Raw genomic sequence first — 288,358 nt, 5'->3', positions numbered from 1 at the left:
CCTGGATTCAAACTTGCGACTCCAGGGGTGGTAGTCAGCATCAATACTCGCTGAGCTACACAGGCCCCCCACATTTTAACACTTGTATTACAGACCCACCTACATTTACACACTTATTTCAATGTGATTAATTTCCATGGTAGCCCGAGTCCAGCCAAGGATGCTCGAAATTAAAGTGAAGCGAAAGTGTCATAGAAGTGACACAACAGGAATTAGTTGCTTCAGTAAATGTTCTTTTCATGTCGAATTTGCTTTTAAAACATTATCGGTTAGGTTTAGGCTTAGGTTAAGGGTAAGGATGTCTGTTTTGTTCACCTCTCAGTTATCTTTTAGGACACTATTAGTTAGGTTTAGGTTAAAGTTTTAGGTTAGAGAGGTACGTTTTACTTATTAAAACATCCATCTAATATTCACCTTAAAAACCTCATCTGATTACAACATCGTTTCACTCCATTTTGGCGCCCACCGCTGGACATTTCACTGGGAAACTGAAGCAAACCATGTAATGAAGCATGTTATTTTGGTGTGCAAACATGATGTCATTGTCACATAAATTGCACGAGATCATGCTATTTTTGAGCTATTTTATTTGTAGTAGAAGCATAATAACAACAGCATTTACCATAGTTTTACTACAGTAACCATATACTTAACTCTAAAACCAATAATACAGGACAACCAAAACTATGGTAATGAAAATCATAATCATGCCAAGAAAAAAATGGTTAGTTTTACTATAGGAACACCATTGGCCCTAATATCATGGTTTTTACCACACACACACACAAAATAGTTTCATGTTTACTGCAGGTTTACTATAGTGAGGCCATGGTTAATTTTTGTAAGGGAAGGATAAAGCTATAGTGAGAGAACCCAAAACAAATGTGAGGGAATGCAACATGTATTGTGATGGAAAGCAAAACGTATTGAAAGGGAGAGCAAAACTTTTTGTAAGGGAACGCAGAACTGCTGTGAAGGAATGCAAAACAATTTCAGAAAATAAATTCCCTCCCTGTTCTCTAAAGGGCTCTGTAGAATATCATTATTGTATCAGTCATTTGAGATTTCTTGTGAAGTATGTTTGTCCCCGTAAGTTCCTTGGCGAATTCCTGAACAGTAGTAATACATTTTTTGCTATGCATAAAAAAACAAAAAAAAATCCTACTTTTGTGAATTGATGCTTAATGTCACATAACTGCACCAATCACAGTAATCGTGCTATTTAAAAGGGCAGCTTTAAACTACAGTTAATAAAAGACAACATAATTTATCAACTTAATGTCTGATTGTATTCAAGTCTCATTACACAATTGTTTGGAATTGTTTTAACTGTATGGTTATTGTGGTCAGGCAGCTGCTGCTCCTAAACACAGACAACTTAGTTTACACCTGAAGTTTTTATATTTTTACTAAAGAGAGAGAAGTTTCGAAAAAAACTTCCTTTTGCAAGTCTAAGTTTCAGTTAAAAAGAAAATCCTGCATTATAAAGGTTACTTTGTGGATACTGAGCATTTGTGAGGTGAATACAAATGTCCTTCACTTTGAAACGAAGATTTGAAACTCTATTCCTGGTAGGCATCATCCATCATTCTGTATTTTTTTATGTTTTATAAATACTGCTCATCTTTTTTAATGATGCAATAACTATTAATTCACTTGTTCTCATTTTTACATATGGAATCTTTCTTGGAAATGAAAGCTTTGGCGCCTGTATCTCAAGCCGGTATTTCCTGGAGCAAAATATTTCATTTTGACACGGTTGTTAAGGGCAATTTCCATCCAAGTCTGTATAGGCAATTAATTAATTGTAATCATTAAATGGAACCATATTAGCTGGATTAAAACTGAAGAAAGCCATCTCTGAAGGGCTGTTTCTGGCATCAGCATTGACCTGCTGTCAGAGCTGATAGACTGAAGATATGTCTGCTATGAGGCTCAGACAGGCTTTTTTTTCTCGCCCGAGAGTCTCTGTACATCATTACACTCCAGCAGTTTTCTCACCATACTACGTAAACAAGAATCTAATTTTTGGCTGAGGCTTAACTTATTCCAGGCTCCTAATGGCTGCAATGTTCTCTTCAATAACTGGATTGCCTCCCATAGCATTAAATAATGGATTTATATGCAATTAAATGCACCTCAAAACATCATCGATTTGATTCTGAAGGGGCGGCACTCGAGGTTTCACTCACTGTGCTGTTGTATATGACAAATAAAGTACCTGTGTGGTATATAAAGAGTCACTCACAGCCCACTCCGGGTAAAGTGGGAAGACCGTTAGGGTGATTTGTTAGCTTTATTGAAGTTGGTAATTATTTGCTTCCATCTTGCCCTGCCAGTGAAATAAAATGCTATTAGAATGAATCTCCAGTCACTAGACCCTACACAGGGAATATTCAACCTGTGGTGTGCGAGATTATGGTGGTTTAGTGGTGGGGATTTTGATTCACCATAAAGATTCGTCCAGTCATCATTTCTACATCTTTACACCAGTGGGTGGCGATGAGTGTATTTTATGTGTTTTGAGTGAATCATTGACTCAATGATTCAACTGATTCATTTAAAAACAGATTCATTTGTGACAGAAACAATTAAAGGGATTTTGAAAATTTTGTTCATTGTGTGTGCTCATATAATCAGTGGTGAGCACAGAAGGGTGGCAGCAGGGGCACGAGCCTTACTGTATTAATCTACCATTTGCTAACAAACTTATGGAAGGGCCCTTTGAGGAAGTCGACTCTATGTACAGTATTATAGTGTAAATTCTCCAAAAAAAAAATAGTACTGGATTGCTACCACAATTCCGACATTGCACACTTGCAGTGTAGACAGCTTTATAAATTCAGAGTTACTATTTGCACTAGGTGTAAATAGCACTTGCAACACAGCATGGTTATTTGCACTCCAATATTATGGTGGAAATACACTAATTAAAGACACTGTGCCCCTAGTGTCAATGCAGTGGTGTGGGGTGTAACAATGGTGTGGATGTGCCTTTTTGTCCCACTTTTTCTGTAAAGTATAAAGGTTGATTTCCTCGCAATTATATGGTCACGGTGAAGGTCAGGGTGTTGAAAGGTTTTATCAGGGTAAAATTAACCATGGTTTTACGATAGTAATATTGTAGTAACTTATGTTTTTTGGTGGAAGCCATAGTTTTAATGCATTAAACCATTGTGTTACTATAGTAATATCGTGTTAATATAGTAACCATGATTAATTTTGAGGTTACTATTATTTTACTACAAAATACTATGGTTACTGTAGTAAAACCATGGTTAATTTTTGTAAGGTTAGCGTTAGATTTAGGGATTGGGGTTGGTGTACGGTGTCTGTGGGACTCTAAACAAACACAATAAACATGCTGCAGTGATGCCACTATACTGTAAGTTAGTATTTAATTAGGGGTGCAAATATCATCTAACACTATTTGCACTTATATGCTTTTTGTTGCTATTTACACTTAGTGCACATAGCCTCTGTCAGCTATCATATATTGTGTATATATACTAAATAATATCTTATTTAAATTGAAAAGTATTACTACATCTTAATTTCATATTTCGCTTAATTTTGGCTGATTTCAATGTAAAAAATTTTACAAAAGCATCTTTTTTATTGTAATACAGTATGTATTGATTATATATATATATATATATTGATTTGGGGTTAAAAATGTTCTTGACAAATTTTGTGAGAATTGCCCACTACGTTGGCATGACAACAATTAAAGTATGGCACCAGAAATATAGATTAAACTGCCAAAAATAATTTGGGGTTGGGTTATGAATGACGTAATATGGTCTGTTCTGGAGCTTTATGTTCCTTCTCTTTCCACCACAGTGGAAACCCAACTAGAATGAAAGGCGCCGCATGGTGACTCGTTAATCCAATCTGGACCCAATTCAGCATGTAAAATTAAAAATCCTGAAGCATGTGTTGAAAGCTTTTGATTCTCTTGATGTGGTTATTCAGTGGAGGGTTGTTGCGCTTTTCAAAGTTGTGGTCTGAACCTCTTGTGCTGCTTTGCTGAATTTCCCACAAGGGAAATAGAATCTCAGCCAGTCGTGATATCTCCTGAAATATTATGAAATAAAAGGTTAATTTTGGAAGTGCATAACATATTCTGAATGGAAAAGAAAATACATGAAAAACTTTATCCTCAAAGACATCATTTTATGTTGTGTAGGTGCTGTTACTACAAAAATGAAAGACTTCAATGTGGTAATTGAGACTATTCTTCTCTCTCTGCCTCAGTCTAAAAGTTGAAGAGTGAATTGTGATGCACAGATAAGGTCATTTCTGAATGCGCTTCTTTTATGGACCCAAATAAAATGTTAGTCCTTGACAGTGTTGGGGAGTAATGGAATACATGTAATTTAAATCAGTGGTAATCAGAATACAGTTACATTCAAAAAGTATTTTGATTACTGAAGAGATTACTTTGCATTTTATTGTCATTTGTTTCATTTAATATTTAGTCTATTCAGTTGTAGAGTAGTTGTAGTTATAATCATCATTCTTTCTGATGATTTGTTTCATTCATGTTCAAACTGTTGTGAGTGAAACATGACGTCATTGAGGAACTTTCCCTTGATAGTTTAATAGTGGAGCTACACAATGTTTCTACAGCTGAAAGAAAAACAGTTAGAAATGCTTTGACAGATGACACATAAATCCAATAAATACACGATTACATGCCTTGTCCACATTTTTTATGCAGTTAGGGTATTTTTACAGGAAATGCTAACTAATGTAGCCTTATCACATAGAAAGCTACAAATAATATACTGTATTTTCTGCCTCATTCTAGGAACAGAATCCACATACACTATATTGCCAAAAGTATTCGCTCACCCATCCAAATAATTGAATTCAGGTGTTCCAATCACTTCCATGGCCACAGGTGTATAAAATGAAGCACCTAGGCATGCAGACTGCTTCTACAAACATTTGTGAAAGAATGGGCCGCTCTCAGGAGCTCAGTGAATTCCAGCGTGGTACTGTGATAGGATGCCACCTGTGCAACAAGTCCAGTCGTGAAATTTCCTCGCTACTAAATATTCCACAGTCAACTGTCAGTGGTATTATAACAAAGTGGAAGCGATTGGGAATGACAGCAACTCAGCCACGAAGTGGTAGGCCACGTAAAATGACAGAGCGGGGTCAGCGGATGCTGAGGCGCATAGTGCGCAGAGGTTGCCAACTTTCTGCAGAGTCAATCGCTACAGACCTCCAAAGTTCATGTGGCCTTCAGATTAGCTCAAGAACAGTGCATAGAGAGCTTCATGGAATGGGTTTCCATGGCCGAGCAGCTGCATCCAAGCCATACATCACCAAGTGCAATGCAAAGTGTTGGATGCAGTGGTGTAAAGCACGCCGCCACTGGACTCTAGAGCAGTGGAGACGCGTTCTCTGGAGTGACAAATCACGCTTCTCCATCTGGCAATCTGATGGACGAGTCTGGGTTTGGCGGTTGCCAGGAGAACGGTACTTGTCTGACTGCATTGTGCTAACTGTGAAGTTTGGTGGAGGGGGGATTATGGTGTGGGGTTGTTTTTCAGGAGCTGGGCTTGGCCCCTTAGTTCCAGTGAAAGGAAATCTGAATGCTTCAGCATACCAAGAGATTTTGGACAATTCCATGCTCCCAACTTTGTGGGAACAGTTTGGGGATGGCCCCTTCCTGTTCCAACATGACTGCACCAGTGCACAAAGCAAGGTCCATAAAGACATGGATGAGCGAGTTTGGTGTGGAAGAACTTGACTGGCCAGCACAGAGACCTGACCTCAACCCAATAGAGCACCTTTGGGATGAATTAGAGCGAAGACTGCGAGCCAGGCCTTCTCGTCCAACATCAGTGTCTGACCTCACAAATGCGCTTCTGGAAGAATGGTCAAAAAATTCCCATAAACACACTCCTAAACCTTGTGGAAAGCCTTCCCAGAAGAGTTGAAGCTGTTATAGCTGCAAAGGGTGGGCCGACGTCATATTAAACCCTATGGATTAAGAATGGGATGTCACTTAAGTTCATATGCGTCTAAAGGCAGTTGAGCGAATACTTTTGGCAATATAGTGTATGATCAGAAAAAGGATGTCGTTGTGTATACTCTGTGGGGCTTTGAAGTTTGAAGCAGCAAAAATAGTTAACCTTATGTAAATTGTCATGTGAACATTTAACTTTATGCTTGGATAAAATGCTATTTCTTGCCTTTACATGCATCTCTTACCATACTCGATTATATTTTATAATATATTCTGTGACGTAAATTCAAGTTGGAGCAAAATAAAAATTTCTCTAGTAAGACTTTTGATATTAGGGCAAAGATGTACTGCAAAAATTGTATTCTTGATGAGAATTTAAATATTCTTTGGCTGTAAAAATATATCTAAAAATCCTTAAAACATTATATATTTACTTGAGTAGTAAAACTGCATAAGATATTTTGGCTTTTTTTCAGAGAATGTATTTTTACAGTGAAGTGAATTTTCTTTATTGTTTATAAGTAAAAAATATAAAAAATATTTTTTCAAAATAGTGAAAAAACCTGCCAGTGCTGAAGAAGTAATCCAAAGTATTTAGATTACATTACTTACATTGAGTAATCTAACGGAATACATTACAAATTACATTTTACAGCATGTAAATTCTGTAATCTGTAGTGGAATGCTTTTTAAAAGTAACCCTCCCAATCCTGATTGTATGTATAAGTTGAGTGGTCTTTGAAAGTTATCTGAATTAATTTGTTCTGTGTTCAAGTAATCCACTGCCACTTTTAGTCCTCGTCATCTCTATCTACTGCTTGTAGTTATTTTCAAGGTGGCCTGATGCAGACAGTCTACAGACATTAAGTCTACTTGTCCAAGTATAAACGTACCTGCCACAGCCTTACGGAAATAGGTTGCATTATCTCTCCTGTGGCAATACCATGTGATCACTCTTGCTTGGCTGTCTGTAGCTTTATCCTGCAAATGTGAAAGATTTGTGAGGTGATATCACAGGCCTCCAGTGTAAGGTTACAGTTTAATTTAAGTTTTTGATTTTGTATGGGGGCTGGCTCTGTAAGCTTCAGTACAGCTGATCTAATTTTTCACTGGTATGTAGCTCATTAAAATTGAATGTTGAATTATTAAAAGCTGAATATGCCCATCGTTGCCTTTCTACATATGTTGAGAATTTTCTTAAAACCTCAGATATATTGCATGCTGTTAATAATGTCCCCTGAGATGCTGTTCACTGAATTTAAATCTGTAGCATTCAACTTTTCTTGTGCTTTAATATCTCCTCCATTTTTCTACCAGTCCTTTCTTGAGGCCATCTCCTTAAACTGTTTCATGCCAGCTTACCTTTTGTGGTATGGAGACAGTGGGATAGAGACAGAAGGGGAATAAAGAGAGAATATTTTATCAAAGTCATTGGCTGGCATGTTTCAACAGACATTTGCAAGTCAAATATTCTGTGGGACTAAGGGGCCTGAATAGAGCAAGCAACTAGGGAGATGTTTAAAGACTTTATTCAAAGCCCTCCACCGTACTTCATCGTTCGGATGATGTTTTCATGTTGGTATGTGATGCCCTTTTTACGGCACACGTATGGTCACGTGTTCTTCCCAAACAATTCAACCTTAGTTTCATCAGTCCACAAAACATTTTTAAAGTAGTGTTGTAGAGTGTCATGGTGGTCTTTGGCAAACTTCAGGCATGTAGCAATGTTTTTGTTGGAAAGCAGCAGCTTCTTTCTTAGTGTCCTGCTATTGACACCATGGCTGTTTAATGTTTTCTGTATAGTACCCATGAACAAGATGTTAACCAGTTCCAATGATTTCTTCAAGTCTTTAGCTGTCACATTAGGGTTCTTTTTTACCTCATTGAGCATTCTGCGGTGTGCGCTTTGAGTCATCTTCGCTGGACGGCCACTTCTAGGGCGAGTAGCCACAGTACTAAATCGTATCCATTTATATAAAATGTGCCTAACTGTGGACAGATGAATCTCTAAGCTCTTCAAGATAACTTTGTAACCCTTTCCAGCTTAATCCAAGGTAACAATTCTTGATCGTAGGTCTTCTGAAATATATTTTTTGCGAGTTATGGTCCATGTCAGCAGATGCTTCTTTTGAATATCAAACTCAAAATGTTTGAGTGCTTTATATACATCAAAGTAGCTTTAACCCACACCTTTAATCTAATTTCATTAATTGGATGCAAGGCTTGCCAACCCCTGACTGTTATTAGCTATTTTTGTCATCTTTAGCCTAGGGATTCACTTACATTCTCCACAGCACTGTTAATGTTTAATAGGCTGTGTTCAATAAAGACATGAAAAATTATACTTGTTTGCATGTTGTTAGCTTAAGCACATTGTGCTTTGTCTATACTTGTGACTTTAATGAAGACAAGATCACATTTTATGATCAATTAATGCAGAAAAACCAACTAATTCCAAAGGGTTCACATACTTTTTCTAGCCACTTTATATAATGTTCCAAAGCAGCTTTACAAACCCCCTAGTGAGCAAGTCAAAGGCTAAGATGTAGATTAAGAAGAAGCCTTAATTCAGTTGGGGGAAGCCCCAGCACAGTCTCATGACAACTTGTAATTCATATGAGATAACATGAAATATTGCATGACTTGGCTTGTACGAAAAGATATTTTATTCCCATAGAGACCAACCAAACAACAAACAGAATTTCAAATCGATACGATACAGGCATCAAATTTAAGTTAGCCTCCTATCTAACTTTTTTTTTTTTTAAAGAAAGGAAATGTCTGTAAACAAATTTGGTTACTCATTCCATATTTATTTATACAATACAAATGACTGATGTATGTCAGTAACTTGTAATATGCTGCCTTTGTCTCATTCCAAACCCAGATGTTTTCTTGGTTTGTACTTCTCTATGCACTGAAACAAAAAATGATTTTGTGGTTAAGTAAATACAACAAAAAAGTGAGTACTTTCTTCATTGAATAAGTTAGTATAAGCATGCAATTATTAAGAAAATTCTACATTCAGGGGGGCCTGGGTAGCTTAGCGAGAAAAGATGCTGACTACCACCCCTGGAGTCGCGAGTTCGAAACCAGGGCGTGCTGAGTGACTCCAGCCAGGTCTCCTAAGCAACCAAATTGGCCCGGTCGCTACGGAGGGTAACCTCCTCGTGGTCGCTATAATGTGGTTCTCGCTCTCGGTGGGGTGTGTCGTGAGTTGTGCGTGGATGCTGCGGAGAATAGCGTGAAGCCTCCACATGCGCTACGTCTCTGCGGCAATGTGCTCAATAAGCCACGTGATAAGATGCACAGATTGACGGTCTCAGACACGGAGGCAAGTGAGATTCGTCCTCCGCTCCCTGGATTGATGCGAGTCACTACGCCACCATGAGGACTTAGAGCGTATTGGGAATTGGGCATTCCAAATTGGGGAGAAAAAGGGAGGAAAAAAATAAACAATTCCAAACAGCTTCAAACTAATGCTCTAGCTTATAAGTAAATATTATTTATGATTGTTTGTTATTTTTACAATGTGTACAAAAACCTTGTCATAAGTAAATTTCACTGGTAAATAAAATAAATGATTTCCCAACATGCACTGGGCTTGAATAATTAATGAGCTTGCGTGGTTTTACTGTTTGCAAGTTTATTTTCACAGTTTGTATTGATAATTTTGTTATGTTTGGTAACTTTTTGTTTTGTGCAGTCTTAAGTTAATTTTCTACTAACAATTACCCATTCATTATCCAAAAAAAAAAAAAAATGATCTCTTGATCATCACCATCATTATGTTTTGTGCATCAAGTGTTGAGGTCTGTGTGCGTAGCTTTACATTATAACTTGTGATTATTGCCAGTAATGCAAGGAAATGTTATTTCATAGATAACATGCCATGTATTAAGTTTCACGGTGAATAGCTTCCATATGTCATATAGTACGATTAAACATATGTTTGTAAGGAAAATGAAAAACATGACATTCTAATATGATGTTTATTTAAATTTGACTAAGTTTATTTAAGTGCTGTGTATATCATATTAGTAAGTAAAAGTTACTGAATTTAAAAAAATGTTTAAAGCTGAAGTATAGAACTTTTTTGATGTTAAAATACTTTCTCCTGCCCCAGCTTAATATGCAGAGACAACTATAAGTAAGCAAGTCATTCATGGGTTAATTTTCTTGAAAACTGTAAACACTGTGGGGCAGATTCACTGTGGGGCAGTTGCGCCACTTTTGCGCATGTTATTTCAGTGCAAATACCTGCGTCTTATTCACTAACCACCCACAATCACGTTTAGCGGGAACAATCAATGCTGAAATTGCACTGCATCTTCAATATTTAAAGGTGCACTCAGTCATTTTTTCCTCATTAAAAAGTTTAACTCCTGAAGACATTAATTTTAATTTTGCAATATATGTAGGAAATCATGACCACTCACATTAAAATGAAGACTCCAGTCATATCAGTAACCTTATAAAAGTGGTTTTATTCTACATGGAGAGGGTCCGCACATGGGGGCTGCAATGTTTATGATTATGATGATGACAATGATTATGCTGTTCAGAGCTGGCAGGGTGGGTCAAATACAGTGGTCTGCAGCAAGATCAGAACTGCACGTGCAAATTGAGTTCAGCAGCGATTTTGTGGGCGCGTTTGCGCCGTTGCCTGATCTGCATAATTCCTTAAGTCATCGGGCGCTAAACAAGAGTAGTTAGTGCAGTGGTTCTCAAAGTGTGGGGTGTGCCCCGTAGGTGGGGCCTGGAGGTATTGCAAGGGGGGTGCGGAAGACTAACCCGTCCTTAAGTCTCGTTCACTTTCACACATTCAGCAAAAATAGTGAAAATACACATAAGAACCAATGTGCACAATTTATTTTCCTCTGCCTTTTCTCTTGCCTTGTTTAAACTTTCACCTGGCACCGCAGCGTATCCTGCATGCGCAGCTCTAGACAGCCCAAAGCATTGATGTCAGGTGTGTTCATGTAAACAAGGTCATTCTTGTGTGTGCGCCAGTTTCAAATGAGTGACCAGGTGAAGTAACACTTAAATTTTGGTCTGTTTCTCACACAACACTATCATATTGGTGCGTGAAAGTTTTTCTTGTTTCAAAGGGGTGGGGGCGTGACCTGAAAAAATTGAGAACCACTGAGTTAGTGCATGCAAAAAAAACAATACAAAAACGGCGCTTTTAACGGGCGCAATTCATTCTTAGTGAATCTGCCCATCTGTCTCTGTGGCGCTATGAACATTTCTCTGTTTGTTTTCAGCAACCCATCTCGGCCAATGGCGTAATTTGGGGGCACCTAGTAAGTTTAGTCAATCTGTTGGTCTGACTAATGTCAAACGGAACTGAATTTTTTATTCATTTTTGCAATTCCATTTTGTGGCACTAGTGGTGCAGAAAATACGTACTTCAGCTTAAAGTTAAATTTAATCACACACTTTAATCACTATTATATCATAAAGTTTAGTAGATTTTACTTAGTTTTACTTAGGTTTTATACCATTAAGATTTACTTAGAAAACCTGTGTGCAAAAACTTGCAAAATAAAAATTAAAGGAGCAATATGTAACATTGACATCAAGCGTTTAAAATGGGTACTGCAGTCCAAATTCAAAATATTGGAGAGAGTTGTCTCCCCCGCCCCCTCCTTCCCGCTCACGTGGGTTGCCAAGCTGAGGACACGCAACAGGAACGAGCAAACTGACAGTGGCAAGCGATGAGCCTTACACTGCAAGTTGCTCAGCTAATGTATATGTTTACAATGTTTTTATTGTTTGCAAATTAGAAACTAGCTCATGTGGATTTTGTCAATGTTAGCTAGATGTATTGCTGGCTTCCATGGCTGCAGCGTGCTGTGTTTGCCCACTAACTTGTTTCAAATCTAGCAACCCGGGGTGTCTAAATACTATTGGGAAATGGGCAGTGGGCAGGATCACACAGGCTAAAACACAAATAGAAATTCCAGCCCGGAACGGACATTTCAGAGTAGAATATACTGGCTGTAGCATTGTTTTCTGAGAAGCCAGTATTTCAAATTAGCATGCTTCCTAAAAATTCCTAAAATTATGATAATTTTATGCTTAAAGGAGCAATATGTAATATATTTACTGTACTTAAGTAAACCTATTTTTTTTCAGTGTGGGGATAAAAGTCATATGTTTTTGTAGGAGACAAATCATACGATTTCACCATCTCATATTATTATTACATGTCATGGGACTGGGTTGGGAAGCCCATCTCCTCAGAATGACACTATTTATTGATGGTGGTCTGGGGTGAAAATAAACACCTGAAGATGCATGGTCTTTGTGTGATGAGTTGTTTGTGGAAGTTTGTCCCCAAGGTCTGTCACCTCATGAAGGGTTGATTCAAGTGGGGAGGCTTCATAACTCCTTGCAAATCCGTTACTGGCACAGGGACTATTCTCCTGTTTTTTTTAAGACCTGAAAGGTTTTAATTTCAGCCGGTGGATGAAGTATCTCTTCTCTAAGTGCTCTATTTTAATCATTCTTTACCCTCCTCCCCTTTTTTGTTTACAGCAGGACAATTAGTCTGGGCTAGGACATGTTCTGTATTCCCTATCCAAAAAGCATCTCATTTGTCCAAATCTTGAATATGAAGATGTTGAGGAATGATGGAATTCAGTGTTAGTCTTATGTTACAGCTCAAGGACTCTGGCTGTACAATGTCACTAGACGTGCCAGTAAGCTCAAACAATCACCTCACATCCCTACACAAGTAGCTAGCCAGAACCTGCCTCATTTTGGAGCTACTGCCCTCAGTTGCCGGCTGCATTGGGAACGGCTGTAATGGTGAAGGTTAATGATGGCTGCTGGCACTGCCCACATCATTTGGTTGAGGACTCAATCAAATGCTACCCACCCTCGTGAATTCATACTCATAAATCCTCCTACCCGGTTTGCCCAGTGTGCTCCTAAATATTGTATTGACTTATGACCTTGCAGTGGAGGACCGTGTAATATGAGAGGAGAGGAACATGGGGCTCTAGACATCTGTGGAACAAGCCGTCTGGTCGGCCTAAAAAAATTACAATCAAAACAAATCAGTTTCAGTTTGCGCTTGTCTAATTATCCTCTTATGAATATGAAAAACCACTTTGCCGCCACGGTGTGTGCGAAATCGAAGCAAGTTGGAATATCCACTAGTTTTTGTTGTTATTGTTTCGTTTCTGTCATTAACATCCCACTGAGTCCTAAGAGGATGTTTTCAATCTTTTAGTCTTTGTGTTTCTTACGTAATACTAGAAAAGAGCACTTAACTGCATTTGATCACATTCTTAACCTCTGGGTGCTTTTCGGATTTCGTTCCCTCTTCAGAGCAGCGTGTTCAGACTGATAAAACTTGAAGAGAGCGAACAAGTGCCAAAAGCTTTGGTGCACCTCTTTTTAAAGCCCTACAGGCAGGTAGTAACGTGAAAAAAGCAAGCCTCGGGACTTTTTATAAGCTCTTTCCATTCTCACCCAAACTCAGAGTAATGGAGTATACTAGATCAAGAGTAGTTTTGAAAAATAATACCACTCTCCATTTCTCACTAGTCTCCAATTTTGGGCAATGCAATCCAACTGAAGTATGGATAAATGGAGAAAAGTGTGCATTTTGTGCAGTCTTCACAATCTTAGTGCATAACTTGACTGGCAGATCAGGATGTATATAGAACTTATCAGTGACTGCAGTCATTTTGTACACTCAGCTACTTGTACTGGTACTTACTATTGATTTTAATTTGGTAATAAAGTGTCTACTGAGAATGTAAATGTAGTATAAGGGAAGAGAGAATGATCTTAATGCATAGTGATAGTTTAAAAAAAAAAGTAAATTCTGTAATCATTTAATCACCCTCATGTTGTTCCAAACCCATATGACTTAATTTCTTCCGTGGAACACAAAAGGAGATGTTGAATCACCATTCACTTTCATTGCATCTTTTTTCCATACAATGAAAGTGGTGACTGAAGCAATGATGACTGAGGACACATCCACACTAAGTTTGATACCTTCGTTTTCAGTTTCATAACATCATCGTTATCCCATGTATGCGGTTATGAAGAGTTTATTAAAAATGCTCCAGTCTGGTTGGAGGAAAACGCCACCATTGTGTGAATAAGAGACGTAAATGTAGTGTAATTAGGCCATGTTTAAAAACACATTTATTTCACTAAGGCTAAGTCCACACTAATATGTTTTCATTTGAAAACGCATTGATTTTGGTACGTTTACCCCTCTCATTTACACTAGAAGGGCATTTTCCTCCACCAAAAATTAAGACTTTGGAAAATGCTCTCCATTACAGCATACTTTGGAAAACAATGACGTTAGGAAACTGAAAGCGAAGGTTTCAGATTTAAACATTAGTGTGGATTTGGCCTATGTTTATGCCTCTCATCCACACTAAAACTGTGTATTCCTTCATCGAAAATGGAGCATTTTGAAAATGCACTACATTACCATATACTTTGGAAAACAATGATGTTAGGAAACTGAAAACAGAGTTTTCAAAATAAAATTAATTAAAGTGGATGTGGTCTGATTCTTAGCCTTGGGAACCGCATGATTTTCATGACTTGCTGTTTGTTAATGCTACTGAATCTACAGTGCGACAAGGATAGTTAAATTTCTGAATGACTCAAACTAGTTATTTTAAATGTATTGCGCAAAACATACAGCGTGACCTGGGACATAGTGCGGTTCTGGGATAAATAACTATTATGAGCCAGTTCTTTTGAATCTAAAGTGCGAAACATACAGTGTGACCAGTTAATGTGGTTCCTGAATGATTAACTTTTATGAGCTGCTTTTCTTTAATGAATCAAAAACACTTCAGTCGTAGTGGTTGCTGAATTAATCTCACTGACCTGGAAGTTTTAACTTCTGTCATATCTAGTCTCGCATAGCAAGACCTTTGGCTAAAATGGCAATGTTCTGGGATCTATTGCAGCTTCAGTTGGCCAAGAACCAGCCATTTAGGCAGGAAAAGCCCTTTAAATTACATGTAAAGCGATCGACCACAATTGGTTTAGTCACCATGTGCCGTTTAGGGGTGAGGTTATTGGAAATGTTTATCATACCATAATACAAGACCAATATATGGAAAGAAATAATTAATATAATTTCGTGTGTCTCCACCAGCGATTGCACAGAAAACACAAAAATAGTGGAAAATGTGAACTAGTCAAAGTAAAGCACAGAAAACCTCATCACAGAGTATTTCACAGACATAACTGAGTAAACAAAGCAGAATATGCAGCTCTGCTCATGGATATCTGCTTTCTGCAACGTGCCTCAAACGAAACTCTGAATATCTTTAAAATATTTGATGTCACTAACCTGGCAAACTTGGGAAATTTTGTGATTATTTTGCCTCAAAAGCGCTCATTCTATCAATGCGGAACCCGGCTTCCACGTGATAAACCACTAATAAAATGTCTTGTGTGCGTCTACTCATGGAAGTTTCATCGAACCAGCCAATTTTGCACCGAGTATTTCGAGAAAGCGTTTTCCAATTTTGTGTGCCATATGCATCAGATGGATAGAGAACGTACTGAGGCTCTACAAACTTAGAGAATCATTTGGCAACAGACTGCTGAGTGCAGTAAATGCATTAAAAATATAATTCCTTTCATTTTAAATTTTTGTTCTTTAAAAAGTAAGAGTCGCTAACTGTTAAGGAATCAGAATCGTTAAAAGGAATCGGAATGGAAATTCCTTATGATACCCATCCGTACTGAGGCTGTCATTCCCCCTTAGATCTCCTTTTGCGTTCCACAGTAGGAAGAAAGCCATATGGGTTTGGAACCACATGGGGGTGAGTAAATGATGACAAAATTTTAATTTTTGGGTGAAATATCCCTTTTGTAGGGCAGCTGTGAAATATATATCATTGCTCAACTCTCAGACTCAAGCTCCTCAGCAAATCGGTCAAAAAGCACAATACAGTTGTAAGATGCAAATGCTCTTGTTCTATTTCCCTGGGCAATAAGGCGATTGCATTTTTATTTGAGCTTCGGTTGTCTGGGACTTTGGTGTTAAGTAAGAATGAGCTAAGAGAGACCTTGTTTTTCCTGGAGACACGACTGGCAAACCCTTGACTTTTTTTAACCTCAGCTGTGTCTGGTTCTGATTTGTATTTAAAGTGAAGGTTTGCCCGCAGCCGCCCTCTGTTTTCACAGTCTGGTCCTAAACTGATAAAGTTTCACCCTGTCTGGCCCAGAGAACCAGACTGTCTCAAAACAGTCCCCTCTCCTCACACCTCATCAAAAACCCACCCTGCCACATGAATGCCACAGGTGAGGGACGACATCTTACAAAACCTGCTCATAATATGAAGAAAAAGCAAGAAAGAGACAGTAAACTAGTTGTTCCCAAGAGAGATTTGCCATGCCACTTGGAAACCCCAATCTCAAGACAGACGTGATTGCAGCATGATTACAATGAGGCGAGAGACATAATTTACCTGCAGAGTGTGCCATTGTGTTTGTCCTGTGGCATAACCCCCTCCTTTATCAGGGAGAATAATAGTTTCATTAGCTCCTGTCTTTTCTGCCTGTGTACAAGCGTGACCGTACCTCTTATTCTAGCTGGGCCTTTAGCAGCAGCAGGGATGATGCAGTATAATTTTAGCTAGAGATAGGCGTTTTGTCAGGGCATGTCATAAAGCATGTTCAAAGTCTTGAAATCATGTATCTCTCCCCTGAAATTGCATGGCATTGAGCTTACCTTCAGGCACTGCCACTATCAAATATTGTTTTCCTTTATCTTTGTAACATAGGGAATCTAATATATCTGTGTTCTAAAGCCTTGTAACAGAATACAGCATCTCAGTGCTCCACCTAATTGGCTCCCACATTTACGCTGAAGGGCACTATAATCATTTTCAGTGCAAGTAATGTTGCCAGTTATGTGCAGACTTTCATTTTCTCTTTCTGTCTCTCTTTCCTTCATGTCTGTCTTTCTCTTATACCATGTCATTTATTCACCTAATATCTCCCTTTCCCTCTCTGTATTTTTTCTCTTCCCTAAACCAGGTTAAAATGTCGCTACTTTTTATTTAGTTTAGAATTTCAGTTTCAATTTAAATGTAGTCTGTTTTATGGTGCATAAATATTTCATTAGAATTTTTTGAAAATTACTTTTTAGTTTAAGTTTTAATTTAGTTTCAGTATAGTTTATTATCTCTTATAACATACCACAGATTGTTCAGCATCTCTAAGCTACACTACCAGAAACTGCACCAAAATCAAAATAATACTATTACAGTTAAATGCAAAGTTTATTTGTCAAATTCATAAAGCATTACTGCAGATTTGCTGACAATTTAGCAGTACACTGTAAAATATTTTTTTAGTAATTCTAACAGTAAAAGAATGTAAAAATGCTATAGTGAATAAGGCATTTATTGGTTAACAGGAAGTTACCTTAACATATATGGTAAAAATAAAACAAAATTCCAGGTTCAAGACAAGTTAACCTCAATCGACAGCATTTATGCCATAATGTCGATTACCACAAAAAATATGTTTGCCTCATCCCTCATTAATAATAATAAAAAAAAAAAAGAAGCAAAAATCTCGGTTATAGTCAACCACTTACAGTACAATGGAATTCAGTGGGGCCAGTCTATAAATGTTAAAATACATTGTTTCAAAAGTATAGCCACAAGATGTGAACAATATACATGTTAACATGATTTTAGTGTGATACAATCACTTACAGTATCTGTGGAAAGTTATATCCAATATTGTAGCTTCATTGTTGTGACGATGTAACACTGGTAAATCCTGTAATCAGGTAAAACACTCTAACTCCGGTAAATCCCTAATTTATCACACTAATTCATCGTTAACATGTTTTTTTTAAAACAGTGTGTATTTTAATGTTTATGGACTGGCCCCTCTTCCATTGCTGTAACCACAATTTTTGTTTTTATTTTTTTAAATAAACGAGGAACGAGTCTAAATAATAGTGCACATTTCTAGTTTTATTTTATTTTTATTTATTTTTTTGCATCCCATTTGTATTTTTATTTTAGTTAACTTACATATTTTTTCACTGCTAGTGTTTGTCTTTATAATAGCTTTTGTTATCAATAATAATCTTCCCTCATATTCAGACAAACACATTTGTAAGGTTGGTTTTCAGCTGTTCTCAGATTCCCCAAGTATGTCCCTCGTGAACATTGGTGTCTATATGGCTGATCCACCTCTGTCTCGTCTCCGTAGAGCTCTGAGATCGAGGGAACTAGAGTGGAGTAATCCACTACATTTAATTGGTCATTGCAAATGTGCAACTGTTTATTTGAATGCATATCCCCCAAAGGTCACAGCTGGATCTGTGGCTTTATGTTTTCTTTTAATATGAAATGTTTAATTTTATTTTATGGCGTTAAAAGAGGGGACCATAGGGGCTTAGCCTGATTACGCCTTAGGGGCCATATTTGACTATGCCTAGCTCTGCAGCTGTTTGTTAGCTATGTGTTAAGAAAAGTGGCTACAAAAGATTACCTTTTCGTAGGGGAATCACAAAATTTGTCCTCCTGTGGCTCTACAAAAAGACACAGTTAAGTGCTTTGATTCTTTATACTCCTCTTTGTTAGCTTAAGACCAAGACATGCACCACCATATACATGTTAGCCCTCATGTACATAAATATAGCTTTCTTATTTGAGTGTGCTGCTGTGTAGTGGACTGAGGGGTTGGAACTGAAGGGATTAGTGGGAAAAGATCTACCTGCCCTCTAAAAGCAGATTAAAAGTATCCAGCCACACTTAAGTGGATTACAGCAAGTTTAATTTAATTTTGACATTAGTAAAGAAAGGCCAGTAATGGATTATTTCATGGTCTATCTGAAGCTATATGGTCTAATTTTGTCTAATTACATTATAGCTCTGACCTTATGGGTGTCTGGGGGTCTGGGACATGCCTATATTAATGGATGGGGCTTTCTGGCAACCTTTGACCTTAAATCGGCACTAAAGTTTCCATGGACATTCATATTATGACAGTGAGTCTCTTCCAAAGCCTAGCGAGCTGTCTTGCTGCCTGCTGCCAACTGCCTACACAAGCATGCAGCTGCCTTCTCAGGCAGCTTACTAACATCCTGGAACCTCATAAGTAGCTGATTTGGAACACACTGCATTGGCGGCAGCTCTGCATGCTACCCAAATAGCACACAGGAGACTTGACTAACATTTGATTTATATTATATATATATATATATATATATATATATAATATATGTATGTGTGTGTGTGTGTGTGTGTGTGTGTGTGTGTGTGTATATATATATATATATATATATGTGTGTGTGTGTGTGTGTGTGTATATATATATATATATATATATATATATATATATATATATATATACATATATATATATATATATATATATATATATATATATATAATTATTGTTATTTGAGGGCCTTTCTCTGCAAATATTTATACATGCGATTAAACTGAGATTAATTTGATGTCGTAATCGACATATCATTTAATTAATTCAATTAATTTGTAATTAATTTGATTACAAATTTAATGTGAAAAAATTATTCAAAAGTTAACTTCGAAACACATCCTAGGGTAGCTTTGTTAATGATGACAGCAAAATATTTAATCACTACATTAATTCACCTAAACATGTTCTTGCAAAATGTTTAAGAATAAAGGAAGTACTCCTTGTAACATTGGCTATAATAAAATGGCATATGTAAGAGTAAACTGTTATACTTCTGTTTGCTGTTGAGGCCGCTGCCATATTGGTTCTTTTTACATGACTCCACGACTGTCAAGGCAGAGCTTTCAAAAAATGTAGAGTTTACAATCTGTATTTATAGAACTCGTATCTACAAGTCGGAATCTCGTAATTTCGGTAATGAACGCACCATTAGGCCACTTTCAAACTAATGTTTTCATTTGAAAACACATTGATTTCGCTAAGTTTATGCCTCTCATCCACATTGAAATAACGTTTTCCTCCACTGAAAATTGAGTGTTTCGAAAACGCTCTCCATTACTACTTTCTTTGGAAAATAATGACATTAGGAAACTGTATGATTAGTGTGGATGTAGCCTTAGCATTCAGTGTAACTGGTCCTACTCAACCCGCTCTGAGCGGGATTTGAACCGGGGTTATCGGCATGGGAGGTGGGCATGCTAACAAGGAGGCTAATGGCCCTTAGCATCAGTTGCTAGTGTATCTCTTGAGGCCAGGGGAATGAGGTTTACACACTGCACAGCTACATACCATCTGGCTACCATTACACTCATTCCCCTAAACCACACTCCTATCTGGGTCAAGGCACCACTGTAACCAGTACTACTCGACCCACTCAAGAGCGGGATTCGAACTGGCATCTCCGGCATGGGAGGTGGGTGCCCTAACGAGGAGGCTAAAGGCTACAGCCCCTAGTGTCAGTAGCTAGTGTGCCTCTTGAGGCCAGGGGAGTGAGGTTTACACACTGCACAGCTACATACCAGCTGGCTACTGTTACAGCAGCATAAATAAGTTGTCTAACTTTTGAAACAGCCTTCGTGTCAGAAGAGTGCATATGATGCCTTAAAATGCTGTCTCCGTAGGCAGCCCACTAGGTGCTGAACGGACAGACGGTTGCTCTGCAAGACTCCGTCTTTACTGTCAGGAGACTGCTCCAGCATACCAAAGCAAACCTTGCCAGAACACGCTAGCTTCATAGACATTTAGTTCTTATATTTCCATTTGAGGTCTTGTCTTGAATTAAATAAATAAATTATTAGCAAGGGTCAGAAGTTTTCCGCTGACTGGCAGGGGTAATCAGCCACGCTGCCTCTCTGCCAGTCAACCCTGTGTCAGAAACACAAGGAGAGTTTGTAATAGCATAATCCTTTTTATGCTAATGCAAAGGATAATGGTAAAAATAGCAACGCAGTGACACTGAAGCCAGGCAGGCTTGTGTTTTTACAGTATTACTGACATAGAGTTGAGGCTCCCTTCATAATGCTTCATTGTGTGATGGCAGTGTTGAAATGTGTCCTCCTGGTGACAGTTTAAACGGATAGGCAGAGGAGAGACATTTCGGGAGCTGTTCATAAGCAACAAAGGGCAGAAAAGTGAAGCCGTGAAGCAAAGATTAATGGTTCCTTAAAGAGAGGCCGGCAAAGCCATATCATCGTGAGGATGATTTGTCGTTTAACAGGCCCGTCATTTTTAATTAGAAGCTGTCTCTCAAAATCAGCTTGCGTTTCTAGCTAAACATACAAGTGGCTTTATGAGATTTTGTCTAGCCCAGACTTTCCTGTGAGAGATTTCTCTGGCATGTCTTGTAGGTGTTTTTGGAGGCATGTGGAGTGGTGCATGTGTGGTATTGGGGGGTTGGAGGGGCATGAACCTTGGGCACACCTGTTTCATGGTCAGGACAATTAGGGCCTTTGATCGAAATATGGTGGCTACATCGATAATATCAAACCTCATTGGTTCTTGTGCATCTTGTGACCAAACATCATGGTGTCATGTTGCAAGAACCAATGAGGCTTGATGTTACCAATGTAGCCATCATATTGGATTTTAGAGCTGTTTGTTGACTTGAATACTTATGGCTTCAGAAGACTTGGCATATGCGCACAAGTCACATGGACTACATTTATGAGTCCTTCCAGGTACTGCCATTGTATTATACATTCATTAAATTATTATTTTTTGTGTTCTGCAGAAGACAAAGACATATGGGGTTAGAATGACATTAGGGTGAGTAAATAATGACAGAATTTTCATTTTTGAGTGAACTCTCCCTTTAAAGAGTGGCAAGGAGAACATAATTTTTGGGCATTTCTTTCCGTGTTACAGTTATCTACATGCCTAAGATTATGTCATCATATTTTTGTAAATTGGACACTCTAATTTAATATGCACATCTTTGACAAGTAGAGAACTTTTGCAGCTCAGCCACTTTTGGTTCTTTCACGTTTAAAAAGTTTGGCACATCTGGGCAACACAGTCTCTAATAGGCTGAAAAATGTATCTACTTTTCTTTCCTTACAAAAGCAAGAGCTTTGAGATGCATTGGGACTCTGGGACTGACCATTGTCTAACGCCTTTTTGCAAATAGCTTGAGAATGGCTTTCAGGGTGTGCATCCCATTTAGGAAAGGAAGCCTTATTGCAGCCGTCTTGCTGCGTCTGGCAGCCCACAAAACAGCCGCATTGTTCATAATATTCTAAACCTGTCCGTATCCCTCAAACAGAAAAGTGCATTTGGCACTGGTGCTCAGGATGAAGCACGTGTAGCCACTTGTGACTTTTAGACCAGGCTTAAATGGATCAGCTCCCTCTATAAAAAGACCAGCTAACAGCATACTCCACTCCAACACACGCGCACAAAGACTCATTCTATGATTGAATGGAAGAGTTTAAAATGATGGCATGATCACACAAGCTTTGGGAAATGTGCTTCAGTGAAAAAATGCAATTTGCCCAGTTTTATTTAGCTTGCAACTCAGAAAACAAAGTCTCCATCTTTTCATAGCATCATGCTGTACAATTATTTTGTTGCGTGGCTTGTCTTATTAACAGAATAAGAGGGATACGCGTGTTGTTTTGAGAATTATCTTCGGCTTTGAAAGTTATCAAACCCTTCATTTCTTGTGATATTAGGTAAAAGCCTCAGCATAAAAATGTTGTTTTGTTGCAGAAAGCTTGAAGTTAAAGTGTGCAATTTCTGTGCCACTAGCATCACCAAATAGATTACTAGATTTTTAGATTTGCAAAAATATTGATTTGTTTTCAAACAGGTTTCCTGAAGACTTCCCCTATCTGCCCTCTGTCAACCAAACAAATAAGACACACCCCAAACTCACGCCATTGATTGAGTCAGTGCTGCTGTGTCAGACTAGTCAGGACACTTAAACAAACAGAAATGCTGTGATAGCGGCACAGAGCCACAATGTTAACTTTTCTGGGAATTTAACCTTACGAATGCCTTACTTACAGTTGTCTTTGTATATTAAGCTGGGATAGAAGAAAACATGTCAACAAACATTGAAAAATTACACATTTCAGCTTTAAATTGGGCCAGTTTTCCAGCTTTGAGACCACCATTCCCAGAAACCAAGAAAATCTCTTTGGACCTGTCAGACAGCCGCCTTCAGTCTCCTGTCTTACATGCCACACTTGAATGCATTTTTAGATCTTGCTCCCTTAAGAGGAAAAGAGCAAGGCAAGGCGTGATTGAGCATAAAGACACTTCCTCAGTCCTCAAAAATATGGCCCAATTACTGCTCTCCCATGGGACAGATGCCTTGTGTTCTGCTTCCCCAATGATTCAGGTACCTAAAGGCATGATCAAAAATTAAGTCCTGAATTTCAAAACTGAGGCAACATGTGGTGAGTTTGCGGCAAGATACACAGTTGTTCTATTCAGTTTTCACAGGGAAAAAATGTCATCACACAAACAATGTTGCAATTGTTACATGACATGGGGCCTAATGGAAATAGTTTAAAATCAGATTAAAATAATTTAAAGGGATAGTTCACCCAAAAATGAAAATTCTGTCACTGTCATTATTTACTCTCCCTTATGTTGTTCCAAACTTGTTGGACTTTTTTCTTCTTCAGTGAAACACAAAAGAAAATGTTAGGCAGCTTCAGTCACCATTCACTTTCATTGCATTTTCTTTTTCTTTTTCATTTTTTTTTTTTTGTTTCACTTTAATACAATAAAAATGAATGGTGACAGACTGACATTCTCTGTAACTTCTCCTTTTGTGCACCATGGAAAAAAGAAAATCATAGGAGTTTGGAACAATATGAGGGTATGTAAATGTTGACAGAATTTATATTTTTGGGTGAACTATTCCTATTTACTTTTTACATATTGCAGGAAAATGCAGAAAAACTAAATGTGGACAGTAAATAAACCATTGTAAAACAATGTAGGATATACTGTATCCTCCTGAGAACCCTGCATGACTGCTGTGTGCATTTTCCATTTCCCTTTTTGATGTATAATTAGTAGCACCTAATAAACAAGCAAAAAAAAAAAAAAAGAATGGAGAGCTAATAGTTGTCCTAAAACCTGATGTCCACATAGGTATTTTCTGTAAAGCTGATTAAATAATTCTTATTCAAAGTAATGTCCAGCATCATCCAATCACTGCCAGTCATGATAAAATAAAATGTAGCATTATAAAATTCCGAATCTGTGTACTGATTACCATTGTCCCATGTCTGGCAAACATGTTGAGTGGTCCAAACATCATCTGCAGCCTGAAACTGAACTTTTGGTCAGATTTTAGGATTGAATGCACTTAGCTGCATAGAAAGTTATAGGATGCTCCCTATTTAGTGAATGACTTAACCTCCAGTGTGCTGTCTGTCTTCGCTGGTCTCAGAACAGTTTGAAACACACATTATTTTTATCCTAACTCCATATAAAGCCTCTGAAAGTACACTTTTTCAGCGTTTGGATTAATTTAAATTACGCGTTGCTTATAGTGAAGCCATAATACAAAGTCCACACATGTGGACGCGGGGTTGCATGAGGGTATGAACAATAGCAGAACAATAGTTGAAATATGTGTGTGTGTGTGTGTGTGTGTGTGTGTGTACACATACACGCACACATACAAAACTAGTCTATACAAAACTAAAAGCCTAATAGTGAAGAAAATATTGCAATATTGACAGCATGGCTGTAATTCGGAGTCGAAAGAGCTAATATAAAACAAAACTGCCTGAGATCTGGCTTTGGTGCTGTGCCATTGTTCAATGCTTCATTTGATTTTATGCGTGTGTTATTTCACTGAAAACATTACCGTGTGATGCGAGGAGAGAGATATCAAAGTAAATGAAATCCTGTACCCATCTCCAAGGACATGTTCTCTGTATTATCCTCCTCTTCCTTCTACAGCAGTCTGATAGTACACGTCTTGAAGAGCCAAATGACACAAAGGACATTTAATTTCATGTGAATATTACTAAGGACTTCCTTTGACACTCATACCACTGCTCTTAGAATTATGTGTTTGACGCAAAGTCATTTTCTGGCACAAGGTAATGGGCTTGAGTTTTTTGTTGAGTTTTTTTTCTATTTTATTTGCTAATGCAATCAAAACATAAGCAGAATGTGAGTATTGGCATGATCTTATTGCCTTTTTCATTCCTGAGAGAACAGAAGCTATTAAAACTAGCCCTGAAAGAGAAATGATGTGCCAGTAAGCATCAGTTTTGATAACCTAGTGTATATGGATATTGGCCACAGGGGGAGGGAGTTGTAGTGATTATTTGTGGTAGCATTTTTTTTTTCTGACACCAGAGGGATAGTCTCATGTCACTAGATATGCATTTTAAATTTTAAATGATAGCTCAAGATTCAAATGGCAGCCAGAGGAATGCTGCAGGAATGAGATTAACTATTTTCGTCTTTTGTACCCTTATTTTTAGTCTCAGAACAATGTTACCATACTTATACAAAGTTGTGAACAGACGGCAAATTCATTAGAAAATAATCCCATCTCATCTCTGATTTGAAGCAAGGGACTGTGTTAGCAGCTTTTACAAATCCTTGGGAGAAATAATGACAGTGGCAAGTTATCAATCCCCTTCTTTCACTTTCTCATAATAAGAACTTTTGGTAGGATAGGGTTTCTGCCATTTTCTCTGCTGTGATGCTATTGATTTGGCAGCTTTACTTTAATTGAGGAGGTACTTTTAAAGTCAGAGAGCAAATGTTCACACATTTTCTTCTCTTATGGCCCTAAACAATAATGTGCAATTGTGTTATGTGGATCTGTTTTTTTTAATGGATCAGTAACAGTTTTTAACTTATTTTCTTTTTATGTTTAAGTAAACGTGATGGACATGTTGATGGCAGAACTTTTGCCTGTGCAATGTCTTTTTCCTTTTATTTTATTTTCCACAAGCATGAAAGGCTCTAAGATGCATAGACAAATTAAAGTTCACTTCATATGGCATTGTCAACCCATTTTACTTCCATAATTTAACATATTACCAAGTGAAACAGAATATTAACCCTTTAAGATCTGAAGTTGTTTTAAAAGATTTCCTTATCAGTGGCATGCCCAAAATTAAAGGCTTAAAACTCTACAAACAGGGTCAATTGTTTGCTGTCATTTTAAAGAAAACATTTAATAGAATTGTAATGATATATTATGATACATTTTGAGACTTTCAGCCTAAGATACTGCTAAACAATCACAGAACAACATTTTCCTTATTTTTCCGATTTGACATTATATATCTCAGGGTGCAAATAAGGTAACTCCAAAAAACTGCTTTTGTTTTGTTCCAATCATGTCACCTAACTGAGTAAAATTTTGCGTAGATACGACAAAGCAAACAAAGGTTATAGCATTACAAATATAATTGATCCTAGAGTCTCAATACGTCTCCAAGTGTCTAAAAGCCTCTCCAAACAAATAAAACATCATAATTGTAGATAAGAACTAATTACACATGCAAATACAACAATGACTAAAGGTATGCTTTCTCTTCAAAGCATGCATGCATGAGTAATGAGATCTTATTCAGTTCCATTCTGTGTCATTTGAGCCATCATTCAGTCTGTGTCATATACTTGGCACCATCTCCTGGTGCCCATATGTAATTACAGTAAACGATCATCTCTACCCATATTTGAATGACTTCCTCCTCTGGTTGCAGCAATGTGAATCGTAATACGATTGGTTTAGCATTCCATGATGCTTTACAACATATTACATTATTTCCAATGATGTCATCTAATCCAGGAAACCTAATGTGTTTTTACCCAGATTGCACAATATTTTTAACAGTAATACCCTCCTCTAAGTAATGGTATGTGATATTTTATGTTCTGTTTATTTTTTGTAAAGTTATAAGCAAAAAGGCAATTTCTGATTTGTCTGCAAAAGTTTATTTAAAAATAAATGTTTTGTGGTGCATCACTTTCAACTTATGTCACTCGCCTGCTCTTCAGGACTCGGATCCTGGTCCTTTGCATCACAAGTGCAAAGCTCTATCAGTTGCGCTTCTGTGCAACTGGATCACACTTGAAGTGTTTTGATCAAAACAAGTATTTTAATGTCATAAAAAAGTATTGTGTGAGGAACGGGGCAAGAAGTGTTTATAAATCTGAAAGGTTTTAGGAAAGGAAAGGGAATTATCTGCTAATTCGCCCGCGTCAGTAACAGATTTGGAATCCATTTTGGAAAAATTGGAAGATCTCGAAAATAGGAATCGAAGGAACAATATATGAATTGTTGGAATTCCTGAGCATGAAGAGGGCAGAGATATGGTGAAATTCCTGGACGATCGCTTCCCGAGTCTGCTCGACATAACAGGCCATAAACTGGAAATCGAGCGGGCTCACAGAGTCCTGACTCGCAGATCTGCTGAGGGAGACGGGCCCCGATCAATCCTAGCCAAATTTCTGAGATCATCCGATAAAGATTTGCAAGGAGCAAAGGAAAGCTTTCTTGGAAGAATCACAATATTTTCTTGTTCCCGGACTTTGCAAATTCGACAAGGGAGTAACACGATCGGTTCAAGGAATGTAACTCTTACATCAACGCAAGATCACTTTTGCACAGATGTTTCCGGCCAGACTGAGAATAGAAACAAAGGATGATCGCAGGGGAATTTACGTGTCCAAAGCAAGCAATGTCTTTTATAAAAACAATGGGTGTGTAAGCCATTTGGGGTTTTTCATGTAGCTCCAGAGTGGATTAACTTGCTGTACTTTCTGGCCGTCCGAGGAAGCTGGGTGCCATTTTTGTTTCTTTTTGCGCTGGCTCCATCTAGCGGATGGAGTTTGTTTTGTGGAATGACTCCTTCAAGAAACTTTTGCATGGATGGAAGATCGCTTTTACACTGAAGTTCCCAGCCAGATTGAGAATAGATACTAAGAACAACTGCAAAATATCTTCATGCCTACACAAGGATGTCTTTTATAAAGTTGACTGACTAAGTCATGGTATTTTTTTTTTATGCAGACTCCAAGTGAATTTGACTAGCTCAATACACACTTGACCATTCGAGAAACCGGGGCGCCTGTTCTGTTTTTTTTTTTTTGGTTTTTTTTTTGTTTTTTGTGCTGGTTCCACCTAGCAGCTGGAGCTTGTTTTGTTGAATAACACTCCTTCGGGACAGTTGTGGTTAAATCTGTTCATTCTTTGTGCTTATGCCTTCTGTTGGCTGGAGTTTGTTTTTGTGGAATAGTTTTAAGGGACATTAGAATGATTACGTCATCTGCCGAGCTCATATCACTGAACACTTGTCTGTCTGTCTGAGGAAACTGAATGGTTTTATATCAGATGGAATTTGTTTTGTGGAGGAACACACCTTCGAGACAGTTCTGTTAATGAATCTACATGTTCTTTGTGTTTATTCTGCCTATTGGCTGGGGTCTGTTTTACAAAGTATTTTCTGTTATATAATTTTGCCTCAAAAAATTTGTGCAGAAGCACCGGACTTGAGCAATCCGATGGCAAAGTTGTCGTGGGGGTTCTCACATACGTACATGGCCCTTTTGAGTTTAGTGGGATTGACGCCGGTTGGCACTGTCGTGCGCGGGGTTAATGCGCATGTTTTTCTTTTTTCTGTTTGTTTTGTTCGGGGGGGGGGGTTCGGGGTTTGATTGTTGCAGTAATGGGGAATATGGTCTGTATAATCTTGTTTTTGACACACGATTTATTTTTTCTATTATACCAATATGTCAGATGTTAATATGAGTGGATTGTCTCTCTCCACATGGAATGTGAATGGGTTGGGGAACTCCATAAAAAGAAGGAAAGTTATTTCTTTTCTTAAGCGTAAGAAATATGATGCAAATCTTGAATGTATTTCTTCAAGAAATGCATCTTTCCCAGCAGGAAGCTGAAAAATTTGGGAAGATATGGGGTGGACATGTTTTCTTTAGTTCTGGCTCAAGTAAGAGTAGGGGAGTCATTATACTGATAAATAAACATCTACAATTCTAATGTCTCAAACAAATTAAAGATAAATTAGGAAGAGTCATTATTGTTTTGCAGAAATTCAGGGGCAACGGTTGATTTTGGCTAATATTTACGCACCTAACGCTGATAATCAGGGCTTTTTTTATAATCTTGAAGGGGTGTTGCAAGCTGCTGGCACCCCTCATGATATAATATTGGGAGGAGACTTTAATCTTTTTATGGACTCAGTTCTTGATCGTAGTGAAGCTAAAGTGTGTAAGCCCCCTAGAGCAACATTGACGCTTCACAGGATGTGTAAAAATCTTGGTCTTGCAGATATTTGCTGACTTTTGAACCCATCTGGTAAAGACTATACATTTTTTTCATCAGTCCATAAGATTTATTCTAGAATAGATTTTTTTTTCATATCTAAGTCCCTCATTTCATCTATTGTTGATTGCTCAATTGGAAACATCTTAGTTATAGTAAGTAATATATATATGTATAAATGTTAAAGACTGAAATCAGTATTTATATGGAGACCAACTGGTTCTCAGTATCCTCTGTGGGCGTGGCTTGGGAGGCACTTAAGGCAGTTCTTAGGGGCCGGATCATACAGTATGCCTCATTCACCAAAAAATCCAAAGCACGTGAACTTGTGGAGTTGGAAGGGAATATTAAAAGTGCCGAGGCAGAGCTGAAGCGCCGAATGTCGTCTGATGGCCTCAGAGAATTGACTCGTTTGAAATACAGATATAATACTATTTTATCACGGAAGGTGGAGTTTTGGTTATTCAGGGCAAGACAGTCATACTTTGAGTCAGGTGACAAAGCAGGGAAGCTTTTGGCTAGATATATAAAGCAGAGAGAGTCTTTTTATACCATTCCCTCAGTGATATCTGCTGGTGGTGAAATTTTTACCTCGGTCATTGATATTAATAATGATTTTAAAGAGTCTATCTTGATCTCTATAGTTCCACGTCTTCGTCTACTGATGAAGATATTAGACATTTTGTGGAACCATTAGAACTCCCTAACTTGACGACTGAGCAAAAAAATTCTCTTGATTCTGAGATAACCTTGGAGGAGCTTGACGAGGTAATTAAGGCCTTACCTACAGGCAAGGCTCCGGGGCCAGATGGCTTTGCTGCTGAATTTTTTAGATCTTATGCTACAGAATTGGCTCCACTTTTACTAGAAGTTTATATGGAATCATTAAAGAATGGAAAGCTCCCACCAACCATGACACAAGCCCGGATCAGTCTGATTCTTAAAAAAGACAAAGATCCAAGCGAGTGTAAGAGTTACCGTCCAATTTCCCTGATCCAGCTAGATGTAAAAATTTTGGCTAACCGATTAAGTAAAGTTATGACATCTCTTATACATATAGATCAAGTGGGGTTTATTTGGGGCCGTAGCTCTTCTGACAACATTAGGCGTTTTATCAATATCATGTGGTCAGTAGCGAATGATCAGACTCCGGTCGCTGCCATCTCACTTGACGCAGAAAAGGTGTTTGACATGGTAGAATGGGATTATCTTTTTAAGATTTTGGAAATGTATGGGTTCGAGAGTACATTTATTGGTTGGATTAAGTTACTTTATAGACACCTTATAGCGGCGGTACAAACGAATGGATTAATTTCAGATTATTTTACTCTGGATAGGGGCACCCGGCAGGGTTGCCCTCTTTCCCCATTATTGTTCTGTCTTGCTCTGGAACCAGTAGCAGCCGCGATAAGAAAGGAGGATGATTTTCCAGGGGTGATGGTGGGAGGTGTGGCACATAAGCTTTTGCTTTACGCAGATGATATTTTATTATTCGTCTCCGACCCCACTAGATCTATGCCTTGCCTCAACAGAATGATCAATTCCTTCTGCCCGGTAACGGCTTTTCAGCCGGGCACCTTTCAGTGGCCCCAACAAGGCATTAAGTATTTGGGTATTTTATTCCCAGCAAATGAATGTGATTTAGTCAGAGTTAATTTTGACCCTTTAATAATAAAAATTTCGAGTGATGTGGAAAGGTGGGCTTCATTACATTTATCTATGATTGGGAAGGTTAATGTTATAAAAATTATTTGTATTCCAAAATTTAACTACCTGTTACAGTCTCTCCCCATTGAGGTTCCCCTCTTTTATTTTAAACAATTTGATAGTATTGCTAAGTTTTTTATCTGGAATGGTAAGCACCCTCGAATGCATTCTAACAAGTTACACAGGCCAGCTGGGTTATGTTTCCCCAAAATATTGTTTTACTATTATGCTTTTGGTCTCAGACATTTGACACGTTGGTCACTTCTGCCTGAAAGAGCTCCTCCCTGGCTTTTTATTGAACAGGAGGTCCTTGCCCCTATCTTGCCATTGCAATGTCTTTCTACCAAGCTGCCTGGAGAAGTAAAGACACATCCTGTTATCTCACACATGCAGTTAGTGTGGACAAAGGTTTCCCGCATGCTCAACTCGGACATTTACCTGAACGCTGCCGCAAGTATTTGGTTAAACCCTAAATTGTGTATTAACAAGTCCCCTTTTTGCTGGACAGAATGGATTGAGAAGAGAGTTGCTACGCTGGGTGACATGTATGAAAATGGAGCATTGAGATCCTTTGAAAATATTACACAGCGGTTTGGGATTCCCAGATCTCAATTCTTCAGGTACTTACAGCTGCGCCATCTACTCTGTACCATGTTTGGATGTAGCATGCAGCCCTCTAAAGCTGCAGACACTCTTGAAATGGTACTAGCGGCTTTTGGAAAGGGTACTATTTCAGCGTACTATTCCTGGCTAATTCAGAGTATAGGGGATGGGGTTTTGACATCTCTCAAGAAGTTATGGGAGAGGGACTTGAATTTGGTACTGGGGGATGAAGAATGGGGTAGGATTTTAAAAAATGTCAAGTCTATGTCTAGGGATGCACGGATGCGCCTCAATTCAATTTAAGATTCTGCATCATTTTTATTGGACTCCCTCTAGATTGCATAGGCTTGGTCTTAGAGATACACCAACCTGTTGGCATGCCAATCAGAGGACGGGGACATAGCCCACATTTTTTGGTATTGTATTCAGGAGTTTTGGTCGAGGGTTCAGAGTTATGTCTGTGAGATTCTGGGCACTCAGATTTCATTCTGCCCCAGACTTTGTATTTTGGGTGATGGGGCAGGGGTTAATTTAGGGAGTACACATATTAAAAACTGGGTCCTTACCAGTGTGATGATTGGCAAGAAAGTGATCCTTGGGGGATGGAAGTCGGCTGGTGCACCCTCATTTCATGAGTGGTGCACCGAATTGGGCACAGTGGCGGCCTTTGAAAAGATGTCGCATAGACGGCTGGGCAGTTTAGGTGCCTTTGAGAAGTAGTGGGGCACTTATTTGGCCTTCTTGGAGGGTTGCCAGGGAGGAACAGTGGAAAGGGACAGTTTAAATGGTGTGTAGGTAATTCATTGATGTGTGGAACCCTTTTTCTTTTTCTTTTCTTTTTTTTTTTGATTTTTGTTTTTTTTGTGTGTCTGAGTATTTTCTTTGGACTGTCTGCTTGTATGTGTGTCTGTTATTATTTGTGTCTGACCACTGGGATGTGTGTTGGGTGGGGAGGGAGGGACGGAGGGGGGTATTTTTAGTTGAAAGTTGATTCCGTGTTTTCACGCTGTCTATGTTGATTTGAGTGTGTAATCAATAAAAATTGTTAATGACAAAAAAAAGAAAAAAAGTCCTCTCTGTTTAGAGTGCTTGCTATTTTATTTGCAAAACATATAAATATGCCCCTCCCTTTAAGTACGGGCTCCCCATCATTTTACACAACCGCCTGCATTCAGACCGTTGTAATTTACCATAAAGTTATAAGCACTTTCATTATAAATATACTCCCTTTCCAACTGGGTTCGTGAAGGGGTTAATTCATACTATATGACTATAGTTCATATATTCATTCTGATTGCTCCCCTCCTGGCTCAAAATGAAGGTCACTCAATTGTGGCATACTCATGTCGGTTGCCGTCCCGTGGGACTGTGGCGTCATGTTTCTTCTCTGGAAGGTTATGTCATGTAGCATGGTGTGATGGGATTCTGTTCCCCATATGCATTAGTCAAATGTACTGAGTTGTAAAGGAACGTCTCGGTTACGTATGTAACCTCGGTTCCCTGAGACGAAGGGAACGAGTCATTGTGAATGCTTGCCGCACTACAAGACTCAGAGTTATTTTGAGGTGCGGTGATGTGCTCCTTGTGCCTCAGTCAGAAAATTCCGAGGAATGGTGTTTGCGCGCCTGCTTTTTTAGTGGACAGCTTTGCGCCTAAAATGGCGGGGCTCAAACACCATAGCCAATATTAGAATACTGACGTTATTGTAGTGAGGTTTCAACTAGGTCGTGTGGAAGGACACTCCCCATATGCGATAGCAAACGCAATGTCTCATTCCCTTTGTCTCAGGGAACTGCCGTTACAAGTGTTTATTATATTATCAATTATTACTTGTCGTGCATCTCTCTCAAGCTGATGGATGTGAAGAGCAGTGGGGCTTTTCAATTTCGAATGAAGAGCACTCCATGCTACAACCAGGGGTGTAAAGTAATTAAATAAAAATACTTAAGTATTATACTTAAGTATTATTTTGGGGGATTTGTACTTTACTCGAGTGCAGTTTAAGCACAATACTTGTACTTTTACTTAATTACAATTCCAATTTTTTTTATTTATTATAATTTTTTCTTTACTCCTTACAATTTTATTTAAACTTGAAAAGTACTCATTACATTTTTGGAGATAATTTTCTATCATCTTGGTGGGCTGAAGTCGCCTTGTCACTGCATCTGACAAATGACAGATGACGGACCAGAGGTCAGTCATTTCAAATGGAGTAGTGAGGCTGTGTGTAATTCCGACCATCTGCACAGCCGGAATTACGGATCTGATTTGAGCTTCGGATGTTGAAATATCTGTGTGACTTGATCGTATGTGACAGCCTGACTGAATGTGATGTATTCATTCAAAACTATGAACAAAGCCGACCTCCCTAGCCTAAACCTTAAACCTAAACCTAACTGATAGTGTCATGAAAAACACAATTTCTGAAGCAACCACATCATTTTGTGGTGATTCTATGACATTTTGGGCTCACGTGTCAACTCGTGTGCTCTTTAGGACTTGTACCCCAGTCCTTTGTATTGCACATGCAACACTCAGTCAATCAGTTGAGCTACCACGCAATTTGATTACACTCGAACAAGTTTGTAAATGTAGTTGGTTATGTAATGCAAATGCAATTTCCTTTCTCCCATGTCATCAATCTCGAAAACGACAGTGCCTCAGTAATCAAATAATCAAGTAATCAACCATTCCCGCAAAGATCCAGTGGCTAATTAATGTATTACTTTCTAAGAGTAACCCATCCAGGCCATTGGAATCCATAAATCAGAATTGCCTATCCCCTTAATTTAGTTGGTTATGTAATGCAAACGTTAAAATGAGTCATATGCTATCGTAAAAGTGTTTATATGTCATAAGATAGCATTGTGTGAAGAACAGAGCGAAAGGTGTTTATGAACTGATAATCTGCCATTTTACTCATGATTTGAGTGAAAGCGGATAAAAGTCATTGTTATTTTAGCACCTCTTGTGTTCATTTCACCAGGAAACTGCCATGTTACATACCACATAAAAATAATTTTGCAATGTAGTTATTGTAACATGTTTCTATGACCAGGTTGCGAATGCCACTGGGGTATATGACAGTCGTTGGAGACAGTAAAAAGGCAATTTAACAAACTAATCGAATTTAACAACATCCTCTCTCAAACAATCTCCTCTCTTAATTTCATTCTAGCTAGAACAAAAGTTACTTTTTACTTTTTTATACTTAAGTACAATTTAATGTGAATACTTTTTTACTTTCACTCATGGATGTTTTTGTCTAGACTCTCAGTACAATTTTCACTCAGTGTCCATACTTTCACTCAAGTATATTTCTGAGTACTTTTTACACCCCTGGCAACAACTACAGTTAAAGGACAACTGAGCAGCAGCATTAAAAATGTGCAGTCAGAGAAAAACAAACAACAAAAACAATTAGTTTAAAAAAAACATGTTTAACATTGTCCATTTTTCGCCAGTGATCCAAAATTTAGAAAGTTCTACTGCCCTGAAAAGGCAAAAAGCACTTAACTACACATTTGGTCAAAATATGTTTTTATGTCTTAGACTATCTGTCCCGCGGCTCAACTATGCTCAGATTCAGAGAAAACAGAGTGAGACTTTTATTATAATCCACACTTTGATACGTTTTTCCTGTGCATTATGTTTAATATTCATAGTCTTGATTTTTAATCACATGTGTTAAATAGGTGATATGTCACAGTGATTTAGTAGTGGCTTCATCACTTATTTTGATGTATAGTCGCTCTTGACAAAGCTGCCTTTTCACAGACCACAGGGTTTATTCTCCATTATACCTCATTAATATGTTGGATATGGCTCGATGGCCCTTGCCTTTGGGTGCAGATTAAAAGATGTCCGTCCAAGAAAATGTCACAAGATTCCCATTTGATGAAGGTGATAGGTTTTAATTCGCTTCAAAAGTTCTTCTTTGCCTTTGTGTGTGATATTAATGGGTCAATTTTGGACCCCCGGGCTTTTATTATGCTACTGAAATGTGAATATTTTTGTTATCTTTCCCTTTTTCTTGTTGTTGTTTTTCTCAAGTTTATTAAGATTTCTTGGTGTATCAGCTTTTTTAAAATGTTTTTTGTAATTATATATTGCTCTTGTACTCTGTTTTTTCCATCTCATTTTCAGTATAATGATGTTTTAATCGGTCTACTGCTCAAGAAGGCAGAATTTGTGAAACCCCCATTAAATTTGCCACCAAAGCCATCTGCTTGCATCCCATGGCACACTGGTGAAAATGACCAAATTAGAGTTCAGCAAATAACAATACTGGCAAGAGTGACTCAATCCTGTGTCTGTGCCAGTGCATCCTCTTCTGTAAGAGTGTCAAGGAAGCCCGTTGCAAGGGAGAGAATGATTACAGAAATACACCAACATAGGCAATAAGCCAAATGCTGCTGTCATGTTAGATGTCTGGCACCAGCAAACTCACTGGGCAGTGTGGAGAGACGTGATGCCACAATTAGGGGTGGGAAGAGAAACCGTACGACTGCTGCAAATTAGTGTTTACCATTGTGATGCAAGCTACATCGGCTAATACAAAATGACAATACATTTACTGAGCCTAGCTTCCATCATATTGGTTGAGTAATGCTAAACAGTCCCAGTGAAGCATTCCACCATTGTGATAGTCTGCTGCATGCTCCACAACCTAGTACTCTGAAATGACCCACAACATCTGGAATTCACCTCGCAAATTCAGTTCAGCACTAATTTTGTGGCCATATTTGCGCAGTTATCAGATTTGCAAAAAATATTTGTGAATCAGACTCTAAAACAACGCAAACAGGACGTGCAAATAAACATTTCTTTCAGTGGGCGCAAATCAAACTTACTGAATTCCCTTTACCGTGTTAACACTAGTTTCAGCAAACTGGGCCAATGACTCAAACTAATGTTTTGAGCTTTGTCAGACAGATTCTTCCTTGCTCTGTAGTCATATGATACAACTTGGGATGGGATTACTATATATCCCATCTTTGTACTCTTCAAAATAACTTATGGATAGAACAGCTCATCTAAAACCAGGCACCTGGCAAGGGAATATCCATATCTGCTCTCTCTTTTCATGTGGAAAATTACATGGCATCTCCAATGGTACAATCTGAGTTTGAGGAACATGCTTGCCAAGTGCTGACAGATCCTCCGCTCCTCTTCATTTTACATTGGTGTTATCTCACTGCACCCTAAATCTGGGGAGGAACCAGGCACCATATGTGCATGTTTTATTCAGGACACCATGTGCCTGCATTTGTGCTAGATCATTAACATACTGCAACAGTGTCTCCAACAAGTGCACATCGACAAGCCAAAGCCAGGAAATGACTGACAAGCAGCATACCCCATCAGACATTTTTGCATCAGTTCAACCATTGTCCTTTTTCCCTCTAGCGCTACTAGCAACCTCCAAAACGCAGGTTCTGGTCCCATGGGAACTAGGAAGTAAACTAGAGGTCTGAAACTTTGCTTGGTGCAAAGCAATCTGGAATCTTGTGTAACAATGTAACAGTCATATGAAGTCCTCTTTGCAGCCTGAACTTCTTCAGAACAGTGAATCTTTGTGACACCCACGCTAAAAACAAGCTAGATGCACCAAATTAAACAGAATGGAGGTGTCTCAACAAGAGTTATGGAAACTTAGTTATTTTTAACTTAACACGGTGTCAAAAAATGTGGTGGCCCTGCGCGAGACTCGGTGCAAAATTCAAAGATGTTGGAAAAGCAAAAAACATAGGAAAACAATGGAAAAACAGAGCAGACGCATACAAAAACATGTTAGTTGCAAACAGCCCATAACTCGTTCATTTGTGCGTGTCTTTGAGTGAGAGTGCGTGCGCGAAACAAGTTATGTAGGCCTGTTTATTTTTTCATTATGTACAAACCTTAACCCAAAGAAATACTTACAGACATAGAGGTTACAGATCTCTAAAGGTAACGCATTCACATAAACAATGATGAGCATGATTCAGAGGACGCATTTCCACTCTGACGGTTAGGTTTAGGGTTGGTGTTTGGGTAAGGGGGTAGGGTTATGCATACCTGTTCACTGTATTACATTATTTACAACTAAAAATACAATTCGTTTTTTTCGCCACTCTGTGATCATTTCACCTGGAAACTGAAACTTAAACACAAGCCAATACATTCAACAACACTTCCAGCTCCAGCCACTTGGGGGCAGTGATTTAAATTTCAGTAAGTACAGGTCGATTTTAGCAGAACAACTTTCGACCTACTGTTGCCGAATTCACAGTGTGATCATCAGTCTGGTATTGACTAACTAAATTGTGTTATTGTGACAATATAAGGCACTACTGAATTCATCATTCCCAAGTTTCTATAATATTCTTGTCCCTAGATATGGTTTGGGTCACCCCTTCAATGTCAGTCTATGAAATCTCCATCAGGTGCAAACCAATCTGATTTCTTAAAAATTGTAATAGCACTCCTTTCCTCAATGTGTACATAAGGAAGACCCAAGACCCTTTCCCTTCCCCCATGTCTTCATCTTGAAAACGACAGTGCCCCAGTAATCAAGGGAAAAGCAGCAAGCCCCCATTCCCGCAAAGATCCAGTGGCTAATTAATGGAGTACTTTCTAAGGGTAACCCATTCAGACCACTGGGATCCATAAATCAGAACTGCCTATCTCCTCACTTTTACTTACAGATCCAGCGTCAGTAGGACCGCAAAGATGCCGGCACATTCTAAACTTGTCACTCATTGAAATGGGAGGACTCTGAGCCCAAACCTATTAGTGAAATGGATTTAGGAGTAAAAGAAGGACGATAGGACACCAGGAGTAGGAAACTCAAGGGACTGGACAATAAGCCATAGAGGACAGTAATATTCCTGCATGGTTCCATTACTCAGCGAAGGTCAGCAAAGTGTTTTAGACACCTAGGAGACAAAAAATAATCTAAATTCAAATGTACTGTACAGAGCCACAGTGGTGGCTCCAGCAAGTCATTGAAGCAAGAAAGATAATCCAGTTAAAATGAGCAATGTGAATGTCAATGCCTCCCCGTTTGTCTACATTAATCCATCAGTAGATGTATGTGCACTAATGGTTAAAGTGATTAGGATTGATATTTTAAGCTTCAGTAAAGCCTGCAGATGCACTTGAGATATTGACAGAATGTTTTGTCGCTTTGCCTAAACCCGTCACCCTTTTGAAACCCTTCAAAAATAGAAAGGGTCATGAGCTTGTCGCTGGCTAAGTATAGACACATTTTTCAGACCTCAGAGCGATGCCCTCTGGGTGTTGAATGAGAAAGCTCACTGATCTGGCATGGTGACTGGCCTTTTCAAGTTTCACACATACTGGGGTATGGCACGTTGAGCTTCCCACAGAGAGGGCTCCTTCAACCTTTCAACTTACGATACCATCCACACTGAGACAGACAACCTCAAAAAGGGGAAACATACCACAGCATACTGGATTATAGACCCTTTTCACAAACCGATGACACGTTTCCATCCTTTTTTAGCAGCATAAATCTTGCAAAGGCATAATTAATAAAAAAAACAAAAATAACTACTGCTGCAAAAAAAAAGTTTTTTTCCTCCTGTTCTATTGACCGATTGACCATAAATTTTACATCTTTCTCTCTTTTGACTGCCGTAATCCACCACTGTCTGTTTTTTGTTTTTTTCCCTCTAATGGAAATACCCCACAATAATTTACTTCTGAGTTCCAAATATGGAAATATGAAAAAGGTCCATAATTATGCTATGGTGGAAGATGTTGACTTTTTCAGCATTTTCCGCATTTTGGATAAAAATCTGCAGAATTCTGTATAATTTATTTATATGTGGTAAAATGTGTTTTTTTTTTTTTTTGTTTTGTTTTTTGGAAATGGTAGTACCATGGTATTCTCGGAAGTACCTTAGAGCATCATGTAAATACCATGATACATGAATTGCAGAACCATGGTATACAATATCCATCACTGTACCGTTATATCACCACAGCACTTTTTTAAGGTTATGCAAAGCTGAGAGTACTACACTTTTATTAGTAGCTGAAAGCATAATCATATTAGCCAAACATTCAAAGTTGCATTTCCCAACTTTTGGGCTCTCTATTGACATCTGGTTGAAACCTAAAATTGCAAGTAATTTCGGAGGAACATTGTTTTGTTTTCAGTTGTGTTTCGAAATTAATCTCATAGTTTGAGGTTGCCTGTGTTCACCATAAAATCTCAGAGATATATGTTCACCTGCAGAGCTGGAGTCCTGACATGTAAATTTCACATTGATATTTTGTTATTTGATAAAACATTTTTATCAGAGATATTACTTGCTTTGATTAAGATAAACAACACTCTTATTTACGAATTTTAATGTGATTATTCAAGTGTTTTTACCATATATTTTCCTCCCTGACCAATAGATGGCGATATGCATGAAGAATGCAAATCGGCATAAACAAAAGAAGAAGAATGTGAAAGTGAAAGGGGTGAATTTATAGTAAAAAAGGACTTAATATTGATCTTTTTCTCACCCACACCTATTATATCGCTTCTAACGATATGGATTTAACCACTGGAGTCTTATATATTACCCTTATGCTGCCTTTATGTCCATTTTGGAGCTTCAACATTTTGAGGACCTATAGAGCGGAAATATTCTTCTAAGAATCTTTGTTTGTGTTCAGCAGAAGAAAGAAAGTCACACATCTGGAATGGCATTAGGGTAAGTACATTTTCATTTTTGAACTCATTAAGAGGTGAAACCCATGATATGGCTTATATATAATATATATATATATTATTATATATCATATATACTCGTATATGAGTCCAATGGAAGACTGGAAGTAACGGAAGCAATATAATCATTTTTACATTACAATTTACAATCTCAGTGGATGATGCATGTAAACTGAGTAAACCGAAACACAATATCCCCCCAGTAATGTCGATTCAATAAAGCATTTATATACAACCAATATACGCTTCAACAACCTACTAGAAAACTTATCTAAGCATTATAACAAGTAAACATCTTCACAAAGCACATCCGGAGACTGCTGAAACTGCAAATGTACAGCCGCAGCTTCTCCTGCTGCCACACACACGCCATTGTAGGCACTTCTTTTCTGTGCTTACAGACGTGATTTAAACACTCAAGGACAAATTAAATAACCCTGCAATTTCCTGCCAAATCCGGCCCGACAGCTGGGATCATTAATTCATTACTGTAGGCTTACTGCAGTGAATCGTGGTAAGGCAAGAACATGGCTTTGAACACATATTTGTTATGTATTTACCTAATAATATCATTTTTTTCTATTAAAAAAAAATCTTCCTTTAATAAACTGTCAAGGGGCAGGGAATGTGAAGAACTTTGGCCACATTTACACTTACGTTTCTTCTACCGAGACTTTCAAAACAATCTTTATAGTCACATACTTTGGAAAATGATGATGTATGTTTTTTGTTTAGGTTTTCATATTAAAATGATTTAGTGTGGATGTGGCATTTGTGAATAATAGGTGTTACAATTATCTGAGTTCGTCCATGTGGGCCTGATTATAGGGCATCCACAACCTGTTCTGTGGCCTCTACTGTAACAATAAACCTCACTGACTGAAAAATAGATACAGTATCGACACTTTTGCTGTAGAAGTTCAAAACTTCAACTCCAATGTTAGGAGGAGTCTCTAAAATGTAGGTGTCACTCTTGACAGGGTGTGTGATTCGAAATAGAAGATGATTTGTAGGGGTATTTGTCTCCTCTTGTACTGGTTGTGGTATTGCAGATGCAATGAAAGGGCAGGATCGAACGTGCTGTAAATCTGCCCCTCTCAGTTACATCTCAGCCCTGCCTGGGACATAATCTCCTCTAGAGACCTGCACTGCACCATGCTCACCTTACAAGGAAATGGGCAGCAGTTGAAACAACATCAAATTCTGATAAATGTCTCTAGCAGATATGCAACTCATGGAGGGTGCTTGGGTTGAACTTAAAACATTGTGTTTAAAAAGTAATTGTTTCCATTTTAACTGTTTTGCAGAAACATCTCTATTTCAGCCTTAGTATCTCTCTCTCTCTTTCTCTACCTATCTTCATTTGTCTTTTGCCTTTTTATCTTTTATTTTCTGTATTTTTTCAGCTGTGAGAAATCAATGACTAGAGGAGATTTTGGCTGGAGAAATATGTCCCTTTTATCTATTTTTGTTGAAACTTCAGTTTGGATTGTGAGGTTTGTAAAAAAAAAAAAAAAAAAAAAAAAAAAAGTTAACCAAGAAAGCATTATCACCTTCCATCTGCACTATTTTTAAATTGATGGACAATGCACATATGTGTCAACTGGATATCTTTGAAGTAAGACTTTTAAAAACACGTTTGAGACCCCTGCATTCCATTCCATTCTTTTGTGTTCATTTTAGCTGTTTTTGAATGCTATATTGGATCCTGTGTGATCAGCCCCATAATGTGTTTATTATTGTTATTATTATTATTATTGAAAAATTTGGTGCTTTTTAGTTTTAGTTTTTATGTCTTTAAATATTTGTGTTACACAGATTGAAACATCAATTTTGTCCTTTGGCGATGTTTAATAATGGTTTACAATAGAATGAAAAAGTAATGTTCCCAGTGTGTGATGCTTGAAAGGAGTTTGTGATTCCTAAATAATGATCACATTCCTGTGTACCTCCTCTCTGTGTCTGAGCTAAGGAAAGAAAATGGCATAAAAATCCATTTTTCAGCCACCTATTGGGTTGCCTTTGACATTTGAGCCCAGATAGTGGCTTGAGGACTTCTGTTGACTTCAAATATTGTGGTCTCACTTGCTTTTGCACTCTTTCTATAGGACCATTCTCTTATGGTGCCTTTTCTTAAGGGGCAAATGATGGGAGGGAGGGAGGAAGGAAGGAAGGGAGAGATCGGGCACAAAGCAATAGCTTGTGGTTGTTTAAAGAAATTGTGTCAAAATGTCCAAAAGTTCAATTCCCAACCCAGTTGGACACCACAATATTTCATGTCTTGTGAGTAAGTGGTATGGTCTCTGCTGGATGTGGAGCTGTAGAAAGACATACTAAACTAGATTTTAACATTTCCTGATGAAAATGTAAGTGGTGCTTGCCCATGCAAAATTCGCCGCCACAATGCCATATGTTGTGGGTGCCAGGTTGTTGCCATGCTGTTGCTAAGGAGTTCTGAGGGGCTTATAGCATGTTACTATGTGGTTGCGACATTTTATTTTTTTACAAAATTTTGAGTCAGGCCTGAATCAATTTTAGAGTTTTTAGTGAAAATAGATTTTTAAAACCTTATTTAGGTTTTAAATCACTATTCACCTTATTCACATTTTTGTACATCTTTACAACATGAAAATGCTCGTGAGATGTTTTACATGACACACTTTACTTTTTCATGATACAAGCGTTTAATTGTTATTCGTGTAATTCTGCTTAATTTTGAGGTTTCATCTTGTTAATATTTTGTGTTAAAATGTGTAGCTGACATGAAATTTCAAACAGTGACAGCTTGTATTATTTCACATGCAAGTTCATAACATTAAAAGAAATTGCATTTGTACTTTTTTAATTAATTTGTCACCCCAAATTTTTAAAAGGCTTAATTGTGATCAAAATAGTTGTAAACGGAATATGAAATTAAACATACACTTTCACGTGAATACAGTATGTGTGTGTGTATAAATATAGTAGCACCCCTCCCCCATCCTAGTTTAACACTCAAAAAATCTACTCACATTAACTATAACACGAGGGGTGAATGACACAAGAAGATGGTCAGAGGTGTCTTACAGAGATATTTTTAATGACTTTGTGTTGTCTCTTGGAGTTTCATGAGCAGGGAGGCATATCAGTACGTCCACAGCATAAAGGTAGGATTTTGTGGATTTATGAATGAAAAAAAATCTCCCCCCTCTGCTTCCAGTTGTTATGACATCCCCTGAACACTTTTAAAAACTCATGATAATGTTTGACAACTCTATAACCTGTAAATCCACTTCGCTAGCTAATTACACTTCGACATCAACACCATAGATATCTATATAGTAACCGCTAGCCTGGAAGTTCCAAGACAACATTTTCAAGATGGCTGCACGCTAGATTTTTTCTGGCACAAATGGTAACTTTTATATTATTTAAAAAATGTTTGTCAGCTTGACAATAGCCACAGAAGCTGGCATGGAAATCACTAACAAACAAACAAACAGTGTATTTGCTAGGGTCTTCTGAGTGGTTTTTAGAATGTTGCTATTCAGTTGTTAGTGTGTTCTGAGTGGTTTTGCATGTTACTAATTAGTTGCTAGGGTGTTCTGAGTGTTTTTTTTAGAATGTTGTCATTTGGTTGCTAGGTTTTTAAAATATTGCTATGTGCTTGTTAGGGTGTTCTTTGTGTTTTTAACTCGATATGTGTTGGTCAGCTTGTTGCTATGCGGTTGCTAGAGTGTTTTGTTTGGTTCCAAGGTGGGTGTACTGGCCCATGTTGAAAAAGCCCTCCTCAAAGTCTCTATGGTCCCTAGATATGGCCATTTTCACCCATTCGGAAGGCGAAAATTGAAAGTCTGATCACTTAGGAAAGTAATATCACACCTCTTAATTAACCACATGATTTGAAATATGATTCGACGTGTGTAGCGCAAACAGTGTGGGATGAGTTGCATGCCAAAGTTTACAAAACAAACCCTTGCCATAAGAACATTGTTCAACGCTGGCTTCCATATTGGTGCAATTCATTTCAAAGCAATTTTCCAGATGCACAGTTGGACGCAATGAGGACACTCTTGTATACTCAGCCTGTCTCTCTGAGTGGAGCTTAAAAAGACCCTAGTGGCCTTTGTTTGTTAATACACATTCACCATCAATAGGACAACTTTGCCAGAAATATGACATCATGATAAACACAGATGATTCCAAGCCCAGCTGAGTGACCCACATTTCAAGCAGACAAATTTCACCCCATTACATGAGCCAGAATTCTGTATTTATTAAATTTTTTATGTGAATCAATCTCTCACACTCTTTGCAGTGCCTCTAAGGTCCTCGCTCAGTGCCATTGTAATTGTTTAGTTAAACTGCAACTGGAGACTGGCACAAGTCTCCCTTAGAAAGCCGTAAAATTCAGTGTCTGTGACTAGGGGGCTTTGATCAGGCTGCTGTACTGTACTATGTCTTCAAAGCCTTCGATCTCTGCAGGAGAGTTTCTCTTATTACAAGCTCATCAGAATATGTAGCCTGGACCAAGAAATCTCTTAATTTACACCCATTTGGGATTCCACCACCACAGATAACTGCGGTGCTTCACTGCCTCTAATGTTTCCCGACTTTGATTTGAGGCTCTTTGGTCCTCGGCAAACATTTGTGACTAAAGTCTGTTTTGTAGTTCAGACCAACAGGGAATGAATTCAGCCGGTTTACACACAAATTGAGTGAGCTGAATGAATCAACAGGGACATGGATTTGACATCTATAGATTTGTTTGTTCCTCTGTATGAACAATAATTTGAAAAGTATTTATCCAGGAATCATAGTGATTTATTTAAAATAAATAAAATATGTAAGGGATAATGCACTCAGCCGGTTATCACAAAATAAACCCCAACAGGGTGATAAGGACATTGATGAGAAGCACTGATTCAGCTAACCAATTTTCTACATAGCTGTGCTAGTTTCATGTCTCTTGTATAAATCAAATCAACATTTAGGTCCATTGATTTATTAAGTAGTTATGTATTAAATGGGATAATGTACAGTAAACTAAACATTATCGCAAAATAAACCCTTTCTAGGTTATACAACACCTGATCAGGGTTTATTTTGCAATAATATCCAGCTGATTTTACATTATGCCTTACATAGTCATGGGCTAGAACTTCGTTAAGAAAGCTGAATGTGGTTCAAACTGATCTCAGGCATTGCACAGTGTGATACAGTGCAAGGTTAATACAGTTTGATAAACTTTGGCTGTAATATTAAGGCTTTTTTAATTGATACTCCTGGCATTAGTGATAATTACTGTTTCTGCTCAATGGCAAAAAAAAACTTATGCTCTGCACTTTATATTCACTACTTTCAAAAGAATTGACAGGCAACAATGGTCAGGCGTCTTCATTTGTGCACTCTTCTTGATAAGTTTGACCGGGAAACTTATTCATTAAAACCATCATATGCTCGTGTTTTAATTAGGTGGCTGAACGTGGCAGTGATGTTAAACTACAGCTCCAGCTATTCCTTTATTATTGAAAATAATTGTGCTGCCTCCAGAGCACTGCATCCAAAGCTAGCCTGAATTCCTTAAAGGGATTATTTAAAGGGGGCATATTATGCAAAATCCACTTTAAAAAAAAATCTTTTCACATAATTATGTGTCCCCAGTGTGTGTAGACAACCACAAAATATGGTAAAAGACCATCCCATCATTTCTTTCCTTTCCCCATCAATAAAAAACAGTGTCTCCGAACGAGCCGTTCAGATTTGCAGCCCCTTATGACGTCAAAAGGGGAAAGGTACCGGCCACGGCTGGCGAAGAGATCTGCCCGAGTAGCTTAGATCTGCCCTTATTAAAACCTGAGCGAGCAGCGCACAGTCCGACATATTTATCTCCTCGCTAGAGCCGCTTGTGCTAACTCGGACTGCTTCATCAACGATGGTCAACACAAGGCTGGATTTGCTTCAAAGCTAAGGATCAAGGATGGAATGATACAAACTCTCCATTACCCAACTTCAGATTTGCAATCGTAAGTTTCGCACTTTATACTTTTTTATGTTTGCAATTTGGCTTTCTGAATTTGCTTGTTTGCACGTTGCACAAAAAACGCTTGTTGTGAAAACATTGTGCTTTGTGTAATGTAGCAAGTAGTCCCTAACTACATTATTCCATAACAATGAAGTTGTAGCTCTGTTTCAGTTACGATATAAACTGATTGATATCCTCCACAGTCCCACTTGAGTGGTCATGTAATGAAGATTTTCTGTGTAATAAAACTGGTCATTATTTCAAAAACGATTATGAAACGATAGTGGTATTTTTGACAATTATAGCTGTTTTTCATTTTTCATAACTCAAACATTGTTATGCACAATACAGTAAGATGTTATTTATAATTTTTTAACTGTTTAAGTTCTCCTGCATTGTTGTCGCTGGGATATCCATGGCACCAGCAGGAAAGGCACAGCCCACTTCCAGCTCCTTTGCATTTAAAGCTACAGACACTAAAACAGCCCGTTCGGAACAGGGCTACAAAACAGGGATATAATGGCATGGTAAAATAACCAATCTGTGTGGTATTTTGAGCTGAAACTTGACAGACACATTCTAGGGACATATATTATGTTACAGACTTATATTACATTGAATAAAAAAAATTATAATGTTATTAAAGTTTGTTTGTGCCAAAAACAGCATAATTTTAGCCTGATCTCATGAACAATACGTGACCGTGGCAAAATGTTTGCAAAACGATATTATGTGCTTCATTACACATTTCGTTGCAGTTTCCTAGTGAAATGTCCAGCAGGGCTGCCAAAAGCGAGTGCAATAATGTCATAATCAGGTGAGGTTTTTAAGGTGAGTATTAGATTGAGGTTTTAATGAGTAAAATGTATCTCCCTAACCTAAAACTTTAACCTAAACCTATCCAATATTGTTCTAGATGCAAATGAGAGGTGAAGAAAACAGACATCCTCACCTTTTACCAACACTTAAACCTAACCGATAGTGTCATAAACGCAAATGAGAGGTAAGCAAAACAGACATCCTTATCCTAAACCAATACCTAAACCTAACCGATAGTGTGGAAAAAGCAAATGCGACATGAAAGCAACCATGTCATTTCTATAACACTTTCATCTCATGTCTGTGCTTGCATGTTTGGCTGGGCTCGAGCCTTGATCCTCTGAGTCCAAAGTTCAACACTCTATCAGGTGAGCTAAGTGTGTAAATGTAGGTGGATCTGTAATACAAGCGTTAAAATGTATCGTTTTTCAAACGATGCATTAGAGTAAAAGTGTTTTGATATCATAAGATAGCAGTATGTGAGTAATAGTATGAAAAGTTGTAGTCTTGATTTGTGTGAAAGTAAATAAAACACAGTTATAGCGCCTCTAGTGTTAATTTCACTAGGAAATTGCAGGGAAACATGGCACGGAAAAGTCAGTTTTCAATGTTCATTCTATGAGACTAGGTTGCATAATTTAGTTTTATAGGACCACTATCCTTCTCTCTCTGACCATTAGTTAAACTGGTCTTTTTTTATGTGTCTTTTAAGACTTAAATGTGAAATGAGATACAGCACTTTGCTGCAAGCTGTGGGTTTGATGCTGGCTCCAATGTAGTTTTTAACTGCCACATCCTTCATCCTTCTGCTTAGTTTCAATAGATGGTCCTTTTGGGCTGCAGATGAAGTTTTGAGTTCTGAAAGTTTTCTTAGTCCATTGCACTCTTTAATCTCAAAAGATCAAGAAAAAATGGACTTCTCATGATATGGCCTGGTTTAGAAGCCCAAGCATAGAAACTCACAGAAAAAAGAGCAAAACTGAAAGTGTGTGTTAGGATGGTAACAAACACAGCCGAGTTCCATGAATGGGTCCCAGGTGCTTTGATGGCTGAGTGGGACGAGCTCCACGCCAACATGGAATGAGACAGGGGAATACAGGGGTCAGCAAACTTGTCGACAAACTTGTCACCCTTACACCCCACTGGGAAAAAGTAATCCGTAAGCAAGTGACAGGATCCTTACTATTTTAATAAGCTTGGAGCATATAAAAGAAAGGTGAGCAGCCAGGAAGAAAAGTGTAATAATGGTTTGAATTACTAGAACCCATCCTCCTCCTAGAGTCTGTCTGTGCCAAAACTGATAGAGTTAACCTCTTTCTCAGCCATGTTCTCCTCCCAGCAACCATCTCCCCTGCTTTTTTCTTTATTTTTAAGCACCTTGGTCTGATTACTGTCACACTTAGGAGGCTGGATAGCAGTAATTAACAGAGCTGCTAAAATGCTTTTTACCCCACAAGCTTTCTCAAAGCATCCGGCCTAATATTAGATTAGGTTAATTGGTACATTGTTTATTATTATTCATTAATGTTGTAAGCACTATGGCCTCATTGTAACCCCTTCTAATCATCAGGGACCTGGTGATATGATAATATTGCAATTATTTTTATGTTTAGAGAAGAATTCATATTTATATATTTGATTTATATTTATATGCAATGAATATATTTACATGAGCTGTCTGCGCTGGTTTAGCGCCCGATTCACAAAAAAATGATGCAGATCAGGCAGCTGCACAAATGTGCCCACAAAATCTGTGCTAAATGCTATTTGAATGCCTCAAAATCGTGCAGGCCGATTCTGAGCACTATGCAGCAGACCACCGCGATCGGGACCGTACGTACGCATTACTCCGTTACTGTGATTATTTGATGAAAAAACACACAGATGCTAAAAGGGCTTTACTCAGTTTTCTATCCAGATAAAAGCTTCATTTAAATGGAAAAACAATATTACAGAAATATTTCATATATGTAACATTCACTGAAATAATGATATTAATTGTAATAATAATAATTACATATCAATAATGTAACATTTTAAGCAATATATCACATCTGTTATGCCCTGTTGTGCAGCACTTTGTTTTACAAAAATAAAAATAATGCAATGTTGCATTGAAAATTAATTAAATAAGTTTGAATGAATTCACTTGTTTAGATACACTTTGACGATAAAAATTTAATTAAACTGTCAACAGTAAAATAAAATGGAGAACACAGAATTTGTGAAATAACAAAACTGATTTCATTGGGCCCTGTTTGGTGTATAATTTAACCATATCTAACGCGAATTATTTTCTGTATTCACATCTCACAGTGTGCTGTTTATGAGTTCTGGTAATGATGCAGACAATAGGGCAGCAGAAATTGTGGCATGTGTTAGTAAGATGCATTAGTTTCCCTCATCCCCTGTGGCGAACCTGTTTGTTATATGTCAAACTTGTACCACCATTCTTGCTGCTGTACAGCCAAAGCAACATTAAAGGCATTATATCAAAGTTCACCCAAGATTTGAATCATTTACATATGATGTTTCAAACCCCCTTTTTTTTTTCTTCTTTGGAACACAATCGAATATTAGGCAAATTGACAGTCACAGTTCTCTTTCACTATGGAAAAAAAGATCAAATGATAGTATCATGACTGAGAAAATATCAGTCTGTGTTCCGCAGAAGAAAGTCATACTGGTTTGAAACAACATGAGGATGAGTAAATAATGATTTATTTTTGGGTTAACTGTCCCTTCAAGCACTACACATTCACTGCACATGCATACAAATCTCACAATACAGACAATAGGTTGTTCTAAGCACATCATCTAGTTCTTTATAAAGGAATCCTAAGAGGAACTTTAGTGTGCATACACGATGAGATTATACCTCAGCCCTTGTAGACACATGATGTCACAGGCGGCCAAAGTGGCAGATGAGAAAAGCTATCAAGTGCATCTGCTTTGATCACTTTCTGTTTTAAATATTCAAAGGTATCACACATGCAAAATATAGGCACGTCTACTGTACAACCATTTTGTATTTCTGCAATCTCAAATCACTGCAGTCAGGCCTGTCAGATATCAATATGCAAGACTGCCTGCATGGTAGCCCTGCAATTTAATCAGACAACCAGTCATCTCACTTCATCTGATGATATGAAGCACACAGCTTGTGTGGTCAGCGTTCCAAGTGCCAAAAGTAACTGCCTTGAACGAACCCTTAGAATAATTTGAAAGTGTATAGATTAATATCAGCCCCAAGTTGTCCTCCAGCATAAGTAGAACTAAATCTGTGGTCACGGCACATTGCCTCTCCATTCATCAAAGTTAATGTGCACAATGCAACAAATATGCCTGCAGTTTAAAATGATTAATTAGATTATTAATCTACTGCACAATCAGTGAGAGCTTTATTTACAGGATTGAATTAATCTTCCAAACAATTAGCTTTTGTATTTTCACACACTCAGTGCATAGCTTGTTTAATGCAGGTAATGCAATTTTTAATCTCCCATTTTCTCACTTAAGTGGCTTTTTCTGAAATAGACTTCACTATGTTCAGGATGGAAACATACACTGTAAAAAATGTCTGTAATTTTAACGGTAAAAGACTGTAAAAATGCTACAGAAATAAAACATTAATTGATTCACGAATATTAACTGTAAAATATACAGTAAAAATTTTAATATATTTTAAAAGACAATACAGTAGTTTTTACAATAAAATGTTGAACAAATTACATTTTTTAGATGTAAAAAGCATGATTTTCCTGTATAATTAATGGTAAAAATTTACATTGTGTTTAACAACAGAGTACATGTACTTTTTACAGTCAATTATTGTTAAAATTACAGTAAAAAAACAATAATCGGGCATTCCCACAATTCCCTGCATGACCCAGTTCATTTCATTATATTTTATGGGAATAGTTATGTTTCTTCTTATTTTTAATATCAGTTATGTACATTGGGGTGTTCTGTGTTATATTTGATGTAGTTTAGTTAATGTTTATTACATTATATTAATTTCACATGTGTTACCCTGATAGTGTTTAGTGTTTGTGTGAGTGACACTGAGCACTGTCTCCACATGTTTATTGGTAATTGCTCCAGGAAGGGCCACTATTGTTGAACTTCATGTCATCATGTGCTCTTCTGTAATTTTTATGGTGATTAACAAATACCTTATAAAGTAAAAAGCTGATTTCTTTTACAGTTTCAGAAGGTTAATATCAAGTTTATGACGTTTTTTTACTGTAAATTTAACAGAATTTTTTTTTACAGTGCCATCGTGGTCATGTAAATTACAACAGTTTTAAACTGTAACATTTACAGTTTGTTCTGTAAAGTTGTTTAAATTTTTACTGTATTTTTTACATAATTATTCTGGCAACCACAGCTGCCAGTTTAATTTTTTTAGTAAAAACAACAGGATTTCTTTTTTTTTTTTTTTTTTTTTTTTACAGTGTAGGCTTACTACTTGTTCCCCTTACTTACTAATGTGAAACAATTTAAACAGTAGTATGCTACATTATCACATGACCTAACTATGGTATGTTTGTCAAAAGACTTTGTGGCATCCAGTTATCTTAGAAATAAAAAACTGTTATTTTGCATGTATAATCTAATTTGGCCATTGATTATGAAGTCTGCTAGAAATTGGATTTGTTATTGTGTGATTCACAGTTTAATTTAGACATTTTAAAATGATATTATGCAGCAGTCTTTTTTCCCATTCTCATATTGAAAAGGCAGCTTACTTTTAAATTATTCACGTGAGTATTGAGAAAATCACTTGTGGCAGGGGAAGTTCTGGGGATCAGACAAGCTACAGTCTTGCTGTTGGCTTTAATGTGACACAGAAAGTGAGTTCAAAAACCAGATCTCATCACATTAAAAATGTATTTTCATGGAAATTTATTTTTGTGTGCCAAGAGTAACTGTTGGACTACCAGTACTCTAAAAACCTCTCTAAAAATATCCAAATCAGAATCAGAATGAGCTTTATTGCCAAGGAATTTGTCTTGGTGACAGAAGCTTCCAGTGCACAAACAATACAACAACAATTGTAATAGAATAAAAAATAGAATAAAAATAAAAAGTGAATAGAAAATATAAGTATAAATAGAAATACACAATTAGACAAAATGTATGTATAAATATATTTGTATGTACAAATACAAATCTGTTATTTACAGATGCAAGGGAATGCATAGCAGAAGAGGTAGGATATGTTGGATAAATATAAATAAACTAAGCTGTGTATTGCACATAATTATTGCTCTATGGGGCAGTTTTAACTGTTCATGAGATGGATGGCCTGAGTGAAAAAACTGCTCCTGTGCTGGACGGTTCTGGTGCTCAGTGCTCTTTAGCACCGTCTAGAAGGCAATTGTTCAAAAAGGTAGTGGGCTGGGTGAGTGGGGTCCAGAGTGATTTTTCCAACCTTTTTGCTCACTCTGGAAGTGTACAGTTCTTGAAGGGAGGGCAGAGGGCAACCAATAATCCTCTCAGCAGTCCGAATTATCAGCAGTATCCTTTCTGCTTTGAACAATGAAATGTACAAACCAGCTTGTTATCAATGGCAAGTTAAGGAGTGACATTGAGAAGAATGGAAGGGTTACTATAAATCAGGGGGCAGTCTGATACAGTTCAACAACCTCCCCCTCCTCCCTATCACCTCCATGCCAGCATCAGACAAACGTGTCTAATCGAATCTACTTTAAGCTAAGATGCTCAAGCCCTTTAATTTCCTTTCTTTGATTGAAATACAAAATCTCATCAAAAAGAAAGGTGCTCATAAATTACAGCAATTATGGTTAAAAGTTCCATGTCTAAAATGGCTTGGCAAACATTGATGTGAGGTCTATCTTGGCATTTGCGTATGCACCTTTTGTTCTTACTCCGCTTTGATTAGATTTATAGTTTATGATTTATTGTATGCAGATACACCAATCACCAAAAGCTGAAAACATCAGAGATAATGTTAACATAAAGTGTATTTTACCATAAAATGCTGCCAATTGCATATTGCCATTTATTATTAGCTTTTTTAACATTTACCATGATTTGATGAATTTTCCCTTTAACTACAAGTCAGCAGTGTGTGCTGGTTTTCAGAATCAGAATCAGAATTAGCTTTATTGCCAAGTATGCTTACAGATACAAGGAATTTGTCTTGGTGACAGAAGCTTCCAGTGCACAAACAATACAGCAACAAGACAGAGATAATCCTTTGGATGAGACGGTAAACTCTCTGTGGTAATTAAAAATCCCAGGACACTTATCGAAAAGAGTAGGGGTGTAACTCCGTTGTCCTGGCCAAATTCCCCCCATCGGCCCTTATCAATCATGGCTTCCTAATAATCCCCAAACATTAATTGGCTCTATCACTCCACTCTCTCCTCTTCACCAGTAGTGTGTGGTGAGCGTACTGGCACACTATGGCTGCCGTTGCATCATCCAAGTGGATGCTGCATACTGGTGGTGGTTGAGGAGAGTCCCCTGTTCACTGTGTAAAGCTCTTTGAGTGTAGTGTCAGAAAAGCGCTATATAAATGTAACGTTCATTCGTTCATTCATTCATTCATTCATAATAATTAAAACATTTAATAAAAATAGAAAGTGAATAGAAAATATAAGTATATATAGAAATACACAATAAGACAAAATATATATATATAATATACAAATACAAATCTACTATATACAGATGCAAGGGAATGTATGGCAGAAGAGGTAGGATATGTTGGATAAATATAAATAGACTAAGCTGTGTATTGCACATAATAATTGCTCAATGGGGCAGTTTTAATTGTTCATGAGATGGATAGCCTGAGGGAAAAAACTGTTCCTGTGCCTGACGGTTCTGGTGCTCAGTGCTCTTTAGCACCGTCCAGAAGGCAACAGTTCAAAAAGGTAGTGGGATGAGTGAGTGTAGAGTTCTTGAAGGGAGGGCAGGGGGCAACCAATAATCCTCTCAGCAGTCCGAACTGTCCTTTGTAGTCTTCTGATGTCCGATTTGTAGCTGCACCAAACCAGACAGTTATTGAAGTGCAGAGGACAGGCTCAGTGACTGCTGAGTAGAACTGTATCAGCAGCACCTGTGGCAGGTTGAACTTCCTCAGCTGGTGAAGGAAGTACAGCCTCTGCCACAATGGAGTCAATGTGGGTCTCCCACTTCAGGTCCTGTGAGATGGTAGTGCCCAGGAACCTGAATGACTCCACTGCTGCCACAGTGCTGTTTAGAATGGTAAGCGAGGTCAATGTCCACAATCATCTCCACTGTTTGAGAGTGTTCAGCTCCAGGTTGTTTTGACTGCACCAGTGAACCAGCCATTCAACCTCTCTTCTGTATTCAGACTCATCGTCATCTTGGATGAGGCCGATGACAGTAGTGTCATCTGCGAACTTCAGGAGCTTGACAGATGGTCCTTGGTGGTGCAGTCATTGGTATACAGGGAGAAGAGTAGTGAGGAGGGCACACATCCCTGGGGTGCACCAGTACTGATTGTACATGTGCTGGAAGTGAATTTCCCCTGTCTCACTAGCTGCTGCTTGTCCGTCTGAAAGCTGGTGATCCACTGACAGATAGACGTGGGAACAGAGAGTTTGTGTAATTTAGTCAGGAGAATAGCTGGGATGATAGTGTTTAAGGCCAAACTGAAGTCCATTTAAAAAAATGTTGTAATTCTGTATTTATTGTATACTGCATATATCTGTAAGTACAGTATGTTGCAGTAACTTAAATTGCCTTTTGAAGGGACAGTAAAGATTTATGGTAACACTTTACAATAAGGTTGTTATCCTTAACATCCTTAACATATCCAGGTGCATCTCAATAAATTAGAATGTCATGGAAAAGTTCATTTATTTCAGTAATTCAACTCAAATTGTGAAACTCATGTATTAAATAAATTCAATGCACACAGACTGAAGTAGTTTAAGTCTTTGGTTCTTTTAATTGTGATGATTTTGGCTCACATTTAACAAAAACCCACCAATTCACTATTTCAAAAAATTAGAATATGGTGACATGCCAATCAGCTAATCAACTCAAAACACCTGCAAAGGTTTCCTGAGCCTTCAAAATGGTCTGTCAGTTTGGTTCACTAGGCTACACAATCATAGGGAAGACTGCTGATCTGACAGTTGTCCAGAAGACAGTCATTGACACCCTTCACAAGGAGGGTAAGCCACAAACATTCATTGCCAAAGAAGCTGGCTGTTCACAGAGTGCTGTATCCAAGCATGTTAACAGAAAGTTGAGTGGAAGGAAAAAGTGTGGAAGAAAAAGATGCACAACCGACCGACAGAACCGCAGCCTTATGAGGATTGTCAAGCAAAATCGATTCAAGAATTTGGGTGAACTTCACAAGGAATGGACTGAGGCTGGGGTCATGGCATCAAGAGCCACCACACACAGACATGTCAAGGAATTTGGCTACAGTTGTCGTATTCCTCTTGTTAAGCCACTCCTGAACCACAGACAACATCAGAGGCGTCTTACCTGGGCTAAGGAGAAGAAGAACTGGACTGTTGCCCAGTGGTCCAAAGTCCTCTTTTCAGATGAGAGCAAGTTTTGTATTTCATTTGGAAACCAAGGTCCTAGAGTCTGGAGGAAGGGTGGAGAAGCTCATAGCACAAGTTGCTTGAAGTCCAGTGTTAAGTTTCCACAGTCTGTGATGATTTGGGGTGCAATGTCATCTGCTGGTGTTGGTCCATTGTGTTTTTTGAAAACCAAAGTCACTGCACCCGTTTACCAAGGAATGTTGGAGCACTTCATGCTTCCTTCTGCTGACCAGCTTTTTAAAGATGCTGATTTCATTTTCCAGCAGGATTTGGCACCTGCCCACACTGCCAAAAGTACCAAAAGTTGGTTAAATGACCATGGTGTTGGTGTGCTTGACTGGCCAGCAAACTCACCAGACCTGAACCCCATAGAGAATCTATGGGGTACTGTCAAGAGGAAAATGAGAAACAAGAGACCAAAAAATGCAGATGAGCTGAAGGCCACTGTCAAAGAAACCTGGGCTTCCATACCACCTCGGCAGTGCCACAAACTGATCACCTCCATGCCACGCCGAATTGAGGCAGTAATTAAAGCAAAAAGGAGCCCCTACCAAGTATTGAGTACATATACAGTAAATGAACATACTTTCCAGAAGGCCAACAATTCACTAAAAATGTTCTTTTTTATTGGTCTTATGATGTATTCCAATTTTTTGAGATAGTGAATTGGTGGGTTTTTGTTAAATGTGAGCCAAAATCATCACAATTAAAAGAACCAAAGACTTAAACTACTTCAGTCTGTGTGCATTGAATTTATTTAATACACGAGTTTCACAATTTGATTTGAATTACTGAAATAAATGAACTTTTCCACGACATTCTAATTTATTGAGAAGCACCTGTAAGTTACTGCATTAGTTAACTTGAACTCACAGTGAGCAATACTTTTACAGCACTTAGTATTTTGGTAAATTTTAATTTCTACATATACATATATTTTTACATTAAAAAAAATTGTACATTAACATTAGTTAATGCAATATCAACTAACATGACCAAACACTGAATTATAGTATAATAGTATAGTACCTATTACATTTTTTAATGTAAACAAATAGAGTCTTATTGTATTAGTCTGACTATTAGACTGTTATCCAAATTGACTTTGGAAAGATTCTGCTCAATTCTGTTGAGCTTATTGATTTTCATTACTAAACCAACACCAAACAGGGAGCGCATAGAGGCCTATGTTGCCAGAACCAGACTGCAGTATTCTCAGTGGCATCCCTTCACATGTTCAAGAACATCTTGACATTCTACAGGTAAGAAGCAAGTCTTTTGTCATGACTCATGAAGTATTTTCTGCCATTATTACCAGTGAATGCTCTTTTTCGTGACATTAGAAGTGTGCCCGTAAACTGAAAAAGGCCTTGACAGGTTGTAAACCATAATTTGTTTTAAACTGCTGTGTTGCATGTCCAAAAAAATCAAAGTGAAAGAATAAGAGCCAAGGGTTTAAGATAAGGTGTTTTTTAAACCACCATACTGGACAGAATGTGAATGGCAGAGGAGACACTGTCCTGTATAAAAGATGACAGAGGAACATTCAGAGATGACAGCAATACAGCAGTGGTCGGCATCCTTTTTGACATGAAGTGCCATTTTTAATTTTCCTTATTAATCCCTATGCCAACGTTCCCCATCCACATGTATGTATGCATGTACACATCTACACTGTAAAAATATGTAATTGTTACCTTAAAACTATGTCTACTTGTTCTCTTTCATCAACTCTTGTTCGAGATCCACCTATGGGAAGGGCATCCGTACCTGACCTCTGCAGAAGCATCCAATTGCACCAAGTCTGGCTAGACAGACAGAAGCGCGTAACCTATACCAGGTAAGGACCCGCCCCCTTACCTGAGAGCATATAAGGACCTGCACGCACTGCTGTTCCTCAGTTGACATTCACTTCTCACGACCTCTGTTTCTCTCAGCTCGGTTGGAATTGGACTTTCACAATTTGTCTACAGGAGGACACATCGTTCAGATCAGCCTCCGCCAGACGTCTTACTTCAGTCAGGTTAGCTGTTTCTATTTGCTGCAAGCTGCCCACATTCGCTTCCCACCATTCAGGCTGCCTTCCTTTCTCTCTCACCCCTTCCCCTATTCTACGGCTGCTCAGTACGGATTTTACTGAGTTTTTCTCTAGTATGGCGCTTTCCAAACCTACGGCTACCCCTGGGGACAACCTATCGCGTGCCTGCCCGGCCACGTGCGGCACCCTCATCGCCACCAGAGACCCTCATCCTATCTGTGTCGTTTGCATGGGACTCAAACACACGGAGGAGGCACTAGAATTCCCGGAAAACTGTAGCCACTGCTTGGCACTGCCCAAAAAAACTTTGGTGCCACTACCCAGTGCACCGACCTCGAACTTTCCAACTCTGACGGGGGAAATGGTGATGACGACACACTCCTGGGAACTCCCGGGGCGCTGTCTCTCTCAGCTGGGCCGATCAAAGCAACCCGCCATTCCCTGTGGACATTTTCTCAGGGGATCCCTCGTTTGCCAATGAGCCGGCTGGTTCTGGTGACGAGGACGATGCGGGCCTTCACAAGGGTTCGGAGGATGAGGAGGCCATCCCGTCTTCCATGACTCCCCAGGCTAACGCCCCCGTGGCCTTACCCCACTCCGTCCACATCGAGTTTTGTGAGTGAGCGGCCGCTCGTCTCAATATCAAATGGCCAGACCTACAAAGTTCCACTGACCAAAAGAGGGACGTGTACAATGGGAAACTCCAGGGACCTCCTCCCGGCCCGAGAAAACAACTTCTCCCTGTCCTCCCTGCATGTGCTAACCATATGAGTTATTGTTGGGGAAACATGCACGACCTCAAACACGGTCTCGTGGGCCTCGATGTCAAGGATATGGCGGCCCTTGGCATGGGTGACCCCCCACCATCGAGCCCTCTATTGCCAGACACCTTAATCCTTCTCAAGGCGGCCTACTTGCCCCCCCAAGCCTGTTCTCCCCAACAAAATGGACTGCTTTTCTGCCTCCATCCATCAGGCCTCTTACAAAGCCTCGGCCTTGACTGTCAGGGCCCTCAACATCTCCTCCCTCCCCTCTGCATACTAGAGGAAGGGACCCCCCCACCTTCTCTGTGGAAGGAGATTGTCCCGGTTAATGACCTTGTCCTCCATAATTGTCATTCCATGGCTCTTTCAGTGGCTTGAGAACATGCACTCTGGCTTAATCTGTCAGGCCTCCTTGACAGTGAGAAGCAGCACCATGCCAGGCACCCCCGTGCAGCCACCCAACCCTCCTGCCATGGGGCATAATTTACAGCACCCTAGTAAGGCAAAGCCATGCAATAAACCACCTCCTCAGCAGAGTAACCCACCCTCCGCTAAGCCCTGGGGGAGAATGTTTTTTGCCGCGGCCACGGCCAAGAAACCCCACAACTCTACCCCCTCTGACTCTAAGCCTAAACGGCCGGCCTGATGCACGGCCTCAGGGGGCTTTGAGTCCATGTTCTTGGGCCGCCAGCCCCCCGGACTCCAATCCTGCCCTCCTAATTCACCCGTTCAAAAAAAGGTTTTCTCTTGGTGGGGTCAGCCCCCACCCCCACCAGTGGGTGCCCGCCCTGTGTGTTCAGTGCATGTGTATTCAGTGCAAAACAATGTGTCTCCCCGTGCTGGAGGGGTTTACAGTGATAAAACTTACACAAGCAGTGTCACCACACCACCCCTATTACATTTCTCTCACCCATCCAATAATGGCTTCAGCCCCAGTGTTTCCCAACACACAAAAAAATGCAAAACAATCAAATGAATCATATGAATTCGTTACAGAGAGAGAATATCTCTCTGCAACCCCACATGTCGCCCCTAAGTTGTCCACTAGATGGCACCATTGCATCACAAATGAGCAAATCGGTCATAAACGCAGCTATAAGCGCTTCGCCAGTTCATGTGGGGACACTTGCGAGTCACACAAGAGCTTGGCAGACTGTGTCGGCTCTCAATTGGGTGATTTGAACCATAATGAATGGGTCCAGACTCGAGTTTGCCAGGAAACCCCCGCATTTCAGCGGCGTTATCTCCTCTCACACAGAGGAGAGCACTGCTCACATTCTGAAAGAGGAAATCTCCTCCCTCCTCGGGAAGGGGGCGATTCATGTAGTACCCCTGGACCAATGCAATCAGGGGTTTTACTCCCGTTATTTCCTAGTTCCAAAGAAAGACGGCTCTCTTCATTCTATTCTGGATCTCAGAGTGTTGAACAAACATTTGAGGAAATACAATTTCAGAATGTTAACACACGGCACACTCGCTCGTTCAATTCATCAGAACGACTGGTTCACTTTAGTCGATCTGAAAGATGCTTTTTTCCACATCAATATTTATCCCCCGCACAGGGCATATGTTATACGAATTCACAGTCCTTCCTTTCGGCCTCTCACTGAGTCCGAGGGTGTTCTGTCTATGTGCGGAGGCGGGCTTAGCACCGCTGAGAATAATGGGTCTATAGCCAATTCCAAAGAGAAAGTGGTGCAAGACACTCACCGTGTGCTCACACACATCACATCGCATCGCTCGGGTTCAGAGTGAATGTGAACAAGAGCAATTTTACACTTGTGTTAAATGTTATATTCCTGGGTTTGGAGCTAAATTCAATCTCCATGCGCACATGCCTCTCACAAGAACGTGTTCTTTCTCTAATGAATTGTCTATCACAATTCAAGGAGGGGGTGAAAGTGCAATATCGCACATGTTTCAGATTGCAGGGTCTTATGGCATCAGCTATTCAGGTTTTGCCTTTGGGCCTTCTGCGAATGAAGGCATTCATGAAGTGGGTTTTATCCCTCCACTTCAGCCCATTAGGTGATCTCTGTCACTCTGTTACAGTGACGCACTTGTGCACAGCAGCCTTGCGCCACTGGAGGAGTGCAGATTTTTATGCACACGGGACCCCTCTTGAGGCTGTTATATTGCAAAAAGTGGTAACGACAGATGCGTCTTTAACAGGGTGTGGAGCCACTCAGGAGGGCAGGACGGTGAATGGTTTGTGGCCGAGCGAACTTCGTTCAGCCCACATAAATTATTTGGAGCTCATGACTGTATGGAAAGCTCTGAATCATTTTCTGCCCCGCTTGCAGGGGCATCATGTGCTTGTTCGCTGTGACAATATCACAGCAGTGGCACATATCAGTCGCCAGGGTGGCATGCGCTCGCCCAAGCTTCATGCTCTAGCTCACAGGCTTTTAGTGTGGAGCAGGCGGCACTTCCTGTCAGTATGCGCGACCCATGTTCCAGGCAATTTCAACAGGGGTGCGGACATTCTGTCGAGGGGGAGCCTGCTCTACAGAGACTGGCGCCTCCACCCTCAGTGGGATAGTGGGCATGTTGTGGGAGAGATTTGGACAGGCAACTGTAGATCTCTTCACCTCTCATGAAAACTCCCATTGTCCTATGTTCTTCTCGCTAAAGGATGAGGATGCGCCCCTCGGCCCAAAGTGCTGCTCTACGCATTCCCTCCCCTGTGCTTGTTAATACCCATCCTGGCCAGGGTGAGAGAGCAGGGCCTGTCCCTCATTTTGATAGCACCCAGGTGGCCCAAAGCACCATGGCTGGCAGAGATAATTCCTCTTTTGCATGCCCAGCCGTGGCCCCTTCCTCTACGCACAGACCTGTTGTCTCAACTGAACAGGGAGATATATCACCTCCACCTGGACAGGGTGGCTCTCTGGGCTTGGCCCATTAGAGGGCAAACTTAAGCTTGATGGGGCTCCCCCCACGTGTGGGTGCCACTATACAGAATGCTAGGGCCTCCTCCACATGGTCCTTATATGACTGTAAGTGGCAAGTGTTTGAAGGATGGTGTGATGGACGCGGTTCCACATCATATCAGTGTTCAGTCTCTGATATTTTGTGTTTTTACAAGACCTTTTCCCAAGGGCATGTCTTTTTCCACTATTAAGGTCTACCTGGCGGCTATTTCTGCTTGTCATGTTGGGTTTGACGGCTCAACGGCAGGGCAGCACCCCCTCATTCATAGATTTATGAAGGGTTCCCGCCGTTCTCTCCCAGTCACTAGGAGAACTGTTCCTGAGTGGGACCTCTCTATGGTGCTGGAGGCTTTATCTCAACAGCCTTTTGAGCCCCTGGGAAGCATTTCTCTAAAACTGCTGTCTTTCAAGACAGCTTTGCTCCTGGCCTTGGCATCAGCTAATCATGTCAGTGACTTGCATGCACTCTCTGTTCATTCCTCATACACTAAATTCTCTCTTAGTGGAGATAAGGTTTTCCTTAGGCCCAACCCGGCCTTTATGCCTAAATGCTTCCCAGCATTCTCATGTGAGGTAATGGAACTTTCTGCTTTTCACCCTCCCCCTTTTTCCTCTGCGGAGGATCAGAGGCTGAATGCTCTGTGTCCTGTCCATGCCCTGCGGGCGTACTTGGATAAGACCAGTGCTTTTCAGAAGAGCGATCAGCTCTTCATCTCTTGGGCCCCCCTCACACGGGGAATCCCATTCCTAGGCAACGCCTCTGACATTGGCTTGTGGAAGCTATCATTTTGGCATATGAATCTAGGGGAGTGCAGCCTCCAGAAGGCCTCAGAGCCCACTCCACGAGGGGCATGGCTGCCTCTTGGGCTCTGTTTAGAGGAGTTTCATTGCAGGACATCTGTTCTGCTGCCAGCTGGGCTTCTCCCCATACTTTTGTACGTTACTACCGGCTGGATGTTACCAGGACCCCGGTAGCTCATTCTGTCCTGGGGGTGGGTTCTTCATAGCCTCTCCCCTGTAAGCTCCTTTTCTTTCTTTTTTATATTTATAATATAAAGAGCAATAAAAAGGTGTTATGGGCCGGTAGGCCGTGCACATTCATGTCACCAAGCATGCATTTACAGTTGCAATCAAAATTATTCAACCCCCCTGACCAGCAATACATTCTGGTGATGTGAATTAAAACACACAAAAAAACCTCAGTAAACAGTCAAAGTAAGTTTTTAATACACATTTGAGTGATTTTGAGAACAAAGAGTTCAGTTTACCCAAATTTTAAAATAAAAAATAACTAATTCTCTCCACAAATGTCATGTCAAAAATATTCAACCCCCAAAGTCAATCATTTGTGGAGCATACTTTATCCTTAATAACAGCAAATAAATGTTTCAGGTAAGTGTTCTCAGGCTTCGGTCATCTCTCTATTAGAATTTTTACACATTTCTCATGAGCAAAAGCTTCCAGCTCACTGCCACTGCTTCTTTGAAATCCCAACAAAGGTTTGCAATGGGATTTTAATGATGGACTGAAAGGGCCATTTAAGGACATTCCACAACCTATCCCTGAATCAGATTTTAGACAACTTGGATGTATCCTTGGTGTTATTGTCTTGCTGGACATAGGTCATGCGCTTCTGTCTGTCTAGCCAGACTTGGTGCAATTGGATGCTTCTGCAGAGGTCAGGTATGGATGCCCTTCCCATTTGTAGATCTCTCCACTCGATGCTTCAGAGAACCGGGGTTACACTAGTAACCTATTGTTCTTACCTTTAAAATTTGTTTTGTTTGTGTAATCTAAAGTATTCAGATTGATTCAGTAATGTTAATATATTTTTAAATATACTGTATTTATTATGTTAAATGTATCATTTATACTTGAATCAAATTAGTTCAATTAGCACATGAAACATATTTGTGTATGTGTTTTAAAATGTATATATGTGTTTCAAAAGTTTGAGTGCTTGTTTTGCATGTTTCTAATTTAGAAGCCTACAGTTTACTTTTTATTACAAACTATTTTATCAGCTTAACAGTTTGAGTGAAAAATGTGTGCAAAACCTAAAGATCCATGTTATCCCGGCATGATTTTTGAATGCTCCATAGAGCATCTTGTGTGCTGCAATGGAAGCAAGAAAACCAGATTTTTTTTACAAGAGGATTTACCACGGTTAATATCACACATTTGCTAATTTGATTATTGACATGGAAATTGTGTGGAATCTTAAATATTTCTTATTCGTTTTAAGTCACAGTTTATTTTTTTTACTTTAATAACATCCAGGTTTAATGTAGATGTTTTTATCAGACTCTTGAACCCCAACAGTATGTGTGTTTGTTTCTTTTTGCAAAATAATGTAGTTTAATTTTGACAGTCACCGTCATTGTGGTTTAAGCAGCGTGTATGCTGGGTTGTAATCTCAAACAGTGATTGTGACTGCCTATCTTCTTAGTTATCACACATGTTGTTCTGAAAGCAAAAAGTAACAAACACAACAAGAAAATGTACTGTATGCTGTCATCCACTCAATCACACAGCACGACCAAAGCAAATGCTCCTCTCTCGCTGACGCTTGCGTTCCAGTGGCACCTGTGCCATAGGTTGCCTAGTCACATGTGCATTCACAAATGTTATGTCCATGTTATCACTTAAGTAGCATTCTTATAGGTTTTTGAAGAATGCACATGTGCTCAAGTGCGTCGGGGGAACCCCAAAGTCTGATGTAAAGGGAAACTCCAGTGTTGCAATGAATCTGTCGTACGACACACTGCATGCCGCTTTCATGTATTCTACACCTTTTTTTTTCATTTACAGGGTTTCTGGTGTACATTTAAATGAGCTATTATGAATAGATATCCATTTGATCTCCGCAGAAGTTATTACTCCACCCCCTGCTTATTGTAATTAATAACTGCTCTACATTGTTGAACCAACATGGTTCGAATGATGGATGTGCGATATAGCACCAACGGTTTCGGAAAACAGTCGTGACTAGCTAGTTAATTTCTCCAGTGATGGTGGTTAAGCAGTGAGTTATGTTGTTGTACGGGAAATGCACCCCTGGACTGCTTGTGCCTTGCACATGAATGATACTTCAGATTATGTGGCTTGTTGATAAGATAGGTGTGTTATTATTTATCTAAGCTATCAGACATGCAATTTATGATAAAACAATTGAAAAAATTCCCTTAGACTTACATTGTAGGAGGAACTCAAGCCATAAATAGGAACTAATCCCTAGAATGAGGCTGCCAGTGAGGGTAAGCATGCAATCAGTCAGAATATCATTACTATATAACAACATGCTAAAAACCATCCAGAACACCTTTTCAGACACCTCAACACCTAGCATTGCGGTGGTGAGTGTTGCACAGGCAAGCCCAACTCTTCAGAAATGTAAAAAAAAAAATAATAATAATTTTAACATCAGGTTCTTTATACATGTATAGTAAACATTACTAAGGTTGACTTCTTGACTTATGCTATTAAGGGTGTGTTCACATTTGGCAGGTTTGGTTCAATTAAAATGAACTCTGGTGCGATTGTTCTGTTAGTGCGGTTCATTTGAACAAGTGTGAACACTGCCATCCGAACCTTGGTGCGCACCAAACAAGCGGACCGAGACCGCCTGAATAGTGGGTCTCGGTCTGCTTCCAAACGAACTCTGGTGCGGTTCGATTGATATATGATATATGAACGCAACATGGACCAAAGACGTCTAAACGGACCAAAAACAGGACATAATTTGCCAAATACTGACCTCAAGCATACCTGGTTCTTCTCATCATAGGAGCTATGTTGCCCATTACAGTTCGGTACAAGTGTCGGAACCGCCGTCAGCTGTCCTTGCAGCATATCTTCGTTTGTGTGTGCAACAGAGGAATTCCTAGTGCTGTTTTGACTCCTCCACACATTTTATTAGCTCTTTGTTTGTTCTCAGCCAGTAAAAATACCACCATACATATATAAATCTAACGAGCGCATTTCACTCAGCAGCCATCATTGTTTTGGATGTTCGGCATGTTCCGTTGCAAAATATACGTCATAAAAGCTGTCCAATCAGGTTGTGACTTTTTCCTGATGCCTTTTGTTTTATATCTTTAGGTTCGGTGTTAAATATGCCAGTGTGAACGCTAAGCGAACCAGGACTAAATGTATAATTTTCTTTTTTGGTCCGGACCAAGAGAACTGAACTACAAGTGTGAACACACCCTTAGAATCTGTGTTTAATAGAAAGTTATTATTTATTTATTTTTTGTATTTTTATTTTTATTTTTTTGTGAGATGGTGAGGTCAACTAAAGCTTAAAACTTGAATTAGTACATTTACCAAGAAGTATTTTGGAAAATTAAACCCCTTTAAAATCACTTCTCTAACCCTTCTGCTTCCTGGGGCACATGATAAAGTGCCTTCCAGTAATATAATAATGAGGCATTTCCTTTTTTATATGTGATGCTTATCTTATGAATTATTATCTAAAGTGATGCTGTTCTCTCATTTGGTGATGCTGTTGGAATAGGCAAAACAGCCATGTTATTGATCAATGGGAGTGTCACTTTGAGTCTGTAAGTCAGAATGTGGTTATTTTTCTACTTTCATTAGGCTGTTTCAATTTAGTTTTCATGCCATTAAATATTTCTTTGTCCTTGAGCTGTTTGCTTTAGAGCTCAGTTTTCTCTCTCCATCATTTCAATGCACATTCAGCCAAAGGAAGAGATTAATTAATGCCCAGCTGACATTTCTGTCTGTTTGTTTGTGTTTTTTAACACCATAATCGTAACCTGTCCAATGGGAATGCCCATTAGGCCTCTACTGGTGCTGCGGATTTGCTCTTCTGTGCTTTAGGATAAAATGCTGTGCATGAAATATTTCTAGTCTCTGAAAATATGTTCTTTCAGATGCACTGATGTATTCAAGACAACTCAAAATTTGAATTTTTTTGTTTTCATCAGTGGAATCTTTTTGTCCCACCAGACAACACAGATTGAAGATGATGCTCTATCTCTCCATTTCTTCTTTGTTAAATTTGCATGACATTAAGAAACTTTCATTTGAGTTTCAGCAAGGTCTCTGACTATGCATTTTAAGCCCTGAGTATTGCTTGCTCAGACAACTTAATACGGTTCTGTCCCTATACAGAATGTAAACAATGTTACTCTTCCCTGTCTCACTTAAATGTCAAATGATTGACAGACTGTGACCAATGCTTACCTGATTGGAATTTAAAATGAGCCACTTTTCCCCTAGTTTCCTGGGTGATTTTGTAGAAATTTTTAGTTGGTTTTTTTGTCCAAGCTATGGTTTACATTGCTATTTTGGTTTAATTATTAGCGAGGATACCCCCCAAGTAGATGGAACAATTGGTAGTCATATGGTGCTATGATATTTCTCTGTCACAAGGCCTGGCTGTGTTCTAAGCATGCAGCGATCCATCTGTAACAGGGGTTATTAAAATGGGAAAGGAGGCGGCGGGAACCGGCTGAACAGTCATATAATGTAAAAATTACAACATAAAGACAGAAACGTAAACACACACACAGTAGCTGCATGTGGCTCTCTCTCTCCCGAACTGCAGCATCCAGCTGCCTTTATCCCTCTCCTCGGCTGATTAGCCTGATTGAGGGCCGGTCATGCGTAGTCACCCAGCCCGGCCCTGCCCTCCTCCTCATCACACCATCATTCTAGGATACCAGGGTGTAGATTCCGGGGGGATGGGAGGAGGTAACATATAATCAAAACAAGCAAGTACAACCCCATTTATACCATGAACAATGGAAACATTGGTAAATGCTTCATGCTGCAACCCCCCAAATGTTCAAGCCAAATCTACACCCTTGTAGGCAACTGTTATAATTGAATTCAAAAAGTCGCTATCATAATGATAAGTGTGTTGACCTAGAAACCTCCTAGATCAGCATAGCAACTGCATAGCAATGCATTAACACCCTAGCATTGTGTTGACAAGTTATGCAAGGGCAAAAACCACTCATAATTTCTTAAAAAAAATAAAATAATCTGGCTTCCTCGCCAGATCTGAATGCTACAACAAAATAATTATTAATTTGCCTATTATTCTGGACCAAATGTACAACAGTTATACAACATTTAAAACATGACATAGACATGTTACACTCTGTTGAACTGCAAGTACCCCCTACTAGTACAATTGTGATGATCATGCCTTTGAAACTGTATTTTGCTTCACTATGGTGTCTTTTGAAGTTCAATTGTAATGAGCTGGGGGAAAACAGCTCTGTATAGAGTGTGTGCAGTCGAAGGAGTTTGCTTCTGGCAAAATTATACTCTATGTATGTTTAATAAGCTGTCAGTAAGCTCCTCTGAATGTGCATTAGTATACAGTCTGATCCTAATACTCTTTAAAGACAAAGCTACTAAGATGTATTCCTGCACTGCTAAGTGCATAAATACTGTTTGATAGATTGAGACTTAGCAGTGCTAAAATTTTTGGATATTAAATAGAAACTGGAATGCCCAAAGGTCGAATGTAGTCTAAATTTTATATTCAACATGTATCCATCCTCCATTACTGTTTAAACATTTATCATGAATGTTGATTAGCTTCCTCTCTCAGCCCAGAAAAGAGGCTCTTTAGGAATTGTAATGGTCCTTAGGTAGTATAGAAATGCATGCGGTCCAAACGTTCCATCTTTTGTCTGTTTTGCCTTGAGAATATAATATGATTCTACACATTATTTTTATTTATCTGCTCTTCACCCTGACTTGTCAGGTTGAAAAGAGTGATAACAGTGAACTGTACAATGTAATTTATTCCAAACGTCAGAATGACACTAAATTATTCTAAAATGTACAAAATTGGATATATATTATGCTGTTTCTGTCTTTATAAAATATATGCAATGCAGTGAGTTGTTTAGACATTCTATTAAAGCTCATGTTAACTGGATTAAGTACAGTAATGCAATGCTGCATCTTTTCAATACATCAACTTTGAAGCCAGTAATCACAGGACGCCTGCGTAAAGAGATGTAATTCAATTGAATTAGGACCCTAGATAATCTTCACACTGATGTTGCTGTATTTTCTTGACAGATGTTTCATTCAAGCTCAGGGTTTGATTATCCACACGCGAGCGAGAGGCTGTCGCGCATTTGATACCAGCACTCCTCAGTCAAGCTGGCCCTCTCAACCCTCATTTTCCCCACATAATCTCCATTAATCTCCTTCCTCCTTCAAACCACCCTCTATTTTTATGCTCCATGTCTCCACACGAAAGTCTCCATTACATGGTGTTGTTCAGTCAACAGATTTGCTTTACCACTCCTGTTCTTCATTACTTGAGGCCAATGCCCAGTATTTCACATCTTTGCATTAAATTGCAGGGTTACGTCCCTTGAAATGTGCATTACGTCTAAAGCCATAACTCGTGATTAAGTGATAAGTGTTCTTTGTTGGTCTGACAGGTGTGCCATTCCCCATGATCCATGTCTTACCCCGAGGTAGTAAGTTTCACTTATGGAGGGAGTTCTAGTAGCACTATTTGTAAGCCTTTTATGCATATTTTGACATTTAGAGTAGTCAAAAAACAATTTAATAACTAAAGAAGTCACATTTTTGAAGACTTTTTAGTCTTCATGTTACTGTGTAAACTACTAAAGAACTGTATGGGGGAGACTGGCAGGGGTGTAAAGTAATTGAGTAAAAATACGTATTATTACTTATAATATACTTATTATATTCATGTGTTTGTGAACTTATACTTAAGTATTATTTTTTGGGATTTGTACTTTACTTGAGTGCAATTTAAATGGAATACTTGTACTTAATTACATTTCCAAAGAAAAAAAAATAGTACTTTTTACTCCTTAAAATTTTATTTAAGCTTGAAAAGTACTCACTAAATTTTTGCGGATCATTTTCGTTTATCTTACTGGACTGATGCCACCTTTTTACTGCATCTGACAAACGACAGATGACAGACCAGAGGTCAGTCAGAGTGTCACACGGTCTGCTGTGTGATGTTCCGACCATCATATAAAACCAGCAATGATAATAAAAATAATGGAATCTGAGCAAATGTTAATTATGAATTTTATTGAATTCATCCATCTGCTCAACAGGTTTGGCAGCAAACCACAGAAAACAATTCACAAAATCAACAACATTACTAACTTTCTTTAAAGCTTTTTTTTTTTTTTTTTGTCTCAGTGGGCTGGGTGCTCTGACATAGCAATTCGTGAGTGCCTCCCATGCAACGAACACTGCGTGACTGTGGAAATGTTGTTGCAAAATAAAATTATGTGGTTCGTTACACTTCTCAGGGCAGTTCCGAAGTGAAATGTTCACTGTGGCACTAAAAGCAAGTGAAATGTTCTCCCAAACAGATGAAGTTTTAAAGGTTAATGTTTTATCGAGATTTAAATCAACAAAACAGACCTCCCTAACCTAAACCTTAAACCTAAACCTAACTGATAGTGTCATAAAAAGCAAATGTGAGTGTGACGAGGAGGAGGGCGGGGCCGGGCTGTGACTACACACACCCTGCCCCCAATTGGGCTAATCAGCCGAGGAGAGGGATAAACGAAGCCGGATGCGGCAGTTCAGGAGAAAGAGAGCCACACACACAGCTGCTGTGTGTGCATTTATGTTTGTGTCTTTGTGTTTCATTAAATATTATTTTGACTGTTCAGCCAGTTCCCACCTCCTCCTTACCCATTTTAAACCTTGTTACATTTGTGCCAAAACCCAGGGAGGAGGAGGGATGCGCTGTCGTGGAGTCCTCACCACTGCTGTCCGCCCAAAGGAGCAGCCGCAACCATCCACCGGGGGACGGAAGAGTCGCTGCCAGCCGCCTGTACATGGAGGAACAGCTGCCATCTGCGAGGGGAGGAGGGGCTCGCTGCCGGCCGCCTGGAGCCCCAGTCGGGCTAATCAGCTGAAGAGAGGGATAAATGCAGCCGGATACGGCAGGTCTGGAGAGAGAGAGCCACACGCAGCTGCCGTATGTGCATTTGTGTCTTTTTGTTTATGTTTTCATTAAAATATTACTTTGATGCTTCGTCCGGTTCCCGCCTCCTCCTTGCCCATCCTTTATCTGTTACAGTGACATGAAAAACACAATTTCTGAAGCAACCACATCATTTTGTGGTGCTTCTATGACACTTTCGGCTCACGTGTCATCTTGCGTGCTCTTCGGGACTCGTACCCCAGTTCTTTGTAGTGCATATACTACACTCCATCAGTTGAACTACCGTGCGTTTTGATCAGACTTAAACAAGCTTGTAAATGTAGTTGGTTATGCAATGTAAATGTTAAAATTAGCCATTAGCGCAAGAAAAATCTAGGGGGGCAATGCAGCCCCTCACCCCCCTTAGAACCGGCCATGAGTCTGTGTCTGTTTCTTGAATTGCATTCTCGTTAGCACCTACAGGTAGCTTACCATGATCAATTGAACTCGGAAGGAAAAAAGGACAAAGAAATCATCTATGCAAGTTTTGGGATATGCTCCGATTTGTAGATTCAACAACCTCATATTTATTTCCTTTTTTTCGTCGGTGGATAATGACGTCAAATGGGTCCAGAAGAACTCAAGAACGCACATTGAGAAACAGCTCATGTTTGAAAGCGCCACAGTGGTGGCACAGTATTTACACTTATCAGGGAAATCCACCTACGAATGGCAAGGTGGGATAGGAGAAATGTTATAACATTGAAAAAATTACACACAAAATGTTACATTTTAAGAACACTGACTATGCGGATGATTAAGAAAATGTGAAACCTTAAAAGAAAGGGTTAAAAGGAATGACAAACCATAAATTAAGCATATAAATAATAAAAAAGTATTATTCAGTGGTGTTAGTTTGATTTAAATAAAACATCTATAAATCAAAATATAGCCTTAACACTGTGCCAACAACCTGTGTTTGGGTGCCACGATCGCACAACATAACTTTAGTCACGAATTAACAACATTTAGGCAATAGTTTGACAATGAATGTTTTTTTGTTGTTGTTGTTGTTTGTTTTTTTTACTCAAGAACATTCATTTGCAAGTAGTTGGGTTATCTTAATGTTTGTTCCACCAGGGATATTCAACAAAGAATTGTAACAACTAATCCTGGTCTCCCCTACTTCATAATTATTTTGTTCTGCTTGTAATTACACTCAATTGTTGTTATTGCTAATTACAATACCATATAATGTTACATGGAAACTGTAATGTGGCATTACCGAATAAACAGTATTATTGAGATAACATATTATATAACAACTTTTATATAACTTAAATAAGATCCATGTGTGGACTTTTGTATTTTATAAGCGGAAAATGCTCGTTATTAATTCTATGGCAGTCAGTGGTGTTTGAATTGGACGACAGTGCCCCCGCAGCCACCCCTCCCATCTGAGAACTATACAAATTCTCCTCGCGCTTGCCGCGCTTCAGTCCGCTGTGTTAGGCGCGAAGCGCGCGGCAGCTCTTCTCTGACAGCAGATACACTGATCTCAAAGGGTTTTGATTCACCACAGTCTGCGATCCTTTTACAACTCAGAACTGAACGCAGACGTTTGAGTTTGGGTCTTTGGAAGTTAATACCACGACTCATCATTCAGAGAGATTTCCATTTGGTAAATCGTGATGACAACAATGAATGATATATCGGATGAAGACGCGTATTTCTGAGGAGATTTTTCGCTCTTTGTTTTGTCATCCTCGACACATGTGGCTCTATATAATGTTTCAACAGTGAGGTAGTTTGACTTTCAAGCTTTCTCGTGGACCGTTATATGCACGGGATCTATACGGTGGATGCGGCGGAAGGAAAGACACGGGAGCGATGAAAATATGAAGTCTCTCAGTTCTCAAAAGTGGAATTCCGCCTGGAGCGTTTGGATTATTTACCCAGAGATGATTCTTGTTCCAATTCTTTGGTTTCTATCCCAAACTCGGGCGGCCCCGTCTATTACAGCCGAGCAGATGGATATGGGGGTGGTAGGTGCTCTTTCAAGCCATCCGACTAATAATGATCGTTTAAGCGACAATTATATATATATATATATATATATATATATATATATATATATATATATATATATATATATATATATATATATATATATGGCGTGAAAGAAAAAAGTGTCCTCTGGGTATGGATAATTATACGTATTAGACACGTCTTCAAATGTGGAAATTCAGTTACTCTTCCAATCCCACACGTTTGAATATATGTCTGTCTAAACAGAAAAAAATTCAACTTTACCCCTGCACCAATTCTGTGAATATCAGTTAAACCAAACCGAAAGTCTTAATTATCGAGTCGCTCAGTTATTTTTACATAGCCTACCTTGCCCAATTATTAAGTAACTTACATTTACATCGTATCTCATTCACACACACGCGCGCTCAGCTCAGTTGTCGTCAAAAAGACCTTCCAGACGGCTCATTTTCCAGACGAGTGGGCTGTACTTCTGCAAAACGTATATTGCATGTTCCGTTTACGCAATTAAAATAGGAGAACGTGGGAACCTCAGGCTCATAGATACAAGGCTACAGAGCGCGTTAGACTATTTTTGTGTTTGTCTGTATATTTAGTAATACTCAACCACATCTCCGATGCTTCGTTTCCTCAGAAATTTACTTTAATGCTGCTCATGCTCTCGGACATAATCGGTTTTATGACATTTTCACGCGCACTGAATTTTGGAGAGAACGTGCACTGTATGGGGAGCAAGTGTAGTGGGAGTAAAGAAAGAGAAAGTGACTACATGAAATTGTTGCTTTATTTCAACAGATTTGTGTGATCAGCTAACCTGTCCAATGCCCTGAAACTATACAGAAATGGCATGTTTTTTTTATTATTTTTTTTTTTATTTATTTTTTTTGCACTAGTAATTCCTCATAGAAATGGTTAAAATAGGGCAGCACTGCGGTAAGGGTACGTATTTAATGCTAAATGATGCTTTAAAATGCATATAATCACTTAACTTCAGTGTTAAGGCTTTTGGGGGACGTTTTGGTTAAATGTCATAAAGAAAAAAAAACTTGGTTTCTAGTTGCTTGTAAACATCCCTTGAGCATTCTTTAAACTCTATTCTTCTATGAAACTCAGATTAGCGTGTGGGTCTTGCTTGGATTTACAACAACTAAAGAAGAAAAATCAGTTTACACAAGAACTCCAGCACTCTCTTGTTGAGTCATTCTATTGTATTTTCTTTTTCTTTTCTCTTCAAAGAAATGAATTGTTTGATCAATCTCCTTTTATCATTTAAATCCAATAGCTTTCTAAGAGGTATTCATAAAGTATGGTATTGATCACTTGTAGTCAGATTTCTCATGTAATTCATCTCTTGTCCAACTTTGCAAAGTTGCACACAAAAACTTCCATTAAGTTTTTGTTTTAGACCTGCAAGCGAATCAGAATGAGACGAAGGGTGCTGTAAGAACCACCTTTGGTAATGACCCTTACCAGGGGTGTAAAGTAACGAATTACAAATACTCACGTTACTGTAATTAAGTCATTTTTCCCAGGAATTGCACTTTTTTAAATAGTTTAAAAATTGTATACTTTTACTTGAGTACATTTTAAGTGCTGTAACTACTTTTAATGCGCTATTTTCCCACCGTCTGTGTTGGCTACTTCCCTGTCCTGATTTTATTTTTATCTATCAACATGATTGGGTAGGGAGAGTCTCATGACTCCTGTCAAATCAGATCACATGTAAAAAAAAACTTGAACAGCAGCTGTAGATCTGGCGCCAACTGTTATGGATGTGGAGAGGATGCCTCAAACACATTTTCAACACCTGAACATCACAGGTTTTTCGCAGTGAATGTATATAATGTAGCCTGTAAATTAGCTATCTATCACTGAGATTTTTGGGTTGATGTGAGAGATTAAGGCAATGTTATCAATAGGGCTGGGCGATAAAACAATCTTGATTTTTATCTGAAAAAAAAAAAGAGAGAGAGAGAGAGATGTCCTCGATATCAATGATAAACTTGAGTAATTTTCTATACTTAGTCTATGTTCTGCATATAGACCAGGGGTGTTCATTACATCAATCGCGATAGCAAGACAAACACTGGTTGGTTGATCTAGATAAAATATAAAAGATTGACTTTTTATAGTAGCTGCGCATTGTTTGATTGACAGGCGGCTAATGTTTGTGCGCTAATGCGGGTACACGCCTAAACGATCAAATACACTTCATAATTCCGCCAATGCCCGTCTTGATGAGGCATTAATGTAAACGCAGTCGGTTTGGTCTAAAGTGCACACAGCGGGACAAAAAGCGTATTTGCATCAAAATGTCGGACTTGAAGTGTACATGTAACCCAGTTGAGCACTGTCTAGTAGGCTATGTCATATAAAGGCTATTAATCAAACAACAATAACAAGGAAACAAGAAAACCACACTACTTTTGGCTGAATAACTTGAGTAGCTTTAAAAGTATTAATGTAATAGAATAAAACAGTGACATTTTTAATACCAATATTTTTTAAATAATATTTTTTAATAATACCGACCCCTGATGTAGAGTGTGTTAATATGTATAATAAATTACCAGGAAAGTAGAGATGATAAAATAATTTATAATTATGCTTAGCCTTTATCATGTTTTTTCTAATGCCTGATAGAAAAGTATCAACCTTTGTAGAGCATTACTTCAGGCAGAACATTCCACCAGTCACAAACTTCAGAAAATTGTGCATCATGCATTAGAATGAGAACAACTATTGCTTAAATGATACAAGATCTAAATCAATGTGGAACACTGTATCTCAAAAGGAGGACAGTGTGTAGCACCCCCCCCCCCCCCCCATGTGCTTCTTAAAGAAATAGTTCAATCAAAAATGAAAATTCTCTCATCATTTACTCACCCTCATGCCATCCCAGATATATGACATTCTTTCTTCAGCAGAACACAATTTAAGATTTTTAGGAGAATATTTCAGCTCTGTAGGTCCATACAATACAAGTGAATGGATGCCAAAATTGTGATGCTCCAAAAAGCACATAAAGGCAGCACAAAAGTAATCCATATGACTCCAGTGGTTAAATCCATTTATTCAGAATATGATAGGTGTGGGTGAGAAAAAGAACAAAAGAAGAAAGTTAAAGTGGAGATTGACTGAGCTGGGAGGGGAATTTATAGTAAAAATGGACTGATCTGTTTCTCACCCAACCTATCATATCTCTTCTGAAGACATGGATTTAACCACTGGAGTCACATGGATTAGGCTATGTTTATGCTGACTTGTGTGATTTTTTTGGAGCTTCAAAATATTGGCACCCATTCACTTGCATTGTATGGACCTAAAGAGCTGAAATATTTTTCTTAAAATCTTAATTTGTGTTCTGCTGAAGAAAGAAAGTCATACACATCCGGGATGGCATAAGGGTGACTAAATGATGAGAGAACTTAAATTTTTGTGTGAATTATTCCTTTGAAGCCCGATGTGGCCCCTGTACCGGATATGATGTGCCAAGTGACCCTGCTTTTTTAGTGTTTTTTTTTTTTTGCATTCCTTGCATTGTTTTGAACATGTTTTATGCGCAACAGTAACTCTCTGTACATTAAACTGATTTTATTGTTATTGTTTCATACATTACGATTTAAAATGGGATCATTGTATTGAAAATAACTTTTTCATCTTTTCATTTCTGTAATCATGTCGCCCTTTTATTTTATCCATTAGATTTATGTAGTGTTTACAGTATCATGGATAAGTGATGTATTTTTAAAGCTGTCAATCACAAACACCTATAAAATACCTATATTTTTATTCTTTCTGGCAAACAGCCACAAAAGGTAATGTAAATTATGGTATTTGTGCTACATTTGTAAACTGCAGCATAGAGTTTTTTTTATTATAAAAGGGGCATAGCTTTCTCAACTCAGTACTCAATACTCACTACTCATGAGTACTTTTAAATGAGCTACTCTTTTACTCTTACTTGAGTAGTTTTTAGGACAGGTGCTTTTACTCTACTCAAACTACATTTTTTAAGAAGTAACAGTACTTTTACTTGAGTATTATTTTTCTGTACTCTTTCCACCCCTGGCCCTTACAAATCTAATCTGACACTACTGAGCAGTTGGCCCACACATATAATGAGGCTGTTGATGTCTACCCAGTATGTGACACTGCATGTCATCAAACTTCTGATTGTTAAATGTTGTTCAGACACTCTGAAAAGGATCTCCACTGTGTAACTTTGATGGTTTACAGCCCTCGGTGAGAGCAGCTAACACGGCACTACCAGCAAGACACTTCTTCCACAATACATATCCGCACTCACCCCACCCTTTCTTACAATGTCCATATGGTAAAATCCCAACCAGAAGCACTTCACTGTTATTAGCTAAGTAGCCTAGACCACTCATGCTTGAATGAAAGCTAGGGGGTCCACATTTAGGGATGCTCTGTGGACTGTTGCCACAGCATCACCTTTCAGGCACAGCTGATGCTTTTAGAAAGTAAAAGCCATGGGTGATGGGACAGATGGCGAGGTATCTTTGGGCTGGGGTGGACGGGTGTTAAATAAGGGGAACGTGATGGAACAGATGGGTGAGTGGCATGCTGATTGGGTTTAAGGCTGTTGCTCTGACTGCACAGAATGGGCCATGTCAGGGCAGTAGTAGGGAGTATAATTTAGGTTTGTTGTTGTGCCCAACCAGCAGGTACAGTATGTCACAATAGAAAGATTTGTTGTCTGTTTGTTGTCTTTGTATTATTTAGCAAAACCCAGTCACTATTATTACATTTAATTCAAACAAACTCACAACTCGCTAAAACATAATTTATTTTGCCATGGCATTGTAGATTCAGTAGTGACAGAAAACATTATCAGAGTATTTTAGAACAGTTTTCCATCTGCACTGTGGAAAGAATACCTAACCCTGGGCAACAGTGCCTGCAAGCCCCTGCAGTGCGGTGGACCTCTCATTGCATACAACGTAGAAAACTCGTAATAATTTGCACGAGATGGTGAAATCGAAAAGGTACAACTTTTATTCCAATAGACACCAACCAATCAACAAATTGAATTTCAAATTGATACAATAAAGGCATAACATTTTAGCTAGCCTCCTGTCCAACACTAGATTTTAAGGGAAACATCTGTGAACAAATTTGGTTCCAAAATTATGTACTATACAAATGACTGATGTACTGTATGTCAATAACCTGTAGTACACTTCTCTCATCTCATTCCAAACCCCAATTTTTAATTTCTTCCATGGTACTTAAAACCATGGTTAAGTTTAGGGTTTAGGTAGACTTTATGGTTAGGTTTAAGTTTAGAGTTTAGGTTAGGGTTTAAACTTTGGAAAAAATTTTAAGAATGCTTGTTAAAAACTCTGATATATCTCATTCTTACGTGGTACACAACTTAAATTTTCCTTTTAGGGTTTTCATAGGGTGATAGACATTATGGTTAGGTTTGTATTAGGGGTTAAATTTAGAAGAAGAAAAAAAATAGTGATAACATTGTTAGTTGGTTCATTTATTTTCCTCTATGGGAATAAATGTTGAACATTTTGTACGAGCCAATTTGAATGATTTCTTTAAATTTTTACCATTGCTTTCTATTATTATAACATTTCATGAGACCAGATTGGTTGCATCCCTCCCCTTGTACCAACATTATTTAGAAAACGTCATGTAGCAAAAAATAAATAAAAAATTAGGCAACTTATTTTTTCAGTAAGATTTTAATTGTGCAAAAAAAAAAAATGGCTTTTTACATAATTTTATAATTTTTTATTTATTTATTTATTTTTGTTAAATGCTGCTTTTGAGTTTTGCCTGTCCTTCTTTATGCCACGGTAATAATGCAGCATTTGATGCTTTATTCCTTGAAATCCTGGGAGTCAAAGTGCTGTAATGTCTTTAACAAGAGCACCAGCTGGACCTGTCAACAGGTGCATGCAACAGCACATGGGCTGCTTCCCCCCAAACAGTATTTCCTGCATTTTTCACTCTGCCTGCCATGCTCATTACGGTACATACCACACATTATCCTATCCTAGAGAGACACATCCTCGCCAGCGCCAAACAGAGTCAGCCTCCTGTGCTGTCATGAGCCTGTCCATCATCCACAGTCAATTTGACCATTGTGCTCACTCACTGGCTCTCACTTCTAATTACTCAGAAAGACTTCAGCATGAGTGGGGCGGGCCAGCGATTGACATCCGAATGGGGGTGGCCAAAAGCCAGCAAGGGTACCTAAGCAGAGTAATCAAGAGAAAGAAAGGAAGATAAATGGATGAGTAAAAGAGCGCCGCAAACAAAAAGTGGGTCGCACAGTTTAGAGAACTGGCAAACATTAAATCAATAGCATTTCTCTTTGGCCGGGATAGACCTGTCTGTCTGGAATAATGTACTGTAGATTGAATGGCAGCTGCAGCTAATAAATTTTTTTTTTTTTTTCTTTTTTAAATATCCCATTAATTGTGCATGATGGATTAGGCTCCCTTTTGCATTTTCTCACTGATAAGAGAAGAATATAACCTTTTGGCAGGATGTGGTAAGTGTTCTGGTGCTGGGCTGGCATATACTTGAGTGTATGTCCTACTTTCTGTTGCCATTCTAGATTTTTTTTCACCTCTAGTCCATTGCCAGTCATCTTGGGTGTGCAGATTTGGGACGAGGAAATTATTTCAGGAACAGGGTCTTTGGAGAGGTGGCAGTGGTGTGAATAAGAATAGATCTGGCACAGTGAGGATTAATGTTCCCTCTGATTTTTTGTTTCGATAAGGCAGACCTTTGGCCACCTGAGCAGAAACATCCAACATACCAGACGTGTGCAGTGTTTGCTCTGCCATTCTTTAAAAATCAAAAGCATTTGATAAAAATTAAAATACATAAAAAATAGTTCATTTCATTAGTAGGGTTTTTATCACATTTTGATATGCTCACTGAGTAATTTATTAGGAACACCTGTACACCTGCTTATTCATTAGGGCTGCAACTAACGATTATTCGGCGTTTACTGCAATGATTAAACATTAGTTCTTAATGATTATTCAGCTTGTGCCCCCACTTAAAAGGTTGTATTAAATGTGCTTACTAACAATAGAGGACAAAATCATCTTTTAAAAATACCTCTAAATGACATTCACTGAATTAAAGGGAAAAAACTTATTATGTTTAATTCAGTAAAGAAATTCACTGCAAAAAATCCTATTGTTATCAAGTGTTTTTGTCTTGTTTTCCATTTAAATTTGTATAAAAATCCTTAAAACTAGATACATTTACTTGAGAAGCAACATAAGATATTTAGACTTGCTTTAAGAGAATGTATCTTAAATATAAGTGTATTTTGTATACAAGTGTATTTTTTCCACTTGGTTATACTTCTGTGAGTGCAGTAATGACAAAATATACTTATATTCAAGATCTATTCCCTAAAAGAAAGTCTAAATATCATATATGCTGCTTCTCAGGTGAATGCTTATTTTTTGAAAGGATTTTTAGATATTTTAAAATATTTGTATTTTTAATATTATATTCAACATTCTCAGACAAAAATTTCTTCTTCTGCAGTATAGCTGCTAAAGTAAATGTACGTTGTTTTAAAGGATTTCAATTTTAGATATTATTTTGGAAAACAAGCCAAAACAAAAACAAATCAAAAACGTATTTTGTTGCAGTGTATAATGGGACGAAGACTATCCTCTTTCACCTTTCTGTTCACTTCAATCCATCTTTAACTCACAGAAAAACAAACTCTCTCTTATTAATAAAGCTGCATATTGCCAATTTTCTTCACGACAAGAAATGCACAGTGACATATATCATGATTCAATAAGTCGAGAGCCATCACGTTATAATCTAGCTGCATTAAGCGTGCATGCTCGAGGGACGAGCGTCCATGCGACAGAGTGTGCCTCTATTTAATGTGATCTCATGTTACGGTAAATGAGATCAAACGACTATTCTACAACTAAATTTTTTGCCGACAATCTTTTATTGTCCACTTTGTCGATAACATCGACTAATCGTTTCAGCCCTATTATTCATGCGATAATCTAATCTAATAATTTTGTGGCAGCAGTGCAATGCATAAAATCATATAGATACGGGTCAGAAGCTTCAGTTAATGTTCACTTCAACCATCAGAATGGGGAAAATGTGATCTTAGTGATTTCGACCATGGCATGATTGTTGATGCCAGACAGGCTGGTTTGATTATTTCTGTAACTGCTGATCTCTTGGGATTTTCACACACAACAGCCTCTAGAGTTTTCTCAGAATGGTGCCAAAAACAAAAAACATCTAGTAAGTGGCAGTTTTGCAGATGGAAATGTCTTGTTGATGAGGGAGGTCAATGGATAATGGCCAGACTGGTTCGACCTGACAGAAAAGCTAAGGTAACTCAGATAACTACTCTGTACAAATGTAGTGAGCAGAATAGCATCTCAGAATGCACAGCACATGGAACATTGAGGCGTATGGGCTTCAAAGGCAGAAGACCACGTTGGGCATTTTATTAGGACCATAGTGTTCCTAATAAAGTGCTCAGTAGGTGTATATGACCAGTTACTTGTAATTTTTGTAAATGCCATGCATTCATGTTCTGTCATGATAACTTGAGAAAAACTCAAGATAACATTATTTGTCCAGATAAGTTTTGTTGAGAAAACAAGGCAGAAAAATAATAATGCATGGCCTTTAAGACAAATCATTCCCCTCTGCTGCCATCTTGGGAACGCTCCCGGGCAGCTATTTTCAGTGGATACAAACGGCATAAAAGTATAGCTTCAAACTACTTAAATGGGGAAAGACTGAAATCTCCACAATGGATGATCAAGTTTAAGCAGTAAAATCTGACATCAATGGTACAGTTTCATAAATTGTGCTTCCTTGGGCCAGGCGATACTTGCTCTACTTGGTGTTCCAATTTCTCCCATTCATTTTAATACCAGGGCATCGTTTCAGGCTAAATGATCTAAGGTTTGGGGCAGGAATGTGTTTGGCTGACTAATGGCAGTTGGGAATATTCAGAAAACCTGTTTTGTCATTAATTTTGCAATTCCATTTGGTTACACACTTCACCTTTAAGTACATGTAACGTAATAGAAGAATGGTATATAGATTACATAATTTACATGTAATAGTAGATGAAACATGCAGTATAGCTAGTTTGCGCCTAGACACTTTACAACACTCGAGCACTTATACTGTATATCCTGTACCTATTTTGAAGAAACACTGTAGCATTTTATTTGACTTAATGTTGGCAAAAGAAACACCTAAAATAGCTAGTTCTTTATGCACAGTAATGATATTTTTGGTATAGGTCCTTCTTGGTCAGAACATTGCAGACCAAAGTAGTGATTATACTGAAAGCCTCAATATATAAACCTCAAGAACAGTGCCCTGTAATAAGTAAAATGCATGAGGGAATGAAAAGAGCGGGACACCATGCCAGCAGCAAGCTTGCCAGTAGTAACAGATCAAACTGTGTGGTAAAGGAAGCAAGAAGGTCGTCATTTTGCATTGAAGCTACATGCAATATTACGTGATTTCCATTGGATCACACTGATTTTAGCACATGAGAACCAATGCTGTTCCTGTCAAATTCCCTCCAAAGAAAACCCCAAATCAAATCCATGTGCACCCTTTGGTCTTATTTTAGCTGACGGGTACCCCTATCCTCCCCAGGCAGCCTGAGATCAAGGGCATTTTACCATGGCTTGTCCAAACGACCAACAGACTCTTATAATTACTGTGGTTTTGGAGTAGAGTTGGCATGTTCCTTTGCAGCTCAAAATAACTCATGAGGAAAAGAGAACATCTAGCAACAGACAACCGTAAAGTACCACCAAAGAAACCAAAAAAGCAACAATAGAGCTTGTCTTAAATTGCTTGCAAAATTGTCAAAACAGCTGTAGTACAGTTCATGAGAGAGCTGATTTTCTTTCCTTTTTTAAGTCAACCACCATCCCTTTTGTTAATATATTGGCAACAGGCCCATTTATTTTGAAAAGTGCCATGTAGATTTTGGTGACAACCCCATTATGGCCTAGTAAGTTAATTTCCCAGGTCTTTCAGAGACACGCAGCAGGTGCTCCTGTAGTTTGTCTCTCATTTGCATTTTTCAATTCCTAACGAGATGACAGAGCGAGGCAAAGAGAGATGGAAGAAAAGCCTTCACAGATGCAAGGAGTGCCAGAGAAATCATTTTGCAGAGTAAAGACTTTTGATGTGCAGAAAAAATATATTCAAGATGGTGTAAAGTTTAAATGTCATGGCTTCTTTTCCACCTGGTCCCTGTGAGAATGGGAGAGGGATGGAAAGGCATGTTTGAGCCAGTAGCAATGTTTTCTGTAAGGCATATTTTTTCAATATATTCATATTTCTAAGTAAAATCTACAGATTAGACAGGAGGTAATCTGTCCATTTGACAATAAAACTGGTTAAATGATTTGCAGACTCTATTATGGATTGATGGCAGACTCTGCGTAGAAAACTACACTGTTGTGTTTATAATTTAAGCAATGTTTTTCACTCTAAGAAATTAAATCAATGTTGATTTTAATAAACCCTCTTTCACTGAAATTATTAGAAAAAATAGTATCTTTTCAGATGTGCCTGAGAAATGCTTTTTAACCCTTGTGTGACCTTCGGGACATTTTTGACTTTTTCATTTTTGTTTTTTCAATCATTTTGGCTGTGTTAATGCCAGCACAAAACTTTGCCAAATGTGTGTATTTTCGGGGGAATTTTGATATTTCAACCTCAGTTCCTATAATAAATCTATAATACACTGTTTACACAAAATAGTTACACTCAGGAACTTCAGGACAAAAATGTCCCCATTGAAACCCATTAAATTCTATGATGTTATGCTTTCATTCCAGAGCCCTGGCTTCAAAATTTTAATATTTTCTACAAGATGGTGCCATTTTAGACTATGGAGCAATTACATGCTTTTTTTTTTCTTTTTTTTCTGTATTATAGAGCACTGCAGGCTAGTTGAATAAATGATGCAGCTAAAATTGTGTGGGTGTGTTTTGTATGTGTATATTGAGAAATTTGTGTGTGTGTTTAAGGCATCTGCTAAATGACTACTTAATTATGTTGTACTTAACCTTTGTTACATGAGCACAACCATAATGAATTAGTTGAACATTTTTGTTGATTAAAAACCCCTTTGGTTAATTTACTTGAATGTGTAAAGTTCATTTTTATTAGTGGTCGACTGATATATCGTCGAGGCCGATATTCTGAATTTTCCCCTTTGGCCGAATTGTTTCTTGAGGGCGCTGAGAATCGCCTGCTTGCATGTGAAGCGACTGAGACATGTAAACGACCAGTCACAGTTTGTTTTATTGTTACATGCCATTGTGTTACTACAATAATAAACCAGTGTGCAACACAGTCTCATTTAAACGGTAAGCATATCAGAGCCGCGGCAGACACGTTTGAGCTCATAATGTTAAAGTGCTCGCCTGTTTCATTCTCCCTCTCTCTCCTCAACAGTTCCCAGTAACTTTTAACTGTCTTGTCTAATGATAAAAAGGCAAATATCAACTGCAAATATGCGTATATCTCACACAACTTCTGCAAATCCTGCATCCTGTGGAACGCTTATAAATCTTCCTCTGAAGCACGTATTCTAACAGTCTTTCCTCAACAGTTCCCTGTAACTTTTCTAATGATAAAAGGCAAATATTAATAAAACTACTATTATATATCATCTGCAAATATGCAGATATCTCATTTAAAAATATGTAATTCACGAACCTCACGAAAATCCAGTGTTTTCTTCCCGTCGAGCGCTCATTTAATATCTACCTCTGAAGCGCGTATTCCATCAGCCAGAATCAAAAACTTCAGGATCGGGATAAAAAATTCCTCTGATTCACCGTTTAAACTGACAGGAGATTGAGGTTGCTCGCGCTGAATCCACACAAGCATGTGAGTGCAACTTCAAAGTAAAAGCGCTTCACATGTGCTATAAGTATATGTGTTATTCACTATGTACTGTGTGCAATTGGTTTGATTCTGTTTTTAAGAAAATCAGATTGCTAACGTGGACATGCCATCCATGGTTGCTGGACTACTGTGTGTACTGTTATTTCCTTCTTCCTAATATATTAACAGTTTCTTCATGTGCAAATAAATTTAACAAATCTGATGACTAAACAGAAATAACTGCTATCTACCATTTCAAATAAAACATTATTTATTTAGATAATTTTTTACAAAGTTAGTTTAGTGTAAAATTGAGTAAATGTGGTGCTCAAAAGTTTATACTGTATCGAAGACGCCGGGGCAGTTGTGTTAAGATCCTTGTGCAGATTAATAAACGTATGAACAGTACAACAAAGTAGCAAATAAAAGGATAAATGACAAAACAGGCAAGGGTCCGGTACACAGGAGACAGTCCAAGAAATGCAAACCAAGTAAATCCGAGAGACAGAGGGGTAATCCAATAAACAGGCAAAAGGTCAAAAAAACTCACAAGCAAGCTGGAAAATATGATGAACAGGCAGGAGTCAAAAACACAGGAAGAATAGGAATAGGAAGAACAGGAATAGGAAGAACACTCAAAATTGCAGACTAGACAGAACAAGACTTTGCGCTGAATGCAGGTATACAGAGAACTTAAATAGTCTGGGATAATATGAAACAGGTGAGTGAGTAATCAGTCTGAGCGGGGGATTATGGGAAATGTAGTTTGTGAATGGAAAGCTAGAATTCCAGAGATGGAGACCTCTGGCAGCGTTCTGGAGAGATAGCAGACGCTGCAGGTGTAACATATACCCTGCTGTCTGGATATCGGTATCAGCATTGGCCATTAAAAAAAATATATCGGTCGATCACTAATTTTAATAAAACTATGGCTAAAACTACTTGACATTGTAGCATAAAAAACACTCAATGTGACATTTTCAAGTAAATCTAACATTTACATTTTTGATTTTATGCAGGATGGAAATTAAATTGCTGTTGTAATTTTAGTCATAATAACATTGTTAAAACTTTTAAATGCTTATTTTATGCCTCCAATTTGGACCCCCTCCTAACTAAATACAACAGTCCTGGCACTGATAGCATCCTGACAGATTTGGCTTCATAACAGGAGTGCAGTCATCTTGATATTTATGGCACAACTTCAGGAGAAGTTGTAAGAACAAAATATGGACCTATTTAAGACCTTTTTTGACCTCTCCAAATCATTTGACTTGTTGAAGTGATAACTACTGTAGGTTGTTCTAGTTAAACTTTATATTTTTGACGTTCTATGTCAGATGCATATTGGCACATTTGCTATTCCTGAGATTGTACTACAGACAGTAGTCAAGTTGTGGACTTCAAACTGGATGGAAACCTCTTCACCATCATGAGGTTTCAGGCCATTGTTTAGGTAAACAATTGCTACAAAAGCTGGAAACATTGCTGAAAGGATAGAACCACAGCAGCAGAAGCTGTGCCTTGATGGTATTCTTCTGCTGTATAAAGAGACAAGATAGAAGAATACGACAAAAATTCAGGTGGCACACTACCATGTCTGACCACACTAACCCAAGCTGCACTTCCATCATACGTAATAACATTTGCATGTCTCAGAAGGAATTCTAAAATTGCCAAAGAGCCCACCAATTAACATAAAAGTAGAAGTCACCAGTGGGCATGCTGCAGTACCATTAGTAGCCAAGGAAGCAAATAATGACATACATTCTTCACTTTATTTATCAGAAGCCTCTTGTGGGGTTTCTGAGTTTTTAGACTACTCATATGTCCTATTAATGCCTTTTATTTACTTAAAAGTGGCCTTTGGGCTATCTTTTCACATTTAAAACACATTTTCTTTTTTAAACTATCTATGATGAATAGTTGGGTCAGTTGCTTGTTCTGAAGAGAAAAGTAGCAGTTGTAAGTTTGATTTTATGCTAAATTATATTCACAGCAGTCGAGTTCTAAGGTGAATATTTTACCTTCCTCCCTTCTCTCTGTTTTTCCTCCCTCTTTGCCTATCTCAAACTTTTACCCTAGCTGAGGCTCAGTCTTGTTAACTTTGATTATGCTTAAATGGGAAATAAGCATGCATTAAATAATGTGGCAAGTCAATACACCTTAAATGTTTGTTTAGCTACTGTGTCATGAGCTGGGTGGTCGGTCCCTTCCATTTTCACAATTTTTATTTTAAATGTCCAGCTTTGATTTGATAGGTAGATTTTGGCACAGTAGCCCAGAGAAATGTACCATCAAAAAAAAAAAAATATATATATATATATATATACATCCATTGATGGCAGGGCCACTTAGAAGTGCACTCAGTAATTAGACCTCTGCACTTTTCAATTTAAATTTCAGTTGACTTGAATGGTGCTTTCCACAATACATATTGTTCCAAAGCAGCTTTTCAAAGAATAGTGCTTTACAAAATCTCATTGAGCACGCCAAAGGTGACATTGGCAAGGGAATCCTCCCCAAACTCAGACACAAGCACCTAATAGGCCAGGAAGTGATTTTTTTTAAATCATACTTTTAACTTTAACTGTAAGGGCACTCAAGTCATTGGGCTGGGATTACAACTTCCCTGGTCAATATTGTTTACTTTGTTTTGTTTGTGTATTTTTACTTAGCAGGTATACAGGCATGTGCAGTTGGTGTAAGGCTTGAGCCATACATTCATCATCTCTGACATATGGTACATATTCTCCATAGGGCTAATGCACTATCCTTAGTGCTTGTCAGACACTGCTGTGGTCTAGGCCTAATCCCAATTTGCTTTGTAACATTAAGATAATAGTCAGGAAGTACCCTGTTCTGATTGCATGTAGATATCAGCTTGCCAGGTTAATATATCCTTTTGATAAACCCATTAATAAACCTGCAGGGCTCACACTGCAGTATATTATTAAGACTGATTTTTGGCTGCAAAAAAAAAAAATGGCTCTGTTTCAGTAAATTACCAACATACAGTGCAATGAATAAAAAAAGGTGGGGGATATCCAGAAGTTTCATTGGACATTTCAGGGAATTAAAATAAGCACTGCATTTTATGTTAATTTTTGTCATTTTCCAGCAATTCCAATCAGTTCTTTTGCATGTTTTTGTTTCATCAGTCATAATTATTTAGATTAAAAGGAATTCATGCAAGGATTTATCATTATTAAATCAACAATACTAATAACTTGTGACTTTAAGAACTTCAGTATTTGTGAACTTAGTGCCAAAATATTACTCATAAGACAGAAGTCAGTTTGTATAATCTTTACGAGTGGGCCATGGTTGTATTGATACCTTGCAAAGGCAATATCAAAGTGTGTCAGAAGGGGTCTAATCAATGCTTCAGCAGATAACATCTCTTCTATTCATCTCTTTTCATCTAGCAGGTCAGAAATTGTCTGCAAGTGTTGTGTGGACAGCATTCATTGACAGTTTTATTGCTTTTTGTGCCCATTCGGCTTCAGAGATAAGCCTTTGCTTTACTGATAATAATCTTTTAAAAAAAGAAAATTGAAGGATTTGTCAATGCCACAATGAGATATAAATTGAACCACAAATTTATAACAGGCCCCAAAACAATAAAATTATTTTTTTTCTCTTTACCTTGTTTTGTAGATGCTAATGTGTTTCTTAACATTTAAATGTTGAATTGTAAAATCACAGGCTCCTTCCTCTGTGGTCTGTTCATTTTTTCATTACCTAACAGGACCTTTGGGGGCTCTTGGCAATGTCACAAAATTATTTTACTGTAGTGTTGACCTTATCTGGTTTAAGCTCATTTGGTTGGCAAAAGCAACATTGGAGAGCCTGTTACTTTCCTGTTCGGTTTTCTCATCTGTCACCTCTGTTCTCCTCATCTGGATATTTATATATTTAATGCTTCAAAGAGAGCATCTGCGGTTATTCTTTCTTGAAGTGCCCTGCAGCAAGACCCAATGCTTACATCATATGACTCTTGAAGCCTTAGAAAAGATGGGTAATGATGAGCTAATTAGCAGTCGTTAGTAGTGCCGGGCCCCGGAATAAATAATTTTAACATCACGAGTGCTGAAACTGAGTGTTGTGGGCTTTATAAAGATATGAAAGACTTTCCCTGATGGCAACAGGCCCATCCAAAGGAGGCGTATATGCATTGTACGGAGGAAATAGACATAAGAATGGTGAGTTTAGAACATGCTGCTATAATTGATCCACTGACAGACAAAGAATACAAAAGCTATTGTTATGCCTTCATAACAGAGTTGCTTCATTTTGTGGTATATATATGTTTTGTTTTTTTAGATGAGCTCAGATACGATTAAAAGAATGGAAAAGCTGTCAAATGTATAGTTTTTTTCCCTTCAATTCCCCAAAGTCTAATTTAATAGTGTGGGAATGTTCTCACCCAAGTTATTCCCTAAAGTAAAGGCTTCCTTGGTTGATGAAGAGTTAAAAAATAGCAAAACACTGATTATGTTATGTTATTACACAATTCTTCATTGTAATCAAAATGTGACTTGTTACAGTCTAATGACAAAGTCGGAACAGCGTGCATAAAGTAATTCTAAAGATGACTGCAACATTTTATTTTTTCTTGGTTGTTTGTTCATGTCTATAAATACACAATTTCTCCTTTCAACACTCAGGGGTTTCAGCCCCAGTTGCCACCATTCCTCAGTTCTGTTTTAGACATAACACTCTCAGGCTATGTATTTGTGTGTGGGAGTAAGTTCATCTCCATGACAATGGTGTAGCTGATTGCAACAGCTGGTCTAGAACCACACTGGTGTCCCCCTACATATAAAACCTAAGCAAGGACAAGGTTTTTCATATGCAGTAATATTTTTACATACACCAGGGAATTTACTCCCAAATATTTGAACCAATATTAAGGCACGAAAACACACTCTATGCAAGTATGTGAACATAAATGTTTCTAGCTGTGAATGCTCGATTTAATGCATTTTGAAATATGTCAGGATTTAGGGTGCACTTCATAATGCAACGCAAGTAGGCGCTGCATTCTTAAAGTTGCCACAAGGGACACTATATAGCATGAATTAGCATAAACTGTCTTCTTATTTGGTCAGATGTCATATAGGAGCAACAGTTTAAAGACAATCTTGCTGAGAAAGTTAGTTAAAGTTAAAGGGATAGTTCACCCAAAAATGAAAATTCTCTTATCATTTACTCACCCTCATGCCATCCCAGATGTGTATTACTTTCTTCTGCTGTACACAAAGATTTTTAGAAGAATATCTCAGCTCTGTAGGTCCATGCACTGCAAGTGAATGGTGAACAGATCTTTGAAGCTCCAAAAAGCACAGAAAGGAAACTCATGAAAAGTAATCCATATGACTCCAGTGGTTAAATCCATGTCTTTAGAAGTGATATGACAGGTGTGGGTGAGGAACAGATTAATTTTAAGTTCTTTTTTTTATAAATTCTCCTCCCTGCCCAGTAGGTGGCGATATGCACGAAGAATGCGAATCACCATAAATAAAAGAAGAACTCTTAGGAGAGAAGAAAGTCGACATTTTTAGTAAAAAAGGACTTAAATATTGATCTGTTTCTCACCCACATCTATCATATGGCTTCTGAAGATATAAAATGAACAGCTGGAGTTGAATGGACCAACAGAGCAGAGATACTTTTCTAAAAATCATTGTTTGTGTTCAGCAAAGAAAGAAAGTCATACACACATGGAATAGCATGAGGGTGAGTAAATGATGAGAGAATTTTCATTTTTGGGTGAACTATCCCTTTAAGCTGTGTCTTAAATCATATACTTCTGCACTATTCTATGCCAAGTAGTGTGAGTAGTGTGTTCACATCATTGAAAATGCAATGAAAGGAAGAGTACAAGGAGTTCCCGGATGATGTGTTTCTTCAGCCAAAATAATGGAGTATGTAATGTTGGACAATTCATGCACTCAGGGCTTGTGGCTTGCCTTATGTAGTGGAAGGGGCGGGGTTACTTAGCCGCGATGCTGGCCTGACAAAACAATTGTAATTAATGGTAAATGTGGCAACTAGGGAAACCTCTGTGAAGACAGCACCTTGCGAATGTGAGTTGAATGCTTTACCATCACCTCATGCTGTGTGATTATGTATGTTATTTAAGATAAGTTTTGAACTAGGGTTAGCTAATGCGCTAAAGCTAGCTGCAACACATCATGTGTTTGAAATGTCACTTTATTCAGCTGAAAAACAACAAATGCTTCCATGTAGTAAAAAAACGTTAGGGTACAATTTGAGATGATGCTACACTATGAAAATTCATACACTAGATGACCAAGTGCATAATGTCTGTGCACAGTGTGTTCTGCATCATTTGAAACACAGCTTTAGTTAAAATGTCAACATTTATGGCAAGCTACCTAAATAACTCATCAGCTTTAATGGCACAGATATTTAAAGGTAACTCTATCGCCCCCTTGAGTATTGAGGTTTGTATATTTTTGTATGTATGTACCGTACCATGAGATGGCCAAGCACTCATGTCTGTGTACTTGTGCAGAGTATGTTTCTAGCCTAAGAGTGACACTTTAATCTATGTTCTCCCATTTCGATTCTCTGGAGCTTTATTAAGAGCATATTGTAGAGTCTGTCAAGAGACGGTGTGTGTCTTTTCGACATTTACAATGTTTCCACCCACTGTGCTTTGGATGTAACATAATAAATATCCCAGTGGGGGCACTGTTCCAGACGTTTGATATTCTATCCCTCTGTGGGGTTTGGCTTACAGCCATGTCAGACCGGTGACCAAAAGGAATGCAACTTCAAGTGATTATGGATATTAGGGCTTTCTGCAGCAGTTAATTTTAACTGTGGTAATACAAAATTGTTCCTGACGTCAGGGTTTGTTTATTTTAAATCCTTTGCCAGCTCTTGTTTACCATTCCAGCTTCCCAAGGGAAAAGCCCAAACGTGAGCGCACATGGAAAGTTACTGCGGGCTGCTTTGATGTGGGATTTTATCATCCCATTTTGACTAAATATTTGATTGCAAATATGTTAGTTTAAAACTCTGTATGCAGAGGATGGCAATACCTTCTTGATAAATGGTACAACTGCCAACCGTAGCACAATAATCAAATGCTGTTAACTTCAGCAGGGATTTTATCCGGGAAGTCTTGAAATATTTGAGTGAATGTGAGAGGTGCCCAGGCCAGAGCAGAATCTCACTCTCACTCTCTCACTCATAAAAAAGGAACATGAATTTGAGGGAACATGTCAAGAGACTGAGGCAGAACGCATGCCACAGAATACCATGGAAAATAGGCCTAACTTATTTAAATCTGGCTAGCTTATTCTGAATGCATCCCGCACTTCACTGAATATGATTTTTTTTATTTTTATTTTTTATCTTTCACCACATGTGACACCATAATGGCATTGTGCTTTGTGCTTTGTTTGAGAAAATGTTAAACCTATTAACACTCATATTTTGTTTGGGGTCAAGGCCATTTTAATTGCTCAAATAAAACACAGATAAAATGAACATTTTTCAGTCTTATAAAAACAGATTGTAAACAAAATTTCAACTTGATAATATGCTTCAGATTTTCTGATTGGTATACACAAGGTAAAAGTCCACTCCTGCCGGTTGTCAGTTTTTTAATTTTATTATATTTTTTACTTTTTATTTTATTTTCAGAGGATTATATTAAACACATTTTTTTTTAAAAAAGTGGTTAAATGGACAGTTCAGCCAAAAAATTAATTAAAATGTTTGGAAGAATCAGTCTTCATCATTCACATTCATATAGTATACACTCACTGTTATGATTGGCTAACATCTTTGAAGCTCTTTTCAGACTGCAGAGGAAGTTTTGAGTTCTGAAATTTAAAAGTATGTTTTTATAGTACAATGACTTCTTATATGTCAAAATATCAAGGAAATTTGTATTCCTCCTGACATGTATTCCTCCCTTTAAAAATTATTTGTCTCCAGGCCCCCAGTGAGCAAGCCAAAGGTACTGTGGCAAGGAAACCAAAACTCCATAAGATGTTAGTTCATGGAGAAAAATAACCTTGGGAGAAACCAGGCTCAGCTGGGGGAGCCAGTTCCCCTCTGACTATACAGCAAGAATATAATGTTAATATTAGTTATCTATGTGTAATACAAGTCATGTATTAATTAAATAGATGTTGGTGGGAAATGTTTAAAACTAAAGGATATTGATTGAACTGTAAGATTAATGATTAAGTATCTTTCAAATACATCCTGAATTGACTGTTAAGTGAACATAGATGCAGTGTCCTTTTATATTTGGCTGAAGAAGGCTATAGTTGTCATTAATTTATTGTTTATGTATTACATTTTAAGAGAGTGTAGTCCATCCTATAACCAAGATGATGCAAGGAGAGGTCAGTGAGGTGTCAAGGCAGTGGCCAGTCAAGTATCCCTTTTTGATTAAGAGATGCAGAAAGGGATCGTCGAAGTGCCCCCTTACTGAGTGGTTGGAGTTAGTAGTCATCGCTCAGCAATGGTTGTTAAATTTCTGTTTAAAATCTTTTGTGCTCCACAGAAGAAAGAAAATCATACTGGTTTGGACTGACATAAGTGTGAGTAAAAAAAATTACAGACTTTTCATTTTTGGGTGAACTATACCTTTAAAATAAATAAAAAATAATATTTTGAATTTACATCTTTGGAGTCTCTGGGAACCCAAATATAAAAACTGTAATGTCAATCTCAACACAACATGAGGGTTTATGTAGTCTAAGGCCAAGGCTCCATAAATACAATCACCTCTGGTGGCCCACAGTTCATTGCTGTTGACAGAAGGTTCTGCTTCATCAGTTGTAGCCCCTCAGCCGGACAGGTCCCATCTCTGACGTCCTCTCTTTTTCCTATGTAGATTGACCCCTATTGAGCCGCAAGCGGATAAAATCATCCCAGGCTGTTAGCCTAACACAGAAGGTGCCTGTTTAAATGATCTGGCATATTGATCCCCTCAATGGGTTTAATGAATTCGCTTGCATGTGTCCATATGTGGTTTCCACACAAATTTTATAGAGTGTGATGCCCATTAGTCTCTGTTCACTGTTTCTGATAAGACAGATTTGACAAATTCTCCATTTCCCTTTCTTTCTCGCTCAATTCTGACTCTTTGTTCTCACCTTGTTTGTTTTTCAACCCTCTAACCCTATATTTTTGTGTTAAGGACATGAAAAATAACTTAAATCATGTTGCTTGTTGAGAAGACGTGTGCTTCTTATGGTTTTCGCCTGGCGGACTTTAAAACAGGTGAAAACAATTTTAAAAACTTTCAATGGAGGGACCTGATCCACATCTAAATATCTGGAGTGTCACAGAGACTTGAGAGTGGGCTCTTTTGACTTGGGCCATTGAGTAAACTCCTAGTAACCACACAGAACACCCTGGTAATGCTCTTGCAACCAGTCAGAACACCCTAGCAACCACATAGCAATTCCCTGGCAACCAGTCACATCACCCTAGCATAGTTTTTCTTCAGAAAATGTACAAATCTAGTATTAATCCTTTTGCAATATTTTATACAGACAGTTTCTTTTTATCTCAGAGGGGAGGTAGATACATAGGCAGCTTTCTACCTAAAGCACAGCTACGACTGAAGCAGGCGTGTTCAGTTGCAGAAAGATAAGCCCCAGATCCCTAGATCTTCAGCATTGCCAATCATAGAGGATTAATATATAGGACCTATAAGACTGGCTTTAAATCATATATACTGTATGTGTTTGTGTGTGGTAGAGAGGCCAATGTCAGTATTCTTCAGTAAGGTTCTTCTTTGTTTTCTAAAATAAATCTACCATACTTTCACTACTCTCTGCTGCACATTAAATAAATACACTGCCTGGCCAAAAAATAGTCACCGTTTGGATTTAAATAAGCAGATACTTAAGAGCCTATGATTGGATAATTATTGCAGTGATTAATATGTTTCAGCTGGCAATAATTCATAAACCCCCATATGTGATTATTAATCCACAAAAGGCTGTGATTTAAAGACAGATAAACATGGTCTGTGTGTGATTCAGAACAAACCAGTGATGGGCTGATCTGTGTGCCCGCGCATGGCTGCGCTCTCAGATCTGTTCACGTGCACTGTGAATTCAAATTAATGCAGGTTCAAGCATTTGCGCAATTCCAAACATTAGTAACAGTTGCAAGTTATTATACAAATCTAAAAACACGGTGGCACAGAATGTGGGCCTGGGTAGCTTAGTGATAAAATACGCTGGCTATCACACCTGGAGTTTGCTAGCTCGCTAGTTCAAATCCCAGGGCGTGCTGAGTGACTCCAGACAGGTCTCCTAAGCAACCCAATTGGCCCGGTTGCTAGGGAGGGTAGAGTCACATGGGGTAAACTCCTCGTGGTCACTATAATGTGGTTCGTTCTTGGTGGGGCGTGTGGTGAGTTGAGCGTGGTTGCCGTGGTGGATGGCGTGAAGCCTCCACACGCGCTATGTCTCCATGGCAACGCGCTCAACAAGCCACGTGATAAGATGCGCGGATTGATGGTCTCAGACGCGGAGGCAACTGGGATTCGTCCTCTGCCACCCGGACTGAGGCGAATCACTATGTGACCACGAGGACTTAAAAAGCACATTGGGATTTGGGCATTCCAAATTGGGAGAAAAAGGAGAAAAGGAGGAGATTACAGCATTTCATGAAATGCAGAACACTGTAAACTGTCAAATACACATAGACCTTTTTTACAGACTGTGATGATGCATTTCCGCCTTATTTAGCAACGTAAATCTAGCAAACTTTTTTATATGAAAATTTGTTTAAATATTGAGTGTAAGTTTATAACATTATGCTTTGTGTTATATTACCCTGGAATTGGTTTAAAAAAATTAATTACCACAACTGCGAGGGGGTTTCGATTATAGCTGCTGAGAGAGTGACAGTAAATTTGGCATCTTCTCCCATCTGACTGTCTTAATCCACCACTCTTTTTTTCTTCATTCAAGTCATTCAAATGTAATAGTGGATTTTTTCTTTTGGTCTTGGAGCAAATGAGTCAGTTTAAATACATTTGCTGTGGACTCCCATTCACCGCTGTCGAAGTTTACCCTGCAATTGTTTACTTCTGCGTTCCAAAACCTGGAGTGTGAAAAGGGTTTATTGACTTTTCTGTGTTGAAGGGTGAATTCCAATCAAAAGTGATCATCCCTATGCCCTATTCACTACAAAGGACAAAGCTCTTGATGTGGGCTCTCTAAAGAGAGCATGGCATTACAGTTTGAATATACCCTTCACTAAAGGTCTTGTAAAATGGCCCTTTGTGAAAAGATAAATATCTTACTTTTGTTTGGAACAACTCTTCAGGTGGCATCCCCTTCCTGAAGTGCACTTCAGGGGTGCAAAAATGCCGTTTGGAAAATGCCAGAAATAAAAGCTCCTTGTGAAATTGAAGTAAATACTGCTGCACTTTTGGTGTCAAAATAAAAGCCCCCACGTGAATAAGTAAATAGGACAGAAATATATTTCTTTTATATAACGCAAATCTAAAAATCAGAATAATAATGATAATTCAGCATTATATCATAATAATAAATCTGACGTGACCCACAGTAATAATTTAGTATTATGCAATGTTCAACTGGGGTTTCAGAAATAAGTCAGTGAAGTAGCTTTGCACAGTAAAAACATCTGAAGGTAAATAATGCTTTTTATTAAGCTACCTTGTATCATTGTGTATGAAATATAAAGTGCATATCAATGAAAATGATTGAATTTCATTCTCCCTTGTGTTTATTTAATGAAAAACAGATTATTAGATTTTTTTTTAATGTCTTTAAAATATTTAGTCTACTTGGCTACAATGGCTGTTTGGATGAAATGATGGTTCCTCTGATGAAAAAAAAAAACCCCACTTTTGAGCCATTTTAGAGCAAATACATAACTGTCGAGATATATATTGAATATCGTCAATATGCTGAAAAATATCAAGATATAATTTAAGACATATCGCCAAGCCCTACTCTCTCGTCATCAATACAACATCTAGGCCAAAAATGTATGCAACTCTGGATGGAAATAAATGTTGTGACATTGCATAAGGTTGCCGAAACAATGCCACGATGAATATGCACTGTAATCAAAGCTAAAGACAGTCCAACTAAATATTAGAGTATGCAGTTGTTGTTTTTTTTTTTTCAGGCAGTGTATGAAGAAGGAAAAAGAACGGCCATACAAAATCACATCCACAACATTTGGACCTGATTTGACCAAACACTGAGAGATACTGTATAAACCAGTAAACACACATGCCTTTGCTTTCTGTGGGAGGCTAAAGCCAATAATATTTGATACGCAGGATTACCACATGCACCCCACTGATCCAACACCTGTGCAATATTGATCAGCCCTCATACTGAGCAGAAAGACTGCACACCTGAGCTTTTATACTGTCAGACAAGCTGTTTAATTCTCTTGGAGTGTCATCCCAGGGTGCTAAAAAAGGCTGACAGCATGTCTAACATATATGTAAATAGATAAATAATGTGTTATCAACTCCCATAATAGAGATGAGATCCATTAAGAATAAAGCAAAATGAGGTTAAGTGCTTTACCCAGTTGTGATAAAACAGGAAAGGGTTACCAGAAACTCTCCGGTCTTTGGATAATCCCTATTTGGGGTTGAACATGTTACCTTTGTGTTAGCAAATCATCTTAAAACTTCCACCACCCCACCAAACCATTATATAAAGAGTACTGTGATACTATGATATAACTTGGTACTGAATTATTACAATATTCACACAGCCTACAATGCTTTAGAAATGGTACTCATACAGTGTGCGTACAAAAAATACCATGGCATTATCATGGTACATGTTAAAAAAAAAATGTTATTTTGGTAACATGGTGATAACATGGTACTTTTTTGTAAGTGAATCTTTTGCAGACCACTCACAATCTTACCAGTCTCAGGTTTTCTTCCTCTTGGCATCTGAAATAATCTGTGTCAACCAGATGGTGGTTGGCACAGTGGCCTTAAAATTTCTGTTTTTTAATGTAACATCTTATTTATTTTGTAAAATTCAATTCTAGGCCTATTAATTATATTAATTATTCAGATGGAGAATGTATTTTAATCAACAGATTAAATTGAAGCATTTTACATAAAATTATAACAGTACAGTGTGTTTTTATATGGAATGCATATATGGCCAATGCATTTCTTCAGATTTCAAGGGAGCAAATTTTGCCCCATAATAAAAAAAGTTAAAGGAATATTCTGGGTTCTAAACAAGTTAAGCTCAATAGACAGCATTTGTGGCGTAATGTTGATTACCACAAAAATTAATGTCCCTCCTTTTCTTAAAAAAAATAAAAAATAAATCAAGATTACAGTTAGACACATACGATCAGGGTTGAGAGAGTTAATTTTAAAATGTATTCCACTACAGATTTCAGAATGCATTCTGTAAAATGCAATTTGTAACATTCTGTTAGATTACTCACTACATCTTTTTTTGATGTTGTGTGGATTCTCTCTATTAAGCTCCCAAAGGGAAAGTTTCTTAATGACGTCATAGTCACCTTTTCACTCATAACAGTGTGAAAGTGCCCTCTGTCAGCTCATATGAGTGTAGCACATCATAAAGTGTTTCACCGCTGTTTAAACGCTCCTCTGATCACATCATTTATATGGATAGATGTTAAAAATACATAGACAATTTTTGGAGGGTTTGTATATTATACTTGTGTTCATTATAAAACTTGTGTATTATTTGGAAAGTTGTTTAAATCGTCGTTTTTTTCAGGGTTACTGCATAATGTCGTCATGGCAACAGTTACAAAATTGGATATAACTTTACACAGAAAAGGTTTTTAAGCAATTTTATCACAATATTATCATGTTAACACACATATTGTTTGCATATTGTGGCTAGACTTTTGAAACAGCAAGTATTTTAACATTTACTGATTAGCCCCTGGGGCGGCACGGTGGCTCAGTGGGTAGCAATGTAGCCTTGCAGCAAGGCTACATTATGAATATTATGAATATTACTTTAATAAAACTGTGCTCAAAATGCCATAAAAAATGTCAAAATGTTGCTTGCCACACACAGTACACGCATTATTTTGACAACCAGCAAATCTGAACCAAGGGGGAAAACACTGAGCCTATTCCAACACTGAGCTCCTGTCATCCAAAAATGCAACACAGATACTTTTTTTTTCTTCTTCTTCAATTTTATGGATACATTGTGCAAGATTATAACACAGGGAGGCAAATAAAGTTTGACTTTGTAAAGAGCGTTAATCCATCATTGCTGTGCTCAAATGAATATAATGGCCTAAGAAACATGGCAGGTTATTGGCACCTGTGTGTTTGTGTCGTAGGTGGGCTTTATTGGAGAGATGATTGATCACCATTCCCTTGATTGTGTATTAAATTAGTTCTGTTCTGAATGCTTTTAGTTGTTACTGTATTGATCTGCCTGGCTTGTTTGTTTGTGCTGCCACTTTGAATATGGATTACTAGGTAAAGTCAGCTTTATCTCCCTGCTTTTTAATGCATGTATCTTTCACTCACTTTCTCTCTCTCTCCTAAACGTTCACCTTCTTCCCAGCTCATGAAATCGAATTCAACAAACAGTTCCACAGCAAAGTATATTTGCTCTGAAAAAAAGTACAATGGCTTGATTAAAATATGAATGGCGCAACACTATACCATTGCAGCTAGAAACTGGTTAAACTGAATTGCTGGTATTTAGTGAATTAGACACTGGTTTTTGCACTAAAATACAGCACGTAAAAGAGGTGCAACTGTTTAGCAAATTCGCCCCACTGAGATTCCATCAGTTACTATGAGAAAATATAATAGATTATGGAGTTTATCTGGATGGAGAACAGCTGCCAAATCTTTTATATGTCATTGTAGATCCAGTTCACTTCCCACATTCCAGAAAATTGCCTCTGAATTGTTCTTACTTGCCATTTAGCAGATGCTTTTTATGCAAAGTAGGACTCAGTACACTAATTGCAGATCCAATCAGTCCGCCTAGAGAAAAGTGAGGTTAAGTGCCTTCAATTGTGATTGAACAGGAAAGTAATACCAGAAACTCTGCAATACTTGTATCAGCTCTACTTGGGGTTTTTAACCTGTAACCTTGATGTTAACAGCCCAAATACCACAATACTGCTACCACAGTTCTAACCCTTACAAAAAAGGGTTTACCAAAGGGTTTACCATTGTACATTGATGGTATCAGATGGTAATACAATGTTACTTTGATATATATATATACCTTTGTGCTGATTGCCATATTCATATACAGTGGCCTAGCATTAGAAATGTTATTACTATTGTACATTTCCAAAAAAACATGCTATTATTGAACAGTAGGGATGCTAGGATTGCTGTGACAAACACCCTACCGCGGTAGTGAATTGGCACCAGCAGTGATGTGCAGGTAAATGTATCAACTTAAAAGACCTTGCGAAAATGTGAAATAAATTAATGAAATAATAGCATATGAGTATAGTGTAGTATTGGATCCATAGTTACTGTGCTCTCAATTTTTATTTCTAGAGACGTATTAATTTTCAGGTTTTTAGAGACTTTAGGATTTTGCATTAATGTACATAGCGCATTGTTACAGCACAGACCTATTCACAATGCGAGTTACGCATCTACTGCATTCTGGAATAGCATTGCTGCTTACATGATACCAATGAATAAGATAGGCTATGCAATAATAGACAGACATTTTAAAGCCAATATAAACTATTTTTTACATTTGTATCATGGTATTTTGTGATATTTTACAAATTGTTTAATTTCTATAACATGTTCAGTGATGCACTTTTTAAAGTTTGATCCACAATAAACAGGCAATTATCGCACACTCCCTCCCCCACCCTCCAACCTCTGTGCAACACTGTTCCCAGACAATGAATGGCCCTTAAACACAGCGGTGGTAAAAAATTTGCCACCGCAACAGTGCTATTGTGCAATGTCGAAAAAAAACATGTTGATAACATGGTGCTATCTTGTAAGTGGATCTTTTGCAGACAGCTCACAATCTTTTCTCTTGCTATTTGAAATAATCTGTGCCAACCAGATGGTGTCAGTTGGATGGCAGTCCTTGGGGAGTTTGTGGAATGAAGGACTTCCTTGAGTAATGTTTGATTTTGATTTTTAATAGAACTACACTTTCGATAAAGTTGTGAGTTTGTTTTAGGAGAGGAATGGAGCTCAAATGTAGATAGCATTGCCACAATGATTAGTTCTCACTTTCTTGTTTTGTAATCCTAAATAAATCTTATACAGGATAACAGTGGGCCCAGAAAAAAGCAACGTGTCGGCACTCTGCCTACTTTGCATCTGAAAAGCAAATTCAGCCCTCTAAAAATCACTGTATTTTCATTTTTTAATAGATACACATCACTTGGACAGATTTTCTTTTTTATTCATTGAACATATACTTTTTTAGGGCTTTGCACATTTCAGAAAGATATCTTTGAGGATTAGATTGAGACTTTTCTGTCTGACCATTTTCAAAGGGAGTTAACTTCAAAGTTTGATGAGAAACCTAATCTTTAAACTATTATAAGTTTTTGAAGCTCTTTAGCCACTGTTTGGAGAAAATACGTTCTATCAGGAAGACTTGCAGACTTGAGTGAAATTTAAAATGACATTTATTTGATGAATATAAAACAGAAATGTAGTGTCTCTCTTTGGCGTAAGCCCGTCTGGGGGTCCGAAGAAGTTGTACTCGGAACTGTCATATCCTGCCGGAGATAGGAGGCAGGGGTGAGGAGCCTACCCCCGTGCAGGACGGGACTCAACTTGTGGTGGTGGGGTGGTGGATTTTGCCATGTTAGCACACTGAAACAGCAATGTGATAGATTGGGAGCAGACTTATAAAGCATTAGCTTACATGTGATTGGCTAGGAGTTACCTAGCTAATGGTGCAATGATGAACAGCTGCTAGTCTTCCTGCTAGAACTACGCTGCGATTACATTTCCCGAATCACTATATTAATGATGAGCTCCACTTTAATGTATAGGCCATATTTGCTTCCTGTGTGTGTGTGTGTGTATATTTATATTTCAGCTATATGTGCAATAATAAAGTTTATAAAAGTAATATAGGGTATAATCCAACCATCTTCTGCTGACATATAGCCCTTTTCCACCGAAATTGCGATGGTTCTCGAGCCGAGGCTGTGCTCCACTGGTTCATGGCCGGGGCAATCTGGAGCCTATCGTAAACCAGCTGCGCTTTTCCACTGACCTGAGAGCCGAACGGTGACATAACGGATTACTGTCTATGTGGTAGTTTCACATGACTACCTCAAACATAAGAAAACATGTCACAGTGTGTTTGTATACAGCTTTTACTCTTGTTTTTGAGGACATATTTAAACATACGGATTAATGCAATCCATCGTTATTACATTGCTCAACAAGATTGTCAGAGACGATATCTACACTAAAGACGACAGGTAATATAATTACATTATACTGTATGAACTATGGCTTAACTTGCTAAGTTCTGTAAACTGTTACACTGGAATCATTATTAACATTGGTGTAGCAGATGGTTGTATTTGGATTTTTGCCATAGCATATAATATTATTGATTTAGAATCCCACCGTTTTACTTAACAGATGGCCGCGATCTTCCAAATTTAGTGAGTAGCTGGTCAAAAATCCCCTTACAGAACAAACAAATGCACAAAATAAGATGACAACAGTGTAAGAAAAACTAACGAAGTTGCCAAACATAACAACTTACTGAGATCAAGTGCAGAGGACACCGGTGATTCACTGTTTATCACGAGTGTTACTGGCTGAATTCAATGCCCCGGTTAGTTAGCAGGCTGGTCGGTGTCCGAGTACAAAACAAAGTTGCTCCGTCCGCTTTTGCTAATGTCCTTCTTATGGTCCCTGTATTCCCTTAAATGTTTTTCAATTTGTTTATGATTTGGTCAATTGTCCGATTAAACGGCGTGCATCATTTCGTGCTGAATCTTCATTCTCATAGAGTACTTTTTTCCTTTGTGTTCTCTCTAGTTTATCTTGGATCTTTGTAAATACAATATCGCAAGTAGGGCACTTATTTCGTCATGTTACCTGAGTGCTTTTGATGTCTGATAATTTTGTGGGGTTTTTATTGTTGTTATAGAGCAAAGAAATACTCCTTGCTGCAGATGGTATAGCTACTGTTGTTGTTTGGGTAAACTTTACCATGGTGAGGAAACATTATCCCGCCCTTCCATCCCCTGATGTAATCGGTTCCTGCGTAGAGACCAGCAAGCTTTTGGGGCCGGTGTCGAACCAGGTTTTCAGCCCAGGAAATGCGCAGGACAATTCAATAATTTGCACCGGCCCAGGAACCTGCACCTGAACCATGTCGGTGGAAAAGGGCTAATAATGGCTACATTGGTAATTGTATACTATCATACTACTCTTACTATTACTGCAGTGCATAGTATAAACCTAGTGAGCTGCTCAAATTGGCAGCATTTAAGTCATTATAGGTGTGCTCCCAGATCAAATGCTGTTCCAAATGGTAGACAGAAGTGAGAAAAATATTGGTTATATACAGTATATACTTACAGTTCTCTCTTATGAGGATCCATTTCAATTTGAATGATGCTTTAGAAGGGGGCACATAAAGTGGGGAGTACAAACATAGCAATTCTAAAATGTCAGTTATAATGGTTGCTACTTTCCTACACTATGTGCACAGCAGAAATTGTGTAGGTGTGTGAGCGTGTAGAACTCACCGCGATGGAAAGTTTCTAGATTGAATATGTTGCTCATCATCCACTTTCCCTGACATTTAGCTCTGTAAACAAGCTTCAGTTCTCTTCAGCCATGAGTGGACACGATGACAAGCCTGACAGGGATCTCAGCGTCTGGGGAGACCCCCATTAATGACTTACTTCCTCTGTGAAAGTGAGATGAAGGGGCTTTGTCAAACGAGACTGTTGACTGGACACATCAGACTGGGGTGGGCTGCTGTTGTTTTGATGCTGCCAATCAGACAGAGACAATCAGACTGTTCTTAGGAGAGACACAGCTGACAGACCGCTCTGACTCTCACCATGGGGGTAACACAGAGGACAAGGGAATTTGACTTTTCTGCTTGACCTTTTGGAGCTCCATATGAAAGCACCCCCTGTGATGACAGCTCTAACAAATGTAATAATAGATGACACATCATGATGTGGTATTTTAATCAGATGCTCTTGAGGAGGTGAGCGATGGAGATGGAGGTCAAAAACAGAGCTTCAGTTTCACTCTTTCTCTTTTAAATTTTTAATTCAAAGTGCACTTCAAAAATTCAGTTTCAATTTTAAAGTGCTTTATTGTGTAGTGTCAATACAAATTACAAGAACAGACACAGAAAAAGTTTCTTGTAGTGGTTAAAAAATTAAATAAAATGTATTTTAATATGTATTTAAATGTATTAAAATAATATATTTTTATTAAAATAAATATAATCTTTTAACAAGACATTAGAGAACAGCAGGAATATTCAACAGCACTCTGTTTTTCTCGGTTTTGCTTCTGTGTACAGGCATACGAATGGTGACATCATGCTGTTTATTAGAGCGTGCTGATTTACATGAAATGTGTGCTCAGAAATGTACAGCTGTGGAAGGTCAAAAGATCATTGTGTTTTGGTTTTAATTAGTGTTGGTTGCAAAAGCAAGCATCACTATTACTATTGAACTATTGTACATTTTAAAACCCCTAACCAATAAAAGTATTGAACTTTTGGCACGTAACTCAACACAAACTGTTTGTGCGATGCATATAAATGATGCCTCAAATCGTGTTGCTTGTTGTACTATAACTTTTAACTTTAAGCAATCAGAACTGCTGGATGACGAAACGGGACAAAACATTCCATAGACTTACAATAAACGAGGGACCGAGCCAAATCTAGGGACTGTTGGAGACTTATTGGTGGGCTCTTAAGAAACACCTCAGAACACCTAAGCAACCTCACTCATCATGGCAGCATGTTTTTCACTGGCAAGAACAACTAGCATTTTTTTATTTTATTTTTTTCTGGTAAAAAATGTAAAATCTTGTTCTTTCTACCTCTTTATTTTTCAACCTCCTTTTCTTTCTCCACTTTGTTATTTTCAGTGTACCATGCTCAGTTGCTGTTTTCTGACTATTCATATTTGAACAGCTGGGATTAGGTTTGTGAAGGAATTAGAGCCAAAGTTTTAGCATCCAAATGAAGAAACGTGCACACTGCAGAGATGAGATTTGGTGAACACTGAGCTCATGTTGACTCATGGGTTTAGGGGTTATATAGAGAACACAAGCTTGGTATGGAGATAAAGGGACTACAGCTCCTTTCAGTTTTTTCTGCCTTCTGATTCTATTCTACTACAAACTCAGTGTAACTTAGGGGTTAAGTCCTATGGCAATCACATATGCCCAGCACTAGATCAGCGCTTGACCTGTGACCTTTGCTTTGAGGTGGTTTTATCTGCAGAGGCACAGTAAGAGGATTCATTATATACTTGTGTGTGTGTTTGTGTGTAACACATTTTTATAGTAAGAATTATACATTTTATAGTAATTATTTTATACAGGATGTAAAGTCTATAAATTAGAGGTGTAACGGTTCATGGTTTGGTTTTAATTTGTAATTTGTTACATCCTTTTGCAGTTTATTTCCCTCTCTAACTGTTCAGTGATTCTGCAATACAGAGAACTTCCGTAAATAATCTTAAAAATGGACACCTCGCAGTTCATACACATTTGATTGGCTAATGATGAATATATTTTTGATGATTAAATCATAACATGGTTGGCAAAAGATGGCTTGAGGGCCGCATGTTGAGTAGCATTGGTTTAGACTCATGTGCCTCTACCCTGTGCTCCATTGTGTGACATGATTCGAGAGCAGGAAGACTTGCCTGCTATACTGGTAAACACAACTCTGTTTGCAGATGATGCTGTCTAAGTACCTTCAGTTTTGGGGTAGGCGGTATGACTAATGGTAATGGTGTGTGTCACAATACAGGAATTTTTTACTGGATATTTTTGCAAAAGAATATATTTATATTTTAATAGCCATGTGATAATACTTTGATATATACACTGCCGTTCAAAAGTTTGGGGTAACTTGACTGAAATGTTTTACATAATCTTAAAAACCTTTTGATCTGAAGACGTATGCTTAAATGTTTTAAATTAGTTTTGTAGACAAAAATATAATTGTGCCAACATATTAATTTATTTCATTACAAAACTAACATTTTATTTAAAGTTTTTGAAATTGATGACTTGGACCAAATAATAAAGAAAAGCAGCCAATAAGTGCCCAGCATAGATGGGAACTCCTTTAATACTGTTTTAAAAGCATCCCTGTGTGATACCTCAAGAAGTTGGTTGAGAAAATGCCAAGAGTACATGTCTGCAAATTTTAAGCAAAGGGTGGCTACTTTGAAGATGCTAAAATATAATGTATTTTTGATTTATTTTAGATTTTTTTTAGTCACAACACAATTCCCGTAATTCCATTTCTGTTATTCCATAGTTTTGATGACTTTATTATTATTCTAAAATGTGAAGAAAAAATAATGATAAAGAATGAGTAAGTGGCCCCAAACTTTTGAACAGCAGTGTATATATATATATACAACCCCAATTCCGAAAAAGTTAGAACAGTATGAAAAATGCTAATAAAAACAAAAAGGAGTGATTTGTAAATTATATTCACCCTTTTTATATGATGTTTTACCTTGTGAATTTCATTGTTTTTTATGTACAGTAATTTCAAATCAGATGATTGTAACACATTCCAAAAAAGTTGGGACAGTCGAGTGTTTACCACTGTGAAACCTCACCATTTCTTCTAATAACACTTATTAAGCATTTAGGCACTGAAGACACAAGTTTGTTAAGTTTAAAAAGTGGAATTTTCCCCCATTCATCCACTATGCAGGTCTTCAGCTGCACAGTTGGGGTCTTTGTTGCCATATTGTGCTCTTCATAATGCGCCCCACATTCTCAATTGGAGATGGTCAGGACTGCAGGCAAGCCAATCTAGCACCCATTCTCTCTGCTTATATGGCCAGTATGTGGTTTGAAGTTGTCCTGCTGAAAATGCTGGGACGTCCCTGGAAAAGACGGTGCTGGATGGCAGTATATGTTGCTCCAAAAATTTGTACATATCTGTTTGCATTAATGGTGCCCTCACAGATGTCCGAGTTACCCATGCCATGGGCACTGACACACCCCTGGCACATACAGACACTGGCCTTTGGACCTGATGCTGATAACAGCTTGGATGGTCCTTTTCCTCTTTGGCCCGGAGAACACGACGGCTGTGTTTATCAAAAACTATTTGAAATGTGGACTCATCAGACCAAAAAACACGGTTCCACTGTTCTACTTTCCATCTAAGATGAAACCGAGCCCGGAGAAGTCGGCAGCGCTTCTGGACAGTGTTGATGTAGGGCTTCTGCTTTGCATAGTAAAGTCTTAACTTGCATCTGTGGATACGGCAGCGAGTGGTGTTGACTAACAAAGGTTTAATAAAGTAATCCCAAACCCATGTTCATGATATCCATTACAGATGAATGACATTTTTAAAGACAGTGATGTCTGAGGGATAAGAGATCATGTACATTCAGAAGTGGTTTTCGTCTTGCCCTTTACGCATTTAGATTTGACCAGATTCCTTGAACCTTTTAAATATATTGTGCATTGTAGAGGGTGAAATGGCCAAAATCCTTCCAATTTGTCTTTGGGGAACATTGTTCTCAAAGTGCTGGATAATTTGCTGAAGCATCTTTTGGCAAATTGACAAGTCTCGAATGATCCTTGCTCTTGAAGGACTAGGCTGTTTTTGGAGGCTCCTTTATATACTATGACACGATTGCCTCACCTGTTTAACATCTCCTGTTTCACATTTCCTTGTTATTTTAACTCATCAAATTGTTATTAGTCTTAAATTGCCCTTCTCAACTTTTTTGGTGTGTGTTGCAATCATCTGATTTGAAATTACTGTACATTTTCAAAAAAAAAAAAACAATGAAATTCACAAGGTAAAACATCATAAAATGTTTAGTTGTAGTGCTTTCAATATAGCAAAGGATGAATATAATTTACAAATCACTCATTTTTGTTTTTATTAGCATTTTTCATACTGTCCCAACTTTTTCGGAATTGGGGTTGTGTGTGTATATATATATATATATATATGTATTTATCAGATATATCTATAATATATAATGTAATCCAGCAAATTAAAAACTTTTTTAATTTAGTTTTATTTTCTCTATTTATTTAACCAAAAGATACAAATATTTATAATTAATGAATGAGGACTCAAATAAGTAAAACTAATATTATAAAATGGATTGTTTTGACTCTAAATTCTGATTGCACCACATTCAAGTCTTTTGTAAAACAGACGATATATGCACACCTTTGACTGCAAATCATTTTAATTTCATATTAATTTTGTAAGTTGTGATGTTGTTCTGCAACCATAAACAACTAAACTTGCTCCTGCTTTTTACCCCTTAATAACAAGTTCTTCCTCATCTTGACTTGGGTCATATCCCACTCTGTATTTTCACATTACTCCCACATGCAAATAATGTAAATTAGTCTTGTTCACTTATAGCCAAACACATACAATATATTGACAATTGTAAAAATCTCCTATCAGTTGACACATTTCTACTGTTGCACGATTTATACACTGCAAAAATAATTTCCTTACTTAGTATTTTTGTATTGTTTTCCAGTTAAAATATCGAAACATCCTTAAACAATATAAATTTACTTAAGATGCAAATTGACATAAGATATTAAGTCTTGTTTTCAGAGACATATAACAACATTTAGTGCGGTTTGTGCTTAAAACAAGAAAAAAATAATTTGCCAATAGGGTAAGAAACTAAAATTGTCTTCCTTCTGAATTAAGTTTATTTTTCTTACCCCATATGTTAAAAAATATATATATTTTAAATGTTAACCTTAGGCCACTAGATTTAGTTAGATTTCTCTGAAAACAAGACTTAATATCCTATGTCATTTTGCTTCTCAAGTAAATGTGTCTTGTTTTAAGCATATTAACCCTCTTGGGTCTGAGGGTGTTTTGGGCCCTGGAGAAGTTTTGACGAGCCTTGACATTTGTGCTTTTTTCAGTTGCTTAAAAACATATTAATGGCTAAAGTCTGATAACACTGTATTCAGCACAAACTAGGCTACAATAATATGTGAGCAACATGTATGTACATGTTTGTATTTTTGAGAAAACAAAAATTGTAAGTCTTGTAGCCTAGAGTTTTTGCTACAAAATGATGTGAAAACCATCCTGATCACTCATTCATACAAAACAATATAGTCATTTAACTTTTGTAAGACACTTTTAGTGTTAGAAAGGCCATATGCTAGGAGGCGTGGATGATCATGAATACTGATGTGATTCACACCTGTGGAGTCAAAGACCCCTCCCCTGAGAGAGAATGAATGTGAGGAGACTTAATGAATGAATGTACTGTTTGTAGCTTATTCACAAAATCAAGTTTAAGTTAAAAGAAGTAATCTGACTATAAATTTTCTTTACATAAAGACTTTACTTTAAAACTTTAGACCTACACTACCATTTAGGTCTAAAGTTGCTCACATATTATTGTAGCCAAGTTTAGGTCTAAAGTTTTACTGTTTAAAACTTTTAGATCAGTAAGATTTTTAAAATGTCTCTTCTGCTCACCAAGGCTGCGTTTATTTGATCCAAAATACAGCAAAAACAGTGATATTGTGAAATATTTTTGCAATTTAAAATAACTGTTTTCTATTTGAATATACTGTAAAATGCAATTTATTCCTGTGATCAAAGCTGAATTTTCAGCATCATTACTGCAGTCTTCAGTGTCACATGATCCTTCAGAAATCATTCTAATATGCTGATTTTCTAATATGGGCACATTTTACACATTTACACCCGAACAGATATTTGCAAGCACAAGCTTCATTGATGATAATGAGGCAGCATAAACACTAGTTAAAATATAATCTAAACATTCATATTATTTTTATATCATATTACATATTATATTTATATCATACAGCATACAATTTAAATACCTGCTTTAGCCGAAACAACATTTAAATGTAACTACAACTTGCCTATTAGGACATATTTCAAATTTCAATACTTAGAATACTGGCTGGCAAGCCTGGAAATAGTCTAAGCAGTAAAATATGTACATGTTTATATAAAATAGCATGTCAACTAATGTAAGTAAAGACTTACTCATCCGAAATTGTATCCTCGGCTGGATGAAGTCGCTCTTCAAAATGCAAACATTCATCAGAGTCCCGCTCTTCTTCTGAGGAAAATGTGAACTCTTCGTCACTATCCAGGAACATCTGTAGAGATTCCTCACCTGTGTAGCGTGCCATCTTCCAAACGTGCAGGAAAGTGAATGAATCTGATGATGAACTTGATGTTTTTTAAGGCATTGTTGGGGGTGTTTACCATTTGCATTGATTGCCTCTGCACATTACCGTATGAATAGCACGCTCTGCTGGTGGGTGTGATCACATTAGCGATAATTAGCTGAGCCAGGAGAAACTGTACATCTCTTTAGTTTCATACAGATTACATTGCAGGAGAATATTTGTGTTAAATTTGAATTGTTTTATTTAAAAGTAGACATTTTAAGCTTTTTTAGACATATGTTTGATGTTTGTCTGATAAGTATTCGTGGAGTTTCAGTTCATTTTTGTGACGTGTTTCAGAAAGATGCTCGCGGAAACAGAGACGGCTGAAAGCGCACCCTGTTTATTTTCTTTATTTTACAAAGGTTTTGTTGTTATTGTGAGTGTACACAAATAAAAGTAGACCTTTTATAGTCTCTAATGATGTCTAACACTTATCTGTATGCCCAAAAATGACAGAGTATTTTAAGTTGTTTCCACTGTTATGAGGAAAAAATCCAGCAGGATGCACCGGTGCATCCATCGACCCTTGAGGATTAAGATATTTTTACTTAAGTGGCATGAGAGGCTGTGCTATATTGTAAATATAGTCATGGCTAAAGGGCGTTGTTAGGCACAACGCGAAGTGGAGTGCCTAAAAAAAACAGTCACCACATATTAAAAATATAAAGGACACAAATGTTTATAAAAATTTCATATTTTGCATGTAAAATCATTAAATACCATCTTTCTGTCAGAAAATGTAGTCCCTGGTAGTACACAGTAAACAGAACATTGCTAGGCAACAAAAATAACTCTCAGTTATGGGTGCTGCAGAGTGAAACAAATAGAAGCTCCATGAAGTGATAAGAGCTGTGATTTATCAGTAATAAAGCACGGCTGTTGACCAATCAGCATCCAGTACTGGAACTATACATTTTATAATAGAAAACGAGACAGTAAGGAATTAGGAGAGTAATTCCTGCAGTGTACCATCATACTGTACTTCCCAACTAGAAATAGACAAAATGAAGGCAGTAGCCCGATATGCACATGCTAAAGATCATATTTATGCATCCCAACAGAAATTAAAGCAAATTAAAAATTCACGCCATTGTTTGAATAACATTGTTGGGGTGGGTCTAACTGGGTCGCTCAAAACAGAGGAATTTTCATAGTGCCACAAAAAGCTTTCGTGAAAATTAACCAACGAATGGTTTATATTTTTCTCTGTATATTAAGCTGGGATAGGAAAAAGTATTTTAACATAAAAAGTTACATACTTCAGCTTTAAGATGAGTTTTTCTATACAGAAACATAAGAACCATCCATCTCAACCCCTTTCCTGCATCTTTCAAAAAGATCCAGCAATGCAGACAGATTTTGGGAGGCTGGTGGATGTCGGACAATAACTGACTGCTCCACCGATAAATACTTAATCATGTCTGAGAAGCAGGAGAAAACGTCATGGTTACTGGTGTAACCTCCGTTCCCTGATGGAGGGAACGAGATGTTGGTGTCGATGTAGTGACACTAGGGGTCACTCTTGGGAGCCCGAGACACCTCTGGTCTTTGATAAAAGGCCAATGAAAATTGGCAAATGGTATTTGCATGCCACTCCCCCGGACATACGGGTATAAAAGGAGCTGGTATGCAACCACTCATTCAGGTTTTACGCTGAGGAGCCGATATAAGGTCCGGCCATTTCAGCGGGTAGTTCAGCGTTGTGGCAGGAGGGACCAACGTCTCGTTCCCTCCATCAGGGAACGGAGGTTACACCAGTAACCATGACGTTCCCTATCTGTCACTCACTCGACGCTGGTGTCGATGTAGTGACACTAGGGGTCCCTATACAAAACGCCACAAGGCTGAACTGTGTTACGTGAACTGGCGGTGTGTGGTGGGCTTGCTGTGTGCCTCATAGCCAGCACACCAGGTCGACATGTAACCTCCCCTAACACAGTTATGAGTGTCGAACGGCCCTTTTTGGGGACAAGTCGACTACCCAAAGATAGAGACAGGCTTAACCCAGTCGTGGCCTCTTTTCCCCTTCTCTTTTTCCACTCCCTAAAAAAGAAGGGGGATTATCTAACTGGGCCACCAGGTCTAGTCGGGGGGTGTCCCTCCCAAGGGGAGGACACTGCGGAGACCACACCTCGCCCCAAGAGAGGGGGGGATATTTAAGTGGAAGAATACATCACATGGTCTTTCCAACCATGTGGAGAGCCTTCAAAGTAGATCCTGCCCAATGGGGGAGGAGTTACTACAAACATGGAGACTGGGGCAGAGGGGCTCTGCCCAAAGAAGACGCAGTTTGCCAGCAGGGAAACGAATAGCGGAAGATATAGATCGCATGGGGTTAGCCTTACAGGGAACCGCCACATGTGGAGCAACTACCCCAGAACCGGGCTCTTAGTTAGCGCGTGTACTGGGCCGGCAGCGAGATTCTCCGAAAACTCGACTGCCACAGGGCTCGGAGGAAGTCAACCAGAGAACAAATTTTGTGAACACTACTGGGAATTAACGGCGCACGTCTTCAGCTCAAAAGGAGATGGAAGGTGCTATGTGCAAGCGATACACCCGGCCGGCTATCCCAGGCTTATCCGCTTGTTGCGTGCCACTACCTGGGACGAAACCGGTTCCACCTGGAGGTTGTAGAACCTTGCAAATGTGTTGGGTGTTGCCCAGTCCGCTGCTCTGCAAATGTCTGTTAGAGAGGTACCTCTGGCCAAGGCCCAAGAAGCTGCTACACCACGGGTAGAATGGGCTCGTAGCCCTACCGGGGGCGGCATGTTTTGGGCGAGATATGCCATAGTTATGGCGTCAACGAGCCAGTGGGTGATCCTCTGCTTGGAGACAGCGCTTCCTTTCTGCTGTGCACCAAAAGCAGACAAAGAGCTGCTCAGAGATTCTAAAGCTCTGCGTGCGATCCAAATAGATGAGTAAAGCACGCACCGGACACAGTGACGACAGGGCTGTGTCTGCCTCCTCCTGGGGCAGCACTTGCAAGTTCACCACCTAGTCCCTAAAGGGGTGGTGGGAACCTTGGGCACATAGCCCGGTCAGGGTCTCAGGATCACGTGAGAGTAACCTGGACCGAACTCCAGGCACGTTTTGCTGACAGAGAACGCTTGCAGGTCACCTACCCTCTTGATGGAAGTGAGCGCAGTCAGGAGGGCAGTCTTCAAGGAGTGCCTTAAGCTCGACTGATTGCAAAGGCTCAGAGGGGGCTCTCTGTAGACCCTGAAGAACTACAGAGGTCCGATGAGGGAACGAGGCGCGGCCTGGAGGGATTCAGCCTCCTGGCGCCTCTTAGGAACCTGATGATCAGGTCGTGCTTCCCTAAGGACTTACCGTCGACTGCATCGTGCTGTGCTGCTATGGCAGCAATGTACACCTTCAAGTTGGAAGGGGACAGCCTCCCTTCCAACCTCTCTTGCAGGAAGAGAAGCACTGATCTGACTGCGCATCTCTGGGGTCTTCCCGATGGGAAGAACACAACTTAGCGAACAGACACCACTTAAAGGCATACAGGTGCCTCGTAGAGGGAGCCCTAGCCTGAGTGATCGTATCTACCATCGCAGGTGGGAGACAGCTTAGGTCTTCCGCGTTCCGTCCAGGGGCCAGACATGGAAATTCCAGAGGTCTGGGCGCGGGTGCCGGATGGTGCCACTTCCCTGAGAAAGAAGGTCCTTCCTCAGGGGAATTTGCCAGGGGGGAGCTGTCGCGAGGAGCGTGAGGTCCGAGCACCACGTCTGAGCGGGCCAGTAGGGTGCTACCAGGACGACCTGCTCCTCATCCTCCCTGACCTTGCACAGGGTCTGTGCAAGCAGGCTCACTGGGGGAAACGCATTTTTGCGAATGCCAGGGGGCCAGCTGTGTGTCAGCGCGTCTATGCCGAGGGAGGCCTCGGTCAGGGCATACCAGAGCGGGCAGTGGGGAGGATTCTTGGGAGGTGAACAGGTGCACCTGTGCCTGTTGAATCGACTCCAAATCAGCTGGACCACCTGAAGGTGGAGTCTCCACTCGATCGTGGCACCATGGCCGTCTCGGGACTCGAGTCTGGAGCCAGTGCTGAAGCGGCCTCATATACATCAACCCGAGTGGGGTGCCCACCGCCGAGGATGCCATATGCCCCAGGAGCCTCTGAAAAAGTTTCAGTGGAACCATTGTTTTCTGTTTGAATGCCTTCAAACAGGCTAGCACCGACTGGGTGTGCTCGTTTGTAAGGCGCGCCATCAAGGAGACTGAGTCCAACTCCAAACCGAGAAAAGAGATGCTCTGAACCGGGAGGAGCTTGCTCTTTTCCCAGTTGACCCGAAGCCCTAGTCGGCTGAGGTGTGAGAGTACCAGGTCCCTGTGTGCGCATAACACGTCTCGAGAGTGAGCTAAGATTAGCCAGTCATCGAGATAGTTGAGAATACGAATGCCCACCTCCCTTAACGGGGCAAGGGCAGCCTCTGCGATCTTCGTAAAGACACGAGGAGACAGGCACAGGCCGAAAGGGAGGACTTTGTACTGATACGCCTGACCCTCGAACACGAACCGCAGGAAGGGTCTGTGTCGAGGAAGGATTGAGACGTGAAAGTACGCATCCTTCAGGTCTACCGCCGCGAACCAATCTTGATGCCAGACGCTTGCCAGAATGCGTTTTCGCGTTAGCATCTTGAACGGGAGTCTGTGTAAAGCCTAGTTCAGAACTCACAGGTCCAAGATTGGCCTGAACCCACCGCCTTTTTTCGGTACAATGAAGTAGGGGCTGAAAAAACCCCTTCTTCATCTTGGCTGGAGGGACAGGTTCTATCGCGCTCTTCCGTACGAGGGTAGCGATCTCCGTGCAAGGTAGCAGCATTTTCGTCTTTCACCAAGGTGAAGTGGACACAGCTGAACCTGGGCGAATGCCCGGAGAAGTGAAGCGCAGCCGAGTCGGACGGTCCGGACCAGCCCTCGTGATGGATTGGAAAGCACAAGCCATGCGTCCAAGTTCCGCGCAAGGGGGACCAAAGGGACAGCGTCATCGGATGTACCGGCAGGTGGGGCCTCGTGGCGGGGCGGAGCTCGAGGTGCCACACCACGTCGTGGCCGTGCTGAGTCTAAGGACATCGAAGCACTTACCTGGCTCCTTGTGACACCCCCGGAACAGCCTGGGACGGGGGAGAAGGAGGCCTGTCCTCGTGACCCATGGAGACTGTCACATCGGGGGTGGATTTGTGCCACAGCTGGGCGCTCAGGGGCGGGAGACCGCCGCTGGAGCGCCAAACCTGCCAAATGGAGTGGTGGACGGTGGTCATGATGACGGCCATACACACCGGATACGTGACCCAGGGAAAAAGGAAACCGCTCTTGCTGAGCTCTTGAGTACTGCAGCCACTTGGGCATGCAGCGCAAAATGCAAAAGGTAACAAAAAGATGAAGATCTGCTTACCAGCTCCAGAGCAGCAGGTTCCGTTGTCCCTGGGTCGCCCGTCTCAAGGGCGCTTTGAAGCCTTTCACGGATTCTGGGCGGCCACGAGACGGGTGGCGTCTGCTTCCTGCTGTGGGCTCCAAGCCGGGGCCAGGCCGAAGGAGCGGGCTGTGGCGGAGCCGGTGCAGTCACCGCAGGGGGACGCCCTTGGCGATGAGTAGACGGGTCTTGAGCCGCGCCGGGGCAGGATATGCCAGCTAGCATCCATCTACTGCTCTACCATCGAGAACTGCTGGGCAAAGTCCTCGACGGTGTCGCCGAATAGGCCCGCCTGGGAAATGGGGGCAGCAAGGAATCGTGTCTTGTCGGTCTCACCATCTCGACCAGGTTGAGCCAAAGTTGGCGCTCCTGGACCACTAGTGTGGCCATCGTCCACCCGAGAGACCGCACCATGACCTCCGTCGCTCAGAGAGCGAGGTCGGTGGCCGAGCGCAGTTCCTGCATCAATCCCGGGCGGAACTACCCTCGTGCAGTTCCTTTAGCGCCTTGGCGGACTTGCAGGAGAGCCATGGCGTGCAGGGCAGAGGCGGCTTGTCCAGCGGCACCATAGGCCTTGGCCGTCAGAGACGATGTAAACCTACAGGCCTTGGACGGGGGCTTTGGGCACCCGCGCCAGGTGGCGGTGCTCTGCGGGCATAGGTGCGCCGCGAGCGCCTTTATCCACCGGGGGATTGCCGAATAGCCCTTGGCCGCCCCACCATCAAGGGTAGTGAGGGCGGGAAAGCTGAAAAGATCGGGGCCGGGCAGTAAAAAGTGCCTCCCGCGACCTTGTCAGCTCTTCATGCACTTCCGGGAAGAAAGGAACGGGGGCGGGGCGTGGCTTTGAGCGGCGCCGCGAGCCCAGGAACCAATCACCGAGCCACGAGGGTTCAGGGAAGAGCGGTGAAATCCACTCTAACCGACGCTCGCGGCTGCCCAGGAAAGCATGTCATCATCTCCGCGTCAGCCTGTGACTGGGCAATCGACCCCGAAGGGAGGAGCCCAGCTGAGGCTTCTGACTGGACGAGCCCGCTCTCCGATGCTGCGCTCGAGAGCTCATCACTTTCGCAGGCTCCAAATAAGAGGTCGAACTCGCCGTGAGACGAGCCGGCGGACTCACCCGGAAGCCCGATCGGGGCAGACGAGCATGCTGGGGAATGGGAGGTCCGTGGGGGGATACCCAGCAGAGGCGTTCCCATTGGGGTTCCCAAATCGCCCCCAGTGCTAGCCGCGCTGGCCTCATACCCGTGGGTAAAAGGACCGAGGCGGGAGCCTCTGGGGTGGCTCACTTTCTTACGAAGGCGAGCCGCAACCGCAACGTTGCCATGGACATATTCTCGCAATGAGAACATGACCATCCACGAACGCTGTCTCCGCAGTGCCCAGATACGAAAGACAGTGATCGTGACCATTAGAAGGCGAGAGATAACGAGCACAACCAGGAATAACACACAATCGGAAAAGCATCTTTAAAAAGACGCATCTTTATAAAGACGCGTCTTTAAAAAGACGTTCCGTGTGTGCTGCTCTTTTAGAGAAATATATACTCTTTTAGAGGGGAAAAATGCTCTTTCAGAAAATATACTCTCTATTTTTTCTGCCAAAGTGCCCAGGGGCGTTCTCTGCAGTGCACCAGTGCAGAGGGGGGAGAAGCCGCTGAAATGCACAGTCAGATCCAGCAGAGGTGAATGAACAGTAGTATTCGGCTCAATGAGCATGACCGTTCAGCTCCGAAGAGAAAATCTGAATGAGTGGTTGCATACCAGCTGCTTTTATACCCGTATGTCCGGGGGAGTGGCATGCAAATACCACTCGCCAATTTTCATTGGCCTTTTATCAAAGACCAGAGGTGTCTCGGGCTCCCAAGAGTGACCCCTAGTGTCACTACATCGACACCAACGTCGAGTGAGTGACAGATAGGGAACGAGAGAGAGAGAGAGAGAGAGAGAGAGAGAGGCATCCTTTTGCATCCTTTGTTTACTTTCTTCTATGTATTGGCTTTATTTTTTCATTACTTATCCCTTCTTTGACAGGTGTCAAAATTTGAAAGAAGACAAATATTTTTCCCCATTTCTTTTTTCAGAAATGTCTCAAAGGTCAGATTTTCTGAGAAAAAAGTTGTCACAAAGGTGCTCTTACTGTTCCAAGCCTTTAACCACTCGATGAAGTCTCGATGCACTTTCATGCATATTGCCATTGATTGATGTCCCAGACAATTAGCCTCTGTGTGGCACATTAGTTTGTTAACCTTTCTCTGTGCGGAATAATGATCCGTGACACCTTATAGGGAATGAGGAAGAACATAGAGTGAGAATCGACTGTAAGAACACTGGGGAGAATTCTCTGAGTTTAACACAGTCAGCTCAGGACTATAAATCTATGTAGTAAACCTCCACTGTGCGATCAAGAGGCTCCAACTGTCTTTTATACACACACAAAGCTGGAACTCACTCATCGCATACACACTGTTCAAAGCATAAACATCTGAGGTGGACTCTGTTTTCCTCTTCAGTACTGTTGGTATTCATATCGCTTAGGTGTAATATCGCTTTGACCATTCTCACCTCCTCCTTATGCTAAAGAATTCATTGAGGCTTTTGGATTTCATGCAAAGTAAAGCCTGCATTAGCTTTTCCACTTTAAACCGCTTCATAGTAAGACAGATAACATGCTTGAGGATTCCAGACACTGCTAAGCACTGACCTTGCCCACCAAATACATTCACACATTATTGCCTTTGGACCGCTAGGGCTGGTTCATCTATTTTCAACCACTTTGGAGAGAGAGAAAGAGAGAGTGATGTACTTGAACAAAAGTCAGTGACCCTGGCTGAGTTGATCTTTTGGAAAATAATAGCCTGAAATTGTACATTTAGTAACATAATTTAAGGTCACTCTCAAGGTTTTGTGATGATTTGAGATGCTCTGTTGGAGACGTGGTCTGACAGATAGGTTCTGTTCCAAAATGTAGTGAGCTGCCTCGCTGACTACTGCCTACATATGCAGCTGTCTTCTATGGCAGCATCTTAACTGAAATGGGGCCTCATAAGAGAGCGATTTGGAATGCTCTTCATAGGTTGCAGCTTCACGCGTCATTCAAATAGTGCTCCGCACGCGCAGTGCACGGGAGACTCAACTCGCAACTGATTTCAGTACAGGTTACGCAAGAGGAATGACACCATACTCTAATGAGCATAAATACGTATAGCACACACACAGTTTTCTATCATATCAAGCTAGTTTTTATCGATTCTTTTCACTATTGAATGGATTATAAGTATATTTACAATCAACATTTTTCTCGCTTCATCTGTCATCTTGGATTAATTTTTCCACCAAGCTCATAAAGGTGCATTCTGGGATCACCTACCCGGGGAAGGATACATGCAATGGTATAGAATTGCCAAAACGAGATATCTTAGGAGGTTATTTTGGAATAGCCTTCGCGATGGTGGCGCGCCTATGATGTCTTAAAGTGCTGCCTCCAGAGGAAGCTCACTAGGTTTTGGAAAAGACACATAGTGTACGTGCTTCGACACCTGCGGGTGACCCAAGTGCGAATTTTGCTTGTGTTATCTCCAGATGACAGTTCCCCCACCTATTCCTATCATCTGGTCAAGGCAGAAATGCTTATAAATAAAATGTCATAATGGTGTTATGGCTAAAGGCGCGGTCACATTTACCTTTGCATGGCGAAATCTTATGGATGAAGAAAGGCGTGGCTGGATGTTGAGGGTGTGTGAAACCAGCAAAAAATGTATTGCCAAGCAGCCTCTTTTTAATGCTGCACTTCTCTAGGGGAGTGAGGTTAAAAAGAAACTCACTGCTAAAATGATATCCTTGTCCATTGTGTACAAAGCCCCACCCACACATAAGTCACTGCCAAACCAATCAACTTCCTATTGGACAACGTGGCGAATTTGTCTGTCAAATTGCATCCAAACTTGAACTCCATATAAAATCCACACAAAATTAATTTCGCCCACAGAATTTTCCAGTGCAAAGGTAAATGTGACCACGCTTCATTAATATCTAATGATTTTGGCAATAAACTGCAATAAACTCGCAACCACAATGCTAGGGTGCTGTAGGTGGTTGCGCTTATGCAGGTTTTCTATGTGGTTGCTTTCTGGGTGGTAGCTTACTGGTCCAAAGATAGGGCTCTGATTACTCCTTCAGTATAAATCCATGGAATTTTTTCATCAGTTTTATCATCCACCAGGCAAAATTAAAGTCTGAAATTAAATACTTAATGTTAGGGGTTTGTTCAAATCCCTAACACTAAGTATGAGCAATTATGAGATATATTTTTCATTGTAAACACCCATAATAGTACTAAGGTCCGATAACATAAATTATGCTTATGTTGTGGGCAGTGCTGGGTGTAATCTGATTACAAAGTAATAAGTTACAGCTATATAAATATTTTATAAGTAGTGTAACACATTTCTAAAATAATGAGAATATTACGAAAAATATAACAATTATAGTAAAAAAAAAAAAAAAGGGGGAAACTTTTTTTTTCTCCCCTTTTTTCCCCAATTTGGAATGCCCAATTCCCAATGCGCTCTAAGACTTCATAGTGGCGTAGTGACTCGCCTCAATCCGGGTGGCGGAGGACGAATCTCAGTTGCCTCCACGTCTGAGACCGTCAATCCGTGTATCTTATCATGTGGCTTGTTGAGCGCATTACCGCAGAGACATAGCGCGTGTGGAGGCTTCATGCTGTTCTCTGCGGCATCCACGCACAACTCACCATGCACCAAACCGAGAGTATAACTACATTATAGCGACCACGAGGAGGTTATCCCATGTGACTCTACCCTCCCTAGCAACCGGGCCAATTTGGTTGCTTAGGAGACCTGGCTGGAGTCACTCAGCATGCCCTGGATTCGAACTCACGACTCCAGGGGTAATACTCACCAGTAAGTGAGAGGGAAACTTGAAAATAAAACCTTTTCTGTAAAGTGTTTTAGAAGTAACTTTAAAGTAATTAGTAATGTTATTACTTTTTCAGATATGATCAGGTAATCAGTGAAGTAATCTGATTACACTTTTAGATAAATAATTAATAATTTGTTGTGGATTACTTTCCTTGAGTAACATACCCAGCACTGGTTGTAGGTTTTTGGATAAAGGGCCAGTTAATATGGGAGTTAGAGCAAGTTATCTGTGTTGGCACTTGTGTGTGTATGCCTGTCTGTGTGTGTGTGCAGATTAGGAGATACAAGATACTGGATACACACAGTCACTCGTCATGCATCAATTTTTCAGACAGCGGGAAGAGAGTACATACAAAGAGAATGAGTCTTTTCTCCACGCTTTTACACAGTTGGACTGTTTGTCAACACACAAATGATTTCAGTTGGAAACTCAAAAGGCCGCAGTCAACACAGCATAGCACCACATAGCCATGGTTTATCCACCCACACAGTCTCAGTCTATATTGTTTTAATATATTGTTTTGTGCAAAATCACATTCTGTAAAAAGTATGTTTTCAAATTAGATACATTTTGCCATAACTTTTTTACTTTTGTGAAGCCTTATTTTAGATATAAATTCCATATAGGGTTTTGTATACTTGGGCTTCACTCAAGTGCTTCCACAGCCTTTGAGTCACTTTGACCTTGAAACAAATTTTGAGTTTAATTTTCTAAAGCAAATAGGCAAGATTCAGCTTTCTAACAGCATAATTGTCATGTTTCTATTCCAAAACCATTGCAAAGATATAATAATTAAAATCTCAATTGCTTTCCTTTTTAGAACTCAAAATGTGTTTCTGGGTCAAAGTGACTTAAAAAGATGGAGCATGTCACATTTGGTCTTGGAAGAATTTGTTTATTTTGAAATCGATGACTTTTGATTGCAGACTTTTCATTGGTGTTTGTATCACAGTTTGTGACATTGTTGAGATCTCTTTTAAAACTCTTAAGGAAACAAATGTGAGATAACTAGGATCTTTTTCTCAGGAGATAATTCTGAGAAGCAGAAGACTTTAGCAGGAGTCTCCATTTGTCCTCTTTTTTTCTGTCTAGATGAAACAAATAAGATACTTAAGAGATTGTGATTTTTCTTGCCTGTGGAAATGTAGCATTAAGTCGGATCTTTTGGGTACTGGTCTATGTTGTTGAGCCACTCATGTCCTGCATGTCCTCTTGTGTCTAAGACACTTAGCTTTCCTTCATCATTCAGCTCAGGGTGTACAGGCCAACACTTGACTCTTCTGCAAAGAATATACCACAAGTGCACTGCATACTACTAAGAAGTGATACTGAAGTGAACTATTTCCTTTACTCTTAACAAATCTCTCTTTTTTTTTTCTTTTTCTTTTTTTTACTTTCGTACTCTAGTGCTGTGAGTGGCAAAGATTACACTCAAGATGTAGACTTTTAAACTCTTTTTTTTGTTTGTTTTTCTGATTCAAAGACAGGTATGAATGCAATATTGATAGTGTAAACACTGTCAAATGTTTCTCCTAAAATACTTAAAAGGAATAAAAATAGAAAAAATTATACAATCATGACATACAGTATAGAGCTCTTCAATTAATGTAGATAAGATAGCCCAGATAATTTGTTCTTGGTCTTGTAGTTCATATTTAAAAATCTGACATTTGATTGATTGCAGACTTACGAATCTTGGCAAATCTGAGCACAGTTTTAGACATTGTTTAGATCTCTTCTGAAACTCTAGAGGAGAAGCTGGAGTCTAAATTTGCACTCCATTTAAACTTGTTGCTGTCCAGGAGGAAAAATTTAAATATTAGAGATCTTATTTGTTAATTTTCTTTAACTCAAGGTGTACACCAACACTTTACTCATCTGCAAGTGTACTGTATATCTCAAGTGCACTGCAGACTAAGAAGCAATTGAGATTGTTCTATATACTTATGTCCTCCACTATTACGAATGTCTCTTTAACCTTGTTTTTTGAAACTTTTCAACTCCTCAGTTTTGTGATATAAAAACAAGTTATGAAAGCAATATTGATGGTTTCTTTTATGTGCAGCAGTAGCTGATGTTCAAGTGTGCTATTCTTTTTGATTTTTCAAGTTGAAGTCTTTTGCTTGTCAGACTTTGCCTTTCTTATACTAAAGTGAAGAGGTTTGCTTGTGCACCCCTGCTTGACAAGACCTTGACGTGCTGCAAGTGGGCATGTCTAAGTCCTGCCGAACAGGGGCAAGACCTTTCTCTTAAATTGCCACTCAAAGGAATGCCAACGTCATCATAATGCCTTAAGTCAGCCAGCTTTGACATTTTAAATCACTCTCTTCTGCACGTCTAATTAATGTAGCTATTGCTGAGGGTTTTTTCTTTTTTCTTTTTTTTTTTTTTTGTATGATGATGGTGGCATAATTAATCAAGCGAGACCCTTTCAAAGATCATACATTTTAATTAAGCAAATTACTGTAACGTTGTGCTTTAGCACAATGGTTTGTGTAGGCTAATTTAATCACGACACAAATAGTTTGCATGCAGGCCTGTGCAGAAGTGGAGCTGGGACGTCTCTGTGCTCTGCAGATTGCTGTGCAAGCGCAAAGCAATTTTACTAATGGAATTGGTGAAATTTCGTGGAGATTGTCCAGGTTATTGATCATCTTATTCATCACGTGCACCATTTAATCAAAACACCATTAAAATTCACCATGGTCTTGCTTAATGCACAACAATGGGGAAAATGCAGTTTTGAGTGTCAGGATCTCCCTGAATTTCCAACTCAAATCAATGGCTTATTAATAGTCATTCAGCGCACTCTGAATAGTCATCGATGTCAAGTGAATGTGCCGCATGTTTGAGTCAGCAAGTGGGTGTTAGTAAGAGCTGCTGATCTTCTCTTTAGAGTCAGTGGTGGTGGTAAGGCTGAGATTTCATGAGGTTTGATACGCTTCAAAAAGGATGAAAGCATCTGGGACTAGTGATAGAGCGATATATATTGGCCAGGCCAATTAATCAGATGATATTTGGCCATTTTGCTAATATCTTCATCGGTTGTTGACTGTGCGAGTTTAGTCGACAGTTCCCCATTATGTCAGTTCCAAAATCAGCTTTGTCAACTGCACATTTTGTTTTCAAATATTAAAAATAGTAATTTATATATATATACAGTTGTGCTCAAAAGTTTGCATACCCTTGGAGAACTGGTAATATATGTACCATTTTTAAAGAAAACATGAGTGGGCAGGCAAAACACACTTCTTTTATTTCTTATGGGATTCATATTCAACTGTTGGTTATAACAGAATGGCACAATCATAAAACAAAATATGGCAACAATGAAAAAAATGAAATGACCCCTGTTCAAAAGTCTGCATACCCTTTGTTCTTAATACTTAATACTTAATATAATATATAGTATATTATATACAGTAGCATATTGTTCATTCACTATCTGAGACAATACTAACTCTTTTGAGAAGGATTTGGTGCAATGTTTTGTGAAAAAATTAATATGATCTACAAATGAGAGAATGCTCTTTAACAACACCTGTTTTTTCCACCACAGGATTGGCTGAGCAAATTTGGCTATCTCCCGCCCTCTGATCCTGTGAATGGGCAGCTTCAGACTAAAGAAGCGCTGACCAAGGCCATCAAAGCTATGCAGAGGTTTGGAGGCCTGGAAGAAACTGGAGTTCTGGGTTAGTAGATGCTTTTAATTGAGAAATGTATTTTCGAAACAAAGTTCTAAATAGAAGTGCGGGAGAACCATGTCCATTTAATCCTCTCAATCACAACGCAAGGGTATTTTAACAGCCTGTGACCATACTTCCAGCATCCCTTCTCCACCCCAAACCACCTTTATTTCGGTATACTTACACTATGTAACACAATTTTTGTTCCTGGGTAGTAAGAGTTATTTCCTAATTGCTTATGCCTCAAAAGTATAGAAAATGGCTATTATTCCCCACAAACTTTGCTTTTGTGACCAGGACAGTGATATTTTGAAATTTACCTATTTCCAATGAGAAAACGGGCGAATTTGTGTCTTTTCCTTCACATAAAGCCAGAAAAAAAACAACAACATATGAATCCAAATTAACATGTATTTAAATTAAAGTAATATTCAAAGCCGTGCTCGTCCATAATGGTAATAAGTACTTGTCTCTTCCCCGGCTCACTCGGTGCACCTCAAAGAGGATTACAACAGCATCAAGACATTGCTGGACGCCTTGAAGTATGATGAGTATGGCTGGGAGAACAATGTATTTTAACATTGAAAAAACTGCACACATCAGCTTTAAGTAGTCTGTGTGAGTATGCTGAGTTGAGTCTCATGCACAAAGCCCTCCATTACACAGCAAGTTGGATATTTTTATATTTATCTCACACAATGATTATTTGAAGCTTCTGAATTTGTAACAAAACTCTGGTCCTTGTTGTCCTTGGTTGTTGTCCTTGCATTTTGGGGCTTTTTAAGAGATACTGACTTAACTCAGGCTGTTTTAATCTCATGTCCTTCTGGTTCACTGTAGCTGGCGGGTTTTCTTTTGTAGTCTACAGGACCAGAAAACCACTGACCTATCTGCACTCTACACATGTGTCTGGCTCTGTATTTATGCATGTATGTGTTTCTCTGCAGACCAAGCAACCTTGGGCTTAATGAAGACCCCACGTTGCTCACTGCCAGACATGTCAGAGCCAGAGTTGTCTGCAGGCAGAAGAAAGCGAGCATTGGCCCCTCAAACCAAATGGAACAAGAGGCACCTTTCCTGGAGGTACAGATATGGCTCTCACTAGGGCGGGGTGGTATAACGCTATACACTCACTGAGCACTTTATTAGGAACACTAAGGTCCTAATAAAATGCCCAATGTGGTTTTCTGCTGTTGTAGCCCATCTGCCTCAAGGTTCAACATGTTGTGTATTCTGAGATGCTATTCTGCTCACTACAATTGTACAGAGTGGTTATCTGAGTTACCGTAGTCTTTCTGTCTGCTCAAACCATTCTGGCCATTCTCCATTGTCCTCTCTCATAAACAAAGCATTTCAGTCCGCAGAACTGCCGCTCACTGGATGTTTTTTGTTTTGGCACCATTCTGAGTAGAGACTACTCTAGAGACTGCTGTACATGAAAATCCCAGGAGATCAGCAGTTACAGAAATACACAAACCAGCCCATCTGGCACCAACAATCATGCCACAGTCGAAATCACTGATATCAAATTTTTTCAATTGATCATGATTTTATGCATTGCACTACTGCCACACGATTGGCTGATAAGATAATCACATGAATAAGTAGGTGTACAGGCGTTCCTAATAAAGCGCTCAGTGAGTGTATACCATGCAATGATAGGAATGTGTCAACTTTATGTTTGGGAACTGGGCTAACACATACCAGTACACCGTACTGGCAATAATGTAAACCTCACGTCACAGTACGAGCAGTATTTTTACGTACTGACAGCTGTTATAAGGTGCGGGTATGATCAGATCCCATCCCATTTGACATCCCTACTGTGCACTAACCTGTCTTGGAAAAGAATAGACTGGGTTCCTGCAGTTCTGCTGGCCTCCTGCTCATTCTTTTCTACTCATTTCTCTAGTTGTCTTTCTCAGTCTCCAGTCATTTCCACTACTTTATATAACTTTGTGTCAGACTCGCAATGCAGAATCGGCATAGTGGAAACCAAAACTGTTTTTAGAACAGCGTCTTTGTTTTGAACGCTGATTGGTGGTGTTCACTGGTTGGGGCGGGACTTTCCTGTTTCTTGGGTTGCTCAGCTGTTTGTCATCCTGAGGTAATTTATATTAAGCACGAGCAAGCCATTGGGACTAAAAAAATTTTAGGGAGGGGAGATGGGTGACATTGAATTGGAGACTTATTTCACCAATATTGCCCATTTTTATTTTTTGTGGGCCCCTAGAATTGTCACCACATTTCACCTCACTAGCGACAGCCATGGGCTCCTGCACAAAAACCAGCTCCATTTCGGTGGAAAAGGATCACATACGACTAAGGTTTCTCCAATACCAACATTTTAGCTTCGGTACGATACCAGCCCTGGTACCTCGATATCGATACTAAATTGATAGTTTGGTAACAAATAAATAGCTTCAGATTACTGATGAAAAGGACAGAAATGGACTTGATTAAAAGAACCCGCAGTAAGACTTGCAGTTGCAAATTTTACATTGATTCAGTGTTTTGTTTGAATTAAATGTTATCATCAAAACAGTGTTTAATCAAATGCATACATAAAGCTTTAATCAAATGAAATACAATAATGTAAAAATAAATAAATAAATAAAAAATGTTGTCAAATAAAATGCTGCACAGCAGAGCTTCACAGTATAAATGAAAACATTATTGAGAAACCTGAAATCTGATTACATGTGGTACAAGGCTGCTACTGCTGAATCATAGTGTGGTGATATTCAGTGCACTTGTTTTTGTGATATTGCTTACATGTAATCATAAAATTTCTTAAAAATAATAATGATTATTATAAATAATGATTGTAATAATAAAACAATTTATTATTAAATTATTGTTATCAGTAGTATTATTGCTATTTGAATATAATATTTTTCTATACATTAGTAATGTTTTTCTATAGTAATATTTTCAATTTCACGCATCCAGTTAAACAGATTTTATTTTGGTGAAACTTTTATTTTGACGGACCATTGAGTTTCTCCTGTGTGGTAGTTTTTAATAAGGTCCACATTCTAAATGAAATGCTAAAATACTCGTGAGGTGAGATCTCAGAGCAGCACCGGAGGAATTTGTGTGAGTGTTCACAACAGCTCATATATTAAACACACCTCATTATGTGCATCACGTGCGATCTGTTTGTTTATGTGTGTGTGAAGTATGACATAGAGCAGAGCAGCTTCATTCCGAAGCATGCAGCGCATATAGACTCTTTAATTAAATGACATCCTTTCGCTGTTTAGTGATCAGACTTGACCATATCAAGATTTGAATATGATTGTCAAATTGTAATTGATTTCATCTAAAAAATGTCACCCTTAATATTTAGCTAATAGCACCAAACTGTAGTATGGTAACAAAATTAGCAACAAGATTATTTCGTACCATTTGAAATGTTTTGGTATCGTGATATTTTGTTAGTACCAACCCTACATGCGACTCGTATTTCATATTGCTAGTCTTCCAAAAAGTGAAATGCTATATTTCGCACTAAACAACTTAAAGGTGCTGTAAGCGATTTTTTTTTTTTCTTTTTATGGAATGGTTATATTAATGAAATAAGTGTCCTGAGATATTTCAGTCTCTATGACGGCTCTAGGCAGCAAACAAAAATGTGTCCCCAGGACGCGGTCTTCGACCCTTTTGCCTGTCAATCATTTTGCGTGTTCTCATAGTGTTGTCGTTGAAGCGGACAATTAATTTCATATATAGATTCATAATAGTTGTCAGTTGTGGGTGCTGTTTTGCTATTGTTGTATTTGACAACCATGTGAATGCACACTAATGCTGCTTTTTTGCTCAGTGTTGGTCTCAGTTTTATCTTTGATGTGTGGGGTTTTGGGAAGATGGCTAATTCAATGGCTAAGTCTCGTGGAAGTAGAAAGGCTACAGTCACTTTAGCCGCGTGAATGTGTGCCACTATTATAAAGCTTCTCTCGTGCACTCATGAACAAATATTCCATGTAGTCTCAATTAATATGATTTCATAAAACTCCATGAATAATAATTATACAAGAATTGGAAAAATATTTTTTTAATAGTTTTAGATGAATTATAGCTTGTCAAGTAGCAAGACACTGCTGAAATGACTTGAAATTTAATGTAAACTTCCTTATATAAAATGTTGGTCCTACCATTCAACACTATATTTCACCATGTTTTTCCCCATGTGTTGGGAAAGAGTCTGTCTCTGATTGATCCCTGTCATAAAGTTGTGCCAGTCAGAGATGTAACCGATACATTTGGGACTAGATCTGAAGCCACAGTGTTGGTAAGAGTTGATGGAAAGAAACAGGACATTGGGTTTTATCCTGATCTTACAGCACTGAGCAAAAAAAACATAAGACAACAGCCCAAAATGCAGCTTTTGCTTGAGTTGATGTAAACCTCAGTCTTGCAGGATTGTCAGAGAGCTCTGAACACCACCTTTTACAATTTCCATCACAAAAACTTTCCTCAACATTCAGTGGTTTGGATCGGAGGCTGTCAGTGCTGAAGAGAGATTGGCAATGAAATGTGCGGTGACTGTATCTGTTCTTGAAGCATGTCTACATGTTATGTGTAAGTGTCAATATGAGGTGTATACTATCAGGTTTTGTTTACACACACTTGTCTCGAGTTTCATATCATGTTTCTCATTACAGAAGCTCACTGTAATCTCACATTCTCTATGTTGCCAATCATCCAACTCTTACCTATAGTGTGAAATACACCCCTCTACATGTTTGTGCTCACACATTGATAAAGACATGTCCTCACACATTGATTATGACATGTCTGTGAGGTGGAAGAAAGAAAATCACACAGGTTTGGTACAACATGTGACAGAAAATGATGACAGAATTTACATTTTTGTTTGAACTATTCCTTTAAATAGACTCAACAGAGTCATTTGAGACCTTGATGTGTATGGTCCATTCCCTGTCTCCCTCTGCTTTTGGATTGTTTTTCTGTGGGTGTAATTTTCACTTGAACCCACCCTCTTTGTGTTAATGAGTTTTGCCAGATCTTGACGGGTGACTGCTGCAGAGCCACCCACTGCTGGCCCGGGTGAAATGATTCTTATAAGCAAGCAGAGAGAACTCTATCAGGCTCATTCAATCCATGTCAGGCGCTTTGCACCTCAGGCTCGTCTATAGCAGCCAAGGTGCGCCAGCACGCTGGGTGAGAGGCCAGTCACTGTAATAAAGCTCGTAATGGCTTGTTTTAGGAGCAGTGATAAAAAGCCTTGCTTATGTCCAAGGCAATAGAAAACAGGAGAGGGAGGAGAGGCAGGAAGAAAGAGAGACAATGATGGATTCTGAGTAATTATTGCAATGTACCGTGATAGAGGTTCCTGTGAGAAGAGATCTTTTAAAATGTTTGGGTGAGGGAAGAATCAATATACTGACAGTGTAAACCAGGGGCGAGGCCAGAAATCTCCAAATGAGTGGACATTGGTGAAACAGGGGGGACCACTATTCTGTGCCTAATTTCATCGTGAATATAATGAAGCGTGCCCCTTTCCTCAGCCTTTATGAGTCAAATTTGTTCATTTACCTAATACTTAGTGTTGCAAAATTACATGTACAATAAAAATAATTATTTGGGTTTTTTTTAACAATTATTGTTTCTTATTAGAAATTTACCTTAATAGGTCATATTGATGCAATTGTAATGGGGTTGTTTCTGCACTGTGTTGAATAAAGCACTCGACTGACACCATCTCACACCTTTGGTGGATTTTATTCTGTTTAAACACATTGAAAAGCGGTGGTCAATCCCAATAATCATGCTCACGCATGTTCCACCACAACCACTGTGTACCTGTTTAAACACATTGAAAAGCGGTGGTCAGTCCCAATAGTCATGCTCACGCATGTTGTATAATTTGGATGAACATTAAACCAAACATTACTACACATAAAACATGGTAACTTGAGAAGAGAGCATACAATACACTTTCATACATGACAAAACAAAATACATGTCAATGTTAACCCCCAAAAAATAAGATAAAATTAATTAAAATATTTTTCTGGGGAGCACTCACCCACCACAAACACTCTCTTGGCTGGTGCAAATCTTAATGGCCCAATTGGAACCAGTTCGTTACACAGCACCAGCCAATGGGTGGAGAGTGCAGCTTAAATATACACAAAATTAGGTAAAGCAATTGTGACCCTGTTACACAGTGAAAAATGAAATGGCCATAGAAATAAGTACAATAAATTAAAATAAGAGATATTGCAATAAACATTATTATTAGACACTTTTCAGTCCTCCTGCTTTTCACAGGTGTTGGCTGGGTTTCCCGAAGCACTAAGAAGGACATTAGTAACACTTAAGTAGTACATAATCTCTACGATGCGTTTCCCAAAAGCATCATTATCTAAGTAAAAGCGTTTGTAAATTAACGAGAGCCTCTTAAGTCCATTAAGTGCAACTTAAATGTATCTTTCTCGCATCTTTCACAGTTTATCAGAGACAAAGGGACATTGAATAAATTATATTAGTATATTTTGATAATTAGAAAGCCATTGTACACTGTTTTAGAGGATACATTTTTTTGAAAAAATCACATTGAAATCAACTGGCAGTCTCCACAATCTGCACATGCAACATGATAGGTCTAAATTAGGTCTAAAGATAAACCTAAATTTACATTACACATAATACAGTATAACGTTTTATTGGCCTTATTTGATAATCATAACTATGATAGCAATAGAAAGATTATCTTATTAAACAGATTTCTTTAGACATATGTGAGTAAAGTGACCCTGCAGTTTAAAACTTAAATAAATAGGTCTAAATAAATAAATAAAATACGTTTATCAAAAGAGGTTCGAGTGAGTGTGCAATGAGAGATTCCCATCATTCTGTTTAGAAAGGTCAATGAGTAGTTCAGCACTGATGTCCATCATTTTAATCCTGTTTAAAGATGTTCTATTTAACAGCTGTCCTGTAGAGTTGGTGAATGTTACATTCAAATGAAGGCTAAAAAGTAGACAAGCACAGAAGAGAAACTTCTTGTTCGAGAACCATTTCTGCGGTTGTAGCTACTGAATTATGACAATTTACCTGTCCTCCCAATGTCCTTACATCCTGAGATGGTCTGAAATCATATTCAGCATTCTCAGAGACGACACTATTCCTGCAAATTGTTCCCAGATTACGAACAGGGTAGAAATAGTGAGAACTCGTCATATGCGCGTGTTCCGCGTGACACAGCGCGAGCGCCAACGCGCCAATAAACATCTAAACACACAGTGAATCAGAGATGTGCATCGACGGATTCTCTTTCGTCTGTTTTCCAAAGTATGATCGAGTTTGCTTCTTCAAATACACGTGTTTGTGTCTAACAACGTTTCTTGTCATTTGTTACTTCGAGAAGCCTTAAAGGTTGCCTGCCACACAGTTGCGGGTAGATGACAAGCAAAATTACCCACTAATTTCATACCCTGCCATGTCATCTACAGAAACATCTACCACACTCCCATGTAAAATTATAATAATAATAATAAATTAAGTGAGACAAAGCGTGGATACATTATCTTGGTGCTAAGCGCAGTAAGCGGATCTGTTTACAGGCATGACTGTAGAGAGCTGCGCAGTGCAGAGAAAATGAGTATCTCGGTAAAAAGCACGCCGCAACCCATTTCAGTTCAACATAATCATATCAAACTTTTTATTTGAAATAAAAACACATTTTTCTAACTATATTTATAACGGGAATATGATGATTATCTTGCATGTGAGCTATTTTGCGTGCGACAAAATGCAGTTTCTTTTTATTTGCAAACTGTTCTTATATTCCTACAGTTTTGATTGGGTGGACCAGCCGTCAATCTGGGTGGACTAGTGCCACTCTGGCCCTTATGTGGCCTCACGCCTGGTGTAAACACTGAGCTTTGATCAACACAAGCTGACAGTTTTTTGGCTCTCTTTATACACGTCAAGATTCTTCAGGGAAGCCACTGTTTCTACGGTTAAAGGGATAGTTCATCCAAAAGATACAATTCTGTCCTCCTTTCATCAGTGGAACACAAAAAGAGATGTTAAACAGAATAACAGCCTCAGTCACCATTCACTTTCTTTGGATCTTTTTTTAACACCATGAAAGTGAATGGTGACTGAGACATTCTGCCTAACATCTCCTTTTGTGTTCCACGGAAGAGAGAGAGAGTCATGCGTGTTTGGAACAATGTGATGGTGAGTAATGATGACAGAATTTTCAATTTTTGGATGAACTATCCCTTTAGGGTTACTTGATTATTTCATTGCATTACTGTCATTTTTATCAAATAATTGCAAGAATATAATGCAGACATTTCTCATTTCAATTTATAATAATTGTGATGGACATCAAATATGGTTTTGAATGTTTCTTATGGTTAAGTAGAGGAGACCGGGGGCAGTTGTTAAATTTTTTACATTTTCCTTTGGTATTAGAAACATTTATATGTGCCAAAAGTAACTGTGCCATTAATAGACTTAAAATTAAAAAGACATAATTATAAAATGGAAATTTAATACAAGAAGTGTCAGAGTTTTAATAGTGTTTCAGGCAATTGTAATGCTTGAATTGTATTAACTCGTACCTCAAAGTAGAGCACACCTTAAAGTAATTATATAATTGCTATAATGCTTGTTAATATTACTGAAAAGTCTTCAACTTTATATTATACTAATTCTTTTAGCTGTCAAGTTTAATGTGTTTAAAGCAAATGTCTACCAACATTACTGGGTTCCTATGGTCATGGAAAACCTGGACATATCAGGGAATTGTAATGTTTTTAAAGGATTTTTTGGTTCTTTCCAGGCAGGGAAAAGTCACTGGAAATGTCTTTCTCTGCTACAAAATATTTATATGAGCTATATATTGCTCTTGTGTAGAGGAAAACTTTCTCCCAAATCATTGTAATGTCAAATTTTTCCAAATTGAATAGTTCTTTTGAATCAGTTCTTTTCAATGAATTAAGGTCCCGATATACTTCCTGAAAAGTTCTTCATTCTTCATTCAGGGGTAAAAAGAAGTTTTAAACAGCCGAGCAACAGTATACTGTTCCAAATATTCAGACACTGGTCACACCACTGTGAGAGGTGTTTAAAGGAGAATTTAATTATGAGGACGATACATGTAAAACCTAAACTAATGTGAATGTAAATGTAAATGTCTCAGGTTTGGGAGCGACAGTGCATCACAGACTTCTGGGAGCGCTGTGTATGTGCTGGATATAGTCATCCTTATGACTATACTGTGCGGATCTATAAGATATTTTTTAAAAGTGTCAATATACCTTCTCTTCCAGTAATTTCAGTCACATTACCTTTTTGATGCACATCTTTTATGCCTAACAAATTCAATAGGAGTTTATTAGGTAAATGTGTTTCCATCATAGTTTATGCACATTTCTTGTTATTGAATAAAAAATGTATCCACCTCAAGCGAGCATATCATTTTTTTATGCGCATTTTGGAGATTTGTTCGCATCTTGGTGTTTCCATCCAGCAGTTTTTATGCAATATCCCAAAATGCGCATAAAAAAACGTTGATGGAAACATAGCTACCGACTTTATGCCTCATATGAGTAGTATTCACATGAGGTCAGTAAAAGAAGCTGTTTTAACCACTCGATGATGATTTAGAGAAATATATACTGTAGATACAGTAAAAAATGTCTTGTTTACATTATTAGTTCATGACGCTAATGCGCTAACATGCTATACGCGGCCATAATATGCACCGATTACACTCTGTTATTGTAATTTATGATGACACTGATACTATTGCAAAGATGAGTGTATAAAAGTGTTAATGTGCAGAATAAAGACAAAAGAATTATGATGGGCATATCTTACTTTAGGCAGATGTGTGAATGGCTTTCACTGCAGATGGCACATGAGTGAATCGGCACTTTAGAGTATTTGAGAAGATTTGATTCCTTTAGTAGACTAATTAAACAAAGCAAAACCAAAAAATTGCATGATGTGGTCTTCCATGTTGAACACTGACTAAAAAAACTTAAAGTAGTAGGTGGAGCTTCAGATCACACCTACCGATGATGTGGACCAATGGCAGCAAGAAGGTGTTTAGCAGCTGGTTAGAAGTTTTCATAAAAGCTCACCCAGACGAGCTGTTCCGAACCACTGAAACGAATGCAAAAACACTTTCTTTTTGGCAAGATTTTGTTCTAAATGATGTCATACCTGTTCATTCTTCAATTTCGTATGAATATCTGGGCCTTGTCTGAATCAAAATGATATTTTAATCACAAAGGCTGGAAAGATCATGGAAATTCATTGATTAAAAAGGGTGAAAACCCTGACAACCTTCATGTTGTTCTAAACCTGTAAAACTTTCTTTCCTCTGTGGAACACAAAATTAGATGCAAAATGACAGCCTCAGTCACTATTTAATTTCATTGTATGGAAAAAGACGCAATCGAAATGAATGGGGCCTGTTATTCTTAACTTACCGTTTTGTGTTTTCACATAGGAAAGACAGTCATATGGGATTGGAACAACATAAGGATGAGTAAAAGATTTTAATTAATTTATTTATTTATTTATTTTGGTGAAGTTTAAGTTTATTTTAAACTTGCACTCAGTAACTTTTGTCTTTGTGTCATCTTGGACTTGCACTGACACCTAGCGGCTTGGATGCTGCATCATTTAAAATCAATAGTTTTCAGTTTCAGATGCCATTGTAAAAATGTAGTATTCACAGTCAGCCATGATTACTTTAATCAATGAGTAAAAGTGTCAAATAAAAGGACAGTTACTGAGATTAAGCGAGTAGTATTTGGCTGGTCATGTGATTCTAACATTGCAGCCCCCATGCGCGGACCCTCTCCATGTAGAATAATATCATACTGATATGACTGGAGAGTTCATTTTAATATGAGTGGTCATGATTTCGTACATATATTGCAAAATTACAATTCATGTATTTAGGAGTTAAACTTATTTAACAAGGAAAAAATTACTGAGTGCACTTACAAGTTTAATTTCAAAGGCATCATAACTTTAGACAACAGAAGAAAAATATCAGCCATCATATTACAGTTGCCCCCAGCTTTTTTTTTTACAAAGTGTAATGTTACTTTAGATGGTAGGATGGTCGCTCAGTGGACGCTAATAAATAAATGATTGATCAGCCAATGAGAATGCAGGATCAGCGGTCCGGCTGTTTTACATCAGTTTACATTACATGGAACATTAGTCACAAGCCAAGACAGGCCCTCATCATGACTTCATTGGACCCTCAACAGATTTGAAGGCCACCGCCTGCTCATTAACACTCTCATTAATTACCCAAATCGATTGTGAGTGATTGCTTTGAAGACAGTGTGCTTTTCCCCGAGACTCACATTGTGTCTTTAGGGTTGATTTCCCAAGCTACTTTGCATGGAGCGGAGTGAAATGGCTTTATGATAAGCATCTCTTCCTCACCACCCTCCGTTACCCCCTATCACATTTATGTCTATCAAACCCCTTGACGCTCCTAATGCTTTCTGTGCTGCCGGAAAATGGGAACATCTCTCACATTAGTTGAATACGCTCCAGGCGAGACCCAATGAGAGTGTGAAGGAGTTGTTGTGTGATTTCGGTATCAAATCTAAGTCTGCTTGAGCGTCAAGCCCAAATTTTATCACACAATCGGCTTGGAGGTTGTAAATCATTATGCTGTAGTGTAGCCAAATAATCCCATCCATGTACAAAGGACTGAAATGACGATAATCCGTCAGGGTTGGATTTCTTTTCATCCCTTTCGGCTCGTGCTTATTTCATTAAAGAGAGTAAATAAGAACCATATAAATGATAAGGCTGGAGGGACATAATTGTTTTGTGATTAAAGGGATAGCTCAACTAAAAAAGAAAATGTTGTCATCATTAACTCACCCTTATGTCTTTCCAAACCCATATGACTTTCTTTCTTACATGGAACACAAAAGACAGAAGGCAGAATGTTATGGATTAATATCCTGTCAACTTTGCTTTCATTGTATGGAAAAAGATGCAGTTAAAGTGAATGGTGAGTAAGTAGTGACAGAATTTTCATTTTTGGTTGTACTGTCCCTTTAAATGAAAAATTTGTAATAATTTACTTACCCTCATGTTGTTCTAAACCCGTATGACTTTTTCTTGTTCTTTTTCTTCTTCAGTGAAACACAAAAAGAGATTTTAGGCAGAATGTTTTCTTTACTTACCATTCACTTTAATTACATATTTTTTCCTTACAATTAAAGTGAATGGTGACTGAGGCTGTCATTCTGCCTAATATCTGCTTAAGTGTTCCACAGAAGAAAGTAAGTTTGATACAGGATTGAAACAACATGAAGGTGAGTAAATGATGACAGAATTTAAATTTTTTGGGTGAACTGTCCCTTTTAAAACCCCAGACTGGCTATGTGTCACTCTCAGCATCTAGTTGTGAGTGTGCAACATTGATCTGATGTGAGATTAACACTATACAGTAAATGTCCAATCCAGGCCACTGAGCTGCAGGGGTCAGATCCACTGAGAGAATTAGGATGGAAAAGAGGAAATTAATTCTTTTGTGCTTCTTCCACTGATTTCTATTTGCCATTTCTTCTCTTTTCATCCCTTTTTATCTTGCCTTTCTAATCAGTCTTCTATCACATGGAGACAAAGGGAGGGGATTGCGAGTGAAAATTAAGCCTCAACATTTTAGCATTTATGTGCTGCTGGGATGGCCAGTCTCTCCAGAGGCACTTTGTCTGGCTTTCAGGTTAGCTGCTGCTGCTATAATAGCCAGACGAGATGGAGAGAGAGAAAAACAACCTTGATTATTCGCCGATTTTGACTGGCGGTCTATTGAAACCCTGCCAGAGGGCACATTGTGGGAAAAACTGATGTAAAAGTAAGGCTGAAATTCATACCCCTTATGCCTCCCTTCCTAAAATGTCACATATGACATCACTTACTGTAGGTCAATATGCTTTGGGTTAGGGGATCGGAACTTATTGCATGCATACTTGTTCTGACAAGAAATATCAGTGGTAATGAACTGCATTAAACAGACTAATTGGTAAAGGCAAGAGCTGTCGAGAAAGCAGGGACACCCACAAACATCTAGCAAGTTGTGCCCTCTCAGACACTATTTGTGTGGTGATTTTTGGGTCCTCTTAATGGCATAGTTCACCCAAAAATGAAAATTCTGTCATTAGCTTATGTTCACGTTGTTCCAAACCTGTATGACTTTCTTCCATGGAACACAAAAGGGAATGTTAAGCAGAATAACAGCCTCAGTAACTTCCATTTCATTGTTTTTTTTTTTTTGTTTTTGTTACCCAATTTGGAATGCCCAATTACCAATGTGCTTTTAAGTCCTTGTGGTCACGTAATAATTCCCCTCAATCCAGGTGGCGGAGGACGAATCCCAGCTGCCTCTGTGTTTGAGACTGTCAACCATGCATCTTATCATGTGGCTTGTTGAGTGCGTTGCCATGGAGACATAACACGTGTGGAGGCTTCACGCCATCCACCGCGGCAACTTCGCTCAACTCACCATGCGCCCCATCGAGAACGAACCACATTATAGCGACCATGAGGAGGTTACCCCATGTGACTCTACCCTCCCTAGCAACCGGGCCAATTTGTTCGCTTAGGAGACCTGGCTGGAGTCACTCAGCACACCCTGGGATTTGAACTAGTGAACTAGTAACTCCAGGGGTGGTAGCCAGCGTCTTTACCAATGAGCTACCCAGGCCCCCCCATTTCATCTTTTTTATTGGCATCTTTCATTCCAGACAATGAAAGTGAATGATGACTAAAGCCAAGCATACACTATCCCACTACCCGACTTGCAGTCGGCACTCTGCAACTCACAGTCTTGTTTTTTGTTGTGCTGGTGCGAATTTTAGTGCAGTACCTGTAACTTAGCTTCTGATGTGCATGCTGCTCAGACAGTGGTGGCCAAAAATATTGACTCCCTTGGTGAATATGAGCAAAGAAAGCTGTGAAAAAGAAAATCTGCATTGTGATCTTTCATTAAAAAAAAAAAAAAAAAAAAAAAAACTAACCTTTAATTGAAGTAAAACAATTGAAACAGGGGAAATATCTCATTATTAAATAAATATTTTTCTCCAAAACACAGTTATTGGCACCCTTTTATTCAATACTTTTTGCAACCTCCCTTTGCCAAGATAACAGCTTTGAGTCTTCTCTTATAATGCCTAATGAGGTTGGAGAACACCTGGCAAGGGATCTGAGAACATTCCTCCATACAGAATCTCTACAGATCCTTCAAATTCAGAGGTCCATGTTGGTGGACTCTCCTCTTCAGTGCACCCCACACATTTTCTATGGGGTTCAGGTCAGGGGACTGGGATGGCCATGGCAGAACCTTGATTTTGTGGTCAGTGAACCATTTTTGTGTTGATTTTGATGTTTGTTTTAGATCATTGTCTTGCTGGACGATCCAACCAGGGCCCATTGTAAGCTTTCTGGCAGAGGCAGCCAGGTTTTGATTTTTTTTTTATCTGTTGGTATTTGATAGAGTCTGTGATGCCAAGCTCTTTTTTTGTTTCATCTGACCATAGAACCCGGTCACATTTGAAGTTCCAGTAGTGTCTGGCAAACTGAAGATGCTTGAGTTTGTTGTTGAATGAGAGCAGAGGTTTTTTTTTTTCTTGAAACCCTCCCAAACAACTTGTGGTGATGTAGGTGATATCTAATATTTTCTTTGAGACTTTCTGACCCCAAGACCCAAATAATTTCTGCAGTTCTCCAGCTGTGATCCTTGGAGATTCTTTGGCCACTTGAACCATCCTCCTCACTGTGCGTGGAGACAATATAGACGCACGTCCTTTTCTAGGCCGATTTTTAAGATCTCCAGTTGATTGGAACTTGTTAATTATTGCCGTGATGGTGGAAATGGGCATTTTCAATGCTTTGGCTATTTTCTTATAGCCACTTCCCATTTTGTGAAGCGCAACAACCTTTTGCCGCACATCAGAACTATATTCTTTAGTCTAACCCACTGTGATTGATGATTAAAGGGAATTTGGTCTGTGTGTTACCTCATATTTATACCCCTGTGAAACAGGAAGTCATGGCTGAACCATGTTCATGTTCCTAGTCACCCAGGTGCACTAAAAAAAATGTCAATATGAATGGGAACATACTTCAGATATATTTTACTCATAAGAATTTCTAAGGGTGCCAATAATTGTGGCCAACGTGTTTTGGAGAAAAATATCTATTTAATAATGAGATATTTCCCCTCTTTCAATTGTTTTACTTCAATTAAAGGTTAGATTTTTGTGAATTTTTTGAATGAAAGATCAAAAGATTTTTTTTCACAGTCTTCTTTGCTCATATTTAAGGGTGCCAATATTTTTGGCCACAATTGTATTTGTGCATATTGTTCATGTTCATGCATTTGCTTTTTTACATTTTCCGATCGTACGCTTATTTCCCTTTAAATCCGGAGAAAACCCGGAAGTTACAGCTGCCTTTAGCGTCATCCCGTTTCCAATGGATTGGCAAAAATGCATCTTAAAATTAAGATAATGAAATTTATTGACAGTTTATCACACAGTTTATTCTTGATAACATGTCAACAAACGTGAAAGAACATCTTACACCAGTTTTTATGCATTTGCAAAGGTAAAAAAAAATAAAACAGCTGAAAATGATAAAAACACTGAGTAGGGAGATGTGGGTGATGTTTTATTTTATTTACTAATGATTTTTTGTCTTCTGTTTCCTAATACCTTGACCTCCTCTTGCACTCTCCCTATATTTAATTGGCTGTGGCTCATTGTTGGTCTCTTGATTGTCAGTGAAAACGGTGTGCACACCTGACAACAAGACGTCTAGATGTCAAGCTGTTTTGAAAATTGTCATAGCGTCTGGGACTAGTCTCGGCCTGCCGCAGGAGTGCACACAACAAGACCGTTCATTGTTAGATCTGTGACTTCTCGTCGCAGATCAGTCGCCGACTCAAAGCATCAAAGGAAACAAGCTTGAGTCCTGTAGTGTACACTAGGCTTAATGTAGACTTATACATCTCCGTTTGTGTTTCACAGTAGAAAAAAAGTCATATGGGTTTGTAACAATATGAGGGTGAGTAAATAATAATAATAATAATAATAATAATTCTATTTTTAGTTGAACTATCCTTTTAAAACATTTCAAAAATGTTTAGACAGGCATAAATAGAGCAAGACATCCACCAGGCTGTCTGGTTACTCAAAAACAGTTCTATAAGCCATAGGCCTACTCACTTTAATGTGTTTATGCATCCATCCATGCTGTTTTTCAATTGGTTTCCTTTGTAAACATACACAAAATGACGTCTTTGACCATTGCCCTTTGTCTAGCTGTTTATTCAGCATCTTGTGCAAGAACTTAAAAAAGCATTCTGTTCTATTCATGCCGTTATGTCTAGTGTTTTTTGTGCAATGACATCTTTGGTGTGAACAGCAACTTTGAGTAATTTCTATAATAACAGGTTTTGACTAAACAATGGTTCTGAAATACCTTTATCACTTTTTTTTTTTTTTGGGATTTTTCCCCTTTTTTTCCCAATTTGGAATGCCCAATTCCCAATGCGCTCTAAGTCCTCGTGGTCGCATAGTGATTCGCCTCAGTCTGGGTGGCGGAGGACGAATCCCAGTTGCCTCCTTGTCTGAGACAGTCAATCCGCACATCTTATCACATGGCTTGTTGAGTGTGTTGTCACGGAGACATAGTGTGTGTGGAGGCTTCATGCCATCCACCGCGGCAACCACGCTCAATTCACCATGCGCCCCACTGAGAACAAACCACATTATAGCAACCATGAGGAGGTTACCCCATGTGACTCTACCCTCCCTAGCAACCGGGCCAATTTGGTTGCTTAGGAGACCTGGCTGGAGTCACTCAGCACGCCCTGGGATTTGAACTAGCGAACTAGCGAACTCCAGGGGTGGTAGCCAGCGTATTTTACCACTGAGCTACCCAGGCCCCACTAAAATACCTTTATCACTTAAGGTAGTTCACAAATAAGTAACACAAGTACGGGTGATTTGGAAGTCCGCTACACCTAACAATCATGGTAATTACTTCCTCCAAGGGCAATTTGCACCCTCTTTCCAAGTACAGAGACAAATCGATGAGAAATTAATTTCTGTGTGCCTGCTTTGTAAGTGCCCAGTAAGAAGTGTGCCCTCTGTACAGAACACACGTATCTGTTCAGCTCTTGCACCAGGCTAAGGCATTCCATTACATTCTCAAAGCACTGACATTCCCAATGAAGTTGTTAGGACACTTAGGTGCTGGTAGCATAGCAACCTATGGTGTGTTAGCTCTGGTTGCTCAAGGTCATCATGTAAATTCAGTCCAGTTCTATGGCAGTGGGCCGATGTGAATGGAAAGGCAGGATGTGCACAATAGCTGATTGCCATTGTCAAGGCTGCCCATAGCTGCATTTCAAATTAGTTAAGTGACCTCTTTTTGTGCTAACATCCTTCCTGAGATGTGCTACATTGTTTGTAGAATAATTCATATTACCCTATCACAGCAAAGCTATATGAACCTTGAAACACAAAAGGTATCATTTAGCACTGAATGACATGTTTGTATAGCACGAATGTAGCCTCAAACACATACAAAACCAATGCTTGAGGAAGGCACTGATGGTGAAACAGTACTCATGTTGAACGTGTGGCCCAGTTGCAAAAGAATTGGGCTAGTAACTGAAATGTTGCAGGTTCAAACCCATCACTAAGCACCATTATGCCTTTGAACAAGACATTTAAAGGAATAGTTGACCCAAAAAGGACATTTCTCTCATTATTTACTCACCCTCATGCCATCCCAGATGTGTATGACTTCCCTTATTTTGCAGAACACAAATTAAGATTTTTAGAAAAAATTATTTGCTCTTTTGGTCCACACAGTTCAAGTCAATGGGCGCCAAAATTTTGACACTCCAAAAAGATTTTTGGAGCTTCAAGATTTTGGCACCCACTGAACTACAAAGCTGAAATATTCTTCTAAAAAGCTATGTTTGTGTTCTGCTGAAGAAAGTCAGTCATACACATCTGGGATGGCATAAGGGTGAGTAAATGATGAGAGAATTTTCATTTTTGGGTGAACTATTCCTTTAAAGGGTTAATTCTCTCACTATTTACTTATCCTCATGTTGTTCCAAACCTGTGTGACTTTATTTCTTTTGCAGAACCAAAAGGAGCTGTTTGTTAACACTAATTTATACTTACTGCAAACAGGCTTCTTTTAGTTCACCTTAAAAAATCATGACCAAATGCACTGACGTTTTTGTTCTGATAAGGTGTTTGTTTGGAGATTTTTCTCTTGTTCTAGCAGATCCCTGAAATTCTTGACCTAGGTAAATGGTGACTGAGGCTGACATTCTGCCTATCATCTCCTTGTACAGGTGCATCTCAATAAATTAGAATGTCGTGGAAAAGTTCATTTATTTCAGTAATTCAACTCAAATTGTGAAACTCGTGTATTAAATAAATTCAATGCACACAGACTGAAGTAGTTTAAGTCTTTGGTTCTTTTAATTGTGATGATTTTGGCTCACATTTAACAAAAACCCACCAATTCACTATCTCAAAAAATTTGAATATGGTGACATGCCAATCAGCTAATCAACTCAAAACACCTGCAAAGGTTTCCTGAGCCTTCAAAATGGTCTCTCAGTTTGGTTCACTAGGCTACACAATCATGGGGAAGACTGCTGATCTGACAGTTGTCCAGAAGACAATCATTGACAGCCTTCACAAGGAGGGTAAGCCACAAACATTCATTGCCAAAGAAGCTGGCTGTTCACAGAGTGCTGTATCCAAGCATATTAACAGAAAGTTGAGTGGAAGGAAAAAGTGTGGAAGAAAAAGATGCACAACCAACCGAGAGAACCGCAGCCTTATGAGGATTGTCAAGCAAAATCGATTCAAGAATTTGGGTGAACTTCAGAAGGAATGGACTGAGGCTGGGGTCAAGGCATCAAGAGCCACCACACACAGACATGTCAAGGAATTTGGCTACAGTTGTCGTATTCCTCTTGTTAAGCCACTCCTGAACCACAGACAACGTCAAAGGCGTCTTACCTGGGCTAAGGAGAAGAAGAACTGGACTGTTGCCCAGTGGTCCAAAGTCCTCTTTTCAGATGAGAGCAAGTTTTGTATTTCATTTGGAAACCAAGGTCCTAGAGTCTGGAGGAAGGGTGGAGAAGCTCATAGCCCAAGTTGCTTGAAGTCCAGTGTTAAGTTTCCACAGTCTGTGATGATTTGGGGTGCAATGTCATCTGCTGGTGTTGGTCCATTGTGTTTTTTGAAAACCAAAGTCACTGCACCCATTTACCAAGAAATTTTGGAGCACTTCATGCTTCCTTCTGCTGACCAGCTTTTTAAAGATGCTGATTTCATTTTCCAGCAGGATTTGGCACCTGCCCACACTGCCAAAAGCACCAAAAGTTGGTTAAATGACCATGGTGTTGGTGTGCTTGACTGGCCAGCAAACTCACCAGACCTGAACCCCATAGAGAATCTATGGGGTATTGTCAAGAGGAAAATGAGAAACAAGAGACCAAAAAATGCAGATGAGCTGAAGGCCACTGTCAAAGAAACCTGGGCTTCCATACCACCTCAGCAGTGCCACAAACTGATCACCTCCATGCATAATTAAAGCAAAAGGAGCCCCTACCAAGTATTGAGTACATATACAGTAAATGAACATACTTTCCAGAAGGCCAACAATTCACTAAAATTTTTTTTTTTATTGGTCTTATGATGTATTCAAATTTTTTGAGATAGTGAATTGGTGGGTTTTTGTTAAATGTGAGCCAAAATCATCACAATTAAAAGAACCAAAGACTTAAACTACTTCAGTCTGTGTGCATTGAATTGATTTAATACACGAGTTTCACAATTTGAGTTGAATTACTGAAATAAATGAACTTTTCCACGACATTCTAATTTATTGAGATGCACCTGTATGTTCGACAGAAGTAATATGGGTTTGAAATAACATGAGGATGTGTAAATAATGGCAGAATTTTAATTTCTGGGTAAACTAAACCTTTAAAAGTGCCTATAGGAAAGGCAATGTCTATTTTAAAGCAATGTAATCATATATTATATTGTTACTGGTTATTCAGGGTGAGGACGTTTCCAAAGGAGTCAGCTCTGCTGAGCCGGGACACCGTGCGGGCACTCATGTACTACGCACTGAAGGTGTGGAGTGACATCGCCCCACTCAACTTCCATGAGGTGGCGGGCAACGAGGCAGACATCCAGATTGACTTTACCAAAGCGGACCACAATGACGGCTACCCCTTTGATGGACCCGGTGGCACAGTGGCCCATGCCTTTTTTCCTGGAGAACGATTCACAGCTGGTGACACACACTTTGACGATGATGAAGCCTGGACATTCAGGTCACCAGGTGAGTGCGTGAATGATTGAGTCTTTGCTGCCTTGATAATTGTCTTCTGGCATGTCCGTCTGATGTGGTGTATCTCAGCCAGTCCACCAGACTTGCTGTCTGAAAGCAACAGATACAGCCATCTCCAAGATGCACCTCCTTGCAAGTTAGAAGTGCAACCACTTGCAGAGAGCCACAAGGGTGATAATTAGCTTTGGGCAGGTGGGGTCCCAGTTACACAAACCTGCCCAGCCACCGAAACTCTGGTGGAATTGGTTCAAACCACCTAGCTTCCCTCTCTTGTGGCTGTGGGCCATATGCTCATTGACAGCAGCTGAGTCTTCCCAAATTAGACCCCTATCAGACATGCATCTATTTGCATAGGCCTTTGGCAGGTATGGGTGTAATGTGAGGGATTGGAGAAATAGAGAAAGGGGGTGAGTAAAGTCCCCCTTGAATATCATGAGCCTTTCACCACCCACTTTTACTATTTCAGCCATTGGACGGTAAATATAATTGGATAATAACTGTTCCCTATGAGAAGCAAAGGTGTCTTCCTCTAGGGGGAAGTTTACCAGCCTGAAAAGCTGAGTCCTCCATTAGGCTGCTTAAGATGTTTTTCATCTTACTGGAGACATTTGTTCTCAAACTATTAAGCTTTTTAAATATATTATTTTAAAGATTGGTGTCTGAGACAAAATTGACTTCCACCCCTGCAATCTCAGGGTTTATTAAAATCATTAAATAAAATGCTCTATCCAATAATCACAAATGACTGTGAGTGGTCCATCTGGTCCATCGTTGCCAGTGTTAAAAGAAGTAACATGTGACACAGGACCTCACGCTCATATTCACTAATGCAGTGGTCTGGATGACAACGGCTTGCACTGGGAAAGGTTTATAGGCATTAAATTAACATAACAGTGTATAGTTAATTATATAATCAAATAAAACAATATAATGTGTTCTTTGAGACCGTTGACATAACAGGAAAGTTTAGTCATCGTACCTGACCAATCGGAAAAGTCCTCCAGGCCGCTGCAGCGGGGTTATTGAAGTTTTAAATGTTTTATTTAATTTTTATTTCTATTTTATTTTCAATTTGTCCTTTTAAATGTAGTGTATTTTTTGTTAGTTTCAACTCTAAGATTGTTAACTTTAGTTTTTGTTTTTCCAGTGTATTTCAGTATGATTGTTTTGATTTTAGTTTTTTAGACTGCCAAAGTTATGTGTGTTGTTAAACTATTGTTTAAATATGATTAATGAAGTTAATCTAGTGTTATCGTTTTCTATTGGCATTTTCATGTTTAATAAAAGAGGTTTGTAAAGGTTTCACATTTTATAGGATATTGTCTATTAATTGGTCATTTTTTTAGGTCATTTTTATTTTATTTTAGCTTGTTTTGGATTAATGAAAATGTATTTTAGTTTAGGCTATGTCCACATTAATCCTGATACTTTTGAAAACGGTGTTTTCAAAACGTTCTCCGTCCACATTGCCGTTTACAAGCGTTTTCCAAAAGTTGCTCATTCACACTAAGACTAAGACTTTTTTGCGCATGCAGAAAATCGCCATTCCATGTATGGTCTGAAACGCAGTTGTCCTCATGCTCCGTCGCCAGACAGCAACTCCGAGTAAACTTCCCGTTGCCTTTGAAGGAATGCAATGTGAAGGTTGTACAAAGTACCATTTAACTTTAACAACGCTTTCAAAATGAAAAGCAGGCACAACAACAATGCTGCTACAACATGGGCAGCCATCCTGATTGTTTTGAGTTGAATTGATCACATGACTGCGTGACATGACAACAAATATGTAATCGTCCACACTACAACTTGAAGACGGCATTTTCAAACGGATCCACTTGGGAGAGCGTTTTCGAAAAGCTCAGTTTTCGCTGTCAAAAACGCTGTCTCAGTGTGGACGGAAATCCAAAACGTAGAGAAAAAGATGTGTTTTCAAACGAAAACGTATTAGTGTGGATGTGGCCTTAGATTCATTTTTTTCCAATTATGTACTTTTTGTTTCAGTTAATGAATTTTTTTTTTATTTAGTTTAAGTTTTCGATATCAATAATAACACTGATCTGCACCATATCCCTACCCCCTTTATGCTAACTGTTAATCTAATGATCTTTCCTATTTAAATGAACTTGACAGACACAGCTGAGCATCCCAACCCCTCCTTCCTCTTTCAGTATTGATGAAGGCAAAGTCCTCCACCTCTTTGTGTGTGTTCATCTGACCCTTCACCATAACACGGGCATTTCCATGTTTTCACTTCATTAACTGTCCATCTAATGAACACACCATCTGCACCTGTCCCTCCCATATGGTCGCCAAGTACTCTCCACTCATCATCACCAGTCATTTTAACTGGCCCAAGACCTCTGCATCAGCCAAAAATGTCCTGATATATTCACCTGTTATTTGTGTCTTATCTTTTTTGTTCTCAGATTATTTGAAATATTCTGAGACAAATACAGGTGCTGTTTTTATTTTTGACTGCGTACGACTGTAAGCCTTTTGGGCTGGGCAGTATGATAATAAATATATATATATATATAGTGGTGAGCAGGGCGGAGCCGAGTGGCGTCTGGGCAGAGCGAGGCCGGGAAGATAAGTGGCGAATAACTTTCACCTGCGTGCCACACCGGCCTCGCGTTCCAGCGAGGGGCGGCAGTAGTACTTAAGGAGAAGAGACAACGGCAGACAGGAGAGAGAGACGTGTGAAGCTGTCTGTGTGTACCTGCGTGTCAGTGTGGTGTTGCTGAAAAGCAAACCTTTTGTGTACTGCTGAAAACCGGCATTATTGTGTGTGACTGAAATGTGCAACAATAAATGTCTACGTGTTTTTTGAAGCCGGTCCCAGCTTCCTCCTTTCCATAATTGTTACAAATATATATATAATATATATACTATATGCCACAAGTGGGCAGGACTTTTTCATTATTTACACGTTAGAGCAATGAAAAGGCATGGACTGTTGTTAAAATGCAGAGTGGGACATGTCCCAAATGAGACAAGATGAGGAAAAACTTTTTATTGAAAGGTGTTGTTTGGCACAATACAAAGCAGAGTTAAGTAGTTTGCCACATAAATTTAGAACGTAATTGATGTGCAGTCATGGGTGTGCATGCATCTACTATTCTACAACAGTGGCTCATCCCACATGGCTTAGCTGTTTGTTGAGAAGTCCCACCCATTTGAGAGCTCGTCCAATCATCATATAGAGAAGCCAGGCTTCCAGGCAGGACAAAAATACATTGAAAGTCAAATGTCCAATAAGCAATTAGATGCAGATCCAATGCAAATAGTGCAGAGAATAACAGTGTTTGGGCGGGACACAAAATGTCCTGTTTAGAGCCCCTCGTCCAATGAACATCGATTATTTGCGCCATTGACACAAATGTACATCGCTATAGTGATGTCTGATGTGTGATATTTTATACATTTATTTGCTAAAATATTCAAATACACAAATAATATGTGATTTATATAGATCATTTCTATATATATTAAATTTGTCATTGCCACATTTATGACATTTTATGGGAAGCTGTGCTTCCTATGTAGTTTTAAAGCAATCACTACTGATATGCCATATCTGTGGTCGAGAATTGCTCATAGATTTAAGTCCTAGTTCTTACCCCTGCACGTTGAAGCCTTCCTTTGATACACTGTCTGAAAGCCAGCCGATAGCTCCAAGGAAGTTGTAAGGTCACATGGAAAATGCAAACCTTAAAGGCTCAGCACATTTCTCAGACCTTAATCTGCTTAAAAATAGACAGCCCTTATCATGCAAACAAGAGGATGAGTAATTGCATTTTCCTTTTCCCCATCTCCAACTCTCTCCCTCCAGCTCAGTCTGGAGAACCGTAAGCATATTGTTTCTGACACAACAAAGATCCTTCCCTTTGAGGGAACAGTACAAAAGGAGGAAAGAAAGTTCTGCAGTTTGTACAGTATAATCCACTCTTAATTGAGACAAGACAGAATCCAAAATGCTCTGTCTGAGATTACAGGCAGCCTTGCGAGGCATCCGGGGCGTCCCGCATTCCCATGGGTCAGATTAGCGTAACTGGAGGAGTGTCTGTGTTTTTATGACAGTGGGCAGATTGCTTTTATTAATTATGCCTCCGTTGGCTGCTCACTAACGCGGACTCATTAGTGTGGCCAAAACAAAAGGCTCATTAAGCAGGTGCTTTTCTGATAAACTTTTGCAATTTGGCGTTAGCCTGCGATTCGCTATTCTTTTGAGTGTGTGTGTGGGTCCACATGTTTGTGTGTGGAGAGAGTGAAGAGGAAAAAAAATCATCCTGGTCCATTATCGTCTATTTTCAGAGCCACCAGTCATTAGTTAGACTGTTGTTGGCTTGCTTTTTCAAAACCCTGCAGAAGAGAGCTCTCTTCACTTTCATAAAGAAGGTAATTTTAAGAAATCATCAAAATCATGTCTATGCCTTGATGATGTTAATGACATTTCGATCTGATGAGCCAAAACTGCGTATTTGCTTCCACTGGAGCAATCTTTTTAAGTCGGCAAAAAGGGAAACATAAATGATGGTCTTAAAAATAGTTTACACCAGGATTATTATAGTTTTGAATTTATTTTTTAGTTTTTATTCCAATTTTATTTTCATATTGTCATTTTCAATTTTCATCAGTTTCCCACTCTATGACTGTTAGTTTTAGTTTAGTTTTTTCAGTGATTTCTTGTTTAATTAATTAGTGGTCATTTTTTTTTTTGTTTGTTTGTTTTTTTTTTTGTTAAACTTAACTCTAAACCTAACCCTACCCCTACCCCAACCTTAACCCCTACCCCCAGTACCTCAACCTCAGTAGAAACAAATGTGAATCTTGTGAGAATTTTGCTGAACAACATGTAGTTACACAGTAAATACATTGTATTGTATGTATTTTAATGTTAGTACAAAGTAGTTCAAGACACCTAATATAAAATGGGTAAACCGTAACACTGGTTTGCAATTATTTACTTGGCTATGATCTTTGACAGACACCTTCAGTTTGCTGCTTTAGGCCACTCCATGCACCAGATGTTGTGCAGTGCATAAAGTCTTAATCAGATTGCTTCAGATCCATATGTCATCCACCGTGCATCCTCCTCTGGACCCTGAGCAGCACGAAGTTCATCTGGATGAATCGCTTGTGCTAAACAAATCAGCCTCTAGCAATTAAATGCAGCAGTTGCATACCAGGTGCAGAGTAAAAACAGAAGCAGCTCATCAGTCATGTGTGTCTTCCTCAGAATGTGTGTGTACACCTTATAGCCAAGTACACCTATACCCAAAACTGAAAACTGTGTCATCACATCCTCACCCTTACATCATTCCTTGCCATTTGACTTTCTTTTTTCTGTGGAACAATGTTGTGACCAGGGGCTATCCAAACATGACAGAAATAAAAGTTATCCATACGATTTGTGCAATATATTCCAAGACTTCTGAAGGCATACAATAGACTATGTGAGGAACAGACTGAAATTCAACTCATCATTTAATTTAATCTTACATTCCGCTGTAGATCTCAAATATTAGTCTCATTTCCTTGCATTCAAACTTATTTCCACGTAACTCATTTGACACGTGAGACCCATTTTAAAAGAACTCAATTAAAAGAACTTAAATTTTTAAAAATGCATCTCGAGACACCTGCTTTCTGTTACTTTGGTTTGCACTAGCTTTTTTTAACACAAGACAACACTGACGTCAAACCTACTGCGACATGTTTTACGCTGAATATTTGAACGCAAATGAGATTTGAGAGCTGTGGCAAAGAGAACGATTTTCAGTGAATAACGACTTAAATTATTTGCCTTTTCCTCACACAAAGCTATTATAAGGCTTCAGAAGACTTGGAATATGGCGCATATGCTGGATAGACTACTTTTATGGTAATTTAATCTTAATCTTTCATTCTATGGAAAAGAACAGTGTGAACATTCTTCAAAACTTCTCCTTTTGTGTTCCACGAAGGAAAGAAAGTCTTTTAAAAAGACATAACGATGATAAATAATGAAAGAATTTTGATTTTTCTTCCTCACTAAGCAAAAATCCATCAGGTCCTGCGTCTTCTGTTTTCCAAAATCTTCGAAGTGCATTATGCTAATGCAGAAGCAGGTACCCACATGGAGGTGCCTAGGCCACATTAATGACACAATGATCATTCTGAGTCTTAATCTTAATCAGCATGTCACAGTTTTAATCCTCTGTCCCGCTCAGAGAAGCTTGACTAACTGTGTTCTGCTTATACAAACCTGCAGAGCAAGGGAACTGTCACGGTTTTTGGCTTTTTTTCACAGCTTCAGCTTCAGGGCCCTAATGAGTCTCTCTCTCTCTCTCTCTCTCTCTCTCAGTCTATCTGTAGATCTCTCTATATTTTTTTATCTCTCTCTCTCTCTCTCTCTCTCTCCCCATTCCAACGATTCCAATGAAACTTTTCTGGCACTGACTACATTTATGTTGCCATCTCTCTGGGCTATTTAACAGAAAAGAGTGAATGTTTCTTTGGCTGGTTGCGTCGCTCAGATCTGTCTGTACTAAAACGAGTGCAGGGATAATGAAAGAGGTAATATTTAATCTCACAGTCCTCCTCATCAATCACAAGCTCATTGTGTTGAAAACAACAGTGTAGCTGGACATTTTGAACTATTCCCAACTGAATCACTGTGATTTCGAGGACATAATTGCACTGGATGTCTTCATCCTTATGAAACAAGGTAATCGAGGTTCAGAAAGAAAAAACACAAAAGATCTTTCCTAGATAGCATAGAATGCAAATGAGGACTTTTGATGAAGTTTCCAGTTTCTCAGATTGTTCTGAGAAAAAGACCCCAGTAATCTCTTGTGAGTTTCAAAAGAGATCTCAACAGTGCCTCAAACTGGGTTCAGATTTGCTAAGATATCAAAGCTACAATAAAAAATCAGGGATTGTTAGTATGAACTCTTGAACATTTCTTATCAAGTACTCTGAGACCAACATTCTCTGGGCTCTTTGTTCAATCCTCTCCCTTCAGATTCCCACGGGATGGATCTGTTCGCAGTGGCAGTGCATGAATTTGGCCATGCCATAGGGCTCGCTCACATCTCTGCTATTGAGTCTATCATGCGGCCATACTACCAGGGGCCAGTGGGCGACCCGCTCAAGTACAACCTCCCATACGAGGACAAAGTTCGTGTCTGGCAGCTTTACGGTAAGAATGGTTGCCCTTTTTGTCACGTATGGTTTCTTCCCCTCCTTCTTTCTCTCCTCCTTTCCTTATCTCAGTCCTCCCAAACCTCCTCAAGTACTCCTCGCTGTAGACTGTATCACGATGACATACAGTAGTGGATCTAATGCTCTGCATAGTGGATTTTGGTGATGTTGTGGATTTTTTGTTTTTTATGCATTACACTGAGTAGTATATTACTTAGTATTACACTGAGACATTTGTTTAATACAGCTTAGCTTTTAAAAATTGTCATAACCATGGATTTTGTTAATTACTTGAACTAGTTTTTCCTCTTCACCCACATAAAAAAACCATATAAATTAAGCAATATATTCACATTACACACAAAAGTGTGCACCTCATTTTAACATCTTCTCAGCTATATGTAAATACCCCTGCCATGAGGTGTATTGTTTGTATTTGTAGATTAACATGTAGCAGCCAAACATGTTTGGAAATTTGCAAAGTGAGATTAAAGTGAATCTGGAGCTCAGCGCACGTAAGCAAACAGAACCGAACTCGGAGCACATCTGTCACTCTGAGCACGAGATGGAGTTGTGTGAAGCAAAGAACCGCTCAGGAAACACTGTATTAATGTTTTTTCACAATACAGGACAGACCAGCTTGCATAAACTTTGAAGTGAGCAGAGTGATCATACTATTTATGAATTTAATTAAATTGTAGCCCTTTGCGGTTTAATAATCCCACAACGTCTTATTGCGATTTAGGTTTTATTTTATTAATATATAATTATTTATTTTATATATGAATAAATATATTAATGACCGTTAAGTATGCTACAGTAATGACACAAAACATTTAAATGTGAATACGCATGCGCATTAAAACCACTACGTCACCAAAATCTACTACGCAGAGGATTAGATCCTCTACGTCATCATGCTACATTCTGCAGCGAGGACCCTCTCAACCTCCTCCCCCTCCATCAGTGAGTCAAAAAAACAGACACTGTGTCAGATTGTGTGAGCAGAGATCCTCAATCAAATACAGACACCCTGCTATCACTGTGTGAATCTTAGATGCCTTGGGATCGTTGCTGAAGAAGCTGAAAGTGACAAGCAGAGACAAATCAAAGGCACAGTATGCATAACAAAATGGACAGATTGATGCTGTAATCTGTCAACAGTAAACAGATGGGTGAATTCACTAAACATTGGTGGCATAGTATTTCAGCGCAAAAAAAGTCTTATTTGCTAACTACACACAGTCCAATTTCAGAGGACGCTATATGCACTGATATAGTGCTGCATCATGTCTATTTGTATAAAGTCATTGTGATTCTTTTCAGCGCAAACACACTTGTATTTTATTCAGTTGAATCTAATTGTAGAATTCTGTAAATGAAGGTCATGTCCACAATAATATGTTTTTGTTTGAAAATGCATTGATTTTTCTGCATTTACGCCTCTCATCCACAGTGGAACGGTGTTTACCTCCACCGAAAAAGGGCACTTTCAAATGCCCTCTCTAGTACCACATACTTGACGATTGAAAACTGAAAACGGTGATTTCAAACGAAAACAGATTAGTGTGGACAGGGCCGGATATACTTCTTATTGTGACACAGGCAAGAGTGATTTGTGGGCCACCCCCTAAAAAGCATCTTTGCAAGTATTGAATTGTTGTTATTATTATTATTATTATTATTATTATTATTATTATTATTATTAGCCTGTAATTGCTAAAACATTTCCACATGCAGTTTAGTGTGCAAAAAAGTACCAAAACAGCCATTAAAAATTATGGGGGGAAAAAATAATTGCAAAGAAATAACTTTTTGCAATGGAAACATTAGACTAGTCACAGGACCTTTCGGATGACACATTTTTTTTTACTTAAATTTCTGAAAATACATTAATTCATCAAATGATGATCAGGAGAATTGGCATATACAGTAGCTAAGCATTTTTAGACCTTGTCCACATTAATAGGTTTTCGGTTGAAAACGCACATTTACAAATTTCATCCACACTAGACCAGCGTTTTCCTCTACCAAAAACAAAATACTTCAAAAATGCTCTCCTGTGCTGCATACTTTGGAAAACTATGATTCCTAACTATGAACGGAAAACAGAGTTTTGAAACGAAAACATATTAGTGTGGATGTGGCTGTAATGAATGAGGCTGGTATTCATTCAGCCGACCACCAGAGGGAGCCCTCTCCCGAATACTAACATTGAACTGTTTCTTCTATGGTGACTTTCTGTTTGCACTACATAAATAGCCATGCCTTTCCATTGTTACTTTGCGAAGTATTGCCATTTTCACTGTCTTACCAAGCGTTTTTCCCATTGCCTGTTTTATTGCTTTCTTGTTATGACCATTGTGCCTGCTTTATTGGATTACTGATTTTTGGATTACTGTTTTGCTCTGTTTGCCTGGTTGGACTGATTATTTGATAACGACTACTTTGCCTGCTTCAACGATTACATCTCTGCCCTGTGTTTTGGATTTGTTTGCTGTGTTTAATAAACTTCCTGCATATGGATTCTACCTTCGCCTCCATGTTGAGTTCCTCACAGTGGCCTTAGAGGCACAGTGTAGATGTGCACTTTTCTGTATTTTAAAAATCCAGTTCAGGTGTCTGGATCACAGTGGTGGAGCGACACTGTACATTCCCAGTAAAGTATGCCAGATAGTGTTCAGAACAGATTTTTTTTTTACCTGCTATACGTTATTACTTTTGTAAATTAGGTGCCCAAAACAATGCAGACAGCGTTTGCAAATAAACAACACTATCAGCGGGCACAATTTTTTTTTTTTTTTTTTTTTATGAATTCTCTCCTCAGTTCTTTGCCTTTCAGCCAACCTCTCACCCCACCCAGTCAAATTTCTTTGTCCACAGCTGAAGTGCCTGCTGAAGTTGCACTAATTGGCGCCACATGCCCCCTCTATGGACCGCCCTTTTATGTGATCCCACTAGGCAAAAAAGCAGGCCCCAAACCAGGCTTGATCAGAGAACAGAAGGGTTTGCTTCATATTGGGGGACTATTGATTTAATTACACGGCTGTGTTGAGCCAGAAGAGGAGCACAGGGATTAATCGGTCATCACCATGGTTTTGGCCTCTCTGATCAACATGCATAATGCCACACACCGCTGTTCAATCACACTGGGTGGGAGGCAAAGAGATGGGGATAGAGACAGGCTTGAAGACAAGCAAATAGTCAATCTGCTGTTGTTCAAAGTAGCAGGTTGAACGCTGGCCAAACACTTAATAATGTTTAATACATACATGTATAGTTTAATCTGAAAGTGTCGTGCATTACAATTTAAATTGACCAAAAATGGGTCTCTCAGATTAGGATCTGTCCTGTTAAAGACAGGCTATTTTTTCTCAGTTTCAGTGTTGCCGTATTTACTGTGTTTTGCCTATGTAGTGCAGCATATCTAGAGACATGAATACTATAAGACTTTGGGGTAGGCCCTTTAGACTTGAACTAATAAGCAACCTCTTAATAACAACCCAGAACTCCCTAGGAACCACCTAGCAATGCCGTTGCAATCACCCAGAACACCCTGTAGTAGTTTCGCAAAGCTCGTTTTATGAGAATTTGTTGTTATCTATCAATCTTTGAGTAATTTCTCGAGTGTAAAAGGGTTTGTCCAGAAGTTAAGAGTTTAAAGAGTCTTCTTAATATGTGTTCCTTGCTGATGTTTATTCAAACATGGTTTTGTACAAGCTCGACTTGACCTTCATTGTGTTTTGCCAGGTGTTCGGGACTCGGTATCGCACACAGCGCAGCCAGATGACCCCTCTCAAACAGCCGAACCTCCTGTCCTGCTCGACCTACCACAAAACAGATCCACAGTCCCGTGAGTGAAGAATCTCATACCCACAAAACACACATTCCTCTGGTCACTGTGTCTTGTATATTCTGAATAGCAGAGGTAGTGGTCCATCACTCAACAGAGTATGTCTGGACTTCATAATGTTATTATGAAGACATTAATTATTACAAATTATACACAATTAGACACAATTCTTTACTCTAGTAAGCAAGCATTTAGCTGCATTCGAGAGTAGCCCGCACCTCTCCATTCTCCATCTCCCGTGTACGCGCACGGGACCCAACTTTGTGGTGGTAGATCATGAAAGGAACAATGGCACACTCCTTCCTTCCATAGTGCTAGGGTCTACTCCTTGGGCAAGAGTGAATTATCCTTGAGCCTCCCATACTAGTGTCACAGTTGTTTATATAAATTTTTGTGTACTTGAGTTTGCCTGTCTTATACCATCACTATCTACCTCTCCGTAAGGACCCTGAGTAGTTAAAGTCCTAGCATCCCCCTACTACTTGTAAAATATGACAAAAGAAGGTGACTTGTTTGCCGTGTTTTGTGACCCATGACGGAAGAGAGCCTGGCTCCTGAGAAATGCGGTTTTCTGTGGCTTCTATTATTTCAACACTGTGCTTCTACTTCATCTAGATGGGAGATTGGAAAGGCCCGATCCAATCAATCGGGCTGGTCAAGACATGCCCTGGTAAAACTAGTTTTTTTACTAGAGCCGTACAACTTTTGAACACTTCTTGACTGGTCTCCATTTATAAATTATATTTGTAATTGCACTACACATTTTAAATAGTTTTTTTTTATTTTATTTTTTTATCTGTTTGCATTTTTATATTTATTGCTGATGCTGTTTTCTTATGTAAATGTTTGAGAACGTGGGATACCAACAAAATTCCGTTGTTTTGCACAGCAGTACAAAGACAATAAAGTCTTTAACTTAACTTAACTATCTTTTCAGTATCCCCAGAAGGTGTTGGCTAAGGGTCAGTTGAGTAGATGGAACGTCTCTCATTCTTTGTGCTCAGGTATACCATCCCTGTATCCCTGGTGCATAATCTGCAGGATTTCTGTGGATGTGTGCATCCCCTTGTTGAACTGCAAGGTGGGTTGATGAAGCATAATACGCTAAAAATGGCTATTAAACACACATCCAAAAAATGACTTTTCGACCTGGACATGGACTGAACTTCAGAGAATCAATGTGCTTCTACATCTAACTAACTACAGTACATCTCCAAAATTTATAATTATTGAATCTGCATCATCAGATATGCCAATCACAAAGCTATCTCTTTTCGCCATTCACAAGGGCATTACAGGAATAGCTGTTACTGTTAAGGAGGTGAAGAAACTGCGATCTGGCCAGATTCAGGTGGAATGTTGTAAGGAAGCTAATTCAGAGAAACTTCTTCATGCCAATTTGCTGGCTGGACTTAATGACTTAATAATAATGACTTCTTCACATCCAACACTCAACTACAGCAAAGGAGTGATACATACCAGAGAGTTGGATGATGTAGATGAAGAAGAAATAACTTCTGAACTTAAATCTCAAGGAGTGATGTATGTGAAAAGAATGACAATCAAAAGAGAAGATTGAATTATCCAAACTGGCACTTACATTATTACCTTCAATAAACCTCATCCTCCAGAAAGAATCACAATCGGGTATATGAGTGTTCTAGTGGACTTATTTATACAAAATCCACTTAGATGCTTTAACTGTCAAAAGAATGGACATGGATCAAACAGCTGTAAGAGTAAGCATGTCTGCTGCAATTGTGGAGAGGAGGTTCATGACAAAAAAAGCTGTCAGAAGCCACCCGAATACTGCAGTTGTGCAGGAGAACATATGGCTACATCAAAATAATGCTTAATGTGGATTAAAGAGAAAGAAATCCAGAAAATTAAATACAAATTCAGTGGATTGCCAGATAGATTTGACCTGGCTGCAAAAGGATAAACCACAAACTGTCAGTAACTGTAAAGGTATATATCCTCCTGGATCAAAGAGTGCAGGAAATCAGAATGAAACTACATCAACCCATAGCCAATCCAACGAGAACTTACAAACAGAAAACCAAATAATTAACAAGAATTCTAAAAAAAAAAAAAAAAAAGCAGGATGTTCACAATCAAAAGTATCACAAGATGAGAATACAAAGACGAAAGCAATCAAAGATGTTGAAATGAAAGAAAGTGGCCATCACAGTTGGAGCCACTCACCAAAAGGCAGAACTAGGGGTAATATCCCTATGCTCCTTAACATAATTATGGATCACACTATTATCCAATGGGACTGCAGTGGGCTCAGAGCTAACTTCGCAGAATTGCAACGATTAGCTGCAATTATAAATCCACTTGCCTTTTGTCTACAAGAGACGCAGTTGTCACCTGATACTACTCTTTCTTTTAAAAACTTTACAATTTTAAATTATTTTGGTCCAAACAATAGACGTGCTTCTGGTGGAACAGCTGCTTTAATTAGAAAATGTGATACACAAATACATCACACTAAATAGTAATTTACAGTGCATCCGGAAAATATTCACAGCGCTTCACTCTTTCCACATTTTGTTATGTTACAGACTTATTTCAAAATGGATTAAATTCATTATTTTCCTCAAAATTCTACAAACAATACCCCATAATGACAACATGAAAAAAGTTTGTTTGAAATCTTTGCAAAGTTACTAAAAATAAAAAAAACGAAAAAAATCACATGTACATAAGTATTCACAGCCTTTGCCATGACACTCAAAATTGAGCTCAGGTGCATCCTTGAGATGTTTCTACAACTTGATTGGAGTCCACCTGTGGTAAATTCAGTTGATTGGACATGATTTGGAAAGGCACACACCTGTCTATATAAGGTCCCACAGTTAACAGTGCATGTCAGAGCACAAACCAAGCCATGAAGTCCAAGGAATTGTCTGTAGACCTCCAAGACAGGATTGTATTGAGGCTCAGATCTGGGGAAGGGTACAGAAAAATTTCTGCAGCATTGAAGGTCCCAATGAGCACAGTGGCCTCCATCATCCATAAATGGAAGAAGTTTGGAACCACCAGGACTCTTCCTAGAGCTGGCCGCCTGGCAAACTGAGAAATCTGGGGAGAAGGGCCTTATTCAGGGAGGTGACCAAGAACCTGATGGTCACTCTGACAGAGCTCCAGCATTTCTCTGTGGAGAGAGGAGAACCTTCCAGAAGAACAACCATCTCTGCAGCACTCCACCAATCAGGCCTGTATGGTTGAGTGGCCAGACGGAAGCCACTCCTCAGTAAAAGTCACATGACAGCCTGCCTGGAGTTTGCCAAAAGGCACCTGAAGGACTCTCAGACCATGAGAAACAAAGATTGAACTCTTTGGCCTGAATGGCAAGTGTCATGTCTGGAGGAAACCAGGCACCGCTCATCACCTGGCCAATACCATCCCTACAGTGAAGCATGGTGGTGGCAGCATCATGCTGTGGGGATGTTTTGATGAATGCAGCAATGTACAGAGACATCCTTGATGAAAACCTGCTCCAGAGCGCTCTGGACCTCAAGACTGGGGCGAAGGTTCATCTTCCAACAGGACAACGACCCTAAGCACACAGCCAAGATAACAAAGGAGTGGCTCCAGGACAACTCTGTGAATGTCCTTGAGTGGCCCAGCCAGAGCCTAGACTTGAACCCGATTGAACATCTCTGGAGAGATCTGAAAATGGCTGTGCACCGACGCTCCCCATCCAACCTGATAGAGCTTGAGAGGTCCTGCAAAGAAGAATGGGAGAAACTGCCCAAAAATAAGTGTGCCAAGCTTGTAGCATCATACTCAAAAAGACTTGAGGCTGTATTTGGTGCCAAAGGTGCTTCAACAAAGTATTGAGCAAAGGCTGTGAATACTTATGTACATGTGATTTTTTCGGTTTTTTATTTTTAATAAATTTGCAAAGATTTCAAACAAACTTCTTTCACATTGTCATTATGGGGTATTGTTTGTAGAATTGAGTAAAATAATGAATTTAATCAATTTTGGAATAAGGCTGTAACATAACAAAATGTGGAAAAAGTGAAGCACTGTGAATACTTTCCGGATGCACTGTACAAGTAACAGCACTTTCGCAGTATGCATACATTCCACCGGATATGACTATAAAGCATCAAGATCTGGACAACCTTGTGGAGCAGCTTCCTTTCCCCTTCATACTGTAGGAAATTTTGGTAGTATAAATGTACACAATATGGGTTAAAGTGCCCACATTCCTCCATCATTATGTAGGGAACAATATGTGTGTTAGGAATTAAATTAAACTGTTCGTATGTCTACGTCATTATGTAAGGAAATTTGTAATGGAATGAGTCACGTTCGACAACCCTTAAGAAAGATAAATGACAAATAATTAGGTTATTTGTCTGAATAAAATTCTCCACTATCAAAATCATAATACAACGTCTCGTGGTATCTGCTCAAATTTCTATTGTAAGGAATTATCTTATAAAGGGAATTATGATTAATTCACTTATTGGAGTAATACTATTCTCATGGCTTATTGAAAATAATATCACACATATTTTAAATATGGTTCTGAGCTTTGAAGCAAGATCTTTTAAAATCAAGTGACGAGATTATTTATCAAAATATACCACAGTCAGATTATCTTTGAATACAAACAAGACTTAATTGCTAATCTAACACATACAAACATGAAACAGGTTGGTGAGTAGATTGTAAAAGAAGGTGAATGAACTGATCTATACAGAGAAAATGAACTTTATGGAGTTTGTAGACAATGCCTTAAGAACCATTGATACTTAATTCTGTCTAACTCAATTTGCAATTGGGTAACTCTAATTATACTAGAGAGACACCAGCACTTTCAGCAAAGTCTGAAGATATACTTGCGTTTCTTTGCGTTGCTTGGTTCTTTGGCTCTTTGTAGAAAGTTCTGGTTGTTCCGTCGATGTTTTGGACCTCTGTTAAGATCGTGGATGTCTGTTGCTGGGATGATGAGGCGGGGCTTTGAAGCGAGGTCTTCCACAAAGGAGGCTTGTGACTCCAGTCACGTGTGTGTGTTGTAGCACAGAGAAGAGAAGGGCTTCCTCTGAGCTTTAATCCGAGCCTTTCTGGACTTCTACTTTGCACAGAACTTAAGGGGAGCTGGGGCGAGGCTGCAAGCCACAAGGGCCAGAGCATGGAGGATGCAGAGCTGAAGAGGAAGTGAAGAACGGAGAAGAGAGAGCGTTCTTCCTTGGTACCAGAGTCTTTAGTGTAGACTGGTCACACCCCAAAGGTGTCCTGAGCCAATCAGAATTGCCTTTTCAGAGTCACATGGTCAACTCTTTCCTTCCTTTTCAAAGTTGATTTACAATCTTTTGTGTAAAGGATTCTTAAAAATTCCCGCTCGAAAAAGTACATATTTTAACCAAACATTTTATATCTTGTATACAACTGAATATATCAAACAATAATTAACACAAACATTCCTGAAATTTCTAAAGAATCTCAATGATAGTAAACATGAGAATAATAATAATAATTGCAATAGTAATAACATTCATGATAAGTGATTACAAGAATAATAAGAATAAATCATATGGTTAAAGCCAGGAAAACCTTACATGAGGTAGTATGACCATCTCTAAGGTAGATATACATATGAGAAAGACAAGAACAATGTTAGTTCCATGTATTTAAGAGGGTAAAATGTTAGTAAATCCAGTCTTGGAATTTCACAGCTTCAGATCTCATTCTCTTGAGTGTAACTTCGAGAAGAATGGGGTGGGACCTCCTTCCTTTGTTCTTAAACTGAAAGCTCCAAATAGGATGTCAGATAAAAAGTTATAATGGTTAATTCATTGGTTTTACAACATGTATAATACATTACACGTTATGAGAAACATGATTGTCAGGGTATGGTGTCAGGTTAAGCCTGGGATATAAAATTATCTTGTATGCTTTGTCCAACATGCATAGAGTCAAAGTTTTGGTGCCTTTGTGGAAGTTCAGAAGGTCATGCTGAGTCTGCCCCATGTCACTGTCCTGCAGGTTGCAGGGGCCTCTCTGGCCAATGGCCCTTTTGTTTTAAATCATGCTGTTTTGCTGTTTTAACAGAATGGTTAGTCTCCTTGGCCAGCCATTTGGCATTTGTTAATTATCTCAAATCAGCAACCCAAGAGGGGACTCCCTGAGGAGTGTGTGGTCTTGGAGAAGTCTTCTTTGTTCGCTTTATTGGCCAGATGTTGTTCATCTCATTTAGCTGGGCCATGCCAGACTTTAGGGTGCCATTTTGGCAGTCTCTTAGTTTTATGGCTTTGAGGAATTCCAGGGTTAAAAGGTTGGGTTTTCCTGGATTCAAGTCATTTTGCATGGCAATTGTTCTTTCTTCTGCACCTAATATACTACAATACTTATGGGGGATTTTAATAGCCATAATTCCTTGTGGGGTAGTAATTGCTGTAATACAAAAGACAAGAACATTGAGGACTTTATCAACAACCATGCCCTGTGCCTCTGTGTAAGTGTCCATTTTCCATTAATCTTGACCTTCAAAGGAAGAGGAGAAGTGCCAAGCATACAGAGATGGCAACTTAAAAAGCCAACTGGTATGATTTTCAAACCTTATATTATGAAAGATCCAATGCAGTTCCTGAGGATGATCCAGATCCTATTAAAAATTTGACCAGTATTTTAATCTCCATAGCAAACGATACCATTCCAAAAACTTCACCAAATACGAAATGCAAACGATTGCCATGGTTCAACGATAACTGCAAAAAGGCTATAAAAGATGTCATCAATGTCAAAATAAAGAGAGCACAAGTGCGTAGAGTAATAAATGAGGTGAAGAAACAAAGATGGAGACAGTTCGTATCCAACCTGACATCAAAAACTCAGTGGACAGTGGACCTTAAATTCAACATATTAAACATCAAGACTCAGTCTTAACTACAAAACAAGAAATTGCAAATATCTTAGATGAAACTATTGAAAAGATCTCCTCTATTGAGAACTGCCTCCCTGCCTTTCAAACAATTCAGGCACAGGAAGAAAAGAAAGAAATTAACTTTTCATCCAATAATATGGAAACTTACAACCAACCTTTCACTTATGGCAGCACACTATGCGGGCCTTAAGCAGATCACATGATACTGCAACTGGACCCGACAATATTCACTGTACATTTTTTTTTAAATTGGCCTTACACTATCCTGTCCTTACTTTTAAAAATATTTAACTCCATCTGGATGTGAGGGGATGTTCCATATTCTTGGGAAGAAGCGAAAATGATTCCTATTCCAAAGGCAGAAAAGGATCATATCGAACCTACCAACTACCGACCTGTAGCCCTGACGAGTTGTTTATGTAAAACCATGGAGAGAATGGTTAAAGAATGACTCGTATGGATGCTGGAGTCTCAACATCTTATAAGTAATGCTCAAGGAGGATTTAGAAAAGTAAGAAGCACTATAGATCACCTCATAAGCCTTGAAAGTTATGTATGTGATGTTTTATCAGAAAAGAACATGCTGTTGCTGTTTTCTTTGACTTAGAGAAAGTATACGACATGACTTGGAAGTATGATATTTTAAAGAATTTACATCAGCTTGGTTTTAGAGGACATCTACCCATTTTTATTGCAAACTTTTTATCAAATAGACATTTTAAAGTATGGGTAGGTACTAACCCTATCAGACCCACACAGACAAGAGTTAGTAGTACCTCAAGCAAGCATCTTATCAGTGACCCTTTTTAGTATCAAAATAAACAGCATTGCAAAAGTCATTGCATCCTTTATGCAGATGGCATTTGTATTTGCTACAGAGGCAAATTCATGAACAGTACTGAATGGAAAATCCAGCTGACAATTAATAGGGCCCAGGCCTGGTCTGTGTCCAACGGGTTTAAGTTCTCAAAGAGTAAAACAGTCTGTATGCTTTTTTAACAGTTACACTCTCTCCATCATGACCCAGAGCTATTTATGGATGGCGATTCTATCAAAGTTGTCAAGGAGACCAAATTCCTTGGAATATCCTTTGAAAATAAATTGTTTTTTATCCCTCACATAAAGATTTTAAAAGATAAATGTTTTAAAGCAATGGATATTTTAAAGGTTTTAGCAAAGACTAAGTGGGGAGCAGAGAGCTCAGTTCTCCTAAACCTTTACAGAACACTGGTCAGATCACGCTTGGACTATGGAAGCATAGTGTATGGCTCAGCCAGGAAATTGTATATTCGACTTTTGGACACAGTTCACCATCAAGGCATATATCTGGCACTAGGGTCCTTCAGAACATCACCAATTCAAAGTTTAGATATAAAGGCTAATGAACTTTCTCTAGAGGACAGGCATCTCAAATTAGCCCTAAAATACTCAACAAAAGTAAAGACAAACAAAGAAAATCCAGCATATCATGCAATCTTCTCACCCCAATATTCATATCTGTATGAGAGAAAACTGAGGCATATCCAACCTCCTGGTCTACGGATTAAATCCCATCTAGAAAACATAAAAGTTGACTTAAGCATACTGGAACAGACATACTTCTGTAGTATCCCACCCTTGAATCTAAAAAATATATATAATAATCCTGGACTTAACAATAAACAAAAAATATGAAACCCATCCAAATGAATACATTCAACAACTCCTGGATATCAAAGAGATGTTTCCATCACACACACACACCTATATATACAGACGGATAAAAGTCTAGAGATCATGTGTCGGCTGCATATGTGTTTAATCACCAAAAAAGTGGAATAAATCAGAGCTCAACTTTTACAGCAGAGGCCACACATCACATCAAGACCACACAACAGAGAAATTTCTTAAAAATAACAGTTTCAAAATCATGTCTTCAAGTGCTTGCATCACTCAAAAATGACAACCCAGCCCTTGTAAAGTTTCTAACCACATTGTCAGCTCTGGGGGCACAGAATAGTAATATTTACTTTTGCTGGGAACCTGGCCATTGTGGAATCCTTGGAAATTAACAAGCAGACTCTGCTGCTAAAGAAGCACTTTCTACAGATCTTAAAAAATGCTCCATACCACCTTCAGATCTGAAACCTACCATAACCTCTTACATCATCAACAATTGGCAAACAGAATAGTATCAATGCATTACAAACAAATTGCATGAAATCAACCCTGTAGTGGGCAAAAGACGTATCTTTAATTTCAGTAATTGCTGGGATCGGATCATTTACACTTGTTGCCAAATAGGACTTTCCAGACTCACACATAAGTTTTTAATATCAGATGAAGATCCACCATCATGCACCGCATGTCAGAATCCACTATCTTTGAAGCATATTTTATTGGATTTTGCTGGTTTTTTTTCTTTTAGGAATTTATTTTACTCAGCAAACACTTTTGAAGAGATTTTTAACAAAGTCAACCCTGAGTCAGTTTTAGGGTTCTTATCAAAAATAAATTAAAAAAACCTTATATAGGTTTTTAATTACTCTACCTTTTATCATATTTTACCTGTTTTTTGCCATGAAAATAGCCATGGAAGCTGGCATGGCATAAAATCACTTACTAACTAACTAACTAACTAACTAAACTCTCTCTCAGTCTCAGGTAGATAAGACATAGACAGGTAGATTTAGTTTGACAAAGGTCAGTAATGTATTCCTCACCGAGAGCTCGGCTAATAAGTTGTGAATGAAAATCTTTGTTATTAATGTGTCAGGCGACTTCCCACTCACAAAAGAAGCTCTGTCGCTGTAATTGCTCCATCATTAGCAACCCAGCCACGTCAAAGTACTAAGTCAGTCATTAGCCGAGGGGATAACGCATTCAGGGAGGCTTCTATTGCAGGAAAGGAATAACATCTCCCTTGGTTTGCATAATCAGGCTATTCGGCACTGGTTGCACAAGTGTAGCAGGCCAAAAATAATCATACATAGATATACACCAAGATATACCAAAAGAAGAGTTTGTATATTTGACTTGGGAGGGACTCGTATATTTCATTCTGTTCGGAGTGAGTTTGGTTGTAGAATGTGGATGTCACTACTGTATATGCCAATTCTGTGTAGAGGAGGGACAACTGTATTTGTCTGCAGTGTGTATGTGGCCAGTGGTTCACTTGCTCAGAGACACAAACACTCAACCCTTCTAGTGGTAAAAATACTGTGCTTTACCTTCACACCCATTACAAATCAATGACTTCAGTGTTTACTCCTTTGATTCATATTTTCTTTATTCTTTCTTTCAGACCAGCCCGCGACACCCCTGACCGCTGCACCAGCCACTTTGATGCTGTAGCTCAGATTCGAGGGGAGGCCTTCTTTTTCAAAGGTAAAGATACCCAGAAGTACAGGGTCGAATCAATAGTTTAGTCATGACAACTCTCGTATGTTAATGTGGGTATGATGTATTGATAGGATATTGATCTTGAACATATACATACACATACACTCACTGAGAACTTTATTAGGAATACCTGTACACCTACATATTCATGCGATTATCTAATCAGCCAGTTGTGTGGCAGCAGTGTAGTGCATAAAATCTTGCAGATATGGGTCAGGAGTTTCAGTTAATGTTCACATCTACTATCAGAATGGGGGAAAAAAAATTATCTCAGTGATTTTTATCGTGGCATGATGGTTGGTGCCAGACGAGCTGGTTTGAGTATTCTGTTACTGCTGATCTCCTGGGATTTTCACGCACTACAGTCTATAGAATTTACTCAGAATGGTGCCAAAAACAAAAAACATCCAATGAGTGGCAGTTCTGTGGATGGTAACACCTTGTTTATGAAAGAGGTCAATGGATTCTCCATTTGACTGGACCAGACTGGTTAGAGCTGACAGAAAGGCTACAGTAACTCAGATAAAACTCTGTTCAATCGTTATGTGCAGAATAGCATCTCAGAATGCACAACACATCGAACCTTGAGGTGGATGGTCTACAACAGCAGAAGACCATGTCGGGCACTTTATTAGGACCATAATGTTCCTAATAAAGTCCTCAGTGAGTACAGATACAATCCCCCAACAAATCAGGGAAGCTGGACAAACACAAAACATAACTCCCCAAACAAGCAGTTCTACCACCAAGACATTTATTTAAACTATTACATAAGATAGTGATGTGTGCCAGTGCCTGATTTGGCTACTGCTTACCTTGATATAGACCTGCTTCTATGTGTCATTGCCAAAAGAAGACCTTACCATGCAAGCTGCTAGAAGAAAAAGCCCCATCAACCACCTGAGAAAATTGCTTTTTCAGAGAAAACTCTCGCAGGGCACTGCAGTAAAACCGGATTTCTTGCAAACTGAGCAAATTTAAATGTTAGTCAAAGAGAGAGTACCCAAGTTGATTAGCTACCCAATTACTTGTCAAAGGACTTATAAGCTAACACCATGGGAGCCAATTGGCTTTACATTTCAATAAACTACAATTCAAATTCATTTATATAGCATTTTTTCACATTAAATATTGTTCCAAAACCATTTTGGAGAATAATGCCTTAAAATCCCCAGTGAGCAAGCTTAAGGCAATTATGGGAGAGAATTGCAATTGGCAGGGAGAAACTCTGTAGAAAGATACAACACAAGTACAATCTATTCTTGAAAGTATGTTAGTTGCAAGGAAGGGGAGATGAACAATTTAAATAAATTAGAAATACTTTTTTCACAAAACATAGTGTAGATTTTTTCTTCTTGCTGGTAAAAATTATTGCTGTCAATAAAAAATTGTGATTACTGACATGATTTCCAACCACTATTTAGAAAGCAGAATGAAACAATATTGTCAAATTTTGTTAAACGTTACATTTTTGATTATTTATTTGTTTATTTACATCTTTACACTTTTTTGGGGGGTCCCAAAAAAAAAACAAAAAAAACCCTGGCATAAGTTATACATCTCTCTGTGTCTATACAGACTTGAAAAGTTTATAGTGGTCTGCTTGCATGCCATCAAAGAGGATTTTTTTATTCATTTCTGATGCACAGGTGATGTTGACAGTGAGAGTTCCTGGAACTTGGAATGTTGTGCAATGTTTTCTTTTCCTGTTGTGTCACTAATGTGAATTACACCACTGTCTGCATTTTGATATTTTTTAAGTTACAGAGTTACAATAAAATAAAAATTCTTGGCTGGTTCTGCCAGCTGGGCACCCTACTACCCACTGCCCCTGGGCATGCACACATTCCTTTGCTTGTTTAATAATTTTCTCTTATACAATCATGCACTATACAACATGCACAGAATTACACCATAGATTACATAAACATATACTCACGCACTCTTACTCTGAAACCTCTCATCAGGGAAGTATTTCTGGCGTCTAACACGTGAGAAACACCTGGTGTCATTAAGGCCAGCACAGATTCATCGTTTCTGGAGGGGTCTGCCTCCCAACCTGGACAGTGTGGATGCTGTATACGAGAGGCCTGGAGACCATAAGATAGTCTTCTTTAAAGGTATTTTATATATTTCTTCAGTAAATGTAAAAATCTAGTTGTGCATTGTTGTCTTGTTTACATTTATGGTACTTGGTCATTTGTGGTAATTCCACATTTAAAGAGATCTTGAACGGCTTTAAAAGGCTCTTTAATAAGATTTTTAAAAAAAATAAAAAATAAATACATAAATAAATAAAAAAACATATTTTTTTAGCAAAAGTATCCCTGGAGCATAAACACTCTCTTGTAGGGAAATTCTTTAAATGATTGGAATTTAATGCTCTTGAGATATGTAAAAGACATTTTCAATAAGAGTAGAATATAATGCACACATTGCTCCCCGAAGATATAATACAAGTGTTTGAGGTCCTCAAATCCAAATGCAACTTAAAATTGTTTAACATGGAGGTTAAACAAATGTGTTAAATATTTAGATGTAGTTAAACGTATTTCACAGCATGTGCATTTTCTTATAAGCTCTCTATTATCTGGTTAAAAAGGCTTTTAGGATTGTACGACTTTATATTAAGAGGTTGAAATTCTTCTCTCTCTCCTCATCAGGAGGGATATATTGGGTGTTCAATGACAATAATGTTGAGGAAGGCTATCCACGGCCCCTCAGTGACTTTGGCTTGCCCATGGAAGGGGTGGATGCAGTATTTGTCTGGCTGCACAACGAGAAGACCTACTTCTTCAAGGACAACCGTTACTGGCGATATGATGACCACCTGCGACGCATGGACCTCGGCTACCCGAAAGATACGGCACTATGGAAAGGAATCCCACCTCAATTAGATGATGCCATGCGGTGGTCTGACAGTAAGTACTGTAAATCCTAGTTATGTTCTTTTTATTAGTTTGAAATTGTAGTAGAACTCCTAAATGTTACATTTTAGAGGATTTCCTGTTTCCCTCACTTCTGATGGAGATAAGTGAGAAGTAGGCAACATCAGAATTATTCATACTTTAGAAATGCACCATAATATCTTTAAATCCAATGCATACATCATAGTGGAGGGAACATATACAATACGGCAACACCATCAGCCTTGGAAGAAATGGATAGTGATTTTATTTAGAAGAAGAGGGTGTTAGCCGAGCAAGTGTTTTGATTGGTTGGTTGTCATAGCAGCAGTTGTGAGGTCTATGTGAGCGGAATGGAGCAATGTCCTGTAATTGTACAGCATTGTACTTATTGCACAGTGTGGTTCTCGAATTCTCACTCTTAAGGATGAAGAGTATGCCTTTGAAATGTTGTGTTAAATAGAAACAAGACTGAGCTACATAAAGTTTAAGTAGTTTAAAAATAGGACTTTATTTTCATCAGCCTTTTAACGGTGTTCATCTCAGTATTTATGTATTTACTCTGAAATGGTCTTTAAAAGGAACCATCATTTCAATCAAACAGCCATTATTGCCAAGTAGATTTGAAAAGTTTAATGTAGGAACTTAAATCTAGTTAAAAAATAATCAATGCATGTTTTCCACACTGTATATCAGTAAATTCACTGTATTTCACTAAATGAACATTGTATAATGGTGAATTATTTTCTATTATAAGCACCAATACAGCAATACATTAGGGGAGGGTAAAAATATAGATTTTCCGATGCATCACGATCTTCATTTAAACAATCTCGATATCGATCCTTAAATCCCAAGATCGATCTTTTACTCTATGCGCAACCTTCCCCTACAATGAGAGCAAATCATTCACATTTGTGACTAAAATGTGTTTGGCAGCTGGCTGGTAAATGTTTACATTTCACTTAAAAGTAATTGTGTAGTGGAGTATTCAGCAATGAGATCCTTTCACTGCGTGTTGAGAGTAAAAATTGTGCAATGCGTGTCCAAAGACGAGATCCACACGACCCATTTGTCATTGAATAATGTCTCTTTTAATACCCTTTCTGTTCTCTACAGTCAGCTGTTGATCAAAAACTACAAATCATGCATGACACAGATGAAATAAAGCCATTCAAGTCCTTTCTCATTAACATGCGCTCATCTACAGATGCTTTTTACAGAAATGCCGGTTTTGTTTTGAGACAGTACCAGTTTTAGCACGTGTTTAACAAATCACTGTAAATACTTGTAAATAGTACAAATTATGCAATTAAACAATTAACATTTAACTAAAAAATAATATATGAAATATAATGTCTTATTTATTGATTGAATACATGGATTTATAATTTATATCATTTATAAAAAGCCAAAATGTGATTAAAATGATGAAAAACTAATCAAATATCATTAGTAAAATAAATATTTTCAAAATGTACCTAGTTAGAAGGTCCCCTGTATAATTAACAGCATTAGTTGGGAGAGAATTTCTTTTATACGTAGGCAAAAGGGACATTATTACTAAAATATACTAAACTAAAATAAAAGATATCAAATCTAAATGAATTGAGAGCTTGTGAATCGGAATTGAATCAAATCAGGAAATCTGTATCAATACCCAGCCCTAAAATACATAGTAATAAACTGCAATATTCACTTAAATATGTGTTTTCTAAAACATTTTATTATATGAAAAAGGCCACGCAGAGACTTCCATGAACATTTTGAGCGATGACACCAACGAATCGTTGAATCATTGAATCGATTCACTGTAACAAACAGTTTGAACTGACTCATGGAAATAAATCGAACTTACCAAATCGAGCTGTGTCTTTGCTATAGTTTAAATCAGAGATGCCACTAAAACATCTGCCTTAACACTCTCATGCTTTTTATGGAGCATGTCCATAGTTATTATGATAAACTTGTGTTTGCTCTGCTAGGACACTTGTGTGAACTAGAGGGGGAACTGACTGCATACATTGACTAAGAATCCTTGGTGGACCAGTTGGTTAAAAGTAATTGAAAAAGTCTGTAAAAGTCTAGTATCACTTGTTTGCAGAAGACACTTGGTTTGATAACAGCTAATGCAAAAACATTTATACATTTTTAAATGTATCTTTAGTGTCCAAATACTTTTTGGAGCCACTATATAGCTAAAAGCATTCTTCTCAAAACACAGATTCTCTCTATATTTATTTTATTCTATGTTCGGGATCTGTCTCTCTCTACACAAACACTAACACAGTACGGTGTACACACACAGATCTTCTCCCCTGCAGTGGCAGCTCTGTAGGCGGCAAACATCAGCTCATCAGATCTGAGGATGTGCCAACCCAACAGGTTCTGTTCATAGCTGTTTGAACTGAGAGCGTGAACAGGCCAAACTGTAAAGTGACAGTCCCTGGCCTCCACAGGGAGAAAGTACTGTCTTAGACCTGGGGGTTTGGCAACAGGATCCTGTTCAAAGAGACAGCACTGAAGGCCAATTGAACCCACCGATAGAAAGAGAGAGATAATGGAGCTCTTATTGAGATAGGACAAAAGCAAGTATTAGACTGAACAAAAGGAATAGCTTTACAGGGGACTTCCAGTGTGGCGATGTAGGAGAACGCAGCAGAACGGACAGTCTCCCGATTATTTCCTTTTATATATATATATATATATATATACACCTTTTGCAGTGAATTTCAGTTTAATAGACATTTTAAACCCAATTAAACAACTAGGGAAGAGGTTACAAACTAATCTTTGCACAATGAGTAACCCTAAACAGAAAAGTGCTGCATCGCAGTCGAAAAAGGCTAGCGTTGCTAGCAAACTAGCGAGCATGGCGGCTGCTTCTTCTCAAGATGAAAATCAAGATGCGGAGGGAAACTTGGACGATTCTCTGTCCATGACGCAACTTATTTCTGAACTAGCTAAACAACAGGAAATTCTCAAGGAGGACATGGCTGCCCTGATACTAAACTCTGTGAAACCACTTCAGACCTCGGTGGATGCTTTACGTGACACGGTAAACTCTTTTCAGAGTCGACTGACATCAACAGAAACCATAGCAGGTGAAAACTTTGAGTGTCTCGTTGCAGCTGAATCTACAATCAGCTCCCTTAAAGCTCAAAACAGTTTGTTATTGGAGCGTCTAGATGATTCTGGAGAATAGATCGCACAGATCTAATCTGCGTATCCTGAATGTACCTGAGGGGAGCGAGGATGGTAAAGACCTCACCGTATTTGTTTCAGAGCTGCTGGCTGAAGCAATGGCTGAGGTATTCACAAGCCCACCACCGCTGGACAGAGTTGTAACGTCTGTGTAAGATCAGTGATGGCTAATTACACTTTGTTTGAAAAAAACTTTGTTTGAAAAAAAACCTTTTAGCCTTTTGACATTTGCATATAAATTACTGACCTGGTCTCCACGTTTACATTTATATGGGTGCTAAATTGCAGATGGTCTTTATCACTATCAAAAGGATGCTAAAACAGGCCTCCTCTGAAGTGTCTCCATCAAGCTTCAAACACATTCCACAGAGAGGAGGGTGACTCCCCCGTGCCAGGCACCAGAGCAGTTGTCTGTCTCCAGTAATTCCAATACACGTCACACACACACCTAAAGACATTTTCTCTATTTTAGGCCATAGTAAGCAGTTATAAATGTATCTGCTATATGCATGTGTTGTATGTATATTCCCCTATCATATTAACTTAGTTAAAACCCTTTACTTGTATTAGTTAGACGTTAAATGCCTATATTCAAGTGTATGAGTGTTTCTCTGCTTTAATATCGTCTGGAGGTTACCTTCTTGGTATCAAAATGATCTTCCCTTTATTTCTTACACAATAATGTACACCATGTGATCGTGAAATGCATCGAACAATTCTTACTATGTTTTGAATTAAAAGCTGCACTAGCGGTCCAGATCAGCAATAAAATGCGAATGGGCCATAAACGGAGACAAAGGATGTTTCTCCCGCTCAAAATGCGTGCCTCTGATTGGCCACTCCACCCACAAAATGGGTGCGGCAATGAACTATCAAAACTCCAGAGCGCAGACTAATCATGGCTCAAAAACTCTTCTTCTTGAGACCAACCCACTCCAAAACTCTCTCTTGAGTTTAACCTTCTGGCAGTGTTTACCTTCAAGTAACTTTGTGGATTTCCTGTGGACTTCTTCAACTCACTCCTAAAGAAATCATCGAGAACCTCGTCTACCGCATCAAGACTCTTATTCAGCAACAAACCAATGCAAGTAACCATTTACAACTGATTAGATGCGCGTTTAAGTTTGAACCCCTTTTAAGGTGAATTGTGCCTCTGATGATTCTCATTTAGGTTGTGGTTAACTGAGAGTTTTAAAACCCTTGAAATACTGCCATTCTTTTCTCTCTCTCTCTCTCTCTTTTCCTTACTTTTCTTCATTCTATATATGTATGTTTTGCTTAGTTTGTTTGTATGTTAGTTATAGTTTCATTTATTAAATCCCTTATATTCACGATTGATTGTCTCTGTGTTCCTCTCATAATTCAAAGTCACTGAATGTTGCTCCTTGCTACATGCTAAACTACTGCTAGCACTGTATAAGTAGGAAGACTATTGTTCCTTGGCCAGGAAAGTAATCTTCCTAGAATTGATAAATAATTATATTGTCTGCTCGCTGGACGGACAGATCAAGTAATTGTAATATCGATTCTGCTACAGTTAATTCTAAGATCTAATCTAAATATTTATTATTAATTATAACCAGTTATAATTAGTTATAAATAATTCCCTTTTAAGCTAATTTGCTACATATATTAATGGTGGAGAACCGCGGGCACATTCAAACTTTGTTTGTGAGAAAACTCAGTATCAATTTATTTGTGTTTTTGTATTATGCGCGCTCAGAGTGAGACAAGCCGCAACGCGGACTCACTCTTTTGATTGGATGGTTAAAGCCACCTCCAGTACTGTATTTTTAACAGCCTCTATTTGTCTAACATTTAGTCACTGTTAATTGTAATTGTAAAAGTAAACTGCAGTTCCTAATATTAAAATCGTTCTGTAAAGACGAAGAAACCTCTTTGCAGTACATTTTAATATTATCAAAATCGCCTGTTGGAACGAAGAAAACTTCCTATAGACTTCAAAGTCTATAAAGTATATAATGACCAGGAAGGTAGATGGATAGCCCTGGGTTCTAGCTTAGAAGGACAGAAAGTTACCATTATGAATATTTATGCTCCCAATGTGATACTTTATCTCCTGATTTCTTTAACGAAATTTGCAATATTATTAGAAATATTGGTAATCACGATATAATACTAGGTGGTGATTTCAACCAAATTAGAAATACACAGCTTGATAAATCAAGCCACGGACAGGCCACACCTGTAATGTACACAGCCATTGATACTATGGTGGATGAATGTGGCCTAATAGATATATGGCGTATACTTCATCCCATAGAGAAAGATTTTACAGTTTTCTCCAATCCTCATGAGTCATACTCAAGGAATGATTATATTCTAATTTCAAAACAATTGGTGAGTCAGGTTCAGTCTGCTTCAATTGGGAATATTGTTCTATCGGATCATGCTCCGGTAGATGTGGTCCTTACCACTTCGAACTATAGGAAGAACACAAGATGGTGCTTTAACAATTCGCTATTGCAAAATGAGACCACATGTTCCATGATAGGAGCGGCAATAGATGAATACTAGCTGTACAATGAGGGCTCTGTCTCTGACCCTGATATAGTATGGGATGCTTTTAAGGCTTTCCTGAGGGGACGGCTTATCCAACACTGCTCGTTACGTAAACGCCTGGAACGCGAAAAACTATCTAAATTAGAGGAAAAGATTAGGATCCTGAAAAAACAACACATTAATCACCCAGACCCTGTAACTTTTAATAAATTGAACAGTTTGAAACTGGAACTAAATGACATAATACAGAAAAAAGCTGAATTTGCTCTATTTTGCACAAAACAAAATTATTATGAAAAAGGTGAGAGAGCAGGTAAATACTTAGTGCATAGGGTTAAACAGCTTAGTACTCAAAACTTAATTCGTTCTATTTTTGATGATAAAAAATAAACTGATTACAGATGGGAGGGAAATTAATAAGGTTTTTAAAAAAAAGATTTATATACATTGCATGGGGAAGTAACTGTAGAACAGTATGACCGATTCTTCACTTCCTTACAGATTCCATGTCTATCCACACAAATAGAGACTCATTAGAAGGTGACATCACATTAGGAGATTAAGGGTGCCATCCAGGACCTCAAACCAGGTCGTGCCCCCGGGGAGGATGGCTTTCCATTTGAATTCTATAAAATGTTTTAGAGGTGCTAGCTCCTAAATTGCTTTATATCTTTCAGAATGCTCTGGTAAAGGGTAAACTTTCAGAGAGTATGAGAACTAGCATAATCACTCTCATTCATAAGAAAGGGAAAGACCCTCAACAATGTGCAAATTACAGACCCATTTCACTTGGTAATGTTGATGGGAAAATACTGGCCAAAATACTTGCAAAAAGATTAGATAATTTACTACCTACTATTATACATCCAGATCAAGTTGGTTCCATTAGGGCTAGGTCCTCAGCGGATAATATGAGAAGATTATTACACCTTATGTGGAGCTCTAGAAATAACATTGACCCTGTCATGGCTTTCTCCTTAGATGCGGAGAAGGCCTTTGACAGGGTTGAATGGAGCTTCTTATTTCAAACGTTAAAAAGATTTGGCTTTGGGCCATTATTTACCAAATGGATCAAATTACTTTATAGCCAACGGCATCGGTACTATGTAATGGTGTAGTATCATCGCGATTTGAGCTGCATAGGGGACACCCTCTTATTTTTGCATCGGTCTTAGAGCCATTAGCTATAGCAATATGTAATAATCCAAATATTAAAGGAGCATAAGGTACTTCTATATGCTGATGATGTATTACATGTCTCCAGTAACCCACAAATGACAGTGCCCACAATGTGTTCCTTAATCGAAGCTTTCTCCCAGATATCGGGCTATAAAATCAATTGGACTAAGTCAGAATTAATGACCTTATTTAATAACTGCCATGGGATAACAGAGGAGTGGTGGCCATTTAAATGGGTCTCATCAGGCATGGTTTACTTGGGAATTTAACTTGTACCATGATTGGAGACAATAATGTAGATTAACTTTCAACCAGTTATTCAGGGTATCCAAAATTTGTTACAGAATTGGAGTAAACTTACAATGTCTATTCTGGGTCGAATTAATCTAGTCAAAATGATAATTGTACCCAAAAATAATTAATTTTTATACATGCTTCCCCTTACGTTACCATTATCACTTTTGAAGGAATACAATAAATGTGTGGAATCCTTCATCTGGCAGGGGAAGTGACCCCTTTTTTATCGTACCAAATTGTACTCAGCTAAAGGCTCAGGTGAGCACTCTCTTCCCAGAATTGACTGGTATCATTGGTCCTTCTCGCTCTCGCAGCTGGCTAAAAACAATATGGCACTCAACAAAGCCCCCGCATGGGTGCATATTGAAAAATAACTAATTGCCCCTTTTTCAGCGGAGGCCATCTTGACGCAGCTTACTCGACCAATACCAGACCAAAATCCAGTTCTTAGATTTTCTAGGGAAAGCTGGAAATTGTATCACCAACATTCAAAACAAACTCCATGGCTAACAGCTAGAGCCTCGGTCTGGCACAACATCAAGTTATGCATAGGTAGGAGGCCTTTCTGCTGGATACAGTGGGCTAATAAAGTTCTTAAATAACCTTTATGAGGGAGAACACGTGGACTCATTTAGTTACTTGAAACAAACGTACAACCTGTCGAACACTGACTTTTGGAAATACCTACAAATAAGACATTGTCTCCTTGCGACTCTTAAAAATGGTCCTGACCCGCCATCGGATATACACCACCTGTCTGCCATTGTCTGTCACAAAAAAAGGGGGGGGCTCAGTTTTCCATGCCTACATTAGAGATGCTCATGCACCTCATTTAAACAGGCTTAAATTGGCATGGGAAAGAGACCTAGGGGGGATGATCAAGGAAGAAATGTGGAAGCAAGTGGTATCTAAATGGCATACTACTGTTCGTTAAATCCAATCCCAATTGATTAATTATAAGATTTTTAACAGATGCTACTGGACTCCAAGCAGATTGGCTAGACTTAAACTAAGAGATAATGCACTATGCTGGCGGTGTAACAAGGATACAGGAACTATGGTTCATATGTTATATGAATGTGACAAGGTGGAGGAATTATGGGAGAAAATTATACAGTTTATTAATAGGACCCTTAGTCTGTCATTACACAAGAACCCCGCTTTGTGTATGTTGGGTATTATACCGGAGGATGTGCATATACCCCGGCAACAGATGCTTTGGTGCCGTTTAGCAATTGGTTTCTGGATGTAGAGTCATTCTGAGACATTGGAAGTCAGACACGCCTTCCTCATATGATAGAATATTGCTAGTTATGAACGTGTGATATTCAGAGCTTCAGGACGTCATGATCTGTATATGAAAGCATGGGGTCCCTTTCTCGCCCTGACTGAGAATGTATTATAAAAAGAGAGATCCTCTGTCAAATCTGACCTAAATATTTGTGTTGTTAACCAATATATTCTGTAAAGTCTAATAATTTTTATTTTTATATTTTTTATTTTTTTTTTTAACGGGGGGGTTTAAGTTATGGTGAGGGGTAAAAACTAAAACATGCCACTGTAAAAACATTAAAAAAATAAATTAAAAAAAGGAATAGCTTTCCATGAAGTGTCAAACCAAGGTGGTCTCCATACCTTCCATAGATGGCCCCTATAAAAGTCCATCTCCCCTTTTCCACCAAAATGGTGCCGGTGCTGGCGGGGGGATCTGCTGACCTCTTTGAGAACTGGCTCACGTTTCCACTGATTTCAGAGCCATATAATGACAAAACTGGGAATAATACTATAGAAACTTTAGTTTTGAGATCTTATTCTGCCACCTAAATTAATTTAATTCAGTGTTTTTCAACCATCACTTTGATGTAACTATCAAAAGTAAATGTAAATATCCATCCATCCATCTTCAATAGCCGCGTGTCCTATGTAGGGTCGCGGGTAGTGATGGAGTCTATCCCAGCTGTCTCGGGCCGAAGGCAGGGAAAATGTAAATATATACTGAATAAAGTTTATAGCAATCAAGTCACATATATGATATTTGTAAATAAAATAATGTTATTTCAGACGAACGCTACAAATAAAGAGACCGGACAAAAATCAAGTGATTAAAATAGAAACAACTGAATGCGTGTCACATCGGCCATTTCCAGTGAACACGAGATTAATTCATCAAATTAATAGCAAATAATCGCATGTACAGTTGGCTACTAATATTAAAGAAGCACCCAAACAAATATTACATTATTGTGGCAGACGAATAAAGCACTGAACCGACATTACAAACAGTGGCTTTAGGGGACGTTCAACCCAAGCGGTTTTGCTTATGTCTGCATTGTTTTTATTGGTTTTCCCAGGTAAACATATGCTAGATGGGCGTCTTTGATATGCTGTTTTTTAGCATCTTGTACTGGAGCACTGGATTTTTTAGACACTCTGTAAAGTTATAAAGAACTGTTAAAAACACGTCTCAAGACTTCTGCATTCTGCTCAGTTTGCAGCATTGTGCCTAGCTTTTTAGCACAAGGACAGCTTCAATGTGAATTGCATCTTAGAAGTCAATATACTGTTTTTTCCAAATCATAACATAAACAATCACAAAGTAAAATGTAAACAAAACAGTTGCGATATTGATTGGTTTATTACAAGCAAATAAAAAGTTACTTGGGCGAGTTTAAACCCGCTGCAACACACAAAGCAGAAAACACAACATGTCCTACAATATTTGAGCTGAAAGGGCTGAAATTCTAGAATCACCCCTGGCTGTCTCAAAACAGGAAGTGGAGCTAACAAAAAATTGCAGAGGGAAAGTGAAACAACATTTGGTGACAGATGAAAGCAGGTCTGTACATTCTTTCTGTGTGTCAACTTAATTTAATTTCCTTTTTCACTCTTCCTGTCCAGGTGCGTCATATTTCTTCAAGGGAAAGGAGTACTGGCGGGTGGCAGGCAGCGATATGGAGGTTGAAGCAGGTTATCCACGGCCCATCGGCAAAGACTGGCTTGTGTGCTCAGAAATGCAGTCAGACTCCCCGGAGATGCAGAACAACTCGAACACAAGACTCCACGGACAGCACCACACAGATCATGCAGAGAATGGCTATGAGGTGTGTTCCTGCACTTCGGACTCAGCCTCGCCACTGGGGACGCGACTCATTCTCACGCCCACTTGGGTGTTAGTGCCACTCTGGACGCTCGCTCTCGCGCTCTCCTCTGCTCCTCTATGATAAGGGCAGAGCCACAGGCCTGTACTCAGACTCCAGGACTGGAACATACAGCAGCCTGTGGATGGAGAGAGCAATGAGAGGCTCTGAAAAAGCCTTTTGCCAGCTGGGACTGGTGGAAAGGCTTCAGCACTTCAATAAATGAAGGGATTGGCTCACATTTTTTTGTTTGTTTGTTGTTGTTTTTTTTGGGGGGGGGGGGGGGGGGTTTTTTAACTGGAAATTCTGTATTATTATTATTATTATCAGGGCTGTCAATTGCAAAGTAATCGCATAAATCAATATTTGTTGAGAAAAGCCACCAAAGGAAGATATTACAAAGATATTCCATCATTGTGGCTGACGAATAAAGTATTGAAGATAGACAATACAAAAAGTGGCTTTAAAGGTCAATTTATCGTTTGATTTATTTCCATATCATTGAACATAAGCAAATGACTGGCCTAAAGTCCAAAGCAATTTAATTCATTTTGTTTTGTTTTTTACTGTGGATGGATTTGTTTTGCCAGTGCATCATTTCTTGCTCTGTTTTTTAACATTTCTTGCCATGAACATTGCTTAATTAAGACACTGTGTAAAGTTAAAAATAGTTCAACTTTAAAGAACTTGTCTTGATACCAAAAACATTCTTCGCATTTAGGTGACTCTTAAAGCTTGAATTGCTCTGATGATAGAACAATATCTTGTCACATAATTTACGGACAGATCAGGGGGCATGTTAACGGCCAAGTCTACAATAATACATTTAAGTTTGAAACCTCCCTTTCAGTTTCCTAACATCATCATTTTCTAAAGTATGCGGTTATAGAGAGCGTTTCCGAAATGAGAGGTGAATGAGATGAGAGGTGTAGCAAAATCAATGCACTTTCAAACGAAAACAAATGGACAAGTGGCATTTCCATTGATGAAAGACCCAGTAATAATAATGCTCATGATGATAATAAAAGTAGTAATATCTCTATTGGGAAGGTGGCAGAATCTCTTAAATGGAGCTTCTTGCTGGCTGCAGATTAGAGGCATCATATGATACCATGGGTCACAACTTTAAAGGAATAGTTCACCCAAGAAGAAACATTCTCTCATCATTTATTCACCTTCATGCCATTCCAGATGTGTATGACTTTCATTCTTCTGCTGAACACAAATGACGACTTTTAGGAGAATATTTCAGCTCTGTAGGTCCATACAGTGCATGTGAACAGTGACCAAAACTTTGAAGCTCCAAAATGACATAAAGGCAGCATAAAAGTAATCCATCCGACTCCAGTGGTTCAATCCATGCCTTCTGAAGAGATATAATTTGTGGGTGAGAAACGTGTCAATATTTAAGTCCTTTTTTACCATCAATCTCCACTTTCACGTTCTTCTTTTGTTTTTGGCATTCGCATTCTTTGTGCATATCGCCACATACTGGGCAGGGAGGAGAATTTAATAGTAAAAAATTATTTAAATATTGATCTGTTTCTTCTGTTTCACTTCTGAAGATATGGAATTAACCACTAGAGTCTTATGGATTGCTTTAACGCTGCCTTTATGTGCTTTTTGGAGCTTTGTGGGTGAACTATTCCTTTAACCTTTCCACACTCCAAGTGCTTTACGAATCTAGTCACTCATTTATTATTAGCACTTTTTAGATCTTTTCTTACAGAAAGCATTATCCTTTACATAATCTCCTGGTTCCTTATTCTAACCCTGTCCTTCCTCGCTCTGATCCATCTATCTCCAAAGTTGCACCACTTTAGCGTGCCACATTTCAGTGCAAAAAACCATCGCTTTACGCCTTGCAAATTGCATCCTTCACTTATTTTGTGGCCGTGTTTGCGTTATTACCTACTTTACCTGAGTTCTCCCCTTGGTGTCTTTTGCTTGGTCTGCCTTGTTCTAAGGATTTATAGTTACTCACCTTTAAAACTGTCTGTATTTTGTTATAAAAACAACAGATATCGCAATTTGTGATACCACAAAATGTGATCGCTCAAAGCAATGACAGTTACGACAGTTCAACTGACTGTATTTTTGTTGTAATCACCACTGCTATTGTGTTCGTAAAGGGCATGCATGATGCTGGATTCACCAGAGCTAAATACATTTTACAGCTTTGTTTATATCACTATATTTTCTATATTTTATCTCTCGTTACAGTCTTTCTAACTCACATTATTCAGTCAGAGAGCAGAGGACATTAAAAAAAAACTTCAATGGACTGGGAGGATGTTTGACACATTCTGGGCTGCTGAGAGTGCACTCAGACAATATATGGAAAGAAATGCTTATATACTATATATAAAAACATATACATATATATATTTAAGGTAAAAATCTTCTATGGCAATTGCAAAAAAAAAAAAACAATGTTAATTCTGAGCTGTCTTTTATAAGGTGAAATATTTTTGTAGAAAAATAAAGTGGAGTGAGCAAGCCTGCATGATGACTACAGTAATTTTATGTCACACTGAGACCAAATACGAGATCCGTGGAGCTTTTCCCCAAAGACATGACAGCTGCTGTCACACACACCAGCAGGCATCATATTCGCACCACTGTTTTTGTACCACGCTCTCCTACCAGTGCCAAAATAACATGATGTCACCAATCAGAATTGTCTTACCACCCCAGAACTGTTACTATCATGTTCCCGTTTATTTGTGTGGAAGCACGCGTGTTCTACTGTTCCTGTCTTACTATAAATCAAGGACGGGCTTCACATATTACTGGAACACTGAGCTCACACTATATACATATCTTATGGAAACTATCTGTCACCTTGGTAACGAACCCACTCTGCACTGTGTAGGGGAAATGCAGACGTGAGCGAGATGTGGGTATTGTTTGTGTGGGTGCAGGTAGAAGATTAGAAAAAGTGTTGAAAGCAAAACCAATGACTCTGAATGATGTTTCGGTTATCTTGCAGCGATGATAACCAAAATGCCTTAAGCAACAAGAATTTTTCATCAAAGCTTCCAGGGCTACTAATTAGCATGCATGGCTGCCTGGAGACTGGCTGTGCCCGTAGGTAAGCAGAGTGGTCATGTTCCAATGACTGAAACTATGTTTTTTGAGCCAAGGGACTACATGCTGGGACTACATATTGAGATTTCAATGCTTGGGTTTTGCTTTTTCTTCAAAGTATTTTATTTGAAGGCAAAACATAGCCAAACTGATTGTATGCTTATGATCGAGCAAAATTAAAGGCGTAGTTCACTAAAAAATACTTTTCAGAAAGTGAAAGTGGATATTTATAGTAACAAATATTGATCCGTTTGTCACCTACACCTATTATATTGCTTCAGAAGACATCCCACTTGACCACTTGAATTGTATGGACCTACAGAGTTTAGATATTCTTTTAAAAATCTTTGTTTGTGTTCAGCAGAGGTAAGAAAGTCATACACATCTGGGATGGCATGAGGTTGAGTAAATGATAAGATAATTTTCATTTTTGGGTGAACTGTCCCTTTAAGTGGGTGTAAAAGGTTTTAGTCACTCTATCTGGCTGACCTGGGTTCTGAGAGACACAAAGGCCTTTAGAATATCTAAAATAATATATAATAATATTTACGATTGGGTGTCATGTTGATGACTTTTTCTAATTTTAGGAGAACTGATTATAAACTAATATTCAACACATCTGCAAAACCTTTTCTTACTCAGAAAAAAAAAACTATTAAAATAAACTTAAATCTGGAGTTGTTTGTTTTTCTTACCCCATTGGTTAGATATCTCTGAAAACAAAACTTAACATCTTATGTTATTTTGTATCAAGTAAATGTATTCTATTTTAATGATGTTTGCATATTTTACTGGAAAACAAGACAAAGAAAATAAGAGAACTTCGTAAAATATTTCAAAATGTCCTCAAAATTAAAAATGATACATAAATGTTTGAGAGACGCGTTATGCAAAACAGGCCACAAAACGGCGCTGCGAAATGCCGAAGGGGGCAGCAGTATGCAGAAAAGCACATTTCCTTTTTGTTTTGAACAAGATGGCAGTGCAGAACGAAGTTTCCGATTCATCAGCATTTCAGCTGAGGCCATACCACACTCTAATGGAGAGGTTCTGTAATTGAGCAAAGTGAGATAAGGATCAGACTTACTGTCAGCAGCTTTTTTCAGAATTTGCTTGAGAATATACACTCCTTTTTTAGCCTTGCTGTTTGACTGAGCATATTCTGGACTAGAAGTGACATGCTTGAAGTCATATTGCACAAAAAACTCTTGCCACTCTGTGCTGCTGAAGCATGGGCCATTGTCACTGATGACAATCTGCGGTATGCCATGTCTTGCAAAAACTGATTTTGCATGTGTTATTACACACTTCGTAGACATACTTGAGAGTAAGGCCATTTCAGGGTAATTTGAGTAATAGTCAATCACCACTAGATAATTATTGCCTTTGAGATGGAAGAGATCCATTCCAACCTTCTCCCAGGGTGATGTTTGTATGTCCGGTATTATCATCGGCTCTTTGGTTTGCTTATTTCTGAATTTTTGACATGTGTCACACTCTCACCAGATTTTCGATGTCTTTGTTGATTCAAGGACAAAAGACTGTGTCTCTCGCTCTCCTCTTGCATTTTTCTATGCCGAGTTGACCTTCATGAATTCTGTGTAGTATGTCTTGTCTCAAGTTTTGCAGAATGACGATTCTATTTTGTTTCAGAAGAATTCCATCCACAACACTAAGGTCACCTCAGATGTCATAGTATTTGGGGGTAGAACCCGTCGGCCATCCATTATGCATGTTGTCAATGACAACTTGCAACTCAGTGTCTTTGTTGGTTTCCTCTGCTATTTGCTTTGACTTTGCATCTGACACAGGAAACGCAGTGTGCACCATGTTCACATGAATCTCAACATCTCCTTCTGTTATACATATGCTGTTAATTGTAGGTGCTCATGAGAGGATATCTGCCAGCACTAAGTATTTGCCAGGCGTATACACCAGATTGAGATCGTACCTCTGTAATTTCATCATCAATTGTTGAATCCTTGGTGTCATCTCATTCAGATTCTTTTTCATTATTGCAGCTAATGGACGATGATCTGTTTCTGCAGTGAAGGTGGGAAGACCATATACGTAGCAATGAAATTTCTCCAGCCCAGAAACTAATCCTAAATACTCTTTCTCGATTTGTGCATATTGACACTCAGAATCAGTCATGGATCTGCTTGCTTACGCTACTGATTTCCAGATTTCATCATCAGCTTGCAATGAAACTGCACCAAGACCATTCTTGGAGGCATCTGTGGACACTTTGGTTTTCTTAGTTGGATCAGTGAATTGCAATACAGGTGCAGAGGTCAACGTTATTTTCAGCTGTTGCCATTCACATGTTTGTCTGTCCATGCAAAGTCTGCTGTCTTTTGTAGGAGTTCTCGTAGGCATGACGTTTTTGCAGAAAGATTCGGAATGAACTTTCCTATATAGTTGACCATACCCATTACACATTGTACTCCTTTTCTGCCTGTGGGACTTTTCATTTCTAGAATGGTATTGATCTTCTCACTGTCTGGCTGTATCCCTTGATCTGACAGTTTATCCCCAAGAAATACAAGTTCTTGCACACCAAATCGACATTTGTCTCTGTTTAGTTTCAGTCCACTCATTCTGATTTTCTGCAGCACTTTAGTCAGTCTACTGTTGTGCTCTTGAAGTGAAGAACCCCAAATGATGATGTCTTCAGTGTAAGCTCTGACTCCTTCAAGTCCTTCTATGATATTCTCCATCACTCTGTGGAAGATTTCTGATGCAGACATCTGCAAAGCTTTGGACTATGTCATCTACAGAGTCATTTGTACTCATAGCTGAATTGTCATAGTTGATGTGGTACACTCTTGACAAGTTTCAAGTTCTCACAGGCTTTGTCACCTAGCAGGGATTCTAGTTCCTCGGCAACAACAGATAATAGCAAGTGATGCACTTTGTCTTTCACTGTTACTTTTAGCTTGCATATGCCTAGTGAGTCAATGCTTTGTCCATTGTAGTCCTTGAGAAGTATTTACTTTTTTCGGCTTTTCTGTCATTCTTTTAATGTCCGACATGCTGATCAAGTTTGCTGATCTGATCCCTTATCATTTAATCATTTAGCTGGTCAAAAGTGCATGTCTTCGCTTTGAGTCTCAGGTCAGTCAGGAAGCTATCAAACATTTCATGCGGCTGCTGCATGCATGAACAGAACATATATCTTTCATAATTTTCGTTCTTTTTAGGCGAGCAGTGAGCAGTGAATTTGGCTAGTACATCATCAAGCTTGTTTCTATCTTCGTTCTCATCAAAGTCGAAGGTATTATACACTTCAATAGCCTGTGGACCAGCATTCGTCAGTAGTAAAGCAAACTTATGTGCTTCTGGCTCCGTGTCCATCCTGATGGCTGCCATGTATAGCTCAAATTGCTGCCTGAAACTGCGGCAGTTGCTGTCAACATTTCCTGTGAGCATCAAATTCTCCGGTGGTTTCAAGGTATCCATGATATCGCTTTCACAACAAGCTGTTTTTAGTTTGAATTCACTCCTGGTACCATGTTTTGTTCAATGTTTCAAATAAATACTTCTCCGTCAGGGTTGGGGAGTAACGGAATACATGTAATGGGATTACGTATTTAAAATGCAAAATATAAGTAACTCTATTCCACTACAGTTACAATTTAAATCATTGGTATTTGGAATACAGTTACATTCAAAAAGTATTTTGATTACTGAAGAGATTACTTTGCATTTTATTGTCATTTGTTTCATTTAATATTTAGTCCTTTCAGATGGAAAAATGTATACGATCTAAAGTGCATTTGAACAGCGGTGAAACACTTTCTTATGATGTGTTACATTCATACGAGCAGACAGAGAAGTAAGTTTGAAGTAAGTTTGGAGCAGAAGAAATAGAAATAAACCTTGTGTAAATTGTTAGCTTTACGCTAATCTAAAATGCTACAGTGCATCCAGAAAGTATTCACAGCGCTTCACTTATTCCACATTTTGTTATGTTACAGCCTTATTCCAAAATGGATTAAATTCATTATTTTCCTCAAAATTCTACAAACAATACCCCATAATGACAATGTGAAAGAAGTGCTGTGAATACTTTCCGGATGCACTGTATTTCTAGCCATTTTACATGCACATGATACCAGGCCCGATCATATTTTTTTTATCAAGAAAATTCACGTTGGAATATAATTTCTTTTTTTCTAGTAAGACCTTTGATATTAGGGCACAAATCGTATTCTTGATAATAATTTTTGTATTGTTTTTCTGTAAAAATATCTAAAAATCCTTAAAACAAGATCAATTTGATTTGTCTTGTTTTAGAAACAACACTGCATAAGATATTTAGGATTTTCAGAGAATGTATTTTTAACATGTGTATTTTGTCTTACTGTACTGGCAGAGTTTTTACAGTCAAAACAAGTGAAAAAATCCACCAGTGCTGAAGAAGTAATCCAAAGTATTAAGAATACATTACTGACCTTGAGTAATCTAACGGAATACGTTACAAATTATATTTTACAGCATGTATGCTGTAATCTGTAATGGAATACATTTCAAAAGTAACTGTCCCATCCCTGTTCTCCATACAATCTCAACATGTCTGTTTATTTTCTCTTAACACTTCTGCCTCTGTTGTTATTCTTCATTACTCATTGCATATTATCCATCACATAACACATAACACAGTGCCATCTAGTGGCTTTCTTGAGTAACAGGCACAATCAATGAATATCATTACACTACTCTCCACAGCCCCTCCCCGAGAGTCCCCCAAAAAGACTAAGTACTTGTCCCATTTCCTATCAAACAAATTCCGAACCCCCAGCCTTCTGCTTGACCCCTCCTCAAAAGCAGCCACCCTCCCCATCTCAGTACACCACTCCGAAAATGAGGGCACGCCATCCGACTTCCATCCCCTTAAAATAATTTGCCTGCCAATCATAATGCTGGTCAGAATTACATTTTTTATGTGTTTATCCCCCACATTTATGACCGCCCATCACCCAAAATACAGAGTCTGTGGCTAAATTAAATTTGAGTGCCCAAAACATCACACATAAAACTCTGAAACTTCAACAAAAATTATTGGATATTGACACACCCCCAAAAAATATGGGTTGTGTCTCCATCTTCTGATTGGCATCACCAGCAGGTGGGTGTGTCTTTAAGACCAAGCCTATGCAATCTAGAGGGTGTCCAATAGAATCTATGTAAAATCTTGAATTGCATAAGGTGCACCCTTGAATCTCTAGATGCAGACTTGATGTTTTTTAGAATCCTAGCCCACACTCCTTCCTCCAATACCAAATTTAAATCTTTCTCCCATAATCTCTTGATAGAAGTTAAAGCTCTGTCCCCCAAACTCTGAATTAGTAGGGAGTAATGCACTGATGCCTCAAGACCTTTTCCAAAAGCAGTAATCACCACTCTCAGAGTATCTGCTGCTTTAGGTGGGTGTGTGCTACTCCCAAAAACAATACAGAGCAGGTGGTGCTGCTGTAAATACCTATAGTGAACCACAAAATGTTGAACCAAATTTTCAAAAGATCTCAACACTCCACTCTCATATAGGTCACTGAGTGTAATAACCCCCCTCACAATCCACTCTGACCAGCAGAAAGGGGACTTATTAATACATAAATTAGGGTTCAGTCATATGCTTGAGGCAACATTTAAATAAATGTCCAAATTAAACACTGGACACTTTTGTCCATACTGAGTGCAAATGCGAGATAACGGGGTGTAACTTAACTTCTCCAGTTAGTTTAATAGAAAGGCTTTGCAATGGCGAAATAGGGGCAAGAACTTCCTGTTCAATACAAAACCAGGGAGGGGCTCTCTCAAGTGTAAGCAACCAATCAGCCAAATGTCTGAGACTGAATGCATAATAATAAAACAAAATCTTGGGTAGGCCTAGCCTACCTTTGTCAATCGGCCTATGTAACTTATTAAAATGTAATCTAGGATGCTTACCATTCCAAATGAAGGACTTCGCTATGCAATCAAATTACTTATAATAGAGGGGGACATCTACAGGGAGAGACTGCAGCAGGTAGTTACATTTTGGAATACAATTCATTTTAATAACATTAACCTATCCAAACATATATAAATGTAATGAAGTCCACCTCCCCACATCGCTCGAAAACCTTTTTATTAAGGGGTCAAAATTAACTCTAAATAAATCACACAAATTTGCTGGGAATAAAATGCCCAAATACTTAATGCCCTGTTTGGGACACTGGAAGGTGCCCGGCTGGAAAGCTGTTACTGGACAGTACGCTGTCAAAGCCAAAGCTTCGGATTTAGACCAATTGACTCTGTATCCTGAGAACTTAGAAAAGGAATTAATAATTCTATGTAGACAAGGCATAGATCTAATGGGGTCGGAGACAAATAATAAAATATTATCTGCGTAAAGCAAAAGCTTATGTGCCACACCTCCCGCCGCCACCCCTGGAAAATCATCTTCCCTTCCCTAAAGGTTCCAGGGTAAGACAGAACAGTAATGGGGAAAGAGGGCAACTCTGCCCCTATCCAGAGTAAAATAATCTGAAATTAATCCATTTGTTTGTACCACCACTACCGGGTGTCTATAAAGTAACCTAATCCATCCAATAAAAGTATTCCCGAACCCGTATATTTCCAAAATCTTAAAAAGATAATCCAATTCTACCATATCAAATGCCTTTTCGGCATCAAGTGAGATGGCAGCAACCAGAGTCTGATCATTCGCCACTGACCACATAATATTGATGAAACATCAAATGTTATCAGAAGAGCTGTGGCCCAGAATAAACCCCACCTGATCTATATGAATAAGAGATGTCATAACTTTACTTAATCGGTTAGTCAGAATTTTTGACAATATTTTTACGTCTAGCTGGATCAGGGAAATTGCACGGTAACTCTTACACTCGCTTGGATCTTTGTCCTTTTTAAGAATCAGACTGATCCGGGCTTGTGTCATGGTTGGCGGAAGCTTTCCATTCTTTAATGATTACGTATACATTTCTAACAAAAGTGGAGCCAGTTCTGTAGCATAAGATCTAAAAAATTCAAAGCCATCTGGCCCCAGAGCCTTGCCTGTAGGCATGGCCTTAATTACCTCACCAAGCTCCTTCAAGGTTATCTCAGAATCAAGAGAATTGTTTTGCTCAGTCGTCAGTTTTGGGAGTTCTAATGGTTCCACAAAGTTTCTAATATCTTCATCAGTAGATAAAGATGTGGAACTATAAAGATCAAGATAGAATTCTTTAAAAGCATTATTAATATCAATGGCCAAGGTAAAAATTTCACCACCAGCAGATTTCACTGAGGGAATGGTAGAAAAAGACTCTCTCTGCTTTATATATCCAGCCAATACTCAAAGTATGACTGTCTTTCCCTGAATAGCCAAAACTCCACCTTCCGTCACAAAATAGTATAATATCTGTATTTCAATCGGGCCATCAGATGACGCTTCGGTGCTTCAGCTCTGCCTCGGCACTTTTAATATTCCCTTCCAGCCATGAGTTCTTGTGCTTTGGAGTTTTTTATGAATGAGGCATACTGTATGATCCAGCCCCTAAGTGTCTCCCAAGCCACGCCCACAGAGGATACTGAGGACCAGTTGGTCTCCATATTAACATTGATTTCAGCCTTTAACATTTGTTGGAATTCAGGATTTTGCAAAAGGGATACATTAAAGCACCAATTATATGATTTCCTTTTCTCCATATGTGGCAACACCTCTAATCACATCAGGTCATGATCTGAGACTAAGATGTTTCGAAATGAGCAATCAACAACAGATGAAATAAGGGACTTAGATATAAAAAAATAATCTTATGGACTGATTAAAAAAATTGTATAGTCCCAACCGGATGGGTTCAAAAGTCTGTAAAACCAAGATTTTTACACATTCTGTTGCTCTAGGGGACTTACACACTTCTGCTTCACTATGATCAAGGACTGAGTCCATCAAAAGATTAAAGTCTCCTCCCAATATTATATCATGAGGGGTGCCAGCGGCTTGCAACATCCCTTCAAGATCTATAAAAAATCCCTGATCACCAGCGTTAGGTGCGTAAATCAGATTAGCGTAAAGATTAGCCAAAATCAGACTTTGACCCGTGAATTTCTGCTAAAACAACAATGACTCTTCCTAATTTATCTTTAATCTGTTTGAGACATTTGAATTGTAGATGTTTACTTATCAGTGTAACAACTCCCCTGCTCTTACTTGAGCCAGCATTAAAGAAAACGTTCCTCAACATTCTTGAAGAAACACTATATCATATTTCTTACGTTTAAAAAGAGAAATAACCTTCCTTCTTTTTATGGGGTGCCCCAACCCATTCACATTCCACATGGAGAGAGACAGTCCACTCATACTAACATTTGACATTTTGACATATTAGAAAAAAATGATTGTGGGTCAAAAATAAAATTATAAAGACCACATTCCACGTTGGTGCCACAATCAAACCCCGAGCCTCCCCCCGAACCAAACTAACAGAAAAAAGAAAAATGTGCACATTAACCCCACGCATGACAGCGCCAACCAGCGTCCATCCCTCTAAACTCAAACAGTCCATGTATGCCTATGAGACCCCCACGACAACTTTGCCATCAGATTGCTCAAGTCCGGTGTTTCTATACAAAATCTGTAAAACAGAATTACACAACAGATGATAATCTATAAAACAAACTCCAGCCAATAGGCGGGATAAACACAAAGAACCTGTAGATTCATCCACATAACTGTCCTGAAGGTGTGTTCCTCCACAAAACACTGATACTGAGCCATGGGGAGCAGAAAAGAACTGTCAAAAGACCTGCGTAACAAGGTAATGGAACTTTATAAAGATGGAAAATGATATAAAAAGATATCCAAAGCCTTGAAAATGCCAGTCAGTACTGTTCAATCACTTATTAAGAAGTGGACAATTCGGGGATCTCTTGATACCAAGCCACGGTCAGGTAAACCTAGAAAGATTTCAGCCACAACTGCCAGACGAATTGTTCGGGATACAATGAAAAACCCACAGGTAACCTCAGGAGAAATACAGGCTGCTCTGGAAAAAGACGTTGTGGTTGTTATATATGCCCGACAACACCTTGACACTCCTCACAGCTTCTGGCACACTGTAATTTGGAGTGATGAGACCAAAATAGAGCTTTATGGTCACCTGGAGAGGGGTCAACAAGGCCTAGAGTGAAAAGAATACCATCCCCACTGTGAAGCATGGTGGTGGCTCACTGATGTTTTGGGGGTGTATGAGCTCTAAAGGCACGGGGAATCTTGTGAAAATTGATGGCAAGATGAATGCAGCATGTTATCAGAAAATACTGACAGACAATTTGCATTCTTCTGCACGAAAGCTGTGCATGGGACGCTCTTGGACTTTCCAGCACGACAATGACCCTAAGCACAAGGCCAAGTTGACCCTCCAGTGGTTACAGCAGAAAAAGGTGAAGGTTCTGGAGTGGCCATCACAGTCTCCTGACCTTAATATCATCGAGCCACTCTGGGGAGATCTCAAATGTGCGGTTCATGCAAGACGACCAGAGACTTTGCATGACCTGGAGGCATTTTGCCAAGACGAATGGGCAGCTATACCACCTGCAAGAATTTGGGGCCTCATAGACAAATATTACAAAAGACTGCACGCTGTCATTGATGCTAAAGGGGGCAATAAACAGTATTAAGAACTAAGGGTATGCAGACTTTTGAACAGGTGTCATTTCATTTTTTTCTTTGTTGCCATGTTTTGTTTTATGATTGTGCCATTCTGTTATAAACTACAGTGAATATGAATCCCATAAGAAATAAAAGAAATGTGTTTTGCCTGCTCACTCATGTTTTCTTTCAAAATGGTACATATATTACCATTACCCCACAAAACAAGCTCCAACCAATAGGAGATGTAAGCACAAAGAACGTGCAGATTCATCCACAACACTGTCCAGAAAGAGTGCTGCTACACAAAACAACTCAAGCCGCTAGGCGGAACCAGCACAAAAAGAAACAAAAAAGGCACTCAGCTTCCTTGGACGGTCAAGTGAATGTTCAGTGAGTCGATCCACTCGGCTGCAACATGAGTATCAACAAATGACTTACTCAGTCCATTGACTTTATGAAGGACAATTCTTGTTGTGGGCATGTAAATGTTTTACGGCCATCCTTAGCATCTATTCTCAATTTGACCGGGAACATCAGTGCAAAAGCGACCATCCATTGATGTAAGAGTTTCTTGCATTCCTTGAATCAATCACGATTCTCTCTTGTCGAATTCGCAAAGTCTGGGAACAAGAAAATGCTGTGGTTCTTCCAAGAAAGCCTTCCTTTACTCCTCATGTAACACAAAATCTTTATCGGATGATCTCAGAAATTTGGCCACAATTGATCGGGGCCTGTCTCCCTCCACGGATGTCCAAGTCGGAACCCTGTGAGCTCGCTCGATTAACAGCTTATGGCTTGTTATGTCGCGCAGACTCGAAAAGAGTCCATCCAGAAATTTCACCATATCTCGACCTTCTTCATCTTCAGGAATTCCAACAATTCAGACATTATTTCACCGGCTACGATTTTTCCAACTTCCCAGAGGTGCTCCAAATCTACTTTGGTCGCTAGCGGATTAGCAGCTAATTCCCTCTCTGATGACTCCAGATAATCTATCCGTTTCTCAACCTCTGCCACTCTTGTAACCATATCAGTGAATTTCGTCTCCATGGCAGTGATCGAACAATGTATTACAGCAAGATCTTCCAAGTCAGTAACGACCTTCACCAGCATTGCCGATATGTTCAGCAATTCATGCCAAATCTCTTTCACTTCTCCAGCCAAACTGACTCCCTGGTACGCGACCTCCAGGGGGGCGTCAGCTTGAGCACGTATGTGTCTTTTAATGTCTCCAGAGCTCGAGGATTTTGAATTCTTTGATATATTGTCTCCTAGAATAGTTAAGGATCAGGGTGTATCAAATCTCACCAGTTTATGACATGAAAAGTATTAAAACTAGCGAAGTGCGCAGAGCTCGCAGTTCACACGTCCAAACCTCGCATGGCGTCATGTGAATCCTGTGCTGAAGAAACAAACCAAAGCAGGGAATCCACCAGATGGTTCAAGCAGAACCAATCCATTCCCTCTTGGGCCTTCACATTTCAGCCTACTTATGCCAAGCTGAATGCACACAGAGCCCAGGGTCTGTGTTGGTATTGATAGTGCTGATAGACAGTTTAACAGTGGTCTTTACTGTAACCTTCTGATAAACTTTAGCTCTAACACATGTGAGGAGCAGTTCGGCTCAGTGGCTGTGTGAGTGATAGTTTGTTTGACATGAGTTTAGCTGCTATATAGTTCCATTTGATAAGCTGTCAGGTGACTTGTGTGAACACCAGGGATTTGCTGCACAGACCCTTTACAAGTTAACACACCTTTCTCCAACTGGGAAGCGGCAGCACTTTGATGTCCATTTTACATCGGTGACATTGCTTCATTGTTGCAGCTGTACACTGCAGCCTAGTCAGCTGGCCCCATTGGCAAAGGAGGTTCCTGCAGGGGGGGTCATTGACAAATAAGGTTGTCCGAGGTGATAAAAATTTGATTTTAAAACACGTGTCAAATTCCATGCATCCATATAGTTTTTTGTTGTTGTTGTTGTTGTTGTTGTTGTTGTTTAAAAAAATAAAATACAATCATTATAGCAATTTATAAACAAAAATGTTTTTTTTTTTTTTTTTTATTAAGTACAATCTATAACAATACTTCCCTTCCACCTTGTGTGTACACCAATTTAACTAAAATACATTTCAAAAAAGCTTTCAAACATATTTTTCAAAGTAATTTTTTTGTATGTATTTTTTCAATCTTTATACACTTTGTGACCAGAAAAAAGCTAATTTTCCATAAGGTGTGCCTTTAGCCCCATTGTACCCTTTTCCAAAAAGCTTACGCCAACTACTTGCCAACTATGTTGGCCTGGGTAAAGTCTCACGAGATTTGCATGATACATTCATACAGTGTTTATTTGAAATCCCACAGAAACCCTACACCTACTGTACCCATACCCCTAAACCCCAACCTCAACGTAACTTTAGAAACGACTGCGACTCTCGCGAGACTTTCCCTGCCCGAGGGTTCCTTCTAGACATGACCGTCTATGGGCTACGGCATTATTACAGTATATTAAAAGAAAATGAAGCTCCAATTTGAATTTCCACCGGCCCAACATGCTCAGTGTAGGCATTTTCCTCCAGAGCAAAAGTGACAGATCATGAAAGACCTTTACTAGCGTTGACGCAAACTTTGAAAAGGATCCCTCGGAGTGACGAGAGGGTTGACATCACAAGCTTGTGAGCAGACTTTGAGCAGCAAAAGAGTAAAAAGAGGCAATATAAAATAATTTGATAGCTTTCACCATCATGTGTCCAGCCAGCACCTGCCATCCTACCCCACCCAGGGGAAAAGGCAAGCATTTCAGATGCAAATGATGAAAGAATTTTAAGTAACCTTGTTAGAGTAAAAATGGGTCACAGTGCAGGATGTTAAATGCTCTCAGCTGGATCTTGCAAATGCCTCTCCCCCAGACCAATTTAGGTTGCCAAAACATGCTCATGCGTTAAAGATACTGATTTCGCCAAGGCTCGGACTCTTTTGTAAGCCTGCAGTACCCTCTTGTGGTGTTGTTGAAGAAAGCATGTCATGTGTTTCTTAGATGATGTCTCGTTAATTAATTTCATTTTGTCTGCATTATGCAATGTAACTTGGTACATTTTAAAAAAATAAATAAAAAAAAAACAAGTGGAATGATGGAAAGCTTTTGAAAAAGCTGATGATTTTAATAATTTTAAATATTATTTTGCCGACATTATAGCAAAACCTGACGATACTATTGTAACTTGCTTTTGACTATTATATGTCATATGTCATTATACATCAAGTCAGCTATGATATATGTGTATAGATTTTCAAAGTAGTATCAAAGCAGACCCTGTTATGTACATGTTAATAGTCTTAAAATGTTTAGTTTGTGGTCTAGAGAATGATTGATTTCATGATTTACTGTGGCAAGTCTTTGCTGAGTAGTGCTCAATGGGAAAACATGATCTGATGGCTGGAGAAAAACATAATTTCATTGAAGTATATATTGACTATCTATCTATCATAACATTTTACAATAAGGTTCCATTTGTTAACATTAGTTAAAAACATTAGTTAACATGATCTAACAAAGACAATACTTTTACAGCAATTATTAATCTCAGGTGATGTTAATATTAACATATAGTAATACATTTTTAAAATCAAAATTTGTATATGTTAACATTAGTTAATGCACTATAAACTAGCAATGAACTATTGTATTTTTATAAACTTGCATTTATGTTAGTTCATGATACCTAATGCTTTAACTAATGTTAATGAATGGAGCCTTACCATATATTGGTATAATATATGGTATAAGTTCTTCGTATATAAGTGGGTGTATATATATATATATATATATATATATATATATATATATATATATATATATATATATATATATATAAGTATACACACACACAAACACACACACACAGGCAGACATAAGTTTGGAATAATGAACAGATTTTGCTCTTATGGAAAGAAATTGGTACTTTTATTCACCAAAGTGGCATTCAATTGATCACATATATAGTCAGGACATTAATATAATGAAAAATTACTATTAAAATGTGAAAAAATGTTCAGAACTTCTTAAACTACTTCAAAGATTTCTCATCAAAAAATCATCCATGTGCAGCAATAATAGCTTAACTTGGCATTCTAGCTGTCAGTTTGTCCAGATACTCAGGTGACATTTCACCCCACACTTCCTGTAGCACTTGCCATAGATGTGGCTGTCTCACGCACCTTACAGTCTAGCTGATCCCACAAAATCTCAATGGGGTTCAGATCCATAACACTCTTTTCCAATTATCTGTTGTCCAATGTCTGTGTTTCTTTGCCCACTCTAACCTTTTCTTTTTGTTTTTCTGTTTCAAAAGTGGCTTTTTCTTTGCAATTCTTCCCATAAGGCCTGGAGCCCTGAGTCTTCTCTTTACCGTTGTTCATGAAACTGGTGTTGAGCGGGTAGAATTCAATGAAGCTGTCAGCTGAGGATATGTGAGGTCTCTATTTCTCAAACTAGAGTCTCTGATGTACTTATCTTCTTGTTTAGTTGTACATCTGTCCTTCCACGTCTCTTTCTGTCCTTGTTAGAGCCAGTTGTCCTTTGTCTTGGAAGACTGTAGTGTACACCTTTTGTATGAAATCTTCAGTTTTTTTGGCAATTTCAAGCAGTATATAGTCTTCATTCCTCAAAACAATGATTGACTGATGAGTTTCTAGAGAAAGCTATTTTTGTTTTTGCCATTTTTGACCTAATATTGACCTTAAGACATGCCAGTCTATTGTATATGTGGCAACTCAAAAACAAACACAAAGACCATGATAAGCTTCATTTAACAAACCAAATAGCTTTCAACTGTGTTAGATATAATGGGAAGTGATTTTCAAGTACCAAATTACCAATATAGCATGATTACTCAAGGATAAGGTGTTGGAGTGATGGCTGCTGGAAATGGGGCCTGTCTAGATTTGTTCAAAAATGACTTTTTTCAAATAGTGATGGTGCGGTTTTTTACATCAGTAATGTCCTGACTATACTTTGTGATCAGTTGAATGCCACTTTGGTGAATTAAATTACCAATTTCCTTCAGAAACAGAAAAATCTGTACATTAATCCAAACTTTTGGCCGCCAATGTATATATATATATATATATATATATATATATATATATATATATATGTATATATACATTGGCGTACATACATACATACATACATACATATATATATATATATATATATATATATCTTGTATGTATGTATGCCCAATACTGTTTATATAATATTGTTATTCCAGACTGGTCCGCAGAGTGGCACATTATAAGAACTGTGTTCTACAGAATACCTATTCCAATACGCTTTCATTACACTTGCACTTCGAAAAATATTTATTAGTAATAATTTGAATTAACTTATATACTAGATTCCACATCAATAGCAAAAAAAAAAAAAAAAAAAATTAAATACACGTTTTCTTTCCCTCCTTTTACAGAGTGGGAAAGATAAGTAATACAAAGTTGTTTCTAACATTTCCAAATAGTTGTATCATGTCATTTAATGTCACCTTTTTTTTTTTTTTTTTTGCTTATTTGTTTGTTTGTTTCTGTGTCATTGAGTGTGACGTGCTCGCGACAGTTACCCTGACGTCAACACGCAGAGTTTGGATGTGATAGATGCGCGCATGCGCAACGCTACAGACTTCGACTAAATAGAGGTCTTTGTTGAGACTAATACACAAATCTTGCTCAAGCTTTTCAGATACCTCAGGGAAATATACTTCAATGAATAAGCAGTGTTGAATTCAGTCGAGACCCTGCATGACTAATGCAAGCGCCACCGTAGCATGCGAGGACATACGCAGAGCTGACAACATCGGATATACACAAACAAACCCAGTATTCTCGTCTTAAGGGGGTATTGTTTTTTTGTTTGTTTGTTTTTTTAACGTAGGTTGGTTTTATTTTGAAATCGCGACAAGTGGTTGATCGACATGGGGAAATAACATAATTAAAAGAAGAATCATGAAAAAACAGTGGGATTTTTTCTGTGGAAAGGCTGCCCATGGCACGCAGAAGTGGGGTTCAACTTTCCAGCTGCCTCGTCCAAACAGAGGAGAAAGGGGAACCAGAGAGAGGATATCTATGGGCCAGCTCTATCCTTCATATTTCAGATAAATAGTCAACATTTGAGAACGTGAAAGAGGATGGAAACTGTTGGGAAATTCGAGTTCAGTAGAAAGGATCTTGTAGGACACGGTGCCTTCGCAGTGGTGTTCAAAGGCAGGAATCGAGAGGTGAGAAAATATCATTTGACAATTTATAACGAATATTTTTTATCTAAAAGCACTGGCTTTATCATGTATTCGCCTAATACTACTTGTGTTGTTTGCTCACTTATTGGCTGCACAACCGACATACCACCTTAAAGACACAGTAGGGCCCTGAGCACAACAGATGGAGGCGAGAATAAGAGATTAAACGTATAATACTATGCTAAAATTCACGATTAACAATCCTAAAAGAGATGTGTCTTGCATCTGAAGCTCGTTACATTTATCCATTTATTTTGTCCATATGTAAGCAAAACATTAGTGTGATTTCCGGTTTTACAGCTTTGGGGGTGCAGACAATCAGTTATTGACAATTATTCAGACAAATATTGCAAGTATTCGTGCACTGCTCCTTATGATCATGGACATGCATGGACATGTTACACAGTATATGCACTCGCAAACATAATCTGTAGAGAATTGCGATCAAACCACTAAAATTGCATTATTTGCATTGCATTTTTTTGGACAGAAGCACGATTGGGAGGTTGCAGTCAAATGCATAAACAAGAAGAATTTGGCCAAATCCCAGACCCTTCTCGGGAAAGAGATCAAGATACTGAAGGTAATTTATGGTTGTATTAGCAATGCAATGCAATTCTTCACAGAATTTCCATGATCTAAATGCGAGCAATAGCGAGTACAAAATATGTCTTGTTTGCTTTCCCCTAGGAACTCAAACATGAGAACATCGTTGCATTACATGACTTCCAGGTAGGTTGATCATGAATTGTGGAGCAATGTCCCAGTTTTCAGTGCAATGTTTTTTAAGCGATTTTGATCAACTCTAACTAGTCTAAATTATCTTATACAAATACTGTAACTTTCGTTTTTTGTCCAAGTCGTCGGAACAAGACGGAAAAATTATGTTTCACCATCGCCCGAATCGTTAGCATGATTTCCTTTGCTTTGATTGGCTCAAAGCAGTCACGTGCTCTTGTGTTGATATGACATGTGCGCTTGTTTTTAATGGTTAACCTGCAAGAAAGATGCATTATGGGTATTGCAGTTTTGTGCACACATTTGCCTCCTTGTTATAGATATATACTGTAGACTAATAGAATTATAGTATCTATAAAATGTCTAACTATGTTTTATTGTGTGTGCATGCTGAAAACTTGAAAAGGTTTTATCACATGAAAACAGGGAGGGTCAACAGATCTTAATCTAGATCTTAATTTATTGTGTGCTACTTGATTCGGGATTCTGAGTTCATTGGCACTCAGTGAAAATATATCTTAAAACAGTGGAGTGAAGACTTGGGAAATGTTTTCATTTGAAGTCTTGATACGTCCTTCAAACTGTTTGTTTCTTGGTATTTGCTTTGCCCACAGGGTAATCATGAGGCTAATGTGTCAGGCATGTTTATATGATGTAGGTTAAAGGAATAGTTCACCCAAAAATTAAAATGATCTCATCCCATATGTGTATGACTTTCTTCTGCAGAACACAAATGAAGATTTTTAGAAGAATATCTCAGCTCTGTACATCCATACAATGCAAGTGAATGGTGACCAAAACTTTGAAGCTCCAAAAAGCACATAAAGGCAGCATAAAAATAATCCATAAAACTCCAGTGGTGTAATCCATGTCTTCTGAAGTGATCCAATCGATTTTGGGTGAGAACAGTCCAAAATGTAACTACTTTTTTACAGTACATCTTGTCAGTACAGTCTCTAGGCACGATCATAATTTCAAGCTTGATTACACTTCCTAGCACTTGACGCTGAAGCTTGAAATCATGATCACCAAGGAGACTGCAGATGTCAAGATAGTGAAAAATTAGTTAAAATTTGGTCTGTTCTTGCCTAAAACTGATTGGAGCAGAAGGCATGGATTATTACACCACTGCAGTCGTATGGTTTACTTTTATGCTGCCTTTATGTGCTTTTCGGAGGTTTTAAGTTTTGGTCACCATTCACTTGCATTGTTTGGACCTACAGAGCTGAAATATTCTTTTAAAAATCTTTGTTCATGTTCTGCAGAAGAAAGAAGGACATACACAACTGGGAAGCCAATGGAATTACAAAAGACATGTTCAACAACTCGTTCCTCTAAACAATTGTTAATGCTTTAATGTGTATCTTTTGTTGCCATACGTTTGTTGGTGACTGTTAAACTCATAGACATAGAGCTAGTTAATCCACGTTTCCCTTACAAAAAAGTAATGGAGTATTATATCAGGCAGGCCGATAAATCTACAAACAGCCTTGTCAATGGATAATAGACTAAATTGTTACATTATTTGATTATTGCTGTTTTAAAATTTTTTATCAGTACATCTTAGAAGAAATATAGTTTGAAATAAGTGTTTGCTTTTAGCAATTTTGTGTACGTCTCATTTGCCATCATTAAATTGTATTCTGTTACTATTGGCATTATATCAGCCATTGATCTGAATCTGTCGACCACTACAAAAAAGTACTGTGGTGGTACCATTTTACAATGATAGTATCGGATGGTAATACAGTAGTATTTTGATATATACCATGGTTCTGAATGTACCATGCTATTGACATGGTTCCCCCCAAGATAGCTCAAAAAACATTATACCATGGTACTTTTGGTACTTTTTGGGTAGTGTTTGCTGTTTCTGCTAAGGTTTGGTGTTGCTTTTGTTTCCTTTGTGTTCGTGAGAGTTTTCGAGGGAAGGTTTATTCTATTCAAAAGAGCACACTCTGGTGTGTGTTTGAAGAGCAACAGCTCAAGTGTCTCAGCACAGTTCATCCACACAAGCTTCTCTGGTCTGACCTGTTCTCTTCTCACATCTCCTGGATAGTCACACCACTTTCTGGGGTCGTGTTGACTCTGTGAATTGAATGGCATTAAAGTTCAAGTAGCTCTGCTTGCTCTACCCCGGAGGTGAAAGTCTGTGTTTGAGCTACTTGGCTTCTTGCCACACATGACAAATTGTGCTTGTTTGTGTGAATGTGGGAAGTACCCCAGGTTCTGTGTTTATTTTGGCATCTCTTCCCAAGCAGAGAGATGACATTTTAAACAGAACTGTGTAAGCTTACATTTTTGAGAGCATCAAATCAACTAGATCTGAATGCATACTCTAAACTGAAAAAGATCCATAACCATTGACTTTCTACAGTCAAGTTTTGATGGATAGCATGGATAATGGAAATAAAGTTTGAGGGTGTACTTTAGATATAGGATTCTCTGCTCAACACAGCTGCTAGTCATAGCTTTGTATTGGTTTTCATCCTTAATTAGTCACTGTTTTCAATAACATTTTGCAGATAGACTCTAGAATGCTTAGCATATAACAGTGGTGAAGCCACATAATGGTGGTGGTGGCACTGGTCACCAAGATTGTCGGTTAGCCAACTTATTTTAAATTGAAATTAAACTGCATGCTATCATTGCTCATCACTTTTCTGTTGAATAGCTAGTATCAAAAATGTATTTTTATTTCAAATAGGAAAACTTTTATGAGATAACAATACAAATAGGGTTGTCACGATTATGACATTTGGCTGACGATTAATTGTCAAACAAATATTTGCGATAATGGTAATTAATTGTCTGTTTTAGGGCTACGATGATTCTTTGTCTCATTTAGGGCTTTCACGATTAATAGTCATATAAATTGTCATATTTCTTAAGGTGCATGTGTGCTTCATACACCTTAAGAAGTCATTTTTACATATTTAACTTAAAATGTATAAATCAAATAATAAAACATGGATATTATTTCATTTGAAGGCTTTAAAAACGTATAAATGACATGAAAAAAATTTGTAAAAATTAGAATATTTCTAAATATTTAGAATATGTCTCTCTTTTTGGTCAACTTTAATTCTGGTCAATTTTACATGTACACAGATTTTTTTTTAACTCATATTTCATTTTTATATATATTTGTATTATATTTATATTATGCAATAGTAAAATATTTCCATCCTAATTTCTTCGCTTACATTATTTTAATGCTCTTTTTTTTTTTTTTTTTTACCCAATTTGGAATGCCCAATTCCCAATGCGCTTTTAAGTCCTCGTGGTCCCGTAGTGATTCGCCTCAATCCGGGTGGCGGAGGACGAATCCCAGTTGCCTCCATGTCTGAGACCGTCAATCCGCGCATCTTATCACATGGCTTGTTGAGCACGTTGCCACGGAGACATAGCGCGTGTGGAGGCTTCACGCCATCCACCGCAGCATCCACTCTCGTCTCACCACGCGCCCCAACGAGAAAGAACCACATTATAGCGACCACGAGGATGTGACTCTACCCTCCCTAGCAACCGGGCCAATTTGGTTGCTAAGGAGACCTGGCTGGAGTCACTCAGTATGCCCTGGGATTCTCCAGTGAACTCCAGGGGTGGTAGCCAGCGTCTTTTACCACTGAGCTACCCAGGCCCATTTTAATGCTCTTAGATTAAACCCACGAACCTTTATTTTTCATGAAGCAAAACCTTTGAGATTTAGTTTCATCATTTTATCACTCCACAAAATAGAGTAAGTGGGCGTCTCCTCCTCTGTGTCACTGTGTGTCATTAGTACTGCGAATATGAACCCGCTATATGACCAGGAACATTTGCCATTACACGATTGTTTAAAGTGAAGCCGGAGCGCTTTGCATTCACTATCAAAGTTTATGGTAGTCCGTTTATATTTTCGTGGGAGTTTGGTGTGAGCCTCTGCTGGCGGTGCTTCACGCGCTCTACCAGACAGGTGCCCTTCTGGGTGGTGCGGCTCCATGACACTCGGAGTTCAACTGAATGACACACAAACGTGCCATTTAATGGAATTTTATATATTTGCTTAAAATGCCCTTTTTTGGGGCATTAAAATGTGTTTGGATTTGGTGTGCACAATAATTGTGGTTATCTCAAATAACCATTATCAGACTGTGCAGATACATAATTGGTCTGTGCCACACCATTCGGTTGGGTTGCACAGTTTTGTCACACTATTAGAGTTAATATCTCATGCCAATGACGTATCACATTTGAGAATAGTGGGATAGTATTTGGATCATTGATGGTATATTTCTGGCATCGCTACTGGAATGTAATGGTTGTGTTGGAAACCGGATGAGTTGCGACAATCTGTTGTTTTTGAATAACAAAAGTCCAATGCACTTGATGGCAGAACTAGTGTAGGAGGGCCTCTGCTGACTCAGTAGTTCAATTCAGCATGAACAGTCTCACGTCCTGCTGTCTTCATAAGCAAAGCTTACTTTATCACTTGGATGAACATCAGTCATCTTGGCATCACACAGTCTGTGTGATCCACGTTGGGTTTTCCCAGCTGAAATCGGCAAGCTCTGTGCTGCTTTATCAAGATCTTTCATGAACTTTTTCAACTAGATTTTTTAACATTTTCTGATCAGTTGTGTCAAGGACCACTCATTTAAGTTATTTTAGATAATGTTTTTGAACCTATTAATCATTGTACAGACAACCATTCTAATGGCAAAAGCAGAACTGTCTGTCTATAGGCTTTAGGGCAATGATTAACATACATAAACATGTAGAGTAGCTATTGCTTGGTAGAGAACTATTCTTGGACTATGTGAACAAAATAAACAAATAAAACGAATACATGATATCTTCTCTGAAACATTTATAAGCCAGATAGCCATCCCTGACATTGTTAAAGCACTAAATATTCAACTATCCACATGATTGCTATCAGTGCAATAGGACAGCTGACACATGGTTTTCCGGGGAGGTTGTGTTTGCTATCAGGTCATCTTTTACAACACCATAATCCTGTTATTTTCCTAGCCCATGGCCGAGGTCTCTCGAAAGTAGCCCACTTACAATGACCTTATCACTTAGCAACAGCTGACCTTCCCCCTCCTGGTGTCCCCCTGCAACCGGTCAGCTGTGCAGAATCCGTTGATCCGTGATTGTCTTATGCTGCTAACTCAGCATTGCTGAACTTTTGCTTTCAGCTACAGTGGAGATAGACCAGCCAGCTGTCTGCTCGGTACTTTCGGATGAACCAGTCAGCCTGAAACTAGGCCAAACATTGCACATTGCTGTTTTTTAGGGGTGCTTGGTAGGCAACAGTGTAGGTCACAAAGTAAAATTGCCATTTATTTGTTCCATAGGGAAATTGCTTTTTAATGGTAACTTGTAAACCTTTAAAGGGTTAGTTTACCCAAAAAATGAAAATTCTCTCATGATTGAGAGCCATCCTTTAAGCCATCCCAGATGTGAAGATTTTTATAAACACATTTCAGCTCTTTTTGTCCATACAATGCAAGTGAATGGGTGCCATCAGCCTGCTGGCTGTTTAACAGTCCAAAAGGTATATTTAGGCAGCATTAAAGTAATCCACATGACTCCAGTCAATCAGTTAATGTCTTCTGAATAAAACCGATAGGTTGGTGTAAGAAACAAATTGATAATAAAAACATTTTTAACTTTAAATTGTTGATTCCGGCCAGCGCTTTATTGCTGTTTGAAATTACCGAACTCTCGTGTGACTTTGTTCCTCTGTTGTATTAAAAAAAGAACCCAAAATCTTCATTTCTGTTCTGCTGAAGAAGGAAAGTCATACAAATCTGGGATGGCTTAAAGGTAAGTAAATCATTGGAGGATTTAAATTTTTGGGTGAACTAACCCTTTAAAAACAGATTTACCGTGAGCTCAGAGGTTGTAAAATAATGGTAAATGTTTCTGTTAAAGCCATCAGTCACGTTATTTTTACTTAATTTAAAAAAAAATCCCATTTAATAGTGGAATTTGTGCTAAACAACTACAGTACCCATGATCCTGAAGAGAAAGATCCACCAATCAGACAATCACGGCAAATAAAGCGCACAAAAAGAGCTATGTAGCGATACTCTGAATCATGCAGTCTCCCTACACTTTCAAACTACTTGCAGTATAAAGTATATTTGGACATATCTGAATATTTTGCCATGTTCTTTAAAAATATTGATTTTATACTTCTCATCAACAACTATAAATCAGTAGTTTGAAATGTTTCTATTGTTTTAATTCGAAAACATCATTCGCAGTGCTTCATGGGATTGTAGTTCTTGTCCTAATGAAAGATGTTAAGTTTACCATCATGTACCTTTGTCATTTTGTCGGATTTTCAAGTAATTTTTTTGCTTCAAATCAAAGTATGTAATGTTATGATTTACCTCGAAACTGGGTGCTTTGGTGCATGACTTAAAACTCTTTTATGGAGGATTTTATGTTATTCCTATGGAAGAAATGAATGGAAAAATATAATTCCGAAATCAAGATGGCTAAAAAGTGGCGGGCATTTTTGCACTCTATTGTTCTTAGGGTTAGGGATTTTAACATATCCCTAGTTTCCTAGCAATCACCCTGAACACCCTAACAATTGCATAGCAATGTACTGTAAACCACTCAGAACACCTTAGTAACCACATAACAATGCCCTGGCAACCACCCTCAACCTAACATCATGGCAGAGACTTTTTCACAAGCAAGCATCACTTACATTTGTTAGTTTTTATTTTATGCCATACTTTCTTTGTAAAAGCAAAATAAGTCATCTCTTTTTCATTGAGTTACACTGGTAGGCGCCAATGATAGTTACATTTTTGAACTATGAAAATGCTGAGTATTAACACAGCCTTTGACCTTTGCCCTCCCTCTTGCCCTTATTAGCCCATTATGACCCTGTGCAGAAAAAAACACACTCCTCACGCCATATGTTAGCCAAACTAAACCAGCCAGTCAACAAGGATTAGTGTCGGTTCAGTGCATTTTCAATACACACAAAAAAGCTGTTAAAACTGGGTACAATATCAACTGTTAACATGTTCTTACGGCGTTCCAAATGTCTCAGCATGTTTAATATGTTTTGCATATTTCTTTCAAATTAAAGACATAACGTACATAATGTGTTGGTCATCCTTTATCGTACTGTTTTGAATCTCATTACTCATGTCTCTTTTAAGGAAACGGCAAGCTCTGTGTACCTAGTGATGGAGGTAAGTCAGCATGTTTTCCTAGTGTCTTTTGTTGTTTATCTTGTCTGTCTTGTACCTGGTAATGCCTGCAATTAGCCATGCTCTGGGGCAAGTGGAAGACAGCTGCAGTTGTTAACATGACAAAGTTAGACAGAAAATGGTCTGAATTCAGAGTACTTTATACAATAGGGCTGCACAATTAATAGAAAAAATGATCATGATTACGGCTGCCGTGATTAAAGGGATAGTTCACCCTTAAGTAAAAATAAAGTCATCATGTACTCCCCATGTTGTTTCAAACCCTTATGATTAATCTTTCCTCACTAGAACACAAAAGCAGATGTTAGGCAGAATGTTAGCATTTTAATATGAATTATTAATCAAAATATTTGCAATTACAATATTATTGGAAATAATCATCAGTTATGTTTTTAACAATTATTATATTAGTTTTTGTCATCAAGCAGCCCTATCAAAAAAACATGGTGAGGATCTTTAATCTTTTCCAATTACTTTAGAACTTCCTGCAGAGGCCCTTCCAGCATGTCAGTTCTTAGAAAACCTCTTTTGAGTCACAGAAAAGCAATGGGGTCACAGGGAAGCTTATCAGTAGTGCACAAAGGGAAATAATGGCCCATCCTTTGTTTTAATATGCATGTGAATCCTCTCTCTGCATGCAGAGAACTAAGGCCCATTCAGATTCAGGTTTTGTCATACAGCATTGTTAAAACTAAAAAGATTGTTATGCAGTGCTCTGTTATTCAAACTAAGTGGTTAATGCTCATCCTTTAATGTTCACTGTTCCTTCTTTATTAACTTTTAGTACTGCAATGGAGGAGACCTGGCTGACTACTTGCACTGTAAGTGGTACATATCATTGTCAAACATGACCTGATTTTTTAGATTTCTTTTCCATAAGTAAGCCATTTGTACATTGATTCCCCCCAAAATTGTAAACATTGTGGCTTTGTGGTGCTATCAAAACATTACTCTTAACATCCTCTTACCAGCCCTACAAAGCAACATTGGCTGAATCAATGGCGTGAGTTGGGGGCGGGAACTGTTTTGCCGACCATTGGCAAATGGGAGTGTTCCAGAAACCTGTTTGAAACCAGTCATTATTTTTGCATTCTTGCTCAATGCCACTAGTTGCACAGAAATTACACAATTTACCTTTAATAATAACTCTTAATATGTGCTAATTCAGGAAAAAGAGGTGAGCTGCAAAAAGAGGATCTGCTTTGACAGAGTAGGGCTGGTTCTCGCACTAACTTAAATAGCTGTATTTCATGTCTATTTAGAGATTATGCTTTTATGATGAAAGAAATGATAGCAGTTTATTTCAGAATCATGCAAAACCAAACTCAGGAAGTTAGACCAGAAGGAAAAGGGTGTGTGTTTGTCTCTGTATTACATTGCTTGTATGTGCAAGGTGTAGAAACTTGCATTTACATAAAATTTGGCTGACAAATTTGTAATGTAACCTGTTACAAGTTGTTATGTCCTCTGTAATAAAAACAGTGGAAAGAATGAAAATTACTCATCTTTAATACACTTTCAGCTAAGGGCACTTTAAGTGAAGACACCATCCGAGTATTCCTGCAGCAGATAGCAGGGGCTATGAGGGTCCTTCAGGCCAAAGGCATCATCCACAGAGACCTGAAACCCCAGAACATCCTGCTGTCCCACCCCACAGGTCGCAAGTCCCACTCCAGCAACGCCTGCATTAAGATAGGTGTGTATGTAGCGGATGCATAGACTGTGTCACTGTGTCTGGTGTATCGCTACATCTCGGACTCTCAAAGCATTAAAAACTTCTGCATAAACATTTGAGCAAGCATTTGTGTTTACACATTGAAATTATTTTTCTTTATCAGAATACTCTTAATTCAATGTTGTGTCTGCAGAAGCACACAGTCTTCAAGAGAATGCAGAATATCGATCAAAATGTCATAGTTAGAGAGCTCTGTAATGTACTACATGATTTCTTTTAAATTTCTTTCTAAATTAATAGAATGAACCTCCTGAGAGCCAAGCGTGACTGCTGTGTGCATTTTCCATTCCCCCTTTTGATTTGTAACTACTCTAGTAGCCCCTAAGAATATAAAGTACCAAAAAAACAAGTAGTTTCCTAAAAAAGTCAGATTTGTGTTATTATAATGGTTTATGTTTCCAGAAGTGTTGGTTATTCATGTTTTTAAGATGTTACCGACATTACATTAGAAATTAGCATCAATAATTCAGATTCAAATTAATGGCCAGCATCATCCAATCACAGCAAACCATGTTAAAATCAAATTTTGCATTAAAAAATCTGTATCTATGTACTGATTACTATTGTCCCATGTCTGCCAAACATGTTGAGTGGTCCAAATATCATCTGCAGCTTGAAACTAAACTTTTAACCAGATGTTTGGAGTGAATGCACTTGGCTTCATAGGAAGGCTACATGATGCTCCCTTGTTCCCTAATTAGGGAATGACTTGGCCTCCAGTGTGCTGCACTGATCTCAGAACAGTCTGAAATTCATCTTCTTTTCATCATAATTCCATATACAGCCTCTGAAAGCAACATTTTCCAGCTTTTGGATGAACCCATTGATTCTCAATGAGATAATGCACAATGAATATAGGATATTTTAAGGAAAATGAGCCTGTAGTCCACATACATGGTCATGCATTTGGACGTTGGTCTCAGGAGGTTAAAGAACAATTAATCTACTCTAGAGATACAGCACATTCTTGCATATTACGTAGGATTATAAATCACAGATATAAGTGGTTTGATGGTTTGTTTCCCAGAAATTACTTCTCTACCACAGTTACTAAGATCTTACTTGTGTCTCCTAAGCTGACTTTGGCTTTGCACGGCACCTCCAGAACAACATGATGGCCGCCACGCTCTGTGGGTCCCCCATGTACATGGTATGTATTGTGTATTTTCTTCCTCTTGAACTTTGCATATACATGTGTCATTGTAATTATAACTCTTTAATGCTGTCGTCTGTTCAACAGGCACCTGAGGTGATTATGTCACAGAACTATGATGCTAAGGCTGACCTGTGGAGTATAGGAACCATTGTGTTTCAGTGCCTGACTGGAAAGGCTCCGTTTCAGGTGCGCACTTTCTATCAGAGCTGAAACCTCATTTGTATACTTTGCAAACATACCATGTTAAGTGCTATTTATACTATGTTGAAAATTGTATGTGTCAGTGGTGTCTAGATTGCATACTTTTACATAAATTAACATTATCAGTGTAGTACATACTTTTCATACTTAGTTGAAATATGCAAACTTGACTTTAACCCTAGAGTTAACTATAGACAGTGCAGAAGTACACACAAAATTGTTTTGTCACTTCTCATATCTCCATTATAATACTTACTATACTTAGATACTTGCATCTAGTCTGAAGAATAATTCCCAAGTGCTATCCTCCCTGTGATGTGCACAAGGGTTATTGATATCCATAGCATATTTATTTTTTTACATTAAATTGCATTATTTTTTAAATGAAATACATTCTATTAAGTGTCTTTTGTTTGTCTGTCCATCAGGCCAGCAGTCCCCAGGACCTCCGCTTGTTTTATGAGAAACATAAAACTCTCAGCCCGAAGTAAGTGTAATCTTATGCATCTTATTGTTTTGAGATTTTTGAAATGTGTATGGATTTTCTGCAAAAGCCTGTCTTTCCTTCATTCTCTAAAGCATTCCTAGAGAAACTTCCAACCATCTCAGACACCTGCTGCTCGGCCTCCTGCAGAGGAACCATAAGGACCGTATGGACTTCGGTTAGTGCTCTTTATACCCATATGCCTTATAGTCCATATCTTCCACATACCCCGGTAAATTAATGCATTAATCTGATTTACCCAGAATGTCTTGACCTTTTTAACCCACTATTTTATTTAGTTTGTAGATGATATTATGTATTTTTCCTTTTCCAAGTGTAGATTAGGCACTGGTCAGGTCTTTTCCAACGTCTTACTGTGCTGATCATAAAATCCTTCTGTTTCTGTAGATGAATTTTTCAGACACCCCTTCTTGGAAGCGAGCTCCTCTATGAAGAAGTGTGAGTTACTACGCTTTTACTTTTAATGATGTATCTAGCCTCTCTCTTAAAATTCAAAGATGATGTGGTTAATTTCCATGACTTTTGTGGTAACAAACGGAATTGCATTAATACATTTTCCATTTGGTGGTGCTAGTGGTGTAGAAATTACCATATAGGGATCTTTCTATTGTATTCGCTTTACCTGGCAATCATGTGGTACTTGATTTATTTTCATAAATGTGTATGTTGTTGTTTTTTTTTTTTGACACTAGCATTTGTTTGATATGTATATTTCAGGATATTAATGTTGTGTGTGTATTCACAGCTGCTCCAGTGGCCATGACATGCCTTCCCAGCTCAGCCTCTGCCAGCTCATGCAGTAGCTCATCCACTTCACACCTGGCCTCTCCGCCTGTAAGTGTGCATGTCTGTATTTTAAGAAACTCATTCGTGAAATCTTTGGCAGCTCATTATTTCAGTTGCACTGATAAGTCCTTCTTTGGGTCAGGAGTTTATCACAGACATGAGGATAGGGCCTGCTCAGCAGCCTGCTGTCTCATCAAACAAAGGCACTATTTCAGAAAATTCTCTCATCATTTACTCACCCTCATGCCATAGCAGATGTGTATGACTTACTTTCTTCTGCAGAACACAAAGGTTTTTAGAAGAATATCTCCGCTCTGTTGGTCCTCACAATGTTAATGAATGGTGGCCAGACCTTTGAAGCTCCAAAAATCACATAATTGCCACATAAAAGTAATCCATAAAACTCCAGTGGTTAAATCCATATCTTCAGAAACGATATGACAAGTGTGGGTGAAAAACAGACCAATATTTAAGTCCTTTTGTTCCATAAATTTCCACTTTCACTTTCATATTCTTTTACATTTTGAAAGTGAAAATGGAAATTTATGGAAAAAAGGACTTAAGTATTGGTCTGTTTCTCACCCACACTTGTCATATCACTTCTGGAATATGGATTTAACCATTTATGGAGTTTTATGGATTACTTTTATGTGGCAATTATGTATTTTTGGAGCTTCAAAGGTCTGGCCACCCTCTACTTGCATTTACAATACATGGAAGAGAGCTTTTACCACTGGTTAGGTCTCGTCTATAAATTGGAACATGGAAGATATGAAAAACCTGGAAATATGAGGGAAGTTTAAAACTAAGATTTCCAGGTCTGGAAAAATCATGGAAATTAAATTAAATCTTAGTTATGGAATAAAATGATCAATAATCCTTATCCACAAATGACTGGAAAAATCTTGAAAAAGTATTGGAAGTTCACAGGTCAAAAGGTGTGGGAACCCTGCTTTTAAAAATATTCAGGACAACAAGGGGGAACTCCTTCATTTAAGCATTTAACATAGCATATTATGTCATTCTCTCCCAAATGTTGCAGCAATCCCTTGCGGAGATCCAGCAGGTCCGTGCAAAGGCGTTGGCCTCCCCTACACAGGACTCTCCAGGTTTCCTACTGAAGGACTCAGGTGGTGGCGGAAGCAGTAGCAAAAATTCGTCCTGTGACATTGATGATTTTGTCATGGTTCCTGCTCATTTCCCCAGTAAGCCAGCATTTGTCCAGGGAGAACTTCATTTTCTTTCCCTCTGGGTCACGATTCTGGGTATTTAGCATGTCCTCAAACTTGTTCTGTCTGTCTTTTCTCTTTCTTTCTCTTTCTATCACTTCCTATAGGTGAGCTTACCTGTGAAATGCCAACAGGAAAGGTTCTCCAGGACAGTCTGATGTATAGTGGGTAAGAACTCTCTTAAACTGTTTACAGATGCCATAGAGAGAATCTGTTTTCTATTTGTCTCCAACAAGGTTGGTTATATAAATTTTTGTGGGGCAATGTGACACCAATAACACAACATTGTGTTTTGTGAATGAAAACACACATTAAACTGCAATTATGTCCACATAGTGTGTTGGAGTCGTGGCCTAGAGGTTAACGCTCATGCTGCAGCTTATTTGGGCTTATTAATGAAATGCAAACAGAATGAATTTCTGTGGAAAATATTCTCAAAAAGCATTCTTACTTAAGTTGCCACAATTTTCACAAGAATGGTTTATGATCAATTCACTCTGTAATTTGTTCTGCTTGTATTTCATGCATAAGGCCCATTAAGCATTGGTGCTTACACTGCTGATGCAAGTTTCAATCTAGCTTGCAACAAAAGTGGCATAACCAGCCTGTTTTTTCTTGGGTGTTGTAATAAATCTGTTTCTTTGTAGAAAACAATCTCAGAGCAGCTGTGTAGACTCTTTACAATTGGCAAAATAAAATTCCAGTTTGATAAGATAAAATTGAATTAAGTTTCCTGCTGATGTGTGAGCTTGACTCCACTGCTAATGTTCCCTACCTCTGCCCTGCATTAGGAGTTCCCTTCTGGTGTCTGGAGGTCAATGCAGTCAAGGCAAGACTCCACCACGCTCTCCCTCCTACAGCAGCTCTCCTGGACCCAGCGGGTAAGAACACAGCAAGTTGGACGCACAGTCGGGCAGCACTTGAGTATGATGTTGGTTAACATGATGACTATTTCTTGGCAGAGTATTTCTGGTGTGTTTGCTGCAAGCAAATCTGTTATGAGCAGGAGGCCTGGGACATTTAAGAGTAGTGCATTTCTACATTTAGCTGCTGAGACAGAGATGATTTCTTCCTGGTTGGCAGTGGCTGCTCTTGTCACTGTTTGGTTTCTGGGTCATTGAAGATGGATCGGGGCCTGGTGCTTTTAGCACCACAGGGGAAATGAGTCCTGGATTGGCAGGAGTATTGTGTCTTTGATGGGCACTGAGTGTCCTGTTCTCTTCCATTATTAAACATGCCCCTTGAAATCAACAGTCATGCACAAAACTGAATTAAGAAAGCTATTGATGTAAAAACATGTTCGTAAACTGAAATAAAATAATTAACGCAATGTAAAAACTTAAAATCAAAAGCTGAAATAGAAAAAATTATCAAAAAAAATAACTAGTCATTTTCGTAATGATTTTGTTGTCTTATTTTGAAGTCACACCATGTTTGTCCGCATGCAAAAAGCACATGCACACCATCTTTACACACTAAGCCATTGCAGTGACACTTGGGGGTGCAGTTTTTTTCAATATCTGTGTTTCCACCTGACTATTTGAGTGCAAATAGCACGCTGTGTGGCAGGTACTATTTACACTTAGTGCAAATAATCACTCCCTAATTATTATATAATTTTTTTATTTCAGTAAAAAAAAAAAAAATAGTCAAAGTATTGTTCATTACCATATCATTGAACATAACCCTATTATTGGCCTACTTCCCTCTGCTTCATTTTTAATTGTTGGTCTATGTACTGATGCATCGCTTTTGGAGCATCTCACTTGTCGCGTTTCACTAGTTTTCAGCATCTGTAATCATAAGCGCTAAATGTAGTCTGAAACGTTGAAAAACGTGTCTCGAGATCCCTGCATCTTCTGTGCCCTGTCCAGCTGTCTTTGGGTGCAAAAGGCTGTGCTGCCTGTTGCTCTCGTTGGTTTGACGAGGTGAGTTGCCTGTACAACTGGAGCTGACTGCCCCCTACTGCCGCACCAATTCAAGCTTGAATTGGACCAATGGTAGGAACATTACTTATTACGGAATAAATATGTGGATATGTTAAATCCACAGCCCTAATAATTACTGAAACTATCTAAAGCAAAACTATAATTAAAATTCAATTTAAAGAAAATATTATTCAAAATAAATGTAATTTGGAGAAACAAAACTATAATACCAAAAGCCCAAAAGACACTGATAGAACTTTGCCAGCCTCTGCCTCTGACCGTTTTACTGTTTTGCTTTGAAAACAGTAATGCTTCTGCAGAAGTTTCCCATGAGATATGAAATGTTTTTATTTTATTGATCAGGATCTGGAACATAAACTAATGTCAGTTTCTTTCTGTGTACCCATTTTTTTTCTCTCTCTGTCTCTCTCTCTATGTTTTCTTATTCTGGATCTCATGTTGCTCTCTATTTCCGGCTCATTCTCAGCAGGCCAAGTGAGTTCTCTGGGAGTAACTATAGCTACTATGGGCAGTCTGTACCCATTCCAGTCCCCACACAGATTCACAACTACCAGCGCATGGAGCAGAACCTCCAATTCCCGGGTCAAGAGTGCTCTCCACGGTGGGTTAATCCACATTCTTGCATACGTACACTCCCTTGTAGAGATACATTAGTAATCTGATGAGTTTGTCTTAGATTGCCGCATGGCATTTACTCTGTCTCTCTCACTCTTTCTATCAGGTCTGGCACAGTCCAGAGGTGCGGTAGTGGGAGTTCTTTGTCCTGTGGACGAACAGGGCCTTCCCCCCCTCAGCTAGGTCTCACTCCCCGCAGACTGTCTACGGGGGGTGCCAAACCCTTCCAGCTCTCTCCACAGGGTGAGTGGTAATTTTGGCTTTCTTTCTTTAGTCAGATCACTGTAGCTAAAAGAACTGTTTTTCTCTCCCCCTCCCCTCTTGTCTTAAAAGTTGATACCATTCCTGAGTTACCAGGACAAATGTGCACAGCAGGTGCAGAAATGGTTCACAGGGGCTCTCGGGGTGGAGGTAAAAGCGCCCTTCTTCTGTTTCCATACTCTATTGTTGTTTTCAAAAGTGAAGTCATACATAGTCCAATTACTATTTGTTGGAGGTCAATTAAGTTAATGAAGAGAACTCTTGCTAATTAAATCATTGTCTTTCATTTCTGCCCAGAATGTGAATCTGATCAATTAATGATGTGTAATGGTGATTAGTAATTGTTCCATTGAATGATTTGTTTTCAAATGACTCACCTTGCACCATTTTGGCTGTACGTTTAGAAACCAAGGCTCGGACCCAACAGCAGCAGGGCCTGGGGACACGGCTCAACAGCGCCCCTTGTTTGCTGGAGGCGACTGGGGGGTGTAGGCAGAAGATCAGAAAGCAGCATTCAGACCCGGTGGTAGTCCCTCAGGGAAACACAATGCCCTTTAGGACCCTGCACTCCTCTCCCAGGCTCAGTGAACTTATGCAACGAAGCCCTCTGCCAACCATCCTGGGTTCTCCTTCCAGAGTAAGATTTAATTCTGTTTCATTTCTGTTTGTGTGTACATATGCTATCAAATGACCTCTTAAGGCCCTGGTATACTTAATTTTTTTGTATCCCGGTCGACCGTTTTGCCTTTCAAAGTATACTCTTCTGGGGGGGCCTGGGTAGCGCAGCGAGTAAAGATGCTGACTACCACCCCTGGAGTTCGTGTTTTCGAATCCCAGTTGTGCTGAGTGACTCCAATCAGGTCTCCTAAGCAACCAAATTTGCCCTGTTGCTAGGGAAGGTAGGGTCACATGGGGTAACCTCCTCATGGTCGCTATAATGTGGTTCTCGCTCTCGGTGAGGCGCGTGGTGAGTTGTGCGTGGATGGCGTGAAGCCTCCACATGCGCGACATCTCCGCGGTAACGCGCTCAACAAGCCACGTGATAAGATGTGTAGGTTGACTGTCTCGGACGCGGAGGCAACTGAGATTCGTCCTCCGCCACCTGGATTGAGGCGAGTCACTACGCCACCACGAGGACTTAGAGCGCATTGGGAATTGGGCATTCCAAATTGGGGAGAAAAAGGGGAGAAAAAAAACGGTATACTGTTCTGACTGCAAGTGAATGCAAATGCGCTCGACTCATACGCACTATAACTGCATTGTGATACTCTTTTAGTACAGTCCTCGTCTGTGAACATTTCGAAAATATGGGCCGTGCTCGGACAGTCAGCGCAGACTGTGCTGATGACAAATTTGCATCACGCATACCGTGCGTGGAGCAATCAGCAACGCGGACAACCAAAGTATACTTTGGGCTTTAGTATACACTCAGCAGTGTCAATTATAAAGAATATAAAAATTTTAAATAATTTAATTACTTTTAAGTACATTATAGGGTTATGCTTATTTCTAATATATTATTTATGTAGAATGCATTCATTATGGCCCTGAAATGAGTCATTGTGAAGGAGAAATGTGAGGTGCTGAGTGTATGACTTGAGTATAACACAAATATAGACATTATTTGAATTTGTTGAGCGGAAAAGTGTTTTAGAAAGTAACTTAAAGTAATTAATATTGGGATTACTTTTTAAATCAAGTTGTTAATAATCTGATTACAATTTTACATAAATAATTAGCTATTTGTAGTGGATTACTATTTTTAAGTAACTTACCCAACACTGACACTCAGTATATACAAATTTTTATTTTGTCTCAGGCCATGCCCCCATTCGAGTTTCCGAAGCCCCCCAGTTCCCCAAACATGGTCACTTTTCTTGCCCAGCAGGGTCTCAGGCCAGCTCAGGGAGAGCCCAGTCTGTCACCTGCCTACCAGCCTGAGGAGAAAAGAGTCTTTGGAAGGTAAAAGCAGAAGCTTTTAAAAGATTTAGTTTCTGTACGAACTCTGAAATCAAGCTAAAATTGAGCTCCCACACCCTGCTTTTCTTTATTCCTTATTGTTTTCTTTTTCCACTGTCTATTTTTTGTACTTTCTATTGTTGGGGCAGGTCTCAGAGCACCGGCCGCCTGTCTGAGGTGCTGCTTATGGCAGCATTTGGAGGACAGAGAGGAGAAAGAGGCAGCATGGAGAACCTTAACTCTGACAGAGCCATAGACATCACAGGTGAGTTCTTTGACAGGCATGTTTACATACACATGATTTTCTGATTAAGGTCCTTGTTCTGTTTAACCCTTATTCTGACAAAGATGCTCCATAGCTATTGAAATATTATTGGATACATGTAATTAGAATATTCCAAATAAACGAAAACTAAAAATTACTTTTGGACCTGAATTAGGTGTTGACATGTTGAAATTTCTGATTAATACAGGTATATGCTGGTTGTTTTCTAGGAACCAAAATATTGGCTTAATCTGGTTATAACAGTCAGGTTATTGCATTTTAATGGTGCTTATATAATCAGAATATGACCAAATTCTGATTAAATCGGAAAATTCTTGTGCAAGCTAATGCAGTCCGTGTATGATATTACAGGATTTCTCTACAAAATACTCATCCACACATTGAAACAATTCCATGTCTTACCTGATCAGTGTACTCACTTTTAAAATGAATACAAAATGTGGCTAGTCTAGGGTCATGTGTCAAGTTTCTTTATTTATCATGATAGCAAGGTTAAATGGCAAGGCAAGTTAGCATTTTGAGTAATGTAGTTTTACTGTTAGCATCTCAGGGTGATACCTCAAGAAGTTGGTTGAGAAAATGTCAAGAGTACATGTCTGCAAATTCTAGGCAAAGGGTGACTACTTTGAAAATGCTAAAATATAACACAGTTTTGATTTATTTTGGATTTGTTTAGTCACAACATAATTCCCATAGTTCCATTTATGTTATTCCATAGTTTTGATGGCTCTACCATTATTCTAAAATGTGAACAAAAAAAATTATAATAAAGAGTGTTTCAAAACTTTTGACCGGTAGTGTGTGTGTGTATGTATGTGTGTGTGTGTATATATATATATATATATATATATATATATATATATATATATATATATATAATACAAATAGTATTCAAATAATTAAAACGCATTACATTATTGTTGCAGAGGAGTTAAGCATTGATAAGACAGCACAAAAAGTGGCTTTAGAATCCAATGTATTGTTTATTTGCATATTATTGAACATAAGCCAATCATTGGCCTACAGTTCACTGCAATCCAGTTTGCAATTGAATTTGTCAGTCAGTCCGAGATTTATTATGAGGGCTTGTCTAAGGACCCGTCAATGTACACCTGCGTCAGACAGACGCTTTTGGAGCATCTCATTTCAGTTGCGTCATGTTATAATCATACCATTTTTAGGTCAATGTGTCAAGTTAAACGTAGTTTAATGCTTAAAAAAAAAAAAAAGAGATCCCTAAATTCAGATTTTTGAACGCAATAATGCATCTTCGTTGTGCTGTCTGCAGAATAGTTGGTTTGTTCTCTGTATAAGCTGTGCGTTGCATATACATTTGAAGTATCGCTTACTGCCCCCTGGAGAAAACAGGTGGTACTTCAAGCTTAAATTGCTCAGGGATATTCCTTATTACGGACCAGGGACATGATTAATTGCGCAAAAAAAAATGTATGCGTAATTTTTTATGTAACTAATCGCACTGAATTAACACGTTAAATCGACAGCCCTCATATCAACTAATATGCAGTCTTCTAAAACCTTACATTCTCACTACTCTGCTTCACAGCGCCCCCTGGTGGTGGAGCTTTTGTGGTGGGCTCAGGTAGCCCAGCTCGAGTGGTGTTTACTGTGGGTTCTCCACCCAGTGGAGGGACACCTCCACAGAGTTCTCGCTCAAGGAAGTTCTCAGGTAAAGAGAATTTGCTCCAGTTTTGACTAATTATTCTTCATTGATTTATATGAATTGGTGATGTCTTAATATAACATGGAGCCTTCAGGGTAGTACTGACCTGACCTTTGAACTGACCTCTTCTGTGTCTCAGTAGGCTCTTCAAGTTCCATTAGTCCAGTGGGATCCCTCACGAACCGCTACCCACAATGCATTGATGGCTACGAGGGATCCTCCAGTCCCCGCTATGGTTTTTTTGACCCCATCTCAGCCAATCTGGGAGGAGCTGTGACTTTTGAAGCCCCTGAACTACCAGAGGAAACCCTAATGGAGGTAAGCACCAAATTTACTGCATTTTTTTAAATCCATACACAGTCCAGTACAGCAAAATCCAGTAAAGCTATACTAGCTAGCTTCCAGTTGTATGTGTTTGTAGTGTGAGTTTCTGAATATGATCTAGTTCTAATGGTACACTTCTCTCTCCATTTGCAGCAGGAACACACAGACATTTTGTGCAGGCTACGCTTCATGCTGGAATTTGCTCGTTGTATGGTGGAGGTGGCTGGTGCTCGGGGTGGAGAGACTGCCCAGGCAGAACAGTCCTCCACCAGCTTATTCCAGCAGCAGAGCTTGGTCGCTGACCAGATCAGCTCTCTGAGCCGAGAGTGGAGGTGAGGAGATTGTGCATTATTAGGGGCCTTACACACCAAACATTTCCTTGTGCTAAAACAAACGAATTGAGCCATGTTTCAAGCAGGTATCGCAAGTCAGAGTTTAGGTTCTTTTTGACTTAAAGGATTATTCCGGGTTCAATACATCATTAGTTCAGTTGACAGTATTTGTGGCATAATGTTGATACCACAAAAAAACATTTTTTAATCGTCTCTCCTTTTCTTAACAAAAAAAAAAAGCAGAAATCGAGTTTACAATGAGGCACTTAAAATGGAATGGGGCAAATTTTTGGAGGGTTTAAAGACAGAAATGTGACACTTATAATTTTATAAAAGCACTTACATTAATTCTTCTGGTATAACTTGTGTATTATTTGAGCTTTAAAGTTGTTCAAATAGTAGTTTTACTGCCGTTTTAGGGTTTACGGCATTACATCGTCATGGCCACAAAGTTGTAAAATTGGCTATAACTTTACTCAGATTTTATCACACTAAAATTGTGTTAACATGCACATTTATGTCTTGTGTCTATACTTTTGAAACAGTGAGTATTTTAACATTTACGGATTGGCCCCATTCACTTCCATTGTAAGTGCCTCACTGCAACCCAGATTTTGCGCTTTTTAAAATAAAGAAAGGGACATGTTGAAATTAATATTTGTGGTTATCAACATTATTCCACAAATGCTGTCGATTAAGCTTAACTTGTATTGAACCCAGAATATTCCTTTAACACAGCATTCTTTGCAAGATGCTTAAAAAACAGCAAGACTAGGTGCAATGGTCAAAGTCTTCCTTTTAGCTGTTTTTTAGCACGTTTACATAGGAAAAGAATTGGAAAACAGCTCGAATGGATGCAAAAACGTGTATGGGTGAACAAAGTTTCCAACAAAGAATGTATGCAATTTTAAATTAATTTCTACACACCATTAGGAAGCATTTTGTCACTTGTTTTTATAGAGATGCTTAATAAACCTTGTGTTCTTTATATATGGGGTTCTGTTATATTATTTTTCAGTTCTGTTAAAATAGCTTAATATATAGACTCAACTAGAATCAAATGGTATGTACAGTGGTACATTAAATGTTAAATGTGTGTATGTTTGTGTTCTGTCAGTTATGCAGAGCAGTTGGTGCTTTACATGAAGACGGCAGAGCTTCTGTCATCTTCACTACACACAGCCATGGAAGGAATCAAACATGGAAAGCTCTATCCCTCTGCTACTGTCAAACAAGGTTGGCTGTCCAGATAAATTCTCTTTTAATATTTTTTTTTATCTCTTTAAGGCAGGGGTTTTCAAAGTCTTAACCAGTCAGCCTTCCCTCTGACAAAATTTACAAGACTGTGCCCACCATATTTATATACATACAATAATGTTGAATATAGGCCTGTACAATAGCCAAGTAAATAATAAATAAGATTTAGCCTATGTTAAATGTCAAAAAATATATTTCTTCCACTAAAACAGCAGCACATTCTGGCCACTTACTTGAAGTTGTATATATTTGAAGTTTTATCAGGTATTGTCCTCTAGTGTTACATTTATCAAATCATATTTCATCATATTTCAGGCTTTTGAGCTGTTCACCAATGTTGATCAATAACCTTAAATTCAGTGCAATGCATCTTAAAACATGATTAACGGCTATACAGTTGTGCTCAAAAGTTTGCATACCCTGGCAGAAATTGTGAAATTTTGGCATTGATTTGGAAAATATGACTGATCATGCAAAAAACTGTCTTTTATTTAAGGATAGTGATCATATGAAGCCATTTATTATCACATAGTTGTTTGGATCCTTTTTAAATCATAATGATAACAGAAATCACCCAAATGGCCCTGATCAAAAGTTTACATACCCTTGAATGTTTGGCCTTGTTACAGACACACAAGATGACACACACAGGTTTAAATGGCAATTAAAGGTTAATTTCCCACACCTGTGGCTTTTTAAATTGCAATTAGTGTCTGTGTATAAATAGTCAATGAGTTTGTTAGATCTCACGTGGATGCACTGAGCAGGCTAGATACTGAGCCATGGGGAGCAGAAAAGAACTGTCAAAAGACCTGCATAACAAGGTAATGGAACTGTATAAAGATGGAAAAGGATATAAAAAGATATCCAAAGCCTTGAAAATGCCAGTCAGTACTGTTCAATCACTTATTAAGAAGTGGAAAATTCAGGGATCTCTTGATACCAAGCCAAGGTCAGGTAGACCAAGAAAGATTTCAGCCACAACTGCCAGAAGAATTGATCGGGATACAAAGAGAAACTCACAGGTAACCTCAGGAGAAATACAGGCTGCTCTGGAAAAAGACAGTGTGGTTGTTTCAAGGAGCACAATACGACGATGAACAAAAATGACCTCATGGTCGAGTTGCCAGAAAGAAGCCTTTACTGCGCCAATGCCACAAAAAAAGCCTGGTTACAATATGCCTGACAACACCTTGACACACCTCACAGCTTCTGGCACACTGTAATTTGGAGTGATGAGACTAAAATAGAGCTTTATGGTCACAACTATAAGCGCTATGTTTGGAGAGGGGTCAACAAGGCCTGTAGTGAAAAGAATACCATCCCCACTGTGAAGCATGGTGGTGGCTCACTGATGTTTTGGAGGTGTGTGATCTACTAAAGGCACGGGGAATCTTGTGAAAATTGATGGCAAGATGAATGCAGCATGTTTTGCATTCGTCTGCACGAAAGCTGCGCATGGGACGCTCTTGGATTTTCCAGCATGACAATGACCCTAAGCACAAGGCCAAGTTGACCCTCCAGTGGTTAAAGCAGAAAAAGGTGAAGGTTCTGGAGTGGCCATCACAGTCTCCTGACCTTAATATCATCGAGCCACTCTGGGGAGATCTCAAACTTGCGGTTCATGCAAGACGACCAAAGACTTTGTATGACCTGGAAGCATTTTGCCAAGATGAATGGGCAGCTATACCACCTGCAAGAATTTGGGGCCTCATTGACAACTATTACAAAAGACTGCACGCTGTCATTGATGCTAAAGGGGGCAATACACAGTATTAAGAACTAAGGGTTTGCAGACTTTTGAACAGGGTCATTTCATTTTTTTCTTTGCCAGGTTTTGTTTTATGATTGTGCCATTCTGTTATAACCTACAGTTGAATATGAATCCCATAAGAAATAAAAGAAATGTGTGTTGCTTGTTCACTCATGTTTTCTTTAAAAATGGTACATATATTACCAATTCTCCAAGGGTATGCAAGATTTTGAGCACAACTGTACATATTTCTGTTAATATTATTGAACTGTATTTTGCATACATTTTATTAAAATACATGTTTGTCCTTATGACAATAGGATTACTAAACTGGTTTTTATCCTATATTTGTGATAAAATTGCATCACATGAGCATGAGCCAGTCTTTGTGAACTGCACTTGTCACAAACACATGTAGACACGTTGACATGATATCATATTGAACTCGTAATAATGGACACGTTGTGATTTTGTTCCACATATTTTCTTGTGCATGGTGTTATAATATATTCCAAAGTGCACAGGACATGTTTTGAGCACGCACTCTCTGAGTTAGAGCAGGGAGATTTTATAAGAAAGCAGCGTGTATTTCAAAGCGTGCGTCCAGTTTTGTGCGAGAGGGCGAAGAAAAAAAAACTGCATTGAGTATATGGATGCACTCTCGCATGACATAAATGTGCTCCAAAATTACTTGTGGAATTTATCATCAGTCTCTGAACCTCCCCTGACATGCTCTGGCACCCTTGGTTTGAAAACTGGCTTTAAAGGGTTAGTTCACCTAAAAATGAAAATTCTCTCATTTATTCTCATTTATTTATTTATTTATTTATTTATTATTTAATCATGAATTCTCTCTCCCTCATGCTATCCCAGATATGTATGACTTCCTTTCTGAACACAAACAAAGATTTTTAGAGGAATATTTCAGCTCTGTATGTCCTTACAATGCAAGTGAATGATGGCCAGAACTTTGAAGGTCCAAAAATCACATAAGACAGCATAAAAGTAATCTATACAACTCCAGTGGTTAAATCTATATCTTCAGAAGCGATATGATAGGTGTGGGTGAGAAACAGATAAATATTGAAGTCCTTTCTTATTATAAATTCTCCTCCCTGCCCAGTAGGTGGTGATATGCACAAAGAATGTGAATCGCCAAAAACAAAAGAAAAATGTGAAAGTGAAAGTAGAGATTTATAGTAAAAAATGACTTAAATATTAATCTGTTCCTCACCTACACCTATCATATCGCTTCTGAAGACATGGATTTAACCACTGGAGGCATATGGATTACTTTTTCATTACTTTTTCATTTTTGGGTGAAACTTTAAGCCGGTAATACTCCTTACTACTTGTAAATTTATGTTGGCTCCAATTACTAAGCAATTAAGATTTTCTTTCCAACATGGAAATGATTGAGACCAGATTTACAACAGCAACTTTAGTTCTTCCATTGAGTAGATGAGATTTTGTGTAGATTAGGCATATTTACGAGGGTTTTCACTTATTGTTTTTCAGTGGTCAGGAGGCTGAATGACCTGTATAAGTCCAGTGTGATGTCCTGTCGTTCTCTGAATGCTCAGCTGGAGCGATTCTTCTCTCGTAAACACAGACTCATGGACCACATCAACAGCATCACAGCTGAGAGGCTTCTTTTCAGCCACACTGTACAGATGGTACGAACTAATGCAGAATCAAAAGTTTCTCTTTTTCTCTCAGAGGCATTGAAGCAATTTTACCCTTTAAATATGTTTGTGACCATAGTTCTACATTTCTTTAGCCCTTTATAATTGCATTTACAACCATTTGGTGGTTTGTTATTAAACGTGCTGTAAGCGAATTATTTTTATTTTTTCCTCATAGAAAGGTATACAAAAAAAATGTCATACTACCTGAAAAATACTAATGAAATAAGTGCCGTGAGATATCTCATCTGTCTCTGCGACATCTCTAGACTCTGTAAACAGCATACAACAATGTGTCCACGGGCCCCAGTCAATGAGAGCATTCTGCCTTTGCGCATTCTCATAGTATTGTAGGTGCAGCGAATTATTGAAGCTTAAAGGCATTTTTATGCCATGTTGCTTATAACAGTTGTCAGTTGAGGGCGCTATTTTGCTGCTGTTGTTTTTAACAACCGTTTTTGCTGGATATCTGTCTCAAAGTTCATTTGGGATCTTTGGAGTGCAGGGTTTTGGAAAGAGGGGGTGTGGCTAATCCGACGGCTTAGCTTGTGGAAATACAAGAACGGTGAAATCGCTTACAGCACCTTTAAAGAGATTCATTATGATGTTACTGCTGTTTGTCAAATGTATACAAGAAACTTCGTGTGTGCTGGTGTTACAGGTTCAGACTGCTGCTCTGGATGAGATGTTTCATCAGGGGTCAGCATCAGTTCAGCGCTACCATAAGGCTTTGCTGCTCATGGAGGGTCTCTCGCTCCTCCTTACAGAACAGGCTGATATCCTCAGCATTGGAAAGTGTGAGTAGCAACACGCATTCAAACTACTGAAACACTTCTGTATGTGTTTGAATGTTAATGTATGGAGTAGTGGAAATCTTTGATCTTTAAGATTATTTCCATATCAATTGTGGTGCTTCCCTACAGGTAAACAATGCATTGAACGCCGTCTCACCGCCTTGCAATCAGGCCTCTGTGTGTAAAGTCTCTCCACCACGCTGCTGTTAAATGTCCAAGACTACAGCTGTTTTTTCTTCCTCTATCTCCATATTTCTCTTTTTTAAGACCAAGTTAATATTTCTGACACCTGATATCATAATGCTGAGGAGTGACGGTGGAGAGATGTTAAAAGTTGGCAGTGTGCACATGGCGCCCCTTCATATAATCACAGACACAGATGTACAGATTGTTCCCTTTGTTTACAATCAAGAGGATATAGGTTTTTCTGTCACTGAGCGATCACGTCTCCACAGCTTGTTAATCCACCATGTCCAAGTGTACATACCAGTTACCAGTCAAGTGTGTACTACAAGATGACACTTTGCCATGTTTCCCATGCTTTGTAATCCACACTTGTGTTTGCCTGGGTTGTGCAATTTGAGTTAACTGACAAAGTTTATTTACCCCAATATCATTAGTTTATTTTGTCCTTAGTTTGTATTTAATTATCTGCCCATTCACTACACATTAACTTCCAGAGAGAAGTTAACAAATGCTTTTAAGATAACTATTAGGGAATTATTATTACGTTTGGCACATGAGGGTGGGGGTTGTTTTGTTTTTTGTTGTTTTGTTCCATTTTGCTTTGTGTGTGTTGTTTTTGTTTGAAGACACATTGTTTGGTTTGTTTAATTCCAAGTGTCCAGTCAGATGAAGATTTAATCACTGGATGAATGTTTTCAGACCAGCAAATGGCAATTTTGTGCACCATGTGAATGTTTTAAGAGTTACCAAGGCCCAAATTCTCCTATTCCTCACTGGGAAATTAACAATATCTTTATATTAAATCAGTGGTCATAATTAGAAATGTGGTGATCAAGTTACAGGCTTTTCATGAAACAAATTGTTTGACCAATTACATAAAAGACATTCTCATTGTTTCACATAAGGAAACTGTACAAAGCCAGCAAAATCATTTGTAGCACTTTAGTGAATGTTTAACAAGAGCATGGTAAATTCCATTTCCTTCATAGAATGTGTAAGTAATTCATATTTGTGTGCGGTGTTTGGATATCTCAGTAATACTTTACATGAAGGTTCCATTTGTTATAATTTGTTAACAACATTAGTTAACGTGAACTAACAATGAATAATACTTTAACAGCATTTATTAATCTTGGTTAATGTTAATTTCAACATATAGTAATACATTGTCAAAATCAAAAGTTATCCATGTTAACATTAGTTAATGCACTGTGAACTAAAGTGAACACAATAAACAATTGTAATTTTATTAACTAACCTTAACAAAGAAAGTAAATGCTGTAATAAATATATTGTTCATTGTTAGTTCATGATGCCTAATGCATTAACTAATGTTAACGAATGGAACCTTATTGTGTTACTGATATCTCTTATGATCTTATCGTTTTTTCCTTCTTTTAAAAAAAAAAAAAAAAAAACCTATTACTCTGTTTTTATTATGTGTTTGGCAATCATTTGTCTGAATGTAGCTTTAGTTTTAAAGTCCATGTGTTGGATCATATTCAGAACCTAAACTGATTGAGAGGCTACCACAGATAAAGAGGTAAAACCAAAGAGTCCTAAACTTGTGCACAATCACAGGAATTTTATTCATATATAGCTGTTACTCATACTCCGTTCTGTATTATATATTTACGGAAAGCTTCTGTGCGTTTTCTAGTTTAGATATTGGTGGTATTAACGTTGGCTGGATATTTTTGCCAGCTCAATTTCAGGTTAAATTTATTGTTTGCATCAAAGCAGGGCAGAATTTTGAAGGAACTCTTGAATTTACCTCTTATTAGAGTCATGTGTGCCATGGCGATCAGTTCTGGTCCTGATTTCCACCTAGATTAAATTGGGACTTTAAATACCCAATTTAGTGTTTGTTCTGAGGACAGAATGTACTTCCTCTGGGTTGTGCATGCATAGAACTGTGTTGTCTTTGTTGTTGGGGTGGGCTGTGTATAATCTGAAGCAGGTATTTCAAGGACAGGTCTTAAGATGGTACTCTATTCGAGTTTGCTGCACTGTTTGAGGGCTCACTTGTAATATAAGCAGAAGACATTCAAAATGGAACATTAGGGTGAATGTCACATTTCACCCAAAATTCAGAAAAAATACATACGAATTTATATTTTCCATTATGAAACTTAAGCCTTTTTTTTTTGTTTTGTTTTTTTTGTCTTCAGTCTTAATGGTCTTAGAAATAGTCTTCAATTTCTTAAAGCAAAATATAATTTTGTATTTCTTTATTTTGATTTTAGGGTGATGTATAACCTGGACATGTGCTTGAAAGGTTTTGTGAGATTTACCAATTTAGTATAAATACCACGTTTTCCCACTTTCTTTATAAAGTTATAGATTCACTGCTTTTTAGCCTTTATTTCAGTTGTGTTGTGTATAAAAATGTTTGTTTGTTATATTTTGAAGTTATTTAAAACATTTTTAAAATGTGCCTTTTTGAAGTAAAAACAAAAACTGAAACACTGAAAAATATATTGCTCTATTGTATTATTTTATTTGTAAGTGTGATTAGTTAGTCTGGAGTACATTGTTGCTTTTTGTTGTTTTTGATTGGTTGAATTTGACCAGGCTGAGATGCAGCGGAATGGACATTGGATTTAGTTTTATTTTAGCTTGTGTGTGTGTGTGAATGTACTTGTGCGTGATAAAATGTATCATGTGTGTATACAGATTTTTTTGAATAAAGTGAATTGCAGTAACATTTAGTAAAATATCTGTTAATGTTTGAATTCCAAAGGCCAGTTGCCATCATAGTAACGTGCATTTTTTTCCTAATTTCTACCTAAATTCCATTTTAGCATAAACATGGTTTGTGCTCTATGTTCCTAAATGGACAGAAACTTTGTATTTTATTTTCTCTGTCTGGATAATATGAGAATCATGCTTCATTAAGATGTGTTTTACAATAGGGTGTATTTCTGTTGTGCTTTTTAAAATACATTGAAGAAGTGAATAACACACACTTAAGCTCATCCATCAAATGGTAATATGCGCCAAAACAGACATTAGATACAGTATCATTTTCAATCACAATGAGCAGCATTAAGCATTTGTCAGGAGGTAGCTGATGTCGTATCTGTTATTGACTGATTCACAGACACAAACTAGTTTCTGCATCACTACACTGATGTCTCTTTCTGTTTTACAGTAATAATGACATGCATCTGTTTTACTCTGTTGTCTCGGTATCATGTGTAAATATAGATTGTAAATTATTGCTTTAAACTTGTACATTTAATAAATGCATGAAAATTTGCTTTGTCACCCTCTCCCTACCAAAGAAAAAAATATGAAAGTTCCCAATTGTGACTGTTGATAAACATTTACAGGTGTCTGTTCTGTAAAGAATTAAAGGACCTGTACACACTGTCATTTCTATAAGATGTCATTTTTTTTTTTTTTTTGCTTTAAAAAGTACAGCACCAATAAAAGAGGAGGATTAAAAAGATGTCTTGACTGTATGTTAAACTGAAAGAGGGCTATTTGCTTTTGTATTTTTGGAAGCACTGAACATTTTTGTGATGGAGTACAGACATGTATCCTATAATTAAATTATTTATAAATAGGCCTATAGTATAATAAAAGACAATACAATTTATATATACCGTTGTACTAAAAAGTTTGCATACCCTGGCAGAAATTGTGAAATTTTGGCATTGATTTTGAAAATATGACTGATCATGCAAAAAAAAACTCTTTTATTTAAGGATAGTGATCATATGAAGCCATTTATTATCACATAGTTGTTTGGCTCCTTTTTAAATCATAATGGTAACAGAAATCACCCAAATGGCCCTGATCAAAAGTTTACATACCCTTGAATGTTTGGCCTTGTTACAGACACACAAGATGACACACACAGGTTTAAATGGCAATTAAAGGTTAATTTCCCACACCTGTGGCTTTTTAAATTGCAACTAGTGTCTGTGTATAAATGGTCAATGAGTTTGTTAGCTCTCACGTGGATGCACTGAGCAGGCTAGATACTGAGCCATGGGGAGCAGAAAAGAACTGTCCAAAGACCTGCGTAACAAGGTAATGGAACTGTATAAAGATAGAAAAGGATATAAAAAGATATCCAAAGCCTTGAAAATGCCAGTCAGTACTGTTCAATCACTTATTAAGAAGTGGAAAATTTGGGGATCTCTTGATACCAAGCCAAGGTCAGGTAGACCAAGAAAGATTTCAGCCACAACTGCCAGAAGAATTGTTCGGGATACAAAGAAAAACCCACAGGTAACCTCAGGAGAAATACAGGCTGCTCTGGAAAAAGATGGTGTGGTTGTTTCAAGGAGCACAATACGACGATACTTGAACAAAAATGAGCTGCATGGTCGAGTTGCCAGAAAGAAGCCTTTACTGCGACAATGCCACAAAAAAAGCCTGGTTACAATATGCCCGACAACACCTTGACACGCCTCACAGCTTCTGGCACACTGTAATTTGGAGTGACGAGACCAAAATAGAGCTTTGTTTGCAGAGGCATCAACAAGGCCTGTAGTGAAAAGAATACCATCCCCACTGTGAAGCATGGTGGTGGCTCACTGATGTTTTGGGGGTGTGTGAGCTCTAAAGGCATGGGGAATCTTGTGAAAATTGATGGCAAGATGAATTCAGCATGTTATCAGAAAATACTGGCAGACAATTTGCATTCTTCTGCACGAAAGCTGAGCATGGGAAACTCTTGGACTTTCCAGCACGACAATGACCCTAAGCACAAGGCCAAGTTGACCCTCCAGTGGTTACAGCAGAAAAAGGTGAAGGTTCTGGAGTAGCCATCACGGTCTCCTGACCTTAATATCATCAAGCCACTCTAGCAAGATCTCAAACATGCGGTTCATGCAAGACGACCAAAGACTTTGCATGACCTGGAGGCATTTTGCCAAGACAAATGGGCAGTTATACCATCTGCAAGAATTTGGGGCCTCACAGACAACTATTACAAAAGACTGCACGCTGTCATTGATGCTAAAGGGGGCAATACACAGTATTAAGAACTAAGGGTATGCAGACTTCTGAACAGGGGAAATTTCATTTTTTTCTTTGTTGCCAGGTTTTGTTTTATGATTGTGCCATTCTGTTATAACCTACAGTTGAATATGAATCCCATAAGAAATAAAAGAAATGTGTTTTGCCTGCTCACTCATGTTTTCTTTAAAAATGGTACATATATTACCAATTCTCCAAGGGTATGCAAACTTTTGAGCACAAATGTGTGTGTGTGTATATATATATATATATATATATATATATATATTTTTTTTTTTCCAAGGGTACCAATATTTTTGCCCACTACTTTATGTATATATATATACATACATGTATGTATGTATGTGTATATATATATATACACACACACACACACACACACACACACATATATATATACATACATACAGTAGTGGCCAAAAATATTTGCACCCTTGGTACATATGAGCAAAGAAGGCTGTGAAACAAAATCTAAATTGTTTATCCTTTTGATCTTGCATTCCAATAAATTAAAAAAATCTAACCTTTAATTGAAGTAAAACAATTGAAACTGGGAAATATCTCATTATTAAATAAATATTTTTCTCCAAAATGCATTGGCCATAATTCTTGGCACCCTTTTATTCAATACTTTTTGCAACCTCTCTTTGCCAAGATAACAGCTTTGAGTCTTCTCTTATAATGCCTAATGAGGTTGGAGAACACCTGGCAAGGGATCTGAGAACATTCCTCCATACAGAATCTCTACAGATCATACCATTAAAGATGCCCTACAACATTAAAGATCCAGCACCACATTTAACAATGGGCATTGGGTACTTCTTCATCTCTGTGTGTGCCAAACCCATCTCTGGTGTTTGCTACCAAAAAGCTCTTTTTTTGTTTCATCTGACCATAGAACCCGGTCGCATTTGAAGTTCCAGTAATGTCTAGCAAACTAAAGATGTTTGAGTTTGTTGATGAATGAGAGCAAAGTTTTTTTTCTTGAAACCATCCCAAACAACTTGTGGTGATGTAGGTAATGTCTGATATATATATATATATATATCTCCAAGACCCATCTAATTTCTGTAATTCTCCAGCTGTGATCCTTGGAAATTCTTTGGCCACTTGAACCATCCTCCTCACCGTGCGTGGAGACAATATAGACGCACGTCCTTTTCCAGGCTGATTTTTAAGATCTCCAGTTGATTGGAACTTGTTAATTATTGCCGTGATGGTGGAAATGGGCATTTTCAATGCTTTGGCTATTTCCTTACAGCCACTTCCCATTTTGTGAAGCTCAACAACCTTTTGCCGCACATCAGAACTATATTCTTTAGTCTAACCCACTGTGATTGATGATTAGAGAGAATTTGGTCTGTGTGTTACCTCATATTTATACCCCTGTGAAACAGGAAGTCATGGCTTAACAATTTAGTGTTCCTAGTCACCCAGGTGCACTAAAAAATGTTAAATACGAAGGGCAATATACTTCAGATATATTTTACTCACAAGAATTTCTAGGGGTGCCAATAATTTTGACCAACGTGTTTTGGAGAAAAATATCTATTTAATAATGAGATATTTCCCCTCTTTCGATTGTTTTACTTCAATTAAAGGTTAGATTTTTGTACATTTTTTGAATGGAAGATCAAAAGGATATATAATGCAGATTTTTTTTCACAGTCTTCTTTGCTCATATTTACTATGGGTGCCAATATGTTTGGCCACTACTGTATATATAGGCCTGTATATATTATAATCAGGTTTGGGAGGGTTACTTTTTTACACTAAAGATTACAGAATACATGCTGTAAAATGTAATTTGTAATGTATTTCGTTAGATTACTCAAGGTCAGTAATGTATCCTAAATACTTTGGATTACTTCTTCAGCACTGGTAGATTTTTTCACTTGTTTTGACTATAAAAACAGTCTTGTTTTGACTGATTTATATATATATATATATATATATATATATATGTATGTATGTATGTATACTGTGGTCCAAAAGTCTCAGACCAGTAGTGAAATGATTTGATTTTTATTATTTCAATGTTTATTAATAAAATGTTGTAATGAAAAAAATATGAAAAAACATTTTCATTTTAAAATATAACAACTTAAGTGAACATTTGAGTAAAAAAAATCTTAAAACTCTTAAAATTAAAGTTTAAAATAATTTATTAATAAGTTTATTAACGTTATAAATTTATGTATTTATACTTATAAATTATTAGTAGTATTGTAATTATATTTTTACGCTGATGGACTTGTAAAGGCTGCCCGTTCTATTTATTTATTTATGAATTAATTTATTCTATTTATTTATTTATGAATTAATAATGCATGGCTCCACTTTTTGGTACCCAGGATCTGGCAACCCACGCGATTTTTTGTTCACGCGATATTCGGCGGGATGTTAAAGTTCAGCCACTACACGTGGATCCATACAGGATTCAGGGGAAGTAAATAAGTTATTGCGGTAAATCATACTACTACCGAGCAAAATCTGTTTTCTTCGCGCTTTTTTCTCCAAACAATTGTGCGCCTTATCGAGTTATTCCAGTGAACGTAATGAATAAAATCGCGCCAGTTTTGTTCAAAAAACAGCTGTGAGCTCCTCGTTGAAGAGGTTGTCATGACATGCTGAAATTATGTCGATTCGTTAAATGTTTATCACGTCACACAATTATTCCAGCGCTCAAAAATAAAGGTGAGTTCCTTAAAGAAGCGTTGTGTTGTAAAGTAATTCCCGAATGTTCATTTATGAACACGGCTGTAACGTTCTTCAGGGTGGCCAGATCCTATCTTGAAGTGTCATAGATTTAGCATATCCTGCAAGATGACTGAGGATTCAAAAAACGCCGAAACCAAAGCTTTGAAAAGATCAGCGGACGATGCACTGGTTGAGAATGAGCATGAAGACAAGAAGCTTAAAACAGAGCAGGATGGTGACAAGAAGTTCCCTAAGAAAAAGGTGGCTCTGCTGATGGCATACTCAGGCAAGGGGTATTATGGCATGCAGGTGAGTTTTAATGATGTAGTTTAGTGATTGACATTGGTACAGTATGTTGAATACATTTAAATCATTGTTTTTGTTTATCTTGTTTATCTAGAGAAATGCAAAGAACTCTCAGTTCAGGACTATTGAGGATGAACTGGTTGTAGCCCTTATCACAGCAGGATGTATTCCAGAGGGCCATGGAGATGACATGAAGAAGATGTCTTTCCAGCGATGTGCACGAACTGATAAGGTGAACATTTTCCTGGTGTTTATTCTCTGAAGGAAGTAGCTTAAGCTGATCTCTCTTTATTGCTTTAACAGGGTGTTTCCGCTGCGGGTCAAGTTGTGTCACTGAAGTTGTGGATGATTGAAAACATCCTGGACAAAATCAACAGCCATTTGCCACATAACATAAGAATTTTAGGTAAGGCAGAACTTGAGCTTTGCTAAGTGGGTAGTTGGTGTTCATGGGCTTTTTCTTAATCAAAATCTGGATTTTTGGTAAAAAAAATAAAAATAATTCTAAGTAGGCCTACTAAGTTAGAGTGTAACTGTAACTGGTAACCAATACTTTTATAGGAATACTTCCCAAAAATGAACATTGTGTCATATCCTCACCCTCATGTCATTACAAACCCAAATGACTTCCTTCTGTTAAACACAAAAAGAGAAATTTTGAAGAATGTATTGGTCGCTCTTTTCCTTGCAGTTACAATGAATGGGTACTGGAGCTTTCAAGCTCCAAAAAGGACACAAAAGCACCATTAAACTATCCTAAAAGTGATCTATATGACTTGAGAGCTATGTTCCAAGTCTTCTGAAGCCATATAAAAGCTCTGTGTGAGGAACAGTCCAAATTCGAGTCAGAAGAAAGAAAGTCAAACTGGTTTGAAATGACACTAGGGTGAGTAAATCATGGCAGAATTTTCATTTTGGACAAACTATTTCTTCTTTTTTTTGTCATTTTTATTTATGTTAGTTTAGTTTGAAATTTATTTTAATTTAATTTTTACTTCAAACATTTTAGATTTATTTATTTTTAATGAATCTTTATTTGTTTAACTTATTTTAGCTTAATTTTTTTTTTTTTTAATTATAAAAGCTGCTTAAATTTTAATTATAAAGGAGTCAGCTAAATAAAGTTTTAGATGGAGTACAGAAGGGCTGGGGGGTTGAATTACAGAAATCTGTACGTCACATAAACGTCTTCTCAAACTTGTAGGTTACAAGAGAGTAACGGGAGGCTTCAATTCCAAAAACAACTGTGATGCCAGAACGTATTCTTACATGCTTCCAACTGTGGCGTTCTCCCCAAAAGACTATAATCAGGAGGACATGTCGTTCCGTGTGAGTTCAGACACCCTTCAGAAGGTCAACCGTTTGTTCAGCTTGTACAAAGGCACCCATAACTTTCACAATTTCACCTCACAAAAGGGTCCACGGGACCCCAGCGCCAAGCGCTACATCACTCGCATGTCTTGCGGTGAGCCCTTTGTAAGACAAGAAGCTGAGTTTGCCGTTGTCACAGTTCGAGGCCAGAGCTTCATGATGCACCAGATCCGGAAGATGATCGGTCTGGTGATCGCTGTGGTTAAAGGATATGTGGATGAGGGGGTGATCGAGAGGAGCTGGGGAGAGGAAAAGATTGATGTTCCCAAGGCACCTGGTCTTGGATTAGTGTTGGAGAGGGTGCACTTTGACCGTTACAACAAACGCTTTGGAGGAGATGGTATCCATGAGACTCTGGAATGGACTGAGGAAGAGGATGCTATCACTGCTTTTAAGGATAAGCACATTTATCCGAGCATTGTGGAGACCGAACTCCTTGAGAAGTCCATGGTGAACTGGATGGCTACTCTATATATACATGATTTTGAAGCCACCGCAACAGGGAACCAAGACCGCAAAGTTGGTATTGTTTTGCTGATGAATACAGTTATCACACGTTTTTTGTTTTTTAATAAAGAGGTATCGTGCCACCAGAAATGAGCAGATCCGAGTAAATGTAGTTTCTTGAAGTTTTAAAGGTTTACATTCTGTACTAATCTATTCTAAATTTATTCAGTAATATTTACACTTTATCATGGATTGTAGACATCATAAGAGAACAACAAAGCATATTTAACTATACAATTATCTTGTTTTTCAGGATGATGATGAAGGAAATGCATCTGACTGAATCACCGAGAGGCAGACCCTTTTTTTATTTTACTTATACCATAATTTTTTTTTTATAGTTTCCACAAAATAATGCTGAAATAAATGTTTCTTTTACCAATGCATGGTGTCATTCTCCTTTTATTGAATTTTTCTAAACAGTATTAAAGATGTAACTGTAGTTTTTTTGTTTGTCATCTTGGACTCACACTGACTCCTAGGGGCATGGATGTAGCATTCATGGCTCAGTGAGCTGAATCCTCCTTTGAGTCGCATTCAAAGGCATTTTTATCTCACTAGAAATATTTGTGTGGTTAAAAATTATAATATTTAAATTCTAATAAATACTGTGATTTGTACCTGACATATAAATATAATTCCGACTTGTTTTGATAAATGATAAATAAAAAAATTCAAGTAATTACAAACGATTGTGATTGGCCCAGCCTGACCATTGAAGAGAAAAGCTACAGGTACTGTATGATGAACGTCATCTAGGGTTTCTGCTTCAGCTAGAACAATTCTACACGGGTGAGCTTATAAATTTAGCATTACGCGCGGTACACTGGTCTTTTATTTATTTATTTATTTATTTATGGATGTCTATGGAGGAGATGTTTCAGTGTGCTGAATAAACTGCTTTTGTGAGATAAAAACTCATGACTTAATGAATTGACCTCCTGTCCGCCAGTCTTCAACATGTTTTACACTAAAACAATCCTTTTGGAATGAACTATGTGTGGAGTTTACTATGATAAATGGCTGTTTTATAAGCGACGTCGCGGACAATTTTGCGGCAGGTAAGTGTCAGTTTACGGCTCTCCCAATTCATTTGTACGGTATCCGCAAACGGTGACTTATGTCGTAACACGTTAGTTTACTTTTATTTATTTACTATTATTGCTTTTATCAATATAACATGACAGTCAAACCAACTGAAAGCATAAGAAATAAACTTAAATAATAATAATAATATAAATACTTACAAAAAGGTAGATCGACAATATTCAGAATACAAAAGGCTATAATTTATACAATATACAATGCATATAACATTAAGATTCAAAAGGGGATATTCAAGGCTTTATAAAAGTTAATACTCTTTAGCGCTTTACTGTTTTTTACTCCTGTTAAAATATTAAAGTAATACTTCTTGTATTTTGAAGTGTGTGAAATTTGGTTTCTGTGACGACCATTTACATTTATGAATACAAAAATTGCCATAAATCAACAATAAACTTATAATATACCATGCTTCATGTTCAAGTTTACTATCAAAATAAAACAAAGCATCCTCTTTTTTCAATACCTGTATTCATGTTAATAAAATATTCTAAATTACACCAGAAGATCTTTGTATAGATACGGTGTACAATGCTTTCAATTTCAATGTTACATTTGAATTAAAGTTGGATTTAGAAAGTTGCACTCCTTTCAGAAGAGTTTTGAAACCACTAGGGGTGGCCTTTGTTATAATTTTATACTCTTTTGGTGAAGCCCCAAAAATATTATTATTATTATTTAATCTAAAAAGGAGTATAACTGACCCTGGTCATCTAATAACTGACAAACAGTGTTAATCCTATTTTAGGACCATTTACGTTCTATGGTTAAAGCGCGGAGGTTGTTAGATAAATAATATAACATATGGTTTCAGCAGCAGTTTGGTCAATCATTTATACTTTAAAAATCACACTTAGGAAATGTAATAGCCTTTTTATGGATAATACACAGTGTACATATGCTATTCAGACCCGCCAATTTCAAAACTAATGTTAATTTTAACATTCTACCTGTGTTGGTTTGCACTTTCAATGTAGTGGATTAAGACTGCTGATACAGTTCTACTCAGCAGACACTGAGTCTGTCCTCTGCACTTCAGTAACTGTCTGGTTTGGTTCAGCTACGAAATCGGATATCAGAAGACTACAAAGGACAGTTTGGACTGCTGAGAGGATTATTGGTTGCCCCCTGCCCTCCCTTCAAGAACTGTACACTTCCAGAGTGAGAAAAAGGGCTGGAAAAATCACTCTGGACCCCACTCACCCTGCCCACTACCTTTTTGAACTGTTGCCTTCTGGCTGATGCAACAGAGCTCTGAGCACCAGAACTGTCAGGCATAAGAACAGTTTTTTCCCTCAGGCTATCCATCTCACGAACAGTTAAAACTATCCAATTGAGCAATAATTATGTGCAATTCACAGTTTAGTCTTTATATGTTTATCCAACACATCCTACCTCTTCTGCCATTACATTCCCTTGCACTATCTGTATACAACAGATTTTATTTAAATTTGCACTACGTGTGTGTATGTGTGTGTGTGTGTGTGTGTGTGTGTGTGTGTGTGTGTGTGTATATATATATATATATATATATATATATATATATATATATATATATATATACAGTGCTGTGCAAAAGTCTTAGGCACATACAATGTTTCACAAAAGCATTTGCCATAAGATGGTTATTTATATCTTCAGCTTTAGTGTGTCAGTAGGAAATATAAATGTTAGACTCACAAACATTACTTTTGCAAATAGAAAAGATTAGAATAGAAGAACAGGGAACCCTGCATCAGATGTCATGGCCCCCACAGAGTCCCCCACTGAACATCGTGACAGTCTGAGATTACATAAAGAGACAGAAGCAGTTGAGACACCCTAAATAGATAGAAGAACTGTGGCGAATTCTAATGGAACATCCTGTCTGCCAACAACCAAGAAAAACTGTGTCCAGGTGTACCTAGGAGAATTGGTGTTGTTTTAAAGGCAAAGGTGGTCACATCGAATATTGATTTACCTTTTTATGTTTACTGGACTTTGTATGACATTAAGTGATAAATTAAAATGTATCTATTTATGTCATTATTTTTGAAGACATCCTCACTATGCAACATTTTTCACAAGTGCCTAAAACTTTTGCACAGTAGGCTACTGTATCATCTATCTATCTATCTATACTATATATATATATATATATATATATATATATATATATATACACACACACATTGTGTATTCAATATATACTGTATATATATATATATATATATATATATATATATATATATATATATATATATATACACATACACACACATTGTGTATTCTATATATACTTTATTTTATTTTCAATTTTTATTTTATTCTATTTTTATTTTATTTTTTATTATTCGTTATTATTATCTCTGTCTTGTTGCTGTATTGTATTGCTGTGCACTGGAAGCTCCTGTCACCAAGACAAATTCCTTGTACGTGTAAGCATACTTGTCAATAAAGCCGCCGACCACAAGGGGGCGACATACACTTGAACACTCAAAACACCTTTTTGAGTGAAACAATCATGGCGCCGTCCAGGGACAGCAACGTGATGAGAGGTGATACAGGAGAAAACAATCAGGTTTCATATAAGAAAGTTATAAATACTCAAACGGATCGTATTCTTCAGAACAGGAAACATGCGAACGATATATTCGACGTCCTTGAATATTTGCAGGTATGTGATTATATTTCATAGTGATGGAAAAGTGACTCAGGAATTCAACTTAAACCTATAGTTTGTGTTCAGCTTTATAAAATAATCACACTTAAATAATAAATAAAATGATATACCTGCAGTCCGAAAAAGAAAAGGAAATCATTGGCGCCACCAATGCCTGTAGCAAGATATTCTGTGAGCTGTTAGACAGAGGAGACTTGTATGTTGGTCAGTTGCCTAAAGAGGAGGACCTCATGCATGGTAAGATGTTTAAAACTCACTTCTCAAACACACCAGCCTGAATGTATGTTGTTTCTGCAGAACTGACACACTGTTTTAATGTAAAAGCAAATTCAACATTAATGTGTCTCTGCAGGCGATCGCAGTGCAGAGGAGAAGTATCATATATTTATGAGACACCGTTACAACAACTGTGTGGGACTTATGCTGGAAAATATAAGCAATGAAGCTTTTCAAGTAAAGGTGAGTGGATTGTGTGGGGTAAAACAACTGAAGGCATGATGTTTCCTCTAATGGTGGTAATGTTATTGGTGTACCATTATATTTCAAAGCATCAAATAGCTTGGTTCTGTAGCAGATTTGAAATGAGTTATGCTTTAAAGGAATATTCCGGGTTCAATACAAGTTAAGCTCAATCGACACCATTTTTATGGCATGATGTTGATTACCACACACATTTTTTCCACAAAAAATAAGAACCTTCTTTAAAAAAATGAAGTTACAGTGAGGCACTTACAAAGGAAGTGAATGGGGCCAATTTTTGGAGGGTTTAAAGGCAGAAATGTGAATCTTATAACTTCACTTACATTAAGTCTTCTGTTGAAAGTCACGTTAGACATTACATCATCATGGTAACGAAGTTGTAAAATTGGCTATAACTTTACACAGAAAAGGTTAATAAATGATTTTATCACACTAAAATCATGTTAGCACACATTGTTTGTGTCTTGTGGCTATACTTTTGAAACGGTGAGTATTTTAACGTATACGGATTGGCTCCCATTCACTTCCATTTTAAGTGCCTCACTGGAACTCAGATTTTTTATTTATTTTTTATTTTTTTAAGAAAAGGAGGTGTGTGTCAAATAATTTTTTGTGGTAATCAGTATTATGCCAAAAAATGCTGTCGACTGGGGCCTGGGTAGCTCAGTGAATATTGACACTGACTACCAACCCTGGAGTCGCGAGTTCGAATCCAGGGTGTACTGAGTGACTCCAGCCAAGTCTCCTAAGCAACCAAATTGGCCCGGTTGCTAGGGAGTGTAGAGTCACATGGGGTAACCTCCTTGTGGTCACGATTAGTGGGTCTCGCTCTCAATGGGGCGCTTGGTAAGTTGTCCGTGGATCGCGGAGAGTAGCATGAGTCTCCGCGGTGTCATGCACAACGAGCCACGTGAGAAGATGCCCGGATTGGCGGTCTCAGAAGTGGAAGCAACTGAGACTTGTCCTCCGCCACCTGGATTGAGTTGAGTAACCGCGCCACCACGAGGACCTACTAAGTAGTGGGAATTGGGCATTCCAAAATTGGGGGAAAATAAAAAAAAAGGGGATAAAATAAAAAAATACAAAATATGTTGTCGATTGAGCTTGAACCTGGAATATTCCTTTAATACTGTAATAAAATGTGTAATACTGTAACAAGGGTTATCGTTAGTACACACAATCTGAACACCTTCCGTACTACCTCTCTGTGTTTATTATTTTTATTATTATTATATTATAATAATGTATTTACTATTTCTTTAATCTCCTCAGGAGAGTTCCCTCTGTGCACTAATGAAGTTTGCTGCCTCTGAAGGCAAACATCCTCTCCAAAATCTTGACTGGAGTGAACACTACAACTTTCCAAGAGAGCTCATACTGGTTGGTCTTCTTCATAACAATAGACATTTGCCTGTGTTTTTCACTGATGATTGATAGATAGATACATTCAAGTTTATATTCAAGTGGTTTTTTATTGTCGTTCAACCATATACAGTTAGTACAGTACACAGCGAAACGAGACAACATTCCTCCAGGACCATGGTGCTACATAAAACAACATAGGACAAACACAGAACCACATGAGGCTACACAGACTGAATAAGAACTACACATTCCTACATAAAGTGCACGTGCAAGCGTGTGCAAAAAGTACAGGACAGTACAATAATTACTAAAAAGGAAACCGGACAAAAGGCACAGTGAGAGACAGTGCAGCGCCGACCAGTACATATTTCTAATCTGAGTAGTGCAAAAAGATGACACTTTATAAAATTGCCGAATGTAAACATAATATACTATAAAATAGTGTTCTATGAACATAGCAGTTATTGAGGTAGCAGCCAGGTATAAAGTGACAATGAATTAAGTGCAACTCTGGACATGTGCAAAACTTGGATGGTGTACAGGTAGGTGTGTGTGTGTGTGTCAGTCAGTCAGTCAGTCAGTCAGTCCAGTCTCTGAGTATTGAGGAGTCTGATGGCTTGGGGGAAGAAGCTGTTACACAGTCTGGCCGTGAGGACCCGAATGCTTCAGGACCTCTTGCCAGACGGCAGGAGGGTGAAGAGTTTGTGTGAGGGGTGTGTGGGGTCATCCACAATGCTGGTTGCTTTGCGGATGCAGCGTGTGGTGTAAATGTCTTTGATGGAGGGAAGAGAGACCCCGATGATCTTCTCAGCTGTCCTCACTATCCTCAGCAGGGCTTTGCGGTCTGTAACGGTGCAAGTCCCAAACCAGGCAGTGATGCAGCTTCTCATGATGCTCTCAATAGTCCCTCTATAGAATGTGGTGAGGATGGGGGGTGGGAGATGTGCTTTTCTCAGCCTTCGAAGAAAGTAGAGACGCTGCTGGGTTTTCTTGGTAATGGAGCTGGTGTTGAGGGACCAGGTGAAGTTCTCCGCCAGGTGAACACCAAGGAATTTGGTGCTCTTGACGATCTCCACAGAGGAGCTGTCGATGTTCAGCGGAGAGTGGTCACTCTGTGCTCTCCAGAAGTCAACAACCATCTCTTTTGTTTTGTCCACATTCAGAGACAGGTTGTTGGTTCTGCAGCAGTCCGTCAGCCGCTGCACTTTCTCTCTGTATGCTGACTCATCGTTCTTGCTGATGAGACCCACCACGGTCGTGTCATCGGCGAACTTGATGATGTGGTTCGAGCTGTGCATTGCTGCACTGTCGTGAGTCAGCAAAGTGAACAGCAGTGGACTGAGCACACAGCCCTGGGGGCCACCAGTGCACAGTGTGGTGGCAGTGGAGATGCTGTTCCCGATCTGGACTGACTGAGGTCTCCCAGTCAGGAATCCAGGATCCAGTTGCAGAGGGACTTGTCCAGGATCCAGTTGCAGAGGGACATGTCCAGGCCCAGATAGATAGATAGATAGATAGATATTGAAGTGCATTAGCAGCAATACAGACACACTGTAAATACACATAGCGCACACAATATAACAATAAATACGAGACATTGGACAGTAGCTATTCAACAAAATTATTTGGCATGAGACACTTGCACGATACTAATAATAAAGTAAGGAAATGTTTTTTATTTTTTTATTGCTCATGCATAATAATTTGACCAGAGTATTTTGGGGGGGGGGGGGGGACAGCATATACAGTATTTGAATAAGGAGTTATGTAAACACTCCCTTTCATGTATACAGGCACTACTGGGGCATCTTCTCTCAGAGAAGGAGGACATGTCTCTGCTTATCTCCAGGTTTCAGGAATTCCTGGAGATGGATGATGTGCGCTACTATGTCATGAGTTCAGTACGGGACAATATAACCAGAGTCATGGACAGAAACAAAGGGGTGAGTGAAACTGTATTGAAAGAGTGTTTGCTTTACACTGCCAAAAAATGTCCATATTTCACACTGTTTTAGTTAGTGTGGTACCATTCTATATTTACCTGACTAACCAGGTTGGTTTTATAATACACTCATTTTGTATGTTTCTGCTGTTCGCAGGCTGTGATTCCTGTTTATCAGAATAATGTTTTCACCCTCCTCTCAACCATCAACATACCCAGCCAATCATCAGAAATGACTAACTTCCTTGTCAAACAAGAGAGTAAGTGTGTGTTTTAAACATTGCTGTATCCCTACAAAGATAATTGTATAATAAAGAGATCTTAAAATGTACTTTTTTCTTTTTAAATATAATAGCTAAACATGAAGACTGGAAAGCAGCTAGATTAAAGGTAAGTCCTGGCTCCTATTGCCTATTATAATTGTGTGCATTTGTATTTCGGACTGTCAGAGTTCATTTTGACATTATGAAACATCTTTTCCACCATGTTTTATAGGATCATAAACATGCATTTGAGCAAATGTGGCTGGTGTTTCTTAAGTACAAGGTAGTACAACCTCATATTATAGACTCTTTGTGATTGGAAAAGGTGAGGTGATTTATGCTCCCTTAACTGTGTTGTGTGTTCTGCAGTTACCTGGCAGCATGTACAAAAAGATCCTGGTCATCCTTCATGAATCCATTCTGCCACAGATGAGTGATCCGACACTTATGATTGACTTCCTGACTGCTGCTTATGACATTGGTAAGTACAATGATCCTGTACAAAGGGATCAAATGCTTGCACTTAAAAGGGATTGTTCACCCAAAAATGACAATTTTGTCATCAACCCCTTTTACTGCTGGTATTAAGATGCGCTTCAGGTGATCTAATCACAAGGTCAAAAGTTTTCTGATCGGATCATAAAAACCACATATGGAGTTAATCAAAAATGCATATGACCACATCGCACTTGAGGTGTAAATGCTAATCCATCCTGAGTGCGTCCCAGACAACAGCGCCACCCCTAACCTATCAATCATACGCTGCACTCTTTAAAATTTGCCGGTTACGAACTGTCGGATCAGAAAATTTCTAAAAGTGAATACATAAGCAAGAGAACTTAACGGATCTTTTTCAGTGTCCCTGATATCAACATGCACATCTGAAGCTCAGGTTAATACAGGAATGTTACTAAAACAATGGAGAATTCTGCTTGAAATTTTGCATTTGTGCTTGGAGTGAATTTGAACTGCATCTGGGAGAAACAGTGCACCGGTTTATTATCATGCAGTAGCACACTGACATAGTGATTAATGTATGTCGTAATCAAATCAGAGACCCTTCCCTCGTAATCTGAACACAAGTGGTCACAGGAGGCATATTTAAGCATCTGGCCATGTGTGATCGGATCACCCGAGACGCATCTTAATACCAGGTGTAAAAGGGGTCATTATATACTCACCCTAATGCCATATCAAACTCGTATTACTTTTTTCCTGCAGAACACAAACGCAGATTTTTTTGAAGGATGTTTAATGCGTTTTTGTCCGTACAATGGGGTCCAAAACTGTCAAGTTCCAAAAAGGATATAAAGGCAGTATAAAAATAATCCATACTACTCGAGTGGTTTAATCCATGTCTTCTGAAGCGATATGATCGCATTGGGTGAGAAACAGAACTAAATTTAAGTCCTTATTCACTCAAAATCTTCACTTCAGCCCAGCTCACCTATGCACGTTCATGAGAAAAGCACATTCACATGTTCTTGACTGCTTCAAGCGCAAGGACACGTGTGAACGAGCTTCTCAAATGAAAGCTTAGGACCCTATTGACTAAACTGTTCCACAGAAGAAAGTTTTACGAGTTTGAGATAGCATGAGGGTGAGTAAATATCCTATTAATATGTGCTGTGATTTATGCTCACCTCCATTGCACTGTACTGTAACACTGGAAATGCTTTTTTCTGTGTTTCACTATTTTCTAATTTTATGTGCATTTTTATATATATATATATATATATATATATATAGATTGGAATCCCATTGCCTCTTTTTGTCATATGAGACAGGGCTAATAACTCTTAGAGATAAAAACTTATTTTTTTCCTTAAGTTTGAAAAGTGAATGACTTAGCCTTTTTTAATGTTGATAATTATTTTCATGTACTACATTTGTGTCCTTTTTTAATTCATTGTGCTGTCCGTATTTGATTCAGGTGGGGCAATCAGTTTGCTAGCTCTAAATGGCTTGTTTGTCCTCATACATGAGCACAATTTGTAAGTATTAAACCCTTAATTTATAATTAAATATCCTGTAAAGCAGCATAAATTAATATATAATTAATAATCTATAAATAATACGGTTTATTAATAAACCTTAAAGAAGACATTTGATGGATATATTGGATACACATTTTAAAAAACTCTTTGAATTATGCCATATGAATATTAAGAAAAACGGGGCTCCTCATGATCAAATGAAATTATTATTTTAATTGAATGTTTCTGAAAAGTCTTAATTGCCTCCTCTTTCATTGTTGTGTAGAGATTATCCAGATTTTTATAAAAAGCTCTACAATCTACTGGATCCCTCTATTTTCCATGTCAAATATAAAGCCCGGTTTTTCCACCTGGCCAACATCTTCCTCTCTTCAATGTAAGTTTACCCTTCATATTTAAATTCTGGTTAAGGACCCATAGAAGCATCACTAAATATTTGATCGGTTTATTTTAACAGTTTGATAATCCCACATTTGCTCTGTGCTCTTACAGACATCTGCCCGCCTATCTTGTGGCAGCGTTTGTGAAGCGTTTCTCCCGTATGGCCCTCACAGCGCCCCCCACAGCTCTGCTTGTGCTACTGCCTTTCATCTGTAATCTGATTCGCCGACATCCCTCCTGCAGACTCCTCATCCACAGACCCAGCGCTGCCGAAGGTATGTCACTATTACAGTTTGCACAAGTAATTCTCTTTAAATAACACTAAAAATACTTCTTCAATTGCTCATGTTTAGCTAGATTTTAGTCATCACTAGGGTGGAATGGTCAGTCTGTTCAATTTAAACCTGATGTATAAGAATTTATAATGTGGAAAAGAGGGAAATTTGCCTCTCTTCTTTATATTAATTGTAAAAATTGTTCATGAAAATGTATTTGATAGAACCTTGTGATGATCCATACATAATGGAGGAGGAAGATCCAGCTCAGTGTCATGCACTGGAGAGCAGCCTATGGGAGATTCAGGTGACACTCTTTTAAATGAACACTAAAAGGCTAAATCCAAGACTATTCACACTTCTCTGGACCTGTCCATTTGCTAACATGTGACTGACTAACCATTTCGGATAAATATGGATCCTTCATTGCTTACTATTTTTTTTTTTTTTAAATAGACATTGCAGAAGCATTACCATCCAGATGTAGCCAAGGCTGCCATGGTGATCAACGAGCCACTTCCAGAAGCAGAGGATGATATCAGTGATCTGCTAGAGCTGTCCACGTTTGAGGTATCTAGTTACACAGTGTTCATAAACTACCCAGAACATCACTTGTTGAATTTTTGGCAAATGTTTTGATTGTTATATCATACCAGTAATAATTTTGTTTGCCAGCTAATGGAGCGAGAACTGAAGGCAGAGAGGAAGACGATACCATTAGAGTTTGATACGGCCACAGAGCTCCTGAAGAATTCTAAAGAGGTGCTCGGTGTGCACTTTTCTCTAGAGTAACTACTTAACAGATTGTCACTCCTTGTCTATATATTTAATTCCATATTCTTTTCAACTTTATAAACTGCTATGGCAATGCTTTTTGCCTGTTTGAAGAAATAAAAATTATTTCCAACTATGACCATGTGTTTGAATGTTTTCTGGGCCATAGTCAGTGTTGGTTAGACTGCATTTCTTTGTATAACAGCTGTAGACTTAAAGTTGAGAGTTCTTTGATATTCTTTAAATTTGTTTTTTCAATAATTTCAAATGTTTGAACAAACATCCCTTACAAATACAGTATGAACCATGGTCACTGTAGTTAAAAATACAGTAGTTACAGCTAGAGATGCACTGATAACCATTTTTGAAACAGATACAAGTACCTAGTCTTAAAGGTATAGTTCACCCAAAAATGAAAATTCTCTCATTATTTACTAACCCTCATGCCTTCCCAGATGTGTGACTTAATTTCTTCTGCTGAATACAAACGAAGATTTTTAGAAATATATTTCAACTTTGTAGGTCCATACTGTGTAAGTGAATGATGGCCAGAACTTTGAAGGTCCAAAAAGCACATAAAGGCAGCATAAAAGTAATCCACAAGAATCCAGTGGTTAAATCCATGGATGTTTCTCAATTCTAAGAATGGACTTGCGTTCTGTTGGAGACCGGCCTTGGAAAGGATAGAAGGACGTAGAACACATCTATTGCGAGCTTTGAGATGTGCTGCGATCTTGTTGCACAATTAACTGTCACAGCACATTTGAAGGCAGTAAGAGAACTACTGGCATTATCACACACCAGTGACAACATTATTATCATCACACTAGTGAGGTTTTGCAGGACTAGTAGCACGTTAAAAGAATAAAGTCTGTAAACACTTTCCTCCTTCATGTGTTTCTTACTATATTAAAATGATGCCCAACGAAACAATAAATGTTGACGGATTATGACGGTTCTCATGATCCAACAGACTTTGCGAGCTTACAGTGGGAAACTCTTGTGATAAAACTACTGATATACAGTTGAAGTCAGAAGTTTACATACACTTAGGTTGAAGTCATTAAAACTTAATTTTTTAACCACTCCACAGATTTAATATTAGCAAACTATAGTTTTGGAAAGTCGTTTAGGTCATCTACTTTGTGCATGACATGAGTAATTTTTCCAATAATTGTTTACAGACAGATTGTTTCACCTTTAATTGACTATATCACAATTCCAGAGGGTCAGATGTTTAAATACACTGTTAACTGTGCCTTTAAGCAGCTTGGAAAATTCCAGAAAATGATGCCAAGCCTTTAGACAGTTTGCAAATTAGCTTCTGATAGGAGGTGTACTGAATTGGAGGTGTACCTGTGGATGTATTTTAAGGCCTACCTTCAAACTCAATGCCTCTTTGCTTGACATCATGGGAAAATAAAAGGAAATCAGCCAAGACCTCAGAAAAAAAATTGTGGACCTCCAAAAGTCTGGTTCATCCTTAGGAGCAATTTCCAAACGCCTGAAGGTACCACGTTCATCTGTACAAACAATAGTACGCAAGTATAAACACCATGGGACCATGCAGCCATCATACCACTCAGGAAGGGGATGCATTCTGTCTCCTAGAGATGAATGTAGTTTGGTGTGAAAAGTGCAAATCAATCCCAGAACAACAGCAAAGGACCTTGTGAAGATGTTGGAGGAAACAGGTAGACAAGTATCTATATCCACAGTAAAGCGAGTCCTATATCGACATAACCTGAAAGGCTGCTCGGCAAGGAAGAAGCCAATGCTCCAAAACCGCCATAAAAAGAAAAAAAAACAGACTACAGTTTGCAAGTGCACATGAGGACAAAGATCTTACATTTTGGAGAACTTTCCTCTGGTCTGATGAAACAAAAATGTACCTTTTTGGCCATAATGACCATCGTTATGTTTGGAAGAAAAAGGGTGAGGCTTGCAAGCTGAAGAATACTATCCCAACCATGAAGAATGGCTGTGGCAGCATCATGTTGTAGGGGTGCTTTGCTGCAGGAGGGACTGGTGCACTTCACAAAATAGATGGCATCATGAAGAAGGAAAATCTCAAGACATCACCCATGAAGTTAAAGCTCGGTTGCAAATGGGTCTTCTAAATGGACAATGACCCCAAGCATACCTCTAAATTTGTGGCAAAATGACTTAAGGACAACAAAGTCAAGGTATTGGAGTGGCCATCACAAAGCCTTGACCTCAGTCTGATAGAAAATTTGTGGACAGAACTGAAAAAGCATGTGCGAGCAAGGAGACCTACAAACCTGCCAAAACTCCAGCAACTTATTGTGAGAAGCTTGTGGAAGGCTACCCAATACGTTTGACCCAAGTTAAACAATTTAAATGCAATGCTTCCAAATACTAACAAATTATATGTAAACATTTGACCCACTGGGAATGTGATGAAAGAAATAAAAGCTTAAATAAATAATTCTCTCTATTGTTATTCTGACATTTCACATTCTTATAATAAATTAGTGATCCTAACTGACCTAAGACAGGGAATGTTTTCTATGATTAAAATGTCAAGAGTTGTGAAAAACTGAGCTTAAATGTATTTGGCTAAAGTGTATATAAACTTCTGACTTCAACACAGTGGTAAATGTCCTTCGTCTGCCACCATAATACCGGGTTATTGTTCACAAGTCACCATCCAATGCATCCTCATTATTCGGCCTGATCAAGAACACATCTGGGTAATTTTATGCATTCTCAGAACTTGCGTTCTTGAGTATTGGAATGTAACTTCGGCAGTGGATGGTGACTTCGTACAAGTCCACAAGAACGTAAGAACACAAAAGAAAGCACATTGAGAAACAGCACATATCTTCAGAAGCGATATGATAGGTGTGGGTGAGAAACAGATCAATATTTAAGTCCTTGCTTACTATAAATTCTGCTCCCTACCCAGTAGATGGCCATATGCACAAAGAATGTGAATCGACAAAAGTGACGATTCAGCAACATTTTATATTTAGTTATTGATTTATTTATTTTAAGACAGTTGCTTAAAAATTCATGTTTGGGGTATGATTGTGTGTAGTTTATGTTGTCGAAAACAAACGTCCAAGTATCTTAAAGAAATGTTTACCACCGACCTTATTTTACTCATAAATCCAAAACTGCCATTAAAAAAAAACAAAAAACAGGAAAATCACGAAGGAACCCATGGCTCCAAAATGCTAATTCTCTTCTGGGCTTTTGGACTACAACCTGAACGAATCTATTATTATAAATAATAATCTATATGAATTTATATTAGAACTCCTTAAAACATAATCTTCCATAATTTTTCGTTTTATTTTGATATTTTCATTTTTTGTTAATTCGATTCGTTTTATTTTTATGACGGATGTTAATTTCTTTTTTCAGTAACAATGTTCTACTGTCATTTTCCCCCAACCCGGTAGGTGTCGCTAATGTTGTACGCTCTTTTAAATACAGTTTATCGCTTCATAGAAGGACAGCAGTGATCCAATGAAAGGCTCCTTAGCTGTACTGAACTTCACCATAGTGTTTGGATTTTACAGCATAGCTTTTACTACAATGTCAGCTGAACGGCTCGCTAAAATCCCCGAAGTTGATTTAGATCCAAATGGCGTGTTCAAATACGTCCTGATACGGGTGCACAGTAAAGACGATGATTCATATGTTGATATTGTAAGAGGATACGCATGGGCCGAGTATCATGGTAGGGATCCCATGTGTTTGAATGAATGACAGGTGGTAAAGAAGAGATTGTACATTTACTAACAAATGCATTAAGGCCCATACATATTGGGAAATGCATCATGAAAGAAGCCCTAAGGCTGTAGTTGTGTGCCAGCCAACATTTGGGGCTGTAGCCTTTGGGTTAATAGGTATTTCAATAGAAACTTTTCAATGTATTTCATTGTAGTGGGTTTTCAGATATAACATTATAATTATTAATATATGTTATTTGGTAATATATGGTATCTCTCCATTTAATATGAAGAAAAACCATTGTCTAGAAAGTGTCTAGCTATGAAAACCTTCACATTTCTGTTGTGTTCACTTCTCAAGCTGACATCTATGACCGTGTTGCTGGAGAACTGGAGAGAGGTGGAGGATTAGACTGTGAGTGTCTCGGAGGAGGAAGAATCAGACATGACAGTGCAGAAAAAAAGATCCATGTCTATGGCTATTCAATGGTACACAGGAATTCCAACATTGTTGTATCTATCTTTGTATTCCTGTAATGAGATATCTTATAATTGAAACTTCCCTTCATTGTTTTAGGGCTTTGGAAGAGCAAAGCATGCTGTTTCCACAGAGAAAATAAAAGCTTGTTATTCAGACTATGAGGTGACATGGGCGGATGAGGGGTATTGAACGTGTTATCTGGAATATGATGGCTCTGATCCTGGTATTCTGAATCTAACTGTCTTAATAGAGTTCTGGACTGTTCCATATTGTGCCAAGCCTGAGAAAGAGCAGAGCCTTTACAAGATTCAGATTTGAATGGACAGATAACATGTTTACTTCAAAACAAGTGCAGAGATTTTTTCTGCATTGTCCTTGGTTGGTTTTGAATTTACTGAAATGTACAGTAGATTAACATTTGGCAACAAAGAAAGAATGTTTGTTTGTAGGTCTTAATATAGAAAATTATGTAACAAAGTACACATCAGGTTAGTGGGAAAGTTTAAGTATTTCATGGCAAACCATAAACTCCCTTACATAGTGCAACAATACCATCCTGAAAAGCTAATAAACCTAGAAAGTGCCAGCATTTTTCATTTAAGTTAAAAATATTGGCATGCAACCTCAATGCACTTGCTGTAGCACAATAAGTGAAAGTTCTCATTAAAGGGACAGTTCACCTAAAAATGAAAATTCTCTCATAATTTACTCACCTTCATGCTATCCCAGATGTGTTTTACTTTCTTTCTTCTGCTAAACACAAATGAAGACTTTTAGAAGAATATCTCAGCTGCGTGGGTCCATACAATGCAAGTAAATGGTTGCCAGAACTTTCAATCTCCAAAAATCACATAAAGGCAGTATAAAAGTAATCTATATGACTCCAGTGGTTTAATATATGTCTTGTGAAGCAATATGATAGGTGTAGGTGTAAAACATTAATATTTAAGTCTTTTTTTTTTACTATAAATTTGTCTTCACTGCCCAGTAGGTGGCAATATGCACAAAGAAAAAGAAGAAGTATGTGAAAGTGAAAGAGGAGATTTATAGTCAAAACCTATCATATCACTTCTGAAGATATGTATTTAACCACTTGAGTCTAATGGATTACTTTTATGCTGCCTTTTTGTGCTTTTTGGACCTTCAAAGCTTTGGTCACCATTCACTTGCATTGAATGGACCTACAGAGCCTGAGATATTCTTCTAAAAATCTTTGTGTTCACCAGAAGAAAGAAAGTCATGCACATCTTGGATGGCATGAGTAAATCATAAGAGAATTTTCATTTTTGGGTAATTACTTTAAGGTAAATTATTGTGTTTAACTACAACATAAAAAATATTATGTGTTGTTGTAATAGTCCAGATTTAATCATTTCTAAGGCACCACACTGTAAATTTGGTCCCTCATATAATAAGAACTGATCCGGAGATTGCAAACCTTGTCTGATAAACTTCAATATCCTCCTAACATCCGTGTATCAGCATTTTTTTTTTATAGAAAATCTCATTAGGATATGTAATAATTTTCCTGACTAAGTATATTACAACCTGAAAATATAATGTTATTAATAGTACTAAATTGCCCTTGTAAGTTTCCCTGAAGCACTGATCAGGACTTACAGCATTTAAAACAACAGATTTTGTTTTTCATTTAAAGCCTGACCATAAAAATACAGTCACAGTAGTAGACATTGTATCAGTTGCATTTGGAATATTTAGTGCATCTAAACAGAAGTGAATTGGACAGCAACATGTTTAATAAATGAATTTATTTTTGTCTTTACTATTGCTTTCCGTGCCTCTTTTATTGCATTACTTACAAAATTGTGTTTCTTCGCTTATCAAGTTTCACTGGCAAACATAACCCTATCAATGGTTTACAATTTTCAGAATGTGCATTTTAGCTAAATAGTAACGACTTAAACAGAAGTTTTTCTGTTGTGACCAAAATAAACTGAGCTCTCTGTGCTGCGTTCTGCAAAGGATGAACATTGGCAAAAGAGCTGAGGGGCCTTATGAGAAGCATCTTGCACTCGTCTGGGGGTTAAAATGTAAAGTCCAGCTATTATCTCTCTGTGTGATCCGAAGGAAGGAACACGTGTGAAGTTAATGACTTCGTATGGTGGAACGGTTCTTTTGTTCACAAGCTCTTGTTCTGTCCTTTGGTGTCTAAACTAAAGAATGAAATCATGGGTATGAGCCACCGGATTGTCCTCCTGGGTCTTGTGCTGAATACCTGCCAATGGGGTGAGAGCTTTACTTCCCATTTTTATTTTTATTTTTATTAAAAAGGTAATGTGGTAGAATGTGTTGAAAGTGTCAGAATGTTTGTTGTACACTATGTGCTACTTAATGTATTAGAATGTTACATAGTACTACACAATATTGTTATTAATCCTCATATATTGTCAGTATCTTTATTGATTTTACTTATGACTTGTTATTATTAATATAAATGTTGAATCAGTACAACTTCAGCCTTTAAATGAATGTAATGACAGACAGTTTCTAATAAAAATGGCATTGTCCAGGTGATAACTCTTTGAGAGTGATTTCGCAAATTCAGAGGGGGTCTATACTAGTGAGCACAATCTCATTGCATTTCTGCAGTCTATAAAAAAACCGTGTCCTTGTATATGAGAGTGCAGCCTGATATCTGTCATTTGTGTATCAGAGACCTTTGACTGCGTTATTGCCGGTTATGTGTCTGATTACTAAATAGATAGACCTTTGTGACAACCTGAACAGGAGGTATTATAAATCCCTATGGTTTTGATTCCTTTGCATAGAAGAAGATTGGACTGGCGATGTGTAAGTGCTTGTGAATTATAGGTGCAATATATGGTCACACTTTATATTAGGTGGCCTTAACTACTATGTACTAACATTAAATACATGTAAGACTATGTATTTACTGTGTAACTACAAGTTGTTCTGCAAAATATCCACATTTGCTGCTACTGAGTTTGAGGTATGGGTAGGTTTAGGAGTAAAGGTAGGGTTAGAGTTAGAGTTAGGTTTTGGGGTAAGGGTTAGGTTAGGGGTAAATTTAACAGTATAACTACAAATGTAATTAAATGAAAGTATGTTATATGTAATTACAATGCAACAACATGTATGTACATAATAAGTACATTGTATCAAATGGTTAAGTACATAGTAGTTAAGGCCAGCTAATATAAAGTGGGTCCCAATAAATTATTTCTGCAACTGGCAGGCTAGCAGTACAGTGGTTCTCAGCCCTTTTTGGGGAGTGATTTTTTTATTTTAAAAGTTTCAGTCAATTTAATACAGCTTAATTGAAATAATATAGAGTCCTCTTGCAACCCTCTTTGAACTTTGCTGAGGCCACCTAGTTGACAACGACTATAAGTATTAATGCAGTAACAACACTACAGTATATATACCCAAGCTTGACAGACTCATTTGTTTATCATTTCGGATGTTAAAACATTCAAGTGAAGCAGCTTCATTATGTATTCTACTGTAATTGTAAAAGCATTATATATTTATGAATTATAATGTTTTTAATACATTTTAGGCCTAAGTGATATTTAATAAGCATTAAATGGACACTAAAATCATTCAGCATGTCTGTAATAGTAATAACAATGAGTCATCATGTTATTGTGTTGAATTTCCACACTAAAAAAGGCCAGTCTTAATCATTACTCATGTTTGGTAGCCATCGCACTGGAGCGAGCTGACTGCAACAGTCCGCCAGAAGAAAAATGTGACTTTGTTTGTGACTGCAAAGACTGTACCGATGAGCAAGACTGTGGTAAGATTCTCATTCTCCATTCTACTTTATAGCAGCGTCTGGTCATGTGTCTCCCTCTATCCATGACCCTGTTTCTGTTCTCATTCACTGGACTGAAAACCAGGGTACCTTGGAAGGGACTTTGTGTGTGATTTCGAGCATGAGGGGATGTGTGGATGGACTGACCGGTCCGATGAGGGTGGATACAATTGGCAGAGACAGCAGAGAGGAAACACGCTCCCTGACAGTGGACCATCCTCAGATTATACCACTGGCACCTCTACAGGTAGAAGAGAATGCAGGTCACCTTTTCTACAGGGGCTTTTCATGGGTTACTATAGTCAAAGCCTTTGTAATCCATTTAAATTTTGACTTGTGTTGAGGAAGGGAACGTGGATCAGTTCAATTGAATTCTACATGTATACAGTACAGTTTCCCATTTCTTTTATGGGTTGTTGTGTGTAAATGCATGCTTTGTGGTTCACAGGCTGGTTCATGGCTGTAACGGCTGTGAATTCAGACGCTCCCAAAACTGCTGTGCTTGAGTCCCCAAAGATAAACCAATCCTCCCCCACTTGTCGCCTTCGGCTCAGATACTTCATCTGGGACTCAGGTTCACAAATGAATCCGTCTGTTTGATCTTTCTGTGTTTATCTATCTATCTATCTATCTATCTATCTATCTATCTGTCTATCTGTCTGTCATACTATCTATCTGTCTATCTATCTGTCTGTCTGTCAGACTGTCTGTCTGTCTGTCTATCTATCTATCTATCTATCTATATGTCTGTCTATCAGACTGTCTATCTATCTATCTATCTATCTATCTATCTATCTATCTGTTCGTCTCATCTCATCTAACCCTGTTGGTGTTGCTTTAACACTGTCTGTCTGTCTATCTATATATCTATCTGTCTGTCTGTTCATCTCATCTAACCCTGTTGGTGTTGCTTTAACACTGTATGTCTGTCTGTCTGTCTATCTCATCTAACCCTTTTGGTGTTTCTTTAACACTGTCTGTCTGTCTGTTCATCTCATCTAACCCTGTTGGTGTTGCTTTAACACTGTCTGTCTATCTGTCTATCTATCTATCTATCTGTCTGTCTGTCTGTCTGTCTGTCTGTCTGTTCATCTCATCTAACACTGTTGGTGTTGCTTTAACACTAGTGCATTTAATGTGTGTGTTTCAGGTCACACAGGTCTGGGCAATACCCCACTATGGGGGTCAGTGTGGCAAAGTGATGGTGAGCAAGCTGTGGTATGGAGGCCAGAGAGCTCCAGTGTCCGTGGCTGGAGGGAGGCCACCATTTACCTGGGGCGAATTCTGGGCCCTTTCCATATCCAGCTTCATTCCAGACGCTCTGAAGGGAGGCAGGGAGACATGTCCATCGATCACCTGGAATTCCTAGATTGTGCCCTACCTAGTAAAGAGAAATGGAAAATGTTTAATTCATTCATGTACTATTGATTTTACATTTAAAGTGTTGTGCCACCTCCCTTTTCCTTTAAATGGAATGTTTGGATTCCCTCTCTCTCCCTTTCAGTTCCGCCTGAAAGTGGAACATGCAGTCCTGATTTTTTAAAGTGTAAGCGGGATGGATGTCTGGAGAACTACAAGGTGTGTGATGGCACTGATGACTGTGGAGATGGAACAGATGAAGAGAGCTGTGGTAAGAGACCAAGAATCCAGCGAGTAAAATACATTTTTCATTCATTCATCATTGGAAATGTTATTCCATTAGTTCATTAAAGGATTGTTTGCCCCAAAATAAAAAGTTAATATAATATAAAGTTAATTTTTTATATAAAGTTTTTACATGACGTTTAGGTTGAGAGTATGATCACTGAGGTGTTCTGTTCTTGTGTTGAATACTCATACAGAGCAGTACATGAGCTGTAACTTTGAGGATGACCTTTGTGATTGGAACTTAATGTCACTGTCATCTCTGAAGTGGATAAGGACTAATCAAATGAATATATCACTGTCGGAACCTCTTAAAGGACCTGGGAGAGACCACTCGACTAATACTATGGCAGGTATTGTACATACAGGGAAATCTGAGCTAATATATACGTAAAATAAATAATGGAGTTTCTTGGCTTGTAATCCAAGTCTTTTAGCTTTGTTGCCATCTTTATGCAAGTGTACTCCTGAAAGTTGACAGTATTAACCTTTTAGCAGATATACGAATTTAAAATGTATAGTCTTGCTCTCCTGGGAAAATGGACCAGAAATATTGATGACTCATCTTGCACTCACCAGTGTACCTGATTTTAATACCATCTGCGTCTGACTAGCAATAGCAAGTAGCAAAACATGGTTCACAGCTGTGACAAAAACGTAAGGCTATTCAATAATATAGGAATGAGCCTTTTGAAATGTTCTGTTTCACAGAATTATGTCAACAACGGAAAGAAAACTGCTCGTCAAACCATTTCATGGGGTCTTTAAAGTAGTACATCTCAAAACATCTGCGATTTGTAATAAGGATGAATGAATTGTTACTCCTCAGGCCATTTCTTGTATGTAACCAAGCCAGATGTCCTAAAGAGTGATTGGGCGAGTTTTCAAAGCCCTCCCCTGGCACCAACTAATCACACACACCCTTGTCGGGTATGTATATGATTTCAAAATGCATTTATTAAGGCCCTACAAGTTTTGAACATATTTTAGCCAAACCCATCTGTCACAAGAAATACTATAGTTTCATTTTTGACTAAATGTGAACTGGTAGTTACTGTGTTTTGCCATAGCACACCAGTAATGTTGGCTCTGAAGTGTTAACTTACAATAATGGCATAGCATCATAATAATGCACATAGAGATAGAACATGTATTTAGAATTCTAAAGTTTTTTTAAAAAATTGACATCATTTTACTTATTTGGAACCAAATAAATAACAGCATTGAAACCCATTGTTGATAATTACAGATGGTCATGTACACACATCAGTTTGGTCGAGTGTCTGGCGGACTTTCTGTATTGGTCGCAGAGAGACAGATCTACCCTGTATGGGAGCGTGGAGGTTCTCTCGGGGATCTGTGGGTAAAGACTGAGGTGGAGTTTGTTGTCAATAGCACATTCCAGGTACATGAACACGTTCTTCCTCTGACATCCTCACTCTTATCTGGGAATGTTGGCACTTTTTATGACACGCCAGTCATATAATTCTGTCTTAATTATTAAACTTTCCCCCACCATGTCCTAATCCTCTTTCTCTCTTTCTATTATTCTCTCTCCCCCTAGATTCTGTTTGTTGCTGCCATACGAGACCATGCTTACGGAGGGATCGCTATTGATGATATTGTGTTGTCCCCTGAATGCCGCCTAACCAATGGTACTCTCTAACTACATATCTGTTATTTTAGGCCATTCTGTGTAGATTTATTACCAATTATTATCAAAAGTTGTCTTTAATTAGTGCCACTATTACTTTTCTAAGTGAGCAGACTTAACATTTTTGCCTGGTCAATGTTAAAAAGGGCAAAAAATAAATAAAAATAAAAATACCATAGACTTAAATTGAAGGAGTGTCTTGAGCCATATCTAGGGACCAGAATATAGAGACTTGGGGTTGGACCAGTAAGTAAGCACATAACAACCACCCAGAACACTTTAGCAACCACCCAGAAAACCTTAGCATTTTAGTGGCGGGTTTAGCACGTTCAAGCACTACTCCCATTTTCCTCACTAAAGAAAGTCTTGTTTCAGGATCTTTTTTTTTTTTTCTCATTTTGTACTAAATGATTACCCTGCTTACAGAATCAATGCCAAAGCCAATCTTTCCAAAACCTCCTGCTCAACCCTGCACAGAGGACAGTCAAATCTGTGACTTTGAGATGGACTGTTTGAATGCAGAAGATGAGGCTCAGTGTGGTGAGTGCTCTCAAAGGAGTATTTGCATGCATGTTTTCAGGTTTTAGAGTGTGAATCTGTTTGTGTGCATTTGTGTTTTAATACTTATGTGCAATACAATGAAAATCTGACAATTATTTTTTATTATATGACTTTAATGGTCCAACTTTGTATTAGGTGTCTTTAACTACTATGTGCTAACATTAAAATACATACAGCAAGATGCAGTGCAGTTGAATGAAATAGAACAGAGTCTCCTTTTCAGAGTTGAAACTTGCACTGCATCTTTTTAAAACGGCACGAGAGACATGACACAGGTGTACCTGGTCAAAGATGTTTATCTAGTGCATGTTTATATACAGAAATAATTAAAAATAGTCCAGATGTCCAGTCAGGCCTCCTAAGCAACCAACTGGCCTGGTTGCTAGGGTGGGAAGAGTCATGGTGGGTTGATCTCCTTGTGGTCGCGATAATGTGGTTCTCGCTCTCAGTGGGGCGTGTGGTGAGTTGTGTGTGGATGCCGCGGAGAATATCGTGAAGCCTCCACACGCGCTAGGTCTCCGCGGTAATGCGCTCAACAAGCCACATGATAAGATGCGTGGATTGATGGTCTCAGACGCGGAGGCAACTGGGATTCATCCTCCGCCACCCAGATTGAGGCGAGTCACTACGCCACCACAAGGACTTAGAGCGCAATGGGAATTGGGCATGCCAAATTGGGGAGAAAATGGGAGAACCCCCCCCAGATGGGTATCCTTTGGTGTTTAGTAATAGTTTGGCCACACACATCCTGCTTGGCCAAAGGTGCGATGATGTAAATTAGTCTTCACTTTAGAGGCGGTCATGAATTAACGGGCCCCCTAGTGATGTAGGGTAGTCGAGGAAGCAGAGAATGAGGTGTTTTTGTAGCTTGGTTTCAATAAATGCTTTTATTGCATTGAGGATTATGTTTTGAGGATGTTTTTACAGTAGAAAGATCTCTTAAATGTCAAAGTATGAAGGAAAATTTGATTACTCATGACATGACCCCTTTAAGTACATAGTAGTTAAAGACACCTAATATCAAGTGGGTCCACTTTAAAACATCCCATACTAAGGGCCATTGTTAATCCTGTGTACATAGGGGACTTCTCATATGAGAAAGGCAGTTCTGGTTGGACAGACACCAGTATTGGGAGCCAGGCCTGGGAGCTGATGCTAGAGTATAATGACTCCATCAAAGGTGAAAACTCAATTTCTTGGAACTTAGACAATGCTTCAATTATTCCTGATAATGCCTACATGGCTAAAATTATTGACATTTATTTGTGAATTTGTGTATGTGGTTGTCGTTTAGTGGAGTTCCTGTTTCTGACTGGAGCTCCTGGGCAGCACCTTAGTGAAGCCCAAACTCGTACCCCTCTCTTGGGTCCGTCAGGTCCTGCATGCACCCTACAATTCTCCTACAGTCTCAACGGAAATAACACAGGTAGGTACAACCCACCTGTCTAATTCTTATAATATCTTGCCTATTTTAGTGAGCATGATGTAAGACTACTGATTCTCTCTGCAGATGAGCTGTCAGTGTATGTTGTAGACAGTGTGTTGGGCACTCAGCCTGTGCTGTGGGAGTTTTCTGGAAGGACCAATGAGACGGCAGGGATTTGGCTAAAGGAGAATGTCTATATTGGAGCCAGAGATCATCGCTTTCAGGTACTGTGTCGATTCCAAGTTAAGCGCCATTTAACTTTTTTTTTGCATCCATATAAGCTGTTTTTTTATTGTTTTTCTATGTTAACATGCACTAGACGGAAGTCTTCGACTTTTTTTTGCGTAGGAGAGCCACGGTTTCAGACACTGTGCTAAGTTAAAAAGAACTTAAACTTTTAAAGGAATATTCCAGGTTCAATACAAGTTAAACTCAATCGACAGCATTAATAGCATAATATTGATTACCACAAAAATTTATTTTGACTTGCCCCTCCTTTTCTTTAAAAAAAAGCTCAAATCATTTTTGGTCTGAATGGCCCCTTATTTGGTTATTCTGGGGGGAACAAGACAAATGAAAAATTTAATGAGACAGAAAGTCTTATTCAGAGATGTAAAGTTATTTCCTCCATTCCACTGTTTTATCTCTTTGTTCTCTTTCTTTTTTCAATCTTTTATTGTATTTGTATTTTCTTTAACAGTTGGAGTTCAGGGCTCGTGCTCAAGAGATCTCCCCGAGCACCCAGATCGCAGTTAAGGATGTTTACTACTTTGACTGTCATCCTCAGTACATCCCCTCCGGTGGTGAGTACAAACAAATATTCTTTACAAATAATCTCTGGTTTGTGTGATGTTTTAATCATCTCTTTGCATTGTCATCCATTGTTTCTTCCCTGACAGATTTGTCATGCAATTTTGAGGTAAATTTGTGCGGATGGTACCAGGACCAAACTGATAATTATGACTGGAGACTTCACAGTGGAATGGACCACACCATCCATGATGGTTGGAAATCTTTTGATGTAGATTTTTTTTTACCAGTTTTCACCTACAGTATTATCATAAATAAACTGCACATTTATGATATGTTTATTGGCTCTCAGGTAGGAGTCTGGTGGTGAATATGTGGGATCCTTTATTGCGAGGACTATCTGGACGTCTCCTCTCAGTCAGACAGGAGTCTACAAACACCGAGCACTGTCTCACCTTCTTCTACAAACTCTATGGGCCAGACACGGGTGCTTTGAACAATCTCTTCCAGCTCCATAAACATCAGGGGCCAGTTTCTTAGACTTTAAATAAGTGTTCAATAATAAAGTGTTATGTGTTTAATAATGATAACAAAATTTTGATTTTATATAACACCTTTCTTAGACTCAATGTCGCTTAAATGTTTTTCTATGTAAACATTTGCTAGGTATGCTGCATTTTTAAGATGCCGTGGCAAGGTAAAATAACTTGTAAACATGCTTCGAAACCACCTGCATTCTCTTCCATTCATTGCACTGCGATTAGCTTTTTTTAACAAGTGTTTGGTCTGAACGGCCCCTATCAGCTCCAAAAAATAACCAGTAAATAATTTAATTCATGCCCTGCAATTCACTTTGCTCATAATTTACCATCTCCTCTTTCCCAGGTGCTCTCGCTGTAAAGTTGCTATTTGCTGATGGCACGGAAGAGGTGTTGTGGATGAGCAGTGGTGCCCATGGCAACATCTGGCATGAGGGCCATTGCCCTGTGCCTCCTCAGCTCACTGCCTTCCAGGTGCACACAATTAAACAAATGTTGTTGACATGTTTGCCCTGTGCGTGAGTGTCAGAAAAAGCCACAGAGGAAACTGTTACATACACTAGCCCCAAAAAGAACACTTAAACCACACTTTAAAATGCCTGAATGTCATTGCATTAAATAACAAAACATCAAACCAAGTGGCATCTGCAAAATTATGCTAGACCTTTTATCGGAATTAATGTCACACTTCAAGACAAAATGAATGAATGAACGTTATGAATGAATGTTTCGTTTATATAGCGCTTTTTCTGACACTACACTCAAAGCGCTTTACACAGTGAACAGGGGACTCTCCTCAACCACCACCAGTGTGCAGCATCCACCTGGATGGTGCAACGGCTGCCATAGTGTGCCAGTACGCTCACCACACACCAGCTATTGGTGGAGAGCAGAGAGTGGAGTTATAGAGCCAATTAATGGATGGGAATTATTAGGAGACCATAATTGAGAAGGGCCAATGGGGGGAATTTTAGCCAGGACACCGGGGTTACACCCCTACTCTTTTCGAGAAGTGTTCTAGGATTTTTAATGACCACAGAGAGTCAGGACCTTGGTTTAACGTCTCAAAATGTGTTCAAACATTTTTAAGTGATTAAAAGATTGTATTTTATGACAGTATACAGACATTTAAATTATATTTTCATTAATTTATTTTAATTTGATTAAATTTATCTGAAAAAGGGTTAGTTCACCAAAAAAAAAGGAAAATTCTCTCATTACTTACCCTCATGCCATCCCAGATGTTTATGACTTTCTTCTGCTGAACACAAACTACGATTTCTAGAAGAATATTTCAGCTCTGTAGGTCCTCACAATGCAAGTGAATGGTGACCAGACCTTTGAATGTCCAAAAACCACATAAAGGCAGCATAAAAGTAATCCACGCGACTCCAGTGGTTAAATCCATATCTTCAGAAGCGATATGATAGGTGAAGGTGAGAAACAGATCAATATTGAAGAAATTTTTTACTATAAATTCTCCTTCCTGCCCAGTAGGTGGCAACATGCACAAAGAATGTGAATCGCCAAAAACAAAAGAAGAATGTGAAAGTGAAGATATATAGTAAAAAATTACTTAAATATTGATCTGTTTTTCACCCACACCCACCCATATCGTTTTTAAGATATGGATTTAACTACTGGAGTCTTATAGATTACTTTTATGCTGCTTTATATGCTTTTTGGACCTTCAAAGTTCTGGCCACCATTTACTTACATTGTATATACCTACAGAGCTGAAATATTCTTCTAAAAATCTTTGTTTGGGTTTAGCAGAAGAAAAGTCATACACATCTGGGATGGCATGAGAGTGAGTAAATGATGAGAGAATTTTCATTTTGGGTGAACTATCCCTGTAATTGTTTTAATCTTGTTCTTTATGATCTCTATAAGTTGGTGATTGAATCCATACGCTCTGGTTTTGATGGTCAACTGGCTTTGGATGATGTGGCATTTGTGTCAGGGTCATGTTCTCTGCCCACCATGTGCTCATTTGAGAGTCAGACTTGTGGCTACACCAGTTCTGGAAAAGCCAAGTGGATACACCAGAATTGGGCATCAGCTAGAACTGGCCCCAAGACTGACCACAGTCTGGAGACAGAAAAGGGTAGGAGAAATAGAAAATGATTGAGGAAAAAATAAAATGAAAGAAATTTGGGCTTCAGAAATCTAGAGGTCTCTGTGTTTTATATCTGTTTTTAACTTAATTAGGTCAAATACTTGACCAATTAAAGGCACAGCTTTTTTCATGTTTGCATGATAGATTTCCTCATGTCTTTTTTAATATGTCTTTTTTTAGCCTTATTTGAGTATGGTAAATGAGAGTTGGTTTATTATCGCCAGGGTTTTACATGCTGGCCCACAGTGGTGCTGATGTTCTTCCCCTGGGCAGTGTGATGACCTTGACCTCTCCTGTACGCTGTGGTTTGAGTCACACTGAATGTGTACACTTCTGGTACCATACAGGAGGAGATAATCCAGGCATGAGAACCACATTGTACACCATTATTTTTCTGGAGTACTTGATTGTGATTGGTTGATTATAGCATTCTGTGGTTAAATATTTTGTATTTAAGGTGCTGTAAGTGATTTTAGCCATTCTGGAACTAATGACTGGCTGACAGTACATTATCCCTTACATATAGTGAGTGTGGACACGTACAATTGTTTATTTGCAAATGTACACCATTTTCCCACTTAGGCACTCTGAATGTTTATGTGAAGCCGTCAGATGGAGACAGGACAATGTTATTCTTCAGCAGTATCAGGCTGGGACATGCTTGGCATCTTGGCCAAGGGAATGTCAGTTGGCATGGGGACTGGCAGGTAAGTGGCACATTATACAGTATGTCACAGATCTGCTGCCCTAACTTGTGGTTCTGCCATTACTATGTAAGAAAGTTGCAATGTTAACAAAAGGAAACCTATTCTAATTCCTTGCTATGCTTAAAGGAATAGTTCAACCAGAAATTAAAATTCTCATCATTAACTCATACTCATGCCATCCCAGATGTGTATGACTTTCTTTCTTCTGCAGAACACAAAAGAAGATTTTTAGAAAAACATTTCTGCTGTGTTGGCCAATTCAATGCAATTGAATGGTGGTCAGAACTTTGAAGCTCCAAAAAGCGCTTAAAATCAGCATAAAAGTTATCCATACAATTCCTGTGGTTAAACCCAGGTCTTCAGAAGCAATATGATAGGTGTTGGTGAGAAACAGATCAATGTTTAAGTCTTTTTTTTTACTATAAATCTACATTTTCACCAGCCCTCCTATGCACGTTCATGAGAGGACCGAATTCTTTTGTTTTTTGCCGATTCGCATTATTTGTGCATATCGCCTCCTACTGCGCAGGGAGGAGAAAGAAAAAAGGGAGGGATAAAGGAAAGGAAAATAATAAATAAATCATATTTGCACAACAGCCCAGTAGGTGGTGATATACAGGAAGAATGCGAATCGCCAAAAAACAAAAGAACACCTCTCTTGAACGCGCAGAGGAGGGCTGGGCAAAATGGACATTTATAGAGAAAAAGGACTTAAATATTGATCTGTTTCTCACCCACACAAATCATATCGCTTCCAAAGATATGGATTCAACCACTGGATTCAAATGGATTACTTTTATGCTGCCTTTATGTGATTTTTGGAGCTTCAAAGTTCTGGCCACCATTCCCTTGCATTGTACTGACCAAGAGAGCTGAAATATTCTTCTAAAAATCTTCATTTGGGTTTTTCAGAAAACGTCATAGATATCTGGGATGGCATGAGGGTGAGTAAATGAGAGAATTTTAATTTTAAGTAAACTATTCCTTTAATAAATGGTCTTTGTCAGGAATTGTGTGTAAAAGTATGTTTATACTTTAGCTGCAGTTTGAGGTAGAGGGAGGAGGGGGAAACGAGAGTTTTATTGCCATTGATGACATCACCTACTCAACCCACAGCTGTCCCACAACAGGTTTGAAATTTGTATTATGACAACCAAGTTATTTTATGTGATTATGAATTGACCCTATTTACTTTCTTAATGCTAGTTCCTGGTCTTGATGTGCGAAATTCATTTGTGCATGCTGTATCAAAGGAACAAAATGATTGTCTTTGTAATCTTTCATCAGAATGTAATAACATGCTCTGTCTCTGATATGACTTTTACCAAGCCCCCTTCTTTTTCAACCCTTTCAACAGCTTGACATATACAAAACTCCTTATCGTCATCCAATCAATTATAATGGATAAAATCAAGTTCTGTCCAACCTTTATTCTTGTCAAATATATTTTTCTATCCTGTTTTATGTGTTTCAGATAGCGTCTGTGACCTAGAAAGAGGTCTGTGTGGATGGTCCAACACTCAGAACCCATCACTAGATTGGTTAGACTGGGACCTGAACAGTGCGCAAGCAGAGACGTTCTACAGCACACCACCAAATGACAACACACTGCACACAGAGGAAGGTGAGTTATGCAGTTTAATGGGCTCTGCAATACTGGATGTATACTGTATGCTAAACACTGAGCATTTAGTAAATAATCTAAATCTTCATTCTCAACAACTTTAAACCTTAATATACATTCAGAGAAAGTAGTTTTAATTTTGTCCCCTTTCTGTCTTAGGTCACTTCCTGTTTCTTCCTAACTCTCACCGTGACACTGCTTCCCAGAATGCCTGGCTGCTGAGCCCTCACCTGGAACCAACCAAAGAAACCTGCCTGAGTTTTTGGGTTTATCAGCCCACCCTACGTACGATCACATCTATAACTTCAAACAATATGTTTTAATGTATTATCTAAATTATTTAGTCCCAGTAGATAACAGAAATCAAACTTAGTATGCCACGGACACTTTGATCACGTTTTGCAAATCCTGTTAAGGGAATATTCCGGGTTCATTTAAAAAAAATCAATTTTGTTGTTGGGGTTGTATGGCGAAGTGGTTAAAGATTTGTGCCCAAACCCCTTAAGTTATAAAAACCCTTAGAAATAATTGGAAGGGTTACATTAATAAGGGGTTTCTTAACTTAAGAGGTTTGTCAGAAATGGCTGCTGGACTGGAAATACAGGTTGTTGGTTCGAACCCTAGTAAATACCCTTCAACCATAGGTTGCTCCAAGGGATTTGTCTCTGTAGTAAAATGCCTTTTAAGTTGATTTTGATAAGAAAGCATCTGCTAAAGGAATATTAATAATGTATAATTATAATGCAATAATGATGAATATTGGGCTCTTCCAAAGATGACAGTAAACTCATTGTGTGGATGCTGTCTGGAGGGCGCAAACACGAACTGCTGACACTGGATGAAGAGGGTGGAGGTTGGAAACATTTCCGTGTCAATATCACCTCGGAAACAGAGTACCAGGTGATAGCTTACATTTAAACCTACTGTATTCAACATTCTTTTAAATGCTGCATGAAGTTTGGTGTGTGATTATAAATTCTAATTGTGTGTGGTTTACTGGGATGCAGATTGTATTGGAGGGATTTAAAGGACAGAAGGGTGTTCTTGCCCTGGATGACATAAAGTACACAGTTGGAGTGAACTGTGCTATGACAGACCAGAAACGTAAGAGATTTTTAAATTCAATAATGTGTTGAATTTGTTAGAATGAAAAAAACTTTATTTTAGTCTAGTGGCATTCAGACTGAAAATTATTTTGTGATTTTTTTTTTTTATTTATTTGTTTTTTGCAAATTATATTATCAGCATAGCAAAGCATAAAAAGTGAAAGGTTGAATTGAAAATGTAACAGAATGTCCTAGTATTTGGTATTTCCCTTTTAATGACACCTTTGTGTAAAACCCGATGCTTGTAAATCTGCTTATTTGATTAGTGTTCTAGAAATAGTGCAGAATCTTAAATATTTATCTTAAAGGAATATTCCGGGTTCAATTCAAGTTAAGCTCAATTGACAGCATTTGTGGCATACAGTGCATCTGGAAAATATTCACAGCGCTTCACTATTTCCACATTTTGTTATGTTACAGCCTTATTCCAAAATGGATTAAATTCATTATTTTCCTCAAAATTCTACAAACAATACCCCATAATGACAATGTGAAAGAAGTTTGTTTGAAATCTTTGCAAATTTATTAAAAATAAAAAACGAAAAAAATCACATGTACATAAGTATTCACAGCCTTTGCCATGACACTCAAAATTGAGCTCAGGCGCATCCTGTTTCCACTGATCATCCTTGAGATGTTTCTACAACTTGATTGAAGTCCACCTGTGGTAAATTCAGTTGATTGGACATGATTGGAAAGGCACACACCTGTCTATATAAGGTCCCACAGTTAACAGTGCATGTCAGAGCACAAACCAAGCCATGAAGTCCAAGGAATTGTCTGTAGACCTCCGAGACAGGATTGTATCGAGGCACAGATCTGGGGAAGGGTACAGAAAAATGTCTGCAGCATTGAAGGTCCCAATGAGCACAGTGGCCTCCATCATCCATAAATGGAAGTTTGGAATCACCAGGACTCTTCCTAGAGCTGGCCGCCCAGCCAAACTGAGCGATCGGGGGAGAAGGGCCTTAGTCAGGGAGGTGACCAAGAACCCGATGGACACTCTGACAGAGCTCCAGCATTTCTCTGTGGAGAGAGGAGAACCTTCCAGAAGAACAACCATCTTTGCAGCACTCCACCAATCAGGCCTGTATGGTAGAGTGGCCAGACGGAAGCCACTCCTCAGTAAAAGGCACATGACAGCCCGCCTGGAGTTTGTCAAAAGGCACCTGAAGGACTCTCAGACCATGAGAAACAAAGATTGAACTCTTTGGCCTGAATGGCAAGCGTCATGTCTGGAGGAAACCAGGCACCGCTCATCACCTGGCCAATACCATCCCTACAGTGAAGCATGGTGGTGGCAGCATCATGCTGTGGGGATGTTTTTCAGCGGCAGGAACTGGGAGACTAGTCAGGATCGAGGGAAAGATGAATGCAGCAATGTACAGAGACATCCTTGATGAAAACCTGCTCCAGAGCGCTCTGGACCTCAGACTGGGTCGAAGGTTCATCTTCCAACAGGACAACGACCCTAAGCACACAGCCAAGATAACAAAGGAGTGGCTACGGGACAACTCTGTGAATGTCCTTGAGTGGCCCAGCCAGAGCCCAGACTTGAACCCGATTGAACATCTCTGGAGAGATCTGAAAATGGCTGTGCACCGATGCTCCCCATCCAACCTGATGGAGCTTGAGAGGTCCTGCAAAGAAGAATGGGAGAAACTGCCCAAAAATAGGTGTGCCAAGCTTGTAGCATCATACTCAAAAAGACTTGAGGCTTTAATTGGTGCCAGAGGTGCTTCAACAAAATATTGAGCAAAGGCTGTGAATACTTATGTACATGTGATTTTTTTTTTTTTTTTTCATTTTATTTTTTTAAAATAAATTTGCAAAAAGTTTGTTTGAAATCTTTCACGTTGTCATTATGGGGTATTGTTTGGAGAATTGTGAGGAAAATAATGAATTTAATCAATTTTGGAATAAGGCTGTAACATAACAAAATTAAATTTTTAAATCATGTTTCTTGCTGTTTTACATGTCCAGGTTTGAATAAAAATTTTCAATGTGGTCTTAGACTTTTGAATCCCATTGTAGGTGTGAAAATACTTTATGAATTTAGTCACAGCAAACCATGAAAATCATTACAAAACCTAATTTTAACAACATCATCTTTGTATTCACAGCATCACTGTCCTCTAACACAGGGGCGATTGTGGCCTCTGTCATAGTCGTCATTCTGCTCCTGATCGTTCTCTCTGCCTTGCTTGTATACTACCTGAAAACTAAAGAGAGGTCTGATGGTTTAATACAAGACACATCTCATGTAGCCTGCAATGGCTTAGGGAATGACATCTATGAATCCAGTAGTACTGTACGTTTCCTAAGCATCTCTTGTTTTGTGTGAGAGTTTTGCCTTTAAAATACTTGGAATACTTTATTACAAAAGCAGAATATTCTGTTGTATGCATGCACTCCGCCCAATAGACAATTCCCCTCAAGTAAACAAGGGAAACTACACATTTACTCTGTAAACAAATGTTTCGTCAATCTAAAAACTGCTAGATGTGGTAACATCTAAATTAACTGGTTTTATTCAACTTATAAATAGTATTTAATATATTACAATCAACCTGACTTCATTAGGTTACATTAAAAAAAAAGTTAATTAAGTGAGCCACCCCTTTAAAACTCATGTTGACAAAAAGAGAAAATCCAAATAACACTCTTCTTTCAACCCTTTAATACTCTGCTGCTCTGTAATACTTCAGTTTGAATGCAATTGACTATTTTTGTTTGTTTGTAGGAACGTGGTAGAAGTGGATGAGAAAATGGCCACATAGGAGGATGTTTTGGTGATTGCGTCATCTACTTGCAGACTCCAGGCAAAACAGGCGCCATCACGGCAGGAGAACTGCTTGATCGTGGCACAGCTAGCCTAGTCACAAAACATATAAACATGCATACAACATACAAAACAAAATACACTGACCTTAAGCAATAGTTAATCTTTACTATAAGCACAAGAACATCCTGTAAATTATTGGGGTTAAATAATCCTGAAGTCTGCCTCTCAAGATCATTAATTTGACTGAACTGATGCTATAGTCACTGGCTGTTCTGCTGCCACCAGAAGATTCCTTTAACCCATAACGGGTTCCATCTGACCATCTCAACTCATTTTACTGTATTATTCAAAGAGAAATATATTGAAGACAAGCATCATCCAATCGTATGCAATGTAATTAAAGTGTAATGGGTTCCAAAAAGAATGCATGAACAGCACTAAATTCTAAAGTGTGCAATTACATTGTTGTTCATTTTAGGTTTAAAGCAGTGAGAGAATGGACAAATTAGTAGTGTTGGTTCATAGATTAAATCATATATTGTATTCCCACCCTGCATATATGAAATTGTGAAATTATATTGAGCATTTATTAAATACAAATTGTCTAATTGTGAATTAAGACATAGCTTCACTATGCAAAGCGCTTTGATTGCCTAGAAAAGCACTATATAAATGTAAGGAATTATTATTATTAATTAATAGAAATATTTGTAATATAATAGAATGACACATGCTTGTTTTTGTAAAAAAAAAAAAAAAAAGCACATTTTATGATTGTTAATCTTAACTTTAATAAAGATACACTGTAAAAAGTGGAAACCTGCAATTGTTACAATAAAGAGCACACATTCTAACTGATCTAACCCTTAAAATTAGTTTTGTTGGTGTAACCTAATGTATTTAGTGATGTTAAATAATATTTTGAGTTGAATAAAAGCAGTTAATTTAGATGTTACCACGTGATGCACATTTTTTAAGTCAATTGTTTTTTTCAGTGTATTGTTAAATGTGCATACTCGATTTTTTTATTTTTATTTATTTATTTTTTTTAATACACAATTATTCCAAAAAAAAAAAAAAAACTTGCAAACAGCAATTGAATGATGAGGTCTCTTAGCAACGTCGATGTCTCCACGGGCAACAGCATAGCGACCCATTTGTCTGTTAGCTCCATAGAATAATTCGGGTAACAAAATCCTCCGGTAACGTCAACAGTAAAAGATTAAATGAATTTTTGTGAGTCAGAATTGAAGCACGCATAACAAAATATTGTTAAGAAATGATTTTCGAAGCGCGAGACAGAAGAAGATGGGGCTCGTGGAGGGAAAACAGACATGTGCGCGCGAGTGAACTGCGGTGCCAGTGATGCTCTGTAACTAAATTCCGATTGTGTCAACAGTACAATCTGCATTGCTATGCAAAAATATGACAAACAGCGAATAGTTGCACTCACCGGAAGTATGGACCCCGGTGTGCTCATATTTTTATTATACATCCTGATAGCGCACGAGCTGGTGTGTGGACTGATACAGTATAGAAGACAAGCAGCCAAGCCACATAAACGCCGGATGTGCTGCTCCAGGTAAGGTGTGTTTATGCGTACATACTTAGCTATACCTCAGTGACAAATTTGTTCCCAATAGCTAAATCTGACAAAAAAAAAAAAAAAAAAGGGCATATATTACATATGTCTATACAGTATACGTTAGCTAAATCTGACCAAAAAAAAAAAAAAGGGTATATAATATATGTATGTATATGTTAGCTAAATCTGACAAAAAAGGTATGTTATAAATATATATATATATATATATATATATATATATATATATATATATATATATATATATATATATATATTTATGCACTGCTCTTACACTTTAGTTTAGAACGGCACGAACACAAGCGGAGTGATACACAACAGTGAAGCGTCCGAGTGATGATGGTGTGAGAACATCAGTGCTCATAGAAGGTCTCTCGTCCAATCAGATTCGAGGACCGGAACTAACTGTTGTGTGTGTGTGTGTGTATATATATATATATATATATATATATATATATATATATATATATATATATATATATATATATAAACATTTTCCCAATAGTTAGCTAAATCTGACCAAAAAAAAGGTATGTGTGTATATATATATATAAACATTTTCCCAATAGTTAGCTAAATCTGACAAAAAAAAAGGTATGTGTGTATATATATATATATATATATATATAATGGGGCTAAAGGCACATCCCCCCCCCCCCCACACACACACACTCACTCACACTCTAAAACACTAAAGAGCAACAAGAACTACCACAATACTTTCCTTAAGACCTGTTTGTCACTATACACTGCAAAGTATTCCTGATCCATGAGATCATTGCGTGTAATGTCTAAAGTTTGATTTTGAGGTAATTTGATCTATCACAGTCTGTTCACAGTGGAGATTAATTTGTTTATAGAATACTTGAAATGTTATGAAATGCCAAATGTGATTGAAATTAACAGAAAATTGTTAGCCTAACCCTTTTCTGAAGTGGTTGTTTTTAATAAGTTTTATCTTAATTTGTTACTCAAAAATGCATCTTGCTTTGCATAAGTTTGCCTTATAACTATAGTCCCTATAATTGCACGAAATCACCATAACTCCCTGGGGGCCTTTTACCCCTAAGCGAGGGGTAAAAGACTCCCTTGCCACCTTCTTAAAATAAATATATTTGAATCAAAACAACCTTCTGTTATTATTTATTTTTACACAAATTATGCTGCTCCATTAATATTCAATATTTATATACAGTATGTACTGTAAAACTTAAAGCCTTTAAGATCACGAGAAACATAAATTCATTTGTTCTGACTTTTGGTAGTATACAGTATGTGTGGTTGCCTTCATAACAGTGGACTTCTTTCTTACCCCCAGTGCCCGTGTCTGTCATGGAGCGTGGAAAGTCAGTGGCCAGACATGGCGGACCGAGAAACGAGACTTGAAGAAAAGCGGACGTATCATCATCAGGAAAGCATGAGAAGCGGCTGTCGATGATATCCATATAATTCACACATTCATTTTATTGTAAAGTTAACTGTAGTGGTAATGGGTCAAGTTTACTTATCTCTCAATTACTGTAACTGTGGACATATTTAATTAAAGCTGAAGTGTGTTAAAAATGCTTTCATCTATCCCCCACTATGTAAAGTGCTTTGAGTGTCTAGAAAAGTGCTTTATAAATGTAAGCTTAATAAGCAGAGACAATTACAAGTTCATTTCCCCCATAAATTGTAAACACTGTTGCTCTGTTGCTATCAAAACATTGCCCTTTTGTTTGAGCAGCCCAACATATATTTGGCTCAACCAAAGGTGTGAGTTTGGGGCGGGGCTATCTTTTATATTTAACAGCAAAATTAGGTTGTCTGAATACTGGAAAACCTGCCCTGTAAAATCTAATTTGTTGACCTTAGACAAGGTTCAGACCCTAGCAAAGGTGTCCTGGGAACTGATCACAAATTTGCTCATGTGCACCTGAGCATGGAATTTATTCCCAGAGTGCTTGAAAGAGAATGAATCTATGCCATATAACTTTGAATGAAAAGCATTTGCTAAATGATGACAAATTAGATTCGCAAGCTTGATTTTTATGTGATTCTTGTCCATTTTTGTATCAATATTTCTGCCCTTGTCAACGTTTTTTAAAATAATTGCAGCTACTTGTTTTGTATGTTACAAGTCTTGTATCTTGTGCACTCAGCACATGCTAAACAAGTGTTCTCCAGGATAATCACATCTAAAATTTACATCAAAGTTTTGGACTTTCCTAGTTTAGCATGTTCATGTTCATCTTTGATCCTGCCTGATCAGAAAGGTTTTCATTTACTCTTTAATATGCCAGCAAGTACATATATATATATTTTAATTAAACTATGAGGACACTATATGCTAAGTAGGCTATATATACAGCATACCATTTTGGGTGTTTTGTATTACTTTTATTTTTATCTGTATCATACAGCGTATATGTGTTTTGCTAGTGACATTTTATTTGCAGCGTTTTCTCTGCTTAATTGGTGGTGTCCTAAAGTGATTGATGTGCTCAGTAAAATGCATACATGCAATATCTATTTAAAGAACTGAGACTGTGTTTGTTCATGGGGATTTTTACAGAGGCCAGTGAAATAATCAGCTTTGGTAATCAGGTAATTTACAGGGTTGTTATGGCCAGTTTTAGCAGGTCTCCAACAGGGACCTCTTGCCTGCATTTTTGGCTCATCAGAAATTAATTGAACTGTAAAAACTCTGGTCCTCTGTGCCTTCTTTGTGCTGATGTTTCACTTGACAATTGAAACCTGCTATGTAAAAAATCATCGCATTAACCATAGTGTGTAAATGTTGTGTGCATGGGAACTGAGCTGAGAATATTGTCCCTGCAAGTAGATTTATTTGTCTTTGAAAATACTGCACTCTCAGAAAAAGGTACAGGTATAAAGTTGTCACTGGGGTGGTACCCTTTTTTAATACCTCTTTGTACCCTTAAGGAGACCTAGTGGAGCAAAACTAATAAATGAACCTTTAAAGGTACACAACAGGTCCTTAGGGTAAAATTTTGTACCCAAAATGAGTTTAAGCCTCAGTCACTACTCACACCCATTGAATGGAAAAAAGGTGCAATGAAAGTGAGTGGTGACTGAGGCTAGCATTCTGCTGAACATTTTCTATTGTGTCACGTAGCTTTACTTCTATCTTTCTCCATAATCACAGGTCTGTGCTGAGAATTGCTTTGAAAGACAAAGCAAATGCACACAATTGCCACAACAATGCAGAATGTTTAGGTGAACATGCAGGTTTATGTTTTGTCATCTCATGGTGCATTGGGGGTTGGAAATCATGAATCAGGCATATCTTTTCTTAAGTCATGTGCCACATAAGCTTGATTACAGGATGCCTTAAACTTGACTGTTTCAGTGTTCATATGGAGTGGATCCAATTATATCTTATAAACTTCTCTGAGTGAGTACTTTGTGTATTAATTGATTGGTACTTTTATGAACACACATATAATAATTATATCATGACATACTGTAATGCTGCCACTATATCAATGCACTGTACAATTATTTGAATTGTTTAATATATATATATATATATATATATATATATATATATATATATATATATATATATATATATATTTATTACATACACACACATACACACTACCAAAATATATAATATTTAAATACCAATCATGTAACTCTGGACATGAAATTTGTTCTTATATGGTAGAATATTTTAATATGTGGATATACAACACAGAAGGCATGCAGCACATAGAATTGTATTGAAATGAAAACTCTTTTATAAAGCTAAAATATTAAGCTGTGGCCTAACATCTTATATTGCAATTTTTACTATTTCTTGATGCTAACAATGCAAAATAGCATTTAAGGTGACTTCTTAACAAATATACAGTATATATGTGCTTATATTTGTCCATTGGTCAATGTAGCAAAAAATTGTGTATCGTGTTGATTTGTGTAACAGAATGAAGTCTTTGAATATCAGATCTAGCCATATAATTCCTTTAATCAATTAATCATGTTTATTTTTACAGCACATTTAAAAACAACACATATTGACCAAAGCGCTTTACAGAAGAGAAATAAAAAACAGCATCATACAAATATCATGCTGAAACATATAGGCTACACAATAACAACAAAACTAAATATAGTTACACACACTAGGCACACTCATAGGCAAAGGAGAAAAGAGGAGTCTTCAAATTAGATTTAAAAGCATCAAATCCTTGTAATTCCTTGAAAAAGCACATTGCACAACATCGTTTTTATCATTATGTTATCAATAATCCATTTTATTGCCACAATAATTTCTGTCATTTCAGCTCAATTTTAAGAGGTTTTAGAGTTTTACTTAAATTTTGTTCATCAGCAATTTCAGTAAATATAAAAGTGGTCGAAAAAGTGCAATGAACTTAAATGTTGTAACTTTGGTACCTCTGTGATTTTACTTAAAAATTGAAGGCAGCAATTACACTTCTTACAGTGTAGTATTTATGCTGTTTTAATGAACATCTAACTTGCTGTTTGAAACAGCATGCACAATTGTCACGCAAATTCTTGAAACTTTTAATAATTAAAGATTATAATCAAAGAGTAAAAACCCTCTAATGATTTTTTTTTAAATTTTTATATATAAAGATAAACTATCAGAAGAACACATTATAGTTTCATTTTAATGTTTTTTGTTTTGTCTTTCCAGATTCACTGTTTACTGTAAATCTGGTCCAGCATGTCTTACTTATCTGACAGCTCTGTTCTCAACAAGGCCCTGCGCCAGCAATACCTCAGTTTACCTCAGGGAGACTTCTGTCAGGTCACTTATATCTGGATCGATGGCTCTGGAGAGGGTCTGCGTAGCAAGACTCGAACCATGGATTCCGAACCAAAGAGCATAGTTGGTATTGTTTCAGCTTGAGTTCACCGTTTCATTTTCTTTTGCTGAAATATCTCCAACGTCTTGCTTATCCTGGTTTTGGCTCCTGGTCTTTGGCAGATCTACCAGAATGGAACTTCGATGGTTCCAGTACAGGGCAGGCTGTAGGCTCCAACAGCGACATGCTTCTGATTCCAGTTTGCATTTTCAGGGACCCCTTCCTTTTGGACCCTAACAAACTAGTCCTGTGTGAGGTGCTTAAGCACACCAGAGAAGCTGCAGGTATAACAGATATGTGATTCTGTAGCTCAACTGGTAGAGCATGGCACTAACAATAGCAGGTCATGGGTTCCATTCACAAAGAACACACATAATGATAAAATTAAATGCACTGTAAGTCACTTTGGATAAAAGTCTCTGCCAAATGCATAAATGTTGAGTGTAAATGTAGACATGAATGGAAATGGTTTGAAGACGTCTAAGGCATAAGAAACTATTAAAGAAACAGAAATACAACAAATGAGAGTAGGTTTGTTTTATAAAGTCATTTTCTGTAAAGGCACATATACCTTAAAGTATCTTTGACAAAAAAAGCTGGAAAATTCTACCGTTATTGTCCTGGGGGAAAAAAAAGATACTGTACAGTTAATTGAACACATGTTGAACTAGAGCGGGGCATGTTGTCATACTATATGGCATAAGTTGTGCCAACTGGAACTTTCTCTTTATTTGCTCTGAGCTGAGACGTATACCTTTTTTGAAATTTAAATACTAAGTAATGGACAATCTACAGTGAGCCAGTCATTATCACAAAATAAACCCAGACAGGTGACCAGGACCCAGACACTGCTTATTACAAGGCTACTTACCAAATAAATAATTAAATGGACATGGAATAATTATTTAAGTTGAAAGTATGTTATTATGTGAGAAGAAAGAGACATCACCCTCCGGTTTGCCTGAAAGTTGTATGTCACAAAAATGACGGTGTGACTGATCATTACCCCGCATAAAGGGATAGTTCACTCAAAAATGAAAATTCTCTCTTCATTTACTCACCCTCATGCCATCCCAGAAGTGTATGACTTTCTTTCTTCACCTGAACACAAACAAAGATTTTTAGAAGAATATCTCAGCTCTGTCGGGCCATACAATGCAAGTGAATGGTGACCAGATCTTTGAACTGCCAAAAAGGAGATAAAGTCATCATAAACATAATCCATCAGACTCCAGTGGTTTAATCAATGTCTTCTGAAGCGATCCGGTTGGTTTTGGGTGAGAACAGACCAAAATATAACACCTTTTTCGTTGTACGTCTTACTATGTAGTCTCTAGGCACGATCATGATTTCAAGCTCGATTACACTTCCTAGTGCTTGATGTATACACAGGGTGCTAGATGGCACTATAGAAAATGTAGCTTACTTGTTAGGATTTGGGGAGTTATAGGAAAAGTAGGAAAACTTACTCGCAATACCTGGATGGCTGGTGAAATTTCACTTTCAATTTGTTCTCTTAGAGTCGAACCATCGTAACAGCTGTAACAAGGTCATGGAGAAGGTCAAAGAGGTCCACCCTTGGTTTGGCATGGAGCAAGAGTATACTCTTTGTGGAGTGGATGGACACCCTTTTGGCTGGCCTAGACTTGGTTACCCCAAGCCACAAGGTTAAAGAGAATGTGAATGTTATCATGAGTGCGCTTGTTAGTAGGCTACATTCAGAGGGAAAGAGATTGGTTTTAAATCAGTGTTTTGTTGCATTAACAAAACGTTCTTAGTTGATCATACTGTGAGAAACAAGTAATTGTTGCATTAAGGTTTAAATGGGTCATATTCTTTTTTTAAACTTTATTTAGATCTTGTTTTTTCCATTTAAAATATTACTCAATGTGTTTTTGTTTTTTATTTTATTTATTTTTATTATTCAACAAAAACAGTTGAAATTTAGTTATACATCATGATTTTCCACACTCTTTTTTACTAATAGAAATAAACCAGCTGTATTTTGCTACTTAAGTTTATTATTTATGATTTTGTTTCTGATCTGGAACTGTTCTGACATCTAGGGACAGAATTCCTTTCTGAATTCTGTCTCTCTCATCTGTCAGGTCCATATTACTGCAGTGTTGGTGCTGACAGGGCCTTTGGCAGAGACATTGTGGAGTGCCATTATAAAGCCTGTCTGTATGCTGGTATTAAAATTTGTGGCACTAATGCAGAGGTCATGCCCTCTCAGGTAACTGCCATGAAGATGTAGTAATCTGGTTGGTATCTCCATGTTCTGGACTGCCAGCATTGATAGTTTGCTCTTTCTGCAGTGGGAATTCCAGGTGGGACCATGTGAAGGTATTGAGATGGGAGATCATCTGTGGATGGCCCGTTTCGTTCTAAACAGGGTGTGTGAAGATTTTGGGGTGGTGGCCACTTTAGATCCAAAACCCATGAAAGGAGATTGGAATGGAGCCGGTTGCCACGTCAATGTGAGCACTTTGCACACAAGAGAGGAAGGAGGGATTGGGTATGTACTCAGCGAGATTAGAGACTTAAAAGGATAGTTCACCCTAAAATGAAAAATTTCTCATCATTTACTCACCCTCATGCCATCTCAGATGTGTATATATTCTTTCTTCTGCTGAACACAAATGAAGATTTTTAGCTCTATAGGTCCATACAATGCAACTGAATGGGTACCAACATTTTTAAGGTCCAAAAAGCACATAAAGGCAACATAAAAGTAATCCATACAATTCTAGTGGTTAAATCCAGAATTTCAGAAGCAATATGATAGGTGTGGGTGAGAAAAAGATAAATTTTTAAGTTCTTTTTTACAATCAATACCCACTTTCACGTTCATATTCTTCTTCTTTTGTTGTTTCTGTCAATTCGCATTCTTTGTGCATACGGCCACCTACTGGGCGGAAGGAGAATTTATAGTAAAAAAAAAAAAAATCATATCGCTTCTGTCATACACATCTGGGATGGCATGAAGGTGTATAAATGACGAGAGAATTTTCATCTTAGGTTGAACTATCCCTTTAAGACATTGTAGCTACACTACATGGACAGAAGTATACTGTATATGGACCATTAAAATTAGGGCTGTCTATTTAACATGTTAATTCAATATGATTAATTATATATTAAAAAGACTTGTTAAAACCGCAATTAATCATGCCCCCGGACCGTAATAAGGAAGATTCCTACCATCGGAGCATTTCAAGCTTGAAGTACTGTACCAGTTTTGTATTTTTTCAGCAGGGGGCAGTAAGTGCAAATCCAGCAGTGCAGGCAACACACAGCTGTACAGGCAACAAACCACACTTACTGACAGCAGATAGCACAAGATGAGGACCCGTTCTTTCATTCAAACACAGCTAGACGGAGCGCAACTCTGAATGCAGGGATCTCGAGGTGTGTTCTAAATTTCAAACTACGTTTAACTTGACGCAGCATCCTAAAACTCTGTTTATTACATGACGTAACAAAAGTGAGAGGTTCCAAAAGTCTCTGTCTGATGCACGTGTCCTTAGTAAAGCCCTTATTATGAATCTATCTCGGACAGATTGACAAATTCGATTCCAAAATGGATTGCCATGCACTACAGATCAATGATAGGCTTATGTTCAATAATATGGAAATAAACAATATATTGCCTTCTAAAGCCACTTTCTGTATTGTCTTATCAATGCTGTACTTGTCTTCCACAAATAATATAATGTATTTTATTTATTTAAACTATTATAGTTATTGTATATATTATATTTGTAATTATTTAAATATGATTATTTATCATTATTAAAACATAATATATTTAATTATTTTTATTTGGGAGCTTTCTCTACAAATATTGATATATGTGATTCATTGCGATCAATTAATCTTCATATCATAGAATTAATCAGATTAAAATTTTTAATCCATTGACAGCCCTAATTAAAATGTTAAAGAACAACATAGAGGGAGAGAATGTTATTGTGTTTTGCCCCCATCTGACCCCCATAATCCTCCCCTCTACATTAGACATATCGAGAAAGCCATTGAGAAACTGAGAAAGCGTCATGCAGAGCATATTCGAGTCTACGACCCACAAGATGGCGAGGATAACAAGCGCCGCCTTACAGGTTTTCACGAGACCCCAAGCATCAATGAATTCTCAGCAGGTGTTGCTAACCGAGGGGCCAGCATCCGTATCCCCCGCCAGGTTGCTCAAGACAAATGTGGTTACTTTGAGGATCGCCGTCCTGCTGCCAACTGTGACCCATATGCCGTGACCTGCGCAATCGCCCGCACCTGCATGCTGGAGGAGGAAGACGTCTATTAATTGGAATAATACTTTCTACACAGGGTTGGGAGGGTTACTTTTTTAATGTAATCTGTTACAGATTACTGATTACTTAACAATAAATCCAATCAGTAACGTAATCCAATTACAGCAATATGAAAATAATGTAATCAGATTACTTTTGGATTACCACAAGGGCACATATGTAAATAAAGTCAAGATAATAAATCTATATGATCTCTAAAACTTTAAATTATGCCTTGAATGCAAACAGAACATGTGAGTAATATTATAAGTACTGTTGTAGTTGTTATTATATCTAAGGTAAAGAAACATGTACACTGCACCCTACCAAGAAGACATAAAATGAGCCGTTAATGTAGAGCAATTCAGTATTTTAAAGAAATCAGGTGATTTCTCTGTCTGCTACAGAAAAATAAAACGTATCATCAAGCAAATATAATCAGAACAGATGCACTGAATTATGTCTTGGTTAACATTAAACTAAATCTGACAGGATATACCTCAGATTCAAAAACACTGCAAAGTGTAATTCTACCATGTATTGCATTTAGTGTGTACAGGCAATTGTAATTTGCACTATTCATTAACTTCAGACTGTATTCAATAGGTAGATCACATGTTATCGTCATCATCGTTATTATTATCATAATTAAATGCTGGACAGTGTCTTTCCTCTGCTTGCTCATGATCCGAAGTCAAACATCACCAGCTAACAGTTTATGGCTGATATACAGGTGCATCTCAATAAATTAGAATGTCGTGGAAAAGTGCATTTATTTCAGTAATTCAACTCAAATTGTGAAACTCGTGTATTAAATAAATTCAATGCACACAGACTGAAGCAGTTTAAGTCTTTGGTTCTTTTAATTGTGATGATTTTGGCTCACATTTAACAAAAACCCACCAATTCACTATCTCAAAAGATTAGAATATGGTGACATGTCAATCAGCTAATCAACTCAAAACACCTGCAAAGGTTTCCTGAGCCTTCAGAATGGTCTCTCAGTTTGGTTCACTAGGCTACACAATCATGGGGAAGACTGCTGATCTGACAGTTGTCCAGAAGACAATCATTGACACCCTTCACAAGGAGGGTAAGCCACAAACATTCATTGCCAAAGAAGCTGGCTGTTCACAGAGTGCTGTATCCAAGCATGTTAACAGAAAGTTGAGTGGAAGGAAAAAGTGTGGAAGAAAAAGATGCACAACCAACCGAGAGAACCGCAGCCTTATGAGGATTGTCAAGCAAAATTGATTCAAGAATTTGGGTGAACTTCACAAGGAATGGACTGAGGCTGGGGTCAAGGCATCAAGAGCCACCACACACAGACATGTCAAGGAATTTGGCTACAGTTGTCGTATTCCCCTTGTTAAGCCACTCCTGAACCACAGACAACGTCAGAGGCGTCTTACCTGGGCTAAGGAGAAGAAAAACTGGACTGTTGCCCAGTGTTCCAAAGTCCTCTTTTCAGATGAGAGCAAGTTTTGTATTTCATTTGGAAACCAAGGTCCTAGAGTCTGGAGGAAGGGTGGAGAAGCTCATAGCCCAAGTTGCTTGAAGTCCAGTGTTAAGTTTCCACAGTCTGTGATGATCTGGGGTGCAATGTCATCTGCTGGTGTTGGTCCATTGTGTTTTTTGAAAACCAAAGTCACTGCACCCATTTACCAAGAAATTTTGGAGCACTTCATGCTTCCTTCTGCTGACCAGCTTTTTAAAGATGCTGATTTCATTTTCCAGCAGGATTTGGCACCTGCCCACACTGCCAAAAGCACCAAAAGCTGGCTAAATGACCATGGTGTTTGTGTGCTTGACTGGCCAGCAAACTCACCAGACCTGAACCCCATAGAGAATCTATGGGGTATTGTCAAGAGGAAAATGAGAAACAAGAGACCAAAAAATGCAGATGAGCTGAAGGCCACTGTCAAAGAAACCTGGGCTTCCATACCACCTCAGCAGTGCCACAAACTGATCACCTCCATGCCACGCCGAATTGAGGCAATAATTAAAGCAAAAGGAGCCCCTACCAAGTATTGAGTACATATACAGTAAATGAACATACTTTCCAGAAGGCCAACAATTCACTAAAAATGTTTTTTTTATTGGTCTTATGATGTATTTTTTGAGATAGTGAATTGGTGGGTTTTTGTTAAATGTGAGCCAAAATCATCACAATTAAAAGAACCAAAGACTTAAACTACTTCAGTCTGTGTGCACTGAATTTATTTAATACACGAGTTTCACAATTTGAGTTGAATTACTGAAATAAATGAACTTTTCCACGACATTCTAATTTGAGATGCACCTGTATACGTTTACGTTTAAGGAGGATGTTAAAAGGGAAAAAAAGTTTTGATTCCAAAAAGAAAACAAAATCTAGTTTTAAAGAATAGATCAAAACAGATTTAAACTTTTAGTGTGTCTTTTCAATTACTTATGCTTAATTACTGTAAGTGTTGAACATGTTACATTTGCCTGTTCTCAACAATAATTCATTAAAATCAGATAAATTCTTCATGGAACTTTCTTTCCTAAGAACTTAAAACACATTTTCAATTAATCTGATATTTGTGTGTACAATTTGGATTTGTTAATAATTGTAACATGGATGGCAAAAGGTAGACGAAGAGACAATGACGTGCGAAAACCCAAATGCAATTTATTTACATGATGAATATCCCAAACGTGAATCCAAATGTGAGAACAAACATAAACGACTTGACATGACTTGGCTTGGCTTGACTTGACTTGACTTGACTTGACTATAAACTTAACATGGAACGCTGCACACCAACAACAATACATTCGCAATACTCAACAATGGCAAACATGAGGGCTAAATACTTGGACTTGGGAGAACACATGACAATGATAACCAATGAACACACAGAACTCTAAATAAGCTCACGAGACTGCTAACAAGCTAATGAAACAATGAACCAATGGGGACAAGACACAAGAACATGGGAAACACATGACAAGATCACATGACAAGGAAACAGGAACAAACATGGCATGGAACTATTTTACCAAATAAAAGACATGAACAAAAACACATAAAACCATGACAATAATGATCAGGGATGCAAAATCATTAGAAGTGAAAAAGGGGAGAAAGTCATAGCAGGTTTTCCAGGGGTATTTTTTCAGTTGATTTTTGTATTGTTGTATTCAAAACATTTTTTCTTAAATGATGAAGGCTTGAGTACTGTTCACCTGAGGGAGGGGTAATTTTTTCAGTTTCAATAGCGAAAGGAACAACATAGCCTACAGGACGTCCTGGCTAATATAGTACAGTTCGCATTTACAACCATGCAAACTAGGGGATTTCTATGCCGCACCATTGTTTATGCGCATTTCATCTGATCAAATAAAAAAAGTTATCCACCTCAAGCGAGCGTATACATTTCCTTGCGCATTTTGGAGATTTTATTCACATCTTGGTGTTTCCATCCAGCAGGTTTTATGCAATATCCTAAAATGCGAATTAAAATAATCGTTGATGGAAACACAGCTACTAATGCGCAAATCGTGTCCGTATTGGTAGCTATTCCTGTTCCCGACAGATTATGAGGGCCACGGATTTCTTTGCGCACTAAGGTTTTAACACATTTTAATATTAACTCATTTTAGCTAACCTAGCTAATATGATTTCTGTGCGGCTCTCTTATTACCTTCAAAATTCTCAGGTCCTTGGATGAGAGCATCTTCACAGCTGGAAGGCATAAATTCCACCGAATTTTAATGTTGTTTCTCTTTTCTCTTTTAAGTGAGTGAATAATGCATTTTCTCCCGTGGCCATCATGATGAAGCAGCTGTTTGCCTGGAGAGCAGAGTGCTGATGTGAGACAGGTGTTATTTGCGCATGCGACAGTAGGAGGCGCTCCTGACTCAAGTGAGTCATGAGAGAGAACCCGAAGAGAACACGCATCTAAACCATCCCTCACTCTAAACAAACAGCTGTCTGTATCACTTAATGTTAGGAAAATTAACTATTTCTTATGTCAAAAATTAAAATTGTAATCCTGACAGTAATCCCAATTTTTAGAAAATGTAACTAATCTGATTACGAAGGTTTTATGTAACTGTAACAGATTACAGTTACCTAATTTTTGTATCCTGATTACCTAACGACATTACAAGTAATCCGTAACTCCCCAGGCCTGTTTCAACATAATAAATAGCAATTGTTTCGAATGTCAGGTTGAGGGCATATTTACCTAATATTATATTTATTACATTTCCCCATTTTTGAGGTTTCATTGTCTGTAAAACAAACAATACACTTTATATTCAAATATTTAACAAAAATGTTTTATTAAAAAAATATTTAGCAATCCATAATTACATGATCTGTGGAACATTAGAATTGTAATATGCTTTTTCAACTGACCTTAAACCTCAATTTACAGTTAACCAACCTGTTATCTGCACTTACATAAATGGTTTGGTTAACATCTTATTTGCAATCCTTAATAGATTAAAATATTTTGTTTACATGTTTGTGTTGAAGCCACATCAAGTTTTCACTTGGTTAAGTAGTAAATAGATTTCACAGGAATGTTTTTTACACTGATGACATTTGGCTTTTTGACTCTATTTCATGCACAATTACACAGTACCAGGGTCTTTAGTATCAAAGACGTTGAATATAAAAGATCTATCTGACATTTTTTCTCAGTTAAATAGATCGCATTAGACCCTGACCTGAGTTTTCTACCCCTCTTTAAAGGAATATTCCGGGTTCAATACAAGTTAAACTCAATCGACCGCATTTGTGGCATAATGTTGATTACCGCTAAATTAATTTCCACTCATCCCTCCTTTTCTTTAAAAAAAAAAAAAAAAAAAAAAAAACATCGAGGTAACAGTTTAGGCACTTACAATGGAAGTGAATGAGGCCAATATTTGGAGGGTTTAAAGGCAGAAATGTGAAGTTTGTTATTTTATAAAAGGACTTTCATTAATTCTGCTGTTATAACTCATGTATTATTTGAGCTGTAAAGTTGTTAAAATAATCATTTATAGTCGTTTTAGGGTTTGTTGACATTACATTGTCATGGCAACAAAGTTGCAAAATTGGCAATAACTTTACACAGAAAAGGTTAATAAGTGATTTTATTACACTAAAATTATGTTAACATGAATATTGTTTACATTTGTGGCTTTAATTTTGAAATAGTGAGTATTTTAACATTTACAGATTGGCCCCCTTCACTTCCATTGTAAGTGCCTCACTTTAACCCATTTTGCTTTTTTTAAACTAAAGGAGGGGCAGGTAAAAATAGATTTCTGTGGTAATCAATATTATGCCACAAATGCTGTCGATTGAGCTTAACTTGTATTGAACCTGGAAGCTTTTATTATGCTTTGATTAAATAATAAGACTTACTTGAAACTCTTTTGAGGAGCAGGACTTTTAGTGGCACACTCATTTATGTGGGGTAATATTTGTTCTTTCATCTGAGTGTGAACTTTTCTTAGTTATCCATTGTGTTGTTGAGACGTTGCTGCAATATACAATGTTTCAGAAGCCCTCTTATGAAAAATACAAATGTTGTGGGAATGTATTCACACAGTGCTGAAACCAAACGGCTCCTAATATATCCAAGATGGTTGCCACAACAATGCAGGTGAATTAGGTGAACAGGTAATTGCTTTCATTTACTAGTGCATAACCCCCAGTTCATCATGTCCTTTAGAGTGTACGTTCAAATCCACTTATATTTAAAGGTGCACTAAGTTTTTGCTAATTTAAAAAGTTTACTCATAAAGACCTGAATAGAATCTTTTTAATAATATGTTAAAAATGATGTACACTCACATGAGATGAAGACTCCAGTCATATCAGTAACCCTATAAAAGCTGTTTAATACATGGAGCGGGTCGCCCCCTCATGGGCGCTGCCATGCAATTAACTTAATGAGTTACTACCACTAATGTGACAATAATAATAACATGTTTACTCTATAGCACTTTCAGTCAATACACAAACATAAAGTTACATGTTAACAAAACTAGCAAACCAAACAATAAAACAACAAACACAATATGCTTACTACAAACAACCAGGAGTGTGATCCACCAGACAGTCCAAACAAAATGAGAGCAAGTGAAAAGATAAAATGTCCAAACAAGAACTCCGTGCTGGAGTCATGAAACAAACTGCTACGACCCGCAGCTCTCACGGCACGGATCACGGATAAACGGAACAACATCAGTCAACAAGCGAGCACACGGCGGATTTGTTACAATACATTCAGTTCCAGAAATATTTGGTTCCGGTGGGCGGAGCATACATGAATATTCATGAATTATCCTGACATGCGTTTTGAGGTGGAACTAAAAATGTTAGCACACCACCGTCATGACTCAAGTTCAACTTGTCTGAAGGATTATTTCTATAATAATAATTATATTAGGTAATTAAGTGTTGGCAATGTTAGATTAAACTACATCAGTTTACATTTCTGTAACAGTTGATAGTTTATCAGAAGTGTTTTCTGTGCCCTTTGTGCTATCTTGCTCGAACGATTACAGCCATATTAGGATACGGGAGAGCGCGGTCGGATGTAGGCATGGGCAGGGGTGGGCTGAGCCCACCCAAACATGAGTCTTGCCCACCCAATCAAACGTTTGGCAAATACAGCATTAATTAAAATATGAGATTTTTTACGATTTGTGCACTGGTTGAAAGCAATTTGGGGGTGGGCTATGTGTTGCAAACATTGAGGGTGGGCTGTAGACAACCCCAACCAATTACAAAATAGCACCAGAAATTTGTAGTGTTTTTCTATTCATGTCACTGGCTGAAAGCAACGACACACTCAAGAAGCGGCTGTTGTAAACCAGAGTCAGAGACGCCACGCAAGCGAGAACAAGAATACTAGATATTTTTGTGCAATGCATTGGAATTCTGGTGGTGTCTCTAGCAGTGACTATGTGGCTTATGTTAATGTACCGCAGGCAACCTCTTGCCGCTCATCAAATATCTCCCTCTCCCTCCACCTCAGCTCCCCAAAATCACACAGCTTGTGTTCGCACATAAAGTTCGCCAATAAAATTGGCAGGTATTGCTAATATTGGCAATACCTGCCAATATTAGCAGATGGTACCGTTCACGGCAATGACTGGATACAGTGTTTTGCAGGACGTGTGCTTCTGTTTCCCCTGTTGTACATTCGGTGTCACTGAGAGATGCTGTCTTCTCCTCGCATCTTACATCTCTTTTATTTACATCTTTTTACAGTGCTGTGATAGTTTGTTGTTTTTTGTAATTGCCCTTTAAACTACTGAAATAACCTTTGGTGCTGACATGGCATTACTTTCCATCCATCCATCCATCTGTCCGTCCATCCATCAAATTATTTTGATGTGGATTTTGTAGTTACTGCATTTTTGCATCAAGTTTTCTGTGAATTATAGCATATGAGCCAAACTCGTCTGTCATCAGACAGATCATAGTCTAAAAGACCTGATTTCAGTCATAACTCAATTTTGCGTTTAGCTTTTAAGGGCAGTATAATTGCTAATTACATTTCTATTTAAACAATTAATCAGAAAAGTCAAAGATGAGATATTAAATCATCATCATTTAATATATAATTACTAAGCAGTTCCCATCTTTGTTCAAATTTTAGGTTCTTACTCTTATATGCTATTGATCTCCCCATCTATTATATTTCCTTCCACTCCATCCTTGCATTCGTGTGTACTCTGATTTGTCCTTTTAATTTGCTTTAAGGCTGAAAGTCTATTGCTGTATTTTATTTCGTAATAATTTATGTTACGCCCATTCACAAATGCCCACCTATGAAATCTCCCAGCCCACCCAAGCATAGCAGGAGCCGGGCCTGCAGGAGAGCAAGCCTAAGTAACTAAACCATCTTCTGTTACTGTACATTATTAGGTCATTTTTGCAACAATTCATAGATTGTGTAATATTTTTCCAAAAAGAGGTGATTTACAGTCTGTAATGTTTTCAAGGACACTGTAATTGGCTGTTAGAAAACAAGAAATAAAAAAAAAAAAAGTTATACTTTCAGTGAGGTTTACGCTTTAATGAGAGAAAAAAAATCTGTCAATGGAACAGGACAAAATACATTCAATATTTTCTTAACACCTTATGGCAAATTTGCTTCACAAATAGAAAATGTTAAAATATTTCTACTGGAAACAAGAAACAAGAAACAAGTTTCTGCCTTTATTACACAACTGACAACCTAATAGCAATTCTTGTGATTCACTTATCAATTTATGCAATAATATAATGTTTTATATTTCCATAATAAAATGTTAATGCTCTGTTCTTGTGGCACTTTCTTTTTCTTTTTTCTTTTTTGTAGTATGCACAGGCTCCAGTTCTAATGGGCAATCATGCAAAAAAACAAACAAAACAACAACAACAAAAAAAAACACTGTATATATATTTTTAATTGGGATTATATGAAAATTGTACATATGTTATCATCACCAATATTTTGGATGTTATGTTTTCATTTAGCATTTGTGGTACACTTATTTCTACAGAAGACAACAGATTTGTGTTTAGTATTTGGGGACAAACACTAAACACTGTGAGTGGACATTTGAGTGTGTTAATATAAAAACTAATTTGGAATTTCAGTTTGCTTTACAAAACTCAAACGTGTGTTAACCTGATATGATCTTGTAAGAATGTGATGATGTCAATGTCATTAAAGCTTTCAGATTGAGTGTGAGAGCTGCGGTGGCTGGTACCACTGGAATGTGTGATTGAGACAAATATGGAGGCTGTTTTCTGTTTTTATATGTTTTAATAAACTAATAAACTTTGGACACTTGCTAATCTAGTGTTTCATTTCATATAATGTTTTTAAAGCTTCCCTTATCTTTCCAATAAGAGCCATGCTCATTGTGATTACTCCCTCAATTATCAGGCTATGGTAACATTATTTCATGTGACTTATATTTATATAACATATAATACAGAAGATAGGAATTGGTGCAACATGCCTTTGGTGTGTGCAGTGGATGATTTTGTCATTGTACATACAGTAGGCTATACTTGAAAATAATAAATGAGAA

General features: G+C 38.3%; 7 protein-coding genes and 1 pseudogene across 13 annotated transcripts; all 8 read left to right on the top strand.

Annotated features, from left to right (window-relative positions):
• The first annotated feature begins 61,102 nt into the window (after positions 1-61,102).
• LOC127428533 (uncharacterized) lies at positions 61,103-62,407 on the top strand (annotated as a pseudogene).
• Positions 62,408-71,844: 9,437 nt separating this feature from the next.
• Positions 71,845-179,079, top strand: mmp17a (matrix metallopeptidase 17a). Its single transcript, XM_051677433.1, has 10 exons — positions 71,845-72,368; positions 123,708-123,840; positions 124,782-124,917; positions 143,978-144,264; positions 151,280-151,456; positions 155,209-155,311; positions 165,502-165,584; positions 167,567-167,719; positions 168,263-168,520; positions 178,607-179,079. Exons 1-10 carry the CDS (start codon positions 72,186-72,188, stop codon positions 178,927-178,929), a joined length of 1,836 nt encoding a protein of 611 aa, XP_051533393.1. The 5' UTR covers positions 71,845-72,185; the 3' UTR covers positions 178,930-179,079.
• Positions 179,080-197,226: 18,147 nt separating this feature from the next.
• ulk1b (unc-51 like autophagy activating kinase 1) lies at positions 197,227-227,231 on the top strand. 6 transcript variants are annotated; one of them, XM_051677439.1, is made up of 28 exons: positions 197,227-197,847; positions 198,356-198,448; positions 198,556-198,597; positions 205,782-205,814; positions 206,617-206,653; positions 207,355-207,528; positions 208,644-208,717; positions 208,808-208,909; positions 209,353-209,411; positions 209,504-209,586; positions 209,817-209,867; positions 210,175-210,263; positions 211,258-211,420; positions 211,552-211,612; positions 212,236-212,325; positions 213,863-213,994; positions 214,115-214,251; positions 214,342-214,419; positions 214,674-214,906; positions 216,089-216,231; positions 216,378-216,493; positions 218,079-218,201; positions 218,338-218,513; positions 218,673-218,851; positions 219,969-220,087; positions 223,380-223,537; positions 224,208-224,343; positions 224,470-227,231. In XM_051677439.1, exons 1-28 carry the CDS (start codon positions 197,758-197,760, stop codon positions 224,523-224,525), a joined length of 3,027 nt encoding a protein of 1,008 aa, XP_051533399.1. In that variant the 5' UTR covers positions 197,227-197,757; the 3' UTR covers positions 224,526-227,231. The 6 variants fall into 6 exon arrangements, with proteins under 6 accessions (XP_051533399.1, XP_051533396.1, XP_051533398.1 ...); XM_051677436.1 differs by having other exon boundaries at positions 218,335-218,513; XM_051677438.1 differs by having other exon boundaries at positions 213,860-213,994; positions 216,158-216,231; positions 218,335-218,513.
• A 4,693-nt stretch (positions 227,232-231,924) lies between these two features.
• On the top strand, positions 231,925-234,789 carry pus1 (pseudouridine synthase 1). 2 transcript variants are annotated; one of them, XM_051677327.1, is made up of 6 exons: positions 231,925-232,218; positions 232,298-232,530; positions 232,622-232,759; positions 232,831-232,933; positions 233,732-234,417; positions 234,659-234,789. In XM_051677327.1, exons 1-6 carry the CDS (start codon positions 232,149-232,151, stop codon positions 234,686-234,688), a joined length of 1,260 nt encoding a protein of 419 aa, XP_051533287.1. In that variant the 5' UTR covers positions 231,925-232,148; the 3' UTR covers positions 234,689-234,789. The 2 variants fall into 2 exon arrangements, with proteins under 2 accessions (XP_051533287.1, XP_051533288.1); XM_051677328.1 differs by having other exon boundaries at positions 231,925-232,530.
• A 3,193-nt stretch (positions 234,790-237,982) lies between these two features.
• Positions 237,983-245,787, top strand: noc4l (nucleolar complex associated 4 homolog). Its single transcript, XM_051678084.1, has 15 exons — positions 237,983-238,165; positions 238,288-238,408; positions 238,524-238,630; positions 239,924-240,031; positions 241,810-241,959; positions 242,116-242,218; positions 242,314-242,348; positions 242,454-242,504; positions 242,591-242,702; positions 244,155-244,215; positions 244,484-244,594; positions 244,711-244,874; positions 245,099-245,181; positions 245,331-245,444; positions 245,550-245,787. The coding sequence occupies exons 1-15, from the start codon at positions 238,013-238,015 to the stop codon at positions 245,664-245,666; spliced, it is 1,590 nt and encodes a 529-aa protein (XP_051534044.1). The 5' UTR covers positions 237,983-238,012; the 3' UTR covers positions 245,667-245,787.
• Positions 245,788-249,130: 3,343 nt separating this feature from the next.
• LOC127428733 (14 kDa phosphohistidine phosphatase-like) lies at positions 249,131-251,613 on the top strand. Its single transcript, XM_051677306.1, has 3 exons — positions 249,131-249,357; positions 249,711-249,838; positions 249,927-251,613. Exons 1-3 carry the CDS (start codon positions 249,144-249,146, stop codon positions 250,017-250,019), a joined length of 435 nt encoding a protein of 144 aa, XP_051533266.1. The 5' UTR covers positions 249,131-249,143; the 3' UTR covers positions 250,020-251,613.
• A 1,450-nt stretch (positions 251,614-253,063) lies between these two features.
• mamdc4 (MAM domain containing 4) lies at positions 253,064-269,469 on the top strand. The gene is made up of 27 exons (XM_051677041.1): positions 253,064-253,611; positions 253,715-253,876; positions 254,078-254,203; positions 254,780-255,013; positions 255,134-255,259; positions 255,471-255,626; positions 256,103-256,203; positions 256,523-256,678; positions 256,838-256,928; positions 257,354-257,467; positions 258,570-258,668; positions 258,783-258,914; positions 258,999-259,138; positions 259,615-259,717; positions 259,814-259,918; positions 260,017-260,151; positions 260,550-260,677; positions 262,097-262,310; positions 262,547-262,684; positions 262,905-263,029; positions 264,069-264,159; positions 264,504-264,653; positions 264,813-264,938; positions 265,429-265,553; positions 265,661-265,757; positions 267,883-268,070; positions 268,503-269,469. The coding sequence occupies exons 2-27, from the start codon at positions 253,759-253,761 to the stop codon at positions 268,521-268,523; spliced, it is 3,339 nt and encodes a 1,112-aa protein (XP_051533001.1). The 5' UTR covers positions 253,064-253,611; positions 253,715-253,758; the 3' UTR covers positions 268,524-269,469.
• A 237-nt stretch (positions 269,470-269,706) lies between these two features.
• Positions 269,707-280,051, top strand: LOC127428604 (glutamine synthetase-like). Its single transcript, XM_051677044.1, has 8 exons — positions 269,707-270,126; positions 271,466-273,544; positions 274,817-275,015; positions 275,111-275,272; positions 276,509-276,655; positions 277,097-277,224; positions 277,307-277,506; positions 279,009-280,051. The coding sequence occupies exons 3-8, from the start codon at positions 274,847-274,849 to the stop codon at positions 279,307-279,309; spliced, it is 1,107 nt and encodes a 368-aa protein (XP_051533004.1). The 5' UTR covers positions 269,707-270,126; positions 271,466-273,544; positions 274,817-274,846; the 3' UTR covers positions 279,310-280,051.
• Positions 280,052-288,358: the final 8,307 nt, after the last annotated feature.

Source organism: Myxocyprinus asiaticus, chromosome 38, assembly GCF_019703515.2.
Source record: "Myxocyprinus asiaticus isolate MX2 ecotype Aquarium Trade chromosome 38, UBuf_Myxa_2, whole genome shotgun sequence".
NCBI lineage: Eukaryota > Metazoa > Chordata > Actinopteri > Cypriniformes > Catostomidae > Myxocyprinus > Myxocyprinus asiaticus.
Note: the sequence above shows the minus strand (reverse complement) of the source record. Positions and strands in the feature narration are given on the sequence as shown.

Excerpts from the sequence above, each read along its gene's own strand:
- mmp17a (XM_051677433.1), top strand. The coding sequence starts at position 72,186 with ATGCGGCGGAAGGAAAGACACGGGAGCGATGAAAATATGAAGTCTCTC. Across the intron at positions 144,265-151,279 it reads CTGGACATTCAGGTCACCAG|ATTCCCACGGGATGGATCTG; the intron begins GTGAGTGCGTGA and ends CTCTCCCTTCAG. Across the intron at positions 167,720-168,262 it reads TAAGATAGTCTTCTTTAAAG|GAGGGATATATTGGGTGTTC; the intron begins GTATTTTATATA and ends TCTCCTCATCAG.
- mamdc4 (XM_051677041.1), top strand. The coding sequence starts at position 253,759 with ATGTGTGGATGGACTGACCGGTCCGATGAGGGTGGATACAATTGGCAG. Across the intron at positions 258,915-258,998 it reads TCTCAACGGAAATAACACAG|ATGAGCTGTCAGTGTATGTT; the intron begins GTAGGTACAACC and ends TTCTCTCTGCAG. Across the intron at positions 259,139-259,614 it reads CCAGAGATCATCGCTTTCAG|TTGGAGTTCAGGGCTCGTGC; the intron begins GTACTGTGTCGA and ends TTTCTTTAACAG.
- LOC127428604 (XM_051677044.1), top strand. The coding sequence starts at position 274,847 with ATGTCTTACTTATCTGACAGCTCTGTTCTCAACAAGGCCCTGCGCCAG. Across the intron at positions 275,273-276,508 it reads GCACACCAGAGAAGCTGCAG|AGTCGAACCATCGTAACAGC; the intron begins GTATAACAGATA and ends TTGTTCTCTTAG. Across the intron at positions 277,225-277,306 it reads CAGAGGTCATGCCCTCTCAG|TGGGAATTCCAGGTGGGACC; the intron begins GTAACTGCCATG and ends CTCTTTCTGCAG.
- pus1 (XM_051677327.1), top strand. The coding sequence starts at position 232,149 with ATGCTGAAATTATGTCGATTCGTTAAATGTTTATCACGTCACACAATT. Across the intron at positions 232,760-232,830 it reads GATGTGCACGAACTGATAAG|GGTGTTTCCGCTGCGGGTCA; the intron begins GTGAACATTTTC and ends TTGCTTTAACAG. Across the intron at positions 234,418-234,658 it reads CAGGGAACCAAGACCGCAAA|GATGATGATGAAGGAAATGC; the intron begins GTTGGTATTGTT and ends CTTGTTTTTCAG.
- noc4l (XM_051678084.1), top strand. The coding sequence starts at position 238,013 with ATGGCGCCGTCCAGGGACAGCAACGTGATGAGAGGTGATACAGGAGAA. Across the intron at positions 241,960-242,115 it reads TCATGGACAGAAACAAAGGG|GCTGTGATTCCTGTTTATCA; the intron begins GTGAGTGAAACT and ends TGCTGTTCGCAG. Across the intron at positions 245,182-245,330 it reads GCAGCCTATGGGAGATTCAG|ACATTGCAGAAGCATTACCA; the intron begins GTGACACTCTTT and ends TTTTTTAAATAG.
- LOC127428733 (XM_051677306.1), top strand. The coding sequence starts at position 249,144 with ATGAAAGGCTCCTTAGCTGTACTGAACTTCACCATAGTGTTTGGATTT. Across the intron at positions 249,358-249,710 it reads CGCATGGGCCGAGTATCATG|CTGACATCTATGACCGTGTT; the intron begins GTAGGGATCCCA and ends TCACTTCTCAAG. Across the intron at positions 249,839-249,926 it reads ATGTCTATGGCTATTCAATG|GGCTTTGGAAGAGCAAAGCA; the intron begins GTACACAGGAAT and ends TCATTGTTTTAG.
- ulk1b (XM_051677434.1), top strand. The coding sequence starts at position 197,758 with ATGGAAACTGTTGGGAAATTCGAGTTCAGTAGAAAGGATCTTGTAGGA. Across the intron at positions 197,848-198,355 it reads TCAAAGGCAGGAATCGAGAG|AAGCACGATTGGGAGGTTGC; the intron begins GTGAGAAAATAT and ends TTTTTTGGACAG. Across the intron at positions 208,718-208,807 it reads GTGGGTCCCCCATGTACATG|GCACCTGAGGTGATTATGTC; the intron begins GTATGTATTGTG and ends TCTGTTCAACAG.